Source organism: Coffea arabica, chromosome 2c (assembly GCF_036785885.1).
Source record: "Coffea arabica cultivar ET-39 chromosome 2c, Coffea Arabica ET-39 HiFi, whole genome shotgun sequence".
NCBI classification, from domain to species: domain Eukaryota; kingdom Viridiplantae; phylum Streptophyta; class Magnoliopsida; order Gentianales; family Rubiaceae; genus Coffea; species Coffea arabica.
This window is the reverse complement of record NC_092312.1, coordinates 9,711,526-9,988,823: the sequence shown is the minus strand read 5'-3', so window position 1 is coordinate 9,988,823 and position 277,298 is coordinate 9,711,526. Positions and strand designations below refer to the sequence as shown.

General features: G+C 35.9%; 38 protein-coding genes, 1 long non-coding RNA gene and 1 other non-coding gene across 63 annotated transcripts in view; 20 read left to right on the top strand and 20 right to left on the bottom strand.

Moving 5' to 3' along the window:
- The window catches only part of LOC113725853 (uncharacterized), a 5,125-nt gene extending 3,540 nt beyond the window's left edge, over window positions 1-1,585 (top strand). Inside the window, exons 5-6 of one of the 2 annotated variants that reach the window (XM_027249252.2) lie at window positions 39-279; window positions 831-1,585. In XM_027249252.2, coding sequence (XP_027105053.1) covers window positions 39-279; window positions 831-912 — 323 coding nt within the window. In that variant the 3' untranslated portion in view covers window positions 913-1,585. The remainder of the gene's footprint in view (window positions 1-38; window positions 280-830) is intronic. The other variant, XM_027249253.2, reaches the window with a different exon arrangement.
- Window positions 1,586-1,839: 254 nt separating this feature from the next.
- LOC113725852 (pyruvate, phosphate dikinase regulatory protein 1, chloroplastic) lies at window positions 1,840-5,280 on the bottom strand. The gene is made up of 3 exons (XM_027249251.2): window positions 4,684-5,280; window positions 2,722-3,361; window positions 1,840-2,484 (listed from the first exon to the last, which is right to left on the bottom strand). Exons 1-3 carry the CDS (start codon window positions 5,152-5,154, stop codon window positions 2,381-2,383), a joined length of 1,215 nt encoding a protein of 404 aa, XP_027105052.1. The 5' UTR covers window positions 5,155-5,280; the 3' UTR covers window positions 1,840-2,380.
- Window positions 5,281-21,277: 15,997 nt separating this feature from the next.
- LOC113725851 (gibberellin 2-beta-dioxygenase 8) lies at window positions 21,278-25,779 on the bottom strand. Its single transcript, XM_072074267.1, has 3 exons — window positions 25,330-25,779; window positions 21,888-22,214; window positions 21,278-21,773 (listed from the first exon to the last, which is right to left on the bottom strand). The coding sequence occupies exons 1-3, from the start codon at window positions 25,777-25,779 to the stop codon at window positions 21,543-21,545; spliced, it is 1,008 nt and encodes a 335-aa protein (XP_071930368.1). The 3' UTR covers window positions 21,278-21,542.
- Window positions 25,780-45,620: 19,841 nt separating this feature from the next.
- Window positions 45,621-49,628, top strand: LOC113725850 (chaperone protein dnaJ 50-like). 3 transcript variants are annotated; one of them, XR_003457418.2, is made up of 10 exons: window positions 45,621-45,836; window positions 45,926-45,988; window positions 46,097-46,163; window positions 46,500-46,559; window positions 47,198-47,248; window positions 47,429-47,509; window positions 47,992-48,104; window positions 48,370-48,487; window positions 48,568-48,777; window positions 49,167-49,628. XR_003457418.2 is itself a non-coding variant. In XM_027249246.2 (10 exons), the coding sequence occupies exons 1-10, from the start codon at window positions 45,712-45,714 to the stop codon at window positions 49,268-49,270; spliced, it is 909 nt and encodes a 302-aa protein (XP_027105047.2). In that variant the 5' UTR covers window positions 45,621-45,711; the 3' UTR covers window positions 49,271-49,628. The 3 variants fall into 3 exon arrangements, 2 of the variants coding, with proteins under 2 accessions (XP_027105047.2, XP_027105048.2); XM_027249246.2 differs by having other exon boundaries at window positions 48,651-48,777; XM_027249247.2 differs by lacking the exon at window positions 47,198-47,248 and having other exon boundaries at window positions 48,651-48,777.
- Window positions 49,629-50,289: 661 nt separating this feature from the next.
- LOC113725849 (tyrosyl-DNA phosphodiesterase 1) lies at window positions 50,290-58,593 on the top strand. Of its 2 annotated transcripts, XM_027249244.2 has the most exons (16): window positions 50,293-50,910; window positions 51,038-51,232; window positions 52,097-52,378; window positions 52,511-52,675; window positions 53,038-53,098; window positions 53,855-53,931; window positions 54,020-54,277; window positions 54,851-54,940; window positions 55,537-55,671; window positions 56,329-56,478; window positions 56,679-56,782; window positions 57,504-57,557; window positions 57,662-57,752; window positions 57,941-58,018; window positions 58,112-58,247; window positions 58,339-58,593. In XM_027249244.2, exons 1-16 carry the CDS (start codon window positions 50,887-50,889, stop codon window positions 58,434-58,436), a joined length of 1,998 nt encoding a protein of 665 aa, XP_027105045.2. In that variant the 5' UTR covers window positions 50,293-50,886; the 3' UTR covers window positions 58,437-58,593. The 2 variants fall into 2 exon arrangements, with proteins under 2 accessions (XP_071930367.1, XP_027105045.2); XM_072074266.1 differs by lacking the exon at window positions 57,941-58,018 and having other exon boundaries at window positions 50,290-50,910.
- A 1,186-nt stretch (window positions 58,594-59,779) lies between these two features.
- Window positions 59,780-63,061, top strand: LOC113725848 (protein translation factor SUI1 homolog 1). Its single transcript, XM_027249243.2, has 5 exons — window positions 59,780-60,114; window positions 61,050-61,095; window positions 62,265-62,470; window positions 62,547-62,600; window positions 62,680-63,061. Exons 2-5 carry the CDS (start codon window positions 61,059-61,061, stop codon window positions 62,722-62,724), a joined length of 342 nt encoding a protein of 113 aa, XP_027105044.1. The 5' UTR covers window positions 59,780-60,114; window positions 61,050-61,058; the 3' UTR covers window positions 62,725-63,061.
- Window positions 63,062-65,241: 2,180 nt separating this feature from the next.
- Window positions 65,242-67,079, top strand: LOC113725847 (transcription factor CPC-like). The gene is made up of 3 exons (XM_027249242.2): window positions 65,242-65,465; window positions 66,552-66,636; window positions 66,733-67,079. The coding sequence occupies exons 1-3, from the start codon at window positions 65,414-65,416 to the stop codon at window positions 66,833-66,835; spliced, it is 240 nt and encodes a 79-aa protein (XP_027105043.1). The 5' UTR covers window positions 65,242-65,413; the 3' UTR covers window positions 66,836-67,079.
- On the bottom strand, window positions 66,984-69,444 carry LOC113725845 (uncharacterized). Its single transcript, XM_027249241.2, has 4 exons — window positions 69,149-69,444; window positions 68,900-69,017; window positions 67,572-67,675; window positions 66,984-67,476 (listed from the first exon to the last, which is right to left on the bottom strand). The coding sequence occupies exons 1-4, from the start codon at window positions 69,162-69,164 to the stop codon at window positions 67,412-67,414; spliced, it is 303 nt and encodes a 100-aa protein (XP_027105042.1). The 5' UTR covers window positions 69,165-69,444; the 3' UTR covers window positions 66,984-67,411.
- Window positions 69,445-71,210: 1,766 nt separating this feature from the next.
- Window positions 71,211-73,195, bottom strand: LOC140035020 (probable xyloglucan endotransglucosylase/hydrolase protein 8). Its single transcript, XM_072074264.1, has 4 exons — window positions 72,899-73,195; window positions 72,637-72,737; window positions 72,312-72,523; window positions 71,211-71,780 (listed from the first exon to the last, which is right to left on the bottom strand). Exons 1-4 carry the CDS (start codon window positions 73,098-73,100, stop codon window positions 71,378-71,380), a joined length of 918 nt encoding a protein of 305 aa, XP_071930365.1. The 5' UTR covers window positions 73,101-73,195; the 3' UTR covers window positions 71,211-71,377.
- Window positions 73,196-76,382: 3,187 nt separating this feature from the next.
- Window positions 76,383-76,462, top strand: TRNAL-UAG (transfer RNA leucine (anticodon UAG)). Its single transcript has one exon. It is a non-coding gene; the product is annotated as a tRNA-Leu (tRNA).
- A 2,881-nt stretch (window positions 76,463-79,343) lies between these two features.
- Window positions 79,344-81,180, top strand: LOC113725843 (thiamine thiazole synthase 2, chloroplastic). The gene is made up of 2 exons (XM_027249239.2): window positions 79,344-80,314; window positions 80,728-81,180. Exons 1-2 carry the CDS (start codon window positions 79,421-79,423, stop codon window positions 80,893-80,895), a joined length of 1,062 nt encoding a protein of 353 aa, XP_027105040.1. The 5' UTR covers window positions 79,344-79,420; the 3' UTR covers window positions 80,896-81,180.
- Window positions 81,181-81,798: 618 nt separating this feature from the next.
- On the top strand, window positions 81,799-83,289 carry LOC113723863 (pentatricopeptide repeat-containing protein At4g21170-like). The gene has a single exon (XM_027246829.1). It carries the CDS (start codon window positions 81,799-81,801, stop codon window positions 83,287-83,289), a length of 1,491 nt encoding a protein of 496 aa, XP_027102630.1.
- A 687-nt stretch (window positions 83,290-83,976) lies between these two features.
- Window positions 83,977-85,384, top strand: LOC113725842 (probable dolichyl-diphosphooligosaccharide--protein glycosyltransferase subunit 3B). Its single transcript, XM_027249238.2, has one exon. The coding sequence runs from the start codon at window positions 84,090-84,092 to the stop codon at window positions 85,119-85,121; it is 1,032 nt and encodes a 343-aa protein (XP_027105039.2). The 5' UTR covers window positions 83,977-84,089; the 3' UTR covers window positions 85,122-85,384.
- Window positions 85,385-89,194: 3,810 nt separating this feature from the next.
- On the bottom strand, window positions 89,195-89,629 carry LOC140035491 (large ribosomal subunit protein uL18c-like). Its single transcript, XM_072076734.1, has one exon. The coding sequence runs from the start codon at window positions 89,627-89,629 to the stop codon at window positions 89,195-89,197; it is 435 nt and encodes a 144-aa protein (XP_071932835.1).
- Window positions 89,630-89,909: 280 nt separating this feature from the next.
- LOC140035490 (protein FAR1-RELATED SEQUENCE 5-like) lies at window positions 89,910-92,741 on the bottom strand. The gene is made up of 3 exons (XM_072076733.1): window positions 90,538-92,741; window positions 90,224-90,407; window positions 89,910-90,086 (listed from the first exon to the last, which is right to left on the bottom strand). The coding sequence occupies exons 1-3, from the start codon at window positions 92,739-92,741 to the stop codon at window positions 89,910-89,912; spliced, it is 2,565 nt and encodes an 854-aa protein (XP_071932834.1).
- Window positions 92,742-98,145: 5,404 nt separating this feature from the next.
- On the bottom strand, window positions 98,146-99,422 carry LOC140035019 (uncharacterized). Its single transcript, XM_072074263.1, has 5 exons — window positions 99,214-99,422; window positions 98,990-99,130; window positions 98,788-98,897; window positions 98,632-98,704; window positions 98,146-98,531 (listed from the first exon to the last, which is right to left on the bottom strand). Exons 2-5 carry the CDS (start codon window positions 99,116-99,118, stop codon window positions 98,418-98,420), a joined length of 426 nt encoding a protein of 141 aa, XP_071930364.1. The 5' UTR covers window positions 99,119-99,130; window positions 99,214-99,422; the 3' UTR covers window positions 98,146-98,417.
- LOC140035489 (uncharacterized) lies at window positions 99,196-102,143 on the bottom strand. Its single transcript, XM_072076732.1, has 9 exons — window positions 101,894-102,143; window positions 101,192-101,806; window positions 100,972-101,121; window positions 100,136-100,858; window positions 99,967-100,032; window positions 99,795-99,883; window positions 99,633-99,717; window positions 99,429-99,521; window positions 99,196-99,309 (listed from the first exon to the last, which is right to left on the bottom strand). Exons 1-9 carry the CDS (start codon window positions 102,074-102,076, stop codon window positions 99,196-99,198), a joined length of 2,118 nt encoding a protein of 705 aa, XP_071932833.1. The 5' UTR covers window positions 102,077-102,143.
- Window positions 102,144-103,193: 1,050 nt separating this feature from the next.
- LOC113730830 (nuclear transport factor 2B-like) lies at window positions 103,194-104,189 on the top strand. Its single transcript, XM_027255777.2, has 2 exons — window positions 103,194-103,674; window positions 103,912-104,189. The coding sequence occupies exons 1-2, from the start codon at window positions 103,207-103,209 to the stop codon at window positions 103,984-103,986; spliced, it is 543 nt and encodes a 180-aa protein (XP_027111578.2). The 5' UTR covers window positions 103,194-103,206; the 3' UTR covers window positions 103,987-104,189.
- A 1,000-nt stretch (window positions 104,190-105,189) lies between these two features.
- Window positions 105,190-107,314, top strand: LOC113729154 (probable glycosyltransferase At5g11130). 2 transcript variants are annotated; one of them, XM_072074261.1, is made up of 3 exons: window positions 105,190-105,479; window positions 105,827-106,211; window positions 106,605-107,314. In XM_072074261.1, exons 1-3 carry the CDS (start codon window positions 105,190-105,192, stop codon window positions 107,262-107,264), a joined length of 1,335 nt encoding a protein of 444 aa, XP_071930362.1. In that variant the 3' UTR covers window positions 107,265-107,314. The 2 variants fall into 2 exon arrangements, with proteins under 2 accessions (XP_071930362.1, XP_027109279.1); XM_027253478.2 differs by lacking the exon at window positions 105,190-105,479 and having other exon boundaries at window positions 105,816-106,211.
- A 4,237-nt stretch (window positions 107,315-111,551) lies between these two features.
- On the top strand, window positions 111,552-113,431 carry LOC113730828 (pectinesterase-like). The gene is made up of 2 exons (XM_027255775.2): window positions 111,552-112,541; window positions 112,668-113,431. Exons 1-2 carry the CDS (start codon window positions 111,581-111,583, stop codon window positions 113,357-113,359), a joined length of 1,653 nt encoding a protein of 550 aa, XP_027111576.2. The 5' UTR covers window positions 111,552-111,580; the 3' UTR covers window positions 113,360-113,431.
- Window positions 113,432-120,610: 7,179 nt separating this feature from the next.
- Window positions 120,611-123,072, top strand: LOC113730827 (pectinesterase-like). The gene is made up of 2 exons (XM_027255774.2): window positions 120,611-121,615; window positions 122,200-123,072. Exons 1-2 carry the CDS (start codon window positions 120,661-120,663, stop codon window positions 122,889-122,891), a joined length of 1,647 nt encoding a protein of 548 aa, XP_027111575.1. The 5' UTR covers window positions 120,611-120,660; the 3' UTR covers window positions 122,892-123,072.
- A 4,075-nt stretch (window positions 123,073-127,147) lies between these two features.
- LOC113730826 (uncharacterized) lies at window positions 127,148-130,235 on the top strand. Its single transcript, XM_027255772.2, has 5 exons — window positions 127,148-127,672; window positions 127,938-128,098; window positions 128,233-128,330; window positions 128,496-128,580; window positions 129,549-130,235. Exons 1-5 carry the CDS (start codon window positions 127,530-127,532, stop codon window positions 129,773-129,775), a joined length of 714 nt encoding a protein of 237 aa, XP_027111573.2. The 5' UTR covers window positions 127,148-127,529; the 3' UTR covers window positions 129,776-130,235.
- A 750-nt stretch (window positions 130,236-130,985) lies between these two features.
- LOC140035018 (COBRA-like protein 10) lies at window positions 130,986-133,724 on the top strand. Its single transcript, XM_072074260.1, has 2 exons — window positions 130,986-131,877; window positions 131,956-133,724. Exons 1-2 carry the CDS (start codon window positions 131,322-131,324, stop codon window positions 133,356-133,358), a joined length of 1,959 nt encoding a protein of 652 aa, XP_071930361.1. The 5' UTR covers window positions 130,986-131,321; the 3' UTR covers window positions 133,359-133,724.
- A 666-nt stretch (window positions 133,725-134,390) lies between these two features.
- Window positions 134,391-134,972, top strand: LOC113728525 (uncharacterized). The gene has a single exon (XM_027252923.2). It carries the CDS (start codon window positions 134,391-134,393, stop codon window positions 134,970-134,972), a length of 582 nt encoding a protein of 193 aa, XP_027108724.2.
- A 10,531-nt stretch (window positions 134,973-145,503) lies between these two features.
- LOC113730824 (homeobox-leucine zipper protein PROTODERMAL FACTOR 2-like) lies at window positions 145,504-151,963 on the top strand. 3 transcript variants are annotated; one of them, XM_027255769.2, is made up of 13 exons: window positions 145,506-146,057; window positions 146,812-146,909; window positions 147,284-147,542; window positions 147,654-147,771; window positions 148,192-148,380; window positions 148,487-148,924; window positions 149,009-149,110; window positions 149,232-149,432; window positions 149,675-149,849; window positions 149,951-150,222; window positions 150,771-150,866; window positions 150,975-151,363; window positions 151,606-151,963. In XM_027255769.2, the coding sequence occupies exons 3-12, from the start codon at window positions 147,322-147,324 to the stop codon at window positions 151,341-151,343; spliced, it is 2,181 nt and encodes a 726-aa protein (XP_027111570.2). In that variant the 5' UTR covers window positions 145,506-146,057; window positions 146,812-146,909; window positions 147,284-147,321; the 3' UTR covers window positions 151,344-151,363; window positions 151,606-151,963. The 3 variants fall into 3 exon arrangements, with proteins under 3 accessions (XP_027111571.2, XP_027111570.2, XP_071930359.1); XM_027255770.2 differs by lacking the exon at window positions 146,812-146,909 and having other exon boundaries at window positions 145,504-146,057; XM_072074258.1 differs by lacking the exon at window positions 145,506-146,057 and having other exon boundaries at window positions 146,145-146,909.
- Window positions 151,964-167,608: 15,645 nt separating this feature from the next.
- Window positions 167,609-170,426, top strand: LOC113730821 (tryptophan synthase beta chain 1-like). Its single transcript, XM_027255768.2, has 5 exons — window positions 167,609-168,226; window positions 168,345-168,701; window positions 169,051-169,484; window positions 169,584-169,678; window positions 170,028-170,426. The coding sequence occupies exons 1-5, from the start codon at window positions 167,822-167,824 to the stop codon at window positions 170,207-170,209; spliced, it is 1,473 nt and encodes a 490-aa protein (XP_027111569.2). The 5' UTR covers window positions 167,609-167,821; the 3' UTR covers window positions 170,210-170,426.
- Window positions 170,427-173,878: 3,452 nt separating this feature from the next.
- On the bottom strand, window positions 173,879-182,336 carry LOC140035017 (polyadenylation and cleavage factor homolog 4-like). 2 transcript variants are annotated; one of them, XM_072074253.1, is made up of 7 exons: window positions 181,681-182,336; window positions 180,349-180,450; window positions 179,999-180,262; window positions 176,772-177,497; window positions 175,273-176,265; window positions 174,624-175,169; window positions 173,879-174,091 (listed from the first exon to the last, which is right to left on the bottom strand). In XM_072074253.1, exons 1-7 carry the CDS (start codon window positions 182,038-182,040, stop codon window positions 174,059-174,061), a joined length of 3,024 nt encoding a protein of 1,007 aa, XP_071930354.1. In that variant the 5' UTR covers window positions 182,041-182,336; the 3' UTR covers window positions 173,879-174,058. The 2 variants fall into 2 exon arrangements, with proteins under 2 accessions (XP_071930354.1, XP_071930355.1); XM_072074254.1 differs by having other exon boundaries at window positions 175,273-176,262; window positions 181,681-182,335.
- A 907-nt stretch (window positions 182,337-183,243) lies between these two features.
- Window positions 183,244-186,862, bottom strand: LOC140004503 (vacuolar protein sorting-associated protein 28 homolog 2). Of its 4 annotated transcripts, none has more exons than XM_072074255.1 (3): window positions 186,439-186,850; window positions 184,301-185,047; window positions 183,244-183,499 (listed from the first exon to the last, which is right to left on the bottom strand). In XM_072074255.1, exon 2 carries the CDS (start codon window positions 184,953-184,955, stop codon window positions 184,320-184,322), a length of 636 nt encoding a protein of 211 aa, XP_071930356.1. In that variant the 5' UTR covers window positions 184,956-185,047; window positions 186,439-186,850; the 3' UTR covers window positions 183,244-183,499; window positions 184,301-184,319. The 4 variants fall into 4 exon arrangements, 3 of the variants coding, with proteins under 3 accessions (XP_071930356.1, XP_071930358.1, XP_071930357.1); XR_011838925.1 differs by lacking the exon at window positions 183,244-183,499 and adding an exon at window positions 183,605-183,967 and having other exon boundaries at window positions 184,051-185,047; window positions 186,439-186,846; XM_072074257.1 differs by lacking the exon at window positions 183,244-183,499 and adding an exon at window positions 183,605-184,224 and having other exon boundaries at window positions 186,439-186,862.
- A 9,043-nt stretch (window positions 186,863-195,905) lies between these two features.
- LOC113730816 (beta-glucosidase 47) lies at window positions 195,906-201,238 on the top strand. Of its 2 annotated transcripts, XM_027255762.2 has the most exons (12): window positions 195,906-196,186; window positions 196,319-196,385; window positions 196,466-196,524; window positions 198,316-198,391; window positions 198,579-198,653; window positions 198,741-198,828; window positions 199,188-199,440; window positions 199,563-199,678; window positions 199,918-200,173; window positions 200,255-200,357; window positions 200,446-200,554; window positions 200,719-201,238. In XM_027255762.2, exons 1-12 carry the CDS (start codon window positions 196,022-196,024, stop codon window positions 200,906-200,908), a joined length of 1,557 nt encoding a protein of 518 aa, XP_027111563.2. In that variant the 5' UTR covers window positions 195,906-196,021; the 3' UTR covers window positions 200,909-201,238. The 2 variants fall into 2 exon arrangements, with proteins under 2 accessions (XP_027111563.2, XP_071930352.1); XM_072074251.1 differs by lacking the exon at window positions 200,255-200,357 and having other exon boundaries at window positions 199,918-200,177.
- Window positions 200,464-201,668, bottom strand: LOC113730817 (uncharacterized). Its single transcript, XR_003458406.2, has 2 exons — window positions 201,391-201,668; window positions 200,464-200,849 (listed from the first exon to the last, which is right to left on the bottom strand). It is a non-coding gene; the product is annotated as an uncharacterized lncRNA (long non-coding RNA).
- Window positions 201,669-203,339: 1,671 nt separating this feature from the next.
- Window positions 203,340-207,939, bottom strand: LOC113730815 (MLO-like protein 12). Of its 4 annotated transcripts, none has more exons than XM_072074250.1 (16): window positions 207,503-207,939; window positions 207,135-207,304; window positions 206,992-207,049; window positions 206,716-206,873; window positions 206,391-206,507; window positions 206,230-206,290; window positions 205,716-205,804; window positions 205,486-205,560; window positions 205,293-205,387; window positions 205,135-205,184; window positions 204,798-204,838; window positions 204,525-204,698; window positions 204,375-204,410; window positions 204,136-204,203; window positions 203,979-204,039; window positions 203,340-203,871 (listed from the first exon to the last, which is right to left on the bottom strand). In XM_072074250.1, the coding sequence occupies exons 2-16, from the start codon at window positions 207,255-207,257 to the stop codon at window positions 203,422-203,424; spliced, it is 1,656 nt and encodes a 551-aa protein (XP_071930351.1). In that variant the 5' UTR covers window positions 207,258-207,304; window positions 207,503-207,939; the 3' UTR covers window positions 203,340-203,421. The 4 variants fall into 4 exon arrangements, with proteins under 4 accessions (XP_071930351.1, XP_027111561.2, XP_027111560.2 ...); XM_027255760.2 differs by having other exon boundaries at window positions 207,572-207,939; XM_027255759.2 differs by having other exon boundaries at window positions 207,135-207,558.
- Window positions 207,940-211,020: 3,081 nt separating this feature from the next.
- On the bottom strand, window positions 211,021-213,621 carry LOC140035015 (tetraspanin-6-like). The gene is made up of 3 exons (XM_072074249.1): window positions 212,925-213,621; window positions 211,372-211,685; window positions 211,021-211,201 (listed from the first exon to the last, which is right to left on the bottom strand). The coding sequence occupies exons 1-3, from the start codon at window positions 213,414-213,416 to the stop codon at window positions 211,162-211,164; spliced, it is 846 nt and encodes a 281-aa protein (XP_071930350.1). The 5' UTR covers window positions 213,417-213,621; the 3' UTR covers window positions 211,021-211,161.
- A 1,332-nt stretch (window positions 213,622-214,953) lies between these two features.
- LOC113729074 (serine carboxypeptidase-like 27) lies at window positions 214,954-217,968 on the bottom strand. The gene is made up of 9 exons (XM_027253403.2): window positions 217,519-217,968; window positions 217,072-217,164; window positions 216,890-216,982; window positions 216,688-216,773; window positions 216,333-216,593; window positions 216,017-216,144; window positions 215,735-215,830; window positions 215,452-215,557; window positions 214,954-215,356 (listed from the first exon to the last, which is right to left on the bottom strand). The coding sequence occupies exons 1-9, from the start codon at window positions 217,910-217,912 to the stop codon at window positions 215,201-215,203; spliced, it is 1,413 nt and encodes a 470-aa protein (XP_027109204.2). The 5' UTR covers window positions 217,913-217,968; the 3' UTR covers window positions 214,954-215,200.
- Window positions 217,969-219,690: 1,722 nt separating this feature from the next.
- Window positions 219,691-225,555, bottom strand: LOC140003983 (protein ABA AND ROS SENSITIVE 1-like). Of its 3 annotated transcripts, none has more exons than XM_072074245.1 (9): window positions 225,376-225,555; window positions 225,017-225,117; window positions 224,527-224,626; window positions 223,274-223,490; window positions 221,979-222,249; window positions 220,883-220,958; window positions 220,730-220,776; window positions 220,309-220,511; window positions 219,691-220,146 (listed from the first exon to the last, which is right to left on the bottom strand). In XM_072074245.1, the coding sequence occupies exons 2-8, from the start codon at window positions 225,103-225,105 to the stop codon at window positions 220,331-220,333; spliced, it is 981 nt and encodes a 326-aa protein (XP_071930346.1). In that variant the 5' UTR covers window positions 225,106-225,117; window positions 225,376-225,555; the 3' UTR covers window positions 219,691-220,146; window positions 220,309-220,330. The 3 variants fall into 3 exon arrangements, with proteins under 3 accessions (XP_071930346.1, XP_071930347.1, XP_071930348.1); XM_072074246.1 differs by having other exon boundaries at window positions 221,979-222,237; window positions 225,376-225,554; XM_072074247.1 differs by having other exon boundaries at window positions 221,979-222,213; window positions 225,376-225,552.
- A 1,165-nt stretch (window positions 225,556-226,720) lies between these two features.
- LOC140035014 (serine carboxypeptidase-like 27) lies at window positions 226,721-231,005 on the bottom strand. The gene is made up of 9 exons (XM_072074244.1): window positions 230,280-231,005; window positions 230,096-230,191; window positions 229,840-229,932; window positions 229,668-229,753; window positions 229,296-229,556; window positions 228,163-228,290; window positions 227,986-228,081; window positions 227,528-227,633; window positions 226,721-227,190 (listed from the first exon to the last, which is right to left on the bottom strand). Exons 1-9 carry the CDS (start codon window positions 230,653-230,655, stop codon window positions 227,047-227,049), a joined length of 1,386 nt encoding a protein of 461 aa, XP_071930345.1. The 5' UTR covers window positions 230,656-231,005; the 3' UTR covers window positions 226,721-227,046.
- Window positions 231,006-240,219: 9,214 nt separating this feature from the next.
- On the top strand, window positions 240,220-250,345 carry LOC113730811 (uncharacterized). 2 transcript variants are annotated; one of them, XM_027255753.2, is made up of 4 exons: window positions 240,220-240,942; window positions 241,665-242,532; window positions 243,982-245,139; window positions 247,177-250,345. In XM_027255753.2, the coding sequence occupies exons 1-4, from the start codon at window positions 240,895-240,897 to the stop codon at window positions 250,113-250,115; spliced, it is 5,013 nt and encodes a 1,670-aa protein (XP_027111554.2). In that variant the 5' UTR covers window positions 240,220-240,894; the 3' UTR covers window positions 250,116-250,345. The 2 variants fall into 2 exon arrangements, with proteins under 2 accessions (XP_027111554.2, XP_027111552.2); XM_027255751.2 differs by having other exon boundaries at window positions 241,651-242,532.
- A 1,033-nt stretch (window positions 250,346-251,378) lies between these two features.
- Window positions 251,379-257,152, bottom strand: LOC113725822 (RNA pseudouridine synthase 5). Of its 3 annotated transcripts, XM_072074243.1 has the most exons (14): window positions 256,605-257,146; window positions 256,433-256,490; window positions 256,185-256,212; window positions 256,039-256,085; window positions 255,851-255,941; window positions 254,986-255,145; window positions 254,032-254,119; window positions 253,272-253,356; window positions 253,076-253,151; window positions 252,838-252,905; window positions 252,626-252,695; window positions 252,211-252,289; window positions 251,770-251,863; window positions 251,379-251,690 (listed from the first exon to the last, which is right to left on the bottom strand). In XM_072074243.1, exons 1-14 carry the CDS (start codon window positions 256,732-256,734, stop codon window positions 251,628-251,630), a joined length of 1,137 nt encoding a protein of 378 aa, XP_071930344.1. In that variant the 5' UTR covers window positions 256,735-257,146; the 3' UTR covers window positions 251,379-251,627. The 3 variants fall into 3 exon arrangements, with proteins under 3 accessions (XP_071930344.1, XP_071930343.1, XP_071930342.1); XM_072074242.1 differs by having other exon boundaries at window positions 253,299-253,356; window positions 256,433-257,152; XM_072074241.1 differs by having other exon boundaries at window positions 256,433-257,148.
- A 141-nt stretch (window positions 257,153-257,293) lies between these two features.
- On the bottom strand, window positions 257,294-260,842 carry LOC113725823 (uncharacterized). Its single transcript, XM_027249210.2, has 4 exons — window positions 260,437-260,842; window positions 258,946-259,098; window positions 258,463-258,768; window positions 257,294-258,235 (listed from the first exon to the last, which is right to left on the bottom strand). Exons 2-4 carry the CDS (start codon window positions 259,078-259,080, stop codon window positions 257,609-257,611), a joined length of 1,068 nt encoding a protein of 355 aa, XP_027105011.1. The 5' UTR covers window positions 259,081-259,098; window positions 260,437-260,842; the 3' UTR covers window positions 257,294-257,608.
- Window positions 260,843-262,653: 1,811 nt separating this feature from the next.
- LOC140035013 (uncharacterized) lies at window positions 262,654-267,241 on the bottom strand. Its single transcript, XM_072074240.1, has 6 exons — window positions 266,775-267,241; window positions 265,825-265,933; window positions 264,628-264,758; window positions 264,402-264,476; window positions 264,152-264,298; window positions 262,654-262,965 (listed from the first exon to the last, which is right to left on the bottom strand). Exons 1-6 carry the CDS (start codon window positions 267,090-267,092, stop codon window positions 262,846-262,848), a joined length of 900 nt encoding a protein of 299 aa, XP_071930341.1. The 5' UTR covers window positions 267,093-267,241; the 3' UTR covers window positions 262,654-262,845.
- Window positions 267,242-268,202: 961 nt separating this feature from the next.
- On the bottom strand, window positions 268,203-275,001 carry LOC140003979 (uncharacterized). 4 transcript variants are annotated; one of them, XM_072074235.1, is made up of 12 exons: window positions 274,834-275,001; window positions 274,318-274,672; window positions 273,070-273,149; window positions 271,972-272,080; window positions 271,184-271,251; window positions 270,949-271,026; window positions 270,478-270,542; window positions 270,210-270,276; window positions 269,934-270,116; window positions 269,470-269,526; window positions 269,197-269,292; window positions 268,203-268,629 (listed from the first exon to the last, which is right to left on the bottom strand). In XM_072074235.1, exons 1-12 carry the CDS (start codon window positions 274,984-274,986, stop codon window positions 268,495-268,497), a joined length of 1,446 nt encoding a protein of 481 aa, XP_071930336.1. In that variant the 5' UTR covers window positions 274,987-275,001; the 3' UTR covers window positions 268,203-268,494. The 4 variants fall into 4 exon arrangements, with proteins under 4 accessions (XP_071930336.1, XP_071930337.1, XP_071930339.1 ...); XM_072074236.1 differs by having other exon boundaries at window positions 273,070-273,131; XM_072074238.1 differs by having other exon boundaries at window positions 274,318-274,665; window positions 274,834-274,959.
- Between the last annotated feature and the right edge of the window lie 2,297 nt (window positions 275,002-277,298).

The window sequence follows — 277,298 nt, the reverse complement described above, 5'->3', positions numbered from 1 at the left end:
CGTGCTATATTGTAATGTTCTGCATGTTTTCATTGCAGCTTCTTTATTGCAAGGGGGTAGCAGTAGCACGCCCGAAAAGCCGATGGTGCTGGTGGTGGGCGCCACCGAGCACTCCCACAGCCCACAAGTTCATAATCCCATAACTATCGTGACCGGCAGCCTTGCCGGACCAACCGAAAGCAGGATCAGCACCGCCAGCAGAAGATTCAGTTTAAGACGATCATCTTCTCCCTCTTGGACTGTTGACCCCAGAAGAATCCTTTTCATCTTTGCCACATTGTAAGTCCGTTTCGCTTCCCAAATATTTATTTTACAGAAAAAATGTTTGAGGCAAAAGAATCCAAAACCAGATGGCAGATGACTGATTTTTTCCCTCTTTTTATAAGCTGGATTTAGTATATTAGTCTAAGCATGCTCGAGTCCAGCTGATATATTTATAGATCCTCTGCATGGTATTCTAATAACAAAGGGAACCAAAAGTCATGGCAGCCCAGGCCACCGTTTTGTTAACCCTATTTTCTACTCAAAGGATGTCTTTTAGCATTTCCAGAGGATGACTTAGAAAATTCAGGGATCCTGGACCACTGCTCAAGGAAAGGAGTTAGGATTATCAATCTATAAATTAGAAACAAGGAGATTGATAATGATAAGTTTTGATAATGGCCTTCACTAGATATATACGCTACACTTTATACATATGCAAGTCAAAACAAATCCCACAAGATACCATGAATTTTTATCCTGAAGCTGTACATCTCTGACTAATCTCAGTTTCTCTTTCTTGAATGACAATTACTGACTGACATTTTCATTATCCTCAACTTTTACAGATCAAGCATGGGAACAATACTACTCATCTACTTCACACTATCAATGAACAAGTTCACTGGACATGACAATGGCCTCAATTGATGACCGCGAAAGCAATCAGGCATTCCCACCTCTAATCTGGTAAATGGCATCAAACAAAATGTCTGGCCAAAACTGGAAGCCAGCATAGTATATAGATGAGCACTAGAAAGTTGGTTATAGATGTTTGGGGAAAAAATTCTGCTTTTTTTTTCCTGTTAAGCAGCTGGGCACAAGATGGCGGACAAGAAGAATGAATAGAAAACGGTAAAAACAGATGGAAAAGCTAATGCCTTTCGTTACAGGCGCATCATTCTCTGCAGATTTCGCTTTTCTAAGGCTACTCTTAACTATATAATATACAAGATGAAGACAACGGCAGAATGCACTATGACAAAGATGGAATCTTGAGCTCTACCATTCAAAAGTGTTAGGAAAGAGATGATGTGATGCACCTTTTTGTATTGGATCTATCCGTGACTGCCAAGCTAAATGAAGAGCTAGAAAGTAATCCTGTTTAGCCCCATTCTGGTTCCCCTAGACAGTAAACTTGTAGTTGTTCGCTAATTGTCGCGTCTGGCTGCCATGTGGGTAGGCAATAAAGCGAATTGTAACAGTGTACAGCACTGAACATGTCTATAGGTGTGCAGATTTTAGCCTTAGATGGTTCTAAAACATTTTATGGTACAAAAGCATTCAATTGATTAAAATAACTGGGGGAACTTCTTATTGTTCAGACCTGAGGACTTCATTATTCACCTTACCTAGGAGAAGAACAATTAATTCATTACAAGGAGTATCCCTCATGTTTCTTGATTGATTGACATATTCTCGATGGATTAGACGATGGAGATTCTTTGGATGAAGGTCTGTAACTCGTAATTTTATGTGGAGGAGAATCAAGAAAAAAAGGAACTTTACGCATTCCAATTTGCATACACACTCAAAGCAGAGAAGTCAGAAACAAATAAAAAAGCACGTGTACATGAATTAGCACTCAGCAGCATTTCCTGCTAAAAAACGTTCTAGCATTATGTTGGACGTGAAACCCACCAAATCTTCTTACTTTTACTCTTTTTGGAGAAAGTATAATCTAGCCGAACCATAAACTGGGCATTCTTCCAGTAATTTCAACTATTTAGGCAATGGCTCATCAAATATCATGTTTGATTATAGAAGTCATTGCTAAAGCAACTAGATATGTGCAAAAATGCGAGTGGACCTCCCCAATCCCTCTTCTCCTCCATTTGCCCGACTTTCTCTTTCATTTCAAGTAAATTATATGAAGATTGACCGGTAAAAGAGAATCCCACGGCTTTACAATTATTACTTTGTTGCAATGGCATGTAAGATGATCAATCTGAAACTTCTGTACTTTAGAACTTCAGAAAGTACCTTCAGCAGCTCCCAACTTAGTAAGCAATAATTTGCTGGACTAGATGCCTAGACCCATACATTCGCTGACATCTTCTTGTTTCGGCCTCAATGTCAGATCCCCAGGATATTCAGCAGCAAATAGCTCCCAATCTATCTAATAGCGTTTGGAAATTCTTGGCATTGAGCACCTATTCTTTCTATCATGGAAAAGTCTTAGTACAATCGCTGCTGTTTCTTCAATTGCCTTCCCTGTGACTTCTGCAACCATGCCCAGAAACAATACAGTACAAAATCAGGTTAATAACAACCAACCAAGCTAAAATAAATATTTGCACTTAGAAGTTACCACTGTGTTAATCTTGTATCATCCTAGGTTACTTGGTTGCTAAGGATGTCCAAAAGTATCTTCATGTCCCAATTTTGATGATTGTAATGATAATTACATAATATCAGATATTTGGCCGAACATACTATGAGAAGTCTGTAAGTGCTCACCAATGACTGGCCAGACAGGATTTTGGGCAAAAATTTTAGCAGCAAATTCCAGCTCTTCTTTTACATGGTCCATTTCAGAATAGTTGCTCCTTATGTCTTCAGCAAAGCCCAAGGTCCTTGATCTTGCACTTCTGATGGTATGCAGAACAACAGCATTGATAGTGAGACCAAAAACCTTTTCTGGGTCAATCTCAAAAAGAGCACTTGGCAACTTTACATTCATTACAATAGGAACATTTGCCACTTTGTATCCTTTTTGTGACAGGTATATTGAAAGTGGTGTTTTTCCAGTGCGAGACACACCAGCAAGAACAATATCTGCTTTATGCAAGTTTTCGGGTAAGGCCCCATCATCTTGCTTTATAGTGAATTCAACTGCTTCGATCCTGCGGAAGTAGTCCTCACTAAGGGAGCTGCTCCGTCCACGAGCCCAACGCGGGAGCCCTGAAGGTGAAACACCCAGGTGGGATGCAATTGATTCTGTTATTGGACCAAGGATATCAGCTGATGGTATACCCCAAAGCTGGCATGCTTGTTTGGCAGATTCAGCCATGGAGGGGTCAGCCAGAGTATAGACAAGCATTGCTCCTTCTTTGGCTGCTTGCTTGATAACCTCCATCAACCGCTCAACATCATCAATCTGGAGTTTCAAAAATATTGCAGCAAAATGACCAAAGGGAAGTGTCAGCTACAAGAAGTAACACACGATCTAGAAGTACACACTTAGAATTGATTAAAAAAAAAAAAGAACCATTTGCCAATTAACAATCTCACTCAGATTATGCTAGGTCAAGCCCATCTCAAGTTCAAGGTGTCGCTCAAACAGCTTCGTCAATTACCAAGTCATGCTAATTACTTCATTAGAAGTCTCAAATGTCTTCACAAAGAAAATAAGTAAAACATACCCACCTAGAAGCCAGAGTGTGTCTCCATGCTATTATTTTGCACTTTTCTAATGCCTTCATTTTGGCATTGGCACAGTGCATCATTTAAGAAAACAACAAAGTACCACAAGAAACATGGATAACTATTGAGATACTTATTTCTCAATGAGGTCTTGAAACATAGACTTGAAAAGTTCCAATAAAACAAGAGCTCATACTTAAAAAGTTCAGGGTGATTGCTTGCAGTTGCAGGCAAAGAAACCGCAGAACACTTTCTCCCCTTCTAAATACAATTTTTAGTGCTTTGTGCAATTGGAAACCATAACCAGAATACGTCAAATGTTTTTGGAATCTCACAAAAGAATCAGAAGAAACATGACAGATGAGTGAATTGCAAGTGCTTTCTTAGAAAATAATGTTGGAAAGTTTATAGAAAGATTTGAACACAAAGCTTGGCATTCTATTACAAGATCATAGCTCGTATCAGCCAGTCTTTTCAGTCTACAGCCTAATATATAGAAACACAATTCTACAACCCCATTTCCCAACCGACATTACTTTTTCTTTAAAAATTCAACTGACATCAGTTAGTCAGGCAACTTCTATTGATGCCACGGAATGAAGCCATCTTATCAGTAGGTGATCACTCTTTTTTTTTTTAAGCTGATCACTGATTTATCCACACACTTAAATAACCCCTACCGATTGTTACACAAGCCATGAACCATTAGTTCAAATTAAACGCATCTTCTTCCTGAAATAAGTACTCCACAAGTATGACAAACACTATGGCAACTGAAGAAATACCAATTTGCATCCCATCTAACCCGTAATCCAGCAAAAATAAGAACTTTATGGAAAAATACCTGGAAGGGTATGCTTTGAAGCAAATATTAGCAAACAGGACACAAGTTTTATCTACTTAAAGTTAAGGGCTTCAATCGTGAAAATGTGCTATCAACACGTCAAAATTTCAATGTAAACTCAACCACTGAAACTGAAAACAATACAAATAAGTCAAGAAATAGTACGAGTCTATTTAAAAAGGGTAAAAGCTGTTAAATTCAGTTTAGCTTACCCCAGAGAACAAATGGGTACTAACGGGACAAACCCGATCGACCAAGCAATGTTCAAACTGCCCTAAGGCAGCATTGACGGAATGCTCCGCCGTCCAGCCGGTCCCATCAGACACCATGTAAATTGACTTCCCACCCGCCGTTACTTCCGTTTCATCCATTCCGCTGATCCCACCACTCTCTTCACCCGACTCACTTTCCCAATTAATAGAATTAGAACTATTGTTACTGTCAATACGAACTAGAGAACCGGCGGTGCTGGTAATTTTCTGAACCCGGCGGTCTAATTTCCGGCCAGAACGGACTGCGCGAGCACGGGACCACCGGTTTAGTTGCGGGCTACTTCTGATTTTTCGGGAAGGTTTGTCGGATGGAGATGCAGGTTCAGACTTGGACTTCGGCTCGGAGACGGACGAGGCTGTCGTCGTCGTCGGAGTGAGGTTTGAGAAGCCTAAGGTTGTAGAAGAAATCATTTTTGCTTGATTCTTTAGATATTTTTGTGAATTTGGATAACGGCGCTTTTGATTTCGGAATTGGATATGAAATCCAGTGACACGTGGACGTCGCCTCCTTGTGTTGACTGTTGAGTGGAGCAGCAGACTAGGAAGAATGGTCAAGTGAATTTTGTCATGGTTCAATGAGTTCCTGGCACAAGGAGATGTTCACCGTGCGCGCACGGTGATACGTTGTAAATATGCCCAAGTTGAGAAGACAGTGAACATGTATTTTGGAAAAGATTTGTTGTACAGAGAAATTATTTAATTAGGATGGAAGTTTTTTTTTTTTGGATTCTTAGCATGGTTATAGAATATATACTGGAAATGTAAGTACATTTTTTTATTTTTTGTCCTATAACCTTTGACATACACCTTGGATGTTCTTTAGGAGCAAGTACGGAGGCACTGAGGTTAGACAAAAAAGAAATGTCTGGAAGAACCGTGTGTTGTTGGCAACTTTGTCAGCAAGAGAATTTTTCATTTGCTAAGTCTAAGCTGGTAAAGAAAAAGAAAATGCGGAGAATGGAATAATATATGAGCAAAAATAATCCTTATATTAAACACTTGAAAAAAGAAACATGACACAGGGAAACTTCTATTTTTGATTGATCAAAAGTTATTCATTTTTCATGATGGAGTAAACATGGAAACTATGATACCATGAGAACTGCTTTTCTACTCCATATTTCTCAGAGGTAGGATCCTTTCGTTTTTTATTTTTCACCTAAACCCGCTGGATACCAGGATGCTATCCACATTCGCTGCGAGGAAACAACAAAGGATACTGCAGAGAGTCATAGCAAGAATAAAAATAATTGATCTTATGGCTTGTATCCGAGTAACTATACACCTGAATATGAGCAGAAGCTTTAGTCGATTGATCACCATCTCCAGTCCATATCGCTGCAACCTATGAAGCGGTTGGGAGGTTATATACACGATGATCCAAACTCACATTGCAGTTGAGGACGACCCTATGGTCATCAAGATTTGACACACTTCAGAGATCTTTAAAGAATTTGGCATAAGGGTTGTCTACAAGGATACGCAGAAGCAGCCTGAAAGTAGTTTCTCTTAACTTGGGCGATCCATCAACTCTCCTGGCAAGCTCTTCAAGGGTATCAAAGAAGTATAACTGAATACCAGAAGCTTTACCATCGCGCGACTGCACACCAAGATAATGATAGACCTGGCCCTGGGCACAAAATGTATAAAGGCCATTCCTGTTTTTAGTTAGTTCTCTATCATACTTTGCACTCAATGACGTAAAAGCGACGTTATTATTGTAAGTGCGAACATTTTTCCTGAAGTGTTCACACTCCTCATCTTCTCCAGTGAACAAGCGCCGAAGATCATAAGGCATCGATGAGCTCACAAGGCTAACTCTTCCTCCCGAAAGCAAAAATTAGGAGGTTCCATATGGAATTGCTGAGCTCCGCAATACTGATAGGGCAGAGTATAAGGCAGGGCCAAAACTTTTTCTGCAATCCTATCCAACCGAGAAAGAGTTCTTCTACTACCATTTTTACATTTACCTTGTAGAAAATTGAAGCATCGGACATTAGCTGTAACAACAATTAGGTGAAACCATAAATTAAGCAAGCACAAGAAAGTAAAAGAAGCAGGCCATAAGCAGTGATAGAAAGACGACTGACAGTGACCAACTTGACAAGACGAAAGAAGCCACCACTTAAATGGCAGCGAAAAAGAAAAGAAACAGTCTTACCTGTATTAGCAGATAGCGTTGAAACGCCAGTCAATCCAGTGAGAGCCTCAGAAATATTTGGTGCTTGGATACAGAACCTGGTAAAGATGCTAGTCCATGACCATTTAGAATAATTTTGGTAGGCTCGGCAAAGTAACTTTGTCTAGGATATGTTTTCACAACTCAACTCGCAGCAAATGGCATAAATAATACAAGATAACAGTGACTCATCTATAAAAGCGAGTTTCAGCGAACAAAAAACATGACATTTTCTCTAAGAAGCGAAACCCAGCAGAAAGAAATAACAAAGAATAGTCCTAGGAACAATGACATATGCAATGAGCAAACAAAATATAAAACTAAACACATACAGATAGGAGGAATAGCAGTAACTTAAAAAACATCAGCATATAAAACGATGGTGCCAAAGAGAGAGAAAAAAAACAAGTAATGAGCTAACAAAGGCAACGCACACTACATAACCAGCTAAGCAGTTGACAACCGACTAACGTAAACTATCTAAACAGCACTCACCATGGAAAAGCAATATAGTGACAGGTACTAATCTTACTAACGAAAAATGTTAATCAGTAAACAAGTCAAATTGAATGCATATTGATAGAATAACAGCCTCATTAAGGTTAGAACCTGGATAGGCATGAAACAAGAAATAAAATCTAATAAAAAAAGAACTCTAAAGTAGAAACAGAATGAACACCTCTTCTAGCTAATAGCAACAAGGAGTATATCGATGGTAATAGTAAGAGCCCAAAAAATGCAACAAAACCAACGAAGGGCCGAAGGCTGAGCAGCAGGTGCAAAATAAGCTGCAGGAGAGGAATATAAGTCCAGACGTCTGCATGAAGAATGACTAAAAAACTATTTTCCAACCTTCATTCATGAAAAGCTGGGCCGAGAAGCTTCATGAAAAGCCGCAAAGAGTGCCTGCGCGTTTCAAATCCGAGGAACCATTAAGACGCTTGAGGCCAGCATAGCGAACGAATGTATAGCAGTCCGTCTACTCGAAGATATATATTTATTATTGGGCAGTGTTAGTAATTAAGTCAAAATTCAATGTTCCTATTGGACACTAATTATTTAACTAATAATTTATAACTAATTGATCCCACAGCAGGGGTAATTCAAGCTGAAATTTGCTCAAATAGGAAGCAAGTGCCGATAAGTCATTCAGGTTCTAGCATCCTATTATCTGCTTTTAATAGAAAGCTAATCATCACCATCCCGATTTTAACAGCTCAATAAAAAGCACGTTGCCTTTCTTATAAGGTTGCTAGCAAGGACGCAATAAATACTGTTGGGTTCCAAGGACAAAAGACATTTGATGCCTTTTGTGGTTCCAAGAACAAAAGATGCAGAAATTTCCAGCTCATGGGCCACTTTCACAACCCGCACGTGAGCAAGACATGGAGGACGACCATGCTTTGGCACCCTCTTCCCAGTTTATATACATTCTTTAAACTATGAGGTATAAACCGTGCTACGCACGGTGGGAAAAATAGATGGAGATGCCCAGTCCAGTAAAATGATTTGTACTTAATCCAAAATAGATCAATTAATGGTACAGATAAATCAAAATTAGAGCAAACTTTAATATAACGAGGGCACCCCTAAGCCAGCGGAAGTTAACTATTGAGGATGGCTACATCCTTGATCAATAAAAGCTCAAGCCTCCTAAGTATGTAATCATGTAAAAAATAGTAAGTGTTATTCTCAACAAAATATCAGAATATTAGAGAATTTTGTCCAAATTGCCATCCACGTTTGCTATCTCAAGGCTAGATTGCATTATGATTTAGTTATAAGATCCATCAATTTTCCAATGATGCAACTACTTAAACTTATAAACATCATCCAGAGTTAGATTTTGTTATCTTTTTATGCTCTCAAAATAGTGAAAACATTTATATTAATATAATTTTTGAACTATAAGTGCAGAAAGTAGACCCTATCCCAAATCTTCGTGATTCATATGAGATAAAATATACAAGAGCAGGAAAAATATGAGAACTCAAATATACCGAGAGCAGGAAAATCATGAAGGGACGGATACAAATTTCATCTAACAATATAAAAATCAGTAATCACCATGCTGTGGTGCACTGTCTTAGTTTACATAATCCGACTAAAGATAAATTCTGAAGCTAAAACAACAGGAGTAAAATTTTATATGCCTTTCCTCTTAAAGAAAATAACAGCAAAAGAAATTCTAAAATGGGGAATAAATCAACGAGTCCTTATTTCATGGAGTCTTCTACATTGCATACTTGGGAACTTCCTGTGAACAAAGAATGCACAAATACCGATCAGCTTTGGAATGAGTACCAATTTTGTCAACTATTTACACATAAGGAGTATGCTCTCACACCCTCCAAAATCACAAAGGTAAAATGCCATTGGTATAGATACAAGGCAAAAAATGGAATTACAATATACAATAACATAACAACCAAAACGGCTTTTGCAGGGGCTAGCTACTGTCTTTGTGATCATTTGTGAAAGAATGAGGCAGGGCAAACCTCTTCGCCATCAATGCCATATACTTTCCCAGGTGCTCCACCAGTGTGAGCTTTGTTTCACTGGGTTCCCTTGTGTGGTCTCCTAAGAAAACTCCTGCTCCATAAGGGGAACCTCCTCTCAGGCAGTCTATCTTAAAACATTCCTGCTCCAAATGTGTATCCTATTGCAGCATAGACCATACCATGGTGCACTCACTGGGTAATTGTTGTCCACCTATAAAATAGAAAGTAGTAAATAACCAACATTTATTATAAAACGCAACATTGGACTCATTCATTAAGGACAACAAGAATAATACCCACCATTTTCTTTAAGGGGTTAAGTAGGTAAAGAGATAAAGTAAACAACCTCGAATTAAAAGGAGACAAATGCAAGAATATATAACTAATCAATAGGTAGAAGTTTGTCATTTAGAAAAAACTTCTTTACCCTTTTCGCACCACTTTTTTAGCCTTCATAAAGCAATGACTAAATCCAACAAGTTCATTATCATGAAACCCACTCCAAGTCTGACTCCCAGCAAACCAAAAGCCCAAACATTAATATTCAAAAAATCATCCAAATAGACTTTACTTAGACTTGTGCATAAACCTTAAAATTGAGATGGGCATTTTAAGAATTTAGGAGGATATACCTCAGATCTGTATTCTGCATCTTGTTGTAATTATTCCAGTAGGGCAATGTTAGAGCAGCATCACTTATAGCTTCTCTCATCTGAATATATGGAAAGGGAAAAAATATCAATTATATATTTTTTAATAACTAATGGACAACTTACAATTGAGGATAAAGTGGCACATTAGGCAGATGGACAGTTCAAAAGAAGAGAACGAATATAAGACATGCAGGCAAAAAGAACCAGTCAAGAATATATGGAGCAAGTACTCTTTTTCTCCTTGGATTTTTTCTAGATGGAGAACAATTCTTACTCTGTTACATCTTGACATAAATTGAGTGTCTTCTCTCTCATATTCCAATTTTCATCTTGTCATCACCCTTTGCTTGCATCTACTCTGGCAAAGGCAATGCAAGATGAGGGAAATCAAGTTGTTGTTGAGAAAAATGAGTAGCTATAAATTTGGCAACCACATCAAGAACTTTATCTTGAAAACACCAAGAACAAGTGCTTATAAACAAACACAATGGAAAACAAAACAAAACAAAACAAAATAAAAAAGAAAGCACACAATATAAGCAAATAGCAGAAATTTTGTTTCAACAAGGAGTCTAAAAGACTTTTTAGTAACTACTTTGGGTTTAAATAAAACTATTATTGTTTACATCTATATAAACTCATCCAAAATGGATTTGCTATTACCACTTAAAACTACAAAGTGATTGTGTTACATTGTCCGGTACTCTCAAAAATTTCTAGCCAAAAAAAAAAAACCTCTCCTCCTCTTTTCACCCAAAATACTAATGGCCATTTTCTGCCAAAATCAACAACCAAAATGCAAACAGATTTTTTCATTGATATCAGATCAAATGCTAATGTAAACTGGTGCATGACCTCTGTTCAAGATATACCTAATGCTCGACTTGTCCTAAACCAAGTCAATAAAGTAAAGAAACCTCCAAGTCAACAAAGAAAAGGAACATGTCAAAGATGCTTGCATCTGCAATAGTGTTGACAACCATGTCTAGATGACCAATTAGTCCATTTAAAAACAGAAAAAGAAAAATTATATCAGGGAACCAATGACAGTTCTCTCTCTATATATATATATATATATATATATATATATATATATTTGGGATAAGCTCAACAATTGAATAAATAAGACAACTTTCTCACGCCATCCAAAGCTAGTAGTTGCCAAAAGAGCTATTAGCACTACTGGTGTAATGTGTGTCTATGTATATTTGTGCAAACGTGAGGGAAAGCATGCTGATAGGGTACAATTTGTTAGTGATTTTATTATTAATTTCCCCTTTTTCCCCTGATAAATATTGTGTTAATTGCTGATATTTACTCATATTTGGTATCTGGACTTAATTTCAGGAATAAAGTAGAAAACTACCAAAAAGGAGGGACTCTATGGAAAATATGGAGACTCCTAAGGGCTTCAATGCTTGGGCCCTTGAATTGGTGGGGGACCACAAGCTAGTGGAAAGCATCTAGTCATTTGGGCTCTTAAAAGAAAGTTACGGGAAAGAGACTTGGAACAAGAAGTACTTGGAGGGCTTTGTCCACATGTGTGGGGACCACCTAGATAGCCTTTAGCCATCTTCCTCTTGTTGCTTAAATAGGGATAACGTAGAGTAGCAGGGAGATCTCTAGTTTTAGTTTAGTTTTAGTTTCTTTTCTTTCTTTCCTTGGACTGGCCTCTGACACACGCCAGGTGTTCGACAATATTTCCCAACGGGGAGATTTTCTCATGAGGCGTGGTTAAGCTTTTCTGGTCAAGGGGACAACTGACGATTTGGTTCGACAACTACTGTGAGATCGAATCTGTTTTAACTATTTTCTTCATTTATTGGTATTTATATGTTCCTTGATTTTAATTGCTATGGCCTTGTGTATGATTGATTAGTGCGCAATAATTAATTATTCATATAGGCTATTTTTGCTAAATAGGGGTAATTGAATCCGTAATTGTTCGTTATCTCTACCTTGGTAGCAACTGGCATAATTGGGTTTATGTCAGGGGAGCATATGATCTAATTTAAACAAACCCTCGTAGCGTGTTTGTTGGTTAGGATTGGGCTTTTCTAATTATTAATGCAATCTAGAAATTAAATCCTACGGTCGTACCTAGGGTTATTTTTGGGTTAGAGAAATAGCTAACGGTCGTACCTTAGCTATCGAGAAATTAAGGAAGGGTTGGTTGTTTATCGCGTGCATGACAACTATAACTAATCTATTGCTAAATGTTGGAGTTATTTCTGCATCAATGATCAGTGCATGAACCATTTCTGATGTGTATCCTTGGCTAGAGTTTCCCCAATCATTTCTTTTAATTAATTATTTTCTGCAGTTAATTTGTTTAGTTAGCATTTAATCCAAAACCCCCCATACTTTGAACTCTAGAAGAAACGAATTATCCCCAATCCCTGTAGATTCGACCCTGCTCACCGCTATATACAAAATCTGTATTTTTCTCGAGTAGGTATTTATTATTGTACAGGTTCGGCACCTGTCAATTTTTGGCGCCGTTGCCGGGGACTGGTGCCAGGTTAATTTGTTTCTTTTTGAGTTCATCTTTTTCTTATTTTTCTTATTTATTTTTCTCTTATTTTTTTTATATAGTTTATGGCTTCTAACACTCCGTATTTTGGTGATATAATGGATTTTGTTTCCGGGGAAGGCGATGAGACTAGTTTTTTCGCTAAGTTTGCATATTCAGAGGCACTAAACTCTATTAGAGAAAGAATGGCTGCTGCAACCTGTAAAATTTGTTATGCCAGGGATCATTCAACCGGTATGTGCCCCGAATATCAAGATAATCTGAGTGTCCCACTTAATAATTATGGAGATTTTTCACCCTGGTCTCAAACGTGGTATAACCCTAATCCAAACGGGTATGATCAAGGATGGTGGGATAACTTCAGCTATAATTATACAACAGGGCCAATGAATTTTCAGCAGTATGAGTCTCAAGAATCATCATCTATGTCAGGTATGTCTCTTGAAAAAATAGTTGAATCAATAGTTATTAATACATATCAATTCCAACAGGAGACACAAAGGAGAAATGAAATGATGAATGAGGCAATGAGTAATCTGGAAGATCAAATGTGTCTATTGACATTCAGAATAAATCGATGGGCTTCTCAATTTGAAGAATTGCCCTCGAAAATCATTGTTGATTTTGAAGAAAATGAGAGCGCAATTTGCCTGACTAGTGATGACGAGCTGCAAGATTTTCAAGAAGAGAGATATACAGATGCAGTTGAAAAAGAAGCTGAAAATGAAGAAATGAAACCCCAACTGCAACCCATTCAAGTGAAAGAATCCAGTGAAGAATCATCAAATGTGGTGACACCACCTCCATTCCCTAACCCGCATTTTCTTAACTCTTACTCCATGATTTCTGTTAATGAGATTGATTTTGTTATATCGGAAGTTCTTGAGTCTCATGGCAGGAATGAGTTAAGAGTAGCTATAGTCAAATATCTTGAACCGTCGAAGGCTCTTGATGGAGGAGTGGATGAAGAATTGCGATCAATGCTTGATTACTTGGCGCCATCAACTAGTTCATGGAAGACCGTAGCTCGTGTGCTCAAAGATTACTCCATCTATGAGGGCTATCAGGACTATGTAGAGGATGAAGCAATGAGACGAGCCACAAGATTTTATCCTCCATGAACAAAACATGATAATGTCTAGCCAAAGACATTAAAGAAAGGCGCTCATTGGGAGGCAACCCAATTGTTTCTTTTAATTGTTTATTTGATTTCGTGTCTTAGTTTAAATCTATTTTCCTTGAATTTGACTGATTTTGGGTGTTAATTTTCGTTTTTGCTGTTATGTAGGTGGCATTTCCTCTTGACGCGGCCGCGTGATGAAGTGCAGGAAGGGGTCAAGATTCAAAAAAAAAAAAAAAAACGCGACTCGAAGTCGCGTTTACCTGCACAGTCGCGTTTCCATTCTTGCAAGTTTTGTGCAGGAAACGCGACTTAGAAAACGCGAGTTGGATGCGCGTTTTCAATCGCGTTTTAATTCCTGCGAGTTTTGTGCAGGAAACGCGACTTAGAAAACGCGAGTTGGAGGCACGTTTTCAATCGCGTTTTCTGTGTCCCAATAAAGGCTTCAGAAACGCAAGCTTTGGAGGCTCGGATAGTCAATGTTGACACCAATGTCGCCGGCATGGCACAGAATATAGCGGCATTTATGCAGCAAGCCGGGTTCGCTCCTCAGTTTCCGCCTAACCCTCCCATGTTCTGACGACTACAGGGAAGTACCGTTGCCCTTCTCCTTTTTCTGCTTTTCCATTTTCACACTGAGGGCAATGTGTGACTTAGGTGTGGGGGAGTCAGTTTGGGTGCTACATGTTTCCAGTTTTTCGTTTTTGGGGTGTTTTTCCTATGTTTTTAGTTTAAATATTTTCTGTTTTAGGTGTTGCTCCTTTATCCCTTTTGGGTGATTTTCCCTTACTTCTATATTGGTGAATATTTTTGGCAGCTCACTTTTTCTTGTTAGTTGTGGTTTGTACTATGAGTTGAGTTACAGTGGCAAGTAAAAGCATGCTTTCTTGGTGAATACTTTGAGTTTAACGACGTGGTGCAATTTATGGCTAACTTGTTTAGGCAATATAAATATTTTGCTGGCACTGTTATGTAGTTTGGTCTCCTGTTTACCTTAGTTCTCCATATTTGGGACATGACGCAGGCTATGATCAGTAATTACTTGATATTTTGGTGTTTATTGGTGAATAACGTATGGCTATACTCCGCTAGTGTCGCCACCCAGTAACCGGGAGTTTTCACCACAAGTGTCGGCTCTCGCGTTAAAAAGTGGCGATATCTATGAGTAAGTGGTCCTGGAGCTGTGAAAAGTTGAGTAACTGGGCTCTTTCATCTAAAAATGTCAGAGTTCACGTCAAAAGACTTGAATAACTTGGGACTCAGCCTTATTCGTGTAAAAAAAAAAAAAAGAGAGAAGAAAAAGAAAAAAAAAAGGAAGGAAACAAAACAGAAAAGAAAGAAAAAAAAAGAGACAATCAGATGTGGAGAATATGTGAGTTCATGATCATGTTAGCCTGCCGATCCTTGGTTCGTATTGTTGAGATTCTGGTCGCCAGTGGACTTAATTATTGACTGTTGCTAGTTAGTATTTGGATTCCCTAAACAAAGTAGCCATGAATTGGACAGGTCTATGAATTTAGGAACTAACCGGAAGAGACATGTCTTGACACTTAGTCACTAGATCTTGATTCTGGGTATAAGCATAGCTGGCTATGATAATGAGAAAGCTAGCCATTGTTGAGTTGAATTTTCCCCATGCTTGAGGGCAAGCATGATTCAGGTGTGGGGGGAATTGATAGGGTACAATTTGTTAGTGATTTTATTATTAATTTTCCCTTTTTTCCCTGATAAATATTGTGTTAATTGCTGATATTTACTCATATTTGGTATCTGGACTTAATTTCAGGAATAAAGCAGAAAACTACCAAAAAGGAGGGACTCTATGGAAAATATGGAGACTCCTAAGGGCTTCAATGCTTGGGCCCTTGAATTGGTGGGGGACCACAAGCTAGTGGAAAGCATCTAGTCATTTGGGTTCTTAAAAAAAAGTTACGGGAAAGAGACTTGGAACAAGAAGTACTTGGAGGGCTTTGTCCACATGTGTGGGGACCACCTAGATAGCCTTTAGTCATCTTCCTCTTGTTGCTTAAATAGGGATAACGTAGAGTAGCAGGGAGATCTCTAGTTTTAGTTTAGTTTTAGTTTCTTTTCTTTCTTTCCTTGGACTGGCCTCTGACACACGCCAGGTGTTCGACAATATTCCCCAACGGGGAGATTTTCTCATGAGGCGTGGTTAAGCTTTTCTGGTCAAGGGGACAACTGACGATTTGGTTCGACAACTACTGTGAGATCGAATCTGTTTTAACTATTTTCTTCATTTATTGGTATTTATATGTTCCTTGATTTTAATTGCTATGGCCTTGTGTATGATTGATTAGTGCGCAATAATTAATTATTCATATAGGCTATTTTTGCTAAATAGGGGTAATTGAATCCGTAATTGTTCGTTATCTCTACCTTAGTAGCAACTGGCATAATTGGGTTTATGTCAGGGGAGCATATGATCTAATTTAAACAAACCCTCGTAGCGTGTTTGTTGGTTAGGATTGAGCCTTTCTAATTATTAATGCAATTTAGAAATTAAATCCTACGGTCGTACCTAGGGTTATTTTTGGGTTAGAGAAATAGCTAACGGTCGTACCTTAGCTATCGAGAAATTAAGGAAGGGTTGGTTGTTTATCGCGTGCATGACAACTATAACTAATCTATTACTAAATGTTGGAGTTATTTCTGCATCAATGATCAGTGCATGAACCATTTCTGATGTGTATCCTTGGCTAGAGTTTCCCCAATCATTTCTTTTAATTAATTATTTTCTGCAGTTAATTTGTTTAGTTAGCATTTAATCCAAAACCCCCCATACTTTGAACTCTAGAAGAAACGAATTATCCCCAATCCCTGTGGATTCGAACCTGCTCACCGCTATATACAAAATCTGTATTTTTTTCGAGTAGGTATTTATTATTGTACAGGTTCGGCACCTGTCACATGCAGTAACAAAAAAAGGGTATATTAATAAAAGAGAGGGTGGAGTATGGTTACGATTCTTTGATTGCAGTATAAAAGGTTACCACAAGGCCCAACTATTCTAGCCTCGGTCAAATAATAAAGGTTTGACAAGTGGGATGATTGACAAGCACCATGTAGCTAAAAATCACCCCCTTCCGCTCCTAAGAAGCCAAAAGGTGGATCACGGGATTAATACATTCCTGACACTACGAGCTTTGTACTTGCTCGGGTAGAATTTAGTGAGAACCCTTAAATTGAAGCTGATAGTTTTCCACTACTAAAGTCATCTCCCAGTAATATTCCCTACATTTCCCTTTTGTTTTTAGTTTCCAACAATACAATTTCCCTTGCACTGCAAAGAAGAGTAGAAAGCCATAATGCATTAGCAAAGGCAAAAAAATGAAAAACAAATTCCAAATGCGGCAGGACCAGTGACATACCTCTTCACACCCTGAATCCATCATTACTCTAATGGATCGAGTAACAAGATCTGTAGCTGCAATATAAAAGTATCTTTAGTTTTGCAAGCAAATAAAAGGTGCCGTTTCAAGTGATATTGAAGTAGCAGAATGAAAATACTGATTCACATGTGCAAGCAATCATATTACTAAGCAACTTTTAAGCATATAATAGCAATGTACTACATTATTTCCATCGTTGACTAAAAATGGTCGGGAGTAGAGAGTTGAGATATGTTTGTGACAGCTAAATTAAAGGTAAGGTGCGACTAAATAAAATTCAATTCATCCCAGATTTAGGGACCTGCAAAGGGGGTTTGGCAGGAATGGAATGGTAAGCAGAGCAAGTATATTCTAAAACTTCGATCTCTAAAAAAAAAAAAAAAAGAGATAGGGCAATTAGATGTGCTAGCCTAACTACATAGGGTAATCAATACATATTCTTTAGACATAGAAAACCAAAAAGTAATACATAATCCCACACTTCTCTCATGAAGCAGATCCCTAACTGTAGTGGTTAGTATAAACAGCAACATAACAACTCTAGCCCAAAACACAAAAAGGAAAAGAGCAATAAAGTACAATAGAGTTTAAATTTTTTAAGGCATACACCATAGTTTTTTTCAGAACACAAGCTACACATCAAAGGGTAGGTCCCAAAATAGCACAAATCCAGTTTCCTTGGAATTTTTATTTCATGCATGGCAGTTATAGGGAACTACAAGAAAAAATTTTTGAATTTAGTGGTTGCTTCAATTATGAATGTTCTGAAAAGAGCAGGCATAACCATTTATCCACTAAGAAAATTAAAATGTTACAAGCTAAGAAAATAAGAAATTGAGTAGAATAACAATACCCCTTCTTTTTCAGTGTCCATGCGTATCTTCTTTAGAGCAACTTCTTCTCCAGCTTTCCTTTCTTTGGCCATATATGCTTGGCTAGAAATTTGAGAGGAAAAAGAAAAAAATATAAAATTAAAAGAAAAGAAAGAGGGAAGCTAAGCATTCCAGAATGATTTGATAACAAAAATACAAACAATAATCAAAATTCATGTAACCATCTAAAAGGCAAAAGAGAACTCAAATAGAAGAGAACAGAACTCAAATCGAAGAGGGAAAGATGATGAGATGGATAGAAACATACCAAAATCTTTTGATACAATGAGATGGGGACGAGCGAAAGCAGAAGCAGGAAAATTACAGAGGTAGGAATGGGAGAGAAGATAGATAAAGTTTGAGGAAGAGAAGCACTGAAAGCAATGAATCAGAGGAATGTTGAACTGGAAATATTATTGCTCAGATAATTACAATAAGGATATTGCTATTTAGGAGACAAAAAAGAAATAGGAGACAAAAAAGAAACACACTTGACGTACCAGTATATGGCCATCTGCCACAACATGGAATCAAACAGGCTAGCAAATCACAAATATAGGACTTCTTGCTAGCAAAGTTTCAAATGACAGAAGAACTTTTTTTTGTTGCAATAAGTAGGCTACTTTGCAGTTATACATAAATAGATAATTTTTTTTTGAATTACGTTTAATAAGGCTAAAAAACACTACACTAAGACCTTCCTACAAAGGGGACAAGCACTATGCACGACATCAGTTTGAAAAAGCACAAGTTAGGGTTCTTTCTTGATGAATAAAATCTTCAAGTCCGATTAAAGATAGAGATAACTGGATGTATTTTTCCCCATTTCAAATCAGAGCTTATAGTGCAGGTAGAATTCAAAGATAAGGCAGTATCCCCATTTCATTATCATTTGTGAACATTGTTGTACCTAATAAGAGCATATACTACCAAAGTTTTAGGACTCACTAAAATTTAGTACATAATCCCATATTCATTTTAAGAATCACTTCTCAAACCAGTAAAGAGGAAAGCATTGAAAGAGCAAGAAGATGGTTCACATCATTGACGAACATAAGCTACATAGCAGACCTTTCCAGTTAAAACCAGCTAAACTCACAACAGATCTAAAACACAAAAAATGGCTTAAAAGAGGAAAGCATGCAGGCTAGCTTCGCAAAACAAATAACGGATGCGATTGTTAAAAAAAAAAAAAGCTTACAACGAAGGAAAACAGCAACGGCCGGGACAGGATTCAAACCACTCAAACCCAGAGAGCGAGAGAGCAGAGAGTCGATGCTCCTTGCACTGTAAACAGCATGTACCCAAGACGACCACATATTTTCGATCATCGGGAACCTAAAAGAAAAAACCTTCTGCCTAAGCGGCAGAGCAACATTGCCAGTGGAAAAGAAAGAGAAGTTAGTGGGAAGAAAGCAAAAGCAATAGAACCAGAAAAATAGGGAAACAGGGGCACATGGGAAGCATGTGAAACCTACATCAGATACCCCAACAGTATTCTATACCAAGGTTCAGAACCTCTGCCTAAGCGGCAGAGCAACATTGCCACGGCAGACAAGAGGGAGTTTTCTGGGAAAAAAACTAACGAAGAATGAGGGAGCTTTCTGGGGAAAAAAATAAAAAATATAGCGAAGGAGAATAATCAGAAAAAACAAAGACATGTTATAAATCTGGGGGAAACAAAGAAAAGCCCTAAACCAAAGTTCCAAAACCTGAGATGGAAATGATGCCGACCACACGTTCTGGAGGATTCCAGTACTAGCTTCTCAAATCTTCATCTTCTTCTTTTAATTCAATTTGCTTGTGGCACTGAAACTAAGAGCAAGAAAGCTGCAAACTTACAACCCTAAGCCAACGAATGGAAGCCAGGAGGGAAAGCCATAAAAACAGAAGGGAAGAAGCGGCGGTATAATCTTCTTGGAAAAAGGAAGGCAAGAGGAAAGAAGCAGCCGAGAGATTCTTGTGTTTTATGCGGCTAACCCTAAGCCGAGAAAGAAAAAAGAACAATAAAAATGGACACACGAAGCGCATCGCGCGAAAAAAATGGGGTGATCCATGCGCGCAACACGTGAGAGGACGACGAAAATTGCTGAATGGTGTTGGCACGTTATCTACTTATGTTGAAAAGCCGCAAACCTCGTGAAAATATTTCTTAATTACTTTTTTACTTGACGAACATCAAAATTGTTGTAGTATATTTATTTATTAAAAAAAACTTCAAAAAAAAATAGCAATTCAAACAAAGCATTACTCTTTCACCAATAAAATTAGAAAAAAAAGTGTTTTCAAGGTACAAAAAGGTCATTTTCTTCATCTTTAAAGTATTTTGGATGATTGTTACATCTTTCATAAATTATTCAATATTTTGTAAATTTTTAATTAATTTTTTCTAAATTACAAAATAAAATCGAGTAAAGGATCTTTCAACCCTATTAAAAACTTGTAATTTTTCATTAAAGAACCACGTCGGACTAATTTTCACATGTTAAAGAACTATAAGTTAGTCTGTCATGACAGTTAAGAGACGATAACAAAAGGACACTTTGGAATGAATTATTTTTTCTCTCCTAAAATTAGTTTTAAATCATATATTTTGAATTGGGTTGAAAATATTACATAAAAATTAAAAATAGGAGAGACAAGTGATATTTTACCAATCTCCAACAATTTTGTTTTTACACTTAAACCAGCCGAGATATTCCAATCAGATGCCAATGCAACCAGAGGCAATGGTGGATCCACAATTACCAATTACCAAACACTAGCATGGATCCAGATTTATAAACTACATTATTGCCCGAGTCTCACATCCCCCATGCAATGGAATTTGGTAGTCTTGTTGAAACGTTCGTTATTATATTGTTATGTTTACCTTATTCGCCGTAGCCTTTTCAAGTTATGAACAATTGATACTGGCAATCCTGTCCCTGTTCAACAAGTAAAAGAACTTGTCTTAAGAGCAAGGCTAAGATTGTAAACTATGAATCCATCATTTTTTAAGTGTTAGTGCACAAAGTACGGGGAATTATTCTGGTGACAGTTAGGGCGGGGATCGATCTACTTATTTAACCTTATTTTGGATTAATCTCAATTTGTGAAACTAGTTTTCTTTTTCTTTTTTTTCCCTTGATTCTCATTTGGTATTGTGCGTAAATTCAAGATTTTTAATTAAACTCTGATGCATGCATGGTGATATAGCATAAGGAAATCAGGATATGTTTATAGGGACAACAAACTAGTACATACTACCTTTTTTCTTTCCTGGCTATAGAGCATTAATTACATGCTCGAAGGATATATAATGAGCAAAACTTTGTACATTTAATAGAAGAAGGCAGGAAATTAATTCCACCTCATAACACCTACCAAACAAGGCACATAATGAAGGACTTCTTACTCAGTAATGCCTTACCTCACACTTTGCATATTATAAGGATTTTTTCCTCTTTTTACTTTCTTTTCTTCTTGGGCTTTCTTGAGCAAGAAAAATATAGTACTCTATGACTGGATTGACTAGATTTGTAGTTACAATCATACGAGAAATCTAGTCAGACCTACTTTGTAACCGAACTTTTTGACGTCCTCTTGAACCTGATCTCTGTACTCCCTAAAGCTAAATTTTCTGTAAACTGAAGGATCCACGCAGCTCTTGATTGTAGTTTCATAGGACGGACACAAGAAAAATGCAATGGAATACCTCTCCTTTAGCATATTGGTCACAACCCTGTGTTCAACACTTTTATACACACCATTGCTCCATGCCTGCACCATCAAATCAACATAACATATGTCAAAGATCCTGTGCTGCAGCAATCAGAGTTTTTTTTTTCTTTTTCACTTATCTATATCTATATACACACACACACACACACACACCTGAAACAAATCTCCAATATTGATGATTAAGGCTTCAGGATTGGGTTTAACAGAAATCCACTTGCCATCCTTCACTAATTGCAATCCTCCAATCTGATCTTGGTGCAGTACTGTGATGAAATCGCTATCGGTGTGAGGCATCAAGCCGTACACTCGAGGAGATATGGGACACGGTGGATATCGATTCATTCGAAGATAGCAGGTGCTTGGCAAACATGTTTGCCTGAAGAATGTCGACTTATGACCCATATTTTCTGCCAAAATCTCTGCTAGCTTATGTGCTAGCTCAGACATTGTTTTGGCAAATTTTTCCATTGTTGAGCTGAGGTAATTAATGATGCAAGGTGGAAATGAGAGAGATTAGAATTCATTAAATAAACAAGGCATATATATACATGTATATATAGTAAATACATATGTGCCGCAGGGGGGAGGGTATAATCCAGAATATGACTTGGCCAATAATTTCGTACATGATCATCATATTATACATGCAGGGGATGTTCAAAGATTTATTATCTTACTTTCTATTGCAATGTACCCAACATATATAAGAGAAGGGCAATCCGACAATTTAAAAAAAATAAATAGGGTAGGGAGGTCGAAATACTCCACAAGTAATCCCAAAAATAGCTAGTAAGTTTGGTAGGTAGTAATTAAAGATTGGTAGGTAGCAAGTTTCGAGGACAGACAGACGCTGGAAGAAAATTTTATGTTCCTGTACCTAGCTACATCTTCCAGCACATTGCATGTGATGATTTATGACCTTTTACTACTTCTGTTGCCTGGCTGATAATATGACGACTTTTTTTTTTTTTTTTTTTTTACAGTCAATGCAATGAAAAGGCACGTCGAAGCATGAAATATAAGTTACAGTCAAGAATGTAGTGAAGCTGTCTCAGATTTGGCCACAGGGAAATTTGCTTCATTTGATTCTGTCTCAGTCTCAGCGTGTGCTGCTACAAAGGGAGGGACATATTTACTCATATGCCCAACTTTGCCTTTGATCTTCAAAGCATCTAATTCAGAAGATGTTCTCTTTAGTCATCAATTTATCAGATACGTATGTATGTTTTTCAAAAATTGCAAATTTTTTTTGTTGTTGTCTTTAAAGATATAATAACGTAGGCTTATAAGGAGAAAAAAAAAAAAAAGAACCAAAAAATTCAATAATGTCATTCCTTTTAATAGAGTATTATTTTTCGAATTCATTAATTGGGCTTTTAAAAAGGAAATACTAATAGCAAAAAAAAAAAAAAAAAAAGGGTATCCCACTTGGGAAAGACTGTGGGAAGGTGTAGTGTGGAATGACATCAATACAGAGACCTATTATCGGCAATCAGTAGAGACACGGGGAGAAGAGGTGAGTACAATGTTGTGTGGTCTTCAGACAATAAGTGGAATCTCCTCAAGATTCCGATCCACCTATACTATATAGCTGACAAGGGTTCGGCAAATAAATGTTTTTCTTTTGGCGGCAAACATTTATCCATTAAACATAATTACATGTAAGTCTTTTCTTTTCTATTATTTTAGGCTAGAATTTAAGATTATGTGGGCTTGGTATAGAACTTTGGCACATTTTATATTTGAAGAATTACACATTTCTAGAATTTTTTTTTTTTAAAAAACAAATTAGTATACGAGTAAGAGTGGAAGTAAATATTATTATAACAATATTAAAAAAAAAAAAGAAGAAGAAAGAAAAAGAATAGCTTGTTCTAAAGAAAAGTTTTAGTTTCACCTCATATAATAGAATGAAAATATATTTTTCAGAAGCAAAACCTTCGCTTGCTTTCCGCTGCCGACAATCTTAAATTCTTAAGAATACCCTAATAGTGACCTAATCTCCCTCTACAAGTACAAGCGTGACTAGGGAGAGCAAGGAACCAATCCTTTCACCACCGCTGTTTGGTGGGGGGGGGGTCTAAGAATTCGATTTTCTTGCAAATGATTAATTATGAAAAGGCTAGCTCCATTCCTTTACTTTGTCAAAGTGACAGTATACCCCCCTCCAAAAAAAATTTTTTTTTTTTTTTGGTGTTAAAATTAAGCATGGAAACACTACTTTTTTTTTTAAAAAAAAAAAAAAAAAAAAAACAAAACGTAAGCCTAACATCAATACTTCGCAAGCCTAACAACTTGATCTTTTCTCCTGTAAAATTTACATGCAGAAATCGGTTTCTTTCTTAAGATCATCAAAACGAGTATTTTCTTCCAAGCAAATGTTGCACTTCGACCCTGTAATCCAAATATCCAATGATGGTTAGCCAGTTGGGACGCCTTTACCATTCACCAAAATCAAAATGAATGAAAGCATCACATCAACGACTGATGTTGTGGATGACTTGGTTGACAAACTAAAAGCTTATCAACCATAGACTTGACAGCACGTAGCACATAGTTTTGATTCATACATTCTTCAAGAATAATTGCTGGCTTTCCCCAATTATCACCCGCCTCATTTTTTGATTTTTTCAAAATGAACATAATTGCATCACAGATAAGCCCTCCACAAATCGGGATACTGACTGACGTTATGAATATACTGCATCGATTTAATGTATGGGAGATAAAAAAATATATTTAAAAAAGTGTAAATTTTCTTTAAAGGAAAAAAAAATTACAATCCAAACAAATCGATTTAAAAATAAAATTAAAATGAGATTAAGAGATCAATTTATTTTAGGATACCATCAAATGCCATCGATAACAGCTCTGTAATGTCGTCTATAGTGTTGATATTTTTTCTTTGCAAGAAAGTAACAAGTAATACTTTGGGAGAGACTTTAACCAAAAAAAAAAAAGAAAAAGACAGCCCAACATTTTTAATGCACATCTTCTACAAGTTTGGTTAACCACAGTATAAGACATGGGTTTAGTTCCTCCCAAAATCAGGTAAAATAATAAAAGTCATATTCAAATGAACTAATTATTGATTGACTTCTAGTAGTGATTAATAGACTTCTTATTGTACTAAAATATCATGTGCCAAGTGGCGCTGAGTTGGCGGATAATACATTTCCACCGTTGATCCAATAAAATTAGTGGTGCCTGTCGCTCTACTCTTGTTTATTGGGCCTGCAGCACTGCCATGTACTACCTGCAAATATTTTTGGGTACAAATGTACTACCCAGACTACTAATTGTGCTTCCAACACTTACTTCTAATAATTAAGACACTATTAACGGCCAGTTATTTCTCTGCTGCCAATACAGGTATGCTCCTCTTTGTACTACCTAAAATATGCACAAGATTTTAGCTTCAAAATCTAAATGTGTTTTAGGTGTATCACTAGTTGTATCTAGTCATCATATCTGTGTAAGCAAATTTCATAATAAGAGAAAACACACCAAAAATTAATTGGAGGAAAAAAAAAAAAAAGAAGAAGAAGAAGAAGCACGAAAGTCATAAAATTAAGGGGTAAAATATTTACCTGAGACTACTGCGACCACCTAAACCTGAGATAGCATTGAGAGGTACGTGAAAAGCTTCCGACCAAGCCAACTGCTTCAGGCAAGTAGCTGAAGGCGTCCCCCAACGGTAACTGCCGGCCAAGAGGCCGAAACCACTTTCGTTCATCTTCTCATGAAATGGTTTCTTGAAAGCCTTGATTTGCTCTGATCTCATTTTGTCCAATATTTCACGAGAAATCCCATGATTCAATACTTGGAAGAAACCCCATTCTTGGGATGCTCTAGCTATATCCTTCTTGCACCTCTCCCTGGCAAGCTCGCCCGAGTTTAGCTGAGCAAGATCGATCAGCGGAAGCTCGCACTCTTGTACGATGAAAAGGTCGTAGTCGTTAGCATACTTGGGACCTGTATCTGGTGATTTGTTGAACAAGCTATTGTACTGCTCTTGGAATGGTGGATCGTGCGAACCTTCCATGATCCAAATGTCAGAGAAACTCTTCCTCGTTTGCTCCTTTTATGGAGAATATTTTAACCCTACAAAAGAAGTTTACCATGCTAAGGGTTGACGTGAGAACTCGACCAGGAGAGTAGATGATGCTATGTAAAAAGAAAGAAGGTGAAATAGTAGAGGGGGAAGAGGCCAGTTCAGCACATTAATTACAGGTTAAAAGGAAAAAAAAAAAAAAAGTAATTTGGGAAATGCACAGCTCAAGATTAGCTCAGCCTAGGACAAGAATTTTTGTCGATTAGTGAGCTAAGGACGAGTAGAAGACAGGAAGTACTGGATGAAAAATCCATTTTTGCCATGTTTCTTCTTAGTTCGTCGTCGATGAAAACGTTAGCCACTCTATTGGCCATTTTTGGTTTGGAGACTTTGGGGACAAAGGTTGACGTATGTAGTTTCTGTGTTAAGGTGGAGGGGTGTCGACCGGGGATGTCTGCCCCTTTTGGATAAGATCCTTGTTCTTAAGTAGAACTGAGGGACAGGAGGCCCGAAGGTCCCAAAGCCTGAAACCCTATCTTAATCCGTACTAGATTTTGAAGTAGGAAAGCGGACGAGCAATTTGGCTATATGCTTGTCCCAATAAGAGAAATGTAGTTTTAGTTTGCTACTTAGCTGCTATTTTGCTTACGTATAAATTCAATTTAATGTGCACATGATTACATATGACTAAATTTTATCAATAATTAGGGAAAAAAAATTTCCTAAATCTGCTTTAAATTGAATACGTTGAGAACCAACTGGTGACTGCCAAGTACTAAATATTGAGGACTGAAACTGCATTTTTCCCTATCTCAAGTCTATGAATGGGTTTGATGGAAAACAAAGAGAAAATTTGATGATTATCTAAAGGTCGGGAGCCATAAAGATTTAAAGTAGAGTATTTTACAAAAGGGTCACTTTTTCTCAAACGACATTGGGTAAGTTTTTATTTGGATTAAGGTGGATTTTCAATAACATCCTGCTAAATGGCAAGGTGACTTGCACATTCAGGCCAACATTGTCCTTTTCTACAAAGGCTGCCAGCCTCCCACCTCTCACCTGCATATGAGCACCCGATGCTGGGTATCAAATCGGGTAACTCATAACTACTTGCCAATTCATATAATCACTTCGATCTCCTTACTTGCCTGCTATTTGAATTTGCCAAATTGAAGCATCCGAGCTATCCGGATTACGACCCCATTTGTCACCTTTTCAGCCTATTTGTCTGGTTTGTAGGGATTAATTTGTTCCGATTCAGGCTCAACAATTAATTCTAGGCGTTCGCGTCTTAATTCCCAAGAAACATGCATCTTGAATTATTATTAGTATTATTGATTAACTTTAGCTTGAGCTCTAGCTATACACCACGACAAGATTATGCGACCAAATTAAAGCGGCTACATGAATCTTGTACAGATTAAGATTTTTTTTTTTTAAATTTTTTTTCTTGTTTGCATCTGCATTCTTTTTTTATTATTACTTAAATATGTGGTTTTATGAGGCAAAAGCCAAATGTTCTCTGTTTCACTAGGATGCTGAATTCTCTCGTATTATTCCCACTTGCTCATGGGACATGCAGACATGGTGGTGCTTTCAGATCATGCTTTCTAATGGGACAAGAATTGAGTCGTTCTAGGCCTAGGTAAAGTGAAAATTCTTAGGTAAAGGGCCAAAAGGGAAGAAGCATCGCCTTGAAACTTAGGATTCACAACTCCCCAAGAACTATGGCTTCCTTAGGCATTCGGAACTATCCGATGCCAGTTTATTGCTCTCGTGTTTTTGTGAACTTTAAGAACAGCAGACTTTGCATAGAGACACAAGGCACCTAACTCCCTTTTACAGTGCTTGGATTGGCCAAAGAATTCCTTTTGGCCGAATATAAAGAAAATAATAGTACCACACGTATTCTTGAAAAAGAAAGGCTACTACACTAACATTCATTTATACGAAATTAAAAATACACAAAGAAACGAAAAGGTTGGTGGTCCATTGACCTAAGAGAACAGTCAGAACAACGACCCAGTTTTAACCTCTACACAACCCACACGAGCTTGTTTATTACTCAGTAGTAGAAAAAGTGTACAGGAGCATAATATCTAGGAAATTTTTTATTTGCTATAATCTTAAGTTAACAGCATGTTAGATGAAAAAAAAAGGTAGAATATTTGGATTTGAGTTGCATTTACTGTAGCAGTGATCGGAGTCGAATTCACACAAACTTTATTCTATCCAAAAAAAAATACTAAATACCTACATAGGTAGTACCCACATAAATTAGGTATTGCATGGTTGATGGTGATAAAAGCTCAAAAAAAAGTACAATATGGTTCAACGTCCTTTGCCTTACCCGGTTCATGTCTCAGGAGACTAGGCTAGGCTACTGCTTTCCAGTTCCCCCGAGGATCACTAGGCGTTGAGCTTTGCCCGACTGTATTGGTCCTGCATTTTAAGGGAGAAATTTAACTCAAAATAACTGGAAGACTTGAGAGACTAGTCTATATGTTGCCTCGTTGTTCCTTGCATGGCAAATGCAAAAAGAGGGCCTCCATTATTTTCTTGAAAGGCCGAAAGAAAAACGAAAAAAAAAAATGTATAGAAAGACTAAGATCCCTCAACAAATAAAGCTGTCGCTGGACTAGAATCAGACCAAAAATAAGAATAAGAGATACATGGAGGATAAAATTCATATGTAAAAATGACTAATGAGTTGTGACGTACGTGAGAGACGGCTCAAGAAGAGAACATGGGCATTTTGAGAAGTAGAAGTGGAGGTAGTGGGGGTACTTTCTTATGTCTAAGTGCACAGTCCAGAAAGATTGGAGGGTGGAGACTTTTATAGGGAAAATTGATGAGGAGGGTCATTCATCAATCATTAATGGTGTTGAATTCAATTGACAAGATAAAATGGAGAATTTATGCTCATGAAAAGAACACGCGGCTAAGGATTCAATCAGAGAAAAAGAAAAGCATAGAATTCCCCCCAATAAAACCCTTTTTTCTTTGGAAGACTTCAGAATCTATAAATAGTACCCCCATTAAAGAAAATTCAACATTTCTAGACTTATCTGACTGCGAGATCAAACTGCCTTTATGAATTTCTCCAAAATATGAATGAGGCCACCAGAACTGAACAGTATACACACCATTTGGGCCACATTTCTGATGCAGCAACCGCAGCGCAATGGAAGGGTGGTCTGCCGCAGAACACATATTGGCTTTTTTAAATCGTTTAAGAAGTTGAATTGATATACTACATGTTGTTGCTAAAAAGCTCTGTAGCTGAGAGTGAAAGATTGAGAGATGGAAGACATATCCAACACAGTTAATCAAGCCATCTACCATTTAATTGGTGCATATTTCTCCTGGTCCATAACAATATCACCATTGCAAGTGCTTTAAGCAGAATCCTACCTATATCATTTGGCTCTTATTCTTCCAAGTCTTCCTTCCTTTTAGGCCTCATCTCTCTCTCTCTCTCTCTCAGAAACAGGGGCACGTGATTATTTCCGGACCCAACTTTGAATTGGAAAGCATCTCAGTCCATGTCGGCATTCCGATCGCAAGTACTTCTATCATGGGGATTAGTGTACATCACAAGGGATATAGATTAATGGATTTATGTATCAATAAATCAATAGCTAGAAACAACCGACGTGACCCTTGATTTGAATAGCAAAAAGTTGTGTGATGAACCATGTGGACATATATATATATATATATATTTGCACAGATATTTGCAAAAAAAAAAAAAAAGAATCTATAGAGTTTTGACAAATCATTCTGCACTGTTTAGGATGGCTGGAGCTATCGAAGGCTCTAGGGACGACACCATACACAAAGCATCCTCCAGTAATATTCGATGTTACTTTGTTGGATTCAGTCAAGAGTTGTAAAATAAGACCATGAGAGTCTAGGGTGAATACTAACGTATAAATCTAAAGACATAATCGGTGGTTCATTAAAGCTGTAAAGAAGTCTAAAATAAAGATAGATTTTTTCTGGGCTAGAGTGCGTACACATATAACCCAGAGAGAAACCACGCCGCCCACGGATGAATCCGCTACTTCAGCTTTTAGAATTAGTGCAGCAGTAAGACGAGAAATTTGAGAGGATCATGTGCTTTGCTTACATGATCAAGGACCCATGCACCGATATGATATAGTTTTTGGTGCTATACTACCATACCCTTTCGGGCATCATTAATGTAAAGAATTCATGTATGTAATTTTATGTTCATTACAACACGTGCCATGCTGTGCTTCTGCTGGGATCGGGGCCTGAACGTTTAGATACTAACTGTATTGATGGTTGGACACTTGGAATGCAACATATCCTTTCAAAAGATGTCCCTGATTGAATTTCTAATGGGGTCTACTTCGCATTTAGAAACCAGCAAGCAAGTTCCAGAAATTGGAGTTTTATAGAAATATATACTGTAGTTATGTGATTTTTTATTTGACATTAAAAAAAAAAGAAGGTAATTGAAAATTGTGTAAAGAAATATTTCAATGATTTTTCTTGAAAAACATGCAATCCAAACGAGACTAATTATGCCCCGAATAAATCCACTGCCTCATGTTCTTAGGGTTTCCATGGTCTTAAAGATTCACCTCTAGTTGTAATTAATTAGCTATTTCACTTTGTGACAATTGTTTGGAAGGGAGCTTTTGGTGACCAAGTGTATGGTCACTCGAGAAGCAAGACTTGACTCGAGCAGGCCAGAAATGTACAAATTTTATGACTATGCATAGGGTGTGCCAATTGAAAACCCAAGCTAGTTAGATACTTAGAAGATGAGGTCGATAAACTGCAAAAGAAAACTTCAAGATGACTAGGGTTTAATTCCATTACTCCAATGCTCAAGTCAAATTCGAGTAGTTGATAGTATGTATGAAATTCTTGTAGAGAACGTACATGCTACCAACTTAGTAAGCAGTGGTGTTTTTAGTGACATTAAAATCTCAATACTGACATTATTGAATCCAGCTTTTAGGAGAGAGTTGAATTAGATGATCAGATAGAAAGAATTGTAAATAGAAGGTTTTAAATTTAAGACCCTGTTTACACCAAAAAAAAAAAAGAAGCTGACTGTCATCTTCTGGATAATGTAGAGCTCCTTTCTTGTTAGATTTGCTGATGCTTGTTGCCGTAGATAAAAAGCATTACACATTCTCATTGGCCCAGTCATGGATGGAACTAAGGGGGCTAGGAAGGTCCATCTTTCCTAAATATTAGGTTTTTTGCCCTTAGAAAATTAAAAACTTTTAAAAAAACCTTTTTAAATTTTAATGACACATTCTCAATGACCCGGTCATGGACGGAACTAGAAGGCGCTAGAAAGGTCCATATTTCCTAAATATTAGAAAATTAAAAATTTTTAAAAATTACCCTTTTAAATTTTATACTTTTGACTCCGCAAAAACTTGAACATATTTTCCACTATATATTTAGATTGAAATATGGTGAACTTTATCTCCTCGGAATAAATTTTTTAGTTCCAACCACTATGTTGCACAGTTGCCAAAGAAACTTCGATCTCTGCTGCCAAGCAACTCTGTTCGATGAGAAAGATTTTGTGCTCATCATGTAGACACATCACGATTAAGTTTCATGAAAGAAATTTAGCATCCATTTGAATGCTGTTTTTTTTTTAAAAAAAAAATTTGTCTAAAATTTTACTCTAGTTTATCATAAAAAATTTTGTGTATTTAATTGTTTGGAAAATATTTATAAAATTTCGTCATTCATTACGCCCCATCCACCCTTGCCACCATCCTCACAAGCAACTGTCACTATCTTCATCCCTTTATCTGCCATTCCTTCCTCTTTTTCTTCCCCCCATCACTGCCTCCCTTTCTTCTCCCCCCTCTTCCTCCCTCCCCTTCCCCCCTCAAAAAAAATCTAATGCACCTATCACACCCTTCCCCACCACCACCTACCGCCCTCTCCCTCTTCTTCTCTCCCCCTCCTTTTCTCTCTCCCTTCCTCCTAGACCCCTCCCTTCCATTAGATTTGCTCTTTCAAGGAGATCTAGTTTGAGGAGGGGGGGGGGAGGGGCAAGGGGAAAGGAGAGGAGAGGGGGTGGCGGGTGGTAATAGGAAAGGGAGGTAATGATAGTAGAGGTGGCGGCAAGAAGTGAAAGGAAGAGGGGGATTGTAGTAGAAGCAGAGATAGTTAAGGGAGGATAGTAGTAGAAGAGGGAAATGAGTATATGTTTTTCGATATGTTTTTTATAAAACTTAGGGTGTTTTAATAAATTTCTGTAGTTAAAGTTGGGAAAAAAATGTTATCTAGTAAAAACATGCCTAGAAAAAGGATGCCAAATGGATCCTTAGATTCGGGTTGAGTTCACATTCCATATTTCAAGTACATTTACTACTGCCAAATATGACCGAGACATGATTAGGGACATTATGTTAGAAAAATTGACAATTCATCTCTGGCCGAAATTGATGGGAGATTTAAGCTTGGTCGGTTGATGACAAACTTGACAATACCGGTTAGTTCTCTGCCCGAATTCAGGTTTGTTTGGATTGTAAATTATTTGAGGTATTTTTATTGTAGTATTTTTTGTGATGTGATGTATGTGAGATAAAAAGGTAACAAAAAAGATAAAAAACTGTATTAAAAATTGTAATGGTGATGTAAACAAATATATTTATAGAAATAACCCACTATCCAAACAAACCAAGGTACTGTTGATTAGGGGTTTAAATGACATGCACTTTTGTTTTACTTTCTCAGTACAAATTAACTTCTTTAAAAAAAAACACACATTTCTTAGGTGGATGATCCTAAATAATTTCAATTAAGTCGAAATTCAGAAGAGAGATTTTAATTCTCTCAATTCAAGTCAAGGATCATATATATCTGTACAACACTTGACAGTAGGGCTGTAATCGAATCGAGTCGAGCTCGAGTATCGCGATATTCGAGCTCGACTCGACATACAGATAGGGGTGCTCGAGTTCGAGCGAGTAGTATTATTGAAGCTCAAGCTCGAGCTCGAAGCTTGCTCGCAATACTCGAGCTCGACTCGTATGGGCTCGAGTCCATTCGAGTCTTATCGAGCTCGCTCGAATTATTAAATTTCATTTTTTTTATAATTTTTGAGCGAAAAGACATTATTACCCTTTTAAAAATTTTATATGACTTGAAACATTTCGTAAATTCGACAATTCTTTTGGGTATAAGGGTAATTTTATAATAATAATATATTAATAATTAAAATTAAAATATTAAATATTAAATAATTAAAATTAAAATATTAAATAATTAAAATTAAAAATATTAAATAATTAAAATTAAAATACTCGATAAGGCTCGTCGAGTCTTCGAGCATGACTTCTAGATGCTCGAACTCGACTCGATAACCTTATCGAGCTGCTCGAAACTCGACTCGAATTCGATTTGACCGAGTTCGAGTCAAACTCTTGAAGCTGCTCGCGAGCAGCTCGATTCGATTACATCCCTACTTGACAGTTAACTTCCGAGTTAAAGCTGTAGTAGTGAGAAAAAAAAAAGGTACAGGAGCAGTGAAGCATAAAACGCAACAACCGTGGACAACCATTTCTTCTTCTCTAGAATTCAATAAATAAAATTCCAACATTCTCCGAAATATTAGCTGTTTTTGGGGTTGTTTTTCAAAAACAGCACTGTAGCATTTCGTTTTTGAAATACAAGTCCGTTTGGATTAGTTGTTTTTGGGGTTGTTTTTCAAAAATTATATAAAAATCTTTTACTGTAGATGTTTTATGGATTATTTTTAGATGTATTTTTAAAACATATTTTCGAGTATTTTTATAATTTATAATTTATATATTTTTATAACAATATATAATTATACATTTATAAATATTTATAAATAAATAAATTTATATAAAAATATATAAATGTATTATATTATATATAATACATAATATAAATATATTTATAAATGCATAAATTATAAATGAATATTATATAAATGTATAAATTATAAATTATAATTTTTATATTTTTATATTTATATACATTTATGCATTTATAATACATTTATTAATATTTATAAATAAATATATTTAAATATTTATAAATAAATATATTTGTACTTTTATAAATAAATATATTCATATATTTATATATAAATGTATTATATTATATATAATACATAATATAAATATATTTATAAATGTTTAAATGTATATTACTATAAATATATAAATTATAAATGAATATTATATAAATGTATATTATAATTTATAATTTATAATTTTTATGTTTTTATATTTATATACATTTATGCATTTATAATACAATTATAAATATTTATAAATAAATATATTTATATATTTATGAATAAATATATTTTTTTATTATTCTAAATAAGTAAGTGTATTATATTTATAAATAAATTTATATATTATATATAAATAAATAAGTGTATTATATTTATTTATTTATTATATATTATATTTATAAATAAATATATAAATGTATTATAAGTGTATTATATTATATATAATACATAATATAAATATATTTGTAAATGTATAAATGTATATTATTATAAATGTGTATAAATTATAAATGAATATTATATAAATGTATATTATAATTTATAATTTATAATTTTTATGTTTTTATATTTATATACATTTATGCATTTATAATACAATTATAAATATTTATAAATAAATAAATTTATATATTATGTATAAATAAATAAGTATATTATATTTATAAATAAATTTATATATTATATATAAATAAATAAGTGTATTATATTTATAAATAAATATATAAATGTATTATAAGTGTATTATATTATATATAATACATAATATAAATATATTTATAAATATATAAATGTATATTATTATAAATGTGTATAAATTATAAATGAATATTATATAAATGTATAAATTAATATATTATAAATATATATTAATACTATGTATAAATGTATTAATGTAATAAATATAAATGTATACATTTATTAATATTATGTATAAATGTGTAATTAATATTATGTATATTAATATAAATGTATAAATGTATTATATTATATATAATACATAATATAAATGTATATTATAAATATACATAAATATATATATTATGTTTAAATGTACATTTATATAAATGTTCAATATATATAATATATATTATGTATATATTAAATATATATAATATATAACATTTATATAAATGTATAATAACATATTTATAATATATATAATTTATATAATATATAATATTTATATAAATATATAAAAATATATTTTATATAAAGTAAAATATTTATAATATGTATAAATAAATATATTTAAATTAATATAATATATATATATCCTATACATAATTGAAATATATAAATTGAAATAAACATATTAAATATGTATTTGGAGTTGTTTTTGATATATTGTTTGGATATTGGTGTTTTTGGAGTTGTTTTGAAATACACATTTACTGTAGCATTTGGATTGTGAAAAACAGTTTTTCAAAAACAGGCCCAAAAACAAGAATCCAAACGGACCCAATGCTAGTTTTTATACATGCGATTTTCCCAGAGAAAAATGGGAAATGGTTTTGACGATTCTTGGGACTGTTGATCTTGTGCCTAACGAGGTCAGGATTGACGCGGGAAGGTAACCACAATAGCCCACATGTCCCTTGGACTCTAGTAAATTTCCGTGAAGGAAGGAAACAAGAAAGAAAGGAAAAGAAAGGTTGATGCGAGCATTCCAATTTTCCTCAACACACAAGGGGGCAGCAGTGGCAGATTTTCTTTCTGATTTGATGACTGTACCACTCTTTGCTTGTTTGATGTTTCCACGCTAAAAATTGGAGATATCATATATATACATATATATAGATGATCTGTTGTACAAGGCGTCTAAATGTCTTTCACTATGACGATAGTGGCATAGTATAGGATATGGGGTTTTCCCCTTCTCAACAAATTTTCTATTTTTACCAAGAGAAAAGGGGTTAGAAGAACTTTTCTAAATTTCTCATTTAGGTAACTGAACTTTTTCAAGATTTTTGTTCTTTTATATGAATGATTTCAACAAAGAAAAAAATATAACTGGAGTATATTTTTCTTTCGTATTAGGATGGCTTCTGAAATCTCAATAAAATTATCTTTCTTCGTACAATATAGGGTTAAAAGCACTAGGCCCTCCTCAACTTTACCTTTAGTTATGCTTTTCTCCCTTGAACTCATTAACTAAGGCAAAACTACCCTTACTATTTTATTTTATTTCTTTTTTTGTTTATTCATTACCTTGTTTTTTCTTTTTCACCATTTTCTTTTACATTTTTTACTATTTTTTCACTTCTCTCATGTCACTATTTTGTTTCACTTTCCTATTAGTATTACTATTTTTGTATGCTAATTATACTATTGTAAAATATCTTTAATTTACTTAAAATTTCATTCTTCTTTTATTTATTTACACTATTACAAATTTCAATAAAAATTGTATAGTGGCAAAAACTGATATATGCCTATTATAATTAAAATGTGTATGTTACTAGCAATTTAACTATTTAAAATGATATAAGCAAACTAGAACTTTAGATTTAAAAGTATATCCCAAAAAATAAAGTAACTAATATTTTTATTTACTTTTTTAATATATAGTAGATTAACTAGTATATTATTACGATCTAAATTTGTTACTGTTATTATTAAAAATTATTTTATTCAAAACTCTAGATGTATTGATTTAAGTAATATACAAAATAGGTTATGTGTGTAGATAACATATAATTTGTTATAGTGTGAACTTTATGATCATTATTACTTCTGATAATAAAAGGTAAAAAATAAAAATAAATAAATAAATAAGTTTAAGAAGATTAAAATTAATATATAGACAATAATAACAAAGAGAATAAAGTAGTTTATTATATGAGAGAGGAGAGAAAAATTTTAAAAATATGAAAAAAAGGGACAAGTAGCAAAAGGGTTAAAAAAAAGGAAAAAATAAAATAATATTAATATGAAAGGGGCATTTTTATCTTAAAATATAAAATAGGGGCACAAAACACCTATTTATTGAGTTGAGGAGAGCAAAGTGCAATTGAGGGTAAAATTCAAGAGAATTTAGTTCTATTAACCCTATAATATATGGTTTGATTACGTAAGCGTGGCTTTATGAGGTGCATGGCAAAAACTATACACAGCCAATCAATTTAGGATAGGGAGAAATGGAGAATGGAGATCATGAGAGTCTAATCCTCATTGTGAGATGAGGAACGAGGCTCTTTTATCACCAGAACCTTTTTGTTAACAAATTGGGCATTATAGATTATTAAATTAAACATTTTGCACCAATGTTAATTATGTCAGGCTTTTAATATTATATATTTTGTTTAGATTGTGAGTCAATATAATTAAATCATTCCCGATGACACTGACAATTGATGAATTGAGCTTATGGGAGTCTTTTACTTTGTTTGCTGAACAGATGAATAATAAATCTTCAACTAACTATGGGTTTGCTGGTCGGATTCATACATGTCATGCATAATTTTATCAACTAATTGTGGTTTTCTACACGATGTACTTTGAAACTAGGACCAAGTGCGGAGTAGGTTACCAAAAATTTTAAAATTCTTATTTCACCAGCCAAAATATTTTTCATATCAAATTGCATACTGAACTTGATTTCGGTGAATTTGATTTTAATTTGATTTCAGTTAAAACCAATTTCAATAAATTCAATTTTAATTCCAATTCTGATTTGGATGTTCAATGCCAATTTTAATTGAACCCTTTTTTCTATGTATATAATACTCATATTGTGTATTTTTAGTTTTTTATGTCTTAAGATTTTTATGTCCTATGGTATAGTTTAAAATTTATATTGGATATATAATATATAGTATATGCACACATACATATATGCATAATATATATTATTAGATATAATATATGTACGTGTGTATATGTATGTATATATGTATGTATATGTATATATACATATACACATTGGCCTTTAGTTATTAACTATTTCATCAATAGGAATGATTATATTAATACCTATTCAATAACTAAAAGACAAAAACTTACATAAAAAGTACTATACATCAAGTAATAGTAATGTCTAACACTAAACTGCTTATTACATAATATGTGCTTAATTCATACGTATATAAAAATACGTGTGGATACATTGTTCTTTTTTAGAGTTTATGAATAATTACTTTATACATTAATTTATAAAATCATATGATGTAATTTTTAGATATTAACTGCAAACTCATCTTTGTGGTTTTATAACAAAGATTAAAATGGACAAATTATTAATAAAATTTCAAATTTAATTTAATTTGATTTCAATTTTGTGAAAACAAAATCAATTTCGATCAAGGTCCGAAGTTGAGAGAGGTAAAAAACGATTTTGATTGATTTCATTTAACTAATTAACAAATAAATTGACCGATTCTCACCCTTATGAGAGTGCAATGTTTCTCAAGTGAGAAATCCATCGATGTTATGGTCATTAATATGAATTTAATCAATCCTAAAGAATTAGCTCTTTCCTTGATTCTTCAACGTACTAAAAGAAGTCCCAGATTTTAACGAATTGGATCCAAAAGAAAACCCTTAATTCTTGATAATCAAACTAGAATATGGGAAAGATGGATTAGGTGGTACGAGAGAAAATAGTGTAAATGTGAAGTTTTAAATTCAAGGCTTCCTACTTAAAAGATCACGATTAGGGCGTGGAAAGGATGAGGAATGTAAGAGTAAAAACCTATCCAAAAAAAAAAAAAAAAAAAAGAGATTCACTAAATTGGGCCTCAAAAGGTTTATTGTTTAATGTGAAATGTCTAAATTATCCATTCACATAAATGTGCTCGTCACGCGGGCTAACTTCCGTCTATTAACTGTGAGAATTATAAGCTAAAGTTAATACATATAAGCTAAGGTTGGAAGGTTGAAATTGTGTAGAGAAGTGAAATATAAATAACATTAATATAAGCATAATAACTTTTATGTCTCAACTCGTGAACCTAATTATCCTCTTCTATATTTCTTGAATATCGTAACTTCTTACTCAACACGATCAATTCATCTTACACAGTTACACTGAGTGCTAAGTCAACCAAAGTGCGTGGAACTTCTTTTTGATAAACTCCCAAAGAAGATTAGATGATCTAAAAAAAGTGTAATGTACGAAATCAAAAAATTCAAGCAAGCGAATCTTCTTCCATTCTTGTTCAGACGGGGAGGCATGGAGGGAAGAATGAGAGAAAGAACAATCATGACGGGGTGAATCAAAGCCTGGTCAATTCTTGTGCTTTCCGCATCAACTTGAAATTAAAAATCAAAACTATTGATTAAAGAAAGAAATACAGGGAAGAGTAGGGTATAGCAACAATCCGATCATGGTGGGCCTCATCAATTAATTAATTTGTGTGTTGTATTTATGGAAATACCACCATTATGCATTATGTTTCACTTTTCTGAATTGACAAAAATTGAATAAAATATTAAACAAAGTAAAAAAAAAATAATTAAACGTCCTCTGGCCTGTGGGGTGGCTGTGTTAAGGAATTAAGGCACCGCTTAGGGTTGCAGTGTTTTTGGCAAAAAAAAAAAAAAATACTTTTAGGTAATAAAACTACTTGCGTTTGGCAGAACATCACCCCATAAAATTAAGAGCAGAGATCTTGGTGTTAAAAGCACTTTTATCAAAAGCTCAAATTCGGTTATTTTAGAGTAGCTTTTTTGTGATTTAAAAATAAAATATCAAATTTAATCATTTTTTCCTATATTAGGAACCAAATAAAGAGATAAACACTTTTAAAAATTTTTAAATTACACATTATCCGATGCAATAAGTATTTATTGAATTATGTCTCTAAATAATATTTTTAAAATCACTAAAGCAATTGATAAGTATTTTTATTAAAATCTCAACTAAAAAAAGTTTTTAATAAGCATGCGTATAAATACATCTCGGGACATAAGGCCCAATTAAAATATCCAGATCATGTGGAACATTACCATCACAGGAAGCAGCACTTTTCGTTGTCATGGATCAATATGGGCCACTTTACAGACCTGTCGACGTACGTCATTCCGAATTTCTCGCGTATAATAAATAATTCGTGTATAATATAATATAATATAATAATAATCCGCTGGATTCCCACTGGTCCCCTAAAAGCTGGACACAGAGACCGTCCCAAATTGAAATTCTCCGCTGCATTATGCAATTCGCTATGCTCTAATCCCAAGAAAACGGCCCAAGCATACCCTGTGGTTTTGTTCTACAGCTGTCAGTATTTGGTTCAATTGTTTGAAAATTTTATTATTTGTTTTTTTTTATTAAGTAACACGCGACAGGACCACACAACATAGTTATAAAATCCGGTCTGAATTTTGACACGGAGAGGTGATCTGCTAAACGATTTTTCGATTGAACCACGATTGGACAATAGCTATATTTTATAATATAATAACATATTAAAAGAGTAAAACTTTTTAGTTGGCAGTGATTTTTTTGAATTCACCAATTCGATTGCTGGATGGTTGGCTGATTTGTGAGCCCAACTCCATCGTAATGGCCAGTTCACTGGTTTGAACGGTTCGACCGTCAAGCCAAGCTAGATTTTATAACCATACCACGTAAATGGGACGTCGATTTAATCTAACTTTGTCTGCTAAAGTTCCAAATTTAACTTTGTCCGCAAAAAGAATATTCACTGTGAAAAAAGTATCCTCAAATTAGGATGTGAATAACAATACGTACTAATATGTTAGAATTTTATTATTTGGTTCACCCCTCTTTTTTATTTTCGTGCATTTGTGGTGTCCTGAAATATAGAGACATCATTATATAAAAGAAGAAGAATTCACCTTGAAAATTAACTTTAAAAACACAATATGTTAAATGATAGACACAGGCGTATACAGTCCTCAATGGATAAAGATTATATACTCTTCCCATGTGCTTTCACCGTTCTATAACCTTCAAATCGGCGGTACTCCAATGCCCACTTTCCATCTTGCATCTCACACCCATTTTGATTCTGCCAACGTGTAAAACAAAACATATTAAGCATTATAGCTCATTCTTCGCTCTAAATTCTGGCTTTGAATCTGGGCTCCCCTTCTTAAATTCTGCCTCCGGTGGTCGCGTGTGTCAGGAACACTAGCATGCATAAAGCACGGGGCCAAGGTACGCATAAAAGAAATTATTTAAATATAATCCAACATAATGAACAAATATAACTAAAGTAGTCAAGTTTTGACTTATGAAATAAATACAATCACTAAGCCATTATTGTACTTTTTGACAAAAAAAGTATTATTATGTTAAGTGTAATTACGAATTTAGTATAAATGTATTAGTAAATTTAGTATAACTAATTAATAATTTTTATTAGTAGACATGTATAATTATTAGTATGATTGATAATATCAAGTATATTATATATACTACTATACATTATATGATACTTACAACTAGTAATATCACTATTACAAGGTTGTAACTAATTAAATTAAAAATTATACACATACATACATACACACACATATATATATATATGTGTATATATTAGCAGGTGGCGGGAGAGGGATGGAGCGGGGGTATACTCCCCTGCCCCCCACCCGACCCAGTAGCCCTCGGTGGGGCGGGGGTTGGGAAATGACGCAAGTGTAAAATGTGGAAATAACCCAATGGTTATGTCCAATTGCCATCCCTACCCAAATGGTGCTAATAATTCCATTGTTAGTGTAAAATGTGGAAAATGACACAAGTGCTCATCTTGTTAAAGCTTTGCACAACAAATAATAGACCAGCAAATGGACATAACCATCAACTTATCTTTTTCACTGTTTTCTTTAGAAAAGATTATAACTTGATAGGATGCACTTGAATTTCAACACCTGCTACACAGAGGTATGTGCATCTATCAGTTGAGCGGTCCCTTCGTAATTTGGTTTGCTCTAACCATTTTTATCTCTTTTACTAAATTACTATCCATACGCAATCATCTTCAACGGGTTATCGGCTGAAGAGGGTCAGGTATAATACTGCAAGATTTGGATTTTTTTTTTTTTAAAAGCCAAAAAAAAAAAAAGTAGATCCAGGAGAAGAAGAAGGTTTGATTGTCTCTAGAAAATAAATTCCAAAGTATAACAAGTAGAGCATTAACAACATTCAAGAGAAGAAGTATCCAATACTGACAGAACCATTGAATGTTTGAAATCTTATTATTGTCTCCACTAGAAAAAGGTTTGAAATCTGCTTTTGTCATTATTAATTTATTTCTACTTGTAACTACCAATTTATAAATAAAACAAAATCCATACTTGTATGTACGTAACAAAATAAAAAAATTCGAAATGAAAGAACCAATAGATTCCTTTCTGCAGCTTTCTAATTCGAAAAATTAGGAATCACATTTTAAGAACTTCAAATCTTTGTTTCATACAGAGCGGCGTACGTACACTTTAGTTCAACCCAAATGACAAAACATACAATGAAAGGTAAAGCAATAATACTGTAATTAATAAGCAACATCAATATAGTACTTAATATACATTGCCGCCAGTCCCAAGATATAGCGTGCATACGTAGGTAAACCTTATTATAGTATGTTCTGGAGTCGCTCATATGAATCATCCTGTGAAGAATCAAAACAGTGGCTATGCACATCTTTGGATTGTGACAACTTCCATAAATATAAAAAATGCGGCACAGAATTCATGGAGATCACAGAATTTGATAAGCGTGGCCGCCAAATTGGATTTTGATTCGAAGCAGCATGCCTGTCAGTTAAAATGGCAATCTCAAGGTGAGTGTGATTAGCACGATCACAAGGGTTTATATCATGGCCATGGTGGCTCACTGAAAACTTGATGGCGGCACCAATGAGGAGGAGGATATTTGATTCATATCTCCCCGGTTGAGGGGACTAGCCTTGGGAGCGGAGTGGAGGGTTATCATTTCACGGTTCAGGGCCCCGTTGGTGGTGCAGTCAATTTTGTGTGTGAACTGCTTAAAAATGAGCACCTTTTCTCTAAATCACAGATTTTCTTTCATGAATCCGGTCCGAAGATGTCAATTTCGCAGGTCATGTCGGTGGAACTCGTGAGCTGAGCAAGTTGGCGGTCAATCATTTGGAGCCCGAAAATTCCACCTTTTCAATTATTTGCATCATTGCTAAATGCTGCTGATATGGCGGCCAAATCTTGCAAGTAAAACTTTCTTGGACATGATTCCTCCTCTATTTTAACATGTCTATTGTTCCATTTCCATTCCTTAAGGTGTACCAACCACGAGAAGCTGTGGGAGTGTCTTTTCTGCTCCTTTGAATGGAATTCTCTCTCTCTCTCTCTAGCAAAAATCCTTTTCCATTGATAGGCAAATCAGTTTTGCACAAGGGAGATGGTTCTCAAATTTACATCATGGGCTATCTATCATCACCATACATTTCAAGCAGAAGCATACTAAAAGATTGATTTCAACCACGACATGGGGTGATTGATTTCGGTTGGCTTTGTATACTAAACGAAAAGACATCAAATTTGTCAAAAAAAAATAAAGGAGAAAAGACATCAAAGATACATAATAAATTCAGAAAAATGTCTTTTCATAGGGAAACATAACAAAAATGTAGAACATGCTGTTACGTGAGAAGATGCCATTATCTTTATCACGATTCACGAGGCATTATCCACAAATTAATGATTAGTTGATGCTCCTAATCGCAAACAAGAAGGTTTCAGACCACCCGTATTCTTGTGATATATAGCCTGCCACGGTTTCTGGTTTTTATCTCTTTCCATTCGGCGATACCTTAGATGTACCGTGTACGTCGAGAACTGAGAATGAAAGTTTCGCAATGAACTTTAAAATTGCATTTCTTTCAACTTAAATACTCTCCGCAAATCTTATACACATTGACAGTGTATATATTGTTATTATTATTGGATGTATGACACATGAGTAAAATTTGAATTTTAAATCTAAATTCAGATGAATTGTTATGCATCAATTGTTGACAGTATATATGTTGTCAATATATAAAAGATTAATCCAATTACTATATCCTTTAAATGCTTTTAAACGACATGAGAGAGCAGCGGATCAAATTGTAGGTGTACATGTCATAGTTTTCATTTCACAACATGAAAGATAAAGTCTCGTTTGGATTTCTGGATTGTTGTTGTTTTTTAAAAAATTATTTTTTATGAATACATTTTTCAATCAAAATTTTTTTTAATACGTCAAATCATTATAGTATCCTTTTATATAAAAAAATTCTAAGAGAAAAATCATATGGGGCCTAAAAGGTTTGAATAATAGGAGAAAATGGAAAGAACTAAATTCAGTGTCAAACGTGTTGATGAAGGTCGTATAATTTATTGCAAAAAAAAAAAAAAAAAAAAGGGAACACGAAGAAGGATAAACAATTTTTGGATATAAGTTTTGAACTCGGGCTCAGAAGGTAATGGGCAGCAAAAAAATTTAAGAGTTGAATCACGGACCATCTGAAAAGAAGTTTACCTACACTGCAGTTGATCTAACCTCACAACACATGGGCTTTATGTTCTAGTTTTCTAAATGGTCCTTAGAAAGTAACCTAGATGTTAATGTTTGGAAACCCGTATGTGAAAGGACAGAGCTCTTGAGGCAAGCCTCATTGGATTGGGCCAATAATAGGGAAGCCTTGAAAGATATATATATATTTTTTAACCATTATTCGCCGTATATGGACTCATTTGTCCAGTAATTGGCTTAAGTTTGGATGTTTTCAATACAAGTAAAATTTTTTTTTTTTTTTTTTGTTTCCCAAACGATAAAACTTCAATACAAGTAAACTTTTTATACACTGAATTTGTATATACCGGCAAATCTAAGTAAACATCTCTCAGTTGCAAAATTTGATGTCCAAATTCAACTTGAAGTGATGTCGCATTCATCTAGACGCATTCATCTAGACGTCGATGTATGTTGGATAAAGTGATGATCCCACATTGAAAAGCTTTGTAAAAGATGAAAAAGTTTATCGAAGTTTACACATCAATTCAAATAAATTGGAATGGTGGAAAAAATTATGGAGGGGAACTTCAAAATTTCCACTTGCATTTGTGAGAGTTTCTTTATATTGTCGTGCAGAAATTCTAATTCGACTTTGTAATCTCTAAAGGGAATTGTCACAAACCTTCTAATAAAATAGTGAGGACAATTTTTTTTTTAAAGAAAAATAAATCTATTCACGCCAAAATCATAGTTGTAGTTAATTTTCTCCCTTAACAATGCATATAATGTGTGTAGAAAAGATTAATTTCTTTAAATAGTCTAAAACTAACACCTCCCATGCTCCTTGGAACACCTCTTGTTTTCCTTTTTGAGTGTTGGGCCTTGGGACAAATAGGAACAAATATTTGTATCAAATTGGAGGAGTTTCACTTGTACACTAATCCCCCTATTTATACATCTTTTGTATTGACCATGGTAGAGTGGACAAGTTCACCAAAATGATTATTGTATCTCACTACAATTCATTTATCTACTACTCCATTTTTCACTTACCGAGAAAAAAAAATACTTATTGGTTCACAAAAAGGTAAAAAAGAATAAAAGAGAAGAAAATAAAAAGTCATATGCAATTACTTCTAATTTTTTTCCATTTATGTGATAAAAAATTTAGTCATGAAAACCGCAAGATTTTATTTTAATTTTTTTTTGGGACAAGTGAAGTGACTAATTGAAAATCCAAATGCCTGAAATAAATCTTGAAATGGACATGGGAGTTGGGAGTAATAGGCGGACAAAATGGTAATTTGAACTTACAGTTAAATCGTGCCCTCTGCTCTCCAATCTCCAATGCTCAGCTACAAAGTAAAAAGTAACACTCCTAACGTAGTGACGACAGAAGACTTTGGAGACGAGGATTGAAGCCATGGCGCCAGCGGCAACAGCTCCGATCAGCCGCTGCGTGCTCATCGTAATTCTCATATTCTCCCTGCTGATCCAGCCGTCGATCTCCATATACTGCGACGAGGACGACTGCTACGATCTCCTCGGGTAACTATTATGATTTTCCCCACGGTCCTTTCCTCTAAATTTCCCTGCATTTTTTAACTTAACTTTTGTAAACTTCGTGTGATTGCTAGGGTTCCTCAAAATGCCAATGCCTCCGAAATAAAGAAGGCTTACTATAGGCTCTCACTCAAACAGTAAGTTCTTCTTCTTCTTCTTCTATTGTCTTGTAATATGTATTTATTTCTGCACTTTTAATCTGAAGTCGTTAATTAATTGGTTTTTTTTGGGTGTTTTGTATTTAGTCATCCGGATAAAAATCCTGATCCGGAATCAAGGAAAATTTTTGTGAAAATAGCAAATGCGTATGAGGTAATTCTTTTACATAATTAGCTTTTAAAGTTTGACGAAGATTAATTGGTTACTTAATTATGTGTAATGTATTGTACTCAATACCGAGTTATATGTATCTAATTTTCAGTTAGTGAGTTCTAATTCAGCTTAAGTTTGTCGAACTTCTAAGTCCATGCTTAAAAGAAATTATTTTCAATATCTAAGGAATAAAGAAACAAAAAAAAAATTGTTATTAAGGTTGCTGTGGCTTGTGGCTATTTTGATGAGAACAATAAATAAGTGTACACATATATAATTGTGGATGATTGCGATAAGACTTTTTGTAGACATTGATAATGATCGTTTTATGTGCAGATTTTGAAAGATGAAGCAACAAGGGAACAGTATGATTATGCAATTGCACATCCAGAGGAGGTTTGTTTTGTTTTCTTAGACCTCTGTTTTTTGCTGTGAATTCTGTATTTGTCAGTAATTCTGCTTGTAAATTTGTGCTCTTTTATCGTTTCAAATTAGAGGCTTATGATTTACATCTCAAAGTATCAACTTAAACTTGTTCCCTGTGTACATATTTTAGAATGAGAAGTTAAAATGTGCCTAGGAGGCAAGATGTAAACTTTAGCTTTCTGATGCATATTATGTCAATTTCAGGATGTGATTATCATTTGCATCTCTCCCACATGTCTCTCTGGCGTTCAATCACCTCTAGCCCATTATGCTTTGTTTACCTTCCCTGTGTCCCCCATCTTTGAGAAATAGGCTTGACATGTTCTTTGTATTTAACATGACATGGCATCAAATCGTTTGGTCGTTGACTGTACTACATGGCCATGTTTGGTTGAGTTACTTCTTGGTAAATTTGTTACTTCCCCTGGCCAGTTGGTTACTGTAAACCACACTTCGAAACATAGTTAATTTGCTTGTTTTTGTGGACAATTCTTTTTATCATATACCAGCTATTTGATTCACTGGTCCTGACATGTTGTTTACCAACATTTGATTCATTCATCCAAACATGTTGTTAACTAGTTCAATGCTTGGTATTCCTTCCTTAGGTCTTTTATAATACAGCTAGGTACTACCGGGCTTATTACGGTCACAAAACAGTGAGACCCTTCTCCATTTTTTCCCTCTTATTTTTAATGTTTTACTTAAATAAATTTGATTTTTTCCTAACAGATAACTATAATTTCCGTCATCACACATTTCACGTGGCCAATCAGTAAATCATTTTACTTCAGTCTTTCTTGTATATATGTTGACTGTTCCTCCTTCCTCTATTATAGGATCCTCGTGCTGTCATTGTGGGTCTTCTATTGGTGCTTTCTGCATTTCAATATCTAAACCAGTGGACAAGGTATAAGCAGGTAAGTGGATGTATCAAATATTGCATCCATCTGATACTATTGAGGTTAAAGACTCAGTGTTTTCTTATTTAATTTTCAGAGAAAAAAAATGCTAAGCTTGATTCCGGAAGGTGTATGTTTCGAGATGTTTTTATCCTATGATCTGTTTTATTATGGCTTATATACCTGTAAACCACTTGGTTTCTTCAGGTCTTGTAATTAAAATCAACTGTTAGTGAGATGACACTGCAATAGATACAAACAATATCATACATATGTCTGCTTACATCAGATCACCACTGATTAACTATAGAATATTTTATGCTTTTTTCCACAGAATTTCTACTTTTGAGGTTATTTTTCCCCTTGTGTTGCCTTTGTCGTTTTTGTCTAGTGCTTTATAGTGCTGATCTACCTACTGGAACATTGGTTCTTCTACGACCCTGATAATTGTGGTTCCATTGACTTTCCTATGACATTTTCACTTGGTTGTTCTCCTGCAGGCTGTTGACATGGTCAAGAGAACACCAGCTTTCAAAAATAAGCTGAAGGCTTTGGAACTTGAACGCACAGGTGGAATGACAATTAGAAAGAAGAATAACAAGCAAATAAACAAGTATGAAATTAGTTCAATTTTTATTACTATTATATTTCTTCCCTCTGGTCCTTTTATTTGAGCCTTTTCTTTGGGGGGAGAGTGGCTTGGTGTCCAACAGAGGAGCGGAGAGAAAATGGGATGGAAGTACACTGGGTCCATAATGTACTGTTCTTTGGCTTTGGCTTCTTAATTGTTGTATTGATTTATATGATTACTTCTTTTATTCTGGAACCAATATTCAAAATCTTGCAGTTCATTTAGTGTAATTATGCTTATGTGGCAGGAAAATGGAAGAAGACCTCAGCAACGAGCTTGAACTGCAGATTAAAGGGGCTGAAAAGCCATCTGTCTGGGGACTTCTTGGCATTCGTTTCATTCTTCTTCCATATACTATTGGGAAAGTATGCATATCCAGAAACTATTTTCCATTCAAATTTAATACCAATGTATGAGATTTTGATTAGCCCAAGTTATTTTTCAGAAGCTAGTGTCATGCAGGCTTGAACCTAGAATCTTGAATTTGGCTATGTACAAGAAAACTACTGATTAGCTTTACGTCCACAGCTGCTGTTGTGGCATGGATGTTGGTTTTGGAGGTACAACGTCAAACGATCTCCTTATTCATGGGAAGATGCCTCCTATTTGACACAAAGATCCTTGGGCGTGCTGCCTGATTCATGGACATTCATTGGTAACTACATATCATCTCACTGACAGTTATAGGAAGACTTTATTATTTGGATATATCTTGCACCAGACCCACTGTTATATACCCTTTTTTCTTTTTCTTTTTTTTTTTAATTTTTTGAGCTACTGTTATAGACGTAGAGAGTTGAGATGTTTCAGCACCAATGGTGATTACTGTTGCCCGCATAGAATGACCTTGGAAATGCTTCTGATTTTCAAATGCTTGTTTGAAACATTTTCTGTTGTGCCGAGATTTTTGTAACATTTTTGGGCAGAATGCCAATCAAAGAATTTGGGAATGTGACTAGGGGCCAATTTTTACAGTAACACTTCTTTGTGAATTTCATAATTCTTGGGTATCTTCCTAAAGTAGTTTGTTGGTGTGGTATACAGATGAATCAACAAAGGAAGATCTTGTACAGCGACGTCTATGGGAGAAATCCAATTTGCAAAGCTACCTTGCTGAGATGCGGAAAGAATCAAAGCGCAGAAGATGACAAATCTCAGATTGCATCCACGATAGGCAGGACTATTTCACGCTGACAATTTTGGAGGAGTTTTTCCCATCAATCGGGGAAATATCTAATAGTACAAGAGTACTACACTCAAGTTAACACTTTTATTGGTCAAACCATAGAAGAGGATTCTTTTCGACGGTGGGATACATTTTGTTGTAGAAAATAGGCCAGGCTCCTGTTGATGTTTCGTGGTGTCATTAGTGTAATTGTGAGCAACTTCTGCTTAATGCTGGAACCTGTTGTGGTGATGTGACACCACGCAGTTCATAATAACCTGTTGTGTTTAACAATTCGATTTGGCACTTAAAATTTAATAGTTCAGATTTTAATATGTTCAGAGAGGTGCATGATTACAAAGATATAGAATGTCTTAATTGAGTGATTCTGAATTGTTTAGATAAAATTTATTTAAAATAATAAGTGATAAGTTGTTCACTTATTATTTAATACGAAATAACAGTAAATTGGCAGACATAACGCACCCTAACTCTTACCATCCGGTACTTTTAAGCTTAAAGACTTCCTTTTTTCTTTTTTTGTTGCAACGGTAGAATTCCTTCTAATCTAACCTAATCTATAGAGAAGGGGATCTTTCATCCCACCAAGTCTTGGTGGTGACTATCGGGTCAAAGGCTTAGTGGCTAAATCTAAGGATTCGTTTGGGAGTGGAGGATTTGGACAGAAAAGTAAGGTAAAGAAGAGAAAGCTAGGTTTTCCTTTATTCGGGTCAAAGTCATTAGTTTTTAGTAGAAAAGAAAAGAAGAGAAATGGAAGGATTTAAGAAGATGAATAGTAGGCAAAATTTTTCCTTCAAATTGAAGAGAAATAGAGAGAAAGTTGGAGGAAACTTGTGAAAATTTTTTAAAATATCTATTTTATCCTTAAAAATATCTTGAACAAATATTTAATGACTTTCATATCCAAAATCATTCCATTAATTCTCAAAATTCCCAAACAACATAACAATCCCTTCTGTTCTCTTCTCTCCTCTCTAACTTAAGTTTTCCCTACTTCTCTTTTCTATCCTAAACTCCCACACTTAAGTCTTAGCCTAAAGGCTTCCTTGACTCAGCATAATTTATACTTTCAAAATTTCATACATCCTGCTCCAACTTTTTTCACCTTTGGATCATTTGAAGGGTTAGAGGCCCATTACACACTTAACTAAAAGGAGGGGTTTACTAAACCATGGCAGCATGGATTTGCATATGCCAGCGGTGAGTATCCCACACCACAGAGGTTTTTGGTTCGATTCATTTCTTGAGTCCTCCCATTTTTCCTTTGAAGAAAAAATGAAAAAAGGTCTGAATTTTTTTTCCTTTGTTTTTAATTTAAAAAAAAAAAAGAAAATCTCTTACGTGCGTTGTCAACTAAACTAACTCCTCGCGCGAAGTTGTCTTGGCGGCGGCGACGACCACCACCACCAGCGAACGCTTCCTTCAACCTTAAACCCACCAACAAAAACCTTCCACATTTGCTGCACTTGCACTTTTTTCTCTCCAGAGTAAAGCAAATTAAGACTATCCTATCACACCTCAGTGACAAACCCGGTTCTGATTCCAGATTTCTCTCATCCTCTGGACGTTAATTCAAGAATGAGTATATCCAACTCTCCTCGGGTAAAATTTCCTTGAACATTTGCAAAGATGATTTCTTTCTTAAGTAACATGTTGCCAATTCTCTGCTGTATTGGGTTGACTATGATAATGTACTCGTTTGTCTTTCCACGTTTTTGGATTATGGAAGGTGGGATTTCTGCAGCCATTGAACAATAACTTAGAAGAGGAAGTAGGGCAAGAAGAGAGCTCAATTCCCAAAATATTACTATCTAAAGGGCTCAATGTTGTTGGCCGGAATTGCATTCCAGTCACCGATAAACGCCTCAGCCGGAAGCATCTCAGCATTAATGTTGCCTCCGATGGCTCTAGCGAAGTCTCTGTGGTAAACCTACTTACACGTTCTCATTCATACCTACTTACACGTTCTCATTCATACACACATGGTTGTTATTTCATTGATTTTTGGACTATGTATGATGACTATTGACGTTTTTGCTATGCTATGAAACTAAGCACATTGTGCATTTTTCTGGCAATGTACATCGATAAGAAATCACCTAATGTTATCTACTAAGAGCCTCGAGGTTTTTATGATGAATGTTGCTAAATTGGGGGAAAAAAAAGTAGAGTTTAAAGTTAAGGAATAAATGAAGTAAAAAGTAGAATAAAAGCTGGAGAACCTGTTGCTGGAATGACAGCCAGGATTATTGCTCTCAATTTCTGAAATAAACAGTTGGGTGGACCATTCAGGCCTAGAAAGAGTTTTGCAAGAGGGAAGATGTGGTTTTATTTCTTTACATTTTGAAAATAAATGGATCACAGAGTTAAAGGATGATAGATTGTAGACCAGATAAATAATGAAAAGTTTTACAAGTTATAATATTTTTTCAGTTGTTTATATTTCAATTTACTATATTGACTTTTGCAAATAAATTTAAACTTGAAATATTGTTAGCAGAAGGTTACACTAAAGAAGCTTTAAGATTTTGATGGGGTTTTGGTTGTAAGGGCAACAATAGAAAAAAAAAAAAAAACTGTTGGAACAAAATAAAGTTTTGGGGAACTTGGAGGGTAACATTTTTGAACTCGCAAGACTATGTTGTTCCACCCAGGGACATACACGTTCATAAGTCTCTTTATGATCTAAAATGCTCTACGATATGAAATTTGTTCATCTAACCTATGATGTCTTGTTTTCTTCAACTTTTGTATTCTTTTTCTTCCATTCTGAGTAACTAAATTGTAGGAAGGAACAAACCCTGTTGTTCTAAGAACTAAGGGTGAAAGGAAGAAGCTTTTATCTGGAGAGAAATGGAAAATTGAGGATGGTGATATCATAGAGTTGATACCTGGCCACTACTTTTTTAAGTATGTAGCTTCTGGTGGTGAGCAAAATGAAAAGTTAATGAGTAATAAGCAGAAAAGGTGTTGGGATGAAGAAAGTAGTTATAGCAAAGACAGGGTTCGTAATAAGAAGAGAATCAACGGTGAATCTGAATTGGAACCTCTGGCTGAACAATCAAAAAAGGTACTTTTTGTCCTCCATTTCAGGTTGGTTTTGCATTTTTATATATAATGTATGCAATGTTATTTAGTAGAAAATATTACTTGCGGAGAAACTTTCAGTTTTTATGCCTCAATTGTTTTTCTTTCTCGTCAGAAACGGTTTGAGAATGATGGCAAGGAAACAGATAAATCTTCGGAGGGTGTTCATCAATTTAATGTTCCTAATTCTAAGTTACCGTCAACTTTTCAATTATTACGGGTGCAAGGGCTGCCAGCATGGGCTAATACTAACACGGTCTCAATCAATGACGTGATTCAGGTAAGTGAAAACCAGTTATGTTTAGAATTTTGATATTTGAGGGCATGTGCCTGTTATTAAGCTCTGCTAGGTAATTAACCGCACGCTGCTAAGAGCAATATAGGATATGAGATGTGGTTTATTGCTTTGTTTTTTAGAATCATGTAGCCTTTTGCTTTCCCTTCAATCTGAAACAAGAAGACAGGGAGGGAGTGGAAAATATGGATGAAGACTACTTAGAGAGATCCTTCAGGCTGAATAACAATGCTTTTAGGTTAGAAAATTGTAAGAGCAGATCTAAGTTTGCTGAAGTAATAGTAAGCTTGGAAGCTGATAGGCATTCTTTCTCAAATAAGCACCTTAGACATTGTTCTGTTTTGCAGGGAAATGTTATTCTTGCTATACTTTCTAATTACATGGTGGACATCGATTGGCTACTTTCTGGCAAGTTCTATTTGCACTAGTTATAAATCTCACTCCGTTAGTGGCGTTTTAACTTACTTGCTTTCTCGTTCAAGGGATCTTTGATATTTCTGGGAACTCTTTTAATTCTACCAAGAGTGTGCATCAAAAAGAGCAAAGAGATGATAAAGTCTTGGAGTTTTATGCAAATTTGTTTTGCTTTGTAACGGACAATGTTGTACCTTAAATTGTTCCAAGTCATTGCAACATTGCCTTTTGTTTTATTTGTTTCCATAATTCTGCTTCTCTCCACCAATTCATCTGTTGCAAAGTTCTCATGCAGGAAATGATTGGTTGAATTCTCTAACATTCCATTGCTTTATGATTCTGCTTATTTATGTCATTAGTACCACTGTGCATAAACAACTTCTGTTTCTCATCTATGCTCAGATATTGCAGTCATTTACTGGGGTTGGTTCTGGAGAGATTGTAGTTTTCAATATTTCTTGGTGGTTACTCGCTGGTCTTGATTTGACACTGATTGAATCTTTCGTTGTTTCTCTTGAATAGTAAAATATCATTTTTGTAAGTTATTATGAGCATGTCCACACTATACGGATGGTTTTTTTCCTATTGACTTGTGGTAATTATCCACATCCTTTATTAGGTCATCTGTAACATTATGCTTCTAAGGACTGTCAAAGTGTCAAAAAGTATCATATTTGGTTTCATTTCATCTAATCAAGGTCTGTACTATTCCTTGAGTGCTTGCTGATATTTTTTTTCCATTTGGTGTAGCATGTCCTCTGCTTAAAAAAGTGCCTAATGTTTTGGTCATCCATGGAGAGAGTGATGGCATACTGGAGTACATGAAGGTTTATGAAATTGGCAGTTTCACCATTTTGTGCTCTTGAATCGTCTTGCATGCAAGCCTTCAATTTTATTTGCTGATCATTTTTTCAGAGAAAAAAGCCTGCAAGTTGGATCCTTCACAAACCTCCATTACCAATTTCATTTGGAACACATCATTCCAAAGCTATGCTTCTTGTCTATCCTCAAGGAGTAAGGGTTGTTGTGCATACGGCAAATTTGATACACGTTGATTGGAATAACAAGAGCCAAGGCCTGTGGATGCAAGATTTTCCGTGGAAGGCTAATAACGGTGCAAGCAAAGGATGTGGTTTTGAAAGCGATTTAATTGATTATCTGACCATGTTAAAGGTAATAGTGTATGTCTCATACTCCTTCCATACTGAAACTTGATCATCAGAAGATCTCATTTTATTGATCTAGCATCTGATGATTATATAGAAAGAAACATTACTCTGAAACTTGTCATGGTCGTCTTATTTGTCACTCATGATAGTTGTTTCTCTCCACCTATTCATTCTAATGACAAGCTTGCATATTCTTGTTTACCATTTGTCTTAGAAGATTCATTTGTTTAGGAGATTTAAAAATGTTACTGAAAATTCACACTCGACACATATTTTAGTTTTGCAGAATCTCGAGATCAGGTGAGTTGCTCTGGTTTCATATATCCTAAGCTAGTATGATTTTCTGGAGATCACGAGACTGGTTTTTTTAATTGAAGATTGTCACTTCTGATTTTAGAATGTGTTACAAAAGTACTCTCGAATCTATATTAACTGCCTTTTGAATTTGCTTTAAGAGTAAAACCTATGAATGCTATTGTTGTTAAAGGACATTCTCTTTCTTACTTTTCTCCTTTACAAGTTTCATTAGACTATTATTCTTCTCATAATTGTTTCATTTTTGTCCTGTTGTTTTCAGTGGCCAGAATTCAATGTTGATTTACCCGCTCTTGGCAGTTACAGTATTAAGCCTTCATTCTTCAAAAAGTTTGATTACACCAGTGCAGTGGTACTATTTGATAATCAAGTCTTTTGAATTGTTCAATTCCCCCAGTGTACGTTGCTTTGCTTGGTATGAAATGATGTTAAGGATTAATATCATGTATACTGGATACCTGAGACTGCTCATTTTGAGATGATCATAATTTTGTAAGATGATGTCACCTATTGGTTTCATGTTGTTCTAGTTTAGATGCCATTCACATCAAAGTTTTGTTGTAACTTTGATAATCTATTTGCTGTTGATATAAGGCTGTGAAAAAACTTTTTTGCATGGTTGCATGCTTTTGAAGTAGGAAAATGTTCTTTCTTGAATGTTTCTGCACCCAAAATTCTTTTTCTGCCTATCACCACTCCAGGGACCAAAATGGTTTCTGTAAATACATTATGAAGAACCCATAGAAACTGTATCAAATGATCAATTGAAGAGCATCTGAACAATTAATATTTTCTAGTTACTGTCTAAGCTCATATTACATGATCTTCTTAAGTGTTGCCTTCTGGTGTTTCCCTTTCTCTTTTTGTTTTTTCCGGAATGTCTTAAATCATCTTTATCCTTGATTATGATAGCTTATGCTGAATATCTAAGAGTTGTATAATTTCCAGGTTAGGCTAATTGCATCAGTCCCTGGATATCATTCAGGTTCCAATTTAAAAAAGTGGGGACATATGAAGTTACGTACTGTGCTTCAGGAGTGTACTTTCAGTGAGGAGTTCCAAAAATCTCCTCTTGTTTACCAGGTAATTTGGGATCCCAAATCCTCCTTTTGTCTATCAAGTATTTTTGGTCCTTGCTTGGGCTCTCTTTGATATCTGCATGTGTAAGAATGAATTCTTCTCTGCATTTCCATCATTTGATTCTATGTAGTATCCAGCATAATGGGAGAAATCTTGGCATGTAGGGAAATACACTGTTTCAGAAAATGATGACCTAGTTATTTGTTTTAGTAGTAATACTTGTTTTCACTGGTCTACTTTCTTTGGACTTTGCTAAGCACATATTATATTTATATCCAGGAAAGCAATTTTCAATGCTGGAATAGGTAAGATATCAATTCTTTACATTCACAAGTGTTCCAGGAAAATATACTAAGTCTTACCTTTATGAATTTCATCTCAGTTCAAAAAACTACTTGTAGTAGCTTGATGACTGTCAGCAATCTTTTGAATACATATAGCTATCTTTTGGGGTTTTGGCATGTACTTCAGGCAATAGTTTTTGCTGATACATGAAACATATAACCTGTATCGTTCCTACCATAAAATATTTTTCACAAAGGATTTTACCCTGCATAATATTTCCTGCCATTTAACCTGTATCTTTCCTATCAGTTCTTATGTAGCATGACAAAGTTTGCAAGATCTTCTCAATCGTTTCCTGTAATGTTATTGTTGCAGTTTTCTTCCCTAGGTTCTTTGGATGAGAAGTGGATGTTGGAATTTGCATCATCTATGAGTGCTGGAGTTACAAGAGATAAAAAGCCCCTTGGGGTAGGGGAGCCATTAATAATATGGCCAACAGTGGAAGATGTCAGAAATTCTTTAGAGGTACTCTTGAATAGAAGAGCATTTATGTATTAAGATGGATTGCTATAATACATGAGTTTTAGCTTTGCATGGGGCTTGAACATGGATGAACTATTTTTGTGCTTTCTTACTTTTATCTGAAATCTTCAGAGCTTTTATTTGATTTGTGCTCTGTACTCAGTTATTTTTTCCCTTTCTTTCTGCTCTCGCTCTCCTTGCAGGGATATGCAGCTGGAAATGCCATTCCAAGTCCACTAAAGAATGTGGAGAAAGCATTTCTGAAAAAATATTGGGCAAAATGGAAGGCTAACCATAGTGGTCGCTGGTATATGAGTTCCTATCTGCGGTTGTTTACATTTTGCTGTATTGAAACTTGGAGAAAAAAAATATTGCTGAATGTCTGCTGCCATTTTTATCGTGGTCTCCTTAGACAGAAAAAGCTTACAAATGTTCACACTGTTATCCTGCTTTTTGCTTGTGCTGTAGCTTAAATCTGATTATGTTGTATGAGCAATAACCCCTTTTCTTCTCTAGTCATCAAAATTTACATGTTAGTCCTATTCGATAATATTTCATGACACCTGGGCATTTTGATCACACAGACGAAAAACTTTCCACTCCTACTCTTTCATTGTGTCAAGATTTGTTTTGGTCCTTTTGGAAAATGAAAAAAATTATAATTAAAACATCTTTGCTTGATGGAGATGCCTAAATAAGAACAAAGACTTTTCAGGATTCTTACCAATTTCTGTTTTGTGGATCTTTGAGCTGTTTTTTACATTTTTTCATGCATTTTATTCCAAGTAGTTACTATGATCTCAAAAGTGTAGAACCATTATGAATCTTGACATTAACCAAACTACAGACAGTCAGATGCTCTTTTCCAAATAACTGCATGAAGCATCAATGCATTTTCTGACTCACCAACATAGTAGTAGTATAGTTTGAGTACAAAAACTCTTGGCTCTAATGCTTCTAGGTACTTACATCCAGCCATACTTTTTTTTAAGGGGTACTTATGTTTGGTGTTTTTATAATTATTCCAGTCGTGCAATGCCTCACATAAAGACATTCACGCGGTATAATGGCCAAAATCTTGCGTAAGAGTCCATCTCACATTTTCTTTCTGGATTTTAGGTCACCTCATAAATCATGCTTTTACCTGTTGAACTCTTGTTCTCTTCCATACTGTTACCATCAACAGGTGGTTCTTGCTCACTTCAGCCAACCTCAGCAAAGCTGCCTGGGGGGCTCTTCAGAAAGGCAATTCCCAGCTGATGATCCGTTCCTATGAGGTATCTTTATTCTTTGGAGATACTTCATCGAGGTTATGTGCAATGATGAAATGCAATATAGTTTATCATACTTTTTATTGCCCTTCTCTATCTCATGACTATCAATTGAGCATAACATCTCTAGATGTCTCTTTAGATTAGAAAACTTATACTCATATTTCCCATGCTTGCCTCTTCTTCTATTCCAGCTTGGAGTGCTCTTTTTGCCTTCTTCCATTAAACCCGGTTGTGGATTTTCTTGTACAGATATTGCGAAGTCCTCTGATGTAAAGCTTTACAGGCCTGTTAATTCTTTTTCAAGTTCTTTATATATACTGGATGTTAAATGGCTGATAAGGACTATTCCACATCAATATCAGGATAATGGTGGACTGCAGAAGAGTTCTGAAACGAAGAGAATGAAGCTGGTGACTCTAAATTGGCAAGGAGACCAAACTGAAGTGATACAGTTGCCTGTTCCTTATGAGCTTCCACCAAAACCCTATTCCCGGGAAGGTTAATCACTTGTGTTCCTGTTGCTTCCTTTGAACTGCTGTTGAACCATGCTGCTTGTAGATAACATCTTTTCTTTTCTTCTCAAATGCAGATGTTCCTTGGTCTTGGGATCGTCATTATGCAGAGAAGGATGTTTATGGTCAAGTATGGCCTAGACAAGTAAAGTTGTATGCCTGCCAAGATTCCTAGTGTACATAAGTTCAACCATTCTTCTAGAATGCTCGACTTTTTCAAAAAATTTGACATCATCCACACTTCAGCAAAAGGAATTTTGATCCATGTGTAAAGAAAGGTCTCGGTTGATTTGAGTACTTGCTTCAAGTATATGTTCTGATTCTTGATCGCTTTTCCCATTGTTTAACCTATAGCTGTTTCCTCATGTCTCGAGAAATCCATCTCTGCAGATTTGGGCATATTTTACAGAGCCTCCTCAATTGCATTTTTGGGGCAGATTGTACGAGAAGTTTTTTCTCTGTAGTGGGGTCACTATAGATGTAGGGCATTTTCTCAAGCCATGCAAAAGTTCTAAAATTTATTTAACAAAAAAGGACACAACGAATGCTTCAAAAGATGCAAGGCAGATAAACGGAATTGGTTCCTTCCGATCTATTGAAGTTTCAACTTTGTAGGAGGGCAGATAGGCTTTTGATTGGGAACGATATAATTTATTCGCCGGTCTTGTCAGCGATGAACACTCAGTGTTAAAGGGAGAACGAAGATAAAAAAAGGGATAGATTGTTCTCCATGGGCGGAACAAGCTCAATTATCCCACGCAAAGGGCTCTGTTTTGATTGGATTTTGTTTTTCGAAAACTTACTTTTCAATTCCGATCTAATGGTACGGTAATACAATTTTAAAATAATTTCAGATTCCTACCGCACATCACCACCACCACCACCAACCGTCGCTGCCACCTCCCTCCTTCTCCCTCCTCCCTCTGTCTCTTGATTCTCCTCCTCTCTCTTCTTCCCCTCCCCTCGCCAATAAAAACACCCTTGTTTTCATGTTTAAGTAGACAATTTTGTGCAATTTACATTTTAAATATGAGTGTGTTTGGATTGTAAGTTATTTGAGATATTTTTACTGTAGCACTTTTTGTGATGTGATGTATGTGAGATAAAAAGATAATTGGAAAGATAAAAAGGTGTATTGGAAATGGTAATGGTGATGTAAGCAAATATATTAAGGTAATAGCCGTTTAAAGCTTAGTAAGTTCATTTTTTTGAATTATCAAAATCTATTGACTTAAAATTCTCCACAAATACAAGGGTGTTTATTTGATGTACTACCATAAATCTTACCTCAGAAACCTGAGATAAATGTATTAATTATTTCATTGCTATAAAAAAATTTAAAAAACTTCACATATATAGTAGTTATAAAATTTAATCAAATACCCTAAGACTGAGATTTATGTCAAAAAAGAAAAAAGAATTTCTAAAATTATGCTAGTATCATTCAGTAACAAGAAAACATGGGACGAAACGAAGAAAGACAATAATAATCATTATTATATTTTCAAAAAAGAGAAGAAAGAGAATCCAGAAAAGTAAAAGAAGAAAAAAGAAAAAGTAGAGTAGAACGGAAGTCCAAGTGTTTGGTCAAATCTAAATCCATATCCAAAATTCCCAACGACACCCATCCAATGCGTACGGCATAATTTATCATCTCTCTGACTCCTCTCACTATAAAACACGACAAATCCTGGATTCAGATTTCAGACACAACAAAACAAACGGCACATCTGAGTCTTCTGCTTCCTCCAATCCTACCCGTTCCCCTTTTGTCTTTTAGCTGGTAATCTTTCTTTGAGGACTCCTATCATCTTCTCCGCGAGCCCAGTTGCACAATCCTTTTTCCGGATCAGGTAATCCCCTCTCTCTTTCCCCCCTCCCTAGATTTTGTTTTCTTGATTCTACAGCTTTATTGTTGAATACAATTAAAATAGATTGTGGGTTTTGATTGCCTCGTCTTGGAAAGCATGATATGTGATTATTCTTATTTAAATCTAATGAGTAATGAGTTGGATTGGGGTCTGCTGTTCAGTAGGTATCGAGTTATTGATTTTTCTTATTTTTGTGTTCAGAACTGATGCCTATGCAAAAGTTTATGCTTGAATCACTAATTCTTGTTTTATATTAAATTTCTTGGTGCAATTGAAATTTTCTATCTGTTTGTTGAGTAGAGAATTGTGATTATGTCAAATGTTAGGATAAGTTTTTTCTTTTATTCAGAGAGAAAGACGGAAGGGGGTTGTGGGGGTGGGTGGGTTGGGGTGGGGGTGGGGAGGCGAGAGACATTAAAGACGAAAAGAATCAATAAAGATTTCAAAATCAGGTCACTTTTTTGAATTTTCGAGGATTGCTTAGATATGTTAAGACACTAATCTGAGCTTATTTTTCAGCATGTTTACTTGAATATCAATTTCTGCGGCGTTCTTGCTAACATGTCCTTCCTTTCAATTATCATGAAGTACACTAGATGTGTTTGGGTAAAAGGTCTTGGACATTTACTGACATGGTAGAAAGGCAGTATCTTTTTTGGCCTTTTGGAGATTTTATGTCATATGATGCTCATTCTTTGTCAAGGGTACGTTAATAATTGTATGACACACAGAAATGTATGCCAAGTTGGCATCTCCTTCTACCAAATAGGTTTAAATATTGAAAGTTTCTTAACATCCATACCCCCGGATAAATGTTTGAATCCTCATATTTTTTTGTAGAACTCTTGAGAAGTACTCTGATGTAAAAGTGAATATGCCTTTTTGGAATGTTTACTTATTATCTTGAACTCTTGCAGCCAAGGTTCATGTCTGAGCTCGACATCCAGATTCCTACCACCTTTGGTATGTTGTGTGAATTACTTATTCTGCAATTATTGTTTATGTAGTCATGTATCAAGTTGTATCTGTCTTTGGGTTGCAGCATCGCTTCTCCTTGGTTTCCCTGCACTGTCTTTTCTATGAAGAGTTTTGTTACATATTTCTACTCAAAAGCATTTGAATTAGATGGGGAATTCTGTTTTGTGTATTTTACTGTTCAAGATCCTGTATTCTCCATGTTTTTTACTGTTTCAAGATCGTGTATTCTCTAATCATTGTATTTCCTTACGTCTGTTTCTTTGTTCTTTTGGATATAGTTGTTTGTTGTCCGAATGATTTGCTACCAGAATCTAAGATTTTGTTTATGAAAACTTCGAGCAGGTGGTTAAGCAGAGCCTGATTGCTTGCTTGCTTCAGGAGCAGATAGAATAGGGAAATCTCTCTGCTTAGAAACTTGAAAGATAGTTTTCATTGTACACTTTTGGGCTTGGTGGTTTAACCACAGTTTTTCAGGCCCAAAAAGTTCATCTCTTTAGATTTACAATAGGATTGAACTCAAATATGCAGATCGCTTCAGATCTTCCCTTGAAAGAGCATGTCTATCAGTACATTCTGCAGGTCAGGAGCAGGAACATCCGAACATGTGGTGCCAGTTATCTGGTTTTTGGTCTTTGTCACACCAAAAGTCCTCTTCCTCTTTTATGCATGCCAATTGTTATGCAGTGTAGGGGAGATTTGAAGTTAAAACAGTGTCAACGAAGATAGTAGGATGTCTTCTTAATTCAGGTCTTGATCATAACTACTGCATGATATCCTTGGCAGGCCTATTGATTAGAAAAATATCGACTGTTGTGCCTGTCATGTATGAACTGCTTTTTGCAAGTTAAAGTTGGGTTACCTTATTCTTCAAAACGAGGATATTGCTGCCTCTCATTTATCTGTCACTCTTGTCATAATTGGTGGTGTAAATAAATATGGGTATAACCACGAAATCCAATTTAACTAGTCTTAAGCAGTTTGACAACATACTACTATTTCATGCTTCACTGTTTAGTCATTTGCAATTTGCTTGATGATTGGACCACATTATATCCTGTCAACTCCCGATTGAACCTCATTAGATCCTGTAGGATTTATGGTTCATTTAGTGGCATAGTTTCTCATTGCAAGGCAATTTATTATTATGTTGACAGATCCTTTCGCTGATGCAAATGCTGATAACTCAAGTGCGGGGTCAAAAGAGTATGTGCATATCCGCATACAGCAGCGCAATGGTAGAAAAAGCCTGACTACAGTCCAGGGTTTGAAGAAGGAGTTTAGTTATAACAAAATACTCAAGGACCTAAAGAAGGATTTTTGCTGCAATGGTACTGTTGTCCAGGATCCAGAACTTGGCCAGGTAAACAATTTGTAGATATTGCTAGTCTCTCTCTCTCTCTCTCTCTGTGTTTTCTAATTATTCTGATTGGAAACAGGTCATCCAACTTCAAGGTGATCAGCGGAAGAATGTATCTACATTTCTTATTCAGGTATTCTCACTTCATGCAGACCCTATGCTATAGTATCTGCTACTTTGTTATTCCTGAGATTCGGTTTGTTATTGATCAGGCTGGCATTGTGAAGAAGGAAAACATCAAGCTTCATGGTTTCTAAAACCCCTCAGTTGCACAAGTCAATTGAAAGCATCTTTGGCTGCATCTGCTGCGAGGGTGAAGTTTAATGAATTACTTGTGCCTCTTGTTATAGTCCTGTCACATGTACCGTTAATGAATTAAAAAGTGAAGTTCCAAAGTGTTTGTTAACGTTGCATTCTCATATGTCCGTTAGTGATGGTCTCTGTTTGGAGCTTCTTTATGCAAATTTGTGATGGCTGCAGAAAATTCATCTCTTTCTGCACCAAAGCTGGACAATATAATCAACTGGATGATTCTCTTTTCTTCACCTATCACGTGAAGTTTTATATTGGTTATAAACGCAAGAGTTCGGGCAATTTGATGAAGGATTCTGGATAATGTTTGTCAAGAAAATTTGACAAACTTGTGGTCTTTTTGATTGAGCTTTCTAAATTCTTTCTCCACTCTGTTCTACCCTCTGGTTGTTAACCGCCATTGCTATAAGGGCCTACTCCCAATTTGATGCGTAAATACGCCTGTTACTCATGGCTTCCGTTTCCCAAGTAAACGTGAAAAACATGCTGGAAAGTGGTATCTTTAATATATAAGTCACTGGATGTATCCAAGACGTTAAAAGCTTAACAGTGAAAAAGTTTTCTAACAGGTGTTCATGCTCATTCACGTGAACAATTGTCCTTTTTTTTTTTTTATTGTCGGCACGATGGATTCTATATTACAATTATTTCTATTCTATGCTAGGAAAAGGAGGGGGATCTAAATAAGTCAAGGAAAATCCGATGAACCGCTATTGGCAAAATATTTTCAGAAAAGTTTGGATATTATAATGCATATCAAGTAATTTGATTTTTTGACTTTTACCTAAGTAGAATTTTGAAACTTGCTTGGTGATCAATTATTTTAGGAATTTGATTCCTTAACCTAAGAGTAATTGATTTGTCCTTTGGTGGCCCCGATGATTTTACATTTTACTTCTGTGAATCGTGAATCTCGAGAGCCTGCTTGTATTCTTTCCCTTGATCACCTCCGGTCATGCCATCATTTTCTCATCATGTGGCTGTGGTTTGAGCGAAGAAAAGTCACCAAATCGTCAGTATAAATTATTAGTGACAATATCAAATTAAAGTTTTTCTTGGGCATAATGTTGTAATGCATATGATTGGTGGTAAAACGCTTTACCTGTACTATGTCGATAAGACGTTTATTTGTAATCGAAAAGGTTTAAATTAATAAAAGAGTTTGATAAGACGTTTTACCTATAAATGAAAAGTTTCAAATCAATAAGACGTTTTACGTATAGACGTCGAAAAGTTTCGAATCTATAAAGGAGTAAATAAGAAATCACCGCCTCTAGAAAAAAAAAAAAAAAAGGAATTGTGGGCAAAGCAAACCTGTTTCTTTGTACAAATTTGTGATGCATGTAATTATTCCGTATGCTTCTACTTCCCCGAGTCATTGCCTTAGCATGCTTGCATGATACTAGCAGTCGCGACACATATTTTTCTGGGCAGTACATAGTATATACGAGGGCGAGCAGACATTAGTTGATGAAGCGATTTGCAGTGGTACCATATTTCTGAGCGATTTGTCTGTGCAGACTGATTTCTGTCCAAAATCCCAACTGCTTTCACTTTTATCATTCACGGCAATGGATGATAGTGATCTATCAGCAGCCTAATAAAGGTAAGGTCAAATCTCATCTTCTTTTCCGGCTAACAGACAAAAGCATTACAATCCATTTATGGGTGAACTTATCATCAAAGGATCATTTCACACTCAGTCTATTAGATGAGTGAACGAGCGGCTTCTAGCCTTCCACCACTGCAGGTGGAACCAGAGCTTAGATTGTCTGTTTTCGAATTGAATTTGATGGATTAACTTCCAAATTTGAGACTAAAAATTAACTCCAAAACCATGCAAAATATTTTGCACAGTGCTGCTTTAGTGTAATACATTTATTTTTATTCGTGTCCTTGGTTACCATCGGCACATTGTCAATGTGCTTCACTGCGTGGACAGCTCATGTTAAAACTTGGAATCCCTATGGAATTCGACACTCAAATTTATTAAGCAATTCGTGTTCGACGGTTTCGAATAATTTAGTTAATGATATTTCCTTTTTATACAAAAATAAAAAACCATGGTATGGCCCAAATTCTACGTTATAATTGTGAATTGACAATCGTGAAAACATGCAGCGTTCTCTTAGTCTGTACTCGCAGGCGAAAATGAGCTGAATTCTGCCCCGTTTAGCAAAGCGAATTTTTTAGGTATTTGTTTAAAACTTTACTCTATAAGTTACAATAGAAGCTTTTTTAAAAAATTTTGAAATGCATAGTTTAAAAACTTTGAGATATTTTTTGAGATTACTGTAAATAAAATTTCTAAAAATTTTGTACCAGACAAACTTGGTAAAAAAACTCAAGTGCCAAATCAGGCCGAAATTTTGGATGTGACACCATTTGGACTTTAAATCAAATCACTGTAATGGACACTGGGCCAACCAATCCACAACTTCTAGCATGTAATAAGGCTCTCTTCATCAGCTACCAATCACCACCTCGGAGTTGAATTCATCCACAGCTGTGGCAGTAAAATACATTCCCCATCTATCCTCGTACCCTTGACTCCACATTCCCCAATTTGTTTTAATTGCTTTTCCAACAGGTACAATTCAGTTCTTCGCTTATTTGGCTGGTGGTAACAATCAAATGGCTGAAGCTGAACACTCTTCCGATGAAACTTGTACTCATAACTTACCAGGTAAAAACATCTAATGTTTCTCTCCCCCTCGCTTACTCAATCTATTTGTTTGGCGTGGCACTTGAATTGTACAATTGCAGACAGAGGATAGCGATGGGGCGGGTGACTGCCCCTGGTGTGGGGGTTTGAGAGAGATATAGGGGGGGGGGGGGTGGATTTTTCTTCCACTAGTCTTGATTAATAATCAGACTAAAACTTTGATGAATTCTCTATATTTGCTACATTAACAAGTTTATATGTAGGTTAGTTTAAATGGTTTAATTTTGTTTATATTTTAAACATAAAACATCAAACGTTAGAGAAACTAAGAAATTTATTAACATTCAATCTAACCCTCTTCCACTTTCTCTTTGTCTATTTCATTTCTTTCTCTGCCACATACCTTTTTCCATTTTTAGCCACCACTCACTCACTCACTCACTCTCAGTTTGATGAAATTGTGTCAGTTGAAAGAATTTGCAACTATTTTGCTAACCTTTTCTTTGCAATTTATTAGCACCGGCTTGCCTGATACTTGCTTGTCCACCAACAAACAAATCTTACTTTTGAGGAAAAACAGTTTGAATGTAATGTTGTCTTGGACTATTAAATTCAAATTTGAATTATGTGTCATGCATCTAATGATGAAAATGTAGACCCTGTTAGTTAGTGTATAGAAAATTAATCTCATATATATATATATATATATATATATATTGCGAAGATAGGTTTACTTAAAAATGTTCAACCCCTCTCAGTAACACTATAAAAAAAAAAAGTGTACTTAAAAATGAAATATTCCTCTTCAATACCAAAAAAAAGATTAAAAAAAAGAGAAGAAATGGTCACCTATGGGTACCGGGGGGGTGGGGTGGAGTTTTTGACACCTGTGGCCCCTGCCCCATTTGTCACCTGCGGGTAAATCTGCCCCATTGCCAATATCCTCTTTGATGTTTGTACAAGTTTGCCCCCGCTCTGTTTTGTTCTTCTCGATTAAGTAGTATTCATTTAATTCCTGTCTATTCTCCAAATCGCTTTGGTTCATTGTGATAAACAAAAGAATCGATTCCCTGATTTTTGGTAATGAGTTTGGCTACTATATTTCAGAGAAAAAGAGCGGAGACTCCAAGGTTGAATTCTCTGAGGAAGAAGAAGACTTGATAATTAGGATGTTCAACTTGGTTGGCGAGAGGTAAATCACATTTTGTCACCGTCCTTATTTCCGTTGTTACTTAAAATAGTGATTTTCTTTTGACTGATCATGGGGAATCCTCCCTTTCGTTGCTAGGTGGTCTCTAATAGCAGGGAGGATACCTGGAAGATCAGCAGAAGAAATTGAGAAATACTGGAATTCTCGACATCCAACTAGTCAATGTAGTCGCAATAATTAGTGTAGCAGTTAATGCTTGCTTCTAATAAAATTTTAAGGCAATTAAGATTTCGTGAAAATGGATACCGTAAGCTTTATGGTGACATGCTGCAAAAACCTTTGATGCCGGTTTGCAAAGCACAGTCACTTGCTTTGCTCACCTCAGAATATTAGGCTTGGAATATGTATGTATTAACTGGGCGTCCCCTCGTGGGGGATACAGATCTGTAATAATCCGAATCAGCAAGAGAGTTTCTCATTGTCAATGTCTTGATTTCCAGTCTTCAACTCCCTCCTCAATGTAATGAGAATTCAGGACCAAACCTATTCAAATTATCTCATCTGCTACATCAGAAAACACGTACTAATATCAGAGATTCAAGTGCAGCAAAACAGAGCGAGACGTTGCACAGTTTGAACTAATCACGTTCCTCATAACATTACAGAAAAACAGAATCATAAGCTGATTGAGGACTATACAGGACAGGATTGAGCAGATTCCACAAACACTTGCGCTGATAACATCCACAGATGATTCCAAGACCAGTTAGGCCAAGAAATACAATGCTACGGTCCACAAGAGAAACACTTGTGTGGACTATACATTGCTTTGCTTGTAAAACTTTGTGTCCAGCACTTGTTTCCCGCACATTGCACATACTCCTGCAATTTAGAAAGAGCATAAGAAACAGGGAAAGCAAATAATAAAAACACGCGTGAGAAGATGGCATAAAGAATGGTTTCAACAATGTTTGTACCTTTACTGTAGGCACAGGTATGACAGTACTTAGCGTCTTGATGCACCTGCTGCTTGCAAATAATGCATTTCGTTGTTGCACTATTTGTTCCATAAGGCGTCCATCTGAAAGACAATAAAGGTTCCACAAATCACAACTGGTAGCATATCAAAAGCATCTAAAAGTTAAACATACTAGCAATCTATGTACAATGCACAGAGAAAATACAAACTTCTTTGTCGACAGCAATGACATGACTGAGATACAAAGACACTAAAACATACAAGTATGTAGCAAACCAAACATAAATATTTCAACAATTAAAACTGATGCAACCCGATGACAGCCTTTAACAAAAATGCTCAAAAGGGAAATCAGGTCCAATTAATCTCTGATGTAAACAAAAACAGCGACAAAATGCTGAAGTGACCCTCCCACCCTTGGAAAAAGCAGTCATTAGCAAAGTTGTTTTGACAAAACTACTCATAGATCTTCTATTTTCGCAAACCTCACTAGCATAACTTCATTAAAAGTAAAAAGAAGGCAGTTTTGAAGAAATATTGTGTACACATTCTCTCTCTCTCTCTCTCTCGTGCAGGTGGGCGTGCAAGACACATTTGCATCATCTCATCTGTTAAGTTTTAGCAAAAGGAAAGCTGTAGCCCATGCACTGAGTGGGATTTCTTGTAATTGTGTAACCAATCATAAGCATTCAATTCAGAGTGTATTACGTCAATGAAAAAATATTTTCTAAAGCACTGCAGCATCCAGCAACCTCATCAACAGACAGCGAAGTTACACTTTCATACTTCAACCACATGTTGATATATTCCAAAAGGGGGAAATAAAAAGAACATAAGTATAGTACACGATACAACTATTAATCACATCCCATAAAAGCATTTAGAATCAAGCACTACCAGCAAAAACAAAGGACAAGATTATCTCACAGACTTCCAAGAACTACTAATCAGGATTTCAGAACTACATTGCCACATCAATACTTCAGAGTAGTCTTCATCAACAAAACAACGCTAGTTTTTTATAAAATCCCAGAAATCGCAACTGCACAGCAAAAATCCATAATGGTTGAATTTACCCCAGCTAGTAAAAGTTTTTAATTCCACCACATTGGTGAATCAAGCAACTGAAATCAACTTCAATTTAAAAAGAAAAAATCAATGATGCTATAAAATTCGTTGTAAAACAAACAAAAAAGAAATCAATCTTTTCAATCAAAACAGCCACTTCAATTAAGAAATACCTAATCTAACAACTGTAAATTGAAACATATGAGTAAAACTGAATTAAATGGTAACCCTAAGTGAGTAAAGTAAGTAAAGGGGTACCGGTGTTTCTTGGAGAGGAGCTTGTTCTCGTTAATCTTCCGGCCGCCTCCTTCGGTGGTATTGTGGGCTCCCTCCTTCCACTTGTCCGGCACTATCACCTTCGACAGCTTTTTCTCACCTACACATGTAGATTTAGATAATCCATTTCTATTATGTTAAACAGAAATTAAAAAGAAAAACTAAAGCCAAATCCAACTTCAGAACCCTAATCATACAAGGTAAGTAAATAGCTATAGGTCTAATACATACACTTTTCGCAGACCATTCTCGTGAACCGTGAATTACAGGACGGGGGCGCAAAATTCACCGGACACTTCTCAGACGACGAAAAGGGCTTTTTCCCAGCTTCAAGTTTAATTTGCTGGTATTTATCTTGGTCGGCGAAAAGAAAGGGCGGTGAGCGATTTGGCCGAAATACCCTTTGACCCAATTCAATAATATCAAAACGACGGAGCCTGTGTTATACACTGAAGAGCCAAGTAATTGCCTTTGATTCTCCTTGGACCGGAAAGAACTCCGTCCGATTCAAATTGATTCGCATAATTTTAAATAGTTGTCGAAACTGGGACAATTTTAGTCCAAGTAATTTTAAATACTGTAAAATTTGAAGACGTAAATGTAAATTCCAGGAACCTTCCATGAGAAGCTCTGCAAGGATAATGTACCAAAGAGGAAGCCCGGGCAGTTATCCTGATCCAGTCATCCTCCTAAATAGCGTAATAACTGTTGTTCTCTTGATTTTCAAAATGACGTGCTTTTTTTGGCCTTTGGCCTTTTGAGGCAAGGCTAATAAAGGGAATTACATGTATTGGCACTTTGTCCAGTTGGGCGTCGGCATAAAGACCTGTAACATATTTTTGTCAATTTAAAATGATGAGTTTGTATGAATTAAATATTTTTGGGAATATTTTCCAAATACTACACTATAGCATTGTATACAAAACAGAATTCATACACGGCAATACCATATGTGTCACCTCACCTCTACGACTATAAAAGAACATTCCAAAATGTTTGCATCAGTATACGTGACGCGTTTATGTAGCACGATATGAAATGTCAATGTAGAGTGTTGTAAATTCAAAAAATGAGAGAGTTTTCTGCAATTATGACTAGGGTGGTCACGGGTCGAATATCCGCTCCGTCCACACCATTTGGGTGATCTGACCTGCATCTTGCAGGTCAATCATTTTTTGATCCTTATCCGTCCCACATATCAGTGGATACCCATTAAGATAGGGTTAGGTCAATGGACATATCAGTGGATACCCATTAAGATAGGGTTAGGTCAATGGGTACTCGTCGTCACCTCATTTATTATTTAAATTTTTTAAAAAAATAATTTATACTAATTTAATATTATATTTTACACATTTATCTAAGATTTAATAAAGATTTATTTCTAAAAAAAAAAAGTCTCCCACCAGAAAACAAGCGTGCGAAAAGAATACAAGATAAAAAGAATTCAAAATCAATAAAAGTTTGAAATAAATAACTCATTTTTTTAAATATATGTTTCACATTAATTAAACTCTTTTCTATAAAACATAAGATCATAATCTCTACAAATAAACCTTGTAAATAAACTATAGTCTCTCATATTTGTAATGCAAGTTATTCAATGAAGATACTTATTTAGCTCTAAATTATTATTTTATAGTATGTACATAAAAATAAAAAAACAAAAAATATATATATATGCCGAATTGGTCGGGTACTCCTGAGTTTTTAATTATGTGATCCTAATCCGCCTCGCATCTTAGCAGGTACGCTACCCTCTTTTGATCCGATCAAATAATACAAATCGGGTATCCTAATTTTCATATCGCATCGCATCAGATATGACGGATTTTGGAATAGCGGATAATTTTGTTCACCCCTAATTATGACAAGCTCGACGGCAAATCTACAATTCCTATGCAGAAGTCATGAATTGTAAATGAAATTCAATTGAATTTGCTCAACTTGGGCTTTTAGTAAGGAAATATGAATTCTATTTTGAACTTGTATTTTGCTTGAGAATGAAAACTATGGTCATGCGATCACTGTTCATGTTAAGTGCAAATTTCACAAAGCTGAGAAAGCCAAACAATGCAGAGATGGGGACACTTTGGGCGGAGTCGTGGATGCAGTAGAGCCACGTACTAAACACAAAGGGCTTGGAAATTTGGTTATGACGAAGCTATATCATATCCAGATTCAAAAGATGTGGCTAGCTTATCAAAGAATGCTTCAGTACATGTATGTTTCATTGATGGACCCTAGCAAATAAATGTTCCCAAAAAACAAATAAGAAAAATCGAAGTGTCTTTTTAAAAAGTGTAGAATATTTAATCAATGAAATAATTCCAATAATTGCAGTACAGAAGCGCCAAAGCACATAATACAGCATATATACTCAGAAAGAAAACTATCTATCTATATATGAACTTTCAATGTTCTTTTTCGAAAAAATATACCAATATCTGATTCATCAGATCAGGCCCAGGGACTTATCCAGCACTCCTCAGGTACTTTAGGGAATCTTTCGGTGTCCTTGCAATAGTCATAAATAACAAGATTTCTCTGAACCCAAGCATAGTCCAACTTTTCGCTGTCTGAGAGATGCCAAGCAGGATACTGATCCCACCAGTGTGCTGTGGTGGTGGAGACACAGGCTGGGTAAGGGTCTTCCCATTTGCAGGCATCGACACTGAAGTCTTTATAAGATGATACAAATGGTGCAAGCGTCCAGTTTGTCTTCTCCAGACCACCTCTGGTTGCCCAGTCATCAGCATTCCATATGCTTGAAATCAAGTTCATTGGCTTGTCTATGGGGAAGAAGTTGTTTGTATAATTTGCATTCCTGTACACCCTTATTGGAACTCTATCAACGTAGAACCTGTTGAAAAAAGTGTGTCATTTCATTTAACAATAACTCTTTGGATCAAATTAGAAAGCAATTAACGCACGCTGACTAAAATGATCATTAGTCTTTGCCTAGAACAGGAAAACTAGAAGAATTATGCTCCTTCCATCTCCCCAGTCATAGTTATGATATATTAATATGCCATTGTGCTTGGTGACTCACATCACATGGCTGGTCTTTCCCTGTTTAATTGCGGTATTTGAAGCCGAAAACGACCAAAACTTGGTCTGGTGACTCTCGTCTCGTCTTGAGAATTATTGGATCCAGATTGTCAATTTGGAAGGGTGGTAAGTTAAGCATTACTTAGCATAAGAAAAATCACAGACGCTAATGATCAACCATGAGATTTCCAAGAACCTAATTCAGTGACATTCTTGGATTGCCTCACCAAACATACTTGCATGAGCTAAACGATTTAAGGACTCCGAAAGAAGAATTGCAAGTCAAGAAGGAAGTCTTAATAATAAATAAATTACTGCAATGGAAAGTGAAATACGAGCTTACACAAGCTGCAGCGGGTTCCATAGAATGGAATAGCTGTGATAGTCCTTGGCGGGGTCAAACCACAAAACGTGCCTCATTTCACGATTACCAGTCCCATTCTTGTAAACGTTGGTCTGTATAAGATAAGGCTGCCCTGTTCTGTTCCCCAGGAACTCAAAGTCTATCTCATCCCTTTCAGGCCCTGCTCCGAGGTGTGTGCAATCCGAACACATCTGAAATTTTCGGGGAACCATTACCATTAATAAATTTGCAGGGTAACGTATTGATTTTTGGTATGGGACAGGACAGCAAATCAGAAAACTCTTACGTTTTAGTTTCAACTTACATAATAAGCTGTAACAACTCCAGCAGAATCACCACTGACCAGTTTGAGCTTCATGCTAAACCATCCAAATCTGTACCTTTCTTTTGTCTGGAATCCGCAGCCTATGCAATATCCACCAACATGTGATATCAGACTATTCAAATTCTTAAACTAAAAGCATTGCAGAGAAAAAATGCTACATACAAAGAAGGAAATGTGATGAAGGGTTTGAGAAGTAGAATAGAAAAGACAGATGAGGGATTATTGGTGCAGTAACGAATACCTGATTCTTTGTCCAAGGAGAGGTACCATGTCTGTCCGTCAGCAGAGGCAGTGAAATGTGTTTCAGGGCAAGTTTTACTGAAATTATCATCAAATGATGATGTTTGTGCCGCTGTTTCTTGAATTGATGAACAAGAAAGAACAAATAATACAGCTGCAATGAGGAAACGATTGGCCATTGAAGAAGCCCTTCTTCTCTCCATCTTCTCTCGACGGAGGACCTAATATTTGGTGCTTGAGGAATGAGGCCTCTCAGTCTCGGCTGTATCTCTGAAAGTAACCCGAGTATTAAATGACATGTGTGATGTTTCACAAGTTGCACTGATGCTGGAAAGGGGTACGAGTGGAAATCACCGCTTTGATTAATTAAATTATCGTCCCAATTTTACGATCAGTTTAAACCAACCTCGCATGCCACCCTTAGCCCATAACATTTGTGTTTCGCTGCGAATATGCTGCTTCATGTTTTAATAGCGTATTTTCTCCAATTATGAGTCCACCTATATAAAAAATAAAAAATAAAAAAAAACTGTACGAGTATAACGATATTTCACAAATATAAAAATTGAAGTGAATTATTTTTTAATTTTATTTCTATCGTTTAAATCAAATATCTTTATTTTTAAATAATAAACATAAATATAAAAATTGAAGTAAATTATTCTTTACTAATTTGTTTCTGTCGCTTGAGCCGAATTTCACTCAGTAGAGGTGAAGAGGACCGACAAGCTGCAAAACGATTGAATTTGCCGGATGGAATTGGGGAAGGAAGTCCAGGCTGCCCACAAATGATCTGGATCTAATTACAGATGGAAACTAAGAGGTGGGGTCAACATGTTGGATTCGAAGAAGGCTAGTGCATTTGATTGGTCTTCGTCAAAAAAAAAAAAAAAGAAAGTTCTTGGGGTTTGACAACTGGATTTTAGTGGTCAGGGACATCAAAGACAACCAAGAAACAACTTGTTGATTCCCCACCCCTCTTCTTTTTTAAAAAAAAAAAAATATATATATATATATATATATATATATATATATATATATATATATATATATTGGTTGTGTTGCAGAATTGCAGGATGTTGCAGGAGAGGAGTAAAATAGATCATTCTCTAAAAGTTGAGTTCTCAAAAGAATAATAGAGTCAAGAGTCGACGCCTTCAATTAAGGCTAAGGACGCTGCATTTGCTACTTTGTTCCACTTTTTAACACCTTTGACTTTACTGTCTCTTTCTTTTCCTTTTGACGTGGAATCAAAATATTTGAACCATTTTTTATTGTAATTAAAACTGTTTTAATGCAGCTACAAGTGTTTAAACTACCAAAAATGCTTACTCTCATAACCAGATCTAGCAATTATGTTTAAATCTGCCTTTGACTTCTCAATATTTTGAAACGAAGACTTCTTTTGAATCAACTAAAAAAAGCGTTTCACAAATGAAGCACTTTGCATTAGTTTTTTTCCTTTTTTTTTTTTTTCAGATCCGCGTATTGCTAATTGTGTTTTGAATCAGTATTAGTGAGGCTCATTTTTTGGTGAAAAATTATACTCCCTCCGTCCCACTTTGATAGTCCTGTTTCTTTTTTCACACAGTTTAAGAAAAAGTAGTTAATTTTGTTGGAAAAGTAAATTTAGATTGCTATTTTTCTAAAATACCCTCACATTAAATAGAGTACAATTTTATGGGAACTTGAATTGATGGTAAAAAAAGAATCAATTCTCATTATTAAATAGGGTAGGTTTATAGTAACAACAACTTACATTAAATAATGGTATTTTAGAAAAATTAAAATACAACTACATTCTTCAATTGGAAAGTGGACTACAATTTAAGACAGACGAAAAAGAAAAACAGAACTATCAAAGTGGGACGGGGGGAGTAGTAAACATTTTTAAAAATGTGATGTAAGTGAAACAAATTAACGTGATTGAGGAATGTGTGAAAAAAATTTATTTACAGAAAATGAAATTCTTTTTTTTTTCTTTTGGAAAAACAACAATGCAAGCAACTAACAAATGAGAACGGGCCAACGTAAATACAGTAGATCATTAGACAAATCATTCCGCCAAAAAGCAGTGAAATTGTACTTAAAAAGAAGTGCTTGTAACCAGATTAACCACCTTTCCCCTCCTTCACGTTACCCTAAAAAGGTCTGAAAGCCCTTCTTTTTTTTTTTGTCCGACCGCACCGACGACGAGGTTTAAAATAAGTAAAAAACATATGCAGTCCCACTCCCACGTGAAAGTTGAAACGTCACGAGCGATCCAGCTTCGCTATCAGCGGGTTTGCAAAATCTCAACCGTCGGATTGATAAGTCGAAATGCCGGGGAATGCAAGAAAACCATAGTGGTCCCGCATCTGAATGAATAATTGGGGAGTATTTTTAATTAGAAACCGAGTCGTCTATGTGAGGAAATGTATAATTGCTTTGGATCGATGGATCCATTAGCTTTAATCAAACAAAGTGGGGGCATAATCCGTTGATTTGAAAGGTACCTTGATTTTCACGGCATGTTGTTTTATTTTTTTTTTCCTCTTTGGAATTTCATGGTAACAATTTTGTGACCTCGACTCAATACAGTCCTTATTTGGATTACATTTCTCTGAATTTTTTTTTAATAAAAAAAAATTACTGTAACGATCTGATAAATATGAGATAAAAGAATAATTAAAAAATATGTTCACAGAAGCTATTTTTTGTTTTATACTTGTTTAATCGTCAATATTTTTTCTGGTGTCAGTCTAGGTACAAGTTCAAACATGGTTAGGATGTGTTTGATTCAACTGAATTAAAACCAAATTGAAATGACATGTAATTCTGCAACCCTTTCGGTGGATTTTCTTCTTCTGTTGATGCGAAGTGAGCATTGTACAATACGTTTATGCTACCAACAGAATATATTAATTGTTTATAAAGAAATAAGGAGTGCAAATTGTTCATTCCCCTCGTTGTCACTGACTGGTAAGAAGTGTTTTTTCTTAAAGGGTTTGAATATCAACCATTCTACGTGCTGGCTCTGATAAGTTGGGAAGTATTGTAAATGGTGTTTAAGCAATTAAATTCCTACGTTTTTTCTTTAAAAGCAAAAGGGAGAAAAAAAAAAAAGAAGAAATGCAACTACAAAAAAGTGCCATAGCAATATAATCAAATTTCATCACGAGAGCAATGTAACCAGGTTCATGATCATAGTTTGTGGTTATAATATACAATTCAAAAGTAGGTACAAGCTGAAAGTTACATAGAAATACATACATACTTCCAAAATAAAGTCACAAAGTATGCCATCTAACACAAACAAAGCGACAACTAAAACACGTCAAAAGTTTTTTTTTTTTTTTGAGGAATTATGTTTTATGACCTCTTGAAAGAAGAAGAAGAGTCCTGGAAAGCAGAATGGTAATGAGAGAGTCAGTCGATTTGTGTGATTTATCAACCTTTTTACAGCTTTAGCTATGTCATTCGACGTTTTACTCTTGCACGCCACTGACAGTTTGGCCGAGTGGTCTAAGGCGCCAGATTTAGGCTCTGGTCCGGAAGGGCGTGGGTTCAAATCCCACAGCTGTCAATCCTTGCTCAACCTATGTTTTGCTATTTCAACATACCGTAAGAGTGTTCTTGAAATCAGACTAACTGTTAAATTGCGTAAAACTTCTTTTGTTAGGGCTTCAAAAATACCAAAATCTTGCGAGTGGGGGGAGAACATGAGCCTGCCTCTATAATAAAAGTCCACCAGCCAAATAGAAACACAATTTTTTTTTTTTTTGATAAAAACTAACTCCATTTGGATTAGCTATTTTTGAAGGATGATTTTGAAATATTTTACTGCAATAGTGTATATAAAAAACTTTTACTATAGATGTTTTTTGTGATGTTTTTGGTGGGGTTTTTTATATGTTGCATTTTTGTCATTAATTCTATGATTATTTTCCTCTTTTATTATACCAAATATTGTATTAATTGATAGATTCTACTTATATTTGGTATTTGGTACTAATTGTAGGAAGGTGGAGCAAAAAGAGATAAAAGATGTGATTTTTCAAGAGTTTCTCAATTCAAAATGAAGTCTTGACATTACTAGTTGACTTGAGATCTCGCTGGACAAAATGTAGCTCGAGATTAGTTTGTTACTTAATCACACTTAACCTAAACAACTTCTTTCTTCATCAAGTTTGCGAATCAACTTGGCAAGTATATAGTGTAAAAAGTCATAATCTATATACAAGTGATGGCAATTGAGATTCACTCGAGTTTTTTGAGTTGATAAAAACTCATTATATTTCGTGATCAAGCCAAGTTCTATGGCATCTCCTTTAAGTGCTCTAATCAAGAGCCTATGAATTCCTCAAATCAAGTTGTTCAAGATTGTAATTTATATTCTAGACAATTATCATGATAAATGGAGATTAATCACAAGAATTCACTTCCCATGTATGGATTGGTGCATCTAAACATGTTTTAGTATGATTCTAAACTAATTTTGAATGTTGTAGTGTTTGGTTTATTTAGACTTGTCAAAAAAAATTTTAAGCACACTTTGGAATACAGATAGAAATACTAATTAAAAGAATAACTAAATATGAACACTTTAATGTTTGGTCTGTTTAGACTTGACCTCCCTACTTGTAAATTTTAGTTTAGTGAAGCAAAACTATTTTTTTTTTTCACTTAGGGATATTCCAAACTTTCACCCAAACTAATCTCCTAAAGTATTGTAGACTCTTGCCCCAAGAACACACAGTGAGGTATCACACGGGGATTAATCAGAGGACCTGTTGGTAACCACTAGATCACGAAACCAGTCGGACTACTCGCGGAACAAAACAAAAACCATTTAAACCGGAAAAAAATAGAGAGAAAGAGAGAGAACTGCTTGTGAGTCGCACTTTTGGTTCTCTATATATGCTGGATGCTAAAAAATTATCTTACCTCTATATCACATTAAAATGTAATATTTAGTTGATTAAAAAAAAGAAATATTTAGTATTATTCACGTAATTTAGTATGGCCTGAAACTTTGCTGAGTATGGTGTGGACCCTGATAAAGTACCATCCGACAGAACAGTCCACTATTGTTTACTTCATTCTGCATTGGAAACATAACACAATGGAATACATTTCCCTTCCCTTAGCTTATGGTTACATTTCCCTTCCCGAGTCGAGTCGAACCTCGACTAAATTTTACCAAATTCGAGCTCGAAAAAAAATAAAAAATAAAAATTTTATTTTTAAAAAAATATATAAAATAATATTTTTTTGAATAAATAATAAAATATTAAGGATATATACATAATTTTACTATAAAAATAAAAAATAAAAAATATATATATATAATATACGTAATTTTATTATTAAATAAAAATATATATATATACTCAAGCTCGCGAGCCTAACGAGCTTAATATTCTTAACTCGAGTTCGAGCTTGAGTTTGACTCGAGTCGGCTCGAGCTCGACTCGAACTTGACTCGAGCCGCTCGTGAGCGGCTCGATTCGTTTGCAGCCTTACATAGGAGTAAAAAGTGTGGTAGTTAGAAAGAGTAGAAACAAATGTCGAAGGCCTTTGGGCTTGAATATGAGAAAGAGTAGAAACAAAGTCTTAAACGACCGTAGGACATCTATATAGCAAACTCTCAATACATGGGTCTCAGAAATAGGAGTTGGACAATCAAAAATTAAGCCTGATTGTTAGACAATTCCAGTTGCAATATATTTTTGCCTAAATTCATTGTACTAGGGTCAAAGAGATATAAATATGCCCGTTTCAATGGTTGCAAAAATTAATATTGATGTATGGAATTTGTAACCTAAAACATCAATAAATAAGTTTTGAGAGAGAAGTAAAGATTCAGCAGCCATAACTTTGGCTCAGGAAGCTTCAAGTGGACTACAAAATGCTCTTTGATGCTTGTCAAAACTCATATTGATTTTGAGCTTCTTAATTAAGGTAAGAGGGCAATGTTTTTTTTAATGTAGAAGTTATCCCATTGCTGTAAATTTCTAAATATTGCTTCTTTTTTCATAAACAGAAAGAACACACGTTCAATTAAATTAGAACGCTTGAAAAATCATCACGAAAATATTTATTGCTTCTTGATCATGCTAAATAATGGCCCTGCAGCTGCAAGTGAATATAATAAATTTGTTGGACTAAATAATGGCCCACATTTTTTCTTCAAGTACCACATTTCCTTTCTCACATTGGAGCAAGAGGCCTGCTGGAAAAGGGAATCAACAGTGACAGGTGACTTGTCGCAGTAAATATCTGTTGGTGATAATGTGATATTCCCCACGATCTCGATCGCACCAAACCGTTCTGAATCGTTCAATTTCTATCTTCTCTTCTTCAACCCTACACGTTCACTGCTTTGCCCCCACATCTCGAGATCTTTCTCTTAGATATTTTGGACAACCTTTTTTCCTCCCTATAAATCTTGTTACACTATCCTCTCTGCTCTTCACCCCAAGTTCTTGACCCTTCGCCCAAGACCCTCTTGCAAAGAATTCCGTCCACTAATTTAATTTCAATGGCAACCATGGCTACAACTCTTACCTCTTCTCCTAAGCCATCATTCTTAGAGACCAAGTCCTCTTTCCATGGCTCCCCTATCCTTTCTCGTGTTCAGCCAGTCAAGTCTAGCCCGCAAAACTTCTCGGTTACAATGTCTGCATCCACTCCACAGTACAACTTTGATGCCTTCAAGTTTCAACCAATTCAAGAATCCATTGTTTCGCGAGAAATGACTAGGAGATACATGACGGACATGATCACCTATGCGGATACTGATGTTGTGGTGGTTGGCGCTGGCTCTGCGGGGCTCTCTTGCGCCTATGAGATCAGCAAGAACCCCAACATCCGTGTCGCGATTATTGAACAATCTGTTAGCCCTGGCGGCGGTGCATGGCTTGGTGGGCAGTTGTTTTCCGCCATGGTTGTGAGGAAACCGGCTCACAAGTTCTTGGATGAGCTTGAGGTCGAATATGATGAGCAAGATAACTATGTGGTTATCAAGCACGCGGCTTTGTTCACCTCCACTATCATGAGCAAGCTCTTGGCTCGGCCTAATGTGAAGTTGTTCAATGCTGTTGCTGCTGAGGATTTGATTGTGAAGGGTGGAAGAGTGGCTGGAGTTGTGACCAACTGGGCTTTGGTTTCGATGAACCATGACACACAATCTTGCATGGATCCTAATGTCATGGAGGCTAAAGTGGTGGTCAGCTCTTGTGGTCATGACGGACCTTTTGGAGCCACTGGGGTTAAGAGGCTCAAGAGCATTGGAATGATTGACAGTGTTCCGGGGATGAAGGCTCTTGACATGAATACTGCAGAGGATGCCATTGTCAGGCTTACTAGGGAGATCGTTCCGGGGATGATTGTCACTGGCATGGAAGTTGCAGAGATTGACGGAGCCCCAAGAATGGTAATGCCTTTTACCTAAATTATGACTACCTTTTATATCTGTTCTTAATTTGACATATAATTATATTTATTGGATGAATGGCCTAGCAATTTTATGCTCCAAATTCAACTTGTCAGCTAGGTTACAAAAGACCACATCTAATCAAATTTTGCCATATCATCTGATAAGTTGTAGCTTTGTCCACCTCAGTTCTCCCTCAACATAGTTCCAGGTTAGGTGGAGAAATGGATACTGTTAAACAATCTGAATAGGTATCGTTGAAGTAAAATTACCACTGTTCCAATAGGTTAAGATCATTTGCCTTTTGTTATCTTGGACAATTGGGTTCTTTCATATCTAATGTAGCTGCGTATTTGTTGATGACAAGTTGAAAATGGTGCTAAAATTGGTGAGAATGGCTTGTAATGTTGCAGGGTCCAACATTTGGGGCAATGATGATATCTGGGCAAAAGGCGGCACATTTGGCATTGAGGGCATTGGGACAGCCAAATGCTCTAGATGGAACTCTAAGCGAAGTCAATACTGCTCAACCAGACCTAATCCTTGCAGCTGCAGAGACTGAAGAGGTTGTTGATGCTTAATTCCCATGAACAACATTTAGGTAATTGCGCAGGGAAATCAATCACCGAAAAGGACAACCAAATCCATGATCCTTTTTGTTAGGGGAAATAGGATGATTAATGTTAGACGCGACAGTGGAATGTGTACTGCTTTAGCTGCTAGTACCATGAAATTGCCTTTGCCACATCTATTCTCATTATTGGGCATAGCATCTAGTATGATGTGAACCGGAGAATAATGCTGTATGTACAATGGAGAGGATGTTGAGGATTGAATAAAACATATGTGGCAAAGATTTGTGTGCATTTATTAGCAAGTTTACGCTTCAACAACTCAGTAATCTAATGTTCCAGATCAGAACAAGAATGTACAATGGAAAAAGTCCAAATAAATCTCATTTGCTCGAGTGTTCTGTTCAACTCCGAAGGAATTGCAGATGCTAAATTCACTTATTTCATCCTAAATTTAGGGTGTGTACTAAGGTTGCCTGCTGCTTACAATACTATGTGAACAGTTTTTTATTGGCAATCAATCTAAGACAAAACTGAGCCGTGATCAAATATTTTAAGTCCCACATTTGGGTATACCAAACCTCGCTGTCGATTCTCAAAGGCGCTCGTTTAACTTCGTTTCCTCGACGTATATATAATTCCCTTGAAACCTCAGCTCGCTGAACCAAAATCCAAATGCCTCTCCCCAAAGAATATAAAATCTTGATCAGAAACCTCTCAAGTTCAGCATCAGAAAGCTCAAATTGGAGAACACGAGTCCAAGAAAGCCAACTGACCACCCAGGTCTCGTCTATCCTCTTGCAAAGACAGACAAAATACTGGGCACCACTTCTTAAGTCCACCCTCAAACTCACCAAATTACACCCTTCTCTCTTCCTACGAGTCCTCGAAAACACTAAAAGTTCCCCTCAGATGTCCCTCACCTTCTTCAACTGGGCCAAGAAGAATCTTGATTTCCAACCTGACCTCAAAAGCCAGTGCAAGCTGACCCATTTGCTAGTCGGGTATGGACAAGCCGAGCTTGCAAAACCCATCTTGGATTCTATAATCCTAGACTACCCATTAGGCCGAATCGTGAGTTGTTTTCATAAAGTTGCTAACTTTGAGACGTGTTCCCCTGTTTTATGCTCTGTTCTCGAGGGTTATTGCCGTAGGGGATTATTTTTGGAAGCTTTAGAAGTTTATTGGAAAGCTAAAAAATTGGGGACCGGTACGGTTTCAGTTTATAGTTGTAATGCATTGCTAAGTTTGCTGCAAGATAAGAATGAGGTCAGACTGGCTTGGTGTTTTTATGGTTCAATGATTCGAAATGGGGTCTCAGAAAATCAGTTTACCTGGTCTGTTGTTGCCAGGATTCTTTGTAAAGACGGCAAATTTGAGAGAATTTGCAGGATTTTGGATATGGGAATATGTAATCCTTCGGTTTACAGCTTGATAATTCAGAATTACAGTGAGAGAGGGAAGTTTGATGCTACATTTGATTATGTAGCTCAAATGCATGATAAAAAGCTCGATCCAAGCTTTAGTATTTATAGCTCGATTCTTGATGCTGCTTGTAAATATCAAGATGAGAAAGTGATTAACGTGGTAATGGCAGTTATGAAAGACAAGGGGTATCTACCAAAAGGTCTTATATTGGAGTACGATTCAATTATCCAAAAGGTTGCTGATTTGGGGAAGACATATGCAGCAGGTTTGCTTTTTGATAGAGCCTGTGCTGAGAAGGTTGAATTGCTCGATGCTACTTATGGATGTATGCTAAGAGCATTGTCCAATGATGGCAGAATGAAGGATGCTAGTAGAATGTATGGTATTGTGCGAGAGAGAAAAATGGTGGTGAAAGATAGTTGTTACTATGCATTTGTTAATGGTCTTTGCACACAGACACCATCAAAAGAAATTCATGACTTGCTAAAAGATGTGATAGGTAAAGGATTTGATCCTTGTGTAGCACAGCTATCCGAACATATTAAGGCTCAGTGCGAACACTGTAGGTGGAAAGAAGCTGAGGAGCTCTTAATTTTGATTCTAGACAAGGGGCTGCTGCCAGATGCTGACTGTTGTTGCTCTTTAGTCAAGTATTATTGCTCTCGCAGGCAGATTGATTCAGCCATTATGTTGCACAATAAAATGAAGATGTTGGGAGGCAATTTTGATATCCCATCATATAACACACTTCTGAATAAGCTCTTCAAAGAAAGTAGGGTGGAAGAAGCCCTTGAGGTATTTGATTACATGACAATGCATAAAATATTCAGCACTGAAAGTTTTGCAATCATGATCAGAGAGCTTTGTTATCTGAAAGAATTCAGGAAAGCCATGAAATTGCATGATGAAATGTTGAGATTGGGTCTTAAGCCTAATGGAAGAACATATAAACGCCTGATCTCTGGCTTTGGATGAATGCTTGCTGTTACTGAGCCACCTTTGTGGATATAGCTATATTCCCTGTCTTAATTAGCACTTGGAATTGTAAGCTGCTGGCTGGAGATTAATAGGATTACCATGCTAGCATTTTGGTAGTTCTTCCCGTTTTAATGTTTAGGCATCCCTCCATCTGAGAGATCCAGGCTTTCACACTCAACAGAATTGAGCAGCCTTTAGGTAACTAAAATCGTCTACAAACTCGTGTTGCCGGAGTTGCTCCTGCTGGCTCATGCAGGGAAGTTTCGAAAGGAAAACATGTGTTCCCCATCACAGTATCACTTTGTTGTTATATAGTTTCTCCTCAAATCAGTGGAATTGTACTAGTATTATCTTTTCTGACTCTTTTTTCGAGTGGATACATACGTTACCAAAAAGAAACAAAAGAGTTAGACTAGTTTTTTCGGAGAATCAATTTAACTAAATGAGTGCTTCAAAGTTTTGCATTTTTAGAAACATATAATCAGGTCTGAAATCAAATTACCTGACTCATTAAGGTGGAGAAAGTAAAGTACGATTTTCCATTTAGGTCTTAAAATAAAAAAAAAAATACTACAAGAAAAATCTATCATTTTGGTCTTAAAATAATGGGAAACAAAGAAAAATAAAATTCAATACACCTCATCGTCTCTTTCTCCACCAATCAGCTTCCTCCAAAAATCCAGCCAGTCAGTCAATTGACTCAGTGCGCAAAGGCTCCCTTGTTCTCTTGGGCTCCGGAGGCTCGTTGAAGTTGAAACCCTCTTCCTGATTCCTCCTCCACGATAGCAGGCAGCAAAATGGCCTACACAAAAACCCCAATCTTCGTCGTCCTCTTCCTCATCACCCTCCTCCCGATCTCAACCAATTCTCAAGACCTCACTTCGGATTTGCTCGTCCAGCTCGAATCCCTCCAATCCCAGTCCCCCAATGGCGGCGTTATCCATCTCACTGATTCCCTCCTCAAACGGATCCTATCCATTCCAGCTCCTCGTCCCTTTACTTTCCTCATCTTCTTTGACGCCCAACAACTCCACTCCAAACCCGAACTCTCCCTCCCTTCTCTCAAATCCGAGTTCTCTCTCGTCTCTAAATCCTTTTTAGCCAACAACCCTCCAGCTTCTCACTCAAAACTGTTCTTCTTCGACATTGAATTTCAAGAATCCCAGTCCTCTTTCGCCCTTTTCGGAGTAAATTCTCTGCCTCACATCAAACTTATCCCCGCTGAAGCCACCGATGTCAAGAAAGACTCCTTCCAGATGGATGCGTCAGATTTCTCGAGGCTCGCCGAATCCATGGCTGAATTTGTCGAGGCCAAAACGAGGCTGAGCATTGGGCCGATTGATCGCCCTCCTTTGATTTCTAAGAAGCAATTGATGTTTCTCTTTGTTGTTATTCTGATTTGGGCTCCATTCTTGGTGAAAAAAGTGATTTCTGGGAACACCCTTTTGCACAATAAGAGCGTTTGGATGACCGGAGCGATTTTCGTCTACTTTTTCAGTGTCTCCGGGTCAATGCATAACATAATTAGGAAAATGCCCATGTTTTTGGTTGATAGGAATGATCCTGGGAAGTTGGTTTTCTTTTATCAGGGGTCCGGGATGCAGTTGGGAGCTGAAGGGTTCGCGGTTGGGTTCTTGTACACTGTGGTGGGATTGTTGCTGGCTTTTGTTACTCATGTGCTTGTCTATGTGAGGAATAGGAATGCTCAGAGGTTGGTGATGATTTTTGTGATGTTTGTTTCCTTCTGGGCTGTTCAGAAGGTGGTCTTCTTGGATAATTGGAAGACTGGATATGGTATTCACGCTTACTGGCCAACAAGCTGGAAGTGATTGTGGTGATTGATTTGAGGCTGATTGACGTAGAGGCGCCTTAGCCATTGGCTTTGGGTAAGAGATTTGTACCAGTTTAGATTGTAAGACAGAGCAAGTGATAAGGAAATTTAAGTGACGACATAAATATTTCGACTTTACATTGTCTGTTTTATTTCTACTTAGGATGGATGTATACCTCACCGCTACCTGAGACTGCACTATATGTGCTGGTCGAAATTTTCAACACTGGCAATGTGCAACCTTTTCTCGTACTGATTTCATATTATGCCTTAAACAGTTTATTAAAAATTTTATGTTTGCAATGGCTGGATATTACCGTGCTTCATTCACTACTAGTGAGTTTCCAACAAGCATTTTCCCAGCCGTGTTTAGCTTTAGAATATACATTGTGAACTTGTTGAGTTACTTGTGTCTTAGTCCTTTCTCTTTTGTATTTATAGATGAATGTCTGCTTTCTTGTAATTCTGGGACTAATCTGTCAAATACTTTTGGATGTCCTTGTTGCGTGGTCTATCTTCTGAAATTTACACATTTAGATGATGTTTATAATTTGGTTAAAGAAAAGGGTAAGACTTCCTTTTGGCATCGGTAAAGCGAGAGGGGGTTTATTATGCTACATTTGGCACAAAGAATTGAGTTTTAGAGTCCCCTTGTCCTGTTGTAGAGGCTAATAGATGAAGTGGAACTCATATATCTTCTTTACTTTATTTGAGATGCTTATTGATTCGGCACAGTTGTGGTCATTAGAGTAAAGCATAGAGGTTTCCAGTAATTATAAGTAACCTGCGAACTCTGTTTTCCAAATGTTCCCCACCCCACGCCCCCCCCCCCCCCCCGGGGGCCCGCAGGGAGAAAAAATTCCCCCATCCTCAATTACTATATTACAGGCATAGCAAGGATTTTTTTTGGACAAGTTGTTATAGGATCTTAGAAATGGTAACTGGCAAAGGTAAAAGTGCTGAAAAGTATATAAATATATGAATGCCCCTTTCCAGGTGTGTTTAAATAAAAAACAAGAAACATGAACAAGATGATGGTGGAAAATCTGGATTTAGAGCTGGTATCTCAGTTGATTTGGTTGCTCACTGTGCTTTGAGTTGATCATAATTCATAACCATTTTGGTTTGATTCTGACCAATGAGTCAACTTTTGATAAAGACTCTGTATGTCTTGAGCAAATATTCTTAATTGGCATTGTCAATATATTTGGTGACTCTTAGCTTATCTTCTTTGTAATTTTTTGTTCTTTCTTGATTCCTTTGCTAAATTGAAGGAGGAGCTTCCTGGCACCCTTAAGCTTTTGCTGAATGGAATCATGGATGGCTTATGGATTTCTTCATTTTTTTTCTTTATTAGATGAGGCATCTACTTATAGTGCCCGTAGTTTCCTCACCCTCTCCCACACACACACACAGCCCCCCCCCCCCCCCCCAGCCCCCCTCCCAACCCAAAAAAAAACTCTCTTCTTATTTGTCCATTTTAATTCGCCAGGAATTATGAGATTGAGGAGATAATCTCTGTTGAATTTGTCATGGTAACTCTGCATTTCATCTCAGTTAGAAGATGGTACAAGGATATAAGCTATGCCATTGATAACATGATTTTGTAGCTGCTTGGAGATATACTTTTCCCTGCTGTCCAGTCTTTTGCTAAATTCTTAGATGGACATGTGCCACCATGGACTGTGAGATGAGAGTGTGGGACCTACATATTGGCTTACAGGTCCATGGTGGCACAAGTTCACCTAGGGATTATCTTCCAGTTTTAGATGATCTGTTGCCTTCTGTTCTCATGGACATAAAATAAGTTGTGATAAACTGATTGTGGTTTTGGGCATGACCCTATTAATTTAGGGTTGCTGTTGATTTTGTATCCGCATGAACTATAGCTTATGGATAATGATGTCATCCATTATCTCCATTTCCACACTGAGAGGAATGCAGATAAGTATATCCAGCATGACTCTTGAGTTTGAAATTAGTGAATAGCACGAGGCTTTTACTTGGCAGTCAAAGACGTGCATTCTTTGGTGATAACGTCTTTGGCTTTTCAATGTTCTCTCACCTAGTTAAAGAATGGTTCCGTCTATGGTGGAAAGCTGACCTGCCTATGCATGGTGGGAAGAGCCAAGGAAATTAGGACAACTCAGCACTGTGGGCCTGGGTGAAGAAAGGTTATTAAAAGTAGTGACCGGAACCTGGTAGAAGAAGTTTCACCATGTCCATTGTACTTTTAGGATAAATAACATGTATGCCCCTCAACAACTTATGAACTTTTGTATGCACCCAAAAATTATCATTAATTCTGGAGTAGCTCCCCATGCCTGATTGGCAGGAAACAAGTTGCGGGCATTTGTATGCATTAAAGAATTATCATTAATTGGAGAGTAGCTCCCCATGCCTAATTAGCAGGAAACAATTGATTAATCCTTGTCAGATTTGGAAAAATTGGTCAGATGCAATAATCCTTGGGACTATTGATTAAGCGCATTTAGTCCTATTGATTTAAGGACTATTAATCATAGGACTATTAATCCTAGGACTTTTAATCATATTCAGCTTCGTTTTTGATAATGTGCGTGCAATCAAAAAATATATAATATTTATGATAATATATTTTAAATAAAATTTTTATTATTGAAACAAACTTTAATTGTTAGTTATAATAATAGTTAGAAGTAAAAGTAGCAATGAGTAGTTATAGATAGTTAAAGTAAAATTAATTTTTATAAGGATAAAAAATGTTCATAAAATGTTAACTCCAAATCCCTTCCTCAAACTTTATATATAGTATAGATAACAATGCACCTACATTCACTAAGTATTCTATTATACTAAAATGTATCTACATTTGCACAATCTTCACATTTGCTGTCCCTTCTTCTTTTTTTCCCTTTTTTTAAAAGTAATTTATCCAATTTTTGCCATTCAATTTTTTTAATTCTGTTCATTAGTTCAAAAGGGATTTTTCTTTATTGCATTTACCCTTGGTAAGTTAAAAGCCCATAAATGTATTTATGTGTACTTCAATCTTAAGGATTAACTTTAATTGTTAGTTCGCGTAGATGAGTAATTATATACATAAATAAATAAAAAGAATTAATTTGTATAAAAAATTTATTTTTCACAATAATTTATTGAAGAATTTTGGTTCATAAGGTTATAGTAATTTGGTAATTACAATACTTAGGGTAGTTATATTGGCAAAATGTGATTAAGCAATTAGAGGAAAAATTAAAAGTTTTTCCCTAAGGATAAAATCGAAAGTTTAGAAAATGATTTTAAAAAGTCTATACTAACAGCAATCCCTCTAACTAAGTGTTCATAGATAGTGATTTTTTAATTGGAATCAAAATTGTAGATGAATAATTAGAAACATAATTAACATAGTGGTACAAAAAACCAGAATCGTGACATAATTGACCTGGTAGATTTTAATTTTAATTTAGAAATTAGATAAGTAAACTTATACGTAACATGGTGACTTTCAAATCGATATCAAATTTGTAGATGAGCAATCATAAATATAATTAACATAATACACCAAGAAACTAGAATTGAGATTGTAGATAAAACAACCATAAACATAAATCACATAATACAAAAGTTTCAAAGATTGAACGTTTGAACTATTAAAATAACTAGATGGTTATGAATTTAAATTCTAACTCTGCAACTAGTTATACTGGACATGACAAACTATAAATCACAAAATTGACCAGTAAATTAGTGTCAAAATTTGCAAATTTTTAAATATTAAAATGATGTAATGATAAGGATAATCAAGTCACAGTAAAAATCAAAATTTACACTTTTTTTTTCTCCAACTTCTTTTAACTTGAGGAAAAAGGTTCATGAAGAACAAAGCCCCTGCAACTTACATTTGCACAAACAGTGAATCCAAGTCAAGGCACCTCAAAGAGATACCATTACAGAAAGGGTAGTGAAAAGACAACGGCATAATAGAAAAGTTGATAGAGTTGATACTACATCCAAGGCCTAAAATTGGAGACCATGTTCCCGAGCAGCATCAGCAAGTGCTTGAATACGTCCATGATAAGGGTAGCCACCTCAGTCGAAGGCCACTTTTGTAATCCCTTTCTCAAGACAGGACTTTGCAATTGCTTTGCCCACTTTCTTCGCCACATCAATAGTGGGAGCAGAGCTATAATTGAGATCATCGGAGATTGGCTTTTGCATTGTTGAAGCAGAAGCAAGAGTATGCATCTTCGAGTCATCAATTACCTGAACATACAGATGCTTATTGGATCGAAATACAGACAGTCTTGGTCTTTCCGGTGTCCCTTCAACCTTCTTACGGATGCGCGAATGGCGGGCAGTGCGGTCCTCTCTGCGGGTTCCGGCCTTGGCCTCAATGGAGAGAGCGTTAGGCTGCCATTGGGTCGAGAACGAGGAAAGCGGCAACGGCGAAGGAAGGAAAGGAGAAGCGAATTTGGGTGTTCTGAAACCAAGCCCAAAACTAAGTGAAGGTGCATTGCAAGACATTTCTTTGTTTGTTTCAGCAGAAAATTCTTTGCTATTCTTTCTCCTTTCTTCTCCCTCCTTAAAACACGCTCTGTTTAGCCTATCCACAGTCCCACTTCTCCCCCAAAATTTACACTTAAAAGTAAGCGTTGAATTAAAAATTTTTTGTTGTGATAGGATTATCTAATGATAGCAAATCCATTGAAACAAGCAAGCAAAAAATGCAATTGATGATAAAGTAAAAAGTTGTAACCCAACATATTGTTTAAAAGACAAACATCAAATACACTATTACATCCCTTCACCATGCTGGATACATGATTTCTCTATTCAAGTCAATGTCTTCCTCCACCTCGTCATCTACTGGTTGGTAATTAGAAAGATTACCATTGTTCAGCCATGTATAATTCGTAGTGTCCACCGATTGTTGGAATCCGTGAATTGGCTCCAACCCCTGCTTTACTCCAACATCATGCAACTAACATTAAAGGGCATAAACAAATCCACCGTGATGATTAAAAACATTAAAAATAACATTTTATAGCCACCTTACAATATAGTATCCAAAAAAACAAAAAAAAAACATTTTCTAGAAAGACAAATTGGACAACCTACCTGATGGTCCAATTGATCCCAGTCATTGTCCGAGTTAAAATGCATGTTCATTCCCCCCCTCACCCAAGCGGCACTTGTATTACCCTCAAAGATGTCTGGAGACATGCCCAGAGCGTGAGACAAGTCGTCGTTGGGATTTTCTATATGCAGGGGACAAGTTCTCTTATTATGGCCTTCCCTTCCACTGCCACAAAAAGTTAGAATATACATGAAACCACTGAAAAAACACGCCATAGAAACTACAAAAATATGAACACGCATAGAAACTACAGAATATGAAAAGTCGAAAACTTATAACAACTATTAAAACTAACCCGCAATTTCCACATTTGTTGCGGATGTGTCTTTCTTTTCCTTTAGTTCTCTGATCACCCCTCGGCCTGTTTGCATGAGGATCACCGATACCCACTTTACCAGATGCATCTCCCTTTCTATGCGCTTGTGATGAGCTGCCCGTAGCAGTAGATTCTTCTAAGGATAGGGTCTTCATTTCGGCAGTTTGTATGTCTATTACATTCAATAATCGAGTGTATCCAGTAGTAGTCTTTGCCCCATAGTAGCACATGGTATTGCAACCACTAGACAAACGAGCATACCTTGCCATTTCATTAACATTAGTGACCTCTGATCTTTCCCGTAGACTGCCACTCCTCCCACGTCTTGCATCTCTCGTCCATCTCTGCATAATGCAATTAGGTGGAATTTTCTTCATTCCTTCTATCACCATTATCCTAAACATGTGACTACAAGGAAGTCCTACGGTCTCCATTTGCAGGCATGAACAACTCATTATGCCAGAAGTTCTATTGTATAAAACCCTCCACTCCTTATTTGAATAGGAATGGGAAATAAAATGAATGCACTGGACTCCATCATCCATGGCATTATATCTGAAGTATAACCCCTGGCTCCTCATCTCAGCTCTAACCTTGAGAAAGATCCTTCGAGTGAAAACTTCTGCTGCATGCTGCTCCAAGTAGTGGGTCTCGGTTGCTGGTAGTAGACTAGTGTGCTCTGTCTCAACATTCATTCTTGCCTCCTCATGGCGAAGCCATGCATTGGCCAAATCAAAAGCTCTAAGAGTCTCAAATAGCCTTAACTCCCTATGAAGGTATATCTTTAACATAGCGTGCATCCTCTCGCACCTCTGTGTACTTCGCATGCCACCGAAAAAATAGCCCCTTAAGTATGCTAGTGCCCAGCGCTTCCTCTTTCTATACACTTGGTTAACCCAGTCATTGTTCTCCATATTGAACGAACATACCAGTTTGGCCCACTTTGCTTCAAATTTGTCTATAGAACAGTTGTTGTACATACAATCTTTAAATCCTGCTCTGAAATCCTCATTACTTACATGTGAGTTAAGGTTTTGGTTCAAATGCCAGCAGCACAATCTGTGCTTCGTGTTGGGGAGACATTTTTTTATGGCTTTTCTCATTTGTGGAGCGCCATCAGTCACGACCGATATGGGTTTTTTCCCATCCATCGCCTCCAAGAAAGTGTTAAGGACCCATTCATATGCCCCTTCGTCTTCCTCGCGTACAGTTGAGCATGCAAATATGGACGTGGAAAAGTGATTGTTGATGCCGCACATGACCACAAGAGGGTGCAAGTATTTGTTTGTATTATAGGTGCTGTCAAATACAAGAACATCACCAAAGCATCTGTAGTCCTCACGTGACCTGGAATCGCTCCAGAACAACCTTGATAGTCTCCCTGCACTATCAACTGTGAAATTGAAATACAAGTTCGGGTCTACATCTTTCTTACCAAATAGGTATGCAAAGGCCCCTTCTGCGTCGCCATCCGCGATCTCTTCCATCCTTTCTGAATTCATCTTATTATATAGGTCCTTGATAGTGAAAGGAACATTGTTATACCCACCGCATTGAAGCACGAACAACTTCATAATCTGACTTGTCTTCATTCCAACACGACGAAGAACGTGCGCTTGAGCATAGTCGGCTTCTGAGATGTGGCGGTGGGATTTTAGGAACTTTGTACTTGTTGGGCTTGCTAATTTGTGGTTGTGACGCATTACAATATTACTGACCAGATACTTGTCCTCCTCAACTGAAAGCCTTACTTTGAAACATGCCTTGCAATCAACTCTTGTGACCGCCTTTGGCTCTCTTTGCCGATCCTCTCTTTGTATGTGTTTCTCATCCCGGAGCCCGTGCCTACTACACACCCATTGCCTATATCTGACCCGACCAGTTTCGGGGTCCTTTAGCTTATAACTCTTGCGGACACTGAATCCTGTTGCTCGACCAAGCATCACGTAGAAGGCTTCAGCTTCGTTTTCCGTATTGAACTTCATTGACATCACATCTCGTTCATCTAAGTCCTCATAGTTGAAGTCTTGCACTCCTTCATGGAGCTGTCCCCTAACAGACATTGCTTGTGTACCCTCTTCAGTTTTCGATATTTCAAATTCATCAATGGCGTCCCACATGGTCAAATCTTTCCATGAATCTTGCACTGGTCGCTTTCCGTTCGGATCATTAGCAGATTGCATCGTATGTTTGCGCTGTACTCAACACCACAGGTCCTATCTTATGTTAAGGGATCCTCATTACAGACTATTATACATGTTTTGAAAGTCATTATTTTCAAAATGCATCCAACTAGAAACCCCATCAATGTGTTTGCGAAGTTTGCATGGAAAAGAATACAAAACATTCTGCTAACGTGTAAACAAAAAATTTGAAGTGTATTTAAAGGGAAACTAGTGTATTTTCCTTGGCTTATAAGAAATAGTTTAGCCGGCCCAAAAACACAGTCCACTACCAATCTCCTAATACAGTTCCAGGCCCGCCATGATTCCTGGTTGGCTCATTTTCGATTCTTTGCAGGTTAAATATTTGTCTATTCTTTTCTTTCAGGCATAATATTTGTTTCCTCTGTTTTTTTTTTTTTGCAGGTTAAATATTTGTCTATTCTTTTTTTTTGAAGGTAAAATATTTATCTATCCGAAGCCAATTTTTTTTTCTTGAACTATCTATTCAAATAGTACACAGGGAAACATGAACAAGCCACAAGGAACAAAATGTCAAAAAAATTAAGATTCAGAATAGAGTTACCTTCTTGGAATCCACCTTTCTTTCTAGATCAACCTGCTCGTCTCACACTCACAAGCTCATTGTCGTGGTTGCCAATTGCCCATACATGGACCGCTATTTACCTATTCCATAGAGATCATACGTTTTAAGCTACACATATAGTGGTTGTTGGGTGTTTACTCTCCTTCATAAACATTGTGTATTTATTTTGAATAGACTTCGGGTTTTGAAACAAGGGAAAGACGTATCATTTATTTGGCAAGCAAGTAATCTTTTTTTTACTTGTCCTGTAATTTCATTAAATTGCTTTCCAATTCCATGATACTTGCCCAACATCTCCAATCAATTGAAATCGCGGGAAATTATTATCATTTATTCGACAAGCTAGCAATTCAGTTCTTTTAAGATTTGAAGATCTTCTAACTGTCAACCTCATAAATTCAATTCAACCTATCATCTATTTATGGTTTCCTCTATACAAATTGATCAATTTAATCAAATGGAATTCCAATTGATTGTAGGGGTGAGGAAACGGTGCAAATTCGGTAATCTGGTTAGTTGAATTCGGTTATTTGACTTATAGAAATCTAAACCATTTTCAATTTCGAATTGGCTATAACCGAATTCATTTTGCAACCCCTTTCGAATTCGAAAATGGTAATGAATTCGGTTAACTGATGTGAATCTATAAAAAAAAAATCGATTTTTTAAAAATTATTACTGATGTGAATCCCCTAGGGCTGCAAATGAATCGAGCCGCTCGCGAGCGGCTCGAGTCAAGCTCGAGTCGAGCTCGAACTCGAGCTCAGAATATTAAGCTCGTTAGCTCGCGAGCCTGAGTATATATATATATATATATTTTATTTTTATTTAATAATAAAATTACGTATATTATATATATATATTTTTTATTTTTTATTTTCATAGTGAAATTACGTATATATCCTTAATATTTTATTATTTATTCAGAAAAAAATATTATTTTATTTATTTTTTTAAAAATAAAATAATTTTTTTTAATTTTTTTCGAGCTCGAGCTCGGCTCGACTTGATTCGAGTCGAGCTCGAGCTCGAAAATTGCCAGCTCGTCGAGCTCGAACTCGAGCTCGAGCTTGGTAAAACTTAGTCGAGGCTCGGCTCGATTAGCTCAAAGCTCGACTCGACTCGGCTCGTTTGCAGCCCTTTCAATCCCCAAATTTATGAATAATTTAACACATTACATATGTTCTAATCAATATGAACTTTAATTTAATTGGCATTTGTTTCATCGCTTATACGTAGAATCCTTAGTCTATGATTTAAGGAACACATAAAAAGTGATTAATTTAAACTAGAATAAACCTTAGACTATACAATGATTAGTGATAATAAACCGTAGACTATACAACCATAGACTAAAATTATATGTTGTACATTATTATATATTATTATTATTATTATAAGTACATGATAATACCATATACTAACTTTTATTAATAGCATTTACCTATATAATATAATACTAAATAGCATTTATCTATAGATGAACCGAATTTTATAAACTAATTTGGTATTCGAATGCGGTAATGCGGTACCCTATTTCATATTACCGAATTTGAATGCGAAATTGGTTATTACCAAATTCATAATCTCATTACCTATTTCTAGGGGTGGGCAAAATTATCCGTTAACCCGAAAACCCGTCATATCCGATCAGATCCGAAAATTAGGATATCCAATTTTTATTATTTGATCGGGTCAAAAGAGGGTCGGGTATCCGCCCGTCATATATATTTTTTATTTTTATTTTTATTTTTATACACACACTATAAAATAATGCTTGTGTCTTGATTTTGAATTCTTTTAATTTTTTTCCTTTATCTTATATTCTCTTTATATGCTTGTGTCTTGGTGGGAAACCTTTTTTTAGAAAAAAAAAATTATTAAATCTTAGATGAATGTGTAAAATATAAAATTAAATTGGTATAAATATTTTTTTAAAAAAATTAAATGATAAACGGGGCGGGGCAGGTACCCGCTGATCCGACCCTATCTTAGCGGGTACCCATTATCCGCTGATCCGACCCTATCTTAACGGGTACCCTATAACGGGTACCCGCTGATATGCGGAGCGAGTAAGGGTCAGAAAATGGCTGACCTGCAAGGTATGGGTCGGATCAGTCAAATGGTGAATGGGGCGGGTACCCGACCCGTGCCCACCCCTACCTATTTCATGCCATATTAGAATTCGATGAATTCGATACGTATTGAATTTGTACCAAATTACCAAATAGCCGATTTCAAACTACCAAATTCATAATCTGAATTCGATCATGAGTCTGATATGTATCAAATTTGCTCACCCCTAATTTAGACATTGCAACATAGCAATTCCCGATTTCAAATTTAATTCGGGCAAATTAAGATTCTTGATTGACAATATAAGTGTCAACTATACTTTATGATGGTTTATCTATACTAATTTAGTCATTTATCTATTCCAATTAGGGCATTGCAATATGGTAAATCATGCCAGTCAATTTTAATTAGGGCCCCTTAAGATTCTTGATTGATAATAATTCAACTACATATTCCCTCGTACATCTTCAATTTACAATGCATAATCTATTTTTTTTTTGTAATTCTATTAAATTTAATAATTTTTCAGATCGAATATATGTCTGACATGTTCAGATCGATTTTTAGCTAGATTATATGTCAAAAAATTATATGTTTTTTTCAAAAAATTAAAAACTTTGCAATTCTCAATTTCATCTTGTAACCTCTTGAATGTCACTGACTTTTTTTTATTTACCATAATCTAACTGTCAACTATATCAATTGTGCATTATGATAGTTTATCTATACTAATTTAGTAATTTATCTATTCTGTCAACTATATCAATTGTGCATTATGATAGTTTATCTATACTAATTTAGTAATTTATCTATTCCGATTAGGACGTTGCAACATGGTAAATCATGCAAGTCAATTTTAATTAGGGCCCCTTAACACTATTTAATTATATGTTTGTAGCATACATCTATTGACATTACTTGCATACAATAGTAGACCGGCTATGAAAATTTAAAATTTGGAATGAAAATTCAAAAATTAGTCGCCGCGTGGTGAATGAAAATTTGAAAATCTGTCCATTGAATTGAAAATTTGACTACCAATTTTATGGCGCCATTTCCTTAAAATTTTCATTTTACGCTGCTGGCGCCTTTAGTTTGGTTTCCTCCCAATCATCAGAACACATGTATATATATAGATATTATGCAGCTCTTGATTAACATTTTGCAGACAAATCACATAATAATTAAAATCATGAACAAGGTGAGAGGAGCATTCCATCAAGCAGAAGAGTCATCTAGTGCATCGGGATTTCCAGATTTCTCTACCAGGAAAACATGGTAACCATACTGCTAGCCTTAGTTTTACTCTTTTACAACTGAATGTTTAAATAGTATATTGATCTTCAAGCCCATTTGACCATGAAGCTACTTCGAATCACATTTAGGGGCATCAAATCTGGATGATAGAGACATTGGTGATGGTTCCACTTGTTTGCGGAAGAGAAATATGAGATAAATGAGACTTATGAGAACTATGAGACTGATGAGGCAGTTGAGACAGATGGAAGCGGGCTTCGAGGTCCTCCCCTTAACACTGCTGGTCGGAGAAATTCCTGATGCAGTTGTTGAGCAGTGAGTGATGGCTGAAGACGAAGGCCAATATGTGGAGGTATGGCCAAGTGGGGCATTAGCATAGTTATGTTGTGGTGTGTTTGCAAATGGATGCACAACAGGACGATCAGTGGGCTGACGGACATTTGGGGTAATTGTTGAGGTATGGCCGGTATAAGCCCTCCATGCCGCATCTGCCTCCAGGAATGATCTATAGGATTGAAAAACTGCTCCGCTGTACCTGTTCGTGGCAGCTTGACATTCAACCCAAGTTTGCATCACACCGATTCTCCTACCGGAGAAAACAACGTAGTACTTTTTTCCGGCCATTTTATGTGAAGTGATGTTGAATGATAAATATGAATTGGATGGACTCCTTGCAACTACCTTAATAGATCCGGACTCCAAACTTTCATCGATTGTGATCTATAATATGCAGCTGCACCTATAGCCTATTTGAATTAGAAATATTTATTTAGTTGTTTGTTTGGTGTATAATGAAATATTTTTTAATGGCTAAATGATAACAGCTGTATTAAAAAAAACTCATTTTAATCCCACAAATTTGGTGTATAACGTGCTTCTTGCTCCCAAATGTCATTATTGCAGGTCAGGCTTTGGTAAATAGGATTGTACACAAAAGTTGATATGTCACTTTCAGCACCGATTGCGCAAAGCTCCATCATTGCATACAATTGTGACTTCAAATTCAAAGTGCAACCCAGATATCAATGCATTTGTAACTTCAAATTTGAAGCGTGTTGCGGTTAAAGGAAGTGGGGTTGAGGTCATTACTCTTGAGGGAGCCAAAGGAAGAGAACGCCTTCTGGACAAGGAAGTGTGTTGCAGTTAACATCATGTCGTTTCTTCTAGACAAGGGAGCCAAAGGAAGAGAACGTGACCCTCGGCCCTGCTGTGAGGGACGGAGAGCAAGTTTTTGGGGTTGCCAACATCTTTGCTTCATTCAATGACACCTTTATTCATGTTACTGATAGCACTCGATTCTTTGCAGGTAGAAGGAGAAGAAGGCTATAAAGCTTTGTACTGTGATAAAGAGGAAAATAAAATTCAATTTCTGCAGTAACCGTCACTCTCATTTTTAATGGTGCTGCCTGCAGTAACTTTGATCATGAAAGAATTTTGATTGTGATATTTTAGAGGTTATTAGTTGCTTAGTTTTAAAAAAATTAATGTAAATAAATATCAACTTGCTGTCATTAATTTGTGTCATTAATTTGATAGAATGTGTAAGCCACCAAATTACAAAAGACCAATAACATGGTCATCCAAATTACAAAAAACCAATAATGGCCTGGCCAATCAAATTACAAAAGACCAATAACAAGCCACCAACAAAGATATAGTTACTCATCATGCGCATCTAATATCACGGCAAAATACATGTACAATTAATTTTCTAAAATCTTGCAACTTGTTGAGCTCCACATGAGTTTACAACGTCATCATCCGAACAAGTTCTCCAATCCGGCGAAATCATACACGCAGAGGTGTCGAACTTCATTGCCTAAGTCCAGGAAAAGGTCGAATGCAATCCTCAGACGATCTAAACTCGTCACCTTTTAACATACATCACCTTTCATTCTTAGTTGAATGCAATAGTAAAATATAGATAAAGAGAACAAATAAATCAAATTGCTCATTCCTTAGTTAGCTTACATGCAACTTGAAGCCAGACTTAACATCACCACAATGTTCCATGAATTTTGCAATGTAAATCCCGCAATCATTGCTGAACAAGGAAAAAAAATTAATTTTCCAGATCAAGTCACATTAAATAAATTCGTCTTATGGTAAAGTAACAATAACTCCTACCCATTGCCCTGTTTGGGACAATTTTCAGGCATAGTAAATTTGTAGTTATTCACATCTCCTTTATGTCCATGGCCAAATCCATATGACAATGCCTCTTCAATTGCTGCACACTGCTCAAATATCATTAATTGGTAGACATCAATCATTGTGTAGTTCTAGTTACAGGAAATGTAACAAGATTAAGCACCTAGTTGACACTCACAACAATCTTGGCATTATTCTCCCTTTCTTTGTTAACAGCATTGCTATCAGGTGCAGAGTCGCAAATGAAAACCTGACGGCTAATTATGTCTATGATACATAAGTACCAATGTTCCTTGTTCCAGTTCATGGGTAAACAAATCTAACACAAGTTAACCAAAAAGAGTCCAATTAGCAATCAATTTGAGACATCATAATTCAATCTAATTATCTCATGCGCTTTACCTTCTCGCACTCATTGATAGGGCCCCCAAAACTTGATTCAGTTAGATAGTTCCCGTATATGCCTTCGGGACGAATAGTATCATGAAGAATCAATTGCTGCAGTATTATAATATGTGTCTTTAATTAAAAAAATCATTATCTAGCAGAACTTCTTATAATTAAAATAAAAGGGGTACAATGATGAATTTTATAACGAGTAGCCTTAATATTTTCACCTCTAAGTAAGCTGGTAGGTACCAAACTCTCTGGGAGCCTTTCAAATCCCTTCTCCTTCTGAGTGTTAATAATGCACTATAACAACTCAATACCTATGGCAAAAAGAATAAAAAAAAATCTCCCGCATGCTAAGACCTTTCTAATTGACATATCCATTTTTAAATACCAAAATACCAATATTGACAAAATCAGAGTGGCTTCACCTCTGCGTGGATCCAACGGCCAGGCCTAAGAGACCTCAATTGCGATCGGGTAGCCTTCTGTCCTAACATTGATACTAAAGTGGTGCTGCATAAAATAATACATATTAATCTATACAATTAATCTTTCAATTATCAACTACAAAAACCCAAAGTCAAACTTACTATCTTGGCAATCTGTTATCAAAAAGTAGATCAATTAGTCTTGCACGTGTTTCCGGTGGTAATTCCCCATCTCTAGTACTATTATCTCCCTATAATAAGTATGGTTAGCCACTTGTTTAGACATAAATATCAAACAGTAACATGCAAATCATTTTTATAATTATTTACGTACTATTTCGATTGGACAATCTGGATTATCGCCATTGCATGGTTGCTTCCTCTTCTTGCAGCATCGGGCCTGTTGAAATTGAAACTTTAGTAGAATTCTAATCACCTTAAACTATCATCGGTAATTATGCAGGTAACCTTTGTTCGAGTCAAAGACACACAACAAAAGCTACCTTTTTAGGCTTTGGAGAAGCATTCTTCTTCTTGAAAAGTCTCTTGCTCGCTGGGGAGATTTGAATTTTATGCTTTGGTACAACCCCCTGACTAGTCATATTTAATAGCCTAGCCTTCACAGACCCTGTGGAAGACATCTCTGAGTCCGGATTTGCAAGTCCAAGAGCCTTATTGATGCAAGTTTTTCTGGGCATTTTGTCATCCATTGAAGACACCCTGAGTGAGGCTTCCTTTTCAGCTACTACCTCCACATTGTCCACCTTCACTGGAGAAGTCACATCTATGGAAGTATCCCTCTCATATTCAACAAATCTGGATGTTAGATCATTTTCTTGGTTTTCTGTTTGAGGGAGTATATTCCATGCAATAGGCTCTTTAAAACAAATAGGGTTGCATTTTGGCTTGTACTTCCTTAAATAGTTCTTGCACACGCCATTTTTGCTGTTAACAGCATTTCCATTCCCTTCCCCTAAACTAATTGCAGTCGCTTCTTTGTCCCCAGCTCTTTCTATAAATCTTTTCATCTCACTAATTATTGCATCTTGCATTGTCTTCAACGACTGTGCCATGTTACACATTGAATCCTGAATTTTTTTGTATTCCTCTTTCAACTCCCTGGTGGAATCTTCAACTTCGTTCATCCTTTTTCCAAGGTTACAGTTTTGACTTTCTTCCCCATGCTGAGCAGTGTAACAAACAGAATCATCCGCAATTACCTCAACCTGTAATGAATGTATATAATTATCCTTCATTTATATGCCTATTTCTGGTAACAAAATGAAATAAAGGAAAAAATCCGACCACCAAAATTTTGTGCCAACAAAAAAATAATTACCTCTATTCCATCCATGACACCAAGATGTTTTAGTCTACTGATCCTTCTTTGCAGTCTATCATTGCCCCAGAATTGTATCCGAGGTTTTGCACGGATATGCAAAGGGATATATGCATCACCATGAATGGAGAAGTGCTCCATGTAGAATAGCTGCATTTATGTAACAAGTTAGACATAAACCAAAGCTAATTTTACAATTGCAATTTAAGTGACTCCTTACCATCAAAAAGACAACACAGCCATCCACTTGCTCATCTTTCATCATTTGGGCATTTCTTATTCCAATTACCAATTCATCAAGAACGAACTTAGCCCAATTCATATGCTCCATTAGCTCTACCTCATGCAAAAAAGGAATGAAGGTCCTTTTCACCAGAATATCACTTCTAGGAGCCAAAATTTTGCCTATTACAAGAAGTGCGAACTTCACTTTGAACTCTACCCCTGAAGTTTGCATTAACAAGAGACTTTTTTTCAGGTCAGCCAAGACAACTTCTCCGTCTTTAACTGTTATGTGAAGTTCTTGTTCCAACAGATCATTTGTATACCAATCTTTCTCTAAGGCTGCAATGTTGACACCATTTGCTGACAAACCCAACACATGCTCTACATCCTCTGTCATAACTTTGATGCAACACCCATGGATTTCGAGAGTACGGCATTCGCAATTAAAATTATTAACCAGCCAAAATAAGAACTGCCCATCTTCATGCAAAGCTCGCAAGTTTAGCAAAGAACCAAATCCCAATTTGGTCACTGCTATCCTCTGTTCACTATTCAGATTATCAATCACTTCCCTAACTGTTTCTGTTGACGTACTACTCCTCCAACTTGCCTGTGAGATTCAAGTTACATTTATTGCCATCGTTAATTAATGTCTTAAATACTTCCAGTCATATCACATTACAAGTATACTTCATACCTTTGCTGCACATGCTTGATATTTTCGCAAGCCATCTTCCGAAGCCAATGTTGTGTTTTTCTCTTCCTTGCGATTGGGTCCTGGAGAGCTTGTGTGGTGAAAATTTTTTATCCCACATTCTGTTTCCTCCGCCTCTGATGATAACAAATTTACAAAGGACAAGCTTGGCCTTTCAGAACTCATTTCCCTTTGTTCAAATCAATCTAGAAGCAACATTCTGTTTTGCACCCTCATTCATTGAGACGGCGCCGCACACTCTGCTTGGTTATTGACTAAAACCCTACAATCTCTTGGTATTTATAGGGTCCTTTCTTATTATTGTTATTCCAGTATAGCATCTATAGTTTCACTAATTTATTTAACTACCCAACCCAATTTATATTAGTATTTGCTCTTAACTCCTTCAGATGATAATAGGCTTTGCCGGTAACCTTTTCTCATCTGGGCCCCAAAAACATGGATAGAGATGCTTGTGCTGAGGTGTCCTCCTTGCATTCGTTCTGCCTACTGTGGGCAGGCCATCTACTTTCCACCATAGAAGCAACCGTTAAAGAATGAATCTTGTATTTTTAATGATGATAGTGGCAGTGGAGGATCTGCAGCTGTATCATAGTAGTCTACGAAGTCTTGATACGGTGAATAAAGCAATTTGTTATTTACCTTTGTTGAATCACAGCTCATCAAATTCCGGGAGAGGTTGAATCCTCTGGTGATTATGCATCCCAGTGCATTCTCAATAGCCCTGTTAAAACTACTGTTTTTGTCCATTGAGGTCGTCATATATAAGTGTCTGGGCTCTTAAAGTTAGACAAGGCCATGTCGGTCATCACCATGATGAGTCGGAACTTACTTGTGATGAATGAATGAAACCTTCCTCTGTGGACAGAAGAGAGTGCTTGGTTAGGCATGACAGGATAGAATGTTCAAAGTTGATGCAGTCTCTACATAATCTACGAGCAGAAAATGTTTATGGATGCTAAGGTCCATGTACTGGGATGTGGTGATAGTCTTATTAGCACAAGCATCAGACAGGAAAACAAACTCTCGTCAAATAAAGAATATATTCCTTCCCCAAGAAAGTAAACGGATCATTTTGCGTCTTGAAGACTCCCCTATGAGGGAAATCAACTTTCAAACCGCAGTTTTTCCTCCCGACACGTTCTTTTTCATTCTCTATGGATAAAGTACTTCTGGGGCGGCAAAAAAGTCCTGTAAACGACGAGGGGTCGGTTTGCTTCAGGCAGATGCTCTGTGCTAGATCGCATTACGCACTCCAAATTTAATAATGTCTTTTTTCACAACTTAGCGTAGCCATGCAGCAGACTGGGAGATGCCTTGAACGGCATATTCTATTTAATTGCCCTTGTGAACCTATCAAAATCATCATTTTTCTATTGTGGCATAGCTCATATAATCTTCACAACCCCTGCAGTTATTCTTCCTACAATTCTCAAAGTCCCGAGGGAAGAAAAGGAAAGATGGAAGAACAAGTTGAAATGGTGGGTAAAGCATTTGTGGATCATTACTACCACCTGTTTGATAATGACAGACCTTCTCTTGCTCTTCTGTACCAACCAACTTCCATGCTTACATTTGAAGGCCAAAAGATTCAGGGGACAGATAATATAATTGCAAAGTTGGTGCAATTGCCATTCCAGCAATGCCATCACGTAATTAGCACCATCGATTCTCAACTATCATCCTTTGCTGGAGGCATTTTAGTCTTCGTCAGTGGTACCCTCCAACTGCAAGGAGAGGACCATCCTCTAAGGTTTAGTCAGGTACGCAAGAACTCCTCTTTTTTTTTTTTTAAAAAAAAATATATATATTAATTCTTGCTGTAGAATGTAGATGCATTTAAAAAATCACCCTTTGGTTTTATCTTTTTAACATTTTCTTGATTCTTCCATAAATTGTTCATCTTTAACAAGATACTTTTTTCTTAGGATGCTGAAATCTATTTCTTGGGTTTTGTCCCATATAGAAGAGTAACACATTTGCATGTCCATGGTATGCAGATGTTTCATTTGATACCCACGGTGGAAGGAAGCTTTTTCGTGTTGAACGACATATTTCGCCTCAATTATGGTTGAATACAGTCCTTTTCCTGGCAATTGATTCTTCCGATAAAGAAAACATGTGAAAATGAGAAAAAGGTTGCCCTGTGAAGTTCGATCGTGATTGTTGTTTTGTTCCAGAAATCTGATATGCTAAATATATTGTTGTGTCTCACATTGTTTTTCGTGAGGCAGATTTAAATGGAGTAATATCAGATTCGTAAGGATATTTTGGACTACCTTTGCAAAGTCTAGTCAGTATGCCAGCAGCCAACAAGTAACAACATGCATTTAGGGACTGGATTAGTTTTGCCAAAATCAAAAGGGACCAAATTGGTTCATTTGCGAACATGAGGGTGTTTTTGCGTAAAACAAAAGGGACTATATTCGATATTGGGACTAAGATATCTATTATCCCTTCCGAAAATATCACAAATCAACCTAGTATTGAATCCACGCAAATGCAAGAAGACGATTGACTCTCTCTTTTTTTTTTTTTTTTCAAGGCCAAGACAATTGATGTTATGAACAAGATCAGGAATTGTTACTCTTTTGACACAAAAAAGGGTTTAGAAAATTCCCTTTCCTGTGTCGAAGACTAAGAAGACGGATAATCTCTTCTAGAAGAGATTGTTTGTTCAAGTAACCAAACGAAATGTGGAAGAGGAAACACTGTACTGTACCTTAATGTGTGTCCTTTAAAGAAAACTAGCAAATACATCGTGAAGAGGGTTAGAATTTAGATCGATTTGATGTTCGAAGACAATGTTGTCAGTCACAAAATATTAAGATTTAAACGTTGCGAATTAGGTAGCGTGGCTTCATATTGCAAAATGCAAAAGGTCGGATCTTAAGTGGTGTATTAGATAGGAGAAGAGGGGCTGATATATCACGTAAAAGTTGGAGATGGTGTGGTGTTAATCTTAAATTTGAGCTGGTGGGAAAAGTTAGTTGTAGATGTCCTTCATCTTTCCCTGCATGGCTTATCATCTGTTAACAGAGTTGTTCACTAGAATTCTACTTCCCTTAATTCCTCCACTGTTATCATAATTATAATTATCGCTATCTCCATTTTCCAGAGACCATTCAAAATTATTTGAAATAAATTTGATAACTCACAACTTCTCCATATATATATATATATATATATATATAGGTAGATAGATAGATAGAAAGAAAGGGAAGTGCAAATGGCAACTGATGTCATTAAAACCTTTAGCTAATCACCTATGTTGATCCATGGCCTATTTCAGTTGCAACTTTCCGTCATTGCTATGTCCATCTCTTTTCCTTATTTTCTTCCTGTTTTGCCTCAATAACCAAAACCATTTCTTCTCTTTGTCCACTTTTTCTACTCTTTCTAATCACCACCATGCTGGTAGTGGTGTTGCAAGAATAGAAGATAGCTTGGCAAGAGCTCGTGTAGCTATATATAATGCGGCAAGGACCAATCGTACCTGTGCATTTCATAAACATCACAGATTCGTTCCTGCAGGATCCGCTTATAAAAATCCTCATGCGTTTCATCAGTTAAGCAACTACTATTTACTTATTTGCGTTTTTCCAGCGGATTCCTCTCTTTGCACGATTCTTTCTGTGTCTAAGTTATAATGGTAGTATATCATTTTGCAGCATTTAAACTCCCAATAACAACTAAACCAGAAGCAAAAAATGTAGTATGAAAAACCCTGTCATTGATCATGATCAGGGTATCACGTCATTCTAATACTCAAGAAACACGTTTAGGCAATGATAGGATTGTCCGAGTTCATGTCAATCACTAGTCATGATTAATGTTTATCAATCACTAACTAATCATGATTAATGTTTATCAATCAAATATTGCGATGAAAAATTGATGTAAATCCACTGGTAGGAGTTACTTAGAGATGGAGAAACGGTTCAAAGTGTGGGTATACAAGGAGGGAGAGCCACCAATATTCCACGCTGCACCTGGAACCAACATCTACTCCATCGACGGGCAGTTCATCAGTGAACTGGAGAATGGTGCCATCAACAATTCTACGAGTACTACATTTACTTCGTTCCTATCTCGCGATCCTGATGAGGCGGTGGTATTCTTCATTCCCATTGGCATAACCAACATCGTTCAGTACCTCTTCGAGCCACGCGATTACCATTCGATGATGCGTCAGATCCAAACTATTGCTGTAGATTATGTTGGACTGATATCAAGCAAGTACTACTATTGGAACAGGAGTAATGGGGCTGACCATTTCTATCTCAGCTGCCATGATTGGGTAAGATCTTTAACTCTCTTTAATCTTTGTTTTCTTGTGTGTAACATGAATGCTATGTTATCGTATTGTTTGAACGTAAGGAGAATCAATCTTCGTCCTCGAAACGAATAAACATTCTTCCAAATTACTATTGCCCTATAAACTCTCGTCCATTTGCAAATTGAGAAGCTTATCAACATCTTTGGCTTCTCTTATAATCTTCTAGTTAGGCACATGATAAAGAGTCCGTTCTTTGAAGTTTTTGTGCAAAAGGGTATAATTTTTTTTTTTTTGGCCAAGATACATACAATTTGACGGTGGATAGTAATTTCAGAATCCACACCACATGTTTGGATGGTAATTTTTTCCAAATTTCGTTCATGTTTCATGTAAGTAATTGTACGTTTACGACAGGGGCCTTGGGTTTCGAAATCCAATCCGCTGTTCAGAAATGTGATTAGAGTGCTCTGCAATGCCAACGTTAGTGAAGGTTTCAAACCTACTAGAGACGTCTCCTTACCAGAAATCAAAATCCCTTATGAGGGGCTAGGGCCACCAGTCTTGGGGAAGCCTGCTGAGCAACGATCCATCCTTGCATTTTTTGCTGGTGGACATCACGGTCATGTAAGGGGAAGCCTAATTCAATACTGGAAAGACAAGGATGCTGATATTCAAGTCTATGAATACCTCCCAGAAAATGTAGATTACTTCGAATTTATGGAGCGATCCAAGTTCTGTTTATGTCCCAGTGGCTATGAAGTGGCAAGTCCTAGAATAGTGGAATCTATTTCATCAGGATGCGTACCTGTGATCATTTCTGACGGCTATGTTCCACCTTTTAGCGACGTTCTGGATTGGAGCCAGTTTTCAGTGTCTGTTCCAGTTGCCAAGATACCAGAACTCAAGTCTATCTTGCAAGCGATCCCCATGGATGAGTACTTGAAAAAGCAGAAGATGGTCATGCAAGTCCAACGCCATTTTATTCTTCATCGACCTGCTCAGCCGTATGATTTATTGCATATGGTTCTTCACTCTATCTGGCTCAGGAGGCTTAATGTGAGGCTACCACCATAACAAGAACATTAATTTGTTCATCATTGTAATTCGTTACCACACAAAATGTACTACTACTACATAAAGGAGGAAATACAGGACTAGCCAATTTTTTAGTCGCAGTAGCTAGCGTGTTTTGAGTTTTATTTTTTGGTGTATTTTTGCGCATTAGGGTTAATTTTTGGGGTGTATTTTTGGGTGTTTTTGGATAGTTTGTAAGTGTTTTTGAGGAGTTTTGTTATAGTTGTGTATTTAAAATACACATGTTTAGCAATAAATCTAACCCATACCAAGTATGGATTTAGGGGGAGAGGGGCAACCGGTCCCAAAAAATTTTTAAGATTTTTATTTTGTACCATAAATTTTAATAAAAAAAATTTCATAATATCACAATTCTTGCCCCCTCAAAAATCTTTTTCTATTCATCCTTTATCCCCCTTTCCCTACAATTGCAAGTTTTTTTTTTGAATTAATTATCCTATGAGATAAATTAAGTAAAGAGATATATAAGGAATGCAAAATTTGTCTACAATTATCAAGGAACTAAGAGTATGAATAATAAACCAACTCCCAACCACATTAATAGTGGGATAGGAGGTCAGGGGTTCAAACCTTACCTCCCATCATCAATCTGTTTCTATATGAGAATTGTTTTAAATTCATACGGGTGAGTGGTGCACCCGACTCAATTGGGACTGCACCTAGTTTACCATATCAATACACATAATCACAATAATTGCTCCTTCTATTTATATAGTTTCCTAAATTAATTATATTTTTTGAAAAGAAAAAACTAGTACCTAGCCAAACTAAAATTTTAATACTAGAAAAATATATAATAATTAGGAAAATTAAGTAAGGCGTGAGACGTAAGTCGGCGAAAGACAAATTTCACTTCAATGTTGTGTCATTTAGAATTTAACTTTTGACCTAAAGTTTCTTCTTTTTATTTGGAACATTTTCAATTAATCATAATTTCTCCCTTATTCTACAGTTTTAGATAATCTTCATTGCAAAGATTCTTTTTCATGCAAATCAATTCAACATACGTTAAAAGTTGGTTAAAATAGAAAGTTGCACGATTATTAATCTTCTACTTTAGAAGGACTTAAAGAAACTTGTGTCCCGGGGAAAATTCCAAAACTTACAAAAGACGGATTTGAGAATCGAGGAATGGATTTCACAATCAATCACTGTCAAGCTAACATTAAACGGAAAAATATTATTATTAGTTTTGTGTTAACGCTGACATTAAACTAGAGAAAATGAATGAAATTGAAAGGAATCGTGCACATGATTGCTAGGACTTTAGCCCGCAAAGTATTCCAAGTTGGCGTATTTAAGAAATGGCAGCTGTGGATTTCTTGTCGTTTGCATCATAAATCATAATTATGTCGGCGTTGTATATTCTAATTGGATTCCACATCTATGCGGGCAAAATAGGAGGGACGTTTGGTAAAAAGGTATCGGAGCGAAAGTAATTGAATAAACTTCATAACTGGTATTTGGTTCATTGATATGAGAATTAAAATTTTGGAATGATTTCTAAAAATTTGGCATCTCTCCATTCCCTAGTAAAAGGGTGGGTTTTGTCCAAAACCCAAGTGTGATTCCAAAATCTTATAATTACATAATATTTAGTATAATTAATATTTATATATATTATATACATTATATATTTATATTTATATTTATATTATAATATATACATATATATAATATATAATAATTATAATATTAGTATATTATATAAATATATATTATAATTATTTAGTTAAATATAATTATATTTATATAATATATATTATAAATTTATTAATATTATATAATAATATATTTATAATATATATGCATATTTATAAGTATATTACATGTGCATATAATTATAATATATACATGTATATAATATTAATAAATTATATAAATATAATTATATTTATTATTTTAAATATAATAATAACTATATCTAATATTAATATGCATTATATTTATATCACATATTTGTACAATTAATATTTATATATTATATAATTATATATTATAACATTTGTATAATTATAATTAATTATATATTTAATATTTAATTTAATTAGTTACAAACTTATAATAATGATATTATTATATTATATGTTATAATTATTTATTTAAATATAATTATACCTATATAATATATATTACAAATTCATTAATATTATATAATAATATATTTATAATATATATATGTATATTTATAAATGTATATTATATGTGCATATAATTATAATATATACATGTATGTAATATTAATAAGTTATATAATTATAATTATAATTATTATTTTAAATATAATAATATATAATTATAACTATATTTAATATGTAATATATTATATTTATATAAAATATTTGTATATATTATATAATTATATATTTATATTTATATTATAACATTTGTATATTTATATTTAATTTGATATGTAATATTTAATTTAATTAGTTACAAACTTATAATAATATTATTATTAGTTATATGTATTATATAATGTATATTAATTTATGTAATATAATTAATATTATCAATTATACTAATAATTATACATGTTTACTAATAGAAATTATTAGACTAATACATTTATACTAATATATTTAATTAGTGAAAATTTCTTATATCCCATTTACAAAGAGCCAATAACTATTATTTATGATGTGGTTTATAATATATTTATTATATTCTATTTCGAAAGAGTCGACGAACCAAACATCAACTATAATAATAATGCACATTCCAGGTACTTGAACCAAACAAATGTATTGAAATGAATGACTTCATTCCAAACCCAAGATATCCGATTCCGATGTGCGTATCAAACGCCACCTAGAATTTTATGCATTGGCATTGAGAAGAAAATTGGCTTTAAAAGAAATAAAAGATTAATCACTAGATTGGTCCGGGATCACGTGCCATTTGGCTTTTCAGTCAATTTTTTTTATGCTAGTTGTGATTAATAAATTTGTGAAATACATCAGTAGAATGCTGACCTTATCTACTGATGCATTGCTTCCCATGGCAAGGGCATATACTTTTTATTTTATTTTAGGGTAAAAAACAAAAAAGCCTCCTGTAGTAAGGTTAATACACAGAAAAGTCCCATATGTTTTCAAAATATACAATACGACACCTCATACTTTGAACTAAATTATAAAGGTGACGAAATCCGTTAAACTTAATAGAAATGACTTATTGGAACCTAAAAATAATTTTTTATGCCTAATTTTTATCAAATATACCTATTCTACCCCTTAACCCTCAATTATCTCTACTTAGAGAATAAACAAATGATTTTTTTGAGCTGTCTTTTGCTTAATTATATCAGTGCATTTTGGTCATTTCGTCCATTTCCGTTAAGTTTAACGGATTCCGTCACCTTTACAATTTAGTTCAAAGCATGAGAGGTCGTGTTGTATATTTTGAAACCATGGGGGCTTTTTTGTGTATTAGGTTAATCACAGGGAACTTTTTTATTTTTTACCCTTTATTTTATTTTATTTTTACCTTTCACCCCTCTCTACACTCTTCCCATCTTCAACTATCAGTCTTAAAATTTGAATCCTCTCAATATATCTTTTCCCCACTTACTAATACGTGACAAATTTTAAGAAGAAGATGCCCTAATTGTCCACTATCCTCATGATTAATGCTCGCAAGAAGTCTTGACAAATTCTGTTTTTGGAAAAAAAAAAAAAATTGGTCTTGACTAACAAATACCAAAGGTCTCTTGAAACAAGTTAATGACTGTGGGTTCATCACTGGCCGCCTCAATCCCGGGGTATCAAATTCTTGGTTAATTTCACGACTAAAATCAGAATCAACTGCACCAGTCAGAGCTTTCATAGTAGTATAGATTTTATATATGGTTGGTAGTATGAGCAGTGAACTCATTTACACAAAGTCTAAATGCCTTTTAATTCAAGAATTTCTACTCTCTCGATACTTTCATGGGTACCTTGTGATTCACTCTTAAATATGTTTATTCAACAGATTACAGTGGACAAGATGGCGGTGTTTCAATTTGATAATGCAACTTGCTAATGGAATAGTAATCATTCTTTTAAAGTTGACACTATCTGATGAATGATGATTAAAGAGAGCCAAAGATTAGCAGTACCGACGGATGGCTATGCCCTAGGTAGATAAAATTCTTCTCACCTACTACATGTGGGTTTATCTGCTTTTGTGTTCCATTAGAGCGATTAAAAAACTCCTAGTATTTTGACTTCATATGGGCTTACGGTTTTGAATTTCTTCTATTTAAGGATTGAGGAGAAGAGAGCTCAGTACCACACTAGGAAGTCACCATTATGGCAAACACCTACCAATCTTTGCTAGACACTCCCAAGAAAAATACTGGCTTCAAAGTCCTCTTTCTAGTTCTCTTCTTAGCAGCTATTTTGGGTGCAATTGCAATAGTTTCTATTACAATTCTCAAGAGCACCCAAACTGTAATTTCTTCTTCCCCGAGATCACATCTGTGTAGCAAGGCCCATGATCAACCTTCTTGTGTGGCTCTGGTTTCTGAGCTAACATCAGCTGGACTCTTGCAATCCAGTGATGTTGAGCTCCTTCAGATGCTTTTAGCAAAATCATCATCACGGATACAAGAAACCATTGAGTTGACCAACAATATTAACCGTCGGATCAATGACCAAAAAGGGCAGGCCGCTCTAGCAGATTGCCTGGAGTTGATGGACATATCCATGGACAGAGTTATGGACTCTATGGTGTCTCTCGGAAGCCAAACAGCCAATTCCCATTCTGATGTCCATTCATGGCTCAGCAGTGTCCTAACCAACCACGTGACTTGCCTAGATGGGCTCAATGGTTTAGCCCGTCCTGCAATGGAGCCTCTGATGAAAGAATTGATCTCGAGGGCTAGAGCCTCCTTGGCCATGTTGGTCGCAATTGCACCAAGTGAAGAAGAAATGATTCAGGAACCATTAAATGGTGATTTCCCATCATGGGTTACTCACAAGGACCGAAGGCTCTTACAATCTTCAGCTAAGAATATTAATGCTAATGTTGTGGTTGCACAAGATGGTAGCGGTAACTACAAAACTGTCCAAGAAGCTGTTACAGCTGCCCCGAATAATCCCCAGACTCGTTATGTCATATATGTGAAGAAAGGAACATACAAGGAAAAAGTTGATATTGGGAAGAGTAAGAAGAATTTGATGTTGGTTGGGGATGGCATGGATTTGACCATTATCACAGGCAGTTTGAACGTTGTGGATGGGTCAACAACATTTCAATCTGCAACTGTTGGTAAAAATACTAACCTTCGAATTGAACACTGATATTGTTCTTCTCCTTTCTTTATGGTAAAACTTTGATAGTTTTTCTTCTTCTTGTCCTAGAAAACTTCTCATGTTTATTTGGTACCATTTACAGCTGCTGTTGCGGATGGATTCATAGGCCAAGATATATGGTTCCAAAACACTGCTGGGCCACAAAAACAACAAGCAGTCGCACTTCGCGTCGGAGCCGATCAGTCGGTCATTAACCGGTGCAAGATTGATGCATTCCAAGACACCCTCTACGCTCACAGCCTCCGCCAGTTCTACAGAGACTGTTACATCACTGGCACAGTCGACTACATCTTCGGCGACGCTGCGGTGGTCTTCCAAAACTCCCAACTCGTGGCGAGAAAGCCCCTGAGTAACCAGCAAAACATGGTAACCGCCCAAGGTAGGGTTGATCCCAATTCCAACACCGGGACTTCAATCCAAAACTGTGACATAATTGCAAGCTCAGACCTTGCGCCCGTAAAGGCAACCATAAAAACTTTTCTAGGCCGCCCGTGGAAAGAATACTCGAGGACTGTAGTAATGCAATCCAACATAGGTGATCACATCGATCCAACGGGCTGGGCACCATGGAGTGGTGATTTTGCTTTGAAAACTTTGTATTACGGCGAGTACATGAACAAAGGCCCTGGTGCGGGGACTAGCAAGAGGGTGAATTGGCCAGGGTATCGTGTAATCACCACTGCAGCTGAGGCCAGTAAATTCACAGTGGCCCAGCTCATTCAAGGGGGGCAATGGTTGAAGAACACAGGAGTCGCCTACACCGAGGGGCTCTAATTAACGTAAACTTTGTTACTTGATCAGCTCATCTCTGTATCTGAATGAAGTTTGACTGGATTTTAGATTGCAGTACCTACTCGCAGGACGAAGAGGTGGGGAATTTTAATGTATCTTTTTTATGTTTCCTGGCGATTTGTTGCATGTTTTATCCATCCGGAGAAATGCTTCCAGATTATCTTTGTTTTCAGCAACTTTATTCCCTTCAATTTAACTGGGTTTGTTACCAAATTTCAATGCCAAATTCGAGAAATTTTATCACGTCTGGACCAGCTGTTTGACCAACTTAGTATTTGATCTTTGAGTGATAAAAAATAAGTACTAATTGGACAAATAAAAATTTCATTGGTTTTTTGTTTGAATTGTATTTAATGTAAATTAGTACCCGAGCTGGCGTTTGGTTTGTAGTTCTAATTTCTTTAGTAAATTTCACGAATAACGTACCTAAAACAGTGATTTTCTAATATTAATAATTTAATTTTAATTTGAATACTAGAATCCGAAACTTGAACCCGACTCATGAGCTTAAATAGATAGTTCAAACTCGACTCGAACTCAATTAGTGTCGAGATTGAGTCGAGTTTTTAACTGAATTATTCGCGAACTCGAAGCGAGTAGCTCAAATCTTTTACAATTCTACATGGTTTAAAAAAATCATTGATATTAAAATAAAAATACTAGTTGCCAAATGTACAATGGAAATCTATTGGCCCCATAATACACAAAACTCGGATGGCCGAAAACTCCGTTTCTATTAATTTTGTAAACATGAATAAAAGTAAAAGTTTGAGGATTGATTTATTGATTCTTAAATGTATATTTAATTCTCACAGAAATGGGAGATGAGAAATGCTCTCCAAGCCAGGCAAAGCTGTGGATAGATGCCCACAGCCTTTGCAAGATTGGATTGCTAGGAGCTTTTGCTGGTGATGATGCGGGAATTAGGCAAAGGTAGGGGTGCAACGAATCGAGCCGCTCACGAGCGGTTCAAGTCAAGCTGGAGTCGAGCTCGAGCCGGTTCGAATCAAACTCGAGCTCGAGCTCAAGCGCGGCTCGCGAGCTTGGGTATATATATATTTTTTATTTTTATTTATTAATAAAATTACGTATATTATATATATATATTTTTTTTATTTTTTATTTTCATAGTAAAATTACGTATATATCGTTAAATTTTATTATTTATTAAGAAAAAAATATTATTTTATTTATTTTTTAAAAAATAAAATAATTATTTTTAATTTTTTTTTGAGCTCGAGCTCGACTCGACTTGATTCGAGTTGAGCTCGAGCTCGAAATTTGCCGGCTCGTCGAGCTCGAACTTGATAAAATTTAGTCGAAGATCGACTCGATTAGGTCGAGACTCGACTCGACTCGACTTGTTTGTAGCCCTAGGCAAAGGGTTTGCGGTGCTTTTGTGTTAGATCATGTTGAGATCCTAGGGTCTCTGAGGTCTCGCCGTTTTAAGAGCCATGGCAATGTTTTTGCTCGTCTATTGGCTCATAGAGTTCTTTCAAATTTCAACCCTGTTTACAATTATTGGTGGGAATGTTTCCCCCACATTGTGCGATGGCTGTTTCAACAATAAAATTTATTTTAATCAACTCTAATTTAATCTCAATAATAATAATAATAATAATAATAATAATAATAAGAGCAAATTATCCAGGTAGCCACCGAACTTTTCGAATAATCGAGTTTGGTCATTCAACTATTAATAGTATGCTTTTACCTACTAAATTTTGGATCATTTCATCTGATTTTACCGTTAACTCTGTTAGATCTAACTATTAATAGTATGTTTCATAAATTGTGTAGACCCTTACATTTAACAGAGTTAACGATGGAATTAAATAGAATGGCTCAAAATTTATACATTTTGACAGTTCAATTGGTAAAAACATACTATTAATAGTTGAGTAATTAAATCTTGACTAACCAAAAAGTTCAGTGGCCACCTGGATAATTTACTCTAATAATAATAATAATAATAAAGAAGCATGGGTAATAAATATGCTTGCATATGAATCGAGCAACTAGTGGGTAGCTTGAGTTGAGTTCAAACCGATCAAGTCGAGTTTGAACTCGAACTTGAGTTCAAAGATGATTAATTCATTAGTTCGCGAGTCGGTTCGATTATATATATATATATATATATAAAATTTTAATAGTGAAATTACATATATATTTATAATATTTTATTATTTGTTAAGAAAAATTACTAATTTATTCATATTTTAAAAAATTAAAAATGATTACTTTTTATTTTTTAAAACTCAAGGTCAAGCTTGACTCCGCTCAAATTTGAGGTTGACCTTGAAGTCAAATTTTATATTGAGAGCTCATCGAGTTCGAGTTTGAATTTGGTAAAATTAAATTGAGACGTGATTCGATTAAATCAAAACTCGACTTAATTGACCGAATCGAAGACATTTTACCAGCATGATTACGATTATTGTCTCACACAAATAATATTCCGAATTGCCAATTAAGGCAAACAAGTTGGAAGAGTTGTTGTCATATGCCACACATCTATTTTTTCAACTTTCGATTTTTCAAATGGATTCGAAATCTTTTACCCGATTTTGTTATGCATAGCAATCAAACAATATCTTCGGGGAAATGACAGATTATCAGATTTGTTTGGATTGCTTCATATTTTCCCAATTTTATTTGCTTACATCATCTTTATAATTTCCAATACACCTTTTTATCTTCCCAATATCTTTTTATCTCACATACATCACATCACAAAAAGTGCTACAGTAAAAATATCCCAAATAATCCCAAATAACTTACAATCCAAACAGACCGGACTGCATGCAGATTTTGGTCAAGGGACGCACATGTTTTACAGGCTTTGAGTCAACTGTCAACAACAGTTGTCTTTCTTCTTTTGTTTTTTTTTTATTTGCAGAATAAAATAGAACAGGACTGACCTTATCTACTAGCATTATTTTTATAGATCATATTTTATACATCGTTGAGTTGCACTTCTTTTGTTTAATCTATGAAGTGATGCCATTTCCTTGTCGACTAAAGATCATAATGAATGTAGAGGCAGACAATTTGTCAAATACCACTGGATCTTGACACAATTCTGTGACTGCATTTTCCGTGCAACCTCAACTCGCGAAAGAGAGGATGGGTCATGGGACGTGCAGAAGCGCAGGCGCTATTAAAAGTCCAAAAACGGCAAGAGCCTTTCTTAGGACTTAGCTTCCATTCCCAAAAAAAGAAAGAAAAAGAAAATCTTTACTTTATTATTCAGGAGATAACTGATAAGGTTTTTGCACATTGTAGAAATTAATTAGCGTCAACCTCAAAAAGAGAAGAACTGAAACTAGAGGGCTGTCACAAAATTTTATCACCATAGATATCTAATTTAGCTTGTTACGTATGAGATCATGGGCGTATTATATGTCTCAAAGATTGTTTTGACGAGGGCATTCTAAGGACTAGTTTGGGAGAGAGGGATTTAGAAAGGAAAGGAAAGGAAAGAAAGTTGAGTTTTAATTTGTCTGGGAGATTTTTCAGGGAAGAAGAGAAAGGATATGGATGGATTTGAATGGATGAAATGCAGTACCAGAGTTATAATAAACTCGCTCTCCAAGTTGGACGGAGATGAAAAGAAAGTTGGAAGACCCTTTGTTTTATTTTGTCAAAATGCCATGTACGTTGTCCTTGAAATTAAATGCTCATATATAAGAAAAATAAATGTACATATATATCTTACACTCTTTCTTTTCTTTTCTGTAAACTCCCAATCAATACAACAATTTTTTTCTCTTCTTTTCTTCTCTATTCTAAACTCCCAAACCAAGCCTAAGGGTGTGATCATGTGGTTCCTCCGAACAATATGAATGCACCCCTATATATCCTCTTTTATGTATTCAGTAGATTACACTTTGACATGTGATTCGAACATGCAGCTTGCAAAAGTGACATGCTACGTACTCTACCACCCAACCACTCGGATTAAATTATACATTGCAGAAGCACAAGGTTTATAAAATAGAAACCGATCTTTTCTTTCAAGACCTGCTGATGACTAAGGGCAGCAAAAGATGACACAAGATTTGAAAAACTTGTTTGCTTTTCTTTATAGAGATGAGAGCTACTCTTTGGCACTCTTCTTCCAAGCCCAAAATTCATCTGTAATGTGTTCCGCATCAGGCACATTTTTCTGTACTTGACACTTACTGCGAACTCTCCTGCTTCCCTAGAATATGTGGTTCAGTTAACTTTGTTTGTGCTGCTTGTAACATGAAACGATTCATTGCTAAGTGATTTACTTCCCTATGGCAGGTCTGTTTAGGCATACAAATTCTTTTTAAAACAGCATCTTCACTAATTTGTTAAACAACCTCTAAATTACGTACTCTAGACATTTAAAACTATTCAAAAAATGCACACTTACACCCATACCAACAGAGAGCCACTGCTCCACCATCCCTCTTCCCTCTCCTTCTCCCTTCCCTTCTTTCACCTGCCACCCACATGCTACTCCCCCGCCCTAGCTCAACGTGAAGGAGGGTGAAAGGAGGAAAGGAGGGCACCGTGAGGAGGAGAGAGCTGGTGACATGTGAACACCATGTTCCAAAAGATCGTAAAATCATTTTGAAAAAAATTATAAATTTAACAACTGCGGTGATATAATAAACATTTTTAGATAAATGTATCATCCAAACAAGTGAATGATTTGGTATTTTTTGCTTAATATTGTAAGAATATTTCACCGCTGATGTAATCTTTGCTTCAATAGTGGTTTTATCTTACTAAATTCTTTAACCTTCAAAAAAAGTGTTTTTTTCCTTTAACGTAAGTGGGAGGTCTCGAATACTTGTATTCTCTGTCTAGTATCATCCAATTCAACCTTTCCCTACATTGAAAAAAAGAAAAAAGAAACGTTTATGTAACGAATTGAAGGCAATTCAGCCGTATGATTACTAAGATTCTATCTCGTCAACTTTCCCATATTGAAATTAAGAAATAACAAGTGTAGGAATTATTGACGCATGCCTCATCATTATGTCGACTCTATACAATTTATCCTGCGAACTTTTGACTATGAATATGGATTCCAAACCCTTCAAGAAAATTCTATAGGATTGGTTTTATGTGCACCCCTTCACTATCGTGTTTTTGTGCTTTGCATCCTAAAATAGAAAATCACTTGTAGCATGCTAATACCTTATAACATATCAACTTATTGCACATTGTTCAAATTAATTAAAAATCTAAGTATTCTTCTTACTATCATAATGAGAAGACAGTAATACTCTTTTAATCATTTAAGGATATATACCAAAGTAATTTAATGAAACAATAGCTATCAGAACTTATTGGTATTTAAACAATTCGAGCAATGCACCATCGATAGTATAGGTTACTTATGTGCTACAATTCAATGCTTTTTTCCCTTTTTTTTTATATATATATATATACTGCTTATGGTGCAACTTGCTAATTAGTGATTGTTCAGGCGTACAAAATGCAATTATCCCAATTTTACATGCACTGGCAATCTTGGAAATGAAAAGAGTAGGTGCACGAAGTTCAGGGAAGCACGCTTGTTTTCCATCTTTTGAGCCTCAATTATTTACACAAGTTGTCTTTTTTAAATTTGTGGAATATTTTACAAAAGGGTACAACATCCCATGTAGAAAAGGGTACGTAAGTTGTCAATTATATCGCGATTATTGTATTCTTTTGTTAAATCTATGACGCTGATGCTCTGTCCACTTAGATCATTATTACAGGTGGTCAATAATGTAGATCCAGACAATTACCAATGGCTCTTGATACGAGCATGTAACTACACTTTAACCATGGATAATTTCACATAACTCCCTCCTTGAGGTTTAATATAATTCCAAGGAGCTTTTCTCAAATAACACCCATCTCCTTTGGTAGCACAAATTTACTATAATGTCCCAAAAGTATGGTCAACTTGGAATGCACAATAATAGGAAAGGAAAGAGAATAAATTAATAAAACAATGGAAACCCCATTGATCTCCACCTCCGTTCTTTTACTACTATATACATTCACCTTCTTTTCCTATTCCTTAACCCTAAACTATTTCTTTCTCTATCCACACCAACAAAATTGTATAAGAGAAACACAAAACAATCAAACACAGTAGTATAGGCAAATCAATAATTGAAACTAGATTTGAAACTCATGGATCCCGTGAAGAATTATGCAAGAAACACTAATAATTTTCATTAGTTGCACGCTTGTTTCTTGTGTTTTCTCCAATAAAAAAGTCTTTCCTTTTTTTTTAGAGTGGTTATACTATATTGGTTTGGCGGTATTTTTAGAGCGAACCATGGTTGTTGGGCGGAGCAAGTGGTGGCTTTATTGTCAATGATTAAACTCTTGGGTGGCAATTCGAGTTCAAGATTGTTGGTTAAAGGATGTTATGATAGGAAAGTTAGATGATGATAAAGAAGCAATTTTCTCTTTTCTTCATAGGCGATCGAGGGCAACTTTGGAAATTCAAAAATTGAAAATAGGGAGGGGGGGCTTAAGTGTAATTTTGGAAGCTTGAAGAGATCTAGATGCAAATATGAAGAACCTCGTGGGATGTGTGTGAAATTATCCCTTTTAATCATTACCCAACACATGCAAAGGTGACGCGCAGCTGCGCGGGCGGCATTCAAAGTTGAATAAGCGGCCAGAAGAACCATATTCAATTCCACATTTGCTTAATCAGGAGATTAGAAGACTATTCATCAACGTTGAAAGTAATTAGCATCAACCTTGAAGAGAAAAATAAAAACCAGCTATATAGCTGTACTGCAATTGCATTGCCATATGATTCTATCTACCTGTGGATGCAGCGCCGTGGTTCAACATTCATGCACACTCAAGTCTTCTTAGGTATGCCGACCAGATTGCTGCTTTTTTGGTAATTTTGAGAACGGAGAAAGCATTTGATTTGACCACACAACTTGCATAAGCCTCATACCACTCAGCTAGGCACTTGGATTAAATTATAGTCCACTACTGAATCATCACGACGTTATTATTAAAAAAATATAAATCATGTCTTTGGCTTTTAAGATCATCTGATGACTAAGGACTGCAGAAGACGACTATTGTAGTATATATCAACAGCTAGACGTATATGTCACATGTGTATTCCTTGGGCCAAGACATTCATCACCTACTGCATCTTTACACTTCTTTTTTTAATTTCATTTTTTGAACCCTTCTTTTGTTGTTTTCTATTTAAGGACTTGGTTGGAGAAGAGAGTTTCATCACACACACTGACCGCACTTGGTAGCTAGTCATGGCAAACACTTACCAACCTTTGCTAGACATTCCCAAGAAAAGATCTGGTTTCAAAGTTCTTTATGTAGTTTTATCCTTAGCAGCTATCTTAGGCGCAATTTCTATAGTTTCTGTTGCAATTCTCAGTAGCAGCCAGACTTCAACTTCTTCCCTGAGAGGAGGACACCTCTGCAGCCATGCTCATGATCAATCTTCCTGCTTGCAAGCGGTGTCTGAGGTAGCTTCATCTGGCCAATCCAGTGACGTCGACCTACTTCAGATGATCTTAGCAAAGTCATCAGCGCAGATACAAGAAACTATCAAGTTGACTGAGAATATCAACCGTCGGATCAATGATCAAAGGGAGCAAGCTGCTCTAGCAGATTGCTTGGAGTTGATGGACATGTCTGTGGACAGATTGATGGACTCCATGGTCGCTCTCGGAAGCCAAACGGCCCAATCCCAATCCGACGCTCATTCGTGGCTTAGTAGCGTTCTCACTAACCACGTTACTTGCCTGGATGGGCTCAATGGCCCGGCCCGTTCTGTAGTGGAGCCCATGATGAAAGACTTGATTTTGAAAGCAAGAACTTCCCTGGCCATGGTGGTTGCGATCGCACCACCAGAGGAAGAAATGATCGAACAACCGCTCAATGGAGACTTGCCCTCGTGGGTCACCAGTAAGGATAGAAGGCTTTTAGAAGCCTTGCCCAAGGACGTTAAGGCTAACTCTGTGGTGGCAAAGGATGGTAGTGGCAATTACAAGACCGTCCAAGAAGCTGTTAATGCAGCCCCAAATAATGCCCAGAGCCGATATGTCATTTATGTGAAGGCAGGGACTTACAAGGAAAAAGTTGATATTGGGAAGAATAAGAAGAATCTGATGCTGGTTGGTGATGGCATGGATAAAACCATTATCACAGGCAGCTTGAACGTTGTGGATGGATCAACCACCTTTAACTCTGCAACCGTTGGTAAACATATCTACATTCTACCACCCCTTTTTTGCATTGAATTTTGTTAGTCTATCTATATTCTGTTGTTATGGAAAACACACACATAAAAAAGCTAAGAAGTCCCTCCAATATTATTACCTCATAAAATTGATCCAAATGACATTAAGGTCCAATGAAAATTGAGGATTATCAAATAGATTTATGAAAATTACCTATTTAAACTCAAAGTTTAAGGTGACTTGCTTTCTATTGCACATCTTGCTTAGCCTTTTTTGTTTAATATAAAATGACTTAGCAAATTAATGAGGGTGAGAAAACCTTTGTTACGATAGAGCATACAGTGTATTTGAATTTGAAATTTAAAATTTACTTATGCATCACCTAATCGTAATACACGCTGATAATGCATATAAAATATATTCATAAAGAAAAAGGTAGTCTTACAGATTGATTCACTAGAAGCCCACTTAAACGGCCTGACGCCATGAGACTGGGCTCTTTCAATGGGCCTGTGCAGGGTCGAAGGCTCATACGGAGATACTGTGACTTACAGTATTTTAGAACAACCTGGTCCAAGATTCTCATAACTTTTCTTGTTGCAGCTGCCGTTGCCGATGGATTCATAGCTCAAGATCTAGGGTTCCAAAACACTGCTGGGCCACAGAAACACCAGGCCGTTGCACTTCGCGTTGGAGCTGACAAATCGGTCATAAATCGCTGCAAGATAGATGCATTCCAAGATACACTCTACACCCACAGCCTCCGCCAATTCTTCAGAGACTGCTACATCACAGGAACGGTGGACTTCATCTTCGGCGATGCTGCAGTGGTCTTCCAGAACTCCAAACTTGCCGCTCGAAAGCCCATGAGTAATCAACAAAATATGGTAACGGCCCAAGGTCGGGTTGACCCGAATTCGAACACCGGGACTTCAATCCAGAATTGTGATATAATCCCAAGCTCGGATCTTGCGCCCGTAAAGGGATCAATAAAAACTTACTTGGGCCGTCCATGGAAAGAGTACTCGAGGACTGTTGTAATGCAATCAAATATTGACAACCATATTGTTCCAGAGGGCTGGTCAGTTTGGAGTGGTGACTTTGCTTTGAAGACTTTGTACTATGGCGAATACCAAAATAGAGGCCCAGGCGCTGGGACTAGCGGCAGGGTCAAGTGGCCTGGTTATCATGTGATCACCAGTGCAGCTGAGGCAAGCAAATTCACGGTGGCCCAGCTCATTCAAGGTGGCCAATGGTTGAAGAATACCGGAGTGGCCTACACGGAGGGGCTCTGATTACACTAATTGCCCTCTTCAATCAATTCCACTGTTTTGTTGAAGTTGTACTGAGAAATGCTTGGTTTGCACTGGTTTTTTTTTTTTTTTTTTTTTTTGAGTGGGTGAGAGGTTTTGAACCTAGACATTGTTACTTGTAATTTCTCCCGCTTTATCATCCAACCTAACCCTTTTCCTTTGCTTGGTTTGCACTGTATTTTTCAGCTATGATGCATAAATAAAACAATAATTGTTGGGTTTGGGTTTTATCCCACCAACAGTCTCATTCGTTGGGTTTGAATTTTATCCCACCAACAATTTTATTTGTTAGGCTTGGATTTTATTCCACAAATCTGTTAGGTTTTATTGGTTATTTGGATTTGGGTTATATTCCATCGATCAATTTAATTTCAAAATAATTTTTTCATTTCTAAATTTGAACACACGCGTTAGTTTCATCTATTTCAATTTTGTTTAAGAATTCACTTTAAAATAAAAGGTTTGTGGGATAAAATTCAAGTCCAATAAAAGTAAACGGTTGATGGGATAAAATTCAAGTCCAACAATAATAATTCCCGTTAGATATGGAGCTATTCAAATCAACCAAAAATTTCTTCACAAATTCGATTGGTGTGATTTCTGAAACGAATTTGTTTGGTAGAAAGCTGATAATATGTTGTTACAACTTTTCCTTCATTACTTCTCTTTCCATGGGGCCGGAGGGGTCCTGCTAGCTTTATTAGTAATCTTTTAGCAATCACATAAAAGATGAGACAATGGTCGACACATTTGTCTTCTGTTCTAAAGTAAATCTATGTGCACCTTGAAGACAACAAAAGTAACTTTGGCTTGTTGAACTTTGCCTTCCAAAGGTGGTGGTTAAACTGAACCTTTAAGCTTTGCACATTTCACTTAATTCACAAAAAAAAAAAAAAAAAAAAAAGGAGCAACAAGAAATGGATCACATTGCCTTTTTTTTTTTCCCCTCTTTTTCTTTTTGGAAGGAAAAGCTTGTCTAGCCATATAATGGAAATTCAAACTCGGACTCCTACAAAAAATTGCAGCGACATTCTGTACTTTGGAATATAACACAATCCTAGCCGTCACTCGCCATTCTGTCAACTATTAGGATCCCAGTTTATTTGTTGCAGGCACGGCTATTGAATAAGAATAGCTATTTCTAGTACTCGTCAAATTAATTTAATAAACGCGCTATAAGAAAAATTAAGTTCTTGCTAAAAAAATAAAAAGTATTTGACTTTTGGATTTATAAATGTAAGTATCGCAAGTTAGCTGTACTGTTCTAATTGTAAATGACGTATTAATTAGTCAAGCATTACTGCAGAACTTGAAGCAATGGCGGTAGTTGTCCCATCAAATCTTCTCCACTCCGATTTGTGAGGACGGAAACATAGTTTATGTTTTGTTTGCGGGAGAAATGCAATTTTGATCCTCAATATTTAGCAACTAGCCACTTAGTGTGAGTTTTCCTCTTTCCTACAATTTTCCTAGTGAGCGGTTTCTTTTATCTTAGAATATTCTCGTGGGAATTATCATTTAGTTTCTTTATTAGGTCTAAGAATTTTTTTTTTAATTTATATGTTAGATCTGAAATTTCTTACATAATTTTATCAAATATAGCATCGACTTTGAGCTTAAACTAGTTGGATAGCAGATGTGATGGTATTGCCATATACGAATGTTCATTGGCACAACTATATTTAGTCCTTAAAGTTTCGACAAAAACAACTATAGTTCTCCATATTTCCAATTTAAAGCAGAATCAGAACAATTATAAATTTTCCTAATTATTGACGAAATCAGTCAAGCGTAATAACGTGTTCATTAAATTGCATTTAAAGAGAACAAAATAGTAGTTGATTTTGAATAATTAGAATAATTTACGTGATAGCATGTGAATAACTAATTTAAAAAAAAATTGTTAAAAAAATGGAAAAACTAGGTGTTAGGATTTTTTGTCTAGTGACAATGGAGGTAGAATGAAAATGAGTTTTAAATCAACAAATTAGGTGCTCCAATTGGTTTAAATTTTGTAATTTAGCATTTTTTTCCATTTTAATCACTAATACGTTAGCACGTCAAATTATTAGTTCTTAATCTTGTTATTGAAAGTTTAGTTGCTATTTTACTCTTCCAATTCTAAATTCAATTTAACAGACACATGATTGCACGTGACTAAATTCTATCAATAATTGAAAAAATTCTTTAAATATCCTAAATTTGCTTTAAATTGAATATATTGGGAACCAAATTTATTCTTGTCAAAACTTTAAAATTAGGTACTAAATATTAGAAACCAAATTTATATCTTAAAAGAACTTTAGGAACTAAAATCAAATAGCTATTAAATATTGAGAACTAAAACTGCATTTTTTCCTAATATGCTAGAATTGAAATATCGTTTGAATGATATTTTATCATGGAAAATACTGTTTGATAATCCAATTCATCATTTAAATTTAATGGATTCAGATCTTAACATATTCAAACCGTTTGATAGCCAAAAATTGAACATTCGAATTAACTAAGTGGTACTGAATTTCCTAGGCAAAATTTACCCCCAAAATTAAGTGATAAACTATTCATTGAATATGATATGCACTTAAATGTATTAGATTTAATACTTAACAATTCAATAATTTACTGGATTCACGTCTCAGATTTCAGATTTTTACACTTTAGTTTTATCAAATGCAACCGAAGCCTTGTTAATCATATAGTATCCGTACTTGAAGGAATATTTGTAGATGCCCTTTCATCGTTGTTACCAGCAGCTGTCTGAAAGTGACCAACACAGTTCCGTATGAGGCAATAGGAAATTTCTGCTTCCAGCCTCATCATCAAACGTGTTTCCAACAATGAACAAAAAATCTCTCAGTATTTTATACCAAAAGTTTTAGGTGGGATATCCTAAGGAATCTACATGAGTTGCAACTTGCTTGACACAGTGGAATTATAATAACAATAATACTGCAGTATTCTGAGAATGATTGTAAAGTAACAACAAAAAAGATTTACTAGACAAAGTAATGGCATTGCTAGACAAACAAATCTCTGTAGTAGCAAAAAGATTTACTATAAAGCAACAACAAGAAGAACATTTATCCATGTGGATTATGACTCGGCAAGAAAATTTTGTAAACATCATTTTTTGTGATTAAATTCTTATTACTCACCAAGAAAAAACAAGAGAAATGGATGAACAAAAAAAAAGTAGCTTAAGCTAACCAAAAAAAAAGAAAAGAAAAGAAAATCCTCGAATGCTTATTTTCCCTAGAAAGGGGAAAATATAAAAAAAAAGAAGAATGTAGCAGTCCTCTGGCATTAAAACCCTTTTGTAAATATATATATATATATATATATATATATATATATCTTGGCAACAAAGGGAAATAACATAGAATTGATGACTATGTTGATTCATCATGATAAAGGCTTAAAAATCTTTAAATGCTTGTTTTGCCGTCCTAATTTCTATCCCTCAACGATCTGACATGATGCCCGTTTTTTAAGAGATCCATTGGTCCTAACTCCTAACTGAGACAGGCAGGAAAGAAAAGGACCTTAGCCTAATGACCCCGAGATTTACCCCAACCAGCAAGGCACCATTTACACTACGCCATCTATCCTCACCAACCAAAACCAAAAATCCAAATGTCCCTATATCTTCGCATTTACATGGAATACTACAAAGACCATTTTTCCTTTGCTATCTAAAAATTACGTTTCATTTTTATTATTTTTTTTAAGCATGATAGAAGTGAATTTAAGGAGTGGAAGGAAGGAAACGGGATTTGATATTAGAATCTTTAAGTTCCGAGACCTCAATTTTAACTACTAAATCAAGATTTCATCGATTATCTAAAACTTAGCGTTGTGTATGAAGAGCTTGTCTCGTGAACATCAAAACTTGTAAATCATGTGAACTGAGCCCCGCATCCAAAAAATGCTTATGACTAAGCATGAATTACTCCTACTTTCTAGAATCTGCAAATTCAGTACTAGTAATATCTTTTCACATTTGATACACAGTAAATTACTTGGAGTTGAAGATTTATGTCTTTGTGTTTGACTGAAGGTTTATTCTTTTTTCGTTAAACAAAGCATCATTCAATCGTTATAAAATTTCATAATTCAATGACGATGTAGTTTGCTTTTCTTAGGCATAAAAGCATTGGTACTCTGTTGGTTGAATGCCAGCCTAACTTACGTCCATGCCCTTAAAAGAGTGCTCCCTCAAATCACACCTTCTTTTGAGAACTTTTCGTGGTTGTCCACCTCTTGTTCTCATTCTCTCTTCCCTCAATTTGTCTTTCTCCCTCTTCTTCTTCTTCTTCTTCATATCTCCCCTTCTTCTCTCTTCTCTCTCTTCCTTCTCTTTCTCTCTCTGTTAAGACATCTTCAAATCTACCAAAACAATCTGCCATTGAAGCAAACTAACCACCTTATCCTCGCACCACCACATTTTCCAAGAACCGACAATCTCTAGCCAAACGCCTTACACTTGCACCTTTACACAAGAATTTCCCACATTTGCAAGTTTGGCTCTTGATACTTTGTACATTGATTTACTACATTATCTTGAAGAACTTCAATTGCTATATCTTAATTCTCATCCCATTTGGTAGTCTTGCATGCATGCTAATTGCTATAATTGCATGCATATATGTACATTTTGTGTTGAAGGGAGATGGGGACTGTAGAAGGAAGAAGGGGAAGAGAATCAGCTTCTCTTTTGAGCCTCCTTTCTCCCCTTACCGTATCAAACCTTTTCTAAAAAGGTATTGCATTTCTTGCATGTCCCTTTTTGCTATAGTATTAATTTCCTCATTCTTTTTCCTGTTTATTTTATCTGTCACGAAGAATTGTAATTGAAGGGCCACATCCCACATGCATATTTATCTCAAAGCAATGGAAAGATTCCTATCCCAACATTGAGGCAAATCTCATGTGCACCTTCTTTGATACTCAAGAGCTTTAATACATTGAAAAAGGGGTGATTATGTTGCAGTTGGATATTCTCTAATGTGTTTGCTTTTGAAACAGGCAAAGGAACAAGTTCTACACATTGTTGTGGTTCTTCCACCTCTTTCGTGTCTTAGATCCTACCAGAGGACTGCTAAATTCGACCTGTACAGCTTTCTTTATGGGAACCAAAATGAAGGGGATCTGTAAGGGATTCAATAAATACATATCTCAAATGTTTGGTAAGGGCATTCATTCATCCTTCTCCATCTTATCATTTCTAGGATCAATTATATATACATATTTAAAAAAATTTTGGGTCTGTGCTTGTCTTATTCATTTTGAGCTTCGAGGTGAAAGTGGGTTTTTCTTGTAGTTGTAAAGGAACGTGAGATGGAGATTGGATATCCGACAGATGTTAAGCATGTGGCACACATAGGATGGGACGGCCCTTCTGGTAGCGCACCAAGTTGGGTATGCATTAGTTCCCACCTTTGTGTTGTTTCCTTAACCACCCCATTGATCATGATATTAAATGCTGTGACTGTCTGCTACATGTCTTGGGTTCTCATGAAATCTAATTTTTGTCTTTTGAAATTTTTTTTTTTTTTTTTTTGTGGTTTTCTGTCTGAAATTCAGATGAATGAATTCAAGACGGGGCCTGATTTTACAGCAACTTCGATTGGAAATTCTGGTTCTGCTCTTTCTCCGTGGTCATCACAAGGTTTGGCTCTGAAATTTTGAGCATTACGTTTCTGAATTACGTTTCTTGTATTTCCTAGATGATTTCCACTTGCATTCAGACAGAGAGTGGTTACTCGGAGTTAGGTGTGCGAGATTTGGTATCTTAGTATGCTGGAAAACAATTGAGGTTTCGGAAAAAGAAATTGTGTAACTAATTCATTTGTCATGTAGCAAATCTGCAAATAGCACTTGATGAGACAAGGGTAAAGAAATTAATGATGTGTCAACGTGTTGAAGAAGTGATTGAAAATTGATTGGTTTGTCCTGTGTACTGTTGCCTAGTAGGAGATTACCTGGACGATGGGAAAAGATTCTTTGCCTGAAAAGAGGAAAGTTTGGCACATCTGTCACGAGAGAAGTTTTAGAACAGCAAAATCTGTCAGCCATTGGGCCTAGAAAAGGACAGTGGTGCTGGTGCATTGGTTGATCCTAATCCTCAAATTTTCCCTGTATTTTGACTGTTAGGTTTGACTCAATATGATACCACAATTCCTCAAGTCAAGTTGAATTACAGTGGTAAAGAAAGTAAACAATAATGTCCATAACTAGAGGTCACAGAAAATTGCAAATCATTTCAACCTTGGTTCCAATTACGGTTCAGAAATTCGAGCTAATCCGTCTTCATTTGTGGGATATGTATTCAGACCTTCGTGTTCCGATAATCCTGTTCTAAGACAGTATTAAATTTTAGTGTTGCATGCGGCATTACTCCAATAGTTTGTGTTAAAAAAATCTTCATATCTAAGCTGAGAGTGAAAATTGGCTTCTGCAGGGTCGTCAGCGTAGACCGTAGATTTTATTTATCAAATTATGTTTCGTACCATCTTGGATAATTGAAGTATGACTAGAATGTGGTTCTATGATGTTCTTGATTTGGTTTGCTCATCTCTCTCTTTTTGCACCTTCTTATTTGTATCTCCCAGCTCTTCTTGACAAACTTTTTAACAGATTTTGGAGAATCCATGGGGCATCGATCGACATCTGAAATGTACAAGGACATACCATCTACAGATCTTCCCAATATACCCAAGGCAAAGCAGAAGAGAAAGAAATCTAAGTCAACTTCGTCTCCCAGGTCCAATTCTTCTTCCTCATCAAGGGGTTCTCGGGCTGCTAAATCAAAGACTAAGTTTGTGGAAGGCAATGCTAAACCAGCAAATATAGAAGTAGCCTAATTTTCCAGGGATGCTAAAAGGGATGACGAAAATTTGGATGTGCTTATATTCTTCAAGTTCCTCTTTCCAAGTCGGGAATTTTTCGGTCAGCACAAGAGCCAGAAAGAGGGGCCCAAAAAGGCTAATACAAGCTAATGTTACTCTAGTGTAGAAAGGTGCATTGCATTTGTGATCATGGTAAATACGGAGCAAAAAGACATGGGAGGGGACTTGAGCAATGCAATGCCTTGTGAGACAGAGAGGTATACCTAATATTGAGTTGGGAGACTAATTTGGGAAAATCAATTTCTTCTTTCCTTTTTACCTTTTGTATTTCCTGCCTCTTTATAAGAACACCATGAAGAGGGGCCTTGTAAACAGTTGGACTCTTTTAGTGTGCTCTCGAAAACTTGGTCCTAATGTGATTTTAACGTAAAGTCAGGATGCTTGTGTGCTGAGTGCTGACTTAAGTTTAACACCATTCATATCTGTTCCTGCTAATCGGCTGGGAAATGACTATGTATTTATTCCTGATTTTTTTTTTTTGGTGTTTTTTCTGCTAGTACTCTTGAAAATGGCCTCGTATTGGAAAAATTTGAATGTTTATACAAGTGAATCAGAATCATCTTTGCATTGAGGAACATCTTTCTCGAGATCTTGATCTACATCCATTGCTCACGGGTTGGTACGTGCTCATCTGGCTGAAAATGAGGAACCAGATGCTGATTTTATTATAGGGGTCTGCCAGTTCCTTGTAAATTAGCTATGGTGAAAGTTCAGCCAATCTTTTATCAATTAATGCAAGTGACAACCGACCAATTATAATTCTTGAAGTGGATAAAAATGAAACTATAACTGAATAAACCAGACGGCCAAGTGCCCCTTGTATGAAACTCGGATTCTTTATAGCATTTTTTTTTTAATGCTGGTGAAGAAGTTAATTGAGCAAGAATGTGATCAAATTAAAAAAAAAAATTCTGCGCGAATTCTTGTGCTTCATGCTTGTATTCTTCATTTTTGGATTTGCACAATTTTGTCTCACTCAATTTGAATTGAGCAAAGCAAATCATTCAAGATTGTCCCCAAATGTCAATTTCCAATCTGCCAGCTCTCCAAAGAGTCCATGGTAATGGTGGTGAAAGCAAACTTAAACTTGGGGGGAAGAAATAGAACCACAAATGGGGAACCTGAAGGAGAAAAAAAAAATCCGTACTTTTGCAAAGGGTATTGTTGCCACTTTGGAAGTAACGGAAACACAAGACTTGAAATACTGTTGGTAGTTTTCCCCCCACCGAGGCGCCATATGTGTCGCTTACAAATAGGAGGAAGTTTCACCTGATTTGGTCTTTTCTCTGAATTCAGCACCTTGATCCCACATCTCACCAGGACCTTTTTTCGCTTTCATTTTTTTCAGTTTTTCCCAATCCTTCTGTCAAAAGCTCTTTTCACCTTTACCAATCATTGTTACAGTTATCTGTAACATTGAGAATTCTTGCTCTAGAGCACTATTACTAACTTACCATACTTCTCATCATCCATTAGAAGTTGCTAGTAAAGCACTGATGAAATGATCTCTAATATGCCACTACTTTTTTCGGTTCTGTTTTGTGCTTTCACAATTTATGTTAGTAAAGCACAAGATTTTGCCAGTCAAGATAATCCATCTGCTGTGCCTCCCCCGGAAGCAGAGAATTGTAATGGGATTTTTCTGTCCTACACATTTGTCTCGAGGACAAAAGAGTATCCCCATCTAAAGAACGCCACTGCACAGCCATGGGCGTTCAAGTCTACTGCCACAATCTTGAATGCAGGAATGAATGTGCTCAAGAATTGGAAAATGTTCGTTGGGTTCCAAAACCAAGAGATTCTAGTCTCTGCGAGTAATGCAGTTCTAGTAGGTGGAGACGAATTTCCAGCTCCTGTTGGTAATGGAACTTACCTGGCTGGCTACCCACAAACAGATTTGGAAACATCTATCGACACTGCCGGTGATCTTACCAAAATTCAGGCGCAAATTGAGCTCTCTGGTACTCAATTTGGGATCAGGCCTCCAGGATATCCTATGCCCAAGACAATAAAGCTCGTTAATCATGGATTCAGATGCCCTGCACCAATTCAACGCGGTTAGCACTAAGTTAACTTTATATTTTACATCTTCCCTATATTCTCAAATTTTCTTTTGTGTATGTTTTCCATGACAGCAAGAACAATGCATATGTGCTGTGCAATAGATCCAAAATTGGAGGCCAAAAATTTGACGACAAAATATTTTCCACGACAGAAAGGTGATCTCTCGATCTCTTACGATGTTATCCAAGCTTACCAGACTAATTACCTTGCTCAGGTGACTATTGAGAACAATAATCCATTGGGACGTCTTGACAACTGGAACTTGACATGGGAGTGGATGAGAGGAGAGTTCATATTCACAATGAGAGGAGCATATACTCGCAAAAAAGATGCAACGGACTGCATTTATGGTGCTGCAGCACAGTACTACAATGACTTAGATTTTTCTAAAGTCATGAGTTGTGAAAAGAGTCCGATCATCGGTGATCTGCCTCCGGATAGAAAAACTGATCAAGAAATTGGGAACTTGCCACACTGTTGCAGAAATGGTAGCCTGTTCCCTACCATCATGAATGCATCCAATGCAATATCAGTATTTCAGATGCAGGTCTATAAGATTTCACCAGATTTGAACAGAACAGCTCTGTATCCTCCTCAAAAGTGGAGGATTTTAGGGGAGCTTAATCCGCACTATAAATGTGGACGGCCATTAAGAGTAGATGACACAGAATTTCCTGATCCAAGTGGACTTCAGGCAGTCAGCACAGCAGTTGCCAGCTGGCAAATTGTCTGCGATATCACCAAGCCTAAGAATCGAGAGTCTCAATGCTGTGCTTCGTATTCTGCATACTACTATGACTCCATCATACCGTGCAATACATGTGCTTGTGGATGTGGTAGCTCGGAAAAGTGCAGCAAAAATGCACCGGCATTGCTTCTTCCTCCAGAAGCCCTTCTTGTTCCGTTTTTAAACAGAACCGAGAAGGCTGTACATTGGGCAAGACTCAAGAAGCAACATATCCCAACTCCATTGCCTTGTGGTGACAACTGCGGGGTTAGTGTAAACTGGCACATCGCGACCAACTATAGGACTGGCTGGACTGCCCGTATCACGTTATTTAATTGGAAAGAAATCACCTTCAAGGACTGGTTTGTTGCAGTTGAACTGAAGAAAGCAGGTTCTGGTTTTCAAAATGCCTACTCCTTTAATGGAACACTGCTTGAAGAAGTCAACAACACCATTTTCATGACAGGAAAACCAGGATTGGACTATTTGATGGGAGAGACGAATGGAACACATCCTGAAACAGATCCAAAAATACCAGGGAAGCAACAGTCTGTCATCTCATTCACTAAAAAGCACTTACGAGGCATTGACATCGTAAAAGGTGATGGGTTCCCTTCAAGATTGCTCTTCAATGGAGAAGAGTGTACACTACCAACAAATCTCCCAACGGCAGATGGAAGACAATATCCTGCAGATTTAGTTTTAATAATCTGGCTAACAGTGATGTGCATATTGTTGACAAAGTGAAGTTCACTCAAGTTCAAACACTACCTGGTGAGGCGCCTCACATCACAACTGGAATTTCATTGCACAGTTTGGCAAAATGGGTACATTTCTGACCCTTAGAAACCCAGCTCTGCTTCATTAGTTTAGTTGCTCTAATCCAGGCCAAAATCACCGGAACACGTGAGAGATTTCACTCAGTTCAAGATTAGTGCACAAGGTATGGTAGGCCATATAATATCCTACTTTGTTTTCGGACGCAAGTCTGCTGCTGTGAAATCATGCCTCTTATCTTACCGTAAAAGAAATACATGTTTACAAATCCTCATTTCCTTGGAAGTTGAAACCTAAAGGAAAAACAAAGGAGTTAATGTTACATGCATTGCCGAAGTGTCGTGAGTTTTCGTATGTTACACTAAAAAGTTTTCCTTTCATGATACTTGAGCTTTTCTGATGTTAGAATAAGATACCACAAAAAATGTCTTGTATGGTTCACTTGATTATACTCATGGTAAAACTTAGAATAAGACACAATTAAAATTGCCGTATACAGATCACTTGCTTGTACTGATGTGAGTTGCGGTCGTTAATTTCTCCAAAAACTGGGAAACAAGAAAAAAAGAAAACCCAGATATAACATCTTTAGATTTCATTGTTCAATCCGTGAAGAAGGATACATATAGCCGTGTTCACTCAATCCTCCTAAATGCTAGCTGACAAGATGAAAAGTTCTTCTAGATAGAAACAAGAATTGTTCTACTTCGACAATTTGTCATTAACCTGTCAAGTGGTCCATTCTATGCTTTAATCTCCACGACAATCAGCCAAGACACAAAGAAGATACTCAAATTCCAAAAAGTTATTTTAATTAAAATCACCTTTGAAACTATCACCATTGTTAACCTTTTCTCTAATCAGCAGCAGACACATTACCAAATGGTCTAACATTAATGAAACAATCAATCCAGGAAACCAACGATCTTTTTATCATAAATTGCTGAATAAATTTCTGAATCTCCTAACCATCATCGTCCTAGCAGTCATAACTCATCAAAAATGTGTAGCACAGGCAAGCCTCCAAGAGGTCTAAAAATATGCTGTGGTATCACTACAGTTCTTCTGATCACTGTAATAGTGGTTGGCTTGGTCTTATTTCTTACAGTCCTCAAGCCCAGAAAACCAAAAATCACAACTCAATCTGTCACCCTGGATTCTATCAAATGGGTAGTAATACCTGTGTTCCACCTCAATATTACCCTAGGCATAGTGGTTACAGTTGATAATCCCAACTATGGAAGCTTTAAGTATGACAACAGCACAGTTTTTGTGACCTATAGAGGCATTCCTGCGGCTCAAGCACCAATTCAACAAGACACAATTCCCGCTAGAGCAAAGCATGACGTTGGCACAACTGTTGTGGTTGTAGTGGATAATTTCTCCTCAAATCCTTATTTCCTGGTAGATCTTACTTCTGGCAGCTTAAACTTCAGTTCAACAACTTCCTTGCATGGTAAAGCAACGGTGCTCAAAATCTTGAAAATCAAGACAACCACTTTTACCACTTGTGACATCTCTGTAAATGTGCAGGCTCAGAATGCATCTTCTGTCTGTCATTCTGAGGCTAAGTATAGACTCTAAATTACTGTAGCTCTCATTTTCTCCCCTTATTCAATTTATGCATTTAGCTTAGCTTTTGGGATGTCAAATTTGGCAATAAGACTTGAAATGATTGTATAAGCAGGTTAATACTGAAGAAATTCAAACAGTAATTTTTTTCTGGTTTGATTATTCTCGTAGTTAATTGCTATTTTGTGTTGTCATTCTTTAAAAGTGCTCCACACGAGCACCTTCTTGGGACAATTAGCAGTAGATGATGGAATAGTTTTTAAACGCTAATATTATTTGTGATTTACAAAGTCAAACACCTCCTAAAAAATCTATAAACAATTAGAGGGATTTGAGAAGATTTCAAATCTGTCGTTAAATCTCTCAATCCAAAAGAAGACTGAAGACTTCAAGCATGAAGAATTAATTAGAGGGAAGTTGGCCATTAATTAGAAAAAAAAATTAATTATTCATATAACAAATCCTTGGTTATGTACAATATCTATACTATATATAAAGGGAAAAGTGGAAGTTTAGAGTAAAATAATTACCTATAACTATTTTTAACCATAACTCATCTAAACACATCTTTGACAAAATGAATGACTCAAAACTTTGTAACTACTAAAGTAACCATTATTTGATGAGAAAAAAAGGTTCAAATATTACCATTTGTTTTAGTAATTAAAATTTTATATAAAATTAACTTGTAAAAAAGATTTTTTGAATTGCAGACGCATCGCGTACGCCTTTAGCACTAGTGTTAATTATTTAACCATTGTAAGAGCAAAAACAAAGTATCTGTAGTGCATTACAGGCTTTATTGGGCGAGGCACTTCTCCAATGATCAATGAAACCGTGGGCATTGTAGCTTAAAAAGTTCGGTTTTACGAACTTCACAGGAAAGTTAAAATTGGGCAATTCTTCGCATCACCATATTGTTGCCCCACTTTACCCAACAGAAAACCGTTAGACTGCAAAATCTTCAGTTCAAGGGCCCAAGGTCCAGGAAACGGAATTGTAGGCTAATAGCAGAAAGCCTGATCCAGATATTGGGAGTTTTTGACAAAAAAAAAAAAAAAAAAAAATACAAACATTGGAAGTAGTTCTACAAACTTTTTTTTTAAGGATTATTATTACTTTACCTCGTTAAATTGTATTATTACTATCAATTTACTCCCTAACATTATCTTTTAATCACTTCATTCCCATATATAATTCAACTCAGCATTTTAACAACTTTTGGACAAAAAATATCCTTTTATTTTATAGCATAACTACATTATTATTATTACTTTATTCTTTTAAATTATAGTGATTCAATCACTTTACTTCCTAACATTATTTTTTAGGCATTTTACCCCATTGCTAACCTAACCAATATGTTCAAAAATTTTTAAATGTATTGACACTTTTATATATATATATATATATATATTTTTAAAAAAAAAATAGAAAAGTTGGAATGGTTATTTTTCCTTTTTTGTACTCTAAGAGTTCCAATAAAAATAAAAAAAATTTCAAATTTCTTTTTTCACACTTATTAATACTAGGAAAAGAAAAATAAATAGGAGAGAAGGAGACATATAATTCTATTTTACGAAAAAAAGGAAAATAAAGAAGAATCTAATATTATCATATCATTTTAATGCCGTCAGCATTACGATTAGAATTGTGTGATAAATAGAAAAGTAAATTAATTTTATAAAATTGAATTCTAGTTTGTTTTTATTTTTTAAAAAAAGAATTGAGCTCTCTCTCTCTCTCTCCCTCTCCCTCCCTCTCTACCTTTCTATTTTTCTCAATATTAATAAAATTGTCAAAAAAAAAAGAAATTAATGCTCTAACTTTTTTTCCCGATATTAAGAAAGAGAAGAGAGACTCTAAAATTTATATCATTTTTATTATATAAAGAGGAGGGTACTTTTTTCTAAAGTTTTTTAACACCTTAAGTTGATTTAATGGTGGGATAAATTGCCTAAAAAATAACTCTATGGGTAAATTGATAATAGGATATGAGGGTAAAGTAATAATAATTTTAAGAGTTAAACATATATTTTTACTTAAATTAAAAAATTTCGTTAAATTTGACAGTTAGTCTTAGAGGTAAAATGATTAAAAAGTAATGTTAAAGAAAAAATTAGTAGTGTTACCAAACATTAAGGGGCTAAAATGATAAGAACCCTTTTTTTAATTCAAAACTTCACATTTACGATTCCTCTTTACTTGTCATCCAAACCAACCCTCCCTAGTGACAAACTTCAACCTCTCCCCTAGTTACAAACTTCAACCTGGCACTTCTTGACATAATTTTTGTTCAAATATTAGAGACGTTAGATAGCCCACATGACCATGAAGTGTCTAGTTTACTCTACTTTTAAATCCTCCAGTTTTCCTTTGTTACGTTAACAATACAACGGTATTACACCTCAGAGAAATAATGACAAGAGTTAATTCTGTGGCAAATAATACAGAGTATTTTTTTTAATATAGAGTATATATGCTATATTTATTAGTGAAAAATATTATATTACGTAAGCGTGTTTGGTTGAAATAAATTCAACATTTTGTAGGTAAAAGTAGATAAGTATTTCTATATATGCAATCTTTTTTTTCTTTTAATAACTATTGAAAACCCCATGCTGAATTTTAAAAACCCATGATTATAGTTGTGCAATATGCAATCAATATGACAATAATCATCCTGTTAAAAGCAAGAGATGGAAGTGCAAAACATTAAACAAAAAAAAAAGGCCTAACAATGTTTTCCCGCGTCCAACGATTGAAAATGACACACTGTCCAGTATAATGAAGAACATTAAAGACCATTCCGTCGAATATAACAACAATATGGATCCCTGCAAACTTAAACCAGTACTATTACAAGAATCGATCATCATTCCATTTTCGGAAAGTAATTAACAAGTCTTCTTATAAATTTGGCCATCTGTTCCTCACAGCATTTCTCAGAACTCCCACAAATTGGAACCATGATGACAACTGAAGATCCCATTTGACTTTGACAAGTGCCAGCCAAAACCCTGCAATTAAGTTTGCTGTTCAAGTGTACACCTCAGTTGATAAATAATTCTAAATAGAACGAGAACTCACCTTCTTTTCATGCGGAAAATTTCTTGTAAAACTTTCTTAGTACAAAATCAGCTATCTTAAATTGGCCCAAAGAAAAAAAAAAAATGTACTAGATCTACACATGCAGGTACCGGCTAAAGAAAAAATCACACGCTCATATACTATATATGAAATCGGTACTAATTTCAAAGCTGGATAAACATACCTAGAAGTGAAAAAAAAAAATTTGTAAAAAAAAAAAAAAACCATTTTACAGTTGTTATAATAATTCACAACAATTCTCTTCTTTTTGTTTTTCTTGGGCTTCGTTGGTCAAGTTTATACGTAATTTAGAAAACTTGAATTGCAATTCCTCTTCTATTGACTAAACTTATTGTCAAGCTATAGTACTTAGAAAGGAAATAGTACGATCCCACCATGATCAACACTTTGACATCAACCAATCACCAACCATCCTCAATTCTTTGTGTGTCCCTTGTTCTTTCAAAACTGAGAGATATCTTATGCACATTTACTAAGGGATGAGGAAACTTTCCATATATCTGTTTCGACGGTTTAGCTAAATTAAGTACTACTAGTACACAGCACGTACGCATCATCCTGTACAAAGTTCAAATAAACCAACTTTGGTTTCCATTTACTCCTTAGGCTTGAGCTTAATATATACTTGGAACACTCACTCTTTAACAGTTATTTTCTCATATTATGAGAACAACATGCTAGCCCAAAAAAAAAAATTTAAGAATTTCCTTATGGACTTATATTTGCTACACTACAAAAGATAGGGCATTCAATGATGATAACACTATTCAGTGATGACTTTTGAGGTCGGACGAGCCATTTTTTTCCTTTTTGGAAATTGTTTTAAAATATTATCTAAATGTACAAGTTCATAATATCAACAGATTTAATCCAAGCCATCTTTTTATCTTCAAAACATTAGGCTTGTTATTCTATATGTGTACTACCACATAATGTAAAGGGTTGCATTTATTGATATCAAACCATACGTGAATGAAATTTATATCCGGTGGGAAGCACGATTGTTAAGAAGTCAAGATATGTGTGCTTAGTTTTGCCATCAGAGTGCGACTGCTGTATGTTGTCTTTGCTAGTGATTTCACTGGTTTTAAGACGTACAATCGAGCTTCACCAAGAAGATGGATTAAGCCGATAATTTTCAAGGTGCAAGCAACCATGCATCGATTGACAGTACGGAAAATTTGACACCCACATGCATCATTTAACTCAAGCACACACGTTAAAGCAAGCAAGAAACACAGTGACAATTTTGGATTAGTAGGGTGTAGGCCAGAGGAGGGAAAAAAAAAAGAAGAAGAAGAAAGTTTAATTACAAGATATGAATTTTGTTTGCAAGTTGTCAATGCCTTTCTCTGTCTGCAAGAGAGAGAGAGAGAGAGAGAGAGATGAGTTAAGGGAAAGGGGAAGCTGTGGATGTATGTGTATATATACATGGCAGGTTATCTTCCACACATTTCTGTGGTCAGTCCGATCATCTCCTTTCCGGGGCGAGGTGGAGGCTGCGAACTGCAATGCTTAGCATTATGGACCCTATTGATTGTGCAATTATTTGACACCGGTGCGCTTAATTTGTGAACCCTGAACCTTAATTATTCTGCTTTAATTTGAAAAGTTCTGCCGTAATTAAGTAGTGCATGATCTGTTAACCTTTTAATACGCCCCTACGATTCCAAAGAATGTGATTGACAATGACGGCAAATCCTTCACCATCAACTTACACATCAACTTAATCGCAAAGACATGCAAAGCTTAAAGTTAATTTCATGCCGGGAAAACTAGGCCTTAAAAACTCCATCTTTTTAATTAGTTCGGTAACTCTTTCGGCAAGAACTTGAATCATTGCTCGAGTCCAGGCCTCACTCACTGAAGCTGATGATATGGTCAATTGCTGACGCTAGTGGTGAAGTGAAGACTGTGCGGGCAGGGGATGGCTGCCAATTTATAGATGCTTTGTAGTTGAGTTAAAAGACCTATCCACGATGCTAGTGGTGAAGTCACAAGTCAAAACCTTAAGGGCAGCGGACGGTTGTCAGTTTATAGATATTCGTACTAAAGTTTGAAGACACATCCACAATACGGGTGATAGTATATATATATATATATATATATATATATATATTATTACCTATTCTTTAACTATTTGTTTATGGCTTATTCTGATCATACTGTTTAAGTTCAAAAAGGTTGAATTTTTTTTTTCCGAAAAGCAATGTCTATGTGCAATTTAGAATAAATAAGATATATATATTTTTTAATATGGAGAAAGAACTTTATAAAATTAAAAGGGATATGTAGATAGAGAAATGGACTTTTGAAAATTCAAGGGGATAATGTAGCTCGGGAAGAAGGTTTTACAAAATTATTGGGGAAGGGGGTGGGGGTGGAAGAGGGGCAGATACGAGGCAAAACTAAAAATATGGCAAAGTTTCAAACAATTTAAATTGCGAATTTTTTTAAAAATTTTATTATAGCATCGGGGTGCCTTAGCAATTTAGAATTTTTCCTGTTATATCATACATATATTTTTAAACAATTTTTAAAATTATCTTTTATCTAACATTCCAAATAATTGTCAATCCAAATGTGGGTCCGAATCGAAGTCGAATTACAAGTGATCGATTTGAATGTACAAGTCTAAATCTAAATGGAGGCAAATCTAATATATCACTTAAAAATAACCCATAACGTCAAAGGATTAGAAGAGCGTCAAAGCAGGCAAGAAAGTGGTAAAAATTATTTTGTTCCTTCACTCATAACGTACAAAGATTCGTCAGATAAAAATCATAGGCGAGGATAAAAATACAGCCTAAAAAGAAAACGTTAGAAGATACCAACAAAAGATGTTATTATACCTTTAAAGCGTCTAATTGTATTTATTAGCCAACTCTCTATTGGACCTAAAAGAAAAAATAGAGAGTATTATAGTCCTTTTGATTGACTTGGCTAGTCTATCGTTGTTCCGGTTGACGGTAGCACTTAAGTAGCTATTGTAGTTCAAAACTTTTCTATTTTGACATCCACCGTTTTCTTGCAAATATTAATGATTAGGAACTAAATTAAGTTTTTTTTTTGGGGGGGGGGGGGGGGGGGGGGGTTACAATCCATATGTAATTGATGAAAATTTTAAACAACTGCTAAACATGCACACCTTTTTTTCGTTTCCTCTTTTTAGTATTTTAAGTACCTCTTAAATTCGTTTTAACTCCCTGCCGCTTAATACGCTGGGAATAAGGTTAAAGTTTATTCATAAAGCATTAGAATGCAGCTTTTGGGCTAATCATAACTATATTCAATTTTCGTGCTTCAATTCACTATTTACTATTTTGATATCACTACTTCATTTCGCGAGATTAAAAAAAATTAGGCCCTCAAGTTGTGGACCAGTTTCACTTAAATTGGTCCTATATGTTTTAGCTGTAATATTTTGACTATATGAAAATTCAGCCAGAAAAAAGTAATAGACTCAGAAATTTCCTTTGATTTTTTCTTTTTTTTTTTTTAAATAAAATTTCACTTAAATTAAAAAATTGGTCCAGTTTGCAAAATTCCCATGATTAGGACTTAGGAGACAAAGAAAAAGATAGTTAAGCTGACAAGAGGGCTCCAGCCATATCCCATGAGAAGACCGAGCGGTAATAATAACTACAACGTCAAAATTGGCTTCTAAGCTTCTTAACTTTAATGCTTATTTGGAGCTTGTACATGCAGCGAAGGAAATAAAATGACGTTTTATGAAAATTTTTCACTTTTTTTTCGGTCTGCGAAGGAAGAAAGTCAACATATGATACCACCGAAAAACTCTTCAATCGAAAGGTTTTACCATAATTAAATCATTTTATTTAACAATTTCTCTTCCAGCTGTCACTAAACGCAGCATTATATATAACTGATGATAAATTGCGAGAAATTCCAGTTTTCATTGGATAGATTGGTGCGATTTGGCGCAGACTAGGACTAACTACAATTTAATTAATTACGAAGAATTAATTAAGGAGTTGCTATATAAATAAATAAATACCTTTCTTTTTGAGTTTTAAGAGTCTGCTTGGCTTAATAAAGATAAAGAACACGTACAGTATCATAAATTCATATACAGTCTAGTCAGTATTGTTGATGCGCGGACGGTAGAATATGTTTGGAGGACTGGAGACTGCACGACATGAATGTCCTGTAATGTTTCTTGGCAAGAGAACAGTAATTACAGAACTACATATGTATCATAAAGTTATGGAGCTTTAAATTTTCCATAGTCATCACGTTTAACATATACCGTAGTTTTAACTCCTACTGCACCTTAATACGTCGTCCTGCCAAAAATTAATAATTGTGATTGAATCCTCTCAACAGGTATCGCAACTGCCATGGAACATCAACCGTTGCAGCTCTCAAACTGTGAAAGCTAGCTATGTGCCTCTTTCTCCAGCAGTCCTCTTCTATCTACCTCTCTTCTCTAACTTCTCTCTATTTTTTCCTCATCTTTTGAAAAGCCTTTCCTCAAGGGTTTCCCTCCCATAAATTTCATTTCATTTTATTTTATTTTTTTAATGAAGTCTTTCCTATGTTTTTTTAATGGGAATTTTCTATTTCTCCTAAGATTTCTAGCGAGATTTGTTCTTCTAGGAATCCCTATATATGGAGATCTTTGTGTTTTTTTTTTCCTTATTTTATTGTAATATCTAAATTTATTTTAGATCTTTTTGGACCTTGGATATATTTCAATAGATCTCATCATCATTATTAAAGCTGATCAAGTGATTGCAACATATATACACATAGAAGGGAGCTCTGCAATGATTTATTTATTATAAAGTAATTTTTAAAAATTCTTGCATTTTTCAAATCTATTCATAAGTTTTCAAATTATTATATTTGTTAAATTATAGATCTATAATTTTTAGTGCATATTTAACTTGCCATTAGAACAGTGATGTAAATAAAATTATGTTGGACAATTTTCAACAATCTATTAATGAAATGCACTTTTTATTAAAAAAAAAAAAACTATGAAAGCTATGTGTTGGGATCCTTACTATATATACATACTATTGAGCAATAGTCAAGCTTCCTGCAATTGATTCAAAGATCTTCTTTTCATGTATATGTATATATATACACGCACTCAAACCCCTCTTACAATAGGAACAACTACTACATCCATTTAACCTTTATGTACTCGTTATTTCTTTTCAATTTCAGAATTTTGAGAATTTATTGCATTACCTAATTAACACTGTTGGGGAACATTTTTCTCATGTTCTTCAATATTGCATATGTCCTTTTTTTATAAAGGATTTTTGGGCACTCATTAATATACCTCAAATTTACTTAAATGCTAATAATTATTACAATATCTTGCATTTATATACTTTCTATATTTAATCTTACCTATCTTTCCTTATAATTATTTACTTTTTCTAATTAATCTCACATTTTCAAAAAAATGACACTTGAAATATATCTTAACATGTGTCCATTAGACACCCAGGCCCTTTTATAAACTATATATATACCGGTTTCTTTATTTTATTTATTTGTCCCAGAGAGCGTGGTGATGCATATAGTTTCTTTTTTTTTTTTCTCCTCCTTATGTGGGAAACAATTCTTCTTTCTGTGGAAGAGAAATGGCAAAAAGCGCGTATGGATCCATCCGTGTTTGTTTGCGCAAGGATCCTTATCATATGCTGGATGGATGATAACGAATCTCCATGCCATCAATACAAAGCGATTGCATTTAAGGGAAAAATCATGAAGGAATTTCTTCATTTGCTAACCACATTTAATTGCTGTATATTTAGAAGTTTTAATTGGTACCACATTCATCTGGCACAGCCTACCTGAAACCACAATATTTCCCGACAGCAAAAAATCAGGAAAAAAGTTTACTTTAGATTAGATGAACATACATTTTCGTGTATCTATCTATTGTCATGCACAAATACCGTCCTACGATCGAGGTTAACGATGGATAATCTCATAAATTAGGTAATGGAGGTCGGAGATTCATCGTCTCGGATATATATTGTTCAATGTTTCTATTTATTGACGATCAAAATACTACTAATACAAGTGTACGTACTGACTAAAAATTAATATTGATGCGCGTGTGTGTGTATATATATACGTAGATGAACACCACACCAACCCATAAAAAAATGTGGTGTATTTGATATATCATGGCAATCAATGGATTTGTATGCATGTATGAAACAATTTTGATTAAAAATTATCGAGACGAATGTAATGGATTATTGCACTTCAATGGAGCCTCAGTACGTAATCACCCTTTTTCAGCACAAGGCTAGTAGTTTTAGGATCGTCAATCATTAAAAATAGAAAATTTTCTGTATACGTACGCTGCACTATAATAGTTTGTGAATAAGTCTGAGTGAAAATTTTAGTTTAGCCATTTTACTTCTTCCGCATCAATCTAACCCGTGTTAGCAACTAGCTAGAAGTAGAGCTTACCCGGCCTCATGTTTTTTTTAAAAAAAAAAAAAAAAATCTTTTTTTCTTTGCATAAAATGAGGTTTTTTTTCATTTTTGTTTCTGTCTCCATGAGATCATGATTCCCAGGTCCACCCTGTAAATTCATGGAAACACTGGAGCAAAAGCTGTTAACATCTTTATTCATCCATCGCATTCACACATAGAGCATTTTTAGCAATAAATACAGCTTGCCCCAATAGGCGCTCTTTCTTTCAAATTTGCCGAGTCAATATTGGAGTTAATGTAATACTGTCAATTTGTCATTACGCACTAAAAAAAGAGTAACAAAATAAGTCACGAAAGCCAACAGAAAACATGGCATGCAAATAAAGAACTAAACGACCAAAATCAAACATGGAATCTCCAATCCCCCTTTTTTTATTTTTAACTCTTTCCACCTTCCCCTCTCGCGGTTACTCTTCTCCTGCAGATGATAGACTACTTGCAAGGTGGTGAGGAACTAACCAATAACCATAACTGTAAATACTTGATCATAATCAGTACTAGGAATACCAGAAAGATGTTTTGTTTCATGAAGATGAGAAGCAATGAAAATGTGCACACAGGTTTGTAAATATGAAATGCAGGTACAATCTGCTGAAATGTGATTGCAAGGGACCGAGGAAATACAGAAACTGCCTCAGCCAGCAACAGCGGCTCCAGCCTGAGAACAGGTAAATATATAATATGGGGGTCCAGAATTAGAGTCCTGGAAGATTTGAGTTGTGCTGCTGCTGCTGCTGCTGCTTGAAATTGCTTGTATGGTTTCTGCGGTGCATGTGTAGTTAAGATTGCCATAAGTTGTTTCACCATACCCTTCTCTTCTCTATAGACCAAAAATTTAAACATGAAAAACAAAACCATTTCTGATTTCTCCAATACAATTCAACAACCAAGCCTCTTTTCTCTCTCTCCTCAGCAATAACATTAACACCTCCTCACTCACTCCTCACCACCCAAGCCTTAAATGCTAACGCACCCTCTCTATACGCTCTGCAATAACTCCTTACTGCCACATCTTCTCCACCTGTACCCCAGCCCCTCCACAAATCACCCTTTCTCCCTTCCTCTCCTTCTTTCTTTCCCCTAGTCACCTTCTTACCCTCCCCAAAGCCCTATGGATTCTCTCTCCCTTTCTTTTTCATTATTTCGACCTTGTTTTCTTCTCTCTCATCATCCTCAGTATTCTTCTTAAATTCTATTCACAAGAAACTCATTCATTATTATTCACTCACAATCAATCCTGAAAACTACTCCTCTCCAGTCCACAGTCCCTAGTCCAGTCCAGCCTCCAAATTTTGGTTTTCTGGCGACCCTTTTAGCCTCAAAACCAGATCTGACCCTACTCGTTTTTGGAAAACCCTAAAATCTCAAAAGTGCTCAATCCTTCAGACAAAACCAGCAAGCAACTGTATGGCGCCACTAAACTATGTAACAAGAAAACAAGCAAAAACCCTTTATTCCTAAGCTTCGGTTGTTCAGGATTACAGCATCTCCGAGGTGAGTAGACTTTATTCTCCATTGACTTCTTCTTGATGTTGTACTTGTAGTAGTAAACTACTGCCTAGTTTTGTTTTTGTCCGTTATGTTTCGGCACAAGGAAAGAGGGGGAGAGAGAGAGAGATAAGAAGGAACAAAGAAGTCAAGGGAGTAGACTTCCCATTTCCCACCACCGAGATATTCGTGGGGCGTTATTATTTTTTTTGCTCTTACATTAATTTCTTTTCAGGATAGTTTGATGCCAGTGACAAAACTCAAGGGCCAGTTCACAGTTTGTCAACTCTTTGCTGCCAAAATTTCTGATTTTGGTCTTTTGGCACCACGTAGTATATGGAGTAGTAAAAAGGACAGAGAGGATAAAAAAATCCAAAAACAAAAGAAAGGCAGAAAGAACAGAAGTCTTACTTAGCTAAGAAACAGTAGTAATCATTTCTGGCCTCCTGTCGTTTATATCTATGTTAATACCATGTTAGTGGTTTGGATTTGCTTAGTCGACTTTCTTACTCATATGCACTTCACTGCCAAAGAGAATCTATTAAACTGAACGCACTTTCCTTCTGCCAAAAAGTAGAGTAAACGTCATCATCACACACTAACGCAGTCCAAGAAGAGAGAAAAAAAGTTGAAAAAAAAAAAGAAATGGGATTTGTACCTTTTAGCTTTTAGGGTTCGTCTGTCGGTTTACTTAGAGATTTACGCTGCTCCGAGGTCCTCATGGTTGAGGGTATAAAACCATGAAACTCTGAACTCGCAGGTGGGAAATTTTCAGCAAGTCACCTAACGACCACCATGTTAAAAAGGAAGCAAGAAGGCTGTAGATTTAAGACTTCTTCAGAGCTGAATTATTTTGAGGTATGGGATTAGAATCAGATTTATGTTTTACCTTCCATTATTGAGTGGAACTTTCGTCTACCCTTTTCTTCTTTAGCCAGTTTTTTTTTACTGAGAATTGATGACGATCCAGTTCACCTAAAGTCTCTTCATTTCATCCTTCTGCTTTTTTGGCTGACCCTTGCGTTACATTTTAACCCTTCTGTTGTTTTTGTTTTTTTGTGAACCTTTTCATTTCTAGTCTTTCTTTTTAGTTTTAAGTGGCTTTATGATTTGATTAGATCATGATCTAGGGTAGAAAAAAAGCATCTTTAAGGTGGGTTTTCCAGTTTATGGTTTCTTGTACATGATGCTGTTACTTGTTAGCGATTTAACTTCCAATTTTTTTGGGGCAGACTGGAAACCATTAACCCTAAGAAAAGGGGTCAGCAAGATGTTTCAACCAAACATGTTTGATAGTCACCATCACTTACTCGAGATGACTCATAAAACACCTGAAAATGAGATGGATATGATAAGAGATGATGAATTTGAGAGCAAATCTGGGACTGATATCATGGAAGCCGCTTCTGGAGACGACCAAGACCCTAACCAACGCCCCAAAAAGAAGCGGTATCATCGCCACACTCAGCATCAAATCCAGGAAATGGAATCGTAAGCTTTTGGCTTCTGCTTTGGGTTGTGAGCTGTTCCTTTCTTTTTCTTTCATAAGAATCCCTTTTGGGACGAATATACTTCGATTGATCACATAAGTTTGTGTTACAGTTTCTTTAAAGAATGCCCACATCCAGATGATAAACAAAGGAAGGAGCTTGGTCGTCGACTAGGATTAGAGCCCTTACAAGTCAAATTTTGGTTTCAAAACAAGCGCACGCAAATGAAGGTAACATAAGCTGCATTTTCCAGCAGTTATAACCACTTGAGGTTATAATATGATCATATATTCCATTTGACGTTTAAGAACTGTAGTAACTTAGAAAGGGGGGAGGTAATACCCTTGCGTTGTGGTGGAGTCCCAAAGGTTTGAGACTATCTTTTATTCAGATACAACTTGTCATTTAAAATTCTAATGGTTGAATGTTGTTAATTATGAAATGCCTTAGACGTACACTCATTTAATTTATGGGGTGCATTTAATAATTCAGGGTGTAAATAATGTATAGAAGAGGAGTGTACATGGTTTTATAACAGCTTTACCAATGTATTTATGTATACATATATTAGTTAAATTTGACGAAATTTTGCTGGGGCTTAAGGTTTATAAAGTCAGCTATATCTGTCGATGACTAGTGATCCATTGCAGGCTCAACACGAACGCCATGAGAACACACAATTGAGGACTGAAAATGAGAAGCTTCGTGCAGAGAACATCCGCTACAAGGAGGCTCTTAGTAATGCTACGTGTCCCAACTGTGGTGGACCAGCTGCCATTGGCGAAATGTCATTTGATGAGCAGCATTTAAGGATTGAAAATGCTCGCCTAAGGGAAGAGGTAGTAGACCATAAGTGGGAAAATACAGGCGATGAATGTAGTTAACTTTTCTGTTTCAATTAACAATGACTGCACTCAACTGACCTGTAATTTGCTTGGTTTTCAGATTGATAGGATATCCGGAATTGCTGCTAAGTATGTTGGCAAACCTATGCTCTCGTATCCTCATCTTCCCCCAGGAGCATCTCGTTCACTTGATCTTGGAGTGGGAAATTACGGGGCACAGTCGGGCATGATTGGGGAGATTTATGGGGCTGGTGACCTTCTGAGGTCAGTATCAGGCCCTACTGAAGCTGACAAGCCAATGGTCATCGAGTTGGCTGTTGCAGCAATGGAGGAACTAGTGAGAATGGCTCAGGCTGGAGAACCTCTGTGGGTTCCTAGCGGTGATAACTCAACTGAGACTCTAAGCGAGGATGAGTATGTAAGGACCTTCCCTAGAGGAATTGGACCAAAACCGTTGGGATTGAAATCTGAAGCTTCAAGAGAGTCTGCTGTTGTTATCATGAACCATATTAACCTGGTTGAAATTCTGATGGATGTGGTAGGATTTTCTTCAAACTCATAATATTTACTTTTCTAGGTTTTTACATAAAATATCATTCATTATTCAATTTGCCTTTTTCAGAATCAATGGTCAAATGTGTTCTCCAGCATTGTTTCGAGAGCATTGACCTTGGAGGTCTTGTCTACTGGTGTAGCAGGCAATTATAATGGGGCTCTCCAAGTGGTACATGCCTGAATCTTTCACTTGAGTTTCCACCTATAATCTTTACATGAATCAATATTTTGTGGCCAATATGTTGCATATAAAAGTATAGTGGACATGCCTAATATCCCCTTTGTTTCAGATGACCGCAGAGTTTCAGGTCCCTACACCTCTTGTTCCAACTCGTGAGAACTACTTTGTGAGATACTGTAAACAACATGCTGATGGAACTTGGGCTGTTGTTGACGTTTCTTTGGACAATCTGCGCCCTACTTCAGTGTCAAGATGCAGAAGAAGGCCTTCTGGTTGTTTGATTCAAGAATTGCCTAATGGCTACTCAAAGGTTTATTTGCTATCACTCTTTAGTACTATCAGTCAATGCATTGGTTAGTCACAGCAATAAAAATTAATCTTTCAGCTTTTATAGGTTATGTGGGTTGAACATGTTGAGATTGATGACAGAGCCGTTCACAGCATATATAGAGCACTAGTTAATTCACTCTTTATTTGCTATCACTCTTTAGTACTATCAGTCAATGCATTGGTTAGTCACAGCAATAAAAATTAATCTTTCAGCTTTTATAGGTTATGTGGGTTGAACATGTTGAGATTGATGACAGAGCCGTTCACAGCATATATAGAGCACTAGTTAATTCAGGCCTTGCTTTTGGGGCAAAACGTTGGGTGGCAACACTAGATCGGCAATGTGAACGACTTGCAAGTGCAATGGCCAATAACATTCCAGCGGGAGATGTTGGGGGTAAATGAAAGACATACAATGTGCACCACTCCGTGATTTAAGTTTAAGTTAATGCTATGTTTTCTAGAGTATTTAGTTGCTAATGATATGACTTTCTGCAGTCATCACAACTCCAGAAGGCAGAAAAAGTATGCTAAAACTGGCTGAGAGAATGGTTATGAGCTTCTGCGCGGGTGTTGGTGCTTCAACGGCACATACATGGACAACTTTGTCAGGGAGCGGTGCTGATGATGTGAGGGTCATGACTAGAAAAAGTATGGATGATCCAGGAAGACCTCCAGGAATTGTTCTAAGTGCTGCAACTTCATTTTGGTTACCAGTTCTTCCTAAAAGAGTGTTTGATTTTCTTCGCGATGAGAACTCCAGAAGTGAGGTATCATCCTGTTTTAATCAATGTGAAACACTTCATAAAATTGTTCCTATCCCATCTTTGACAATATTAGTGGGACAAAGGGAGTAGTAAATGATAAACAGCAGAAATGTAAACAGGACCCTCATTGCATTCTTTATTCATTTGTTTCTCCTGATATATGTCTTCCTTCTCTTCAATCACCATAATTAACATCCTATGTCATTAGATTAGATTCTGGAAACACAATCCGCACCAACAGTATAGTAGTATGCATTTGCATATGTTAGTAGCATCAGATAAAAGTAGATTTTATGGCCAGCCTTACACTGGTATAATTCATTTTCAGGCTGGACTTATAAGTAGTGACTACAAATGATTTACATGTAATGCAAATGAATGTATGGCTTTAAATCAGTACAGTGATTAGAAAGAATTCCTAAGCTCCAGACGTGTGCTATTAGACAAATTTATTAGCTCTCTAATGTAATATGCATGTCATGTGGATGATTGTAATATTTTTTGTACTTGATAGAGTACGTAACTGATTGGCATTTTTGCTGTACTTACAGTGGGATATCCTTTCAAATGGTGGCCTAGTTCAAGAAATGGCACATATTGCAAATGGTCGGGATCCGGGCAACTCCGTGTCATTATTGCGTGTGAATGTAAGCCCTAAATTCTGCAGTATGTTTTGATTGAAATTTTAATTGAAAATCGTCCTTTTTGAAACGGGTTAAAGATATACCCCTACTGACTGGCCAAAAATGTTGCAGAGTGCAAATTCAAGCCAAAGCAATATGCTTATATTGCAAGAGAGTAGCACTGATTCAACAGGCTCCTATGTTATTTATGCTCCCGTTGACATTGTTGCCATGAACGTGGTCTTGAGTGGTGGAGATCCTGACTATGTTGCTCTCCTACCATCTGGTTTTGCTATCCTTCCTGACGGACCTATGAATCAAGGAGGAGCAGGAATTTCTGAGGTTGGCTCTGGTGGAACTCTCCTAACTGTTGCATTTCAGATATTAGTTGATTCAGTTCCAACAGCAAAACTTTCTCTCGGATCAGTGGCAACTGTTAATAGCCTTATCAAGTGCACAGTTGAAAGGATTAAAGCAGCATTATCATGTGATAAGGCATGATCCTAAAGCATTTAGGCAAGGTAAGCCTTCTTGAAATTTACCTTTCATAGCACTTGATAACTTTCTTGCAGCTAGATGAGTTAGTTCAGATTGTATGGTCTTAAAAAATGCAGGATGTAGGAATAGTGCCTTGATCACATAACTTTAGAGTATACTAATAAAAGACTCAAAGCAGTCAATCACAACACTTTAACCACTGCTACTTTCCCTCAAATTTGTAGTGAAGCGTGAAACTGAATCTATATTTGTGTTTGTACTTCAGAAGACTAAAGGGAAAGAAGGATGAGCTTAGCTTTGGATTCTGGGAGCTATGGAGAAGAGTCAAGAACGCACCACTTGCAATCCTTGCCGTGTGGTGTTTGCAAGAAATGAGAAAAGCATTTCACCACCCTGCAAGGGTAAAAGGTTCGGGTATTGACTTGGCCTATCAATGATTCAAGTAGACAGAAACCTTCTTTCGGAGCAACAAGACTCCCATTTTGCCTGTGTTTTTGTTTTAGTATTAGTAGGGATAGGCCTTCCTACTTATATGTACGTGTTTTAAGAAGATGTTTAAGTAGCTTTCTGAATGCTAACAGACCATGGTTTGCTTGTCTATCAAAACTATGCTCTTTATATCATTAGCTTGTAGTCTATTTATCATTTTCATCATGCTGACAAGGGGGGAGAGAGAGAGCCTCAAGTTCACAATCCACCAATGATGACTTAAACCTTGAAGCTAGTTAGTGATGGGCTAACCTCTGATATATATATCTGTTTCAAACCATTTCTTCATATTCGTTATCTCCAGAAAAAAATATCTTTGAAAAAATTGGCCAACACTAAAGCAAAGGAGGAGAAGTGAGATGGATTATCTAGATAGAAAAAAGGGTTAAGAGTTCGAAGAGCTACGATCTGTGTATCGGGTTCTTCCGAGATCAAACACCATAAGACTTTCATTCTTTTTTTCCCCCATCTTTTTCTCTCGATACATAAAGGACATGAATATTAAGGTGGGGATTCTGTATTAAATGGTTGTCTTTTTCATTGTGAGATTCAACTGTGGAATAAAAGAGGAACAGTTGTCATTAGGTGTAATGAAGTGGAACAAAAAGCTTGACAGCTGTGTGATTGCATTCGATGAAACAAAATTTTCGAAGAATGCTTAAAATGTTAGAAATCATGCTCATTTTTCATCCACAACCATGCAATAAGTAATTCAGCGACAATTCACTTTTTTTTTTTTTCAAATTAAAGTTCAATAATTCTAATTTAACTCCGTTTCTTAGCATGTTGCAAATCCATTATCTGCATCTTCTAGAAGTTAGAGCATAAATTATGCGAACATTTGTCTGACCCCCATTGCAATGACAACACAAGACAATTCTAGCACCTGACCGTGTAGATTGTCCTATTCTGCTGGTCTGTCCAAGAAATTCTGAAAAAAGACATCAGGCCTCAGTTCATACAGAGAAGAAGAAAGGAAGAAGTCTATGGTCACACTAATCACCTATCAATGTCCCAGCACGTATCTGCGAGAAAAATTAGCCAGCCAAATGCGAAATGCATCATTTCCTAATGCTTCAGGATCAACATCGGTGTCCACAGGTAGACTATTTGAAGCCAATAAGTAACCAACTGAGCTAGCTCAATTGGCCACCAGGAAGGGACTTTGGTTCCTCCTTGGGTGTTGGATGTAGGAAATCAAAATTGAATTAATCAAAATCAAGCTCTGATTACCACCATAGGCTTCCTTGTTCTAAAAACCAGTTGGTGTAGAATAGCTAATGGATTATGGAAAAGCCAAAGAAAAGATTTTACATTGCCACTGACCAATAGGATGTTACGGGCCTGAGCTTGCATTCAAGTGAAAGCAAAAAGGAAATGATTGTAAGAATATATGAATTTTCTTCCCTCTAAATTGAGACTGCATGCTTGGTGTGGATGGGACGAGGGTGTATCAGTTGAGAAATTCAGCAATCAAATGGTGTCATAACACCAAGCATTAGCGTGACTGCATTTTCTAAAACAGTTTTCAAAGTATGTGCAATAGGCAGTACATGAGACAGTAATTTGGTCAAAAGAAGAAGTGAACATATAACCTCATATTTCTGTATCTTCTTGTAGAAAAATCAAGGAAAAGCATGACACGTATACTGTTGTGGAAGCTGATTAAACAAGCACCATGAATCAGATGCTACATGTACTATCGCTGAATTCTGGAACAGAAGCACAGCAGGGTGGACTAAAAACAGTCTTTGGTGCCAGAACATTTGACAGATTTTACGATAACAACTCCTTAAAAATTCACTCTCTCTTGTGAGAAGTCATCTCAAATCTGAAACTTTCATGCATAAAGCAGTCACAGAAGAAATAGTTTAAGAAATGAAAAAAAGATGGTGGTTGAAGGCTGTTGTGCTTTAAATAAACCCATAAGAATAACAGATGAAATAGCTAGGTAGGTGTGCTTTAGAGTGCATCAGATACAAGTGTACAAAAATTGGTTAGATTTCTTTGAATTCTGCTTTATATTCTCTTAAAAGGTCAGATTACAGACTATATATATTCAAGCACGATATAGAAACTGGGGACAGCAAAGGAAGCTACTACTAGTTCTTGAGTTTTCTTCTTTGCCTCAAGAGTTAGGGTGCCAAAGTTGTACTAATGTCCTCGTTAATTAAGTTGAACATGTCAAATTCTATTCAGTTAATTTGCTGCACCACATCTGATTAGTCTTTTGACACCATACAAACGCAGCAAATCGCATTATTAATTAAACAAATTTTATTAGTTCCAGTTCTCTAATACGGCTGACATCATGTTCATTTTCATGATAATTCTTAATTTGTATTTCCAATTGTTGAGGATAAGTCTTTGCCCCCCCCCCCCCCCCCCCCCAAAAAAAGATATCAGAAACTATGACAGAAAAAGGTAATGCTTTTATGAATCTAATGCGTTTGATTTTCCTCAAAGTATAAGGTATATGCTAGCATGTGAGATTAATTTTACCCCTTGCCAATATATTCAACAACTCAATTCAAAGTTAATCCGTTCAATGAGTTCTTGAAGTCATTACAGAAACCTCAGGCCCCCCCACCTAAGGTATATGCATGCATGCTGAACGTACTTGTGCCAAATAACACGCGAAGCCTGCAATGTGCCAAGACTATGTTAATAACAATTACACGAGAAAAATATATTATAACAAGGAAATTGCATATTAATTAAGAAAAATCAATTGTCGTTCACCTTTTGGAATTATCAAGCAACTGCTTTTCCCCGCTAAATCATTGCAGTTTTGGCATATTAATTTCGGTGGATAAGGTGGCTGTCTGGTAGCCCAAATGGATTGATAACATCGAAGCGATAATGGGCCACAGATTTGTGGCTGCGCCTTAGCGTCTGTTGAGTCTCCGTCTCGCCTCGCCCGCCACACTGATGGGAAATTAGGGAGACGATCCATCAAAATCCGAAATACAGTATATATCATTTTCTTCTTTTTATTTTTGGTATTGTTGCAAGATTAATCCATTGTTACAAAACCCAAATACAATGTATCCTTTTCTGTGCCTTGTGGCATTTTCTGGCAACAACATCTTCACCCTTTCTCTCCGTTATTGCAGTTTTTGGTAGTATTTGAAAGGAAGGTACACCTAGAATTTGTTTACTTCCTTCAAGATAATTTTGATTCACTTAGAAAGCAAAAGGATAAATTATTCATTTGACTCTTTATTAATATAGATAATGTTAATGTCCCTAATAGACACTAGTTAGCTAGTGATTAAGAATTAAATTTGGAAAGTATTTTTATATAATTTTTTTTCTCTTTTAATAGAGAAGCACTGGGATTTAAAAAGAGAAGAAGGTGAAGAGGGAATAGAATGTTGGTCCTCTAAATTCTCGAATTTCAACGTTAATCATTCGATCAAAAGTATTCAAGCTCCAAGGTTTTATCTTTTTCTGGGATGCGCATGATGTTGTGAAACCTCTCTCGACAATTGACTTGGTGGGGTAACTCATCATAGAAATCTTGCAATGTGATGGCATTAGGCTTGCTTTCGTATTGGAAACAAAAGAAAAAAGAAAAAAGGCAAAGAAGAAAAAAAAAAAACAAAGTAAATGGTAGACATTACAATTCAATAAATTACAGCTAAACTCACAGATTATGATCATGATCTGAGACTTGAATTTAATATTTCTAATTCCTGAGATCTAAATCTTAATAATTATCAGATTAAAGGCTCTATCTATTTTTTATTACTAGTGAATAGATCTTAATTGGGATATTTGTTGGAATTTTAACCCACATGATTTGAACAGCACAAATTAGTCAAGGCACAGGAAAGATGAAGAAAATAAAGCGGCTGTAAAAAGGAAGGAAACAAGAATCACCACCTTTGTTTTGGAGGCAACCCAAATCTACCTTGTATATAAAAAGAAAGAGGGGTTACTGTAGCAACCTCTTTTTTTTTTTCCCAAGTGTATAGTCTCTTATTTTGACAAGTGTCAATTTCTTATTGTTGTTGAATTTTTGCTCCACTATTTTTTTTTTTTAGTCAAAAGTCATAAATATCTCTCCTTCCAATTCTTCTTTTTTTCTTTTTTCTGTCTTTACTTTTAACCTTCATCTCCCCTTTCAAATTTTTTCTTTATAATTAATTATACTAAGATTATTTTCTTACTATTTTTTTAGATAATTATTATTGACCTGGAGAGGTGTCGCAACAATCAACTGATTTATATTGTCACTTCCTATTCCATCAATTTTAACTTTGAGTAAATCCTATATATACTGACAGTATATACACTATCACCATTTGATTCATGACATGTGTGCAAAAGTTAAATTTTAAATTCAAATTTTGCATGGTTGTCATTCAAATTAAGAAAGATTAATCCTTCAACTTTTTAATTTAGTTTTTTGCTTTTTCTTTTTCTTTTTTCCTTCATCCTAATTTTTCTCTGCCTTTCCTCATTCCGCTCAATCAATGCATTTTTTCATTTTTCCTCTATAATTAATTGAATGTATGTTTTTCTTGCACGGGAATGGATATTTCATTTATTCCATTGTTCAAAAATCAAATCATGATCATCTTTTTGTTTAGAAGAAATATAGACTATAGACTATTTACCTCCACTACTCCTACTGTCCGGTATATTTCATTTTCTTTTTATTCCTATTCTTCCCTCGTTTCACACTCCTAAATATGGACTTAACTTTTTTTTATTAAATGTATTTTATTTAGCCTTTATCATTTTTCTTTTTTTGCCTCTTTATTATGTTACCTTGGTGTATTTATTTATTTTGGCTTGATTTCCTTGATATTGATTAAGCCTTCCATTATTTTGATTCTGCAAATCGATTTTCCTTTTGTGCGGTTTGTCTTAAATCTAAATGCAAAATTTATTTTTTGCAATTCTAATGTTTTAGTTCCTTTTTAATGCATAATTGAATCTTGCACTTCCTTTACTAGTTCTTTGGTATTGAATTTTTGTACCCTTTTTATGCATTGAAAAGCCTTTCATTCAACTTTCTTGCAAGTTTTATTGTGAATTTGTAGGATAGAAATTTTTACATGATGGTGGTATCTTGTTTGAAAAAGAAATAATGGTGAAATTTTATGCATTTGTAATTATAATGGCATGATACTTGAGTTTTATGAAGTACATATCATTTATGTTAATATTGAACTGGTTTTACATTTCTCGTGTGTTCGGTTTTTGAATTCTTTGTTATTGTTTGTCCATACAATATAGTATATGTCTCCATTGCATCACAATAAGCAAGTTGGAGCAAACTTTTGAAACATTCCACTATATATAAACTTTTTTAGACTCATTTTTTGACAATTATAATTTCTTTTTATTTGAAAGCAAATTATAGTGTAATGAATTTTAACCATAATTTTATAGATGGGCCTAGACTATGCTTGCATAGTCCGGTTACTTCTAGTATTAGTATAACACAAAACCTCACCTCAACATGATGGTATAGGACACGTATATAGCAAAACTAAGATTCCGTTTGATAAAACTGAATTTGAATTCTGAAGTTTGAATTCTGAAATCTGAATACTGAAATAATTAATTAACTGAATTTTAAGTACTGAAAAGAAATATATGAATGTCTGAATTTTAATGTTAAACCTATTTATACTGTTTGATAAACATTTATAACTGAATGCTAAGTTAAATTTGACAAATTTGCCCTTCTATCTTTTCATCCAAAAAAGAAATTGAACCTATGATTTAATTAGCTAAAAATGTTAGGTATAAAAATGACAATATTTATTTTTAAATCAAATTAATATAAAAGATGAAATATATTATATGAGTAGTATGAAGAATATGTGAAAATCATTCAAAAGAGAGAAAGAAAAATAAAAAATCATTAGATAGAGAATATTAGATTATTTAATTAGATAAGAATTTTGAACATAATTAACAAATAAGGGTAGATTTGGTAGATATGATAAGATAATTGAAGTAATTCTATTGATTCCTATTAGAATTAAGCATTCAGTTAGGATTCTTGTGCTGAAAAAAAATACATACAAGTTCAGCACTACTTAACAAGTTTAGTAAATGGATTTTCATTTATCAAACACTCAAAACATCTGTATGTCTGAAAAAATTCAGATTCAGCACTTTTTTATGTTATCAAACAAACCCTAAGTCAACATTTGGCAAATTTGGGACCAGACTCAACGGACTTAATGAAACTAAGAAAGACTAACAAAACAACCCTGCCAAATTAACTACTTAAAGCAAGTTAATTAGGAACCGACAAAAACATCCTAAGGACTAAGTAAGCCCTAATCCTATACACTGACTTTTAAAAAATTAAGAACCATACAATCTACTAAAATAGACCAATGTTTTATGCCACCTGAGCAATTTAATAAATTTTAATGCACAAATTAATGATGTTAAACAAATCAAACACTTTGGTATTTAGACTTGTTTAACTATTTTGACGAGTTTAAAATTTTGTTCAAATTTGACTTATTACTTTCGAGCGGAGCTTGAACAAGCTTGTATCTAGCCAAATTTGATTCGAACTTGAGTGGTTTGAATTTTTTACATATAAAAATTTACTTTTATGCTAATCGAGCCCTGATTGAATTGAATTTGAACGTTTATCAAATACAAAATTCTATTCAATTTTAGTTTGATTAGTTGGGAAACTAAACTCAAACGAACTCTTAGCAAATTGAGTTCGATTTGAGTATCAAGTAATTTGATTTGTCTATCAACCCTACTCATAGAGAATATCAATTACTGTTTGGGAGAAATAAAGTTTTGGTCCTCAATTTATTTGGCACTTGTGTAATTTTGGTCACTAAAATTTCAACAAAACAAATCTACTTCTCGTTGTTTGATGCCTAGTACTATGTTAGTCCTTCAAGTTTTGTTAAAAACAACTCCAGTCCCTGATACCAATTTGAACAAAATTTAGGATAATTGAACAATTTTTTCAAATATTGATGAAATCATTCACATGCAGTTATATGTTATGAATAAAATTTCTTAAAAAGAAGCAAAATAGCAAGCAATCTTGAACAATAAGAATAACTCATGTAATGGTACGTCGTTAACTAATTAACTAAAAAATAAAAAAAAAAGAAAATTTGTAAATCCATATGCAAAATTAAGTATTAAGATTTTTTTTCTTGAGCGTAGTTGAGATAGAGAGTGAAAATGAGTTTCGAATTGATGAACAATATTCTGACTAATTTTAGTTTTTTAGATTAATTTTTTTCTTCTTTTTACTTGATAATTAGTTAACACATGAGTTATTAATCCTTGTTGTTTAGAGTCATAACTGGACGTGACTAAATTCTATCAATAATTGAAATAAATTCTTCAAATGTCCAAAATCTACCTTAAACTGGATACACTGAAGACCAAATTTGTCCTTGCCAAAACTTTAGTGACTAAAATTGCACATGTGCTAAACATTGAGGACCAAATTTACTTTTGTTAAACTTTTAAGAACTAAAACTACACTGGACTAAATATTAAGGACTAAAACTATATTTTTCCTTGCATTTCAGCTCTATCGGTTCGATTTCTCATGCCAAAAGATTTTAATCAGCTCTTCTTCAAGTGCATTAAGAGCGAGTTGTTTCCAATATTTATCTCCATTTAAAAGTTACATGACTGGAGTTATTCCATCGTATACTTCACATTTTGTCCTTTAGAATCTTTAGTATTACTCATTTAGATAGGATATTATCTTGGACCCCGTAAAAGTTTAATTGTATGAATTGATATATATAATGTACACAATTTACTGTACCTTTGATTGATGGATAGCTCCTCTTTTTTTTGGTATAAATGAAAATGCAATCGAATTGGCCTATTTTTTAAAATTTATTTTTCAAAAACTAATTTTTTAAATACAATGTTACAAAAATATATAAATAAAAATAATTTCAAAAACATTTCATCCATACAATATATCAAAAATAATTCACAAATACATCCAAAAAATTAAAAAATACATAAATTCTACAAGACTACAACATCTTCTACCTATCAGCACCACCTACTACCACCACCACTGTCTCCTCCCTCTTGCTTTCTTCACCCCTTCCTCTCCTCCCTCTTCATTCTTCCCTTTTCCTCCTCTCTCTCTCTCCTTCACTTTTCCTCCTCTCTCTCTCCTTCCTCCTCTGATGGATGTCAAATTATCAAAATTAAAATTTCTACTCTAAAAATTTAAATTCAAATATAGTGCTGAGTTCATTTATCTCCACAGGAACTGAATGATTTATTTCCTTCCAAATAAGAATTAAATAAGGGTTTGAGAAATTGAAATTAAAATAAATAATTACCATAAATAAAAATAATTAAATTGAAGCAAATTAAATTTAAATAATAATAAATAAACTCTAGCTAAGGAAATAATTCGAAAGTGGTTCATACAACTACTTATTGATGCAATAATTATTTCATCTATTCATTAATATACAGGTTATAATTGCCAAATACACGATGACAACCAACTTTTTTCTTATCGTCTCAATGGTTAAGGTACACCTATTAACTATTTTCTTAATAAAAAATAACTATAAGTACGACCATAGAATTTAATTTCTTGACTGCATTAGAAACTAGAAAAACTCTGTTCTAATCAATAAACACATTATCAGTGTTATTTCAATTAAATCATATGTTTTTCTAATAAGAAACCAATCACGCTAGTCGCCATTAATTTAAGATAACTAAACAGTTACGGATTTAACTATCCAAACTAGCGTTAGACAGTTAGGTTGAATTTATTATCGGGCGTCCATGATATTCAAACAATAAAACAACCGTGAGAATTTAAATCAGAAAACATATGAATACTAAAGAAATAAAAGAAATAGATAAAAATAATTAGATCTCACAGCTATAGTTGAACCAAATCCTTGGTTGTTCCTTGACTAAAAAAAGAAAATTTAGCTGCTCATCATTGAGAATAATCCAAACAATTTCATCGACAAAAGTTCCATGAACATTCGATAATAGAAAAATGAAAGACAAAGAAAAGACGAAGAGAAAAGCTCTTCGTTTCTTTGATCTTGATGCCGAGAATAGTAGTTAGCCAAAAACTTCAAAACAAAACAAAGTCGTTGCCTTTTGGAAGTCCTAATAGTCAATTGTGCCTCCCTCCTATTTTGTAGCTTTCTAAGTAAAATATACTTCCTAATTTTCCTCAGAAAAAGACATCCCAAATTGACAAAAGATAATCTAAATTATTTTTCAATACAATTTGGAAGTATGCTTCTTAGGTCTTCAACTTGAACTAGAAAATCGCCACGCACAGGAAAATCTCAAGCATTCGAAACTTGACAGTAAGTTTTGACCTCACCCATGTCAAACTAGTAAAAAGTTTTCTGAAAAATTGTCCCAATCAATCATATTTTGTTCACTTTCTTACAATTAACACCATTAATCAAATATAAGTAAAATCTACCAATTAATACAATATTTGACCAAAATTAAGAAAAAATATTCATAAATTTAATAATAATTATCCACTATTCCTCCTTCCTTCCCATTTTCTACCACCATCCATACCTTTTCCCCCCCCCCCTCAATCTAACCTTATCTAGTTCGTGACAGGAAAAAGGGGAGGGGAAAGGAGGGACGGGGAAGGTGGCGAGAAAGAGGAAGAGAAGAGAAAGAGGGAATGAGAAGACAAGAGGAGGAAGGAGTTGGAGAAAAAAGAGAGATGAGGAGAAGGGGGAAGAGAAAGGAGAAGAGAGGGGATGGTAAATGTGGTGGGTGGGAATAGTAGTGGTTGTGAGTAATAGTGTTAATTTTTAAAAAATATTTTAAAAACTTTTTTAACTTTAAAAGATTCCTAAAATATATTTCAAAAATTCCTCCAAAAAACATTACAAAAAATATCTATAATAAAAGTTTTTCATATACATTAGTATAATAAAATATTTCAAAAATATTTAATCCAAATGGAGGAATATTTCACAAATAGAAACTCTTTTGTCCATTTTACTTCCTATCTCTATCCGTCCTTTTTTTTTTTGTCAAATTTGTGTTTTGTTCAATCACTACACTCAGTCTCAATGAGAACATGCTCACGCATGCCCTGACGTCAAATCAACTACTTTATTGCATTATAAGTTGGGATAATTTCAAAAACCTCTCTGAGGTTTCTGACAATCTCATTATCCTCTCTTGAAATTTTAAAAATTTCACTTACTTCCCCTATAAATAGTGAAATAATGGGCAAACCCAATTTATTTTAGATTTCCACCGCAATCCTGATTAAATTGAGGCATCCCACATCGAAAAGAGGAAAAGGAAAGGAATTGGTTTAAGAATGTTTAGAACTTGGGCTTATGGACTACTTTGTAATTTGGGTTAACCATTTTAAATCAGTGAATTTCGGTCCAAAAATTACTTGAGCCAACTCTTTGACTCAAATTGTGACAGTTGGTATCAGAGTGAATCTCGCTTGATCTCTGCATAAGATGAGTTTGAGCCAACAAGTTATGGTTCCGACTATGTCAGGATGTGCAAGGGGTTAAGTATTGTGCGGGGCTAAATGCCATATTTGATGGAGACCACCTCTAAAACTTATGTAACTAAGTGCCACGTTAGACGAGGGCCAACTCTAGAGTCCGTATGAACCACTTCTAGAATCTGTACGCCAGGAAGTGCAAGGAGTTAAGTGCTGTGCGGAACTAAGTGTCACGTTTAATGGGGGCCACCTCTAAAACTAACGGAACTAAGTGCCACGTCAGGCGATGGCCATCTCTAGAGTCCAAGTATGACCAAGTAGTGCCACCTCTCTTCTTGGTGGTGGATTGAAGTGTCAAGGAGTTTGGTTCCTATTGGATCAGATGTGCCATGAATTTGACAGGGAGTCCAATAAATGTTAGATCAAGAAGCCAAGAATTGGCAAGAATTCAAAATCCAATTTGGGTGTTGAAAAAGAGCAAGGCCACAATTTGAAGAAAAGATGATCTTAAGTGTTAAGATGGGCTTATATTAAGTATTAAAAGTAAGCTCGAAAAAGAGAGAAAAAGGCGGTTATTATGTAAGTAAGGGTCCAAAACATAAAAGTTTAATCTTTTGGATCAGAATTGGATTCTTGACTTATATATTAGATGTGACGGCCCCACCTCTCCCTAAGGCGAACCAGAGGGTTCGGCGGGTCGCCTGCCCAACTCTCGCCAGGACTCAGTCGTTCACTACAATTCTCAAATGAATTACAATATAAATCTCAAATATACATTACATGGTCCACAAACATACATCCAAGTCTCCGATAATTACATGTCATAAGCGAAGCGGAAACGATTCTCAACTATACATAAAATGATTCCAAATCCAAATTATACAAGATATATGCCATCCAGTCACGTGAACAAGTACTACAAGTCTTCCTTCGCCACGAGTAGGGCTGCAAACGAATCGAGCCGCTCGCGAGCCGCTCGGGAGCGGCTCGAGTCAAGCTCGAGTCGAGCTCGAGATTAATCGAGCTCGAGTCGAGCTCGAGCCAGCTCGAGTCAAACTCGAGCTCGAACTCGAGCTCAGAATATTAAGCTCGTTAGCTCGCGAGCCGGCTCGCGAGCTTGAGTATATATATTTATATATATTTTTTATTTTTATTTAATAATAAAATTACGTATATTATATATAAATATATTTTAATTTTTTATTTTCATAGTGAAATTACGTATATATCCTTAATATTTTATTATTTATTCAGAAAAAATTATTATTTTTTTTATTTTTTTAAAAATAAAATAATTTTTTTTTATTTTTTTCGAGCTCGAGCTCGAGTTCGAGCTCGGCTCGACTTGATTCGAGTCGAGCTCGAGCTCGAAAATTGCCAGCTCGTCGAGCTCGAGCTCGAGCTCGAGTTTGGTAAAATTTAGTCGAGACTCGGCTCGATTAGCTCAAAGCTCGACTCGGCTCGGCTCGTTTGCAGCCCTAGCCACGAGCCCTGTGGAGGAGAATAAAATATTTTTGGGGTGAGTTAGAAGCTCAGCGAGTAACCATTAAAATCAGTAATCAAATCGGTTTCACAATAGTTCATTTCAATGATGTCATAAATCAAATGATAAGTCCAGAAACAATTACAACATTTACAATACATTAAAATGGAGTATCAATAATTCAAGGAACATTTACAATGGAAAGCGATAGTAACATTCATTAAAAGGATACGGGCTCACATGGAGCTATTCGTTTGTTCATTCGTTCCCCTGACATTTCCCCTTATTCCTCCAATCGTTTGAAAATACATTTTTTTTTGTAAGTAGAATCCCTCGTTCATCCTTTTGTTCGTTCATCCCCTTTTCCGGACGTTGACCGGACTCCACCCATCCGACCATTGGCCGGACTCCACCCATCCGGACGTAGCCGGACTACAAGGTAATACTCGAATATACCAAATTCACCCAGAGTCACCATATCGCCCGACCGAATCCGCTTCTGGCTCGAGTCGATCGGTAACAAAGGGCAGTGGCCAATTCAGCCAAACGGCCTACATTCATGCGCAACTAGCATTTCAATAATTAAATCCTTGAAAATTGCACAGTTATTTAGGTCGAGTGCGATAAAGTACACACTCGCCTAGAAAACTCGTTTTAACAATCATCGAAAGCACTTAACGCATTACCAATCAATAATAACAAGCCAATAAGTCAAGGAATACAGCAACAAGGAACACTCATATGCAAGTACGCATGATATCCAAGAAAACTGTTCAAAAGTAACTTTGGAAACAGTTTAAAAGTAAATAATGCAGGAAACGGTTCATAAATAACTTTAGAAATAGTTTGAGGTCACTCACCTCCATGGCTCAAAAACCATTCATCATATATCATTGTCTTACTCAAATCCAAGTCTTAGATCACAAACTCAATGCAAACAAGTCCTTTAAAAGTTCGGACAGCACTTCCCCTAAATTTGCTTACTTTTCCAGCCATCATGGCTTCATTATTTCCTCAGCCAGTCCCAAAGGTACACACACAACAACAAGTTCATCCAATAGCCATTCAGCAAGCTCCAAGTAGTACAAAGACAAGTCAAGCTACGAAAAAGTCCGGAAATGAAAGTTAATCTCAAAACCAGAAAAACAGGTTTTGACGTCATTTTGCGGTAATGGTACCAAAAGCACTACGATTGTCGGATGAAGGTGCAAGACCCACCGTTTCGAAGCTAAGAGATAGGGCTACAATATTACAGAAGGTCACTCAACCCAGTTTCGAGTGTAACCAGGTCAAAAACACAAGAAACTACACCAGAATCACAAAAACAGCTTCACAGAACGCATTCTAGCGGAAACATCATAACTCAGGCTCTCCAAGTCCAAATCCATAAATTCCAAAACCAGCTGATAGCTAAGAAATAGGGGTAAATTTCATCAGAAGGCTTCAACAACTAATTCGGAAGCAATCCTGACCAAAACAACCAATTACAGGCGCAATTCTTACATTCGGGTAAAACCAGAACAGCAATAGTAATTTTGACTTTTCTCACTCTAAGTTACTCCGATTGACCTGAAATTTTGTAGGCACCTCTAAAATGTCATTCCCTACAACTTTCATGTTTTAAGCCAAAGCCAATTCGGTCTCTAACTAGGAGCTAAAAATTCGACAGATTGTTCCTTCACAAAACCTAGTTTTCTGAAATTTCTTCCAAAACAGAAATTGATTGCAATTGTCCACTTTTTCCACCTTCTAAAATCATTATATAACATTTCCAATCATCATAGATAGCCACACAACCATGTTTATAATAAAACAGAAAAATCCCTAAAAATAATAAAACTTCACCACTTCAACCACAAATCAAGAAATAATCCATAATATTGCATCTCATACCACCACCAATCATGAATTGAACATCATTAGAGGAATGAGAGGGGTCCTTTACAACTCACCTTAGCAATACAAGAGATAGAGCAACTAGTCACCTTAGTTTTCCAAACAACTCCACAAAACACCTCAAGACGCACTTAGCAAAGAGATTTTATGAAATGATTTGGAGTTTTATTGATTGGATTTGAAGATTGAGCAAGAAATAGAAGGAAGAAATTGAGAGCTTTTCTTTCTTTTCCTTTGAGAGAGAGCTGGCTATGAAACTTTAGAAATAAGGATGATTTTTGGCAATTTTTTGATTTATTTGGTAAAGTAGTGAATAGTGTAGTCAAAGTCCAAGGTTTAATCTTATGGGGACACTTGTCACCTTTAGGTTTAAAACTTATCTTTTTGTCTCTCCAATACAAATATCTTAACACTTTGTAAAATAATATCACTTAATACAAAATTCCAACAAGTTGTCAAAAATATAATGCATTTACCGCACTAGCGGGTCCCACGTCCAAAATACGCTCTTAATTTGTCAAAAACTAACCGATACTAGAAAAATCATTTTAAAACTGTCTTTACTCATAAACTTTATGTGAAAAATTTTTCTAATAAAGAAAATGTAGAAAAGGCGGGCGATGAAATAAAATAAACCCTAAAAATTTAGAAAATTTCCGGGTTCTCAAACTCTTTTTTTTTTTGGGGCGTCACATTAGACTCTTTGATAGATGTTCTTAAGATATTTCTCCTTAATAGGTGGTATCAGAACTTGTGGTTGCGATACGAGTTTTGCGATGACAAAAAATTTAAAAGATGAGAAGAATGAGATATCTCACAAGGAGCTTGATGGGGACCATCTCTAGAACCTACGGAACTAAGTGTCGCGTCGAGCCGGGGGTCACCTCTAGAGTCGGTATGAGCCACCTCTAAAATTTGAATATGACTAAGTAAGTAGACAGTCTGAATTCTGATAGATTTTGCAAGGACATAAAGTCCTAAAGATGGGAAGAATGAGGTATGTCACATCAGAAAGAGTAAGTGGAAAGGAATTGGTTTAAGAATTTGGGCACTTTGTAATTTAGATTAACCATTTTGAACTAATGAATTTCAGTCCAAAAATTGCTTGGATCAACTCTTGGACTCGGATCGTACATAGCCATCAGATCAAAATAAAAAATCCAAGAAATTGAACTGAGCATAAGAAAAAGGGATAATTTTAGAAACCTTCCCTGAAGTTAATTATCTTGTAATTATGTTAGGCCCAATCAATAATTAAAAAGTGATATTAGGAAAGAGAAAATAATATGATTTCATCATTGTCCCTCATCTACTACATTATTTAATTAATTTAATACCAACCCACACATTAGAAAAAAATACCAAAATTTGCTGTTTATCATTAAGATAAAATCACATATAACATCAAAATAGTATATCAATCAAAAGTCAAGGAAATTATTGAATTGGTCCAATTGGTCCCAAGCAGCCGTAGGTTTAGTTGATAAGGCAAGCCATCCATCCACGCACAGGTTTGGTATTTATCTCATGGTCGGCAGCATGCATTAGATCTAGACACGGAATAGTAGGTCCTCGTTGTGGACAAGAAAAGCTCTCAGTTCGGGGAAAGAAAGCAACAGGTCATGACAAAGTTCATTGGATTGAGCTAGCTAGCTTTTTTAGTTTAAATCTGGGAAAGAAAGATAGTGGACCAAAGTTCATTTGATTGGAGCTGCTAGCCACTTTTTTATTTTTTATTTTTTTGGTAAACATATAATTTTCAAGAGCACTCGTGGCCAATATAATATATCCACATCCAACATAATATATCTAGGAAAACCCAACTTTGCATGTTTTAAACAAGTGACAACTAATATGCTAATCCTCGCCCTACAGGTGGCCAATTACAAATCGCATTATATAGGCGTTAGGATGATGTTGCTATTAATCACATGGAACTCGCGTACCACGTAACGTCACCAAGGCAATCGAAGCATGAAATTTCTCATTTTTTAACAAGAAAGGGAGGCCCGCCTGGTGGTTGCAGTTGAAATCGGTATTTATAAGTGCTCCACCAAGGAGTCCAAAACCATGCAAGCTAGTGGCAGTGGAACGAATTTCTCCTTTTCTTTTGAGCAAAAGAATACACCCCTTATAAACTAGATGATCATGGCATCCAGTCCTCGGAATGTTTTCCTACAGGGTGGAAATACAACAGAATTTAGTGAACCAGTACTGAAGTTGAGAAGACTATCCTTTAGTGCCCCGTTAGGATCACCATATATAAAGGCTGCTGACCGTCCCCGTCCCCGTCCCCGTCCCCATATTTCTTGCTCGGCAGTAACCGATAAAATGCCAGCAACAGTTGGGGGTGCACTTGACTCCAATTCCCTAACTGCTAGACGGTTAATGACTCAGACATTCATTGACCAAGCTGAACTGATGACAGTTTCTAGTACAGGAAAATTCGGACGGTTTGGGGGAAAGTTTGTGCCCGAGGCGTTAATATCTTGTTTGAGCAAGCTTGAAGCCGAATTCATCTTGGCTTTGCATGACGAAAATTTTCAGGTTTGTCCGGTACTGTCTATGAATGGTGTATACAAGTTTTAGTGTTTGTCTTGCAACAGAATAATAATGTAATAATGAATACTAGATTTTATTTTATTTTTTTCTGTTTTACTTTCAGGAAGAGCTTGCAACAGCATTGAGGGATTATGTGGGCCGAGAAAGTCCACTGTATTTTGCTAAGAGGCTGACAGACTATTACAAAAACAGTGAAGGAAAAGGGCCAGAGATTTATTTGAAAAGGGAGGATCTTGTGCATACAGGAGCTCACAAGATCAATAATGCCATAGCACAAGCAATGCTTGCAAAGCGAATAGGCAGGAAGAGAATAGTGGCAGCCACTGGCGCCGGTCAGCATGGTGTTGCCACAGCTGCTGCATGTGCTAAACTTTCTCTTGAGTGTACGATATTCATGGGAAGTGCAGACGTTGGAAGACAGGGGGCCAATGTGCTGCTGATAAAAAATCTTGGCGCTCAGGTACGGGAAATACCATGTCCACTCGAATTGCCCCCACCACCACAAGTTGCCAGTCTTCTTGGCAGTGATTCTTTTTAGTGATGTTTATATATATATATATATATATATATATATATATATATATATATATATTGGTTTTAAATGTCATTTTCTGGGACGGAAATGAGTATATATATTTGGCTAGAAACCGCTAAAAAGGATGAGATAACAGAGACGTCATTATCAATTCTATATTTAGGACACGTAGAATCAGTCGAAGTTTCCTTTTAGTACACTCAAACAACGATATACAAATATTAAAAGTGGACAGCAAGCCAAACCTGATATATCCATGTGCACAAACCTACAGGTTAAAGTTGTGGACGGGAGCTTCAAGGATGCAACGTCTGAAGCAATCCGGGATTGGGTAGGAGATCTGGAGACGAGCTATTTCTTGTCGGGCACTGCCGTAGGGCCTCACCCCTGTCCAACCATCGTTCGCGAATTCCAATCTGTAATTGGAAAAGAAACCAGAAAACAGGCAGAAGAAAAGTGGGGTGGCAAGCCAGATGTGCTGGTGGCCTGTGTAGGGAGTGGATCAAATGCACTGGGGATGTTCCATGAATTCATTAGAGATGAAGATGTGAGATTGATTGGAGTTGAGGCAGCTGGGATTGGATTAGATTCAGGTGCACATTCTGCAACTTTGGCTAGAGGAGACGTAGGTGTTTACCACGGGAGCATGAGCTACTTGTTGCAAGATGAGGAAGGCCAAATTATTGGACCACATTCCATTGGAGTAGGGTAAGATTCCTCACAACACCAGATATCTGTTGCGCTGACTCACTTTATGTGCGGTTCATACTCAAGTGCTAATCCAACTGTCAAAATTCGAATTTGCAGCTTGGAATATCCAGGAGTCAGCCCAGAATTGAGCTTTCTCAAGGACACTGGACGTGCTGAATTTTACGCAGTCACGGATGATGAAGCTTTAGATGGTAATATCGATCTTACTATAGAGTAGCAATAATTCGGATTATGATTTTATATCTATCTATTTACATTTGAGTTAATATTATATACAGTATCACGGTTAAATATATATACGACAGATACACGAGAAAAAAAATGTTCAATTTCAAATTTTAATTCAAATTAATTATCGTGCATCCAACCATATGGATGATAACACACACACACACAGATATATATATATACATATACATATACACCGTTAGTTAGTATATAGATTAGAACATTAATTTTTTTTTTTTAAGTGTCGTTATGCATTTATATTTGATTACAGAACTGATCAATCACTTGCGTGTCGAATTGACTTGTTTGCAGCTTATCGAAGACTTTGTCAATTAGAAGGAATATTCCCCGCCTTGGAAGCTTCTCATGCACTTGCTTATCTCGAAAAACTTTGTCCCGGTTTAGAAGACGGAGCTAAGGTGGTCGTTAATTGCAGCGGCCGTGGAGACAAAGATGCTGCAACAGTCTATAAGCATAACGAAGGACGGGTGTGAGCCACAAATATATGGCTCAATTCCTCTAGTTTAAACCCAAAACAGAAATCTTCGTGATCAAATACTTGACAAAATATAGACAGACATGTATGTCAAAATATTTGCAGATCATACGTGGAAAGTTAGTTGACTGGTTCAATAGATAGAAAAAAAAAAAGTACGGATACAAAATGGCATTGAGCAAAATCTCTGTGGACCATTGATGCCATTAACCCAATATCTTAGACTTTACTTGGATTAAAGTGTTTTTGAAATATTTTATTACGGCAATGTATGTAAAAAAAATTTTTTATTGTATATTTTTTGAAAATGTATTTTGGAGTATTTTTATGATTTAAAATTTTAATAAATATTTTTAAAATTTTATAAAACCTCATAGCCACCCACCACCACCCCCTTTCCTTCTTCTCTCCTCCTTCCTTCTTCCTCCTCACTCTTCGCCTCCTTTATATTAGTGTTTCTTTTTCCATTTTTTCCCATTTTTATATAGCAATTTCAAAGGTGCATGAGAGCGAGCAACTGTTTGACATTTTCACAAAGGTAATGGCCACAGAAACAATCAGCAAATTGCAAAGTAAAGGGGGGAATGGGAATAATTAGTAAATGATAATTTTTTTTTTATCTAGAAATGTCTAATCTACGAAAATCTAGTTTTAAGTCTTTAAAGACAAATTTGAGGACTATCCAAACAAAGATGAAAATAATTAGAATAATTGAAGTCATAGCTTCGAATAAAAGTTGGTGGTGGTTGCTTAGATGAGAGTGGAGAAGATGGGCTGCTTCATGGACCATCCAACCCATCGACATGGTTGTAACTTGTAAGCAATGTTTTACTAAACCCAACCCGGATTGGGACCGACCAGTTTTATTTCTAGTCCAGGCAAAGCCCTCAAACCCAATGGAAGCAGAAGAACAGTTCTGTATTTTGATTGATTGAAATTTCAATCGGGTCAGCTGCAATGATTCGTTCGGGTCATATTTAACTCTAATTCAACACAAAATCTTGCAAAGTTTGCTAACTAATCTCCTTAAATGACATGCTACGTTTAATTCTTGATAATCAGAATGCATGATTGCCCCCACTGATTAGATAAAACATTTTTTGCTTTGTCACAATCCTCTCTCTCCCCCCTAATATTGGTTTTGCTCTCTATCATATTTTTTACGTCATTGCCTTCTATTTCTTTCGTACCTATCTTACAAATTCCTACTTTTTATTTAAATTTTGATTATTTACCAAATTTTATTTACTTGCATCGTCAACAAATTTTTTAACTACCTTTTTATATCATATACATCACATTAAAAATGTGTTATAGAAGTTTTTTAAAAAGCTATAGTGGCCACCAAAAAGGGGATTAAGTCTCTCCTTGGACTATAAATCAAGAGTTTGAACCCCACCTACAGTAAAAAAAATCTAGAGGTGACTGAACACCCCTTTAATATAGTTGGGCCCGTAAACCTGCTAGCCCCTTGTACAGTTTTTTTAGACTCCCCCTCCTTGTAGAATAAGTAGAGGTGGCAAAATGGGCGGGATGGACGGGATTTGCTTGGGTCTATGATGGAACCGAGTCATATGAGTTTGGGCCCAACCTTACCCATATGTGTTTTGGGACTAACTTGGGCGGGATCACTTTGGGATGGGTTTAGATTGATCCCGCCCAATACCCAAATCTATTTTCTACATATTTTTTTCCCTTTAATTCATTTTTATTTTTTATATAATTTTAATATTTTTGATTTATTAAATTTTTTTTAGTTTTATTAAATAAACATGCAAGTGCTTTATACTCAGGATTCCCATAAAAAATTAGATTAACAAATAAAGGAAAAAATAGATATACAATCATATTCCAACATATATCAAGATGACCAAGGTACTTAAGGTGTTGAATATTTATTCTCATCATTGTCCAAAGATGACAGGTCTAAATTGACTGAAATGTTGAAAATTCTTGTGGATAATGACTAGGAAAACTACTAGATTATATTCTCTAGTATGACTATAAAAATTGTTAAAGATAATTTTTGAATCTAAGACTCCGTTTGGATTGGCTATTTTTTCAAAAAATAAGTTTTTCAAATACAATGTTACAGTAATATACAATAACTCAAAAAATATCTCATCCATATTAGTATATCAAATATTTCAAAAAAATTTTATAGTAAAAATTTTTCATATACACTGCTATAATAAAATATTTCAAAAATACCTCCCAAAAATAGCTAAACCAAACAGAGCCCTTGTTATTTGAACCCAATGGGCACCCAAGTATTTCCCAAGTATTCCCATCAATTAATGGGTACAATTGGGATTTGTCCCATTTTAAACCCAATATCAAAATCTAATACCCATCCCGCCCAAAGTCCCCATGGGCATGGGTAACCCATTGGGACTTGGGACAAATTGCCACCTCTAAGAATAAGATAGATTATGGATCGTTATAACAAAAAAAAAATCTCAAATAATGTACCATCCAAACACAAATCATTTTAAGTTTACGAGTCATATAAATGAAAAGCAACTTTGCATCCATTTGAATGTCCTTTTCAAAACAGGCAAAGCCATGCTAACTGGTTAAATGGGGTGACCACTGACCAGAGCCATTTAATGGAAGACTACCAGTGTAACATAATTAGACGAGTGTCATAAATCTTTCCTAGAGAACGCGGCAATCAGTTTTCTATCACATTAGTCTTTTTGTTCTTTTTTCAAGCTAGTATTACTGTAAACATTTTGTTTACCTCTTGCCATTAAGTCAGATCTTTTTATACCTTTTATATTTTGGTTAAACCTTCAAATAACCCTATCTACGCCAATATTGTGCCAAATTAAAAAAGAAACAAGGCAGAGAGTAGACCAAGTATCATACATTCTGGCAAGACAAACACAAGAATGGCTTTGGTATCCTCCATCCAATCCCGCTTCGACTGCAACAGCCTAGAGGAGTTTGAGGGCTCCCCCAACCTCCTCAGCAAACAGCACATGCAGGCTACAGGACAAGAGGACAACAGAATGGAAATATGCGGGGAGGCAGGCCACTTAGTCCCATAGGAATAAATCATAAAGCAGAATGAAACCCAAAATCAGAAAGTCTCAAGGAGATGTAAATAATTGAACACTTAAAAAGACTTCACAGTCAAAGCTCCGCTTGCCATAACATAAGTGTGTGCACATCCTGAACAAAAATAAGGGATATCTTTGCTAATTAGCTGCATTAAGCATATAATAAGACTAAAGATCCCAACTTGGGGTCACTGAGTCGATAGAAAGTATTACATTGAATTAACATCAGAATGAACATCGCTAACTGGAGGACACCATAACTTGAACGAAAGATGCAGCCACGGTAGTACTGTTCGTTTGCCTCCAGCAAATCGATTTGCTTAGTACAATGAGAAGCCACCTCCAAGACATACACGGAAATTCTCCAAGTTCATCCCCCTGCAAAACTCCAATTGAACAGCACGAAGTACTGGATTATATCCCCCACCCTCCCCCTCAAGCCAATTAAACAGCTGAGCTAAGAAAATTTTACATTCCCCAAGTTCGGTACATCTGAGTCGTTAGAAAGCACTTAATATCGTGTGTTCTCCAAAGACGACAAAATGCAAGAAAAGCTAAAGACGACTAAATTCTAGACAAGAAAAGAAGAATACCAGAAAGAATGCATCACAAAATCATGTCACCTTTTTCTGCAAAAAATGTGGATGGTACAGATCCAACTATACATTTACATAATTCTGGCACAGTACATAAAAAGGGGAAGAGAAGATTATTAAGATGAAGCAACTCTATATGATGTTACAGCAAACCTAGATGGTGATGTAATAAGGCTAACTCCACATTCATTTCTTTTCACTACCCTCTTCAGTATAACCCTGCATAAGACAAAAGGCAAGACATAATTAAGAACCATAACTCACATTGCAGCAACAAGCATACCACCAAAAATCTACCCAGAATACAAGGCACTCGCTATAAGTTCCAACAGCCTTAAATTGATTAATGTGAAAATACAGGAAGCAAGCTACCTATCATTGACTTCAGTTAATCTCTCCTAAACTAGGGAGTCCTTGCAAACCCCAAAAAATTAAGTTGATGTAGAGTACATAGTTGTCACATTTGTTTGGATAGAGGATTATTTGCCAAAATTTATTTGCTTACATTATCATTACAATTTCCAACACACCTTTTTATATTCCCAATTACCTTTTTATCTCACATACATCACATCGCAAAATGTGCTACAGTAAAAATATCTCAAATAATTAACAATCCAAACAGAGCCAGCAGAGAGCCCCATGCATGATTTTAAGCATTTCCAATATCAAAGAACCATTAGGCAATGATATTGACCAAGCAACAAACAGATGTCTTTCATATTCAGAAAAGAAGGTAAAAGATGTATACCCCTCTATCTTTTGACAAAACTTCAGCAGAAGCACCACTGGTCTCTGACCTGCATTTAGAATGTATTATGGGACCTAACTGGGACCTGTTCATTCCAGCTGTTGAACCAGCTGGTGCATTCATGTAGACAGCGCCCCTATACATCCATTCCTCAGTCTCATCGCTATAAAAATCATCAAAGGGCTCTCCACATAATGCACAAAATTTCTGGTCATCATCAGCAGGAACAGCCAATTCTTCATCATCATTCTGCTCCACAGCATCCTCAATGGGTAAAAAGCTAGGAACTGCATCGGTTCCCAATGCCTCTGCATTCCTAAGCCACATGTCAACCCTCACAAACCAGTTACGAGAGGGCTTCTGCTTGTTTTTAGACTTGCGGTTCCTTTTAACATGCCAGTCCATGTGACTGCTATGAGCCTCTTGGCATTTGAAGCGAACACCACAAGCTGTGCATTGTCTGGGAAGGTCAGCATATAGAGCTTTTATTGCTGATTCATGACGCACCTTAAGAGTATCTTGATTGAAGTCAAGGACCATCGAATCCTGTACATCAAATGACACGATTTAGAATGACAGACAGTTCAACAAGATTGAAAAATTGAAAACAAAATCAACTCCTTCGATGATATTGCAGAGCAAGATATACCTGCATGGGAGCTTCTTTTGTTAAAGAGATCAACCCTTGGGCCATTAGTGAATTAAACAGACCAGAAAGTGGACCACCAGCTGGAGGATTAGGTCCTACTGGCCCAGGATTTTGAGTGATATGTATCATTGTGGAAGACACAGGACGGGAACCTTGTAAAGGAGGCATGGATACCCCTGGTAAACTCAATGATGCATTAACAATACTGGGAACAGGCATAGATGACTGGACATTAGGAATTACATTCTGCAAGCCTGTACCCATGATAGCATGAACACCATGTGCTTGAGGAACATATCCATGATCCAGAGGTGGTCTAACTAAATTAGAAGGTGGTAGATAAGGAACAGGTGGAACCATATTCTGACGTGCTTCCTGGGATGGCAGTGGTTGTGGTTGCGAATATGATAGATTTACATGTGGTCCGACTTGCAGATTTGGAGGAATAAGCCCACGAGGTTGATTTGAAGGTTGAGGCATGCTGACTGGTTTGTTTTCAATAGAACCTAATTGCTGACCAGGGAAATTAGGCATAGTCATACCCTGATGGCCAACTGCATCTGGCTGATAACCGATTTGTTCATGCATTGGAGGACTAGCAAGCAAAGCTTGATGATAAGAAGCACGGATATTTACAGAAGGTGGCACTCCCATTGAAGCAGGTGTTGCAATTGACTGCATTTCAGGAGTTAATGAAGCAAATCCAGAAGAACCAATTCTTGATACAACAGCAGAGGGCCCTCGAATTCGAGGATCTGCATTTGGAAAATTGCTGACTGAAGGAGGCTTATATTCAGATGAAGGTGCTATTCCCATGCCTGAAAAGGACATTTGATGATTCCTTCCACTCCCTTTGATGCTTAAATGTTGCTGAGATGACCGACCATGAGACTGAGGCATACTAAAACCATCCTTTGGAAAATGAGAACTGGAAACGTGCTTATTCTCATCGCGGAATCCAGCAACCTTCTTAATCACTCCACGAACGGACTGCTAAAAAGAATCAAATACAATTCAAGTTGTGTCTCAATTTTCAAATTATGTAACCAAAAAGAAATCAGTCTATAAAATTAATCTATGAGAAATTCCCCTTAAATATCACTGTGTCTCTCCTAATAGTAAGTATTCCTTATTAATGGTCAACGTCTGACTCATTGAAGGAAGCATTCCTCATCATGAAGTTTCATCTTAACTGCTACATTGATCTACATCTCCCACAACATCAAATTATTATGATCACCAAAAGAGTCTTCTCAATAAGTTCCAAAGGCGTGTAATGCAATACAGAGTCAACAAAGCTCAAAGTAAAGGATAAATAAAGAGGAAAATGCTCTCTCAAGTCAGATGAATAATAAACATTTGTAGACTCAATAAAGTGGTTGGCAAACACTAAAATTGATAATGCAAGTCAACTGATTTTACAAACTGTGATCAACAATATAGAACATAGCACAGAAATCCATAAAAACGAATATTAGAAACACAAAGCATGGCCATACACTGACTGCAGAAACATTCTCAGATGGTGACGAGTCACTAAATATAGGGAGTTGGGCCTGCTTAGAAAAGTTGCTTCTGAAGTCTGAAGTCGCCAAATGCGGATCAGGATGCATTCTAAAGCCAGGTCTTGTCCTAAAATTTGCAGACGGTGGGATGGATGATGAAAATAGATCATTATTCCGACTACTATCCCCTAAAGTTGGGCTCATATCCTCCCAATTGAATTCTTCCTCCTCGGTATTTTGCCATGTCTTCAAAGATGCACTTTTATTGATACCATTTACAATGGAGTGATCAACCTTAAGATGTTTATGACTTGGTGGCTTCTCCCTCTCATCAATTCCATATGCATCAATCAAAGCCCTTGGCCTATCGAGGTCGATACCATTGTTATATCTGTATGCAGGAGTTTCGAATTTCACACTGGTACCATTGGTCAAAGTATTCCTTTGCCAATCACTTGCCTCTTCATGTCTGCCAGAAGTTCTAGCGAAGCCATACTCAAATCCAGACTGAGATGGAGAAGCCTTTTCAGCTGCTCTTCTGGGAGAACCATCCACTGCAATATTATCTAGTGAAGGAGATAATGACCTGCCATGCTTAACTCCATATGGAGAAGACGACCCAGCAAGCCTGGCAGCCGAAGGCCGGATCATCTTTACAGCACCAAGGCCGGAGGCTGTATTGTCTGTATGATCCCTCAAGCTCAACCTCTCAGTTACAGCCTGTCAAGAGATTAACTGTGCATTATAAAAAGTAAATTCACCATATCCACTAGCAGTTTTTTTGCCAAAATGTCAGATTTTATGGTAGTTCCTCTGGCAGTTGAATATTTAATAAGTGAAAAGATACACATGGTACTTTCAAAGAATGCTTTATAAACGTGAACATAACAAAACCACACAGGAAAAAAGAGCCCTCTCATGATACCATAAATGTCCCCACACCACTAAATATTGTTCAGCAGACACTCAGAATTAATTATTTCTCAATCAGCATTATAAGACTTATTTAAAAATTAAAAAAAAAACACACGCACACAGACACATATGGTGCCACGACAGTACCAGGTTCAATTCCAACTTCACAGTCCATACCAGCATTCTTGAGTGCCAGTGCAAGTCAACAAGTGAATGATTTCGAATTTAAGAAATGGTTGATGTACAAGATACTATGCAGCTACCGCTTTTTTTTTTTACAACTCAAATGTGATATCAGTGATGCAACCTTAATGAAACAACTCAAGGTACAATCAGGACCACACTGTCTGCAGACAAAGGGGGAAGTAAGACCCTAAATGGACTCCAAATCATAAACTTTTAGAATTAGGGGGAAGTAAAAACACCATTGTAATAGAAGACTTTGGTAAAAAATAAATAAATAAATCGAGTGAGGTCCACATGTTCATAACTATTGGCAGACCAAAGAAAAATACTAGTTGCCTTGCTCACAATTACTAGGTAAATATTTACAACTGAAATGTGACATCAGAAAAGAAACCTGAAATGGAACAACTCAAGAGAGAATCATGATGACAATGTTCACCAGACAAAGGGGAGGGGAAAGAAGAAAACAAGCTCTAGATGGGTTCCAGATTCTAAAGTTAAAGAATTATGCAGAGAGCCAAAAGTTTGCTAAATATATAAATTAGTTACTTCCACAGATTGATAACTAATGGCAAACCAAAGAAATTACCAGACGCCATCCTCATAGTTACCCAGAAAATGCTACTGTAAGTGGTAAAGTGCAGATTCAAATCTCCATGCTCAAATTGATGCATCGCATATAAACTTTCTGCTCACACTCCCAAATTCTAACAAAAATCTAATGTTGGTTGAGGAAGAGATAACTTGTAGCTTAAAAAATTGAAGCGCAAACTGCTGGCACCTTTTTCCTTCCCAAATGATGCCACAGAATAATGATTAGAATTTGGCAAGGAATGCATATCCAATTATATTAGCATCATGACACTTACTTGAATAGAAGAAAAAGTGGAGTGTGGGAAAGTGAGGAAAAGGAAATTAGACCTTCTTACATGGTTGTTTAACTAGAAAAATTTTTCAAACTAGCAGTAGTTACCAGATTTTTGTCTAACCAATTTTTTCATACAGAATTGTGCAAATTTTACAGGACACAAATTGCAAGAAGTACAGGAAGATGTGACAATTCTAAAAATTTCTTGTAAACCAAACACACAAGCAAGAAAAGGTACTTCTCCTAGCAATCAAAACCTAAGCATGACATAGTTCTATGCATTCTAAAGACCACAACCTCCCACAAAGTAAACCAGCATGATGTTCACAGCTTTTGCATTTACCTTTCTAAGGTGGCCCAACCCAAGAGAACAGAGATCACTGGGCTTCCATTTTTAGACACGCATATCAGATAAATCTTGCGGCGCCTTACTTACCCAGACACATAGAGCATGGGCTTCTGGGAATCGCATACTAACTAATGCATCAGATACACCAGCATTTTTCTATAAATCATCAACAACTTCAGCATTTATAAGTACTCCCTCCATCCAATTAAAACTGTCAGCCTTTCCTTTTCGCTAGGTCCCAGATTTATTGTCACTTACCCAGAATAGCAAATATTCTTCCAACTCCTGCCTTACTTTAACTATTTTTTTTCTGAAGTTTGCGGGGCAATCAACTTTTGCATTCATTATTTGCAAAGCTTCTAAAGCCGCATGGGATACACCAGAAAATTGTTTTGTCAGTAGCTAGCAGGCTCAACTCGGGGATGGTAGCAACAAAATTAAGCACGCATAAATTAATGATGGTCACATTGCCTATTGTTACGATGAAAATTGACTATCCAACCCACTTTTGTGTGGGTAAAATGGGAAACTCAAGCTCCATACCCCACTATCTCTCAACCATGCATAAAAAACACAGAAATCTAAACATGAGAAAAAAATATGGTATGGACGGAGTAATCTTTGAAAACCTGAATTGGTCTCACAGTGCATTCAATAATAAATTCCACAGTATCACCTTCAACAAATGAAAACCAGGACTGAAACTACAACTATGGCAAGTTGGTAGGAGGAAAATATGGAAAGACACAACTCATAGCGCGGAATGTTATACTCAGTAATGGGACAAAATTGTAGTTGAAGCAAAAACTGCACGCCAAGATCTAGTGCACAACTCAGAAATAGATAGAAGGCATAAGGACAAGAAAACATAAAGGACAAAAAAGAGGTAAAATAAAATCTTACAGCATCAGCAGTAGCATGCCCCAACTGACGTCTTGCTTCCAAATATTTTGGATTTACATGTATGCCATGAGTTGGCCGCGGCGATTCAGAAGCTCTTCCTGAAGTTAAGCTGGAGGGTTGATCATTCATTGGGGGGGAAAACTCCAAAAGAGCCTCAATCTTCCGGAGTACAGATGAGTGAAACACAGACGACCAGGTTTTGAAGAGGTGTCTCATCGAAGGATACATGTTGGGATGCACTTGATTATACGCCTCACAGAAGACCTTAGCAGAAAAAAATAGGGTCCCGTCAGATAGTAGAAAAAATTAAGGTCTTCCTGAAGTTTAAAAGACCCAATTAATTTGCCTACCTCTGGCAAACGAGCAGAGAAGTATCTCACATAATCTCTTCCAATATTCTTTACAACACTATCCAGGAGATACAAAAACGGGAGTTTTTGTTCAACTGGGGCCTGAAAACAGCAGGTTACACATCATGAAGATTAAACATATTTTGAAATGAAAAAGCTGCATGTTATACACAAAAGTTACCAACCAAATTTAATTCTTTTTTCTTTTCTCACTTTTTTTTTTGTTGTTGGGGGGGAAGGAGGAGAATATAAGTTTTCTTCAATTTTGAGCACAAAAAACTAATTCTGCAAAATGCAAACAGCAAAAGAATGTCTTATCAACAGAATAAAATAGGAGAAGTAGAAAGACTACATGCTTTACAAAATAGTGACATATCCCAGTCATGGTTTATCTTGCTTTAAAGTTCTTAAATTGCTATTCAGGCTATTTCTTGATCTGAAAATGCAAGCGGCCAATATGATGCCACGACTTACAGATTGCACGTGACAGTTTACAAACTGCTGGCAACTAAAGATTCATCACTACATGAATTGAACAAGTATAATGCCAACTCTCGGCAAATGTGAGGGCATTGGGACAGATTAATACAAATGTATATTTAGCATATACAAGTGAAAAACAAACTGAAAGCACACAGCATCATTAACTATACGTATTAGCCTGCATCAAATGCATAGTAAAAGTACCACAAGGACGAGATTTCATAAAAGTAGTGTCTTTCCAACCAAATAAATATTTCTTGCTAATTCTCAAAGCATTGCAAAGAGAAACATCTTTTTTTCTGTAGAATCTAAGGGTGATTCTTTCCATCATTCGAGAAGCAAGTTAAGCTAGATACGTATTAGGGTCATCCACATTCTGACGTTTAAAATCAGTAATTCCCCTAAAAGGTTCATTTTGTCGGGTCTTAGATTCTAATTCTTAGTTGAGTTTGTGGTCAAGAATGTCCATCAGACTTTTGAAAACCGCCAAGGCATCAAAACTTCAATTACCCGTTGTTATTGAACAGTTATTGCATAGTATGTTCTCTCATCATAGTTTAATTGATCTATGCGCTGGTTATGGAAAAAACTGAGAGCTCCATTTGTCTGAAACACCCCACAACCACAAACTTGAATGCGAGAAAAGAGAGGAGAGGGAGGGGAGGGGGAAGAAGGGAAAAAAATGCAAATCTTGAAACTTTTCTACAATACAAGCGCTAATCTGAAACACTATAGCTTCTACAACTTCAATTACACTCCAGTACAAATCAAAGAAAACGAAAAAAGAAAAAGAGATAGAGAGAGAGCACTTTTACAACATATTCCAAAACTACTCCTACAAAACCCTACCTCAATAATCCGAGCACAAATAGCATCCGCAATGCCTTGACCGTGCCGCCTCTGTTCTCCGGCGATAATCGTAAGGTCAGTAATAACCGGCTTGGAATTAAAAACCAGTTCGGACAAAACCACTTCATAAAGCCTGACAACGTCATCACTACTCAACAAAACGACGTCGACGCCCTCGGAAACCCTAAGTTCATCTTCCCTCTCCTTCAACATATCCCTAAACCTGTCCAAAATTGAAGTAGCAACCGGCTTTGAAACGACATCGTTTGCCATTGTCCTGTTCGAGTTCCCAAAGCTTCCGCCGCCGCCTCCTCCTCCGCCGCCGCCGCCGCCACCACCATTCGCGGTCGAAATATTCATCGATCAATGAATTGTAGAAAAAAAATAAAGAGGAATAGAGATAGGGCTAGGGTTTTATACCATCGGTGCCGGGAAGAATCGAACGGCCGTTACTGCCCATTGGAGAAGGGTTTTGCGAAATTGGAGAATTTTTTAAAAGAAAATAGGAGCATAAAAGATGCAGAGTTGCAGGGACGATTTTACTGTGTATGCTGCATCCATAACTTAATACTGGTACAGTGGTACGTAATTTATATTTTTGGGGAGATGTGTCAAGAGTCTGGAGGGGGAAGGATAATTTGATTTTAGATTAACGGCTGTGATGTGATGCTTGTCTGAATCTGTCCTTCTCCAATCTCCACGTGGTAAAACTCTTATATGCTTTGCTTTTTCAAAAAAAAAAAAAAAAAAGTGAAAAGAAAAAGGAGGGTTTTCTTTTTCTTTTTTTTTTTTCTTTATGTTAGTTTTGTTAAGTGGGGTTTTACGTTTTAGGGGTGCAACTGCAAATGAGTCCGTTGAAGTCGGATACCATGCTAATTAAGTTTCATTTTTAAATTTTTAGATAAGCTTAAAATTGTGTTGAATTTTGGTTTCATCATCTTTTTTATTCTTCTTTTCGTCTGAAAAAGCCATTTTTTATTCAAGTTTTACGGAGCTTAATGCCAGTAATAAATATTACGTGAGCCTTTAATTTTGTGCGTCTAGGAGAAATTTGTATTAAAAGTTAGAAAATATTAATGGCACTTCCTTGTATGTTAATCACACTTGTCTTTGACTTTTTTACTCACCTGAAATACTAAAAGTATAAAAATGCTCTCACTCTTCATTTTAATTACAACTTCATAAAATGGGGTGATTGTAGATTTAATCAAGGATTATGGTGTTGCTGTCTAATTAACGTAATAAAAAGTCACAGATATTATTTGAAATAATTATTGTAATACTTTTTGTGATGTAATGTATGTGAAATAAAACGGTGGATTGAAAAACATGTTTATAATGTAAGCGAAAAAATTTTTTAGAAAAATTTGCTATCCAAACATAGGTGATATCTTCTCGAACTTATTTTTATTAGTCTAGCTCTAATAAGTTTAGCCATCATACTTTCCGTTATTGTGTAATATATGCATAGCGCGAGAAAAACGATGAGCCGTTCACATTTTTATAGTTTCTTATATTCATACTTTTCGTTATCATGCAATAATATATGTACAGCGCAAGACAAACAATAATGAGTTGTTCATATTTTTTTAGAGTTACACAGAGCCATAGAAAATTCAAACATTATCTGAAAAGTAAAATCAATATCCTTCTTCTTGTACCGAATCCTATTCTCTATCAAGTTACCATTGAGTATACCAAACCTTGAATGTTGTATTGTCTATTTTGACACCGTTCTGGGCCATCAAAAGAGTAGTACCAGTTGAAATTGGAAAATGCCTGTAAAGACGATAGTTCCAAATAGCTACGAGTTTCTTACCTGAAAGAGTAACAGGTAAATGAGAGAGCAATTCAATGCGTTTCTCAAGAGAGACCAGAAAGAAGGAACTAGCAAGTGAAAGGTTATAATAGGGGCACATTCAAGTGTGGCAAGACTCTCAATCATTCCCATAGACTGCAACCAAAAACTGAATTCCAACACATGAATAATTGTATTACATACAAGACAAAGCACAACAATTGTATCGTGGTTACTTGCAAGCTAACAAATTGTCCCTTGCCAAATTACAGAGGGCGCTACGTGCACAAACATTTTGTCATGATTATATTTTGTTTCAAGAAAGGAAAGGAAAAAAAAAAAACCACACTTTAAGTTGTCAAAATGCAACAATCTGTTGACAGAAGGTCTCGCTCAATGCTGAATGCCATATATCTGTTTACAAGCTAAAGCAACGACGTTCGCTCATATTGCCATCATCTACTTTCGCCCAAAAATAACACCGAAGACCTGTTTAAGGAAGCAGCGAAAGAGTCTTAACGAATGTGCAAGATATCATTATATGAATAGCTCCCACAACCTGTGGTTTTTACCATATGTTAAACAGGTCCCAAATTGAATGTTCTTTCTCTACCACCTTCCTTGAACATTTAGACTGCCCAGCGACAGCAAAATCCCCGTGAGAACCATATCCAAACTAACTCGCCACCACTTCCACTTCTTAACCAATACAAACTGAGAGACACTTGGCTTCAAGACTCTACAACCTAAAAACAGGGCCATTTCAAAGCTGAATCCCAACAGAAATTGTAAGCAAAAAGCCAGTTGTTCCCATTTACTTACGATATTCACAAATCTTAAGCTAAGTTCCAGCAGCAGGCAATGCTGCCATGAATGAATTATAAGACGATTCCAGGTCAAAGTGAAGTTGTCGAGCCTGCTGCTCTGTCAACTCATCTGCAGCTCCCATCTTTGACAGCCTGGCTATCCACTCTCTCATCTTTGTCTTGCCCTCAAAATCATGGGGCAGGATTGAAAGTTTATTCAGGGAAGCAGACAAATCTGAAAGAAGTGGATGTACCTGATCAACAGCAACCATGTTTAGCTTCAGGGAGTCCATAGCAGTAATGAAGTTTTGCACGCATTCTGCCACTATAGCAGCAGAGGTAGTGGCTGACATCGCAGCAGCAGCTCGATGCTCGATGGTGGCAGGAACTCCTGAGGTAACCAGCCGATTAAGGGCAGCAGGGCAGTCCATTTTATATGTGTCATGAAATCGCTCAATGTTGGGCACAGTATCTTTCAATGTTGAAGACAGGGTTTTAAAATGTGCAATCAGTTTTTGGCATTCAGTTTCATACTCGATTGGTGATATGATGTCACGAACATAAGCTTTTTCAAGCTTCTCGGTGGCCTTTATAATTGCAAAAAGCTCAGCAAAGTTGTCATACATCTCCCTTTCACGCTTGTCATTCCATAGCTTGACCTCCATGTTCATCTTTTTATATGTATGTGGGTTTTATACTTTAGACAAATTCAAGGCAGGTTGGAGAAGAGGACGGGACACGCGCAAAGGAACACGTAAAGCTACTGCAAAACCATCAGAACCACAACATATCAGATAAAAAGCTATGCAATTCGATACACGCAAAGCGTACATATAAAGAAGCAAGCAGCTTGCTCTTTCTTTAGTATGCAATTACTGTATTAATATCTCAGTTTAAAATTCTCTGTAATTAAGATTCTTATTTTCCATCCTATAGAAAAAAAAAAAAAAAAAAGTCAAAATCCTTCCTTTACCAAAATTTAGGGACTAAAATAGTTAAGCATTTGTAAAACTAATTACGAAAAGTGACTTTGAAAGAATTACTCTGAAATTTTGAAACGAATTCTCGTTTTCAAGGTTCTGAAACGCCTAAAACTATTTCCAGAACCAAACTCGACAGTAGCCTCTCCAAATCAGTTTTCTTGAGCTTAAAGGTAAAGTGAAAGCATAAGCCAGATGCAGATGAGGATGCATCCATTCCTATGTTACAAAAAACAATCAGCCGCAAAATAGAAAGTCCCCTTAATAGTAGAAGTAGAAGAAGAAGCAGGGCAAAACAAATGCTTCATTGCAGCGTCTGCACCTCAATGTAAGATTTACACATACACATGACCATTCACCCCAACTTGTCAATCCAAGCTATTTGCTCCCCAGAAAAAAAAAATTAAGCCCAACCTGTCAATGCGTGCTTAACAGCAATAGCATACAGTAAGGAGAAAGGCAGAAGAAAGAAATGCCTGAGGGGGCAGATATCAGAACCATACAATCAAAATTCAGTCTTTCTAAAAATTGCCAAAATCAGAACCATACAATCAAAATTCAGTCTTTCTAACAAATTAGATTTGGAAAACAAACTTTCTTTTCAAAATTTTAAATGCCAAAAGCTATATCAGTTCAAAAACAGAAGTCAATTTCCAACAAGAGCAACTGAAACAACTTCTTTAGCTTCGAAGAACCTAAAAACTAGCTGATATTAAGAAAAGAGGAAAGGCCCTTAATCAGAACTACTACTTTTCACGAACATGTAAAGTGAACATGAACCGTTAGAACATCTGCTTCCTGATGTAAAATGCGGCAAACACGCTCGACCATTAACCCTAAATTCGCAATGCAAAATCAAGAAGATATGTGAAATAAGCGCATAAAGCAGAAAAACGAAAGAAAAACAAGAACCATATAATAAAAATCCAATCTTTATAACAAATTACACCCAATTAAGAAAAGCCCATCTCAATTTATAATCCGTTTGTATTCGTCGTATTTACTGACCCTCAACATTTTAATCAAGAATTAGCCCAGAACAGACAATTAAAACTAAAACCCACTAGCAAAAGGGAATTTTTAAACAAAAAAATTCAATCAGGCAACTTAAAAAAGCCCCAATCTTTCATTCAAAATGGCTAATGGAAAAAAATATATAGATCCAAGGGCATACCTCAGAGGACGAAGAACATAGGAAGCTGAAAAAAAGTCAAGTAACAAGGAATAGTACGGGGTATTTGTATAACGGGAAAGGGGTGCGCTATTGGGGGGCGTTAGGAAGAGGGGTGGGTTGGAGGGCAGCTTACGGACCTGGGTATGTGGTAATAATTGAAAAACGCGGCTTTGAATAATGGGAAGAGTGTTGCAGGTGAACTACTGATGTATTCTACCCAACAAAACAATTGGATTTGATTTGGGAAGAGAGAGAGAGAGAGAGAATGGCCTGATTGCTGAACAGAAGATAGATAGACGGATAGATAGATAGAGGGTACTTCCTAGCCAGATTGCTGTTGTATGCTTGTGGCCATAAGATAGTTTGCGTGTACGATTTACCATTTATTACTTCCCCAAAGTCCACTGGGTTACTTATTTGCCATTTACTACAAGTTGTATTTTTCCCTGAGTGAAGCTATATAACAACAAGAATCATGGATACATGCAAGAATCATGGCCATGGTCTGTATTATTTTTTTTTCCTACTTAGGATATTCGGGCTTCGGATATATCGAACCGACTAATCCTCTTATGATCGTAGAGGAGAGACCCCATCATCTCGAATCAGTAATCACTGGAACTCGATCCCTAGCGAGGGAGAATGAACAATGAGACCTTAGGAAGTTTCACGTGACCAATTGAGCCGCCAGGAGGAGCATGGCCATGGTCTGTATAGCTCTGAAAATTATTTGGACTGCTTTTCCCTTCTATAGTTCTATTCATTCAATTTGGATGCCCAATTTTTCTGCATAATGTTAGTATTACTTTACATTATAAATATGTTTTTAGTTTTCTTTTTTGTTTTTTTAAACTAACTTATTATCGTACGAACATCCATCACAAAAGTATTATATTATTTGGATAGCAAATTATTTGAGATCATTTTTTAAAAAAAAAATACTGTAATACTTTTTTGATGTGATATAATGATATAAAAAATGTGTTAATAATATAAGCAAATAAAAAAAAGCACAAATAATCCACTATCCAAACACGTTATTGTTTTTAAATATCTTTCTGAATAATCTTATATCTTAAGACACGTATGAGAAAAAAAAAAAGATATACGTGAAAAAAATGATAATTCAATAATACGTTTAAGCAATTAAATAACATGTTTAGAGCATAGTATAACACGAATTTGTTTTTAAGATATTTACAAATCCCAATATATGGAGCCAAACCAAACTCCAGTAATAAATTACATTTTCATTTATTTTTTAAGTGAATTAAAATTATGTTTAAGTTTAACTTTATTATTGTTTAAGTTTAGTTCTGTTAAAATGGTTGGCGTGAGTTGAGTTTGAGAATTTTATTTTTATTGGAGAACTGTGTTTGATTTCAACTTAATTATTGTTTGACAAATATCGTCAAAATGTTAACTACAAATAATTTAGTTGGAAAGCTTCATACTTTTGATTGTCTTCCAAGCTTATAATTTTCCAATAGACCGAGCATCTCTTTTGCCCTTAGTATTCTTCTCTTGTCTCGTGGACTAGTAAAATGTTCCAAGTAGCTTTCCTCATTCTGGCATGCAAGTCTAATGGATGATGGAGGCGGAGGGTATAATATTGCACCAAAGGTGTAACTGAAATCCCAATGAACAAAGTGAACTATAAGAAATGCACTGCTCTCTTTTGGCTAGGATATTGTCTAAATCTATTATTTGAAAATAATTACTATAATGTTTTTATAATATAATGCATGTGAAATGAAAATATAATTAAAAATATAAAAAATCAATTGAAAAGTGCATTTATAATGTAGGTAATTTAAAATAATTTTATATCCAGACACATCGATGTACAATTGATCTGTGAATCTCAATAAAAAAAAGTGATATATTGATATTCTTTTTTTAAAAGTCCACTTGTTTTATGTTTTTTGTTTCGGACAAGATAAATTTTATTCTACATTTACTCCTACTCTACACTAAGGTGAAGGGGTGGACTCAAAGGGGTCAGTGGAGAAATCGGAGGAAACTAAAACGCCACCGGACCAAATACTAAGGGGAAGAGGTGGACTCAAAAAGGTTAATGAAAAACTCAGAGAGGAGTAGAGGACTAATCGCCATTGAACCAGACGGGCTTTGCACCCCGTTGGTAAAATTTTCAAAAAATTCTAAACAAGAATGCAATTTAAAAGATCAAATCCCTTAACCTATACTCAAGGAAGAGCCTTTTAAAACTCTTTCCGCTGGCCAACTACTTGAGGAGTAGTTGGTTCCACTTGTTTTATGTAATTGTCCGAAAATTTCTCAAATGATGGAATGGTAGGGAAAAAAATGGAAATGTACTATCTCTTAGAATATCCATAATACTTGTTTCAATTCAACTCAAAATAAATAAGGTGAGCTTATACACAATTGTTCTTCTTAGAGAAATTAAATCAAGTTTGAACATTATAGTTTGACTCATAACAATGAGAGAGGAGAGACAAATGCTCAATATGTATAAATTGGAGGGTCTAACTAAACACATTCAAACTAGTTTCGATATTCCGTTTGGTTTGGTATTTTCTAAAGCTTTTATAGAAAAATGCACTTCAGTGATTTGATGTATGTGAGATAAAAATGTGATTAAAAAATATAATCATAAAAAACATTAAAAAAATTTTAATAAGAAACCACACCGCATCCGTTTTGTTTTTATTTCTCATTTGCCTGAATTCTGTCCAGGGGATTCTACGCAAATGCACCCTGAAGGAGGGTGAAGCCAAAATGGCGTTACGGTTGACTTTGCATGGTAACAATCGCAGCAATGAAGTCACACCCAAGAACAGCAAAACACGCACATTACATATATTTTTAATTTCTTCTCGGGAAATCGTTCCTTACAATAATGCCTCTTTGTTACAATAAATAAATAAATGACCTGGGTTCAGTTGGGATTGGATATTTTTAAAACGACCATGATTGGGCCAGATCTTCCTCGACAGAATTCGTCGCAACATTTGCATTCCCACAAAAAGAATTCCAAGTGGCCCTATATGTAGCTCATCTACGGTCCATTGAGAAATGCATGCCCAAAGGCCCAACTCCTCAGAATTTGTTTTACTCCCTCAATCCCAAAACTGGTTTGTTCTGACTATTCAGGAAGAGACTCTTTGGGATAGAATCTCCCTGATTAGTAGTACATGTTATTAATATCAAGCAGAGCAATATATATATATATGTATATGTATATATTCAACAAGATTGATCATTGTCTAACTATTTGCCAGCAGATGTTGGTTGGTTATATATTGAACAACAAAAGCTTTCCTTCATTTTGTTGTTCATTGACAGCACATGAATGGTCTGTCCTTTTGGGATGTAAATAGAGCTAATGCCGATTTTGGGTTCAAAAGGATTTAAATTATATGCGCATATAAGCCTTGCTCTCATTTGTTTTAGATTTTGATAATCTGATGAAGAAAAGTGATTACAAAGAATAATCAGAATCAACAAAAAGTTACTCTTTAGTTGATTGTAGATTTTAATTTTTTGTTGGGAGTTAAATTCTCTCCCTTGGAATTATTCATATCAGAATAATAAACTAACAAGGGTCGACGGGTGTAAATTTGAAAAGTTATGAATATCTATGGCAAATGTTCATTTTATTGCTTGCGACTTTTGGTAATTTAAAGGTGTGTTTTGATTGCATTTTTCGTCATTTTTTATAGAAAAATTACTGTAACGATTTAATATATGTGAGGGAAAAAGGTAATAGAAAAATGTGATCACGAAAAATGATAATATTTTTCGACGAAAACAAACAATCCAAACACACCCTTAAGTGGGTTATATTTTTTCGAGAAGAAAAAAGGGGTTAATTGGGCCATGCATGCCTTGGTTGAAGATTACAAGACAATAACATCATCATGAATCGTGATCACTGGTTGAATTTTTTTTTTCATTTTTTATAAAAATTGTAAAGTGAAGTTATATCTGTAAAGTGGCTTTCTCTGGTTAATTATTCGCGATGAGTTACTGTGCCAGAAGAATGACGTTTGACAACATTTGGGAAATTGATGGGACTTGATTCCCTTATCATGTTGTTTGCTGGTTCCAAGAAGAATTAATGGTCAATGAACAGTCTGTAACCAATGCCTCATCCCCTTCTCCAAAAAGACCAACAGCAATTCTAATCGTACATCTCTAATGTCAAAAAGTTTTTTGCCTTGTTTGGATTGCCGGTTTCTATCGAAAAATTACGTCGTTTTCCGTAATCATATTTCCCAATTATTTTTTTTCCTCACATACATCAAATTGCTACAGTAATTTTTCAATGAAAAATCACGAAAAATGCAATCCAAACACCACCAACATTTTCTTGTCTCTATTTAATGTGTTTTCACACCAGGATTGGGACTTAAGTCCCGCCTTGAACTGTAGGTGAGAGTTCAAATTTCACCTGTAGTGAAAAAAATTTAAAAATTGTGCCATAATATTTCCTTAATATAGTTGAGTTTGTATACCCACTAATCCCTACCACAGTTTCCTTAGACTCCCCTTCCTCTCTAGATTAGAATAGAACAAGTTATACAAATGTATAGTTGACCGTTGCTCTGTGTGTTATTAACCACATCTTATAATTTACCAAATGTTTTCATTTCTCGTTTCCTTGAATTTTTGCTGGATTTAAAAGTTTTTTTTTTCCTAATCATAAAGTGAAGTCTGAAATGCAATTTTCTAAATAATATTTCGCTCATATGATAAATGTATTTTTTAATTCATTTTTTTAATATTTTTAACTATTTTTTTATTTTATATATATTATATCATAAAAATATTATAATAATTATTTCAAATAATATTCTATCCAAACAAACCAATTTTAACACGGCAGGTTAAAAAGAAACTTCTTGTTCGAGAAGAAAAAGAGATCCTCCTTATGTTTCTTAAGGTGTAATTATATGGAGACCTTCTTTTTTTTTAAATAATAATAATTATATAACCTAATCTATACTACACAACGGTGGAGAGACCTTCTTGTTTCTGAATGATTTTGTTGTCAGACTGCAACTTCATACATGATGATTATGACAGCTAATTGATGTGATTGATTCTACAATTGGAAAGTAAAACACGTCTATAGATGCTAGCTATTTTTATAAAACGTCCTATCCTGTTAATGCCTTCACTCATATTCTTCTGTTAACGATTGGAAAGTAAAACACATACATAGATGGTTACTATTTTATGTTGTTTCTGTTCATGAATATATATATATATATATATATATATATATATATATATTAAATTTCTTTCTGGAAGTGCTCCTCTGTTAACTTGCAAAGTTTACATGCTTTTATCTTGATTGGACGTCAATATCCATAGCTAATTATTTTGATGGAGAAGTCTTACGAGCATTAATTTAATGGTGATTATCTTCCACTAACGAATGGCAAGACATCCCAATTCAGTAATCTTCTGAAATATGACAACCATTCCATCAATCAAGTTCCCACTGTGACGGGTCTAACATGACATCTTGCTGTTAGAGACCATCGAAAAAGGTTAAAAAGACAACAAAAAAAAAAAATGGAACAAATATATTGTTGCAGTCATAATGTAGCAAGAATTTATTTAAGGAATAATTTCAGAAACCTCCCCTAAAGCTTCTAACAGTTTCACCGAGCTCCTTTAAAATTTAAATAATTACACATACCTCCATTATCATTTAAAATAACAATTTTATCCTTAAATATTTTAATAAAATTTCCTTATTTGGTATGCTTATACTTAGAATGAGTTTTAAAATTATTTTTCATTATTTTTCCGTCTTATTCCTTTTTTTTTAAATTTTCGCCAATAAAACTGTAGTATTATCACTATTGCCTCTAGTTTCTATTATAACCAAATGTCGAACTAGTGATTTTTTTGACAAATTAATTTTAAATGTAATTCAATATTTTTACTGATCTTTGTTTTCTATTTTTTGGTATTAAAATTAACAATAAATAAAAAACAAATGACATAAAAAACTACTAAATTATTCATAAATTCTAAATGAATTATTTCAACATTTTCTTTTCTATCTTATAAATCTAAATCCATAATAAAATACCATCAAAAGTATCATGTCATAGTAATAAAATTATTATTATAGTTGTTTATCAAATAGTATATATGGACACGAAAATTTTGGCATCTTTTCCTTCAGATTATACTAAATAATCTTATAATTGTATAGAAAAATAAATTAAAACTCATTACACAAGGGTATTTTTGGGTATTCCTTTAAAAAATTGATCAAGCCAATATTATTTTAAGATTTTGTTACTAAAACTATCAAATCAAGAGAGGTAAGTGTAATTTTTCAAACCTTAGGAGAGCTTAGGAAAATCGTCGAAAACCTCAAGGGAGGTTTCTGAAATTATCCCTTTATTTAATTTAGGCAAAACTATAATAATTTTTACTTTTGATTGCATTTACAGTAAGAATTAAGTTCTGGGAAAAAAATGGTGGGAAAAGAGGTTAAGAACCAGTACAACTTCTTCCGCAAAATTTCTTCAACTTGTTAGCTCCTAAGATAAAACTTTGAGCAATCTTTACATGGCCACTGCCCACATCATTGTTCATTGGTTCTTTTAACTTTCTCTGTAACTTGGAAGATATTTCTTCAATTTGAAAAGTAAGAGCCAATTTTTATTTTTAAGTTTGCATCCCATATTCATGATCCTGTAGGATCATTGAGGTCATTTTTTTATTATCACTCATCTATGATGGTGACTGCCCCAAAAGTTGGGCTCTAAGTTTAATAAACCTAGGGTCCGTTTGGATTAGCTGTTTTTGGGGTTGTTTTTCAAAAACAATACTGTAGCATTTCGTTTATGAAATACAAGTCCGTTTGGATTAGTTATTTTTGGGGTTGTTTTTCAAAAACTATATGAAAAACTTTTACTGTAGATGTTTTTTGGATTATTTTTAGAGGTATTTTTAAAACATATTTTTGAGTATTTTATAATTTATAATTTTTATATTTTTATATTTATATACATTTATGCATTTATAAAACATTTATAAATAAATATATTTATATATTTATATAAAAATATATCAATATATTATAAATGTATTATATTATACATAATACATAATATAAATATATTTATAAATGTATAAATGTATATTATTATAAATGTATAAATTATAAATGAATATTATATAAATGTAAAAATTATAAATTATAAATTATAAATTTTATATTTTTATATAAATATATGTTTATGCATTTATAATACATTTATAAATATTTATAAATAAATATATTTATATATTTATATATATTATAAATAAATATATTATATTATATATAATACATAATATATATTTCGAAATGTATAAGTGTATATTATTATAAATATATAAATTATAAATGAATATTATATAAATGTATAAATTAATATATCATAAATATATATTAATATTATGTATAAATGTATTAATATAATTAATATAAATATATAAATGTATTAATATTATGTATAAATGTAAAATTAATATTATGTATATTAATATAAATGTATAAATGTTTTATAAATGTATTATATTATATATAATAATAATATAAATATATATTATAAATATACATAAATATATATTATGTATAAATGTACATTTATATAAATGTATAACCTATATAATATAATATATATTATATTATATATAATTTTATAATATATATTTTTAATATAAATATATTATAAATATATAAAAATATGTATTAAATAAATAAATTATATATAATATGAATAAATAAATATATAAATATATTATTTATAAATATCTAATATATATAATATACATTAATATTAATTATAAATATTTGAATATTAATAAATATGGTGTTTATATAATATTTCAATTTGTAATATTTATTGTATATTTCATTATATAAATATATAATATAAAATTTTGCAATTTGTATAATATAAATAATATTGTATATATATAATATAATATACATAATATACATTTATACATTATTACATATTATGTATATTATATATTATACATAACATTATTATACACAATAATGTGCATAATAATGAAAGTACATTAATAATGTATATATTATAATATAATGTACATAATATATTATGTATAAATATTTATACATTTATTTATACAATATTACATATTATGTATATTATATTATATTATGTATAATATTAATGTATATAAATATTTATATAATATATAATATATAACATATATAACATATAAATATATAATTTTCAAATTGTATATTTCAATTTATATTAATATAATATATATATAATATAAATAATTCAAATATACATATTAAATTTGTATATTTGGAGTTGTTTTTGATATAATGTTTGGATAGGGTGTTTTTGGAATTGTTTTTGAAATACACATGTACTGTAGCATTTGGAATGTGAAAAACAGTTTTTAAAAAACAGGTGCAAAAACAAGGAATCCAAACGAACCCCTATATTTTTGTTCAACTTTTTGTTACCATTAGAAATAGGCTTATTTCAATAACGAAAATTACCTGAACCTCACTCTTCTGTGTATCCTCCGCAGTCTTGCCATGCTTTGTTGTGTATAGGATTCTGGACTGGGTCAGCCTGAATTTGGTCAATTTGGCCCAAAAAAACTTACTGCATGTAAACTTTAATTGGGCCAAACAGAATTTAACTCTAGAGATTAGGTCCAAACTAAATGTGAGCTAGATTCGAGACCCGATTGAAGTTAGGCCCATATATGAGTATAATAATATATGTAATATATATATATATATATATATAATAATATCCATAATTTATAATTATCTATATCATATATAAAGGGTGAGGAGGGTGTTTGGGATAAACAAAAATATGTTATTTTATATACTTAAACTACTCTTGATGATGATGGAATTTTTGATATAAAGAAAAATCTATCTATCCGTAATAACTACCCACTACTAACATGATTTTTTACCAAGTAATATATATATATATATATATATATATATATATATATATATATTTTCATATTCTATTTTTTAAATTATTAATTTTAATTAGCAACTACCAATTATAATTATGAATAACTACCAAATAACTACTTTTTATAACTTTTATTTTGGTAAATTTTTTACATATGTATTTTCAAAATGTAAAACCAAGTTTTTTTAAAATGATTTCAATAAATATACTCACAAATATTTTTTCTATTAGTTGCACACACATAGTGGATGTCTTGAATACTAGTACATATTGCAACATAAAATGTTAATAATTTATATGTAAATTTGAATTACAAGTTTTATATTTAATTATGAGTTTGGACCAAATCCGATTTAAACCCGAAACTCATATAATAATATAAGCTGAGTTTGAGCCTTTTTAATATGAGCTGAACCTTGAAAATCCATATAACTTGTGAGGGGAGTTTGGACTTGCCGAAACTTAGCTCAAAAGCTCAATTGGCACCCCTACTTTTTACCTCCTCTTGTTCCCTGGAATGTGCTTCACAAGATTCCTTCTGTCCAGGGTAGTATAGTTCTATTTCTTTGAAGTTGTAGATTATTTCGTTTGCCACCATGAAACTCTCATTGTTTTCAGATGTTCTCCTTGTGATTACAATGTGCCTATGTATGATCATGGCGTCCTGTAATCCAAATTATTTGAGGGGTCTGAAAAGCAGTCTACAGCTAGCAGATTTTCCGAGCAACTTCCTTTATGGAACTGCATCATCTTCGTACCAGGTTTATCAGAGTTGCTTTCATCTTCTTGTTTTCAGAAATTTTTTTTTTAAAATTTGGTGCTGCTATTTTTCTCAGAGCCAGATGCTTTGTCATTTTATATGCTTTCGCATACTTCATTTGTTTAATTTGCAGTTTGAAGGAGCTTTCTTGAGTGATGGGAAAGGCCTCAGTAACTGGGACATTTTTTCCCATGAAGCAGGTAAAATGATTCAGTTAGGAAAAATTATACGGGAGGAAAATAATACATAACTAAACTTGATTTGGCGATTCCACTGGTAGGTAACATCTTGGATGGAAGTAATGGAGACATTGCTGTTGATCATTACCATCGTTACTTGGTAATTTTAGTTCACTTACGAGAGACCTTTCCTTTGCAGCTGTTCCATATTTTTTTAATGCCTGTTGAATATACTTTGTGCTATGCGTAGTACAAAATGTAACTGTTCTAAAAGTTACAGCAACAGAAAAATGAAAGCAAGAACATGATTGGTTACTGACACATGATGATTTAATGCGTGGAGGGTGGACAAGTTGGGGTAAAAATGTTGAGAGTCCTTGAAAATGAGCAAAGCATATACCACCTTCGTACAAAATGACCCAGCATGCCAATACAAGCTTCTTGTTGATGCTTGTGGCGCATAATTGGCCAGAGACTATCGTGGAATCATGGTGGATGGAGAAAAAATAGTATAGATATAAAACAAGGATTTGGGCGTTCCTGTCTAGTGACCTGCTTGAACAGTGCGGGAATATCATCTTAGGATGTGCCTGCTGATATCAGTTCTGATAAGCTACAAACTATGTCTTGATGCAATTCTAGCCTGTGTTAATATCACAGCTAAAACAATTAATAGTTGGAGAACCAAAATTTCAGTTGATGTCTTGCAATCAAAGTAAAGTAATAAAAAAAAAAGGACTAATTTCATGATTGTTTTTCTAATGGAACTTACCATTTGACATATAGAGTAGATCCCATGCAAATCTAAGCTGTATGTCTTCATACCATTTGACATATAGAGTAGATCCCACTGCAACTTTTCTGTTGCAGTGTATCGGAATATGTAGTCTCTGTCGGATCTCGAATGTTTTGAAATCTGATAATAATCATTGTCGTTTGTCTTTAAGCTAAACTTAGTTATGCTGTGCTTGAATAGTCATTGTGGTTGGGATGATTTGGTTACAAGAAGCAGCTTGGTCCTTTGGTTTCTAACAGTGATCCTCCACATTTTGAGTATTCAGGTAAATACATGATGTCCTGGTGTTTCACTGCATCTTTCTGATGAGAAAATAGTATATGCTACCTGGACCTATTTTTTAACCCACAGTAAAAAAGGAATTTTGATCAATAGCAAGGTATTATGTGTAAGCGGAAAACACCTATTGTTGTCAGAGTTTTGATAATGCAATTCTTATGAGAAGGGAAACAAGTAGCCATAACAGATAATATGATTATTGGATAATTTACATTCTTTTCACTGGTGGCTGAAATTTGTTTCTCTGTCCAAGCATCAGCCACTGGATACAGAAGTAGCATCATGCCGATGCTGTCGCAAAATAGCCATCTCTTTCAAGTGAATATAGAAGGAATAGTTGCCTCAAGAAATCAATAGATCATTGGTTGAAAGCAAGAGTTAAAGCTCATGGTAATTGCAGAATAGTCTGGTACCGCCAAAAGTGTTTTGTGCACTCTTTAACCTTTTTGCGGCAAAAACATTCTCAAATCTCCTAGTAACCAAACTACGCCTTCTTACCTGTTTCATGGATGATTAAACTAACAACAGTAACCATGTCAGTGAGAAATAACTTCTATACAACAGCCAGAGTTTTTAGATCATCAGGATTGTGTAGGATTGCATGAAAGAAAGACACCAGACTGCCAGTCTTTTTTTCTTTTTTCTTAAGCAAGAGCAAAACGGGCAATTGCTATTTTGCCTGTTTCAGTAATATTACCAGACTAGATTGCTATTTTGATCCCTGTAGGACATCAGCAGAATGATGTTTTACAGTAGTAAAACTAAATGTAGTCTAAATGGCTCATAATCTGTGTAACGGGCTGAACATTGCAAAAGAGAAATATGAAAAGAAGAAATGAATCAGATAATAATTCAATGTCCTGACAACAAATACAGGAGGATCTTGATCTGATGGAAGATCTCGGTGTGAATAGCTATCGCTTCTCTATATCATGGGCTAGAGTACTTCCCAGTAAGTCTTAGTTTAAATGGTAGCTCTCTCTCTCTCTCTGTTTTGCAATTGGATGAGAAACTGATTTGCACTTCAAGGAACTCCTGCTTTTCCTTCAATTTCATCTTATTATTGTTATTGTTATTGTTATTGTTATTGTTATTTTTTTTTTCTGTGACAAGACTGCTATTTATTCATTGTGGATCAGAAGGGAGATTTGGAAATGTAAATATGGCTGGAATTAAGCACTACAACAAGCTTATTGATGCACTCCTAGATAAAGGTTACTTCTACTCTACGTCAGCTACTTGAAGCCATGATAATAGTTCTAGTAACAGGGGGGAAAAGAATAATGTATATGAATTTCCAGGAATTTCTCCCTTTGCATCATTGACTCATTATGACATCCCTCAAGAACTTGAAGAGAGATATGGAGCTTGGCTAAGTCCCAAAGTACAGTAAGCTGCAGCAACTCTTATTTCTACTGTAGGTTGTATTAGCTTCAAGGTTGTATAGAACTATGCCTGAAGAATATCAGAAGTTGGCATTGGAATTAATCATCTTTTCAATATTGATACCAATAATGTGTATGAATAATTTTGACCATGAAAGTTGGTAAATCTCTGTTCTTGAATCTAGTTCTAATGAAATTGCTGCTTAATGAAGCTTTGCTTAGGTAAAATGGAATAGTCAAGTGCCACAATTTTATAATCCCCTTGTTTGCTGAGAAGGCCATTCAACTCAAAATTGATGTGTCTACTTGCTGCTGGATAAGATTCAATTAAGATGCAACTCATTTTGTAATCATTTTTTCCAGAGACGATTTCAGATATTATGCAGATATCTGTTTCAAATACTTTGGGGACAGAGTGAAGTACTGGGTTACCTTCAATGAGCCCAATGTTGTAGCCATTCGTGGATATAGGTCCGGGATTTACCCTCCATCTAGGTGTTCTGCTTCATTTGGAAATTGTAGCACTGGAAATTCAGAGGAGGAGCCTTTTATAGCTGCCCATAATATGATTCTGTCCCATGCAGCTGCTGTCAGGACTTATCGAACTAAATATAAGGTGCTCAGTTTCAACTGCATTATTTACTCAACTTCCCAAATAGGTTACCACGGTATCGATATGATAAACAGCAACCAATGACCTGATTAACAATAACCTGTACGTTTCATGGTAGCGTTCAGGAAAAACAAGGGGGAAGTATCGGGATTGTGATGAATGCTATATGGTTTGAGCCCTTCACTAACTCCTCAGAGGATAAGTTAGCAGCTGAGAGAGCTCAATCTTTCTTCCTGAATTGGTAAGATAGTCTTGACTCTTCACTATCACAAGATTGATATATTGTGACGTCTTAAAATAAACCTTAAAACTCCTGATTCAGGAAAGTCAATGTTATACATGTCTTGTGGCTTTGTATAAATGACTATGATGCTTGAAGTCCTCCGGTAACTTGCATAAAATGACCTTACAAATTCCACATTTATGACCTGAAAAAGAAAAGGAACTATGCGGTCTTGTAACTCAGTGGTTTTAATACAGGTTCTTGGATCCAATTATATGTGGAAGATATCCTGCAGAGATGCAACAAATACTCGGATCACAGTTGCCGAACTTTCAAAGGCAGGAAGTCAGTGAGATAAAACTTGGATTGGACTTTATCGGCATAAACCACTATACTAGTTTCTATGCTAAAGATTGCATATACTCAACATGTGAACAAGGGCCAGGAGTGTCAAGGTCAGAGGGTTACTACTTACGGACAGCATTTAAGGATGGTGTTCCCATTGGTGAAACTGTATGTATGTCAATTCAATGTTACCTCAAATTACTATTTGGTTCCTGTTATCCTAATTGAAGTATTTTCTGATGCAAGTAGACTGCAGTGGACTGGTTATATGTACATCCTCAGGGAATGTACAAAATTGTGATGTATATTAAAGATAGATACAATAACACACCAATGTTCATCACTGAAAATGGTAATTGAAAATTTTGCCTAATCTGTCTTTAGGATAGATTAGAAGCATACTATAATTTGTCTGATGTAGTCTAAACAAACTTGTTCAGGTTATGGAGAGCTGAACAAACTGAATTCATCTGTCAAAGATTTCATTAAAGATTACAGAAGGGTGGAGTACATGAATAGCTACTTGGCTTCATTGGCTCTAGCAATACGGTATATGTCTTCGTTATTCTTGACACGTTCCCACTATCTCTATGTTTGTAGTTTCTTTCATCCCTGTGTGTCCTTACGGACCTAAAGAAGAGTTTTTAAGGTGCTTAGCAAATGATAAACAAACTGCTTTTCTGATGCATTCGTAAAATTGGTCACATGATCAGGAATGGAGCCAATGTGAGAGGGTACTTTGCCTGGTCTTTGCTTGACAATTTTGAGTGGACATCTGGATATACAATAAGATTTGGACTTCACCATGTTGACTTTGCAACCCTTGAAAGAACTCCTAAGCTATCTGCAGATTGGTTCAAACAGTTGATTTCATACCACAGGAGTCTTTCAAGTAGTGCCTGAGAGGCAATGCAATGAGATCGACTGTAAGCTTATGGCATTATGATGCAACCCTTCTCCCCTGTTTTTGCTTTTTGCGCCCCGGCTCCCTTCCCCGCCACCCCCCCCCCCCCCAACAACCCCACCCTACCCCATCCCCAAAAACGAAAAAAAAAGCTTTGAGATGCTACCCCAGCTTTCTTTCATTGTAACGTACTTCACTAGGAGATTACATGTTCCATCAGCCCAGCAGCTGTAAACCACTTCTCCCCTCCCACATGAGGGTGTACATTATCTACTTCCAACCATCAAAATGGTGAAGAATGTGGACTATTCTTCACTGAGCTAGCTGTAGATTCTGTGTTTCTTAAAGAAAGTGAAGGACCTTCTATCTTAGAACAATACACAAATGAAATTATATGTTTCGCTGACCATATATAAATCTGTTGACTATATTGAACAATGAGAGATGACAATGCAGATAAAAGATAAAAATTGCAATTTACCTTTGGAACAAGCTTGTATTGATTTCTTGGATTGCATCTGGGCCTCATATTTCGGATGTGTTCTCCCTGTTGTCAGGAACTAATTTAGTGCGTGTTTGTGCGTTTAACTCGGCGTAATATTTTGCCCTTGAGCTTCATGCGCTTGCAGCTTTCCAATTCCATTCCTGATTTACCCCAAATCCATGTGGGTCCAACATCAATAAGATAAGCGTCGTTACGCATTCGCGACACTTCCTGGTTCCTGGGGACGGTAATGGCATGAGCATGTTTAATACTACCAGAAAAGACCCAACAATCAGTTTACCAACCCAAATAAAATGAACAGTATTAGTGGTCCTTCAAAAAAATTTTATTTTCAAGTTTTATTTCAATTACAAGTTGTAATTGAAGAGTTGGCCACTACATTAATTGCGGGGTGAGAGGTCAAGGGTTCAAATCTTGTTTCCCATAAATGTGCCTCAATATGAGGTTTGTTCTAAATTCATACGGATGTGTGGTGCATCTGTTTGGTCTGATGGTGATTCAGTCCCCGTTAGGGGTGCAAACTCGATTCAAGCTCGATCAATATCGAGTACTCGAATTCAAAATATTAAACTCGTTAACTCGCAAACTCGAGTATATATATTTATTTTTTTTATTTTAATAGTAAAATTATATAAATATCCTTAATATTTTATTATTTATTAAAGAAAAATAATTTTTATTTATTTTTTAAAAAATAAAATAATTATTTTTATTGTTTCGAGCATGAGCTTGAGTTTCAAAATTGTCTGTTCGTCGAGCTCGACCTCGAGTTCGAGTTTGATAAAATTAAATCAAAACTCGACTCGATTTGGCTCGTTTGCAACTTTAATTCCCGTCAGATTCCTTCGACTCAGTTGGGTCATCCCATAAAGTACGTTCTCCCCTTAGGAGTAGGAGTAAGATATGTTAGGTTAGATGTGCAGTTATGCAAAAAAATATATATATATATATATAACAAGTTGTAAAAGTATCATTTCATGTTGGATAAAAATACAGTAACTAGGCATTAATAAGCTTGTCCAAATGAAGCCGTAAATTCAAAAATTGAGAGTTTTCTTTTCATCAAAAAGTTAGATCACATGCAACGTGTACGGGCTAAGGTTGGTAGCGGGATCCAATCTGTTAGCTTGCAAACACGAGGGAAAGAATCGGGGCTAGATTTCTCAATTTATCTCCTACAATCAAGTTAGTTTTGAGGAAGACATGAATAAACAGTAATTTTTTTCTGACAATTTTTTTATAAAAGTAAGAATTTACGTAAATAAACCTAATTCTCACAGTAATTTTAAAAGTCGGCAATTTTTGAAATTCTGTGAGGAACTTATCTACCCAAACTCTTCCCCCCAATACCGATGTGGGATAAAAAACCCCACAAAATACCCTGCTGCTAAGAGATAAAGACACCCCTCAAATCCCTGAGAATGAGTTTTCTTTCTGACATTTTCTTACCGAATAAACAGTAATTGATGGATCAATTGTTCTAAGATTCTGACATTCTAGCAGAGCACGTGATTCAAGACATATTCTCATCAATCCTTTCTTCCAACAGCAGAGGCAGGGAAGGAAGATCAGGCCTCGGTATTGGATTTGGCTTCATGCAGGTTGTAACTAATTATCGAACTCTTCTAGTTTTAGGCCCAAAGTAGTCTGGTTTTAAGGCCAGCTGAATCAATCCGTAAGAATCGGGGGTTCGGTTTGTTACATTTTTTTTTCGTATACACAAGGTTGTGACTTATTTTCTCATCGTACAGGTGAATTTGTATTTTTTTTGTCCGTCAAAATTTTAAATTTTGTTTGTGTAAATTATAAATATTGTAAGAAATACAATAATTTATTGTAAATGTATGCTAGATATTGTAAGCAGCACGACAATTAGGTAAGCAGCACAACAATTAGAAGCAACGGTACCAAACCAAACCAAACCATCTCAAATTGCCTAAGCAATTCCGCATTAAAAGAATAAAAGAATCACCATGATATACACGATTTTGCCCAGTATATATCCAATTACTTGAATGAGAAATCAGTGGAGCCGATATTAACTTCATGTTGAGTTTTTACCGAACGTTGTTTTGGAGAAATTCGGGACGTGGATGCTAGCTGGATTTCTTGAACTGTGTGATGCATTACTGTAACTCTTCCAGCAGAACCAGCAGCATTATCATCAGCGTTATGCAGGGAAGATGAAGGCACTTCATGATCCCAAATTTCATTGTCAGAATTGGATCCCCGTGGGGTTGCTTGCAGGCTATCATCATCCACAGTACTGCAACGGAAGCCCTGCAACAGATGAACTGGAGACATTCCATGCAAGGGCGTTCCAGGCCTACTCGAGAAGGGTGTCGTACTTCCTGATTTCCTGTCTTCTTTTATGTGCTTTTTGGCAGTCTTGTGCCAGCTTTTGAGTGCTGATGACACTTTCTCATCGAATATTACCGGTTTCATTGTTGTGCCCATCTGTTAATTTGAACCAATGTGTATTGGATTAACGTAATCAGTCTACATTTTTTGTTGGAACTTAATTACTTCTTCGCGAGAGGAATGTAGCGAGTAAAGCACATTACCTGTGTTACTAGGGCGTACAAAGGAAGAGTAACATAGCTGCAGAGGACTTGTGTGACGATCCTAAGACCAGAGAGAGAGAGAGAGAAGATTATTAATATGATTCTAATTATGCAGCTCAAGCATGATTGAAAATTGACACAGAATTCTCAAACTCACCCCACTGAAAGTCTGATGGCTATGTCTTTAGGCCCCTTGTGGAAGCAAGATGGCACGCCATATTTATACTGAAGAAAGAGAAGTCAAGATGAGTGTTATGTGAGGTTGTAGCATGAATAGACTCTTGAGATCATAATGGCTTTATAACAAAAACAAATCTCTGATTTCCCAAAACATTATGTTTGGACACTAAGGAGTAGTGTATATTGAGGTCGAGCACGCAGTAGAAGATTCCTTACCCAAGTAAAAGCAAAGAAAGCCATCTGAAATGCATTCTGCAACACAGAGAGGGCGCCAGACTTAGGTTCAAATGATAGCTTTTATATAGCAAATAAAGATGTGAAACTTTCGGATCCTGATATATGAGTATGTTTTCAATCAACAGATACCTGAAAGAGAACAAATTGAATCAAGTAAAGGAGCAAACGAGGGCGATTGAACCAGAATAGATGGTCTCCTGTCTCCACTACTGGTGTTCCCTTGACAACATCACCTCTTTCTTGAATCCTCAATCCCATCTTTGTTATAATCACCTGTAGCTTTGTACCCACCAAGAGGATTACCTGCAAGTTTTTAAGTATGAGGACTTGCTCATAGAAGTTATGCAAATACTGATTGATAACGTATTAACGTGATCTGTTTCGCATGCACTATCACAGTACCGCAAGAGGAATAAACGGTAGCCACAAGTATGAATGCCATCCTGCACAATACAAAATTCAACTTTGTCAATCAACAAGGGTACAAGGTCCCCAAGAGTGATATAATCGAATTGCAATTTTGCCAATAGAACCACCCAAATGACTAAAAAAGAAAAAGGATAAGTCCGCATATGAATCCAAGTTTGTAAACATGTCAGAAAGAGTTACTCCAAGATATAATAGCAGCAGTCAGGTTGTCAATTTGAAGCTCTGAACAAATCTTTTATCGTATAGTAGATCATGGCTTGACTAATTTTCTGACTTACAAGGATGTGAAAAAGCATTTAGTAATCCTTACCATGAGTATTTGACATAAGAAACAGCACAGCAAAGAGCCATATTATAGGACTGCAGACAGATAAAACAGGAATTAGTGTCTAAGTTAAATTCTCCATTCAGAATTGTGAATAAACTCAGATCATGAAGAAAAGGGCAGAAACTACAGAATCAACTTACCTTATTCCAACCACGACTTTAAAATCTTCCTCGAGGGATCTCTTGATGTATGACCGAAAATCAAATGTTGTGTGGTTCTGGGGTGCTAAATGTGCCTGATATGCAAGTAATTAGATAAAGTAACCCTTCATCTGTTAAAGCTCGAATGGATACAATAGTGTATAATCTATCCAAGGGACTTTCAACAACTTACAGTGATAAAGCCATGTCTAAGAGCCAAATAGTCAACTTTTGTAACTGATGCAAAAAATTGTCTGAAAAAACAAACCTGATCCAGGCAAATAAAGAAAAGGATCAGGAAGCATCAATTGTGCACCACTACTCAGTTTGAGGGAAAAACAAAATAAACAGATTCTATCTGTATCCTGAAAAATCCTGTATTTCAGAAGTATTATAGACCAAAAGTTAGGTCGCTGCTCTTACAATCCAAAGGAGGATTGGAGACTTGCTCCAGAAGTGCAGATGTCTACGTCCAAAGGAAGTATCCCTAGCAAACCTGAATCTGTCTGGATCTGTGACATACAAACATGTCAAGATTCGGTTAAATGAACTTTAGGTTAAAAAAAAAAATTGGAACATTAATTCAGGAAGTCTAATTATCTCGGCATGATTATTGTTGGAAGGCTACTATAAATTTGAAAAACAAAAAAAGATTTCGAAGCAGCCGCTTGTCACTCTGATAAGCATGTGTAGGTAAAATTGGGACTTGAGTGGACAAGTGAAATGACATTAAGAATCATCGACCATTCCATGATTTCAATCCTTGAAACGAGATTATATCATAAACACTTAATTAAAACAGTAGTGTAATTCCAAGAAATCAAGGGACTCATTTGACACACTTTTGTAAATGTGAATTGACAGGCCAAAACATGATTATCACTGCAGAAAAATTGACTTCGTGCGCACTTGGGTTGGGCTAGTGGGAACTTCTTACCGTTATGGTATGTGTACTCCAGAGTCTTGGTCTCATCCTCCCATGCTTTCCATACCCTCATCTGCATTAATTTCATATCCTCGGCAGTTAGTATCAAATATACACAAGGAAAAAGTACTGAACTTTTGAGGGGGTATTAATATTTCAAGCACTGTTTTCACCTTTAGCCTACCCAATCCCAAAGTCGTGATACAATAGAGGACGTGAAAAGCGGCAAGCATGAAAATGAAGATATGGAGTTCGTGTAACCCCTTTTCTGAAACCAATTGCGATTTACCCTGCAAAACAAATTCCCATTACGTACTAGGTACCAATTAGACTCGCCAGATTACATGTTCCATGCTGTTCTGCCCTTTACATTTTTTTTACATCGTTCAAAACATTATTAATACTTTGCAACAGTTAAATAATAGGAGTAACAAAAAAAAAAGGGAAGGAAATTGAAATTGAACAGCATAATGATCAATCATCAATTATTATACATACCTTGGCTTGGCATGGATTTATAAATTTTTCACCATCCAATTCATCATTTTCCCTACAAGGATGCCAGGACCGGCCAGCACTCTTGGGTATGCATATTTTGGAAATGGGGTCTTGCACTACTGTAAGGAGCAATGAGATAAACCCCAAAAGCATAAGTTCTGAAAGAAAGTAGGCAACCCCAGAAAGAAAAAATGTTTATTAGTCCTGTGATCTTGTACATATAAACTTACCAAGCTCACATACTCGTAACTAAGTGGAAGTCGAAGATTTTCTTACCTGCTTTGATCTTCTCCAGTGCATCGTGGAGAGCTTGTTTACGCTTTTTCTTTAACCACTGTGTATAATCAACTAGCCCAGTTAAATCAAGCACATAAATGACTGAAATGTTGGAAAGAAAACTGCTAGTAATTAGTACATACCGAGGCGAGAAGATGAATGAGAAATTCGACCATGATTGAGATAGCAACGAGTATAAAGCAGATAACTGCCACAGCCCACGTAGGCGTCTCCTGCAATGTAAGTTCTTTACTTTCTCCGGCCATGATTTCCGAATTATCCTATGCTACCTGGATCTCCAATGTATAATCAACTTGATAGTTTGAAGATGTCAGAAAAAAACTAAGATGAGGATGGATTTAAGACTGAAGTAGTTGCGTACAAATTAAATGAATACAGCCACACAGTACTTTTATGATAAGATATATACACTATTAATATATGCTGATTTATGGAAAATTATGCTGTGGCAGCATGAAGTTGGATAACATAAATATACATCTTGGCTTACATGTTTAGAATGTGTGAAATATATAAATATGACTTATCATAAGAGGAGACATGGAAGGGGAGGGAAGACCACTGTTTTATGACTGTTCCACTTAGACAATTATCCTTGCTGACTTCGTCCCACGTATTTGAGCTCCCGCGCATTTGAGGTTGACTGATGAAGAAGACGAAGATGACGATGAAGCTGCCCATCGAATTAGCAGATGACACAATTCTTGCGTGGTCCCTTAAAATTTTTGGAAAAGTATCAGAAGAAAGAAAAGGTCTGAACTAGACAAGTGACGGTGTGCAGCAGCTTGCAATTGCGTAATGCTTTTTTGTGGGAAATGTTTAGAAGCCATATGAAATTGTCAAAAATTTATCCTTTTCATCTATATTCATTGAACGGCCACATGCCCAGAAATATTGGAGGGAATTGAAATCCGTTGCTATCCCTGAAACGACCGCAACCTTGAAAAGTCGTATGATGCATGCTACCATTTTCATGTTGGACTGGAAGGCTTCCGTGCCGAGTTATTGTGTCTTTGTCTTGTTTATCGTTATGCTGGACCTCATCCTCACGCTTGCCTGCTAAAAGTCATGATGCTGTCAAATTTACGTGCAAGAGCGGGCCATCTGAGGACACGTCTTAAACGTCTCTGCACATTGAATGACCCCTGAGATTTCTAAAAATTTCACTGAGCTCCTCCAAAATTTGAAAAATTACACCTACCTCCCCTGATTTGATAGATTTAGTAATAAAACCTCAAAATAATATTGACTTGGTCAAATTTTTAAATGAATACCCAACAATGCCCTTGTGTAATGAGTTTTAATTTATTTTCCAATTCAATTATAAGATTATCTATACAATTATAAGGAAAAGATGTCAAATTTTTCATGTCCAAACCTATTATTTGATAAAAAAAAATATAATAATAATTTTATCACTATGATAGGATACTTTTGATGGTATTTTACTTTGGATTTAGATTTATAAGATAGAAAAGAAAATATTGAAATAACGCATTCAGAATTTATGAATTTTTCAACTAGTGAAATTATCATAATGTAGTAGTGGTTTTGGGCCATTTCTTTTTGATTTATTGTTAATTTTAATACCAAAAAATAGAAAATAAAAATCAGCAAAGATATTGGATTACATATAAGTTAACTCATCAAAAAAATCACTAGTTCGACATTTGGTTACAATAGAAACTAAATGTAATAGTGGCAGTTCTACAGTTTTATTGACAAAAAAAATTTTAAAAAAAAAGGAATAAGAAGGATAAAGAATGAAAAAATAATTTTAAAAGTTATTATAAGTATAAGCATACCAAACAAAGAAATTTCATTAAAATATTTAAGGGTAATGTTTTCATTTTAAATGATAAGGGAGGCATGTATAATTTTTAAAACCTCAAATGAGCTAAATAAAATTGTTAAAAACCTCAAGGGAGGTTTCTGATATTATCCCTCGAATTAATTCATAATAGCATCATAACATGCGAGATATGTTACTGTCATTTAGTATCACGGATGCTCTTGATCATCAAGATGTTCGCACGCGTTCGGTCCGTTAAGCTACGGGTTGACTTTGACTGCAAGCCAAACCAAATTTGATCGGCTCATCCGCTTATTTGATAACTCTATTTGATGTTGAAAATTAATTCATTCAGCATGTTTGATAACAGAAATAACTTAATGTATTAAGCACTGCTTAATTTGTGTACAAACTTTTGAATGAAATAAACTTTTTAGTGAAATCTGAATTGACTACATGTAGTATAATTGTCGTAGATATAACTCAATTTTATATATGCTCTTGCACAAAATACATCGTTTGTTCTTTTTCTGTTAACACACACACACGCGCGCGTATGCAAATATACACTCCCAATCTCACACGCAAATATACACATTTATACACCACATCTAAATTGTTTTATTATTCTCTCTCTCTCTCTCTCTCAAACACATACATACACGTTTTTCTTTCTTTCTTTCTAAATATACAACTAAAGGTAATTTTTTAAAAGATGAAAATATAATATTTTTGCTATATTTCAATTCAGCACTTTAATTCAATTGGTTATCAAACAGATAGTATAATTTAACCAACTCAGCAACTTAATACTTTTAGCACTTAATTTTTAGATTTCAAGATTCAACGTTGACCAGAATCTTGTCAAACATGTCCTATGCTTCTTTTTTTGACCTGAAATGTTAATCATGGGATATGTCTCCGTGTGCGTGTTTGTTGTTTTAAATGGTCAACTTGTGACATTTTCAACATATAAGGGGCCAAAATATTTCATTTCATTTGTAAGGAACCAAAAAGTATAAAAACATATCATATGACGGAACTGTTTGTGTTCCCCTATGCTTTCGCAGTACTCACGAAAGTGGAGTCGGTTGGAACATTCGAAAATGATTAATATCTCTCTATTTCTATCTCCGTCTAATTTAAACTTGTGTTAAACCAAACCAAGTTGAATTATTAGAAAATTCAAGTGTAAATAATAACAAGACACTTGGCGCAATACTATTGGTGGCATTTGAATTGCCATAGAAAATATGTCACCGAGGATCCCAAGTGGTAATTTGGAACTATTCCACCAAAAAGCTTTTTCAAACTTTTCTAAACTATGAGGTTAATTTATAACTTAAATTCTACCACACAAATATCAACATCATTAAGTTTTGTCAAATTTATTATGTACTCTGTCTTATTACATTTATTAAATCATATTAATTATATACGTACAAAACAACACTGTTAAGTAGCAGAGAATAAATGCACAAGTCAAACATGGAGCGGCAAACAACGTTGATAAATAGCAGTAAAGTAAAGGCTTAATTTGTAAAATCAACTTTCTAGAAGGGTTTTAGAGTAAATGAATTGACTTACACAATTTATGTTAAAGACTTTAACGAACAATTGAAGAATAAAATAAAACTAAAACACCAAAGGCTTTGCCATTAGTGATGATTTTTAATTTGAATGATAGACAAGGAATTCATAACTTTTATTACTTCTTTTTTGTTTTTGCTAAAATTTATGTTTGCTAGTGTTTGAATTATTTGTGTTGCTTCTTAATTTTAATACTTTTACGTCCTTAAAAAAAAATTTTTACATTATTCTGAGTATCATTTACTCAATCATCCAAAACGTTTACCAGAAAAGTTGTTTCTCAATTTTGGACATTCCCACTCTCCAGCTGCTGAGAGAATGAAAATGAAATGCACTACTATTATCCATTAGCAGCAGCAGGCACGAAAATATATAAAGGCATGCTCATGCCTGCCTCTCTTTTCATTTTCCCCATAAATCTTTGACAAGCAATAGGACGAAACAAAAAATTTGTAAGGTACGTGCCAACAGGCAATAGTTGAATAGGCAACCACACAAACGTCTGAAATGAAGCGGGAGGCATTCCAAAGTTAAAGAGGGACCAAGAGAGCAGAACGTAGCTAGTGTTTGTGAATAAAGAGAATGGTTTGTTAAAGCAGAGGCTCATGCAGCCATCCACATCCAAATGCCAACCACGCCAATGGGATATATATATATAAGCTGAATCTGAAAACAGCACAAGGATATCCAACTTTTGCACAGTGAAAGACTGCAATTAACTGTAAAATACATAGGAAAAAGTGAAAGCTTTCCTCCATGTCCTTTGTTTAGTAAAGTTGGCGTCTCCTTTCATTCAACCATCTCCACCTGTCGAAGAAACAAAACATCAAAAGGAAGAATGGAAGAAGAACAAAGTAAAAATAAAAAATAAATAAATAAAAAGCAAAAAGCAAAAAGCAAAAGAAAGACCAGATTTTTGCATGGATTGAGATGGATGGATAGATGATTGAGTTGTTGGGTTTTGATGAGTTAATTACCAATGAAAATCCCATCTGGGGTGGATCTTGGACATCCTGTTACGGCCATAAGGATAATCTGTTTCAGCTCTTTGGGTGTTTTGGAAAGCACAGCAGCCAATGGAGTAGATGCCTATGAGTAAAACAACCATGACAATGTTAAGTACAGAGAGCTTGTGCCAGTCTCTCCTGACATCTTCAAGCACTCCGGCCTTGCACGAATCGCACTGGTAACAAAGCATGGTCGGGGAGTTGTTCCATAGGTAGCAGTCCGGGTCCTGAGCCATCGTTGTTGCTGCATAATTGCATGAAGTTGGAGGCTTGCAGCAACCAGACTGCAATGTATATTTTTAAGCAGCATTATACATACGTATTTAATTAGCAATATGCATCAAAGAGGAATATATACTAACAGAATTAAGTCTACTATGTACCCACCTACAATTATAATTTGTAGAACTTTAATTGGTGACTAAACCTTATTAACGTTTGGAATCAAATTGTACACTAGTCCATACAAGTTTTATGTGTAAGCTTTTCTGGACAAAACAAGTAAGAACAGATTACTCGAGTAGTCACTGAACTTTTTGAATAGTAGAGTTTTGGCCACTCAACTTATAAGAGTGTGTATTTATTCATTAAATTATCAAAAGTGTAAATCTCAAACCATGTCGCCTATTTTCACTGTGAAGTCTGTTAAATCTAGTTATGTCTTGTGACTCATGCAGTCTTTAGATCTAGTCGATTTAATAATGGAAACAGACGGAATGTTCCAAAATTTACATCTTTGATAGTTTAATGGATAAATACATATTGTTAATTTTGAGTAGCCAAAGCTTTGCTATTCAAAAAATTCAGTGGATCAGGTAATTTGCTCAACAAATAATAAATAACTGCAACTCGATTACCATTAAATTTAATTCGTACACCCTTACTATATTATGCATGTTCAATTTTAAAATAAAATTTGGTCAGGATATGACTAAGATATATACTGTAATATAGCGCATATAAAATTTTTGTCTTCAATCTTCGAAATATTTGTATTTTTCAAAAAATCTCGATTTGATTACTATCATACTGTGTCATAAGAAAGAAACCAAAAAAAAAAAAAAAAAAGGAGATATAGAAAGGCCTGATAGATTGGGATTTTTCGAGTGGTCTCATACAAGAAGTCTACTAACATTCTTCCTCTAAATTTAGGCGGGACAAACTGAATGGATTCTCTTTCAAATTGGTGGTGAAAAGTGATGAATTGTTAACATTCGCAAACCAAACCACCACCAACATGAACACGTACAGTTGCTTCTTGACCACCATAAAGCCTGTCCATCCTCACCCCACCTGGCCCCCAAAAATAGCGAACAGAAATAGCACATGAAAAGGAGATTTGGCAACTCTGTACCTTGACAAATTTAAGTGCTCTTTTTAGTTTTTACCTCCAGTATTTAGCGTGCCTTCAAGAATTATGTTGTACCTGAGTCCTCCCACCAATTGATTTCTAAACAACCAAAATCTTCTACTTACTTGGGGGAAAAAAATAAAAGGGAAAAAAAAGAAAAGACAATAGATACCTGAATTGGAGTCAAGTCTCGGTTGAGATAATCATAAGGAGTCCACATAACAATGCTAGCACAAGTTTTAGAACTCAAAATACAATTCCGGATGGCCATCCAATAGTGAGGATCCTCAACTCTCTTCCTCAGCCATGGAGAATAATCATTAAGGTGATACTCTCTATAAACCCTCCCCTCAACCGGTTGCCCTCCACCTTGGCTCGTCACCACGAACCCGAAAACTGTCAGAGCCATCAAAGCTCCTATGAGAAACAGCATGACCAGCAAATACACCCACAGAGCCCATGCAACGTTGAAACAAGCCCCAATAAAACCAGCCAGAGATACTATCAGAATCACAAAGCCGATCACCAGAAGGGGTGTTTGAAGAAAGCTTTCACAGGTGGTGCTGCTCTTAGCCATCCATAAACCTGCACCGATGATCGGGATTGAGGCTAAAAGTGTGAAGAGGTTCAAGAAACCTATTACTGTATTGCTAAATCTGTACATTTCTTTCTACTTTTTACTACTGCTACTAGTTGTAGTATTTGATCGCTCAGTGAAGCGTACAACTGTTATGTGCGTATTGTAGGTGTTTTGTGGGTTCTTGTGTTGTGGGGGGGGGGGGGGTGTCTTGTTCAGCTTTTGCTTTTGAGAGGGAGACAATGGCTGGCAACTAAAGAATTGTGAAAATGTGTATCAGCGAGCTTTGCTTGATTGCTTTTTGCTGCGGGTTGAGGAATAATAAGTTAATCAGAGAGCTTTATTTGCAACTGGTGACAATGACTATAATGCACTTCTTAGCTATTAAGGAAACTCTAGTTGGATTTCTCGAAAAAACCAGTACATGCTGCAAGCTTAGATTTTATATGCTTTACTGCACTAAAGGCAGGTGCATACTCTCTCTTTTTCTTTTTCCTTTTTTAATTCTCCCATCCTTCTTCACCTTTTTCGTTCCCAACTGTTAAACACAGAATTTGAACACTGAACACTGGACTTCAATCAAAAAAAAATATTGATTGGACTTAGAAGTCATGTTTAGATGTAGTTATCAAACTCGATAAAGTTTCATTTCACCTTGTACACAACGTTTGTTCAAGTGTTTTTTAGTGCACAACAATTTACCCAGAAAATAGTAATCTCTTTTCTTGCAAACTTGGCTATTGAGACACATAAGATACAGATGAAAATGTTTTATCGATCTTTTTTCTTCTTTTTTTTTTTTTTTTTACAAGTTGAAAAGGAAAAAAAAGAGTGAAAAAGTTCAAGTTACTGCTTTCAGGCGGTGCTGGGGGGTTAAGGTATCAGCTGAATTATTCATAACTCGTGGGTGGAAGGCAAGCAAAGCATAAGGGACAATATAGTCAATGTATGTAAAGTGGCTTTATAGCTTTTAGGCATGGATGTATCAATTTTTTGCTTGTTCTTAAAGCATGATGATGATCAGAATGGAATTAGGACTGTGGAATATTTTGATTGTTTCTTTCTTATCCTCTCATCTTGGGCTCCTTTTTTTTTTTTTTTTAATAATTGATTTCCCAGTTTGATTCGCTTTTAGATTCCACAAATACATTTATTGCTAAAAGTTATCAATAATTCGTGATCCGTTATCTTACAAAGTTGTCGTCGACCCTTTAATCCTTTATAGCCACCAATTTTTTTTTTTTTTTAAAGTTTTTTAAAACATGGTGCGTGCTACCCAGAGATTAAAGCCACTACTATGGTTCCAGAGAAGGGAGAAAAATTAAGTGCTATTTAATAAATAGAGAAGTGGTTGAACCACAGGAAAAGCCCTTTAAGGACAAATAATTATTTCAATCGACGTCCCTCAACTTCTAATCAAGATCTTAATTAATTGATCCCTCACTCTAAAAAGTGTTTATTAAGTCCTAAAGTTTCAAAGTTGGCTTTAATTTCAGGCATCTGTCTCTGAAATACTCAATCCTCTCTTAATGATCATTTAGTTGAATTTAATTTCGTGATAAACTATATAATAAGGATGGCTGATAAAAGCTAGGATTGGCAGTACAATTTTTGCCGGTGGATTGGCAATAGCTATTGTCACTAGTTAAACCTTTGCGAGTAAATCAATTTTTACAACTAAATAAGGATCAATACAAATAGCTGGAGTACAGCTAATTGACATTAAAAATAACCCACACAAAGGATGGAAATAACAAATTACAAAAAGCTCAAATCATTACCCAAGTATGAACAGTGAAACAATCCCATATGTATGTATAGAGCTCTGAAATTGCTCGATCGGGAACTTGCTTCCTAATCCTTTTGGGCACTCAATGTTTACTTGGTGATGAAGGCAGATTTTTGTTTTTCAAGAAATGGTGAAAAAGAGTCAAAGCAAGCCTAGGGCGGCCCAATGGAACTTCATGCCCAGCTCCTCTCACCGTCACATATGTCAAACCTTCATGTACTTGGCTCCAACCACCAACCTATATTATAGGCAGATAATTTGCGTAAAATATCCAAATGAAACATAATTTCAAAGACTAAATGGTTCTATATGCACTTATATAATGTCGCTAACCTTTTGCTTGTCATACCACGCATACCAATCAGTAATGTTCTTGAGGTTTAGAGCTTTCAAGGAATAGCGGGTAGCTGTGAGCGGCAAAACAGCATCTGTGTCTCCGCTGTTTAATCAATTTCCAGATTCACTAACCATCAAATTTTTGTGGGGGTTTTTTTTTTTTTTTGGGTTCACTATAAAATAATCATAAGTCAAAAACTTTTGGATCCATTTTAAGGTAGGATTAACCAAGTCAATCGAAGGAAGAAGATCAAACATGCAGTCTAATTTATTTACTTACCTAAAGACCCATAGTCGGTGGCCTGCTGCTATAAGTTCTTTGAAAATGGGGAGCATAGATTTCGGGGAATCAGTCCAGCTGCTCCTTATGACTTCACTGCAATGCAAGAGGCTGAGACGTCACATTGGTCTCTACCAGTTCTTTATTTATTTGTTTTTGCGAAGTTTGATGTGTTTTGAGGTAAAACAGGTTATTTATGCGACAGCTTAAGCTTTTCAACATTTATTTTTTGTTTCATTTTTTATTTTCTCAACTTCCTCTTTAGGTTAATTGTAGTCCAACCTGCAAGTCATCCAAGGATGAGGAAGTTGAGTAATGTTCGCATGCAGAGCCTTTTGTACATCCGGATTATTCATGTACACTTTCGTATACTTCACGATGCACTGATCATTCCCTCTGAATTTCCAGGGCTGTATATTCAACAGATGAGGTCCACTTCAGAGCATGTTCAATGTCAAGATCAACAAAATGCGAATGGATACGAATACAAAAGAGATTGTTCAAAGGCATCTAAAGAGATTGTTAGAATATGTTGTAGACTTTCCCAGGATAAAATTAATGAGTGGTCTGGTCTTAGGTGAGGATGCCAAAGACTCACCAGGGGCATATTTAAGTTATTGATGAGGGTTCCGAAGTCGTTGCAAGGATTATCATAAATGGCATAGGGATTGATGTCTCCAAACTCCGAATAAGCATTTTCAAGGGCTCGGTAACACTGGATCCTTGGGAACAAAAACGAGTCATATGGGCAGGATTTGTTTAGTGCCTCATAAGTTGAATCCGAGATCAATCCATGATTCCACCAGAACTCAAATGTTCCTATGTTGTCATAGTAATCATCAATCAGCGGATTCCCTAGCTGCAAAATTTGAGTGGAATAAAGATTAAAACTGACTTCAGTTACATAAATGTTGTAAGGGATTTTTTTTTCTCCAAATTGTGTTAAATCCTACCAGAAATCCTCTAAAGTTTATGATGGGATTCTTGAGACCCTTGTTGTGTCGGACTATGACCTGAGATAGCTCAGGAATGTAGTGACCTGAAAACCAAGGCAGTTGGTCAGATGAAAGGCGTTGAGAAGTGGATCGACTTAATTATGAAGAGGGGAGTCAAAGGCTAGATCAGCAAGGGGGAAGGGGTGATGGAGTATCAAACCTGCATAACTTTCTCCAGCAATGTAAAATGGCCTGTTTTTATATTGAGGGAACCTTTCGTACCATCTTTTCAGAAAGTTATAAGCATCTTTAGCTGCAATTTTAAACCACTATGTCAGTGACCAAGGAAAAAAAAAAAAAACCAATGCCGTACGAATGACCAAACAACCCATGCCCACACACCTGTTCTGTTATCTCCAGTCACCATATCAAATGAAGTATTCGAATAAGAGAATCCAACACCAGCAGGAGAATCCAGGAATAGTAAGTTGGCCACTGCATCAAATGTAAATTTTAGGCATGCTGTCTTTGTTTGCCATATCTCCATTATTCTGTGTCTGATTCCTTCTACTACTGTTTGATTAATGACTCATGACAAACGCACCAGAAATAACTAAGTTCTGCCCAACTAATCTAAACCTTACTACAAGGGACAAAGCAAGAGAAAAAATTAAATTAGAATAACGTGAGAGTTCAACCTGACAAGTGCTCTAGCTATTACAGTCAGTTGATGTACGTTCTACCATGATGTGAGCTGTGGAAGCACTTTTAACTTTTTGTTTCGGTATGATAAATATGTGATTCACTTATGAATGTAAGGCAATTGTAATCATATCCATTGACCGTTACCTTTATTCCAAGCATATGGACTCAGACCGAGTGTCTTGCCATCAGGACTGACCCGAAAAGGGCCAACCTCCTCCGATGCGCCATAAGCAATGGATGAGCAGCCAGGTCCACCATTGAGCCACAAAACAAGTGGCTTTGTCTCAGGCTTCTCACTAGCTGGAGATTCAATCAACCAGTAGAATAAAGCCCTGCCAGCAATCTTATCAACTGTTACATAGCCTGAGTATTGAGAGAAAGTAATGTTTGCCGGTTGACCAGGCAACCTGATGATCCTATCACTCTCTTGGTGCCTGCCTTGTTTTGCATTGGCGACAAATATTGGTGAAGCCAAATGCAGGGTAACAAAGCACAAAACATACGGAACGAGGGAGCCATTTGATGAGCTCTTACTCATTTTCGTTGAATACTTCCAAGCCTTCAGGCTTAGCTTTTCTCAAGTATTTGTGGAGTTTGGAGTTTCATATCTGAAGGGTAATATGGTGATCATTCATTGCTATTAAAGAGTGAAAACTAAGAAACATTAACAAATAACGACGAGTCAATAAGGGACTAGGATGCCTTGCCTGGTGTGAATTTGAGCTGTATACCAACTGGTTTTGCATTGATTAATCATGTTGCATGTTAGCCTGGCGTGTTCAGCAAAAATACTTCACTAATCAAGTCATTAATTACTTCATTGTAGCTTTTGGACGGCAGACGTGCGAGGTTTTGGCATATTTTGTGCACTCGTTTGTTCTAGCTATGGACGTGTTTACTATGGGAAATTAAGTAGGAGAAGAATCAAAAGTCAATATGCGGATCCGCTTGAAATCTTTTACCGTGTTTCATAGAACACTTGTTTTTGTGGCTTGCCTGAAGTATACTAACTCATTCTACCATAGCCTTGCAGCAAATATATGAAATGAAATGAAATGGGGGATTTCATACACGTCCTTTGACCTCTACAACTTAGCAACTAAACGAGAAATGCATCTTATTTGTCAGCAATTATTTTCTTTTTTCATCTCTTGTGCTAATTTGGCTTCGAGGTTCAAAATAGAACACAAAGAGCAAGTTTACTGTAAAAGTTATGATCTGAACGACTAAGTTGGACATCATTGATTCACCTGTAAACAGACGCATATAATTTTGCTCATAGGAGTTTTTTTTTTGCTTGGAGACTAACACCTATTGTGCCTTCATTGGAAACAGAACTGGCCCTGTATTCCAATAAATGTGTCAAGATTTCTTTTTCCCGTGTTTCGGTTGGCAGTTGGCTTCTAACATAAACCTCGGCTTCCATTGTGGACCTCTATGGAGATTTGCACATATTAAGGTGAAATTGAGCTGTACTGTGTCAAGATCCGCAAGCCTCTTCGACATTTGACTCTTTGATGGCATTGATGGCGCCATCAATTCTCCTTCAAGGACCACCTGCTTAGCCGTTTAACACGAGTGACCCTAATACGACTGAAAACGTTAAAAGAGTACTCCTTTCTGCTTCTGGAGCAGTGATGCTTGGAACAGACCCTAATAGGTATCCGGTCCAAGCTATTGAAACTCCTCTTGAAAGTAAATAAAACAAAAGGCAAATGCTTATGTAGGTAAATGAACCTCATTTCATACTCCAACATGGTTCAAAACCGCGGTCATGGTCGTGGTCCGAACAACGGTTTCTGCATATCGGTTGTAATTTCGACGAGACGTAAATTTTTGAAACATTTAATATTCTAAAAATTATAAAAAATTATGATAAACAAAAATAATAAAAAATTAGTAAAAATAATAAAAATTTGAGTTGACTCGAAATGATTTGGCCATTTCTATCCGTTTCGAAGACGTCTCAACCGAATTCACGGCGACCCATTATCGCAGAGTCATCTCGTCCCTGTATCGGAACGAAAAATACCGATCCAGTAATGACTCGGCCGAGTCTTTGAACCATGTACTCCAACGCTAGAATAAAGTTCAACGTGGTCTGCGACATTCGCGTTTATTTTGTTGGACATCTCAGTTGAATCTATTATCAGGGGGAACAAATCACGGCCAAACTTACAAATTAAGTACATTGTGATTCTACTGAGACGGTTAGATACATTCTCAAAGCCGAGATTAACAAGGAAATAGAATTCATGGAACATGAGTGGTATGGATAAAGGTCCACTATGCAGGTTGCAGTTTAGTTTTTCCTGGTTTCGATGAAACGAGTAAACTGGGCAATTTAATACCTATAGTCAATAAGCACTTTGCAAAGATGTCTTCGCATCATTCCAGCATCATACAGAATTCCAATTACAATATCTGCATTTCCAACCAATCACAGCTCTAAGCTCCAAAAACTATATCCATCTCACCATACGTAATTGCTGCAATTATAAAACAACTGCGCTCTCAGCATGGCATCTAAATGATCTATAAGGCTCGCACAAGTTAAACTCTGTGGCACTTGGTGAAAACCTGCAATTTCGGCCTTTAAATTTGTTAATGCTAGCCTACTAGCATTTTCTCAAGGTTGGATTCCAGCTGATCAGAAAGCCACCTAAACTTTTGCCTGGGAATAGTGGAGCTTATCTAATATGAGATGATTCTCACTCGGTCATCTCACTTATCCGAACTTCACGAAATCGTAAAATGATCAGAACCTTTGATCTGCAAGTGAAGATACCAAATTCAGCATTCTTGACCAACAACTTTTGAAGGAACATTTTATCCAAAACATGTTAAAGAAAGAAAGATCATGATAAATATGTGTGCATGTGTCTGTCTAGTTGTGTGTGTGTGTGTGTGTGAGAGAGAGAGAGAGAGAGTTACCTTCCAAACAAAATTTCCGAGCTTACAAATGCTTTGCTCGCCAATCGACTGTTAAATTCTCATCACTGTCATCATCACTTGATGACTCCTCGTTGATAGATTTCTTGCCCAAATCTTGAATACCATTACCATCCACAGAAGACCTAGCAGCTTTAAGCTCCATTTTCTTCCTCCTCAACATCTTCACTCTCTCTCTATAGGTCCTGAAAACACGGAAATACAATATCCAAGATTATTCCAAAATACAATGATAGAGTAGGAATTTGAATGAAAACACAAACTTTCTGGAGTCCAGTATATATTCACTTCAAAACAATTTAAATTCTCAAGAATTATATTTAAACTGGTCACCAGACTACATCAAGATGAAGCATAAGATGTTTCCAACTGGTTTATTCCTTTCTAGCTAATAAAAGCTTACCTTTGCTCCACAGTTTCAGCCTCTTCTATCATTTCAGCAGCATCAATCTGCAGATCAAAAAGAGAATGATAAGCTTATGGCAGGCATGCAAGGCAGCAAATGTACATGAATGATAGAATTCATCATTTAATTGTAAACTGAAAGCTAGATGACCTCTTCTTCTTCCAAACGATTATCGATTTCTTGCAAGTCTTCCTGAATCAACTTTTCAAATTCCTTGTACTCATCCCTGTCCAGAATTTGTCCATCAAGCCAATATCATTGAAACAGAGATAAAAGAGAGGGTTTGGAGGAGAAAGAATCACAACAACGGTAAATTAAGTCAGTGCATCAGCAAAACCAAAAGCCACCTACCTTGTAATAAACCCAAAGGCACCAGGACGTTCTCATTATTAGAGTAAATTAGCCAATAACCAGAACAAAAGTAAAACATGAAATATAATTCTCAAGTTTCTCCAAAATGTTGCATGACTTTCAAGCCCCAACTGGGCTTATCTGGTAATTGGGTTTGTGCAGTTTTACTGCAGAATAAAATTGGATCAATTTCTGCCCATACAAGAAACCATAATTTACACCCATACTAATCAGCCAATAAACATGGCCAGGAAACCCAACAATCCAATCAGTACATCACAGAACAATTCCAAGATGGAAAGTGGCAGCTGGTTTTCAATAAACATGGCCAGGAAAAGCTTTAAACAGCAACCATACTAGTTTTCCAATTTCCATAATCACCAGGCAAGCAAATCCATATTTAGTCATCAAGATTAAATACGACCAGCAAAATGGTAAAAGCACACAGTTTCTCAAGATGAAAGGACAAACAATGAGCTACATCTAAATGCCATGACACTCAAAAACCTAAACTTCAATTCATAATTCTACTTAATTCATCTAAATGCAAACAAGAAAGCTAACATGACAAACATCAAAACTTGCAAAATTTAGTTAACCACCTTTCACACTAGCGAAAGCAAAATGGCACCTAGCATTTCTAAAAAGTATTCTTCCTTCAGCAGCTAATAAATATTTTCACTACCTAACTTTTAGAAAGAAACATAGCGTCCAAAAATGAGGCTCATGATGACATAAGATACCAGGACAGCAGGGAAAACATCACACCACTTCAATGAATACTCAAATGCCTCTCTTTTCTAGTGAATTACACGATAACTATTTCACCGTCAACTAACTTTAAAAACAAAGTTATATAAAGGATCAAGACACATAAGTAAACAACAATACTTACTTGACATCCAGTTTAACAGGTGTAATGCCACGTGCACGAAGGTCTGCATCTTTGTCATCAAAAAAACCCTCAGGAAGAGCTCCTTTGACTTGCTTAGATTCAGGGACAGCAGTCTTTTTGGATGTCAGGCCTTTTTCTTTGGAAAACTGAATGTCAACACTTGTATCAGCAATTCTATTCTTAGCAAAGCCATCCAATTTACTGTTTGAGGCAAAGGGATCTACCGCTTGAGTTTCTGCAACCACAGGAGCATTCCAACCTAAGTCAGAATCTCCCATCATAGCGGACACCACTCATTAATGGCATCAACAATATGCTTTAGAAAACTCATGAAAATGTCCAGTAAACCACCCCCCGCATTGTCACTATATATGCACTAAGTAGAAGCTATAAAATTTTATCCAAAAGGTTTGTCGTGCAGATAAATTGCATCCTCATCTAGTTCTGTGTGATTTCTGAGAGACATGATATAACAAAGTGTTCCTTTCTGAGCTTCTTCTGTGCCTATTGTGAGAGACTATATGAATAGGAGAATTCAAGAGAATCGGATCACACCTTGCATAGAAAAGACACTGAAGTTTTTCGTGGCAAAATGGCATCAATTTGAAAGTAAATTTTCAATTACACTTGCAAATGAGGTACTCTATTGCATACAATTAGCACTTGCACCTCCAATGCACAGAAAAAATCACAAAAGCACATTGTCTTTCAAAATTCAATCCATTTTAAGGCACTCAGAATCATGTTATAGATACCAAAATCATCATGTCCATGAATGTAGAACCCAATTTACCTGTCCTCCAAAACAAATTTCTCAATAACACCACAAAGAAGAAGAAACAACAAATGCCCTCCATCTAGAGGCACAAACTGTTAAGAAGAAAATTCAATCCAACTAGTTTTCTCCTTTTGAGTGAGAAAAGAGAGATCTACATTAATGATAAGCATTAAAAGAAAATGGAAAAATCCAAATAGATGAGGAAATCCCATTGAAAAAGTTTACCAGGAGTTCAAGCCAAAAAAAAGACAGCACCAACCCAAAGCTTAAAGGTTAATCAGTTGCACAGTTGAATGCATTCAAAAGTATTACATTATACTTGCATGAGAGTTCACATATGTCTTATTAGAAGTTTTAGGGGAAAAATGGCACCTTGCCTCATGCACTCCTTTTCATTGAAACTTCTACATTGAAAAGCTAAACTTGGAGGCAACTTCATCTAACAAAAATCATAAAGATTTGATATGGAAAGAATTTTATGAAAATTAAACCCCTTTCTCCAATATCAGAACCTTACCCTTCTTTTGCCTCTTTCCCTCATGATTGTCAAAAAAATCAGAAGGAAGCACAGAGGATGGTCGAGGTTTAGGTAATCCACTGGAAGGTTCAGGCTTATGATTATGTAAATCATCCCGCTGTTCAGTTTTTGGCCTCGCCATATCCTTAGAAGGATCAGGCTTTGCACCATTAGCTCGATTTACTGCAGCAGCACTAGCCTTGAGATTGTTAATTGCCTGAATCAGACACATCAATATAATACACAAGCTATGGTAAGTGCGGACACCATTAACTTGATTATGTGTAACAAAGAGAGGATAAAAAGTAAAACGGATTCACAAGAACAGAGCAACAGGTGTGAAAACCAAAGCACCCGTAGAAGCAGATCTCAAGGCTACTATAACTATAATCTTTAATGTAATTATTAACCAGCCATTCTGGGATTTGTAATCAGAAAACCTACTGTTGGAAATGGTGTAAGTGCACAAAACTAACATCCCCAAGTATTTGGGATTGATGAAATGATCAGTAATATATGACAATTGCAAAAGACTGGTTCTTGGTTGAATGTCAAATTTTGTAACTAAAGCATACAACTCAAAGTAGAAGAAAAGACACCACACTACCAGATTAAGTTCCTGTAGAAGCATTTTATGTTAGAATGAACAGAAAACTATGGCTCTTTACAATGGTGTGACTATGAGATGGTACCAAGTAAATGGTGTGGACTTCCAAATAGGGGTGCAAACGAATCGAGCCGCTCGCGAGCCGCTCGCGAGCGGCTCGATTCGAGCTCGAGCTGCTCGAGCCAGAGTCGAGCTCGAGCTCGAGCTCAAAACATTAAGCTCATTAGCTCGCGAGCCGGCTCGCGAGCTCGAGTATATATATATATATATTTTTTTTTATTTTTATTTTTAATAGTAAAATTACATAAATATCCTTAATATTTTATTATTTATTAAGAAAAAATATTATTTTATTAATTTTTTAAAAAATAAAATAATTATTTTTTATTTTTTTCGAGCTCGAACTCGAGCTCGAGCTCGGCTCGAATCGAGTCGAGCTCGAGCTCGAGCTTGAAAATTACCAGCTCGTCGAGCTCGAGCTCGAGTTCGAGTTCGATGAAATTAAGTTAAGGCTCGACTCGATAAGGCCAAAGCTCGACTCGGCTCGGCTCGTTTGCACCCCTACTTCCAAAGCATGCCAGGTACATAAAGCTAAATTGTACACTGGTTACTAGCATCCAAGTTCATGGCTAACAGTGACTCTTACTTCATGATGTTTACGAGAAGCTTGATGAGCAGGCCAAAGAGACTCAGATTTCAAAACAACATCACAAACTTTACATACTGGTTGATCATGTTCGTTGTACCTGCAAAAGAGAACCGATTAGACCAAAATTGAAGTTAGAGAGTTCATTAACCATTATTTGCTTCAAGTATCTCATTCTTCACTATGCCATAAAACGAGTTTGAATCAGTAGAGATCCCAAGTTCTCAATTACACCCTCCCCGTTTTCCTCACACCTAGCCCAATAAACCACGAATTCACCATACTCAGGCAATCATTGTTATGAAATTAGCTCAAACTAAAAGGCTTTCAAAGAACTCCATACATTATTCCCTGCTATTTTTGTTTCATTATTTTACATCTAGTCTACCATATTTAGCAAGTTTAAGTGTTAGTTATCACATTCAAAGCAAAGATTTTGACATCAGTTAATCAAAATCTCAGTTCAAAGGGCATTAAAGATTAGAATTACCTAACAAGGGGAGAATCAATACGCTTCTCTTTCTTCTGCGCATTTAATTTCGCCCTATACAGCGCTTTCTTCTTTGCTTGTGCATCCATTGCAACACCAATCTGCAAAAAAGTTGCATATATTAACCTATAAAATCAAAACCCTTATTGCGCACAGGCAGCTCAACAAATTAAGATGACTAGAAAATCACTTCTACGTAAAGGAAGAAACAATTGAGTTTATCCAACAGATAGAAGAGCAAAAAGCTTACAATAATTAAACACTAGATTTATGTATGATAAATATATGAAAGTTTGTGATTGCTGGTGCCCTAATTGCATGAAACAGTGAAGGAATATTAATTGGTTGAAACAAATTACCCGAAATTGGCAGTTTTAAGACTAGGTGCCTCAATTGATTGGCTTGTCTTTCTTTGTTCTTCGATCAATTATCAGAACCTATTCATCCACTTCCTATTGAATTGAGCTACGTTACAGCCGTTGTTTCAAATGGGGAAGCTTTATAAAGGTTGAAGAACTACTTTTGGGTTTCCGCCTTTAGTACGAGGCTTTTCAAAGCGTGAAATATGAGTTGAGTGTAGGCACGCCTTTAACGGGGGAGGTTTTTTTTTTTTTTTTTTTTAAACGGTGAGGTTCACGGATGCGTTTGTTCACAACTCAGAAGGTTAATAAATTCTTTTTGGATTTTCTTTTCTATTATTCTGCCAATATGTTTTGCTAATTTAGTTTTTTATATTTTTTTTATCCATCCATCGCTCCCCACACCCTTCTTACCCATTTGAACCATGAATCTAACAGTGAGGAGTTTTATAAAAACTCTCCCCTGACTATTGAACCAACCCCAGTAGATAGGATTGAAAGATGAACCAAAATACTTGATACTCGATTTAATTTTGGCTTGATAAGAGTTTTTTCAACTTTGGTTTAGCAACTAATCAAGGTTCAACTTTGGTTTAGCAACCATTCAAGGTAAGATTGAACAATGTTCGATGACATTTGAATTCAATAAAAAGTTTGTTTAAACTCGGTTCAACAAATAAACAAGTCAAATTTGAACAAAATTTCAAACTCGTTAAAATAAACAAACAAATTTAAACATTAAGGTGTTCGATTTCATTAGGTTCGTTTATACCACTACCAATGAGTGGATCCCTAAAATGCTATATATATTATTTTCATAAAAAGTTTTTCAGTTTGACCTTCAGTCCAAACACAACAATCATTTTTTCCTCTTCAACTAACGAGGATCAAAGACAAATTTGAAGAGTAAAAACAATGCATTATAATTGACAAATTAGCGGAATATATAGCATTAACGTCAATGAAATATAACGAACCAAGCAAATTAGTGGGATTATGAGTGCTTAGGGACACGTTTATTTGCCATAAGCATGAACCACGACACGTATAGCTTTTGGTTTAAAGTGTTAGTAATTACTAACACGTCATGCGTCATCCACATGAAAAATTCCAGCACTTCTTTATTGTACAATGTCGTACACAAAGCAACTGTACAAAGAGCAGTGCCTTTATTCACCCCGCGCGGCACATCAGTCAACACAATTAAATTTGGAATGCACCGACTACAATACCAAGTACACCACCAGGCAAACTGCAGTCAAATCATATTTGTGTCAAATGCAGCCAAACTGGCGGTGACAATTCTTTCTGTGAGTTGCAGCAAGGTAGAATGTACAATGGAAACTGCTACACATGAAACAGAGAAGTAAATATTGAAATCAAGAGAAAACTGTTTACAGTTGAGAGCAGTAATTGTTCATCTTGTAGTACATGATAAGAGTATTTCTTTCATTTCATCTATACAACATATAATAATGTTTATTTGTATGAATTTTTGAATTTCCTCCAGAATATGATGAGCAAAAGAATTATTACTCTCTTCTGGACTGGAGGCAAGAATAGAGAGTTTCAAGAAATTCTCTCTCATTCCTTTGCCTTTCTCTATGCCTAATACATCAAGATTTCAACAAGCTCTCATCTGTGCCTTGTGTAGCCAAAGTAGCCAACCAGTCAAGAGCTGGGCATCGGCTCGTTTTCCAAGAATGATCTGAAAAGAATATAAGCTAGCCGAGGGCGATGAAGTGGCACCTCATGTCCTGCTCCAGTCACTGTGACAAAGATCAACCCTTTGTATACTTGACTCCATCCACCAACCTGTTATGAGAAAAGGATATATTATTTTGGGCATAACTCGAGACGATTCTTCTTAAACTTGTAACTTGGAAGTTTGTCTCGCTTTGGGAGTTAATCTTTCATTACATTTACGATTGTAATCTGAGTCAAGTACTATATATTCTTTCATATGGAGGGACGGAGGAGAGGAAACTAGGGCACTGTGTAAAGCAAACTTAATTCAACTCCATGATATGGCTGCAGTTTTCCAGGAATTGTTCAGAGCAACAGGCATCCAGTCAGGCATTGCCAGAAAGATGGAAAGCTAATCACAACCAGTTGCAGTGTGTCTAAGATAGTTTTCACTTGTATAACTCACCCTTTTGTTGTCATACCACGGATACCAGTTAGTAATAGTTGGAAGCTTCAGAGCATCGATTGAGTATCGAGTCGCAGTTATCGGAACTACTGAATCAGTATCCCCACTGGAAAGATAGAGAATACAAGGCTCTCTCAGATACAAATTATAAAATGATCCACCAAAAATAAGAAAGATCAGAATTTTGATAATGACATGGCAAGAATTATGATAAGCAAAAAAACAAAATGAAATAGTAGCAATGATGCACAGTTAGGCACGCAGATCTACACCTAACATGCAGCCAACTACCACTAATTCTTTCCAAACAGGACTAGTTGTGTCTCCTGAGTGCAAATAATTGAAGTGAAATTCCTTCTACTGTCTTGGAATCAAAGATTTCAGTTGGCTGAAGTAACCAAGAGCTACACGATGGGCAGAAAAATGCAACAGAAGGAAGGGAATCAACTAGGTCAAACCTGAATACCCATATCTTGAGACCAGCTGCCATTAGTCCTTGATAAATTGGAAGCACCGATAGAGGAGCATCTGCCCAGTAGATACCAACCGTATCACTGCAAAGGAATAATTCTTCCTATCAACACAGACATCAATGGTACAATTATCAAGAAGATTTGTTAATTTTGTCCACTCACCTGCATGTTTTCCATGGGTAAGGGATCCCAGTTGTGTTGGCGTGGAATGCCTCTTGAACTTCTGGGAGATTGAAGTAAACTGTGGAATGCCTTTCCGTGCACGGGTCGTATGCTCTGGGCATCCAGGGCTACGTAAAAGAGCAGAAGAGTAAGTTGTTTAAAAGAACAACAGATTACAAACTTTTAAGCGGGCAAGCAACTTCTGCCGTGCTAAAATTCTATATTCAGAGCTAGTATGTGATACTGCAAAACAAATCCTAATAGGGCACAACTATCTTACTGTCTGAGGCAAGGTTTCGTCCCTTCCATAGTCAATTTGTCCAACAACTTTGACCAAAAAAGTGAGGGTAGGAATTCCTATTTCTACTTGGTTGATATCAGATAATTATCAGGAAGTACAGCAGATGATAGATGTTTGAAAAGATTGGCTAATAGATACATGGCAAGATCTTATATAAGAGAGGACAAAATTGATAATTTGATATCCGCAGTGTAATGGTTTGAGATGAAGAGAGACCACTTATAGAAACTAGAATAACTGCGCAAATGTTTTGGCTATTTAAGGTTTGTCCAGTCATATCCTAACACAGGCCACAAGACAAAGTACAAACAGGTGATTGTCGTTTCCAGGTTGGAATGATGTTAGAAAACTGCTGCTAAGTATTGACGCCAACAAAAGAGAATAGTCCAGCATGCGACCGCTGACGAAAGATGTGTCCAAAAACAATTACTCACCAAGTAGGCACAAAGGATTCCATTATGTTCATTCAAATCAATGCTATATCGATGCAACAGGCAGATTCAAGCCATGACTAAATTCCCATCTAATACCTATTCATCGCACCATCTGAAGTCCACATTTTGTCTGAAATTTAAAAGACTTTCAGCCTCAAACTGCATAGCGATATGAAGCATGAATAGATGATAGGCAACCAAGAGGATATGAAAAATTTATCCCCAGATTGGCAGATTTTCAATTCCTACAGCTCTTTTTATTATTATTTGCATTATGTTTACAAACACTAAATCTTAACAACTTGCTTCGACGAATTTCACAGCAAAGGAAAGCTAGTGTAGACTAAATTTTGACAGGAACAAAAGTAAATATTAGAAGAATCAAGAAAGAAACTCACAAAGTGAACCCTAAATCTCCGTCGCAGGGATGAACTTGCATTGCAAGGAGGAGTATATATGCTATAAGGGTCAATGTTCCCCTGCTCCTTTTCGGCCTGAAGAAGAGACTTAACACAGTCATCTGACGGATGTGTAGAAGATCCCGTATCACAAGTTTCACGAAGAACCTTGTAGGTGGAATCCGAAATTAAACCGTGCGTCCACCAGTACTCAAATGTTCCAATGTAATCATGGTAGTCATCAGTAACAGCATTGCCCACCTACGTGAACAGTTTCAACATAAAGCGAATGAGTAGAAAGTCAAAAGAGAAATCAGAATTGAAGACCAGTAACCAAAAGCATGCGAACATAATTTTAATTTTCAGTAATACCATGAAGCCCTTGAAATTAATAACTGGATTCTCAATTCCTTTGTTTCTTTCATAGATAATCTGAGACAGCTGTGGAACATAATGTCCTGCATAAATAAATGGAAATTTGCTTTAGTAATTTTCTCAAACTGAAAATTTAATGGTGTCTGCAAATCATAAGGAAATCTTTGACCTGCATAACTTTCTCCAGCAATGTAAAATTCCCTATGCTTGTATTGAGGAAACCTTTCAAACCACTGAACTAGAAAGGTATATGCATCTTCGGCTACAAAATTTAATATACAAGATTAAAAACAGTCAAAAGTGTACGAGTTTAAGCCAAATGGGACAAAATGCAAACTTGTACTGTCAAAATTCTGCACAGAAGATTAATCAATAAGTAAAACACAGTAATCCAAATCAAATTCACGAGCTTTGGCTGGTCTCACCTGTTCTCTGGTCACCTGCGGTGTACAAATCGGATGATGTGTTTGAATATGAAAATCCGACACCAGCTGGTGATTCAACAAAAAGCAAATTCGCCACTGCCCAAAAAGAAAGTCACAATCTTGAAAACAAGAAATCAATTATGTTTGTAACTAACTGCAGGAAACCAAAACAAATGCAGCTTACATTTGTTCCAAGAATAAGGGTTGAAAAAAAGAGTCTTTCCATCAGGGTTAACGCGAAAAGGACCAATCTCTTCCGTAGCTCCATAAGCTACAGAGGAACAGCCTGGCCCTCCATTCAGCCACAGAAGTAGCGGCCTCGACTCAGGTGCTCTGCTTGCTGGCGACTCGATGAACCAGTAAAACAGAGCCCTCCCTGCTTTCTTATTTACAGTAACATAACCTGAATACTGATCGAAATCTACATTTGCAGGCTGCCCAGGTAAAGATTTAATCCTATCTCTTTCTTGATCTTGGTTAATCCGAGAATAACAAGTTCCAAAAAGAAGAAATAATGGTAAAACTACCACAAAGAATAATGTGAGGTAATGGCGTCCCATGAGGCAACCTATCAAAAAAGCTACTAAAAAATAACTCCAACCCAGAAACACAAATCCCAAAAGAATTCTGGGTTTCCAAGGAATTCTCTTGGGGATGTAGAATTCATGTGTTTTGCATTGAACCAGTGAGAGTAGTTGGGACCCTTTATAACGGTGACGATAATGTACTAATTAAAGATCCTGTGAATAAGCAGTAGAATATTAAAGGGCAGAACTAGACAATTTTGATGAACATGAATTTCCGAGTAAATTACTCATCAGGTTTTCAAGATAGTGCAACATAATATAAACCCCAAGACAAGACCAACTAGTAAGACAAGCGCACGAGAATATTCAGTAGAATGAAAATGACCCAACCAAGTCAGCAAAAGCAAGCCACCCAACCACAGACTAAAATACCGCTGCAAATTTTCTAGCCCCGAGTGTGACTCGTCTAAAGATTCCGATCCAACTAGAGAGATTCAAGAAGCGGAGGATTTTAATAATAGGGTTAATATCAGAAACCTCCCCTGAGGTTTCTTCTAATCACATCTAGTACCCCCCATGTTTTTGAAATCACACTTAGCACTCCTGGCAGTAGGATGTGACAGGTTGTCCTAATCAAAAGGTGAGAAATTACCCAAAAACCACCAACACCAGCAATTTTTTAAGCGGGGAAATGCTGGAAAACCAATGCTGCTGTAAACAAGCAAGGTATAATTCCCTTTGTACCAAATGCTCAAACTACTCTAAATGGTGGATCTCAAGCCGAAACTTCTGTTAGCATTAATACTGCTGCAATAGTGGCCTCTAACACTATTACCAGCAGTTTCTCTATGATGTTTTGAGAGTGCTAAAGGTTCCCCGCAATCCTTGCTTTTGGTATTTGAAGTAGTTTAGGTACTAGTCTTCTTAGCTCTCAGCAATACTGAAGTAATGTTAGCTTTTGTGGACAATTTTTTGATAAGTGGTGCAATGTGCATCTGATTTATATTTCCTGCCACTTATGGTGCTGTTTGACTAATCTTAGAGCTACTTGTGTATAGTTTTGTGCATTGCAATCCTCACCATCTAAACAACTAGTTGTAGATGGTGTTTTTGTTCAGAATTGGATTGCAATATAAGGCTTACGTATCATGTTACTAGACTGATCCAATGTAGTATCATGGACTATGTAATTAGTGGAGAAGGGGCAGGGACGGTTACTGCGGTTAAAGGTATTATAATTACTCGCTGTTGTTCTAGTGTTACAACGTGTACAAATGATGTTACACCGTGTGGGACGGTTACTGCTGTTAAAGGTAGTATAATTACTCGCTGTTGTTCTAGTGTTACAACGTGTACAAATGATGTTACACCGTGTGAGACGGTTACTGCTGTTAAAGGTAGTATAATTACTCGCTGTTGTTCTAGTGTTACAACGTGTACAAATGATGTTACACCGTGTGCAAAATGCACACAAGCTTCCGGAGTGCAACCGTTCCGGCCCCAGGTCCATAATTAGTTATGCATCTCTATATCGTCAAAATCTCTGATAATTAGTTATAACGTTCTTTTTATTACACTTTTACACCCTCAGCTTCTAAATTAATATCATATGCCTATTTATTTCTATTTTTATCTTCTAAAATTCACTAATCATTTTGGGCTTTGGGTAAAAGTGGAACAAAAATAAAGTCTCTCTCCTACAATTCATTTTTTACTACCATTTTCAAATAGAGGGGCTGACAAGATACCAAAGTTGTCATTCCAGGGGTGCTAAGTGTGATTTCAAAAACATGAAGGGTGCTATATGTGATTAGAAGAAACCTCAAGGGAGGTTTCTGATATTAACCCATTTTAATACGTGCTGAATAGGGCTGCAAACGAATCGAGCCGCTCGCGAGCGGGTCAAGCTCGAGTCGAACTCGAGATTAATCGAGCTCGAGTCGAGCTCGAGCCAGCTCGAGTCAAACTCGAGCTCGAACTCGAGCTCAGAATATTAAGCTCGTTAGCTCGCGAGCCGGCTCGCGAGCTTGAGTATATATATTTATATATATTTTTTATTTTTATTTAATAATAAAATTACGTATATTATATATAAATATATTTTAATTTTTTATTTTCATAGTGAAATTACGTATATATCCTTAATATTTTATTATTTATTCAGAAAAAAATATTATTTTTTTATTTTTTTAAAAATAAAATAATTTTTTTTTATTTTTTTCGAGCTCGAGCTCGAGCTCGGCTCGACTTGATTCGAGTCGAGCTCGAGCTCGAAAATTGCCAGCTCGTCGAGCTCGAGCTCGAGCTTGGTAAAATTTAGTCGAGACTCGGCTCGATTAGCTCAAAACTCGACTCGACTCGGCTCGTTTGCAGCCCTAGTGCTGAACTTTCATTCACGTTTTTGCAAAATTATTACATGCGCTTTTTCAGATCTTCCGAGCCAAACGAGCAATTGGGACAGGCTATCATTGGACGTGTCTGAACCAACCATTGACAATATTTTGTCTCTGGACTTTCTTTAATGAGTGTTGGCATGCCTCACTGGCAATGATTCAGCACAGCCCCTCACGTCGTAAGAAGTTACTACTATTAGTCAATTCTTGCAGGAAGAGGAGAATTAATTTGTTTGGAAAATGAATTATTTGCAAGCTTTATTCGCTTGCATTAGAAATTCATTTTTCAATCAATTTTTTTTATTTTATATATGTCACTTTAAAATTATAATAATTTTTAAAAAATTATTTCAAATAATTTACTATCCAAACACATTTGATATTAGTACTTCTCAAAAAAAAAAAAAACTTCAAACATTCTACCCCTTTTTTCACATTGGATGAAGTTTAACGAGTGCTTGATATTTCTTTTTTTTTTTTTTTGAAGGAGTACCTCGATATCATTTCCCTATTTTAGCCTAAAAAAAGAAAACAGTGAATGCAATTATTATCGTTTGCAGAATGTAGTTGTACATTCATTGCTTAAGGTGCCTCACCGTTGGAAAATTTAGGTGAGACAGAGTAGTGGGATTGCGTCGAGAGCCAAAGTTTACTTTGGCAGAAGAAAAAAAAAATGTTAAGTGACCATTCAACCTGTATGATTTTGACTATCATGTCTTGACTACTTTATTGTCCGACAAAATTTGACTTTAAATTCCGCCAGATAGTCTTTTACACATGGTTATACGAGATTCAAAGATCTGTTTTAATTAGCTTTACGAGTTGACGAACAACAAACCTATTCAATCATAGCTTTATTGGTTCGGAAATCAATCTCTAAAAAACGTTAATCAAGTCAATCTTTGACTAGATTTTATATCTTTAAGACTTTAACTAACAATTGATATGGCAGCCCTGTTTGACAAGTGAATTTTTTAAATATTTTTTTAAAACTTTACTGTAGAAGTTTTTAAAAAATTTTTTTGAAGTATGTAAACTTTTTAATATTTTGAAATGTATAGTTTAGAAACTTTGAAAAGTTTTTTGAGGTTATTGTAGTTAAAATTTTAAAAAAACTTGTAACAGATAAATTTGGCAAAAAATTTAGGTTCCAAACAGGATATTTGCAGCATATTGAGTGAATTCTTAGTATTTCTTTTCTTTTTTTCTTTATGACAAAAAAAATGTTGAAATGATTTCGATTTCGATCACTACAGAGAGGATAAGACACATAATTCTCAATTTCTTTAAAAATGTGATCTGTTCATGCCAACTCAATCGACATTAACGAAAAAAAAAAACTTAGTATGTGATTGTGTTCATACTAGCACATGGCGGCCCTAATTCATCTAAATTACCCTGAACTCGCATAATTTAAAAGGAAAAAAAAAAACAAGATAACACTACCATATTTATATTAGACTTCTTAGTGATGGGAAAATGATTGGTTAATTAATTATGTTTGATTTTATATTTTGGGGGCCTTTTCCGCTGATGGGTTGATGGGTGATTCCATCGGCAGGTTTCCAGGACTGCATTTGTCTGAACAGGTAAGAATTGAAAAGCATTGCACATGGGGGGAGTTTGTCTAGACACCGGTGCTTGTGAGTTGTGGTTGGCCTGCAAGAAATATCACATTCACTTCACATGTTTCCAAGTTTATTAAGTACTTAGTACTTAGCAACGTTGAATTCTGAATAGTGATATTCGCATCTCTTAACCTTCACCGCTTAGTAGCAGCGGGTCCAATGGGCTTGGCCCCTGTCGGGGTTTCTATCCCACATCAATTTTGGGAGGATTGGAATTTGGGTAGTTAAGTCACTGGGAGCAATTCAATAGTTGCCGGCTTTTGGGTTGACTTCTGGGATTAGGTTTAATTAATCAAATTTCGTTTCTCGAAAGAAGCATATTCGCATCTCTTAACGTTTGGAGGCAAGCTTTGAATGAGCCCCCACCCCCAATTCCTGTTGAATTCTTCCATATTTAATCAATCATATTTAAGTCAGTCTGTAAATCGTGGTACGTGCATTAACAAATGTAGCAGTTCATTACCTAACCACTTTTGATAGCGTGATAGTCCCCCAATCCCGTGGAGGACGGGTCCCATCGATCCACAAGAAATTATGCCGGGTTGTTGAGCTCGGGATTGAATCAGACCGTTTCACCCTAATGAGAGCTACACGACCACCCGAACAACCTGTCGGGGCACTTTGTCTTGCCCTTTTAGTTGCTACTAGATTCACTTTTCTTGTTTTTTGGTAAATATAATATAGTACTTAAGATTAACATAGTGGTTGACGACGTTGTTGTTTTTTTTGGTACGTTAAAAGTTGTGATAAACCTAAAACGAGCAAGGGCTAAACTCTTTTTTCTAGAGTTTTTTTTTTCCCTCTTTGGACACTTTAAATATGAATTCAGTTTGATGATTTAACGCGTAGAAACATATAATTTCATGGCACTAGTTGCATGGGGATAAACATAAATTGGACATAAAACAATCACATTATTTTCATTTTCAACTTCGGAGACTTACCATTTTTTTTTTTTTTGGCTTTCAATAAATTGTTTCGCTTACTATTCTCTCCGTTTCAAATTATTTGTTATACTTTAGAATTTCAACTTTTTAAAAATAGTAGTTTGATAGTGATGTTAGTGAATTTGTTTTTAGAGTTATCTTAGAAATATCAATTTTTAAATTTAAATTTAGTATAAAATATAAATAAATATAGAAATAACATTAAAAAAATAGACCAAAAGTAATGTAAAATGACTAAGACTTCCAATAAAGGCATAAAGCGGGAGCAGTTGTCTGCCAAATTTGTCATCTTGACTCTCTGACTTTAGAATGCGTCTCCCCATGGTTACAATACCCAGCTAATGTGGATCAGTCCTACAGGAACAAGGTTGGCCCAGAGCCTGTAGCCCAAAATAATGTTCTGAGATATTTTGTTGATTTGTCGAGCAACCAATCAAATCTCAAACCTTTTTTTTATTTTTTTTATTTTTTTGAGGTTATTTAGGCTGCAATTTGCTTTTGTTAGATATTTTGAGCGCAATTAGGCGGCCCTCAAACTCAAAGTTAGCGATGCCGAAAGCTTCCGAAGTCAGTAGTGAAGACTTTCACCTAACCATTTGGTTAATTTTTGTTTTTTACGGGCGGTAATGACAGTGGAGACGGCTATGGAGGTGAATGAGGGGGAAGAGATGGTGGCGGTACTGACTGGTGGTAGTAGCGGGGTGAAAGACGAGTATGCGGTAAGAAGATTTTGTTTAAATTTTTTTTATTTTAAATAACATATTATGGTAGACATGCTTATATTTATCTAATAAATCTAGTTGCTACATTAAAGGAAATATTTGTATTTAAAGAATCACGGAGAAAAAAAACGGGGACGCGAGGGAGTTATAATTTGATCTCAACCAGATAACTCTTTACGGATTGTGCAAGTTCTTTTTTCTATAATATATTGAGACCAATTTGTTATTATAATTAAGGAAAAATTAGAAATTTCAAAAAAGTGACACTGTATATTTATTTCCCACAATATTGCTCTCTCTTTACATATTGTATAGATATTTATTTAATGTATTTTTTTTGGTGTTATAATAAATATCTTCTAAGTTGTATTGCTATTTTGCATGTTAATAACTCCTCGACACTTATTCCTCGTAAAATGGTATTACCGTAATATTATGCATGAATTTAATAAAATCCACGTCCTATGTCTTGTGTACATGTGGTTTACCATATAAAATTGTTTACGCAACTTAAATATGCTATAACTTCGAAATAATGTCGAGGAGTTATCAAATTTACCATAATCAACTTCGTTTAATTCTTTCAGTCAATGTTCTCTCATTTACAATCGCCAAGCATTGTTTTTCTCTCGCCAATGATCCTTTTGAGTTTAGATTAATCAAATCCAGAGTCTAGCAAAAAATCTGTGTAATGAAGAATAATAATTAGTTAAAGAGCAGAGTGAAAGTGGGTGAAGACAGGACAGTATAGTGTTCTTTGTGGGTCAATTTGTGGGCCGAGGATGCAAGCATACAATTTGGATAGACAAAAGACTTTTTCGATACTGGCTCACATTATGGGCCAAAGAGATTCTTTTAAAAACCTAAAAACAGTACAACTATGGGCCTATCCTCTGTCTTGCCACAGCATTGTTAGTTTGTTACTCTCTCTCTCTCTCTCCTTTTTTTTTTTTTTTTTTGTTGAAGGGGAAAGAGACAAGAAAGACAAGGGCTTGGGGGGCATGCTTCGAAAAATAATTTAGTGCATGCCTTTGTCTATCCTATTTCACACCTTATAACATAAATCATTTAGGGTAAATCTTATATACACTTACAGTGTATACGTTATCATCATTAAATCCATGACATATGTGTAAAAAATTAAATTTTAAATTTATATAGTTATCATCTATCAAATGCTGTCAGCATATACATTATCAATGTGAAAGATTAATCCAACCATGAGTTTCTTGCTAAGGTCTTGCACAGGTGATGTGGTACCACATAATTATAACATCAACTCCAAAATATTTGATTGTTGAATCACCTTATTTTGATTCTTAATTTAGTTGGGAAGATCCATTCTTCGAATAAGTACAAGTTATAACAATATTTAGTTTGAAAGTAAATAGACAGCATCTAATCTAATTGAATGTACAAGTAAATGTTATGTTCGAATCGATTAAATTAACAAATGAGCCAAATGGCTAGAATCTAGAGGGTTTAATTAGCACTGGCGTTTGACTCAATGTTTCTGTGTTTGGGCTGAGGACTAAAACCTTGAGACGCAGAACATTGTAGGCTCATTGGAGCCCTAGGCCTATTGGCTAGAATGTCTAATAGAAATTTAGAACATGGGCAAATAAATTACCATGCATTAACAGTCACCTTATGTACTTTTTTTTTTTTTCCTTCCCAAAAAGCAGCTACCTTAGGTAAATGTTTACAAAAGAAAAATAACTACTTCATATATCCATTATATTTGAATGGAGTATTATTTGAATTATTATATTATTTTTCATGATGTGTTATATATTAAATAAAAAGATAATAACTAGTTGTAGAGACTAGTGGACAAGGGATCAAGCTTCTGCCCAGCAGACCGGACTCGCATCCTTGGTTGGTAGGTTTAGGGTAGGGAGGGAATAGGAGAGCGGCGGAGGTTAAAAAAAAAAATATATTTAAAAAATGTGTTTACGGTGTAATAGAAACAAAAGAGATGAGAAAAAATTTCCAACATCGGAATCAAACATAAAAGGATGTCCTTAAACGCTATTTTCTCAAATTGTATCCAAGTTTCGAACGAATATCCAATTAAGAGGATGAGCTATAAGCTATTGAAACCCCCCTAATTAAACGTCCATTATTTTTTTTTAAAAATTCGAGTTGGGTCAACGACAAAATTAGTCAACTTATGGGAAAGCTACCTGCCTAGAATGCCTGAGAGTAAACTAAACGAGAAAGAAAATCAGTAAGCGGCGGAGGCGTGAAATACGCACGTGAGCCCTACCTTGAAATTAGATCGCCAAACCAAGGTCATATCCGGTACAAAACCATAATGAGCCGAAAGGCAAAAGCAGTGAAGAAAAATGATAAAAGCTCAAACCAACTCCACCGTTTCACTTGTTCCTTTTTGCCGTGAACCCATTTGGTTCGAAACATTTATGATGTTCTCTCTTTTTTCTTTCTTTCTTTTTTTTTTTTACATGAATTGATTGTGTATTATAAGGCATTGAGGGTGGAGCTAGGGGGTTTTTTCAAAGTATAATTTAAATATAATAATACGTTAATTTTGGAGACTTGATTTATAGTGTTACTTGTAGATTTTCTAGTCACAAAATGCTCAAATACATACACCCAAAGGATCATATGGATATGGATTTTAAACCTTACACGAGCGAAGGAAATCAAATTATTCGATAAATTTTTTTATTAATTATAAAACAAACGGTTGCATTTAATGTCTGGAATGCCCTCATTTTAGCAGTGATAGCAAGGTAAATTCGTGTAATGGTAAATCGGCCTTGTTTGGATTACAACATTTCGTCGGAAAATTACGTTGTTTTCTGTGATCACATTTCCCTATTACCTTTTTCCCTCACATATATCAAATCGCTACAGTAATTTTTTCATGAAAAATCATGGAAAATGCAATCCAAACACAAAATTTAGCATTTGGAAAACGTTGTTGAGTGTGTTTGGACAGGAGATCATTTGTTTAAATATATTTATTTACATCACCATTATAATTTCTAATACACCTTTTTATCTTCTCAATTATCTTTTTATCTCACATGCATTACGTCATAAAAGGTGTTACCGTAAAAATATCTCAAATAATTTACAATCCAAACACACTTGTTGTTATTTGCATCTCATGTTTTGTTACTCGCACTTCCATCATTTGTTATATCATATAATTTAATAAATAAAAATTATATAATAAAATGATAGTAGGAATGTAAATAACAAAAAAAAAAAAGAGTATAAATAACATTTTCCCAAGCATTTTGCTAAATTATAGATTTCGTTTTTTGAGCTTTAAAGGGACCTGAATCTTACATAAATACTCCCTCCCTTTTTTTATAACTGACGTTTAAGAAATTTACTCTTAAGTACTTTTATCTGTCGTTCTACTATCCCCATGCAGCATTAATTATTTTTTTACAATTTTACCCTTTTATCTCTCTTTTTTAATATAAGGTTCTTAATTAGTTTGCATTACTTTTGGCCTAGTAAAACAGCACCATTTAATACTCTAGTGAGAGAAAATATGGGTGAATTGGATAATTAATGAGGGTACAAAAGGAAAGTAGTGTACAGATTTAAGCAATGAAAAACTTTTCTTAATTAGTGCGCAAAATCTTAAACGTCAATTATAAAAAAAGGGAGGGAGTATTTCTTTTATGTCGGTGGTGAAATGAGTTGTTGCGTTCAGGCATGCTCGCGCGGTCTGATCGAGTCGCGTTGTAAGAAGGCTTTTGGGAAAATTATACTAATAATTGATTTTCTGCGATTGTGGAAAAAGATGGTTAAATATATTATAAAAAGAAAGTAAAGAAATTCAGCGGACGTGAAAGACGAAATAAATTGTAGCACAATAAAGGCGTTGAGATACGTTCAGAAACACGCACGCGCGCCACGCACACAGAGTCACATACAGTCTCTCACATAGCAACCCCCCACCCTTCTTTTTTCTCTCTCATCCCAAAGCTTGTTGCCTCATTCTCTTTCTCTCTCATTCTTTCTCTCTCTAGAGAAGTGAAGGCTTTCTTTTCTTTGTCCCTTATCGCCTCACTCAGAAATCTCTCTTTCTCAGAGAGAAGAGGTAAAAGAAAAAAAAAAAGAAAAAAAAGAAAAAGGAAAGAGTTCTGGGCTTCAATGAATTTAACTGGAGGAACTCAGAGTTTGTAATTTTTTCAAGGCAAACCCTAACCCTAGTTGGGGAAAAAAATTGCTGTTACACCTGCCGCAGCAGCGGAGGTGGAGGGAGAAGTTGAAGAAAGATCTTGTGGTTGGAGAAGGATTGGGCGGGGGTGTATTGCGTGCGTGTGTGGCAGATGCGATTGAAGAGTGGAAGAGTCGTAGGAGGAAGAGGAATTGATGCCGCCGGAGCCATTGCCGTGGGATCGGAAGGACTTCTTCAAGGAGAGGAAGCACGAGAGGCAGGAGCCTTATCACCATCATCACCACCACCATCATCTGCACCCTACGGGTGGTGGTGGAGGAGGAGGAGGAGGGGGCTATGGGGGTGGGATAGGGGGATTTGGGGGTGGGCCAAGATGGAGGGAGCCGCCTCATCCCCATCCCCATCCCTATCACTATGCTTCGCCTCGCTGGGTTTCTGATTTCCGCTACAGACCACCTCCTGGTGAGTTTCTACTTTGCTTTTCTATTGTCCCGTGTCTGCTATTTTTCTTTTCAATTTTTGGATTTCCAGACCTTGGGTTGTGGTTCTCTGTGCTTTTGATGCCATTTTGGCTTTCCCTTCACTTGTGGGGGCGGTTGCAGTGAGTTTCAGTTGAGTTTTTTTTTTTCTTTTTGATAAATCAGTGGTTAAGGATCTGCAAGGTGTGAATTTTAGAAGTTTCGGGCGCTTGTAGGTGACTTAGGGGGTGGAACTTGTCTGTATCTGCTTATAGGTACAAAGATTAGTTAGGAACCATGGTAAGGAGTACTCTGTCAAATTTTGGGAATAAATTGGGCCGGGAAACCTGTTCTAGGGGAGTAGAGTTTGAAATAGATTTTTGGTAGTTAGATGCCGAAGTAGTTTTTATTTTTTCTGATACCCGTTTATTATCTAGTTTGCCATATTTGTAGGGCTTTAGATAGACTTTTGCTTTAAAATTTGGCAGATCTGAAGTTTTGATACTGATGTATTTGTATATTATTTGTCCATGACTGCTGTTTCGTAGATCTGTGGTTTTTGTTGATTGCCTTTGGGAATGCCTAATTTTGGCAGCGATGCTAATTTATCCTTATTTTTTTATTTGTGGTTGGAGGGTATATTCTTTGCTTGTGTTGATTTTTTGGTGCTTTCCTTTGCCCTGTTTTTGGGGTTTGAATTTTTTGGCTGAAGGTTATGGTAAGCAGGGTGGTAGACACCTTTATCCGGAAGAATCCAGTCACGGGTTTGTGCCATCTCGGCCCAGTGACAGGGTGTTTGAAGATGAAAACTGCCGGGCATCTGTGTCTGGAAAGTACAGTAGAAGCAACAGAGAAAGCAGGGGCCCTTTTGGGCAGAAGGACTGGAAAGGTCAATCGTGGGAGGCCACTCCATCACCCAATGCTCCTGGAAGACCACTTGAAACCAGCGATCAGCACAGGTCAGTGGATGAGATGCAAACATGCACTTCCTCCCACCCTCATTTGGACTCTGCAAACTCATGGGATCAATCTCACTTGAAAGATCAGCATGAGAAGAGCAGTGGGGTGGTAAATGCATTGGGCAGCTCTGGCCAGAGACTTGAAAGGGAGAATTCTCTAGGCTCAATGGATTGGAAGCCTCTGAAATGGACTCGCTCTGGAAGCTTGTCTTCACGGGGTTCTGGTTTCAGCCACTCAAGCAGCTCCAAAAGCATGGGAGCAGACTCCAATGAAATGAAGGCCGAGGTGCAGCCAAGCAATGTGACTCCTGTTCAATCTCCTTCCGGGAATGCTGCTACACCTGTTGCTGCTCCCGCTGCAGCCTACGAGACATCTGCTGGTGCATCTGAAGAGATGAGTTCACGCAAGAAACCACGCCTTGGTTGGGGTGAAGGGCTGGCAAAGTATGAGAAGAAAAAAGTTGAAGGTGTTGATGATACTACACTGAAGAACGGGACAATTATCTGTAGCAGCAGCAGAGAACCTTTGCATTTGCATTCCTCGCACCTGGCTGATAAAAGCCCTAGAATTACAGCATTTTCAGACTGTGCATCTCCAGCTACTCCCTCTTCTGTTGGTTGTAGTTCCTCACCAGGTAAATTTGAGGGTTTTTTGCTTAAGAAATATGTCCGCAAATGCCACTCTTTCTAGGTACTTTGAGTGTTCACTAAATGTCTTAGTTTCAGACTTGAGCACCTTATCTCCTTACACCCCATGATAGAGAGATCGATAGAGAGAGAGAAAATAAATGAGGATGCATTTGTGAACTTTAGGATCTGAGTATTGTCATTGTTAGGGAGAAGGGATTCTTCCAATCCATCTAAGTACAGTTCCATTAATCTCACTGTGGTGCTTGAGGATCGACTGGTTGTCATTATATTCTCTTAAAAGGCTAGCAATCTTCACTGACCGCTATGAGCAAAGTTAGGGAATTTCTTTACTTGCTTCTTGTGCTGCTTCTTGTGTTCTTCATTTAGCCTAGTACTTATTGTCTTTTATTTGTTTACCATGCAGCTAGTTTTCCCTCTTATCTTGAAATAGCATGAATATTTTAGCTAGTGTAGAATGGTTTTTACCCTTCTTAGAAATGGGATTCAGCCATCCTCTTCCAGTTGTGCCATGGAATTTTTATGCGGTATGATATTTTACTCTAAGCCCGTGCAGGATAGTTTGTGATCATGACAATTTGTGTGGATAGTTTATTATTTGTATAATTTTATTTGCTTGCATTATAAACACATTTTTCAACTGCCTTTTTGTCTCACATATATCATATCAAAAAGTGCTAGAGTGATAAAAAAAAATTATCCCAAATATATCCTATCCAAACACGCTCAATGTTTCTACAGCTAGTCTTCCATCAAGTTGAATTTCTCTGGGCTTTTTATTCTAATTTTCAATTTTTACTTGGATAGTTGGCCAGCTGAAACATTTGTAATGCGGTGTTATCTTTCTTTTTTTTTTCTCCTATTATTAGTGAATTGTTAAAGCTTGGCCTTTGATGGTATTGAAAATGAAGATGCTTTGCATTGAGAACTGCATTTAGGACATTTATTGAGCTGCATAATGAAGATTTTGGTTCAGTTGGACAGTAGGCCTGAGTCAATATGGATATGAGAGTGTTTTTGAAATTGCTTTAAAATAAACTAAACTAGTTCACATTGCTAAATGGTTTTTAATTTGAAGATCTTGTACCATGCTTCGTGGCCATTTAAGCAAATTATTTTGCTGTCACACTTTGGTTCTAACCATAAATCAATCATAGCACTATGAAATTGTTGACGGGTTTTGGCAGTGAATGCTGGTTCTTATAATTCAATTGCAAGACATATTGGTCATACATGGTCTTTAGCTTGACAAAAATCATCAAGTTCTAGCTGTGCTTTGTTATTGAATTGGGAATAATTATACAATTCTGTATATAGATTCTAATTGGCATAAGTAGGGTTTGTATGTAGTTGTTCGACCTAATATTCTCTTAAAATAGTGCATTTGAGAACTTCATATTTAATATTTTAAAGTTTTGCCTTCTTGTAACTAGCAGGTCTTGAGGAGAAGCAGTTCATCAAAGCGCCGAGTGTTGATAATGAGGCTACTAATTTAAGTCCCAGTATTGTGTCTCAGGACCATCGGGACCATATTGAAGGGGCAACTTTTGACTTGGAGAATTTGGACCTTGCTGAGAGCGGTCATTTCAACTCTGCGATCAATGAGTTGCTCCTATCTGATGACCTGATCTCTGTAGATTCTGGCTTCGTTAAATCGACTGCAATTAACAAGTTGTTGGTGTGGAAAGGTGATGTTCTAAGGAAGCTGGAGATGACCGAGTCTGAGATTGATAGGCTTGAAGGTGAGTTGAAGACATTGGCATCCATACCTGAAAGCAGCTGTCATCATCCAGCTGTTTCCAGCTCCCTGCCTATGGATTGTTTTTCAAAACCTGCTGAAGAACAAGATGTTACGTCCAGTATTTCTCATAGCCCTGCCCTGTTGGATCTTGGATCATCTGGGCACAATGATGCAGAGAAAATGCCTAATGTGCTGGTGGATGACCATACCGAGGTCAAAGATGAGGATGTAGATAGTCCAGGTAGTGCAACTTCTAAATTTGTTGAAGTCGTCTCTTCAGGGAAAGATGCGTCTCCATCTGAACTAGGCAATGAGCCAGGCATTGATAGTGTATGTATCTCAAATACAGATTGTGCTATGTCAAAAAACCTGGAATTAAGGTATGTTGGTAATGGGGTGCATGAGGACAATGGAGGAGAAAATTTTCAACTGGTTGCTAGTTGTTCTCCGACTCATTTGGATGAAATTAGCTTATGTGATGATAAAGAGCTTAAGTTATGTGAATCAATATTTGCTTCCAACAAAGAGTCTGCAAGTAGAGCTGCTGAAGTATTTAATAAGTTATTGCCAGCTGATCTTTGTAAGTTTGATATCTCGGGTGTTTGTTCTTTGAAAAGCAATCCCATGGTTAAGGAAAATTTTCTGAGGAGAAAGCGTTTCCAGCAATTCAAGGAAAGATGTATTGCTCTCAAGTATAGGGCCCTTCAGCATCTTTGGAAGGCAGATGTTTGCTCCCTTTCTATGAGGAGATTTCGTGTGAAGTCTCATAAAAAGCTGGATCTAAGCTTGCGCACGGTGCTGAACAGCTCCCAGAAGCATCGTTCATCATTTCGTTCTCGATTGTCTTCACATGGTAAGCAATTTTTTAACTTGGTTATGTGTGCTTTTGAAGTCTACTAGTATCTGATTATGAACATGCCCATGCCAGACTGCAATACCTGAAAAATTTGTGTTGGTGTTACAATTTGGCTGAAGCTGTGCTTTGGATAGAAAATTTAAGTTTCATTTGTACTTTGAACCAATTTAATTTCTAAAACTACAAGTGGTTACAAACTTGGGATTAATTTGGCCTTGTGCAAATCTAAATCTGGCCAAACTGGTTGAAAATCAAGTTGTTTTGAGTTCAGCGCCCCTATAAAATAAATTTTCTGCTGCTTTATTGCAAAAATTTGAACTGTTAATAAGTAAAGTCATAAGGAAAATTAATGTTTAAAATTTAAAAAGTGGTTTGCAGTCTGATTTAAGAAAAGAAAGCCACAGACGGTGGTACCATGTGGATTTTGTTTTTGCAATATCGGACCTGAAGGTATGATAATGTTTATTTTACATTGTAAGGCAAGGAGCTTGCATGTGGTTTTATATTTACACTTGATGTTCAGAGTTATGAAATATGTTGTGATTTTGTTGCATTCCTCTGGTACTTGTTTTTATAATGTCTCTGCCCCCATGACTAAGAATCAATATTTTGCTCCCAATTTTTCTGCTTTTGTTGTTGAGTTAGATTCTCGAGTTTCTTCTTCTACATTGTGGACACAATAGGGGACATGGAAAGAGTAGAAAAGGGATCTTCATTATTGGTGTAGTTGGACTTTACTTAACCTGGGCTTAGTGTACAATTTGCTTTTGATTGCCTTCATGTGTTAAGAGTAGTTAGCCGAGGCATGCTGGCAGGTTGTGGATGTGTTGCCTCTGCAGATATCGACATGGTGGTTCTAACTGTCAGATACTTTTTTGTAGCTTTGGATGTCTTGTTTCTTGTCACCGGGTGCATGAATCGTTTTGAGATATATAGTTATTTAGACGGTTAATAAGCTTGAGTCTGGAGCTATTATTTGTTGTGGAACTTATGAAGTGGTATCCCTTATTGGTTAGGGATGTGGCAGACGCGATTAACATTGGCATCACAGAATCTCTATTAATTGTTGTATGGTTATTGTAGGTGTGAGGCTTTGAATCTTTTGGTTCTTCTTCCTTATTTGTGATAGTTTGTCTATTTGTGAGTACATGTGATGCTATGTACTAGTTTGACTGGATTTAAGTTTGCTTCAAGTGTTGGGATGGAGTGGTGAAACTATATGCACCTTTTATGATCATAATCTCAGTATATTTGACTGACCTGTAAGGCTGGTGGATTGGGTGTTTGATGGTGTTGGAATTGTAGACAGATTTGGTAAGAAATGGCCTTTCGACTTGGTGTAAGATTTGATTAAGAAATGTAGTAATTGTGGGGATGGTGAATAATAAGCTTTTGATACCTTTTTGTTGTTTAGATTCTGTTATTAATTGCACTACCTCGCTTCCATGCAAAGGAATGCAAAGGAATCGGGAGGATTTAGTAGGCTGTTACTGTCTAAGTTAGGGAGGATTCCTGTATATTGCGCCCTTGCTTTGTTAGTTTTTGTATTTGCTTTGGTGTACTGCTGACTGATGGGAGATTGGACCCAAAAAACTGTTGAGTCGTGCCTGGTTAAGGAAACGTGGTAATGTTAATGTGCTTAAGCATACAGACTTTTATTTGTTTTAGTGTATAAGTTATGCATGCCTGGTTAAGGAAATGTGGTAATGTTAATGTGCTCAAGCATACTAAAATTTAGAAAGAAGGGAAAGGAGGCTTGTTCTTTGCAATATAGGTTTCTTTGATGAATAAAATACACGTGGGCCCTTTTCTAAGGTTTTGCTGTATTGATTGATGTGTGCACCTTTTATAACGTATCTTTAGGCATGGTATACCTTGACTCTTGGAAAGCTACAGGTAGATGCAAAGAAAATAATAATTTTGTTTCTTGTGTACACTTATTTTATCTTCTCTACGAGATCTGGCATAAGCAATACAGATGGAAATGTGTATTTTTGTGTTGATTTTTGTGCCCATGCTTTATTGTTCTTGCAGATGGAAATGTAAGTTCCGGGTCCAATACAGTGATGATGAATTTTATAAGCAAGTTACTTTCAGATTCCCAGGTCAAACCCTGCAGGGATACTTTGAAGATGCCTGCTATGATCTTGGATAAGAAGGAGAAGATGATATCAAGGTTCATTTCCAGTAATGGTTTGGTGGAAGATCCTAGTGCTGTTGAGAAAGAAAGGTCTATGATCAACCCATGGACATCTGAAGAGAAGGAAATGTTCATGGATATGCTTGCCGTACATGGCAAAGACTTCACTAAGATAGCTTCTTTTCTTGTTCACAAAACAACAGCAGATTGCGTTGAGTTTTACTACAAGAATCACAAGTCTGATTGTTTCAAGAAAACCAAGAAGCATCCTGAATATCCAAAGCAAGGCAAAAGTTACACTGCTAATAATTACCTGGTTGCATCGGGGAAAAGGTGGCATTGTGAGGCTAATGCTGCGTCACTGGATATTCTTGGAGCAGCTTCAGCAATTGCAGCTAATGTTGATCATGGCATGGAAATCCAACAGACACCTACTTCAAAATACTTGCTTGGTAGGTCTAGCGATTATAAATCATCAAAAGGAGATAATGGTCTTTTAGAAAGGCCGAGCAGTCTTGATGCAGATAACAATGAGAGAGAAACTGTAGCTGCTGATGTTTTGGCTGGCATCTGTGGTTCGTTATCATCAGAAGCCATGAGTTCTTGCATTACAAGTGCTGTTGACCCTGGAGAGGGATACCGTGAATGGAAATACAGCAGAGTGGGTTCATCAAGCAGGTTGCCATTGACCCCAGAAGCTATGCAGAATGGTGATGAGGAAACTTGTTCTGATGAAAGTTGTGGGGAGATGGATCCTACTGATTGGACTGATGAAGAGAAGGCTATCTTCATTCAAGCTGTGTCATCTTATGGCAAGGATTTCGCTATGATCTCTAGGTATGTCAGCACTCGGTCAAGGGAGCAGTGCAAGGTTTTCTTCAGCAAGGCCCGTAAATGCCTGGGATTAGACATGATAAGCCCAGGACCTGGCAATGTGGTTAGACGTGATGCTAGTGGTGGCAGTGACACTGATGACGTGGGTGTTGTGGAAACTGGTTCGATCACATGCAGTGAGAAATCAGGAGTCAAATTGGAAGTAGACTTGCCATGTCCTGAAGTAAAGTTGAACATTGAGCCTGATTCCGCAGGATTAGCCAATGTCAATCCTGACCTGAACCGATTGGAGGAAATTAGCGGGACAGGAGATCGGGCTGCTGTCGAAGCTGGACTTCAGTCAAAGAATTTGACTGATGACTCAGAGATGGAGGAAAAGCCAGAGCAGGAAGCTGATGGGAGTGGCGATATCCAATCTGTTCCTAGTGGTGAGGTGGAGCAAGGAACTGCTGTTACAACCACAGGAGTTGGAGATACCTCTGACAGTGCTAATACATTAGATACTCAAATTCATAGTGGAGCTTTGGAGAAGCGGGATGAGCACCTTGATGCAGAGATGGAAGGGCTAAGCCCAGTGTCATGGGAAAGTAGCATAAATGATAGAAAGGAGAAAGATGATGCGAATCAGAAAGATGTGAATGGCATGGACCAAGATTTGAAGTCTACTCCACATGGTGATATATCTGGGGACCGGCAGATTGGTGTGTTGGAAACTGATTCTGCGGGAAAGCCTTGTGTTGGCCCAATCGAGCAGAATGGTTTTCCAGCTCCCATGAAGTCAGTACCTCAGTCATGTGCTGTAAAATGTCAGACTCCTAATGAGGCTACATTATCAGCCCTTGAGGTGGTGAAGATTAGTGGCGAGCAGGGTCATCAAGTTACTAGGGTTGGAGAGAAGCTCCGTTCTGGAAGTTCCTTGCTGGGAAGTGTTGATCCCTGCCATATCCTTAAAGGCTATCCATTACCACCCTCGACAACTAGGGAGGTGAATGGCAACAGCAGTTGCAGAAGATCTGCTACCCCTCAAAGCATCCCAAAGTTGGGCAATAATTTCCATCGTGATTGCCATTTGGCTCGTGATTCTTACCTTCAAAAGTGCAATGGTGTGAAACATTATAGTTCAATAGCTGAACTTCCATTCAAATTTCGGGAACAGTCCAGGGATACTAATCCTGACCATCAGTCGGGCAGTCCGTCAGATGTCGAAAAACCTCGCAGGAATGGTGATGTGAAATTATTTGGTCAAATTCTTACAAAGCCTTCGTATCAGCCAAAATCAAGTTCTAGTAGACAACAAAATGGAGGTAATGAGAATCAGCAATCCAAGATTGGCAAGCCACTTGGCACAAAATTTGCCAGTGATCAAGCTATTGGTGGAAATTTATCTCAGACGAAGTTGGATCGCAATAACCTTCTGGGTACTGAGAACCTTCCTGTGAGGAGTTTTGGATATTGGGATGGGAGTAGAATTCAAACTGGACTCCATTCCTTGCCTGATTCTGCCATGCTACTGGCAAAGTATCCTGCTGCATTTGGAAATTATGTATTGCCTTCGTCCAAATTGGAGCAGCTGCCAGTACATGGAGTGAACAATGGTGAACGGAATCTGAATGGATCAGCTGTGTTTCCAGCTAGAGAAATTGGTAGTAGTAATGCTGCTGCTGCTGCTGCTGCTGATTATCAAGCTTATAGGAGTCGAGAACTGCAGCCTTTTACTCTTGATATGAAGCAGCGGCAAGATGCGGTGCTGTCAGAGATGCACAGAAGGAATGGCTTTGATGTAGTCTCGGGGATGCAACAAGCAGCAAGAGGATTGGTTGGGATAAACGTTGTTAGTAGAGCAGGGATTCTGGTTGGAGGTCAGTGTACAGGGGTTTCAGATCCAGTAGCAGCAATCAAAATGCACTATTCTAAGGCTGAGCAATTAAATGGTGGGCAAACTGCGAGCATCATTAGAGAGGATGATTCTTGGAGAGGTAAGGGGAGCATAGGCAGGTAGTAGTGCAGAATGGGCCTTTCATGGGGGAGGCCCTCAGTGGCAAATTTATCTTTTTTTTTTTGCCGCATTGTATAATAGTTTTGGGTAACTTCAATTCAGTAATGATAGGGCAGTTGGGGCGGGGTTCAGGACCGTCTTTTTGTCAACAGAATTTTAGGTGCTTGTAATATTTGCAGCAGCTTGTATTTGTTGTATTTGATGAAAATACAGAAATAATCTGTTCAAAGGTATGGGAGGAGGTAGTTCAGTTTTTGATGCTTTTTTTTGTTTTTTTTTTTGGGTCTTCCCCTGAAATGTCTGGTTAATTGGTTGGTCGAGAAAATGTTTGTCTTTCAACAGTTTTGACGGCTAAATAATCAACCGAACACTTTGTGGTTACACGTTTTGCCTGGACTTTTGTATGCATTGTGCTAAAAATGTTTTCCCGGAGTATAATCTTGTCGCACATTTGGCGACGTCCTTTTTGGCCTTCTACCCTTTAATTCCTAGATAAGAAAGAAACAGAGAGAGAATGATGGAATTGTGGTGGGGGAGGAGGAGGGAGGGAGTGGTGCGGTGTTTTTCAGTTTGGAGACTGCTGCATGTGGCAGCCTAGATTTTTTTTCCCTTCCCCCGCAACTTCAGCCTGGATTAGTGGTGTTTATATTAGTGTGTATCCATCTAATATATATATATATATACACACACACACACACACACACACACAGAGACAGACACACATGCGTGCATGTCCATGTCTCCATTAATTTAATTGGTGGGCGTGGGTGGTTTCAAGAATCCATCGCCATTGATGACAGCTGTATGGAGTATGGAAAATACTACACTGGTAGTGCAGACTTATTACATAAAAACAAAGGGCAGATGAAAACAAATGACTTTCACAAGCAGTCGACGTCAGCCTCCTATTTGTTTCCTATAAATAAAAGTCTAGGCTACAAAATCATCAAGTTGCACCACGTGATAATAATATCCGGAGGAGAGTTTTTTTTTTTTTTTTTTGTGTATTTACACGCGATGGTGCAAAAGGATTTTAGCTGTCTCTACATGATACTACTAGTATTTACTATTACGCCACCCGGCCCCACCTCATTACTTATGCTTTACTATTAGCCTTTAATTCATTTCTCACACAAGTCAAACGGCGTCGGATGGGAGGAGGACATATTAGTAGGAAGAGTAGTATCAGTTGCTGACCTTGGGTGGGTATGTATATATGACAGAAGTTAAAGGCGTATGCATGCATGGGGAAGCAGGAGCAGAAAATTCAGGAATTTAGCAAATACAAAAAAGAAAGGAAAACTAGCATTTAATGGTTTGCCGACTCAGCAGAGGGTGACGTCATCAATGAGGCAACCGATAGCATCAGCATCAGCAGATACTTACTACAGTATATATTAACTTTGCCATAACAAGAGGGAAGTGGAATGACAACAACATACATATAATAATGATCCGGAGTGATGCACAGTAGACCAAGCCTTTAGACAGAGGTTGATCGGGTCATTTCCAATATCAACCTCTGCACTCCTCCTCCGTCGCCAAAATAGAGGGAAGTGGTGCGACAATCTTGATCGGCTGCAAAAGAGGAGACTCCACAATCATAACTATAATTACAATAATGTGAGTCGCCTCAGGGAAAGCAGGGCAGACTCACCTCATGTGTAGTGGGGTGAGCAAGAAACAGCTGATGTGCGTGCAGATGATATCCGCAGTCTCCTGGAACTGGATTCTCAGGTCTCTGATATCCTCTACCAACAAAAATATATAACAGGAAATGCCATGATATATGTATGTATATATATATATATCAGATGATGAGGCAATATTAGTTTTCTGCTGTCGAAGAAGCACAAGTTAACACTCAGCAACACTTGTATTTCCCATACCACAGATTTATGTTTTGTTACTGTTATTACTTACTAGTATGAAATCAAAAGCTTGCTGGTAATCACAATCTTCTTTTTTCACTAACAAAATGTAAACCACAAAAAAAAAAAAAAAAACCTGTTCACTTAGAACCCAGTAGTACAACTGACACGTATACTAATTGTTCAATTAAGGCCATCATGCTATAAGATAGAAAAGCGGCTTGTACCCATCCTGAGCAAAGCCTTCATCTATGAATTCAGGATCAAAGCAACTTGGCTGGCCCCCAGCAACATAAAGAGGATCACCTGCAGAGAACCACGGAATAAATATACACTCGGACGCCATAGCTGGTACATGCAGGAATCAGTGCTTTCAAGAATTGACTATCAACTATGGACAGCTGACAGCAATTTTGCTAGTGTTCCAAGGTGCTTATCCGCCAACCCAGGCCGTGCTATGACACAAAACTTCCATACAACAGTTTCTTCATCACCCAATCAAATAACTATTCCGAACCCAGCAAAAACTTTTTTGTCATCAATAATAACAAACATTTACCCGTTAATTTTCCTGGTTTTACCTCGACTGTTACATGTCAGTTCTTTGGTTCTTTGAAACAAATCTAATTTCTCAGCATGTACCTAGCAATGGGTGCCCAATGAAAGAAAGGTGAATACGTATCTGGTGCGGCCTTCCAGATTGAATTTCCACCTGTTGAACAGTATTGTTGCAAAAGTAAAAAAAATGTTTGTGATATATATAAGAGTAGAAAGAAAACAGATCAAAAATTTTGGATAAAGCCAGATAACATATGACTTACATTTCAAAGACATGAAGTATTTAACAGGAATACCTGGACCAATGTGGAACTATTCTTCACATTCCTTTCCAGAATGCTAACCTTGCTCAGAGCCGGTTTCCCTGGCCAATGTAATGAAAAGTAAAATCAGGAACAGAGAAGTATTTATGAGTAAATGCTCTCAAACAATGTAAACGAAATGCCTGGACTATCTAGAGAAATGATAATACCTATCTGCACATCAATACATGGTCAAAAAAAAAAATAGGAAAACGGGGTAATGAAGGAGAACCTGAAGCAGAAGCAACATACAGCCCTTTGGCTACACCAGGATATTTTACCAATCCAATTGGCTGGTCTATAACAACCTATCACACAAAAGTTCACTTTCTGGTTTCAATCCAAAAGTCAAATAGAGAAACTGTTAAAACAACAAAAGAAGAGAGAGAGAGAGAGAGAGCAAGTATGAAGTTCTCCATCAGTATTACCTGATCCTGATGAATTATACCACTTACTAAAGCACGGTAAAATTTTGAAATTTTCCTTGTTGAATTGAATCTTGCATTGTTGCAACTAAACAAGTAAAAGTTGCATACGAAATCAGCTATGCAGTAGAAAAAACAGGAAAACAAGAAACATGAGAAAGAGAAGTCAATAATTATGACCAATCAAACTGGTTTAAAACATGGTTTTGAATAATAAGTTATGGCGTTAAACATACTTTCGGAATATCTGGAAATGGTTTGTACACAGCCATAAGATGTGTTTTTTTCTTGAAAATAAAATTGTTCAAACCAGCTTTGTTGATCATAGTTGGCTAGGCCAACTGTATCTTCACCAAGAAATGCAGAGTGTAGAAGTAAACTGAAATTAATTTTCTGGAACAGTGACAATGAAATCTAAATCTAAAAGCAAATGTGAAGCGCTCAAATCATTTCATTCTTTCGAACATGCTTGCTTTTGATTTCCTTTGAAGTTTTACTGTTCTAGTATGGGATTATCTTCCATCATGTTTGTTATCTTTTCCTTCCCCTCTCTTAAAGAAGAAACATAAAAGTTTCAGCTTAAATTTCCCTTGGCAATTTCAATTTATATATGTGTTCAAGGGAAAAGCATAGATCACCCAGTTTCAACTTCCAAGGGGCTAAAGCTGAATAGTTGCCACCTTCATTTAATCATTATGATAAATCAATTGAAACTGAGTCTTGGATGTGTAAAACCACAACAGAAAAATTCTCTCTTCCTGACCTTTCATTCCCGACAGCTGATGTCCCATCAGCAAAGTATGCTGCAAGGCAAGATTTTGCCAACTTTGTCTTTGCACAAAGCAATACTCCTGGAACCTCAAAACAAGTATATAACAATTCAGGAGGGTTGTAAGAAATGCAAGATATCTTACAAGTGACATCTAGATAAAAGAGAGAAATATAAACGAGAAAGGTTATGCAGGCTACTGAACATTTATCCAGCTGATACAACGCAAGGGGTTTGTGCCATTTTGAATACCTTTATCAACCATATATGACAGAAAAAGAACAAAGTGACCAAAATACTTTTAGAGCAGAATTTTACATACTAGAAACATCCAATTGTCTTGCAGCTCAATGAACTGAAATGTATCACACTACATGGACAAAAGTGCTGTGAAGATCATTCTATCATATTTTTTCTGATATTTGAACGTGAAAAAAAAGAATTGGAAAACCTTCATATTTTAAATTCTGTAAGTATGCAGGAAAAGATTAAAGCTTCAGCTAGCAGTCAACATAATAAGATATACATCCTTAAAACAGATGGAGATTTTACAAGAAACACTATTTGATATGTAGAAGACTTGCCATTGATGAAAGCTGCAACAGAAAAAACAATATTCACCCTAAAGATTCAATTGCATTAGAACCATAATCCTAGCTTTAATATTCTTAGTCCAATTAATATAAAGTCCCCAACATGGGCAACAATGCTAATTCATAAAATAAGGAACAACTTGCTGTCAAAAGAAAAAAGACCAAAAAAAAAAAAAAAAAAAAAAAAAACTATGGAACAACTTTTGCAGTATTCATTAAAATTGTGAATCTTTTAAGCATTTCTATTGCCCCTTTCAACTTATAAACATTTAGGGTTAAATTTTTTATGGATTCTAAATGTACAGATTTCCACAAAGCAAAAGCCAGATGAGTGTTTAAAGAATACAAAGCTGACCTGATGTGCCCCTTCCAAGGCGATGAACAGGTACAGCATGTGGTTGTTTACATGAAGAAGTTCCCTTGTTTGTGCGCCACTCAAGTTGTGACAATACAGTCCGCTGCTGGAAGAGTCCTCCAGGAAGAACTTGAAGACCGGAGGGTTTATTAAGAGCAATCTGAACAGTTGCACGGAGTTGAACATGTACAGCAATCTAGTTAAGAGAGATACCACAAAACAGTGCTCTAAAACAAGTAGATTATCCTTATTCTTTTGGCAAAGCCATTATTTTGCATGTTTACATGGTAGTAGGACTGATCATTGGTGAAGGTAGTAGCTGCCTATCTGGTAGACCACCTACTAATGCGGTTTTTGGGTAAGAGCACCAAATAAAGGTAAGAATAAGATTTTCTTTAAAATTAGTGCAGCAAGACCCACCAGTAAAAACTAAAATCGTTACTGCAGCAATAATAAACAGCCATCGAGTGTAATGAATCTTTTCCTCTAAGAACAACAAATTTTCCTTCTATTATCAGCTATCAGAAGAAGAGGGCGGCAAGGATATTGCTGTGAAGCAACCTTTTGCTAATATTGTATACTTGAAAACTTCAAAATGAAAAAGAAAAAAAGTATCAACTTGAAAGCAGAGGTATCATAAGCAGAAAGTCTTCATAGGGTCACAACTGAAAACAATTGCACTTCTTAAGTTTACTACATGAAACACAACAGTAAAATTTCAGGCTGAACATATCAAGAGTTAAATGAGCCAAAGCTCATTAAGAACAACAGACTGAGGAATTCATACTACTTAATAAACTGTGTTATTGATTAAGAAACTACTATATGGGTCATAAAGAAAATGAATAAAGGTCAAGTTTTTAACCAGATCATTGTCTTCAAACAGGACCTCTAGGAGGTAAGGTGCATGAGGCTCTTTCCAAGGAAGCCGGTGATAGACGAGTTCTGAGCCAGCTCTGCGAAACATTGGTTTTCGATCTTAATTGACAACCCAAATACAATACATCACAATAAGCACAACAAAAAGGCAGTTTGGTGGGGAAAAAATAAAACCTGAGGATTGTGTTGGGATCAGTGATAACAGCACCATCAACCTTAATCTGCAGCCAAAAATAGCACTCAACTTACAGAAAACCCAGCCAGCCATGTAGTCGGGAAATTTTCAGAATTTGGACAATGGTACCGAGAAGAATCAAAACCTGTTTGTTCTTTATTCTCTGCAACCAACTGCTCAATTATCAGCACATTAAGAAATCTCAAAATCTTAACACAAAACTACAGCTTATTCGGCAATTAGTGTCAGCCAAAAAAGGATATAGGGGAACGAAAAAAATTAAAGAAAAATAAATAATTCTTTTGAAGGAAAAGAGAGAGGTTATAAAAACAATTTCTTGGCGATAGACTAGGAAGAGAAGGAAGTTAAAAAAGAATACTGTAAGAAGATTACCCCTGAACGGGAGCTGAATTCTTGTACTTTTTGGAGTAGTACTCGATCACTGTCAAACCTGTTAAATTGTTGGGCAGCCAAAAAATAAAAAATAAAGAACGAAAAATTGTCAGGAGTGCCAAAAACATTACTAGCCTCATATAAGTGAAGGATTCGGAGGGCTGGTAAAGACCAGCGTGAGGAGGTGGAATGAGGTCACGGTATGTTAAGCCATCATTCAAGTCCGGCCAGGGCTCTCCGAATGTCATAATGGGCAGGCGGGGCAGCGTTGTTGACGGGAGGGGTTTTCCACTGCTCGACATTTCCGATTAAACGAGTGTTATTGCAGATAATGCGAATTTGTAATGTTGAAAGGTTGTAGACTTGTTTTCCTTGTTTCTTTTCTTGGGTTATAAGATTTCAATCGAGTCACAGGCATCTAACATATTCATACCTAATGATCTTCCACAAAGTAAAGCTACCTGATTCATCCATATTTTTTGTTCCTGAAGATCAACGTAATTGTATGTACGTCTGTCTAAGTAAATTATCTTGTTTGTTTGACAGTCTCGATTTGTCTCTGAATTTCAAGAAGTCCATTCAGATGTAAGAAGGATTAGTTAGTAGTTTTGCTTCATCTTTTTCTGACATCTGAATGAGAAATAGAAGCTTTGGGAAAACTTCCTACTGTTACTTAGGTAAGGGAGAAGAAGATCAGAGATCAAATTTGGAGTCAACACGCTTCAGATTCCGAAGAGTGGACATTTAAATAAGACCTAGTCAATGATGATCATTTCGATGGCTTCTGCAATTTTCATGAGAAGTTTTGGTACTGGGAAAATGAAATCGACCTTGACCATTCCACCATTCATAAACAGGAAATGAAGGGAAAGAAACTCTTTAACCAAAATCCAACAGCGCAACTAGAAACAAGGATGTGTGCCTGAAAAAGTCTACATGAATAAATATTACTTGTACTCAAATCACTCTTTCCTCCAATTATTTCATAAGTGAATCTCTCACAAGAATACTCTCATTCCCTCTTTATTCCTTGAATAGCCGAATGCAGTCTGAGGATAGAAAAGGTGATGAAAGAAGGAAAAAATAGACATATATAAACACCACCACCCCCCACCCCCCGGCGGCGGGGCCGGGGGTTAGCACAAATCAGTAGAAGAAAACCAAAGAGAGCAAACATCAACAATACACGTTGGCCGATGAAGATGGCACAGCAATCGACAGAGGAACTTTGTTCCAGTCAACAATCTCGCCACAATGGCCACTATTAACTCCAATAACTGCTCCATGAATCGGACCATTGACTGAAGTTTCGAGGCTAACTGATTTTCTGGTTGCAACTGCCTTTAGACGATATCGCTCAGCTCTTGAGCCAATAACCTGTCCAAGAATGGATGCAGCAATAGTAAACGCCATAGCTGTCTTCGGCATCAATACGGACTTCCTAAGCATCCCTATAAAAGGGACAGCTGCATGAACGGCTGCAAACCATGAAGGCGAAAATTTTTCTGTATGTTCTCTCCATACTCCTAAAGGAACATTAGCTGCCATGCCCAAAACACCAATCACAAGCATTTTTTCAGGCAGTGGCTGTGGTCGCAGATTTTTTGCAAAGGCAGTCCGCGCTAAAGCAGCTCTAGCTGCAACTATTGCCGGTGGGCACTTGAGCTTCATGCCAGGAGGGGGCTGAAGGGCCTTCGCTACAATAGGCAAGACACCACTCACAGCCCTGTAAGACTTTGCAATTGGACAATTCCCATTTTGCAGCCACTCATTGCTCATAGATTCATGTTTCAATTCCCCACCCTGAAAGATCAGAAAAATTCAATCAAAAGGAATGTTCGCACAACGGTATACTTATTTGGACGGGGATATGAGCCTTTCTGCTCGCCAGTTGCCTACAGATTAAAGAACTCTGTCTAAACATGTTGTCTGCCAGTGATCATCAGGACTTAGTAATACCAGAGAAGTTTAGAACATGAGCCTATGCAGCTCTAGGAATTGACATTTCTACAAATTAAAAGATCACATACCTTCGAAGAAGAATCTCGTTTGGATGACTGGGAGTTCTTTTTCTGATTCTTCCACTTTTTCGAGAATGCATCAAAACCAAAAGGGCCACCAGGTCCAAAAGCTGAGAGGCTGATAGTAGCTGCCTTTGCCGCCAAAGGATTGAAATGGGCTGGTGCAGGTTCAGATTCTGGCTTTTCATGAGGAACAAAGAATCTCCCTGAAAGTGGAACAACACCATTCTGCCCATGAAAAAGCCTAAATGCCATATCAAAATTGGGGCCATCTTCAAATATAGGACCTTTTCCTCCACATTCCTGGTTAGGGCACTAAAAAATAAGGAAATGTATTAGTCCCTCCACGTCATGCAAATTTACTAGGACATACACAATATATGCTGCATTCATCATGACCAAAAACACCATAATACATACAACAGGAGTAGTGCAATTAGCATGCATCAACGAAGCTTCTGACTAAAACTATCTAACAGATACACAACTTACAGGCAATGGATGCGCCATTGATGCTGAGAAGGAGAAGTTAGTTGGCTCATTAATGTTCCTCAAGAAGGGACACCTAACAATGCCTTGGTGAAAAGGTAAGGACTCTTCATTTGTGTCCCTGACAAAAAATTCCATCTCACAAAGCAGGATGACCTGCAGAGAAATTGTACACAATTCAAACAGCCGTAATTGTGATGATATGAATGAAGTTAAAAGGGGAGATGTGATTTTCAGCCATCTTTACGTCATGAGCTAACAAAACTATCAAAAACAAGATAAGGAAAAAAAATTAATGAACTGTCCATACAAAGACAACTAGAGATTCAAGGACACCTTTCCTTTAGAATTATACAATCCCTCACATTTGTTTTGTTCGTTAATCTTTTTTAAATAATCTCTCCAATAACAATCTCAGAAGGGCATCTTTCCTCCTAACTAATGAACCCCTAATCCTAAAACCTAAATAGTCACGGATAAAGAAAGAAATCATAAAAAATGAAAAATCGGGAGAAAACCCAGCATGGGAATTTATGAAATCAGGCTGAGTTTGCATTATCAACAGAATTTGAACTCAAAACAAAGAACCTCATATTTACCGTAACAAGTAATAAAGTATAGAACAATCGCCCTGAACAATTGGAAGCATAACTCACATACCAAAAACATAACTACAATGCTTTCTTCTTATACAGCTACATAGATAACTATACAGCACTGATCCAATTTGAAATTTATGAAATCAAAAGATTTGACAATCAGAAGTATATTCAAGTGAACTGTACGAGTTCGTTTCTTATGTAAACATTATTCCGTTAGTCCGCAAGAAGAAGGTGTGCTTTTAAATATAGACCACATAAATGAACTGCCCCCCTTTATATCAAGACACAGAGCTCCTGGTTTACTCAGGACATAAAGGTCACTTATTGTTCATCAACTATCATGAATAAAAACACAAAGAATCCAGTAAGTCAACAGCTAATGGATCAAAAGACTCTCTGGACACCCAAATTCTGATGTCCAACATGCTAATAACAAGCAAATTCTCAAGCACCAAAAGCTCGACGTGCACAAATCAATCTGGTTTGGTTTTTCTTTTTAAGGAAGACAGTCAAACTAAGAACATACGTGGGAAAAAGTACACACTTTGATTAAGGATCCTCATTCAACTCAGGATTCCAATCAACTGGGATAACCAGAGCATCTATCTGAAAGCCAAAAGCCCAATAAATAAAAAAAAATTAAAAATTTGGGCATATGAAATCAAAAGCCAAACTCCAAGATTAGACCTTTGCATCCCATCAACAGGACTACCCAACATTCAACATCAAAAAGCCCATAAACCATAACTCATTATTTACCGGGAAAGTTGCTTAAGAGCATAAATTTGAATAAAATCCAGAATCCAAATCAGAACTAAACTGCAGGAGAACAAAAGCCCACAACAGAAAACCAATAAACCATACAAACAAGAAAGGGAAATATTGATCATACCTCAGATGAACGTGAAAGAAGGTCCGAGAAAGGAATAGACAAAAAAGGATCTTTGAAGGCGAAGAAAACTAGATGAAAGAAAAAACGAAGGAAATATGAAGTAGGTGGGGTGGGTTTTGTTTCGTTTGGTGAGGCTAGAAGAAAGGACGAAAGAGAGAAGACAGATGCCTTAGTTTCTCTCTTTTTTTTCCTTATGATTCTTTAGACAGGAAGAAGGGAAAGACGAACGACGCCGTGGAGAGCACACGCCAAAATCGAGCAGCGAGGACACCACGAGCCGGCCTAATTTGACAGCTTAGACTTTTTCATTCGGAGAAAAGAAGTCCATTCCATTTTCGGTTTTCCCCTAATAATAGTTTCAATTTCTACAGAGCAAATGGGGAAGAGGAACTAGTCAAAATCTTAAACGCATTAATTTGCTGCTTTTGCCCTTTTCTGAATTCAAATATAGGACTTTGTTGCCCCGTAGGACTTTTTTTCATATATCATGCAATTTTCGGTAGTGTAAGGTTTGTTTAACAAATTATTTAGTCTACAAGAAAGTCATATTACTATGATTAGTTGAGAATGGTGAAATTTGATATATGATTCTTAATATTATTTCTCTTCTCTAGGGTATATTTTTATGTATATAAATTGTCTCCCCTAACTTTTTCAAATATATCTCCTATAATTTTTTGATAAAATTTTTGAATTCTACACAACGACCTTTGACTTTTAGCGCGGGCGACAATGGAAGCTTCCAATGCTGATCACGTTTGCTGGAATCGCGCACGATGGCCATGCGAACTCGCATATAAAATGTCATATTCTTTGAATCTAGACAACTGTCACTTTCATTATTTTGTAGTTTCCTACCCAAAAAAAAAAAATTTATATTGTAGTATTTTATATATTTTTTTTTCCGGGCTGCCGGACGCTCGTAAATTCTTGCCAAACAACAATGATAAGACCAATTAAATCAGACCAATTATTGTGCCACCAACAAGACAGCACCAATGGTCCATTACTCGCACACTTGGCCCTTCTTTTAACTGATTTTTTGGCCATCAACCAAACCAATACAATTGCATCCACTCCTTGCGGCTCTGTTGTTTACTGGGACAGGGGCATCTCAATGCCCAACCTCTTGTACAACCGACCTTTACTTGAGCGATGCATGATAATTCGATTCGACACTTAAATTTAATGAATTCATATTTTAATATGTTAAGATGTACTCCCTTTCGTCCCACTTTGATAGTCTTGTTTTTCTTTTTTCGTCTGTCCCAAATTGTAGTCCACTTTTCAATTGAAGAATGTAATTTTATTTTAATTTTCCTAAAATACCCTTATTTAATGTAAGTTGTTGTTACTATAAACCTACCCCATTTAATGAGAGTTGATTCTTTTTTTACCATCAATTCAAGTTCCCATAAAATTATATTCTATTTAATGTGAGGGTATTTTAGGAAAATAGCAATCTAAATTTACTTTTCCAACAAAATTAACTACTTTTTGTTAAATTGCGTGAAAAAGGAAACAGGACTATCAAAGAGGGACGGAGGGAGTATTTGATAATAAAAAATTAAATATTTAAATTAATTACGTGACACTTAGCAAAACTTGATTCCAAAAATAAGTAATAACCTATTCATTTATCACTAAATATGATATACACTCAAATATATTTAATTTAATACTTAATAATTTAATAGATTCAAATTTCAGATTTCACGCTTCAGTTTTATCAAGCACGCTTTAGTCTTTGGAATGTGACTAAACCAGCAAAGCAAAGCAAAGCAGGATGGGTAATGCAATATGCCCATGCAGCAATGTCTATTAGGCAGTAAGGTCAGCAGAGCTCGAACTGCATGCTTTTAGCGGTGAAAGTCGTTGCTTTGCCATTTTCCCTGATTTTTACAGTGGAGTTTGTTACCTGCAGCCCAGGGCATCAATTTAGTTTACTTGCCAACCACTCTGACAAAAACCAAAGCGGCGCCTAACGTTTACAAGAATACTACAGTGCTCAACCGCTCATAGTCAAACAAAGTATACTTGCCGTTTAAAACTGTTTGTATGAGCCTGTCTATCAATGAAAGACGATGACAACCACAGCAATTCAGCACCAGGGTTTTGAAATATTCAAAGATTTAATCGACAGAGAGGCATTGCTCTTTCTCGTCAAGTTTCTCTGCTGTGTCGATGACCCTGTCGTACTAAACTGTAGTCCAGTAATAAAAACTTCAAAATGATGGATAATTTATCAACAGAAAGGCAATGCTTTCTTGTCAATCATAAACCGCAGACTGTATCTAATTATTTACAGAATCACAAGGTGAAGCAAGAAGCAAAGAAGACCGGTAAGGCGAAACAAAAATCATATACTTGGGAGTTCCGCTCATCTTCAAAAATCATATATCCCGCACACTACTTGCAGTTCGGCTCATCTTCAGATTTCCTGTACTCGGGCTTCAGCTCATAAGTGCCTTGATTTGATCCCTTGTTATTATATACGCAGAGAAGTTTAAGCATGTCTTTCAGAAATTGCTGCAAAGAAAAAGGTTGCCAGAAGAAGAAAAAACTCATTAGTAAGATGGGAAGATTACGAGAAGGACCAGAAAGACAAGGCCGTGAAGCTATTCCTATACAACATATAACACCAATATAAAGCATAAACAGAATTATAAAAAGACTAAAAGAGCTAAGTCCTTCATTTAAAGTTGTCGCCAGCAACTTCAATGAAATGTTTTTGTTCATATTTCCAAGTCACTTCAAGGAAATTAACAATAGATCTGGCTGGAAGAACATAATGTAGAACCATCAACTGTAAAGTTTGATGTTTTCATACTCCTGACTACATGTAAGTGAGTACTTGAAGTTGAAGGGGGGGGGGGGGGGGGGGGGCGGGATCTCTCTTTCAATCATCTGTGGCAGTTCCTATTCCCCTCACCTAAAGTCCTTGCCTATTCCATTATTTGTTCCTAAACATCTGTCTCCATATATTCAGAGCAATTTGAAAATAGGACAACCTCACAAGGCCCAAGCACAGCTACTTGTTCCCAGGCTCAGTTCCTCCACGCTCAAAAAGAGTTGGCCCTAACTTTATCAGGTAAAATTGCTTTTTTTTCTGGCTATCCAGACCGAATTTCCACTTAACCAGCTGAAGTTGGATTCAAACTTAAAAATAAAGCACATCTGTTGCGCCTTAGACATTTTCTTGTGAAACCTTAACAGACAAATCATCCCCCCCCCCAAAAAAAAAGAAATAAGATAAGATTAATTTTTCATACACTGATAATGTATATACTATTAGCATTGGATAAATGACAATTATGCAAAATTTGAATTTGAAATTCAACTTTTGCACACATGTCATGAATCCAACGGTGATAGTGTATATACTGTCAGTGTATATAAGATTTACTCAATAAAATAAATACATATTCTTGTGAAAGCTTAACATAAATTTAAAAAAAAAAAAAAAAAAAAAAAACCTCTGGTGGAGCTTAAGTTGTTTGTCTGCCAAAATAACAACTGGATGGGAAAACTTTACTGGAATAACATCTAATTTCAAGAAATTTCCTATACCGCTGCATCAACATGTACAAGTACACAACTTCAAGAATAACAGCAAAAACTACCCTTTTAGATGCATGAAATTAGAATGCATGGTACAGAAATATCAAGTACAAACAAAAATGCCAAATGAAGAAAGAGGCTTAAGCTTACACACCTCTGGTTGGTCTGTTTCCTGAATAAGTTGTTTTAGTGTCCAATTTGGTTGCCTTTCAAAGAGCTTGAACATGATCTCTTCCATTTCATTACGGTCCCTTCTTGTTCTTTTCAACTCTGAACTCTTAACTGGCATTTTCCTCTTCTCCTGTTCAAGAATGCAGGCCTTTATATGTATATTTTGATGGCAGACAACACAACTATCCTATGAAACAAAAGCAGCAACTAGAAGTGAAGATTCCTTGAATTACTTGAGGTCCTGAAGCCTTTAGACCAAACAATCCGGGCATAGGCCTTAAATGCTGACCACTATCATCGTCAATAACCTGCACAATGGAAGGTTACATCATATCATGAGAGTAGTATTACTCATAAAATGTGAAAGAGAGACCATAATATATCAAAAATACATCTTATGATGCAAAATAAAGGATATTGATCCTTATTTGGGAAAAAAAAAAAAGAAGAAGATTCTACCTGTATCTGTCTAGTTTTTGTCATGTATTTGGTTGTCCTCTCACGGCATAATTTTCCATAGTCCTCAATGGTTTTACCGTGAGGCTTCATGTCAAATTTGTGATAGATTTTCCCTTCCACAGAAACCTTTCCTGAAATGACAAAGAAACTCTGTATGTATTTACTTTGAGCAAACCAAAACCTAATGAATTACTGTCAAATACTTAGTCCACGTAAAATGTTAAAAAACAAGGGCACTAGGCTAAACTATGGCCATATGCAAACATGTTTTGTGGGTTTCAACGGAAGTTATAGATTAGGAAGGCAGACATCAGCAGCATAAAGGTTTCTTTTGCATAAAAAAAAAATTTCAAAATCAATGAAAATGATCCACCAAAGATTATTCAGTGAAACAGTAAAACTAGTAACGTGATAGGTTCTAAACCAGGTTAAATCAGAAGATATTATTCTGTGATCAAAATTAGAATAAAAAATCAAGCAATTTTACCATGACTACAGGACAGAATGTGAGGAAGAAAATGGAGTTTTTGAAGGATGTAAACATCACGCAGAAATTTAAAGTCTCACAGCACAAATGAAATTTACTAGGACTACTTGTTAAAGAATGTTATCCTGTCAAATCTAAAAGATTAAACTCAACTGGAAATTCCAACTTATCTTGCTCTCAACTCCATGCTCGTTTGAATTGAGGTTAGGCATAACACTTCTGGAAGATTAATCTAGCAACCCATATTTCACCAGTGATGTGCCTCCCTCACCAGATAAGTGATAAGTTAGGAAGAAAGAGCAAAGAGAAACAATAAACAACAAAATGGGGATAAGACATCACCCACAAGAGTACTGCTGGAAAATTAAATCAATGGGAACTTTACAATTATAGGAATCCGACAACAAAGTTATTATCAGTTCTAATAGCCTTAATATAGATCGGTTCTGTCATACATAAGACTCCAATTCGTAAAGAATAACAGCACTTAAATTTCTTTGAGTGCTACACGCTACAATCAAATAACCAGTACAGAACACAGCCAAATTTTATAATAGAAGTATGAAAATTTTCGAAAGGTAAAAGATATTTGGAAGCGGTATTAATTAAGTATTAATCCAAAAAGTTAGATGCCGCCAAGGAAAGAAGAAAAGAACAAGACTAAACAGTTCGTTGGATTTTTTTTTTTATGAGGTAGAAAATGCATTCACCTTGAGCTGACTCGGAGAATACAGACATTGGAATAAAATCCGTTGACATGTCCATGGAATAGCACTTGGGAATGTTTCCAGATTCCACGCCAGCCAATTCCATAGTGAACTGATAATAATTTAAACAAGGAATGAAAATTGGAAGAAAATATATACTCATAGGAAAGAGAACTTGTATGCAAAAGAAATACTCCAATCCTTCTGCTCGACCTGAAAAGATTGACAAACAAAGGGAGGACGAGAACATCACAATAAAATCTCCATGCACAGAATATGGAAATACACCAAAAAAGAAAGACGTGCTGTGTTGATTTATCTTCTCAAAAGACTCAAATGGACCCGCAAGCAACGAGGCATCCCAAACAGAGATATAATTTTGTCGTAAACCAACTTTAGCCGGACTTAAATGGTTCTCAAAATTTTGAAAAAATAAACAAAGTAAAAGGAAAAGCGGAAAAACATCAAGACCAATCCCAAAGCATGTTGAAAACAAAAGTAGTTGAATTGTGCTAATACTAGGATAAATCTTCTTAGTTTGAAACAGAAATTTGGATAGAAATATGGTCAAGTTCAATATTGTCTATGTAGCAATATTCCTCTCCTAGTCCTAGAACACCACAACACCCACATGCATGCTTAAAAAGAAGTAACAGACGACAGCGAGACACAAGCCCAACTGTGATAAAAGAGAATAAGTATATATTTGAAAGCAAGAAATGCAAAAGCATATATCTACAAAACTATCAAGGACATATCCCAAACTTAAAACCTTTATGACAAGGATGATGGTGCCTCACCCTCATGCACGCAATTTTACTCTCTACCCTTAAAAGGTTGTAACAGTAAATTCAGGGTTCACAATTCTTGCATGCATTCGGAATAAAATAGGCAAACAAGTAATTGAGAAACTAAAGAATGCAGGAGGGTAACAGGAGGTAGAATTGAGATACCTGAGTAGAAGAGAAGTCGTCGTTGGGGAGTAAAGGGTCGACGGCGACGACGACTTTGGCAATATGCCCATCAGAAGAAGACGAAAATGACAATGATGACGAAGTGGTAGAAGAGGAAGAAGAAGAAGAGTAGTCATGAGGATGATGCTGGTTCAAAGAACGAGAAACGAGGGGAGGGCATTTCATTAGCCAGACGTGTCTCTCCGCTTTGCTCGTCTCCAACTGCCCATTCCTCCCAATCCCGTTATTGTTGCTGTTTTCAATGCAAGTATAACTGTTGGTGGTGGAGTTAGGGGCGATGGCGGCTTTCTCCGCCATGACTGAGGTGGCGGGGAGGAAAACAGGAGGCTTTATTTATTTATAGTTAGATAAATGGAGGCATCAGCGACTTAGAGGAAAGGACTGAGGTGGAGTCTGGCGCTTGATCTGTTGTTCTCTTGGGAGATCCGAGCCGTTCCCTTCTTCTCCTTTTATTAGATAAACATAAAAAGGAAAGAGAAAATAGGTAAACTATTTATCCTCTGTATTTAGTGTGTGTGCGTGTGTGCGTGTGTATATATATATATATATATATATATATAGCTCCAAGATATCACGTCTCTTTTTTGGAAAGTGTAGCTTATTAGGGAAATGATTACAATAGTTTGTTTTATTAGAGAGTGAATAAAATCTTCATGAGAATGAAAATATGCTGTGTGTATTTAAATAACAGATTATTTAAAATAATTTTTTGAAAAATATATTATAATATTTTTTTGATGTGATATATGCGAGATAAAAAATGTGATTAAAAAATATATTTAAAAATAAATTTATGTAAATAATTTGCTAACTAAACACGATAGCTATCAATCTTAGGTTATGATAGATCAATTAATTGATGAGTTGATTAGGTGTAGGAGCACGACGACAAATCGCATGACATTTTGTAATTTTGGAACAGAAAAAAATGCATTTTTTCCCGTGAGAGGCTTGTTTCAAGCTTCATCTTGTTCAAATGAACCGGGGGTCCTCTTGTAATCAAGTAAGATCTTAATCGACTATTTTAGGTCAAGACCTTCAATCTGTCTTGACACTGAGTGCAGAAAAAATCTGGACAGATTTGTCTTACCCTTTTCTGTGTTCAATATTCGTGGCCACAAAATTCCCAGCTGAAGAATTACCACAGTACCTTGACAAGTTACAAACAACCCAAAATTAAAGAAAATAGTGTGATAGCTACATCTGACAAGGGCAGAAAGATGATTCTGTTTCTGAGAAAACAAGTGGAGAGCCAGGGCTCGAAGACAAATCTAATTATGACTATCGGTCTCCCGACAGCTAGTAAAACTGACAGCCTTTCTGATGCTGAAAGAGATACTAAATGCTCAAAGATCTTCCTCCACCTATCTCCTAAGATTTGAGATAAAGGACATAACCTGAATTGAATTTGTTCACACAATCTGTTTCAGCTTGATTTAATAATGACACATATACATGAACAATAAGTTTGACTCGTATAACCCCAAAAAATTTTCGTCATACTCCACTTGATTACAGGAAGAAACAATAGCAACCCAATAGTACAGGATAAAGAATAGCGTTCCAAAAATCCAGCGCCACGAATGGAAACAGCAACAGCAGCCAAGCTGCTCCTCCCACATGATTTTTGCTTTCCTTTATGCATCCCTATGTGATTCTCATAGCAGCTCAACAGGTTTAAACTGCGTTTGCAATTGAACTAAACTGCAACTGCGTCTGAGCTGCTGCTCCCAGTGGAATTTGCTTTTCTCTCTGCTTGAAGTGACCTGCATAAAGCCTCCAGTTTTTCCTTCTGGTTCCTTGTTCTCTCCAGCTGTTTCTTTAGGAGTTCACGCTGGATAGAAAGAGGCACCAAGAGAAGTTATTTAAAGCATAAAAGGGGATTCCAAAACCCAGAGAACACATTATAGTAACCACCATATATATTCACTGCAACCAAAGGATAAAACGATAGCTACCAGTATGTCCAACTTGCATGGTGATGTAGCAATAAACAAGAAGATATTTAGAGCCTCTTCTAGGTTGCAGCTGTTGGCTTAGGTCGGCATTTCTTGAAGTTTGTCATGTTTTCAGGATCTCAACTTTATTAGTGTTTAAAAATCATGCTCCCAATGTCATATGGAAAATGGTTAATGTTCTGTTTTTCCAGATGCTCCCTAATTGTTACATTAACTGGAGAGGGGTGATTCTGGATAAAGAGATGGTCATCAGATTTATAAAGCTCCGCTGAACAAGTTTTTAACTTATGCATAAAAATTGTATTCACACATAACACGGAATACTTGCTCTTGAACATGAAATAGGGAATTATTGCTCGGACTTCAGAGAGGATGAGGATTGATAAGAAAAGAGGCTCAAGACTAAAGCTATAAACTCATGTGAGTTAAAGTCAACCTCTTACCTCCTCAACAAGCTCTATGAGAGATATATCTGATTTCTCACATTTGTTCTTCAAGAATGCGTTTTCCTTTTTAAGTTCCTTAATTGATTTGGCCATCTGGACTCAGATACAAAAAAGTTGAAAATCAGAAAGTGCTTTTTCCTTCCAAAAGTGCAGTAGTGAAGAGAGTAATCCTCATCAGCAGGTTGGGAGAGATTCAAATACCATTCTATAGCTTTAGATTAAAAGTGCAATAAAAGGGCAGAACAAAATTAAAAGCATATTGCTGTCTACCTTCTCTATTTCTTGCTTGAATGTTTCAAAGACCTCATTGCTTTTCATCAATGCTTCCTGAAAACAGGCAACAAGAACTACAAAAGTTCAGCAAAGGAGACAGAAGATACCCAAGCTAACATTCTCAAATAATGAAACACACCAGACATGCCTGAGTTTACTTTTCATGTGAACAGTTCAATTAACAAAAACATCTACATATTGTTAGTTTCAGGACAACAGATTATTCACATATTCAAGAGAAGTAAACATATATTGATGGACACTAACTACTAGAAATTTTCAATAGCAATCTTATAATGCAGGTCATCCCCCAATTAGTCAATAAGGAGTTTCCAACTCAATAGTCATATAATCAGACGTGTAATCCTTACAGTTATTGATCCGACATCAACTCTAAATCTTGTACCAAACAGTTGGAAATTTGGTAGAAACTCAAAATGTTACAGCACAATATACTCAACCTGGAATTGCTGGAATTTGTCTCCATCAGCTGTCAACTGTAATCTCAAATTTTTTTCAGTTGCTAATAGATGTGACACCTGCTCAGCATACAATTTCATCTGTGACTGTTCCTGGACCAATTTCTCCTCATGTTGCTTAAGTTTTAAATCAGCAAGCTGAAGTTCAAGTTCCTTTTGCTTCAACTGTGAAGGAAAAACATGAAGTGAGTTCAAATTTGCAAAAGAGAAATAAAGAAAAAATGAAGAAGTGGAAGTTTATCAGATCAGCAAGTTCACCTTCTGGGCATGTTGCTGTTCAGATAGTGCATATTGGTCAGCAAGTTCTTTCAACTTGTATTTTAGCCTGGAATTAAGAGAATTGAATTACAAAGGAAAAAGGCCAAACATTTTTCTTTCAAGAAAGAATCACACACTAAAACTGAGTTCAAGTTACATCCTCAGTATAAATTTATTAGATCAACCTCACTTTTCATAATGTGCTGATATCATGGTTTCGCACATGTTAGATGGAAGTGGATATGGTGACAAATTTGTGTAATCTTACATCTCATTTTCTTTCAACTGAGACAGACATTCATCTTTCTGTTCATCCAGCTTATTGCTTACTTCCTACAAAAGAGAAATTCAAATAAAAAAAAAAAAATTCAGAATGCTGAAAATGGGAAACAAATCCAATGCTCTTTTCTGAGTATGTAATTGAAGACAAGCCAATATAGAAATTCATCATGTACTTCCAAATCATTTGATGCAACAGTTATTGACTTTTTCTTTCATCTGTAGGCCACTATAAGTGATTTTACTCCCATTAGAAAACCAGTAGGCAAGTCAAGAAGAGCTTCCACAGCAATTCATTCGAGTGACAGTATAGTTAGGGATGTCTCTGCTGCTCAAATGAAAAAGAAAACAATTCATCACTGTATTCTTACCAGCCCATTTCTACATGTTATCAGTTTCCATAAACATACATAACTTTCTTGGATATACTATGCATAACAAACAAAAAAGTCTTTCATACTTTAATGGCATCTTGGAACTTGTTTGACAGATCTTGTCTCAAATTCTGACTCTCTGTGGACACACGTCTGCATTCATCCTGCAAAATATTGTAACCCAGCAGCATCCATCAGAAGCACATTACGCCAGGACTAAAGCTAATTTACAGAATTCAGTCAGATCATTTTTGCAAAGATCAACCTTCTAACAAAAATGTTTGTTTGTTCTAAAGGTACCATAGAAGAAACAGGGCATACCATCAGCGTTTTGTTCTGACGTTGCAATTCTCGACACAGTGACTCAAGTCTATCTCGAACAGCAATGGCTGCACAAAGAGAACAAAGCAAACAAATCAATACATTAGAGGGTAAAGAAGTGCAACTATCTCCAACAGAACAATATGCTAGTAAACCTAAAGATATTTTGACTAGTTAAGATGATTGACATCAGAGTGACACTGTCAATTTGATATATACTCATGACGTAGCAAATTGAAGGGGATATTCATGCACCAGCCACATAGGCTAACATAAAGGCAGGTTGGTATATTCCTTCAACACATTATGTACATAGACAGGGAAGCACTAGATTTGAAGCCATGAAGAGACAAATCTAAACCAGATATTGGAAAGAATCCAAAAAAAAAAAATCATGCAGCTGAGAGTCCCATTGCTACTTATTTTTCCCTTTGTTGTTCTGGGAGATAGCTCTGTCCAGAGCTTTTAGACTTCCCTAGCCAATGTTGCTAATAAACTATAAACGTTTAAGGAACATCCTGTTGCTGTTATAGCTTAACTTTCTTCTCTGTTATCGTCAATCAGTATCATGATAATAGGACCCCCTAACTGCTGTCTCAAAAACTCACATTAACAACTTAACCACAACAATACAACAATAAGGTAGACTTGACATGCTATGGCTTCAACAGCTGCCCCTACGAATTTTCAGTAACCCATCCAATAGGAATGCTTCAATTCAAGAAAATGCATACTAGAGATGCCATGGTAATATAGAATCCAAAGCAGATGCTACAGTAACAGGGTACCAGAATCTCTTTCAGCAAGAACGTGTTGATACTTTAAAGTGAACTCCAGAATCTCCTTTTCCGATTTAAATGTGCGCTTGGCATTCTTACGTTTCCCTTCAGTAGCCTCCTGATATGTAAAGTAGTAAAAAGATCAGAATGTAAGTTACTAGTCAAAAAGAAATTAAAAATGAATAAGCAAAAAGGTGGGGGGGCAAAAGTATTTGAAAAAGTTGAAACCGAAGCTTAAAGCTGTTTTGAAGAGCACCTTGACAGATGCTCTGAAAATCAGCTTTTTTAAGCTTCAGCTAAACCAAAAGTAGTTAATAACACTTCAAGACAGCTTGCAGCCTTGAAAATGATAATCTATGGAAGACATCAATTTCTCGTGGTTTAAGAAAATGGAAAAAAGGCATATGACTAGTTCTAAACCAAGTTAAATGGACAAACATGATTAACATAATTACTCCTGACAAATGGTAAAGGCTTCTTTGAAAGAGTTTCAAATAATTACACCAGAAGTAGAAACTCTACTAGAAAATCTAAAACTGGATTTACAGCTAGGGGATCCCTTCTCATACACCCGGATGATTTCCCAATTTGATGGATGATAAGCAAGAAAGAGTCTGTAGACATTCATGATAATCTCAGAACTTGTTGGATATTTGGATCAAATGCTATAATTTGGTAGCTTAGAGTGACTAAAAGTGAATATTCTTTTCCCATTGGCTTAGCATGTGCTTACATGTACTAACTTAATTTTGCTCAGAGTTGATAAACAGCGACTACAAGAAGCCAGGATACAAGTGTTAGATTTTCTGATTCTATACTCGCTGGAATATGCTTAGGGACACTTGCTAAAGTGAGTGGTGCTACCTTCAGGGCTACAATCACTTCCAAAATTTGTCTTCTATTTGTACTAAATTAAGCCAGAAAACCCAAGTAAGCACAAAGCAAATATTTGTGGAGAATATAAACGCAATGTGCCAAAATCGGATATTGATTGCTAAAAAACCATAAAATTCATGGCAGATGCATAATCGGCCAAAAGACAAAAGCACAATGAGGACTAGTCACCAACAAGAGCCAAGAAAATGTAAGGACAAAGGTATTACTGACTGCTTTTTTGTTGTTTTCAGCATTTCCTGATGAAGACATCCCCTTGCTATCAACTTGTGGACCTAAGATATCACTATTAGCTGCAAAAGTTTTACAGGATAATAGTAAAGAAACTTACTTATGTCTTAAACTAAATAATAAAGTTCAAAGATGAACTCATTAAATTTGAAATACATGCATCAAAAACCTGGATCCACGTATCACTCATCAACATATGGCAGCAGATATGTGCAAGAAATGACTGGTAAAATAATAAAACTTAAATTCATGTGAAATGAGAACTGATCCAGGTGAAAAGGTTGCAAGGTATCTCTTTAACACAGTTAAATATTGTCCACCAAACCCTTGATACACTCCAGAAAATGAAAGCAAATACCATCTATTCCTTGCCCTATTTCACTTACTTGGTTTTTCAGAAGGAAAAAAATAAATCTGAACTTTAATGTGGTTGTTGTTGAATGTCGGATGTGGGCATTGGTATCACAATACTCAAGAAATCTACATGTAGAAACTAAATCTATGATAGCATAATTTAAAGATGATGCACAAAAATGTCCAATTAATGAATAATACAGATACAAAATGAACATCCAGATCCTAAATTGGCCAACGAAGGCCAATTCCAAGCCACTTGACCTAGAGTTAGACCCCAGCCCGTGCATCTTATTCCACTTCCCAAAAAGAAAAAGAAAAAAAGCATACAGTGGAAAAGCGACATGTAAGATTGAGGACATTATCACATACAACAGAATCATGGGAGAATCATCATCCTGAGAAGGAAAATGCAACATCATAGATTATTGAAAAAGAAAATGGGAAATTATTTTGCAATCACTCAATGGAATACATTATGCAGAATTCCACCATTATCATGCATGAAAATTTTTCTATTCTTGGTTCTCATTTTGGAGGACTGTAGTTCAAACTTGTGTACATTTTTCCAACTTTTAAGCAGTAGCAAGTTTGTATAATTGATGTCTACTTCTAAATTTAACCAAAAAATCCCAACAAATACTAGCATAATCATTTTGCCACATGACCAATTAATCAATCTGGATATGTAGGCAATTCACCTGACAAGGCAAATGAGGTCTAACGTCTTTAACCACGAGAAAAACAACATACTTTTATCGTGCCATTCGCCCGCACTTTCCACAATATTCAAATTAAACTTAATGCAAACTGTTCAAAGCAAGTGTAAAAGAAAATAAACCATAAATACTACTAATTAGAGGAACAAAAAGTTACATTTTCCAGAACTTTGACAATCTTCCTCGACTTGTGCATTTCCACGACTGGATTCAGCATTTTCTGATCCCGCCACCACCGCCGTTGCTTCTTCACTTTTCTCCTCAACCAAATCAAGGTCACCATCACCCACTAACTGAGGCCTCAAATTGGGATCCACTAATTTTTCCTCCTTATAATCAATCGGTTCCGGCTCCTTGTCTTCGTCCTCAGTCTTTGGAGTTTCCGGGCCCAGCTGGTCGACTGTCGAGGAGCTCTCCACAAACCCATCAGGCAAGGAATCTGCCTCCGGAAGCTGATTCGCGTCAGGGTTAGGGCTCATAGTCGGATTGGGATTCTCCATATCAACTGTAAACTGTCCACAAGAAAATTCCTCATACAATCCTAGTTCTTGACTGAACAACGAAACTTTTGAATGCGTTCCAGTTTTGTGAAAGAATCCAAGGAATGTGAAAGAAACTAAAACCCTAGCTATTTTAATTGACAAGTAATTGCACAAAACAATGTAAGGATTACCAGAACGAGGGTTTTCTGAAGGGGGGACCGGAGGAGGGAACTGTTGCTTTGCTGCTTTGCAGTTCTGAAAGTGAAACTTGCACACCTCGGTTGATCTCGGATCCTTTTTCGTGGACTAAACGCTACTATTATTTTTTTTTTTTTCGGTGACATAAATCAATTCTATCCTATATTAAGAGGGAGGGAACGGATCAAAGGAGGTCCAAGGATAACTCGAAGGGGACTAAATCATCACCGAATCAGACAAATATACAGTATATTTGCCTGAATTTTTTAGAAATAAATCACTTAAACGTGACATTTTTTGGATTAAGTGATATTTTTTTATAGGAGGCAAGGTTTGAATAGGTGGTGGCCACCAGCCCAAAGGCTACTACTACTTGAAAAGGTGAATTGGTAATTTCATTTCTCGTCACGTTTAAAGGTCAGTTTCCAATATTTGGCAATTAAATTTTAGGGATAATTTCAGAAACCTCTCTTGAGGTTTCTGACATTTACACTTATCTCCCCTGTAATTTGAACAATTACACTGACCTCCCCTAAGGTTACTAATCCTTTACAAATTCAGTCCAAATAATTAAAATATTATTTTAGAGAGTGAAATTAGAATTTTGTACCTGATTTGTCCTTTGTGCCACATGTCCAATGAATGGCAAAGTATTACAAATTAATTAACAATTAATAAACTTTAACGAGCGTAGTTTATAGGCAAATACGTATTGCCTATTTAAAGTACCAGCTTTTTACATGTATTTTACTTTCAAACATTTACTTTATCACAAATATTTATTCTCAAATATAGATTTGTATTTACTCTTAAATATTTAATATTTGTTAAATACAAAACCTACCAGTTTTTCTTCCGTAGAAATATTAATATAACATTTTTTCAATTTCCATTACAAATATTTATGTATTTAACATAAATTAAATGATTCAAAATAAAATACTCATAAAGAGTTAATACTTTACTCATGTAATGAATGAAAGTCATAAAAAATTAACATTTTATAGGCCATTTTTTTTAATTTTAATTTATATTAAATAGATAACCTATCGATTTTTTTTTTACAAGAATATTATTGTAACACCTTTTAATTTTTAATTACAAATATTGATATATTTATTGTAAATTAAATATTTAAAAATAAAATACCTGTAAAGAACCGGTACTTTAAATAAGTTATACATGTTTGCCTATAAACTACACTCCTTACTTAAATCAATAAACTACACTCCTTAACTTAAATCAATAAACTATACTCCTTACTTTAAATAGTGTAGTTTATAGGCAAACATGCATATCCTATTTGAAGAATCGGCTCTTTACAGATATTTTATTTTCAAATATTTAATTTATGATAAATATATTAACATTTGTAATTAAAAATTAAAAAGTGTTAAAGTAATATTCTTGCAAAAAAATCAGTAAGTTATCTATTTAATATAAATTAAATATTTTTTAAAAAATAAATGGCCTCATAAATTATTAATTTTTTATGACTTTCATCCATTACATGAGTAAAGTATTGGCTCTTTATGGATATTTTATTCTGAATCATTTAATTTATGTTAAATACATAAATATTTATAACTAAAATTGAAAAAGTGTTATATTAATATTTCTACGGAAGAAAAACTGGTAGGTTTTGTGTTTAACAAAAATTAAATATTTGAGAGTAAATACAAATCTGTATTTGAGAATAAATATTTGTGATAAAGTAAATGTTTGAAAGTAAAATACATGTAAAAAGCTGGTACTTTAAATAGGCAATACGTATTTGCCTATAAACTACGCTCGTTAAAGTTTATTAATTGTTAATTAATTTGTAATACTTTGCCATTCATTGGACATGTGGCACAAAGGACAAATCAGGTACAAAATTCTAATTTCACTCTCTAAAATAATATTTTAATCATTTGGACTGAATTTGTAAAGGATTAGTAACCTCAGGAGAGGTCAGTGTAATTGTTCAAATCACAGGGGAGGTAAGTGTAAATGTCAGAAACCTCAGGGGAGGTTTCTGAAATTATCCCTAAATTTTATCCCCATATAGTGTACCACCTAATCCAAGCTCAGTGGACACCGGTCCTTCTTTGGACTATACTGGTGAGGGTTCAACTCTAGCCTGCAGTGAAAAAAATCTAAAATGGTATCAAAGCATCTCTTTATTAGTGGGAATTAAGACGAGTAAGGTTGAGATTTGGTACAATTCATGTAGTGTTTTTCAGAATTAGTATATATTCATAGACTTGGTTGTATTCATTGGTTGTAATCAATGTGTATTGATCCTACTATTGCAGATTATATGATTGATTGCATTCCTCGTTATCTCAATTTTAGTTTAGCTTTTCTGATAAATAAACGCACAAGGCCCGATTTGGTTGCATTCCTCGTTCTCTCAATCAATTTTAGTCTCGCTTTTCTCCTAAATCAACACCTAAGCCCCAATTAATGCTTGTCC

Bases quoted from the DNA above. Each gene is read 5' to 3' on its own strand.
- LOC113725852 (XM_027249251.2), bottom strand. From the start codon at position 5,154: ATGATTTCTTCTACAACCTTAGGCTTCTCAAACCTCACTCCGACGACG. The intron at 3,362-4,683 runs GTAAGCTAAACT...TTGAAACTCCAG, and splicing joins GTACCCATTTGTTCTCTGGG to ATTGATGATGTTGAGCGGTT. The intron at 2,485-2,721 runs GTGAGCACTTAC...GCATGGTTGCAG, and splicing joins TCCTGTCTGGCCAGTCATTG to AAGTCACAGGGAAGGCAATT.
- LOC113725851 (XM_072074267.1), bottom strand. From the start codon at position 25,779: ATGGAAGGTTCGCACGATCCACCATTCCAAGAGCAGTACAATAGCTTG. The intron at 22,215-25,329 runs CTCAGGTAAATA...ATCATTAATTAC, and splicing joins GTTTAGGTGGTCGCAGTAGT to CTCAGCTCAACAATGGAAAA. The intron at 21,774-21,887 runs GTGTGTGTGTGT...TTGATGGTGCAG, and splicing joins ATATTGGAGATTTGTTTCAG to GCATGGAGCAATGGTGTGTA.
- LOC113725850 (XM_027249246.2), top strand. From the start codon at position 45,712: ATGGCGCCAGCGGCAACAGCTCCGATCAGCCGCTGCGTGCTCATCGTA. The intron at 46,164-46,499 runs GTAATTCTTTTA...TTTTATGTGCAG, and splicing joins AAATAGCAAATGCGTATGAG to ATTTTGAAAGATGAAGCAAC. The intron at 48,778-49,166 runs GTAACTACATAT...TGTGGTATACAG, and splicing joins TGATTCATGGACATTCATTG to ATGAATCAACAAAGGAAGAT.
- LOC113725849 (XM_027249244.2), top strand. From the start codon at position 50,887: ATGAGTATATCCAACTCTCCTCGG. The intron at 54,278-54,850 runs GTAATAGTGTAT...TGTTGTTTTCAG, and splicing joins ATTATCTGACCATGTTAAAG to TGGCCAGAATTCAATGTTGA. The intron at 54,941-55,536 runs GTACTATTTGAT...TATAATTTCCAG, and splicing joins TTGATTACACCAGTGCAGTG to GTTAGGCTAATTGCATCAGT.
- LOC113725848 (XM_027249243.2), top strand. From the start codon at position 61,059: ATGTCTGAGCTCGACATCCAGATTCCTACCACCTTTG. The intron at 61,096-62,264 runs GTATGTTGTGTG...TTATGTTGACAG, and splicing joins CCAGATTCCTACCACCTTTG to ATCCTTTCGCTGATGCAAAT. The intron at 62,601-62,679 runs GTATTCTCACTT...GTTATTGATCAG, and splicing joins TATCTACATTTCTTATTCAG to GCTGGCATTGTGAAGAAGGA.
- LOC113725847 (XM_027249242.2), top strand. From the start codon at position 65,414: ATGGCTGAAGCTGAACACTCTTCCGATGAAACTTGTACTCATAACTTA. The intron at 65,466-66,551 runs GTAAAAACATCT...ACTATATTTCAG, and splicing joins TTGTACTCATAACTTACCAG to AGAAAAAGAGCGGAGACTCC. The intron at 66,637-66,732 runs GTAAATCACATT...TTTCGTTGCTAG, and splicing joins TTCAACTTGGTTGGCGAGAG to GTGGTCTCTAATAGCAGGGA.
- LOC113725845 (XM_027249241.2), bottom strand. The intron at 67,676-68,899 runs GTACCCCTTTAC...ATTGTCTTTCAG, and splicing joins CTCCTCTCCAAGAAACACCG to ATGGACGCCTTATGGAACAA. The intron at 67,477-67,571 runs GTACAAACATTG...TCTAAATTGCAG, and splicing joins TACCTGTGCCTACAGTAAAG to GAGTATGTGCAATGTGCGGG.
- LOC140035020 (XM_072074264.1), bottom strand. From the start codon at position 73,100: ATGGAGAGAAGAAGGGCTTCTTCAATGGCCAATCGTTTCCTCATTGCA. The intron at 72,524-72,636 runs GTAAGTTGAAAC...CGAAAATTTCAG, and splicing joins GAGTTGTTACAGCTTATTAT to ATGTGTTCGGATTGCACACA. The intron at 71,781-72,311 runs GTAAGCTCGTAT...TTTTTTCAACAG, and splicing joins TGGAACCCGCTGCAGCTTGT to GTTCTACGTTGATAGAGTTC.
- LOC113725843 (XM_027249239.2), top strand. From the start codon at position 79,421: ATGGCAACCATGGCTACAACTCTTACCTCTTCTCCTAAGCCATCATTC. The intron at 80,315-80,727 runs GTAATGCCTTTT...GTAATGTTGCAG, and splicing joins TTGACGGAGCCCCAAGAATG to GGTCCAACATTTGGGGCAAT.
- LOC113723863 (XM_027246829.1), top strand. From the start codon at position 81,799: ATGTCCCTCACCTTCTTCAACTGGGCCAAGAAGAATCTTGATTTCCAA.
- LOC113725842 (XM_027249238.2), top strand. From the start codon at position 84,090: ATGGCCTACACAAAAACCCCAATCTTCGTCGTCCTCTTCCTCATCACC.
- LOC140035491 (XM_072076734.1), bottom strand. From the start codon at position 89,629: ATGTCTTGCAATGCACCTTCACTTAGTTTTGGGCTTGGTTTCAGAACA.
- LOC140035490 (XM_072076733.1), bottom strand. From the start codon at position 92,741: ATGCAATCTGCTAATGATCCGAACGGAAAGCGACCAGTGCAAGATTCA. The intron at 90,408-90,537 runs GTTAGTTTTAAT...TTTTTGTGGCAG, and splicing joins AACAAATGTGGAAATTGCGG to TGGAAGGGAAGGCCATAATA. The intron at 90,087-90,223 runs GTAGGTTGTCCA...CTTTAATGTTAG, and splicing joins GGGATCAATTGGACCATCAG to TTGCATGATGTTGGAGTAAA.
- LOC140035019 (XM_072074263.1), bottom strand. From the start codon at position 99,118: ATGAACTGGAACAAGGAACATTGGTACTTATGTATCATAGACATAATT. The intron at 98,898-98,989 runs GTGAGTGTCAAC...ATATTTGAGCAG, and splicing joins AGAATAATGCCAAGATTGTT to TGTGCAGCAATTGAAGAGGC. The intron at 98,705-98,787 runs GTAGGAGTTATT...TTCCTTGTTCAG, and splicing joins TGTCCCAAACAGGGCAATGG to CAATGATTGCGGGATTTACA.
- LOC140035489 (XM_072076732.1), bottom strand. From the start codon at position 102,076: ATGAGTTCTGAAAGGCCAAGCTTGTCCTTTGTAAATTTGTTATCATCA. The intron at 99,718-99,794 runs GTAAGTTTGACT...TATTTTATGCAG, and splicing joins GATAACAGATTGCCAAGATA to CACCACTTTAGTATCAATGT. The intron at 99,310-99,428 runs GTGAAAATATTA...ATAATACTGCAG, and splicing joins ACCTACCAGCTTACTTAGAG to CAATTGATTCTTCATGATAC.
- LOC113730830 (XM_027255777.2), top strand. From the start codon at position 103,207: ATGCAGCAGACTGGGAGATGCCTTGAACGGCATATTCTATTTAATTGC. The intron at 103,675-103,911 runs GTACGCAAGAAC...CATGGTATGCAG, and splicing joins ATCCTCTAAGGTTTAGTCAG to ATGTTTCATTTGATACCCAC.
- LOC113729154 (XM_072074261.1), top strand. From the start codon at position 105,190: ATGGCCTATTTCAGTTGCAACTTTCCGTCATTGCTATGTCCATCTCTT. The intron at 105,480-105,826 runs GTTAAGCAACTA...ATCCACTGGTAG, and splicing joins AATCCTCATGCGTTTCATCA to GAGTTACTTAGAGATGGAGA. The intron at 106,212-106,604 runs GTAAGATCTTTA...CGTTTACGACAG, and splicing joins ATCTCAGCTGCCATGATTGG to GGGCCTTGGGTTTCGAAATC.
- LOC113730828 (XM_027255775.2), top strand. From the start codon at position 111,581: ATGGCAAACACCTACCAATCTTTGCTAGACACTCCCAAGAAAAATACT. The intron at 112,542-112,667 runs GTAAAAATACTA...TACCATTTACAG, and splicing joins ATTTCAATCTGCAACTGTTG to CTGCTGTTGCGGATGGATTC.
- LOC113730827 (XM_027255774.2), top strand. From the start codon at position 120,661: ATGGCAAACACTTACCAACCTTTGCTAGACATTCCCAAGAAAAGATCT. The intron at 121,616-122,199 runs GTAAACATATCT...TTCTTGTTGCAG, and splicing joins CTTTAACTCTGCAACCGTTG to CTGCCGTTGCCGATGGATTC.
- LOC113730826 (XM_027255772.2), top strand. From the start codon at position 127,530: ATGCTAATTGCTATAATTGCATGCATATATGTACATTTTGTGTTGAAG. The intron at 128,331-128,495 runs GTATGCATTAGT...TCTGAAATTCAG, and splicing joins CTGGTAGCGCACCAAGTTGG to ATGAATGAATTCAAGACGGG. The intron at 128,581-129,548 runs GTTTGGCTCTGA...ACTTTTTAACAG, and splicing joins TTCTCCGTGGTCATCACAAG to ATTTTGGAGAATCCATGGGG.
- LOC140035018 (XM_072074260.1), top strand. From the start codon at position 131,322: ATGATCTCTAATATGCCACTACTTTTTTCGGTTCTGTTTTGTGCTTTC. The intron at 131,878-131,955 runs GTTAGCACTAAG...TTTCCATGACAG, and splicing joins CCCTGCACCAATTCAACGCG to CAAGAACAATGCATATGTGC.
- LOC113728525 (XM_027252923.2), top strand. From the start codon at position 134,391: ATGTGTAGCACAGGCAAGCCTCCAAGAGGTCTAAAAATATGCTGTGGT.
- LOC113730824 (XM_027255770.2), top strand. From the start codon at position 147,322: ATGTTTCAACCAAACATGTTTGATAGTCACCATCACTTACTCGAGATG. The intron at 148,925-149,008 runs GTAGGATTTTCT...TGCCTTTTTCAG, and splicing joins TTGAAATTCTGATGGATGTG to AATCAATGGTCAAATGTGTT. The intron at 150,223-150,770 runs GTATCATCCTGT...CTGTACTTACAG, and splicing joins ATGAGAACTCCAGAAGTGAG to TGGGATATCCTTTCAAATGG.
- LOC113730821 (XM_027255768.2), top strand. From the start codon at position 167,822: ATGATCATGGCATCCAGTCCTCGGAATGTTTTCCTACAGGGTGGAAAT. The intron at 168,227-168,344 runs GTTTGTCCGGTA...TTTTACTTTCAG, and splicing joins TGCATGACGAAAATTTTCAG to GAAGAGCTTGCAACAGCATT. The intron at 168,702-169,050 runs GTACGGGAAATA...ACAAACCTACAG, and splicing joins TAAAAAATCTTGGCGCTCAG to GTTAAAGTTGTGGACGGGAG.
- LOC140035017 (XM_072074253.1), bottom strand. From the start codon at position 182,040: ATGAATATTTCGACCGCGAATGGTGGTGGCGGCGGCGGCGGCGGAGGA. The intron at 176,266-176,771 runs GTATGGCCATGC...GATTCTTTTTAG, and splicing joins AGAATGTTTCTGCAGTCAGT to CAGTCCGTTCGTGGAGTGAT. The intron at 174,092-174,623 runs GTATACATCTTT...TGTCTTATGCAG, and splicing joins TTTTGTCAAAAGATAGAGGG to GGTTATACTGAAGAGGGTAG.
- LOC140004503 (XM_072074257.1), bottom strand. From the start codon at position 184,955: ATGAACATGGAGGTCAAGCTATGGAATGACAAGCGTGAAAGGGAGATG.
- LOC113730816 (XM_027255762.2), top strand. From the start codon at position 196,022: ATGAAACTCTCATTGTTTTCAGATGTTCTCCTTGTGATTACAATGTGC. The intron at 196,525-198,315 runs GTAATTTTAGTT...CAACAAATACAG, and splicing joins ATCATTACCATCGTTACTTG to GAGGATCTTGATCTGATGGA. The intron at 198,654-198,740 runs GTTACTTCTACT...ATGAATTTCCAG, and splicing joins TGATGCACTCCTAGATAAAG to GAATTTCTCCCTTTGCATCA.
- LOC113730815 (XM_072074250.1), bottom strand. From the start codon at position 207,257: ATGGCCGGAGAAAGTAAAGAACTTACATTGCAGGAGACGCCTACGTGG. The intron at 206,291-206,390 runs GTGAAAACAGTG...AAATTAATGCAG, and splicing joins TGGGATTGGGTAGGCTAAAG to ATGAGGGTATGGAAAGCATG. The intron at 204,839-205,134 runs GTAAGGATTACT...TGTATTGTGCAG, and splicing joins TCTTATGTCAAATACTCATG to GATGGCATTCATACTTGTGG.
- LOC140035015 (XM_072074249.1), bottom strand. From the start codon at position 213,416: ATGTACAGATTTAGCAATACAGTAATAGGTTTCTTGAACCTCTTCACA. The intron at 211,686-212,924 runs GTATCTATTGTC...TATACATTGCAG, and splicing joins GAGACTTGACTCCAATTCAG to TCTGGTTGCTGCAAGCCTCC. The intron at 211,202-211,371 runs GTAATTAACTCA...TTTCTTCGACAG, and splicing joins CCCAGATGGGATTTTCATTG to GTGGAGATGGTTGAATGAAA.
- LOC113729074 (XM_027253403.2), bottom strand. From the start codon at position 217,912: ATGAGTAAGAGCTCATCAAATGGCTCCCTCGTTCCGTATGTTTTGTGC. The intron at 216,774-216,889 runs GTTTGATACTCC...CTTGGTTTTCAG, and splicing joins TGCTGGAGAAAGTTATGCAG to GTCACTACATTCCTGAGCTA. The intron at 216,594-216,687 runs GTAGGATTTAAC...CAAATTTTGCAG, and splicing joins TAAACTTTAGAGGATTTCTG to CTAGGGAATCCGCTGATTGA.
- LOC140003983 (XM_072074245.1), bottom strand. From the start codon at position 225,105: ATGGATGCACAAGCAAAGAAGAAAGCGCTGTATAGGGCGAAATTAAAT. The intron at 222,250-223,273 runs GTAAGGTTCTGA...CTATGATGGGAG, and splicing joins GGGAAAGAGGCAAAAGAAGG to ATTCTGACTTAGGTTGGAAT. The intron at 220,777-220,882 runs GTCATCTAGCTT...TTTGATCTGCAG, and splicing joins ATCGTTTGGAAGAAGAAGAG to ATTGATGCTGCTGAAATGAT.
- LOC140035014 (XM_072074244.1), bottom strand. From the start codon at position 230,655: ATGGGACGCCATTACCTCACATTATTCTTTGTGGTAGTTTTACCATTA. The intron at 229,754-229,839 runs GTCAAAGATTTC...TTATTTATGCAG, and splicing joins TGCTGGAGAAAGTTATGCAG to GACATTATGTTCCACAGCTG. The intron at 228,291-229,295 runs GTGAGTTTCTTT...TCTTTTACGTAG, and splicing joins GGAGATTTAGGGTTCACTTT to CCCTGGATGCCCAGAGCATA.
- LOC113730811 (XM_027255751.2), top strand. From the start codon at position 240,675: ATGCCGCCGGAGCCATTGCCGTGGGATCGGAAGGACTTCTTCAAGGAG. The intron at 240,943-241,650 runs GTGAGTTTCTAC...TTTTGGCTGAAG, and splicing joins CCGCTACAGACCACCTCCTG to GTTATGGTAAGCAGGGTGGT. The intron at 245,140-247,176 runs GTAAGCAATTTT...TTGTTCTTGCAG, and splicing joins TTCTCGATTGTCTTCACATG to ATGGAAATGTAAGTTCCGGG.
- LOC113725822 (XM_072074241.1), bottom strand. From the start codon at position 256,734: ATGTCGAGCAGTGGAAAACCCCTCCCGTCAACAACGCTGCCCCGCCTG. The intron at 255,146-255,850 runs GTTAAAAACTTG...GCAACTGTTCAG, and splicing joins TGTTTGAAGACAATGATCTG to ATTGCTCTTAATAAACCCTC. The intron at 253,152-253,271 runs GTAATACTGATG...TTTGTGTGATAG, and splicing joins GTATAATTCATCAGGATCAG to GTTGTTATAGACCAGCCAAT.
- LOC113725823 (XM_027249210.2), bottom strand. From the start codon at position 259,080: ATGGAATTTTTTGTCAGGGACACAAATGAAGAGTCCTTACCTTTTCAC. The intron at 258,769-258,945 runs GTAAGTTGTGTA...CTTATTTTTTAG, and splicing joins CAATGGCGCATCCATTGCCT to TGCCCTAACCAGGAATGTGG. The intron at 258,236-258,462 runs GTATGTGATCTT...CTGATCTTTCAG, and splicing joins AACGAGATTCTTCTTCGAAG to GGTGGGGAATTGAAACATGA.
- LOC140035013 (XM_072074240.1), bottom strand. From the start codon at position 267,092: ATGGCGGAGAAAGCCGCCATCGCCCCTAACTCCACCACCAACAGTTAT. The intron at 264,759-265,824 runs GTGAATGCATTT...TTGTCATTTCAG, and splicing joins ATTCTCCGAGTCAGCTCAAG to GAAAGGTTTCTGTGGAAGGG. The intron at 264,299-264,401 runs GTAATTCAAGGA...ATTCTTGAACAG, and splicing joins TAAAGGCTTCAGGACCTCAA to GAGAAGAGGAAAATGCCAGT.
- LOC140003979 (XM_072074235.1), bottom strand. From the start codon at position 274,986: ATGTCACCGAAAAAAAAAAAAATAATAGTAGCGTTTAGTCCACGAAAA. The intron at 271,252-271,971 runs GTACCCTGTTAC...CTCTTTGTGCAG, and splicing joins TCTTGCTGAAAGAGATTCTG to CCATTGCTGTTCGAGATAGA. The intron at 271,027-271,183 runs GTATGCCCTGTT...AATATTTTGCAG, and splicing joins GTCAGAACAAAACGCTGATG to GATGAATGCAGACGTGTGTC.